This window comes from Corvus cornix, chromosome 4 (genome assembly GCF_000738735.6).
Source record: "Corvus cornix cornix isolate S_Up_H32 chromosome 4, ASM73873v5, whole genome shotgun sequence".
NCBI lineage: Eukaryota > Metazoa > Chordata > Aves > Passeriformes > Corvidae > Corvus > Corvus cornix.
The window spans coordinates 15,902,410-16,190,767 of record NC_046334.1 but is presented as its reverse complement, the minus strand read 5'-3'; the positions used below and the strand labels follow the sequence as shown (position 1 = coordinate 16,190,767).

The following is a 288,358-nucleotide window of genomic DNA, read 5'->3' as shown; positions in this document are numbered from 1 at the left end:
GTTTGGTTTATTTAATTTTTTTTTTTCCACTGTATTGCTATAGCTTTGTAGCCCATTACTTCCTATGATGCGTGTCCTGCTGTGAAAATAGAAGCACCACGTTTCTTTTAGTTGTAATTATTCTAATAAAGGCTGAGATAAGCCACTTGGTTTAAGTGTTGTAAGGACCTGTGGTTTTGGTTTGTTTGGTTTTGTTTTCATGTTTTCTCTTAAACAGTAACTTGAAATAAATCAATTTTTTATAATTGCATTTTCAGCCCCTGAAAATGTTAAATGAAAACCATATTTTTTTTCCATCTTTGCTTATAAAATGCAGATCAAGCTGTCATGTGATAAGCAGGACTAACTTGAAATGCTTATGCACAGCAATGAAGTATGAAAGTGGCCCTTCTGACATTTATTAGTCTGGAGTTGGGCACTCTTTACCCATCCTTATGCTTTGCCAGATACACACATTTAAAAATCACGACAAATATTTGGGTCTTCAGAGGCTTTTATGCTTGGTTATCTCCAGTCTGTTGGAAACTCCATCTACTCTTACATATCTAGCTGCATACCTTGGATCCATTATATTTTTCAGTTGTTCAGCTTCTTAGAGAAACAAAACCAAGTTGGATGATGAGGCAAACATCCCTGAAGAAAGGAATTCATAAGGTTTCAGGATGTCAAGCACAGCAGAAACTAGTTGCTATTAAATCAAAATCTTCAAACAGGAAAGAGCAGCATGCACACTTGCTGTTCTTGTCCATGTTTGTAAACAGGTGTCTTGTTTCGAGGTGTGTTGCTGCTACTACTCAGAAACTGTCAAGTGAGTATAGACCCAATTACAATGTTGTCCTTGCTGTGCAGGTATTGCACATCTTAGTACAACAGCATGATAAAAGTAAGAGCAAAGTGATGACATAAAGGGTGGGAGTAGGCTGAAGGGTATTTTGACCACCTATTTTTAAGGCAGATGACATGTAACTTGTTTAAAGTGGTACTGGCTGAGAATTTTCTCTCCCCTCAACAGAAATGTTGTTACTGTTAGTTTGGAGCCTGTTGTTTTTCTTGTTGCTTGTGCTCTGACTTCTGCACAGAGCTCTTCTGGAGCATGCCCTTTGCAGATGGAGGTGTGCTGTGTATGCCATCCATGTACATTCCCATTTAGGTTATTTGCTGCTTCACTCTGGCACTTAACGGAGAATCCAGTTCTAAAAAGCCATACCAGTGTGTTCACAGCTGCTTTGTGGACCTTTTCTTCCTGTGGGCCAGGACTGACTTCTGGAAAGCAGTAAATAGTTCTACTGAACCATTTCTGAAAGGACAGACCCGAAGTGGCCAAACTCGAGCCTCAAAACCAAGATGACTTTTGGTGATGCATATTTCAAGTAAGCCAAGACTGATTTATGTGATGGCCCCTGACATAACCAAGATCTAGTCTGGGAATGCTGTGGTAAGCCAGGGACAGGTGAGGGAAGCAGATCCACTTCCAGCAAGGATGAACAGAGAAGGAGCAGAAGTTGCACCCTTGAAACATGCAGCATTTGGGCTATGTCATGCAACAGGAATGCTATGGAAGGAGTGTGTAACTTTCACATCATCAGGGAAGATCTAATTTATTAGAGTAAGTACAATTACCCTCAGAAATTGCTGTGATACATTGCCCAGCCCACACTAGAGGCATTACAGAAATTGATAAAGGGAATGGTTCTGAACACCTGCTCCAATATGTTATAGATGTGCAAAGAGTTTGAAAGAGTGAAGAAAGCATGCTCAGTGGTATCAGCCCAGCCCACTGGAGATACAGGTACATGATATACAACCTGGACATGGAAGCATTAATGAACATTTTCTCACAAAAATCCAAGTATGAGCATAAATGGGAGGGGCTATACACTGTCTTACTATGTTCTTACTCTGCAGTTAACAGTTGTAGGTAGGGAAAACTGGATCCACCATTCTCACATTAGATGAGTAGTTAAATGATCAACCAGTTGATCAACAAGTGACTCTAGAGAATCCTTCATGATTTCATATTGATAATCATTACCACTCCATGGCAATCTTTCTGGCCTTAATTCTGTTATGTTTGTTACTTGTAAGGGCAGTGGTTAAATAGCTTGAAAGTTTTCCTTTTATTTCTTTTTCCTTAAAGTAAATCAGCAGGTATGCTCAATTAAAACAGAGGGATGATGAGGAACACACACAGTGCTGGTGGCTGGGTGTGCAGCTACAGGCTGTGCCCTGGGTGAGGGGAACGTCAGAGCCCCCAAGCAAGGGGCTGGCACTGTGCCAAGGAGTGACTGGCCACCCTGGGACTCAGCAGGAGCTGATGAACAGAGAGAAGACCCCAGACTAAATATCACCGCTGGAACAGGCACGCAGACTGCGAAGGTATAAAAGACCAGATAATCCTTTGTTCAAGTTTGCTTGTCAGAAGCACAACCCAAGCTGTTATGGTGTTGCTGCACCACCATTAAATTACTTTTAGGATCCAGATGAGTGGGACTCTGCTATGGGAACCTGGGGTCCAGCCAGTGAGGAAAACCTGTCTGACTGTGTGAGTGTGGGGTGTGTGGGGACTCAAACAGGGCACCCATCAGGTCACTGGAACCCCCCGCTGCCAAGGGGCTTCGGTCCCAGCAGCGACAGCCTGGGGCGGGGGGAGTGTGACTGACAGAGCGGCTCCTGAGCGGTCAGACAGGAAAGTTTGCTTATCAAACGTGTGTACAGAGCAGTGCCAGCCCCCTCGAACTCATTCCCCACTGCTGGCCCGGGGATCCTTCCTGCTTCAGCCGGGAGCCAAAGCCAGCAGCTCCCCGCTAGATGGAGAGCTAAGCGCACATAACCCACGTTGAGGCCTTAGGGATTGTGGAAGAGCAGCACATTCCCGGTTTTATTTTGTGATTAAACTCTGCTCATCCATACTGGGCACAGAAGAACAAATTAATTGGCCTCTGGGCTCTGTAGATTTGTGAGCCTTTAGCTGTATTCAGAGCAGGCTACGAAGCTTGTTACTTAGGTTGTACTTCTTGACTTCAACTAACAGTCCCCTGGTACAGAAAGTTTTCCCTTCACCAAAGCTAAAAATGACAAAAAGAGAACTTTGCTCAGAATAAGGGAGTAAAAATTACCACAGGATGCCTCACAGGATGATTCAAAACAATATATAATATGTTTTTAAGTATAATGCGGGACTGAATTTAGGATAAATGAGGTCTTGGTAGTTTAGCAATTTTTTTTTTAAAAATAAAGTCTTAGTACAAGGAGTTGCATTTATCTAGAAAAAGGATTTCTATGAAGAAACCTGAAAACAATGTAAGTAATCTGTTAGGGGAACAACACCCATGCAAATTCATCTCCTTTTTTTTTTTTTTTGTTTAGGGCTCAGGTACTTTGCTTTACATAGGAGAAATTACTTCTTTATGAAATTATGTTTTCATTCTTTGTGGTAGTCACTATTCTAACTTCATTATTCATTGCAAAAAAAAAAAAAAATCCAAAAGCGAAGTAAAAAAGTTTACCAGACTAAGAACATTAGACTGAAAAATAGGCTGTCAGCATACTTCATACTGAGTGCACAGCACTCATTTTGTTGCAACAGTGTGAACTTATAGTATTATGGCTTTTGAGGGAAGGGATGCCACCCAGAGGCACCTTGCCAGGCTTCAGAGGTGGGGCTGTGTGAACTGTGAACCTCAAATTCAACAAGGCCAGTGCAAGATCCTGCATGTGGGTCAGGGCATCTCAAGCACAAATACAAGCTGGGCAGAGAATGCATAGAGAGCAGCCCTGAGGAGAAGGACTTGGAGGTGTTCATGGATAAGAAGCTCAATATGACCTGGCAACGTGTGCCTGCAGCCCAGAAAGCCAATTATATCCTGGGCTGCATCCAAAGCAGCTTGGCCAGCAGGGCGAGGGAGGGGATTCTGCCCCTCTGCTCCGCTCTGGTGAGACCCCAGCTGCAGTGCATCAGCTCTGGGGTCCCCAACATGAGGATATGGACCTGTGAGAGTGAGTCCAGAGGGGGCCACTAAGATGATCAGAGGGATGGAGCGCCTCTGATATGGAGACAGGCTGAGAGAGTTGAGGTGTACAGCCTGGAGACCTTATAACACCTTCCAGTGTCTAAAGGGAGCCTACAGGAAGGCTGGAGAGGGACTTTGTAAGGGCATGGAGTGACAGGATGAGGGGTAATGGCTTTAAATCCTAAGAGAGCAGGCTTAAATTAGATATTAGGAAGAAATTCCTTACTGTGAGGTTGGTGAGGCACTGGCACAGGTTGCCCAGAGAAGTTGTGGATGCCCCATCCCTGGAAGTGTTCAAGGCCAGCTTAGATGGGGCTTTGAGCAACCTGGTCTAGGGGCCGGTGTCTCTGCCCATGGCAGGGGGTTTGGAACCAGATCAGTTACCATGCTGTAAGTCAAGCAATTGATATATTTTCATAGCATGTTTGGGGCAAGGATTGAGGAAAACATGTGTTATCAGTTACCTCACAGCTTTGGGTGAGTCCCAGCATGGTTATATTTTTGTTGGCTTTCAAATGCTGCAGTCATTGTTGGAACTTCTATGCTTCAGGGTACATAATGCTTCCATTATTGCCTGTGTGGTACTTTATTTCTGGGTACAAAACACTGCCCTGCTGCTGTGACTTTGCTTTTGAAACATGCACTCTGGTTGCACACCTGAGCACCATTAAACCATCATGTAACAATTGGCACTGATTGTTTCTGAGGGGTTTTAAGAGCCAGGAAGGACAGGAACTGCTTTCTCCAGCATGTTCTGCCTAGCTGGTCTCTACTAAATAGGGATAGGCCTAAGGTACTACACTGACTATAAAATTAGAGGAAAATGGTAAGGTATGTGTAGTACTTTGTAACTATTTCATGTGGTCAATGTCCATGACCAGCCATGATTTTCTGCTCTGAAGACTGGGGAATAGTCACTTCCTATAGTTTCTACTGCCTTGCCTTGTTCATCTGTGTTGGATATGGCATTTTGTTGTGACTTCTCATAACTTGTAGCATTATAGGCAGCCATATGACTAGGTTTTTGTCCTTTCAATTAGCATGTTTATTATCTGAAAACAGATAATTGTCATTATGTATTTCTACTTTGCAGTAATGGATAAAACCAGAGAGGAATAGTTGGAGAGTCTTTTAAACTCTCGCAGTCTTTGTAAGATATCTTGTTACTTGAATGTGCTCCGACAACGTTCCATTCTTGTCATCTCCTTTTTGAAGGGCTGGAAATCCAGACCTGCTCCTGTAAGCCTCCTTTACCAGCAGCTGGTCAGTAGCTTTGATTTGTGGGGTTTTGCTAATGGAGCTCAGTACCTGCTCCCCTAACCTGAGGGCATCTTCTCTGATCAGATGCTTTTTCCTTCCATGCAGAATAAAGATTACTAGCCAGGGGAGGATTAGCAGAGTGGGCAAGATTATGGATTTCCTGGAGGCTGTTGGGGAATTCAGGATGCATACCCAGCCAGTGGGGCTAATATACCTGGGAAGGCGTATTTGTACTGTAGGGGTAACTGAAGACCCAAGACAGGATCAGAAGGATTTTTTTATTGTTGCTTGCAAAAGTTGCTAGAACTTTCCCAGTAAAAAAAATCCCAAATCCTTATCATGTACTTCAGATTTACTATGATTTTTTAATGTATGGTTTTTAGCTGGAATTTGCCTTTGTATTGTAAGTAATGTTTTCCTTTTTGTGGCACATGTGAAGAGATAAAAAGATGGGAGCTGATTGCTGGACTAGGAGCTCACATTGGTTTAGGGCTCATCAGTAGCCTGGCTATTCTGTCAGTAGTCCCAGGGAAAATATGTCAAAACTGAAATGAGGTTCACTCAATAAACAATTATAGGATGGGAATGTATTAGTGCTGGTCAATATGGCTTAAAGGGAAGCAGGTGCTAGCAAACAAGCTAAGTAGGGTTGGAAAAAGTAATTGTGCAGGGGACAAGAGGTACCCAACTTTACAGGTGCTTGTGACTTGCAAGAATTAGCTGTTCAGAGCCGAAAGGATAAGCGTTAATGAGCTGATGTCATTCTAGCTGTCGATTAGGGAATCCTTATCAGCTGAGGGGCTTTGTTAGAAACAGCCACAGCTCAGTATTTCTGCTTACAGTCTGCAAGTAAATAGCTAATCGAATGATGTTTGTGGGTGCTGTGTTACAGTGAGGACAGACTGGTACGGTAAGGTAGTCTGGATGGAGGGGAGTCATTAATGCAAAATAGCCCTGAAATGGCTGCATGCAAATTAGACACAGGTATGTCAGTATTTCATTGCCTTTTGTCCTGCATATTGGTCCTGGACTAAGCCACTAAGAGAAATAAGCCGAAAATACTGGTACATGTTTTTAAAGCTGTGTTAAAACATATGGACAATGCAGTCAAGTGTGGTTAGACTGATTTTAAAAAAGGTAAATACTTTTTAGGAAGGACCTGAGGAATTTATGCTGTTGAGCTCTCTCAGAACTCCCTGGAGTGGCTAACTATCCATTTTCTTCCATGCAAAGGATATTTGTGGAACTAGGGTGAGAGATGAAGTAACAAATGGGTAAAAATTCAAAACACGTAACTGTAATGAGACAACAAAGCAGCAGTTCCTAAGAGCAGGAATTAAGCTCTGGAATTCACTATCAAAGGGCAAGGATAGGTTTCCAGTGTTCTGCTGTCTTGAAATCCAGAATGGCTGCCTGGCTGGAAAGTGGTTTAGTCAATTAATACTGGCTGAGTTTAGTCCAGAGGCAACAGTGCAATTTAAGGGTCTGATCTACAGGAGGTCAGACACCATGACCTAACGATCTGTTCAAGCCTTAAGCTTTTTCAATCTGTGAAGTGATTTGAAGGTGAAAAGAGACTTTTACCTTACCCATTTCTGCACAGCAGCCATGCCGTAGCCTTTAATTGTTTTCATTCTGTGATGCTTGTATTTGAGGCAGAGCCACATCAGAAATTTATGGGCAGACAACAAAGCAATCAAGTGCATCAAATAATAACTACATTAACTTCTGGGTCTGAGGGGAAGGTTATGTTATATTTTCCAATAAGTTGATCATATTTCATCTGACAGTTTGACTTTAATTAATGCAATACATATTTAAATTCCTTGATCAGAAAGTGAGCTGCTAGAGGATGTATTGCCACATGTTAAACACTCCTTTGTTTTTGTTGTTGTGGCTTGCCTCAGTCAAGTCTGGAAAACATTTTCCAGGGAGTTATCAAACATTGGTGAGAAGCTAATACCAATTGTGCCTTGCCTTCTAGTGACAGACATTGACATTAGTGCTGATGAGTGACCCAGCTGGATACTTGGGGAGAATTAGAGGGCAGGTGGGTGAATTTCAAATCAGTCTGCCCTGCCTTGCAGGTGCGTGGGCTGCTGTTAGCAGAGTGGTGGGGTTGTTCAGAAATGCCTTCTGCTGTCATCTAGAGCCTGTGGCATTTTGCTGATTCTGAACATGATTTACAAACTGATGCTGGTGTTAAAATCCCATCAGCATGCTGCCTCCTGGCATGAATGTGGACAGCCTTTGGGAGACAGATGGGTAAAAGACCTCTAAAGGACACAGACTGGATTATCAGTTGTAATACTTCATCCCACTGGACTCTTCCATAATTTTTAATTGAAAAAAACCCTGACAATTCAATTATATGTCCTGTTGTGTAGGCATTCAATTTCATAGCTAGTTGCTCCTCTTCTCTCTGCCCAAGGATGGATCTGGTTTTACCCTGATCTCACTTTTGTTGCCTTGTGACCATTAATCTCATTGCCAAGCTGCTGCATGCACCAGCCTGCACAGAGGAGTCCTACTAGAAGCTGCAGCTGGTAGGAAGAGGAGGTATGGCAGAAAACTCTCTTGTATCAGAGGTTTCTTACAAACCCACCTGTGCTGACAGCAGGCATTGGGGATGTTCAGGTGTGTTTATGCATGCTGTGGGAGCTGGGAAGAAAGCAGTGTGCTCATTACTGATGGCTTATTTTTGCTCAAGTGTGTGACTAGGAGACTGATACGAGCCAGCTGCTACCTGCTCCTGAGGATCTAAAACAATTCTGATAGTTAAGGGAGAAAATGGTTAAAGATGTTCTGTGTGCCACTCAAAGTTTCTTGCTTCCCACACTTGTAGAGCTGTCAGGCATTTTCTTCCATTGTTGACATTCTGCAATTGCTTCTGGCTGTTATCAGCATTGATTGTGGTATTAGCTTGCACTAAAATAGGAGAGAGTCTGTGCAAATGGTTGGCTTTTCTTTCTCACCAGCACCTGGCAATCAATTCTTAACCTGCCAGGCCTAGAACAAATCACTGCATTCTCACAAAATGAAATATATTCCATCTTGGTGGGAAGCCCTTTGTCCTTAGCTGGATTGATTTTCTCGAGAGCACCACGAAGCCAGCTTGGGATTTCTAAAAATATTAGGTGCAGTAGATGGGAAGGGAATCTGTTGCCTCATATTTTAAGGGCTTCAGAAATGAAACACTGATTCTGTCTCACAGCAAATATAACTAGGTTGCTAGTTTTGGGTGTTCACCAACTGTTTTGTGTGCTAGGTACAGTTATAAACCTGTCCTGTGTCGTTCATGTGGCTGGGACAGGATCTGGGATGGGTTAGAGTTAGAACCCTGGCAGCTCAGTGTGCCCTATCTTCCAGTGTAGCAGCCATGGGGCTGTAAAGATGTCCCAAAGTGCTACAGCTGTGCAAGAGCAGCAGCGATTGTTTCCCATGGGGAGTCCCTGGGAAGGAGACCCCAGTTTGAGTTAGCAGAACTACACTTGTGAAAGCTGGTGTTGCAGGAAAAGGGGGCGCACTTTGATAGCACTTCCACAGAAATATGCTGACATGGGCCTGATTCTGATAGAGTGCAAAATCTCTGAATGAAATTGGATCACAAGGTTAAAGCATGTGCAGCAGAGTTAAGAAACCCAAGTGAAAATATCCTGTTGTGATACCTAATAGTACAAATGGTCACTGTAAAAATGGCATCAGTTTTAGTACCTAAAATATTCTCTGGGCTATATCCTGCTAAAAAGTGACTCTTTAAACCTTCTAGTTGTTTTGGGGCATATCTTAAAGAATCAATGGTGTGGTATTGTTTCAGCTTGTGATAAGGGCTTTTCTTTATTGCCTTGCATGGGATATGTTTTATTCATGTTTTCCATGCAGTTGTTTTTTTGTTTCCTGGAAATGGCTGCTGTGCATGGTGACCTGGAGAGCCACTGCATCTCCACACCTGTGAGGCTGAAATAACTGGGTAGTTTCCCTTAATGAGCAGCTGAGTCCCACAGTGGAAGTTTCCACTGCAAGGACCCAGCAAGCTCCTCTGGCACCTTATTTTGTCCATCAGACAGTGGCTCCTGTGGGACTTGTGAGCGGAAGAGCAAGAGAGGAAGCTGTGCCACCCCTCGCTGCAGGGCACTTACTTTGGGTTTTGCCTTGTGACAGTCAGGTGGCAAAATGCAGATTTCCATTTCAGACTGATGTTTTCCCACAGTGTCTGTGCTGTAAAGGGTTTTGTGCTGTAGACACATCCATGCTACACAGTGAGGACAAGCTGGGTAAAACAGGCTGTGCTGAATTCTGGGCTTTTGTACCTAACCTATCACAGGCTTTTGGTTCAGCTCAATTAAGCTTTGCTTTCATATCTCTTAACTGTCCTATGTCATGATTACTTTCTGTGCATGGCTAATGAGGGGCTTTAATTTCTTTGATATGTACAAGCTGCATTCTCCATGTGTGCTGGTTTTGGCTGGGGTAGAGTTATTTTTCTCCACAGTAGCAGGTATGGGGCTCTGTTTTGGATTTGTGCTGAACACACTGTTGATAACACAAAGGATGTTTTAGTTACTGCTGAGTGGGGCTTGTACAGCACCAAGGCCTTTTCTGCTTCTTGTACTGCCCTGCCAGTGAGGATGCTGGGGGTACACAAGGATTGGGGAGGGGATGCAGCTGGGAAAACTGGCCCAGCTGACCCATATCCCAGACCATACGACATCATGCTTAGCACATAAACCTGGGGGAAGATGAAGGAAGCAGAGGGAATGTTTTCTCCTGGCCACCCCTTCTCTTGAACTTTACGTTCCTACCACACTGAACAACCAATTTGCTGCCATGAAACCTGAGTGCCAGCCATAAAACACTTTATAGAACATTCCCAGACGCTTGCTGCTTTGTCACATGGATCATTCTTGATGTGCTCTGAGGCTGGTCTCCTTTGCTGCTCCTAATCTGTGCTGAACCATTTTAAGCTCCTAAAGACACCCAGTGATTCAGAGTGGTGTCATAGTTTATTTTCAGTATTAACACAGAGAAAGCATCATTTCACTGAACACAAGAGCCTCCAGTCTAGTGCATTAGGGAATGTTAGTAAAAGCCTAGAGGCCATTAAGCTGAAACTACAAAATCCTTTCTTAAACATAGTAATGAAGAATTTTTCTTGAAAACCTGATTTCTTCTCTCTCAGAGGTCTTGTTGGTGGTTTGCACCAAAAAAACCCCAAACAACCTAACCCACCTGCATTAGTTTCCAAGTACCAGAGAGGAAAGCCAAACATGAGGTGTCCTAAATGAGCTTAGTGTGTGGCCTGCGAGGGTCAGGGACCCAGGATGCTTCTCACAGAGTATTCCCTGTTGTTCTGTGTGGATAACTAATCATCCAGTCTCCTGAAGTTGAGAAACACATAACATGTTAGCCAGAGACTTAGTTTTGTTAGATGAAAAATGCCCTGCAGGGATTTCCCTACCATTGGAGGGCAAACTGTTGAATTATGTCTGTGGTGGTACGTTCTGGGTTTAAAATGCCTTAGAGGAAGGCTTGAGAGAAGGCTCAGCCTGAGTGGGTTTGTTCCAATACCTGGAGGTGGAACATAGTCTTTGCTCTTCCACTGATTTCCCTTTAGGAAAGAGTAAGTAGCAGTGTATTTCTAAGGTCTGCTTAGACAGGAGAAATTACAAAACACAGCCAAGATTATGTAAAACTTTAGGATTCCTTGGGGGGTTGAGTTTTTCAGGCTCACTAGATTTGGAGAGGATTCTCAGGAGCAGTAGCCTGAAGCTGTGATGGGAGGGCCACACAAAGCCTTTGCATGTCCAGGCAAATGAGTCCCATAGTATTTCTCAAGGGGAAAATGCAGCCTGATCCAAACCCCCCTTAATGTCAGTGGTTCAGATAAGGGAGGACATGGACCATTGCCCTGTGCCTTTAATTTGCAAGCAAGCTAATAGGAGCCCACCCAAATTAGGGTTTCTGAGAACCAGAGAGGACAGCCAAATGTGAGTTGTCCCAAACCATCTTAGCATGGCCTGCAGGGCGGTCAGGGAGCAAGGATGCTTCTCATACAGCATTACCCATTGCACTGTGTGGGTAATTAATCATCCAGTCTCCTGGGTGAGAAACACCCAGAGCAGAGAGTGGTTCACACCTTATGCCCAGGAGAGTGTTGGTTATCCTGCTTGCCTGTGGAGGGAGCCAGCATGCCTGGGATGTTGCGCGCTTACACCACCTTTACGCAGCATTCATTGGCAGGAGAAATGACATTCGGAGCACTGTCCTTCATACCATGACAGCCAAATGATCCCAAGGGTTAACCCTTCCTCTGACAGTGATTCAGGCCATGCCAACGGGATAACCTCTTGTTTGGAGATTGAAATGAGCCACAGATTGCTCACATGAATGGAAAATGTTGATGGTTAACAGAGCCTGTGTAACTAACATGTGACAGTACAAAAGGGCAAAAAAGATAGTTTATACATGTCAAGACAGGGCTAATGGGACAAAAAAAGTTATTTTTTCTAGTCTGTGTTTCTGGGTAGGGTTTTCTGGGGTTGTCCTTGTCTCCTGTCTGCAATAAACACTTTATTGAGAAAGCAGAGCCACTGGTACTCTGTGATTCCCAAGACTCTGCTTTAATGCAAGTAAGTTTTGCTAAGGAGTACTGGTCTTTCCATATGATTAAATATCCTTCCTCCCTTTCCATTTTAGGTGATAGAATTTGTCAGGAGCACTGACAGTGTCAGAACTGGGGAGTCCTGCCTTGCAAGGAGATCTTTGAGGCAGCAATACAGAAAATCTACAAAACTTAGCCTGAAGCGAGTGCTTGTTTCCAGCTGAAACCTTCCCAGCAGCTGTTGTCAAAAGCTAGGTGGAAGATATAGAACAGGCTCTGATCCCTGGCTGTGAGCTGAGTTGTCTTCGGATTGTGGCATGGCATTAATACAAATATTGCCACACAGTAACAACAGGAGATTATCTTCTCTATCTACTGTAATACAGACTTTCCTGGAGTCATGGAGTAGCAAGTAATAAACAGTGCTGAGGGCTGTCGTAAAAAAAATGGTGATTGCATATCTTGGGATGAAGGTTTTGTTTCCTTTGCAGAAACTATCTCAAAGCTTGTAGCTGGAGAAACTGTTGTGTTACTTCTTCAAAATGTGCCACAGTTAGCATTGCTTATGCCTGAGGATAGTAGGATGCAGTTGTTCTGTCTATGATGGAGTGGGAGCCACAAGAAAAAGGACAAGAACGTGCAGAGACTATTCCCTCTTCTCTTGCATCTTCCATCACGTGTACAGGCTTAATTATGTAGCTATAGGGAAATGCATGGAATTGGCATTCCAGTTAAGGATGAACAGAACGATTCAGCTTCCAACATCTATGTTATATAAATGGGATGGCTGCAGCAGGGAAATGCACTCAGAGGAGAGTAGGAAATGAGCCAGATATTAGGGATTTATTTGAAATTCTGTGAGTTTGAGGGTAGAATTTGTGTTGGCAGGGTGCATCCTTGAGACACACATTGGCAGCTTTGTCTGGATATCTGACCCAGGACAAATGCCCTGTGGCATTGGGCTTATCAGTGGGATGTTATTACTGTATCCCGTGGCCATCGGGAGGAGAGAAGATCCAGCAGGCAGGAATTGTGCAGCAAGATTGATTTATTTAATTATTTTTACAAACTCTTTTATAGACTTTTTTCTTCATAGTCTAATTGGACAAAGGATCAGCCACTCCTTCGGGGTGATTGGCTAAAATCCTAAAGCATCCATTGTCAAAATATTTTTCTACTGTACCATAAACGTAGTTCTACAAGGTCGCAGGTGTTCACAGTTTACAGAACTTCTGCTATTATCTTCGTGAGAGAGAAAAGTGTCTCACGGGCTTAGAAAGAAGCAAGAAAAATTCTTGCTAGCACCAATATTGTATCCACAGGATGTCAACTGAAATTGGTGCTGTTAATACCTCACTGGTTCTGAGCACAGGGGTCCTGCAGACACAGGTTGGAATGGAGGAATCCAAACAAGGTAAAGGCTGTTTCTCGATAAGTTGGTCCTAATGAAGGGTCCTGCTGGTCTCTACTGTTCTTCTGTTTACCCAAATGCCATTTATTACCATGTTTTCCCAATGTGCCTGTGTGAAAGTGGAGTAGGGACTGTTTCTGCCCCTTAAAACTGCTACAAATCTGTTAGACTGTACAGATCATGGATCTAAATATGCATTTAGGTAAAATATATAACACAGCTGCTAGGCAGTTTATTTTCACCAGTGGAAAGACTATATTTCAAGAGAGTGGTGAAATGTCAAGTGAATTATGGGGTTTGTCGTCTTACTTGTAAAAATAAATTGTATATTCTATAATCTGAACCAGACTAGGTTTTAATTATGCACTGTTTTGCTTTGATTTACTAGGCAAGTTATCTAGAGGCCAAAACACTAGCAGATATATTGTAGTAAGTCTGGAATGACTTAAAGGGCAAACATTAGACTGAGTAATTCATTTTCAACAAGTTACCATAGGTTTCTTTGCTAGGCTTTCTTTCATCTTTTGCCTCCAAGCTTAACTCTTTCATGGATTAGTGTAATTTCATTTCTGCTTTATATTTTGATTGTTAATTATCAACCCTGTTGGTTCTGCACATAGTTTATGCCTATAGGGTTCTGGAGAAATAGATGTAATTTGAACTTGTCTATGCAGGACTTTTAGCTAATTGACTGCTTTTTCTTGTGGAGAGCTGAGTCTGGAAAGATAAGCCAGGTGGTTCAGTGAAATGTGTGTGGTGTGTGATGGGAGATGCTCACTGAAGTCTCACGTTACTGGTAGCAACACTGATGCCTAATCTTCCTAGACATGTGATACTCCAGAGATTTGACCCTCTGCTTTTTGTATCATGCTTGAATTTTGTGTTCAAATCAAATGCCAAAAGTTTCTGCAGACCAGGATGGGTTTTGAGTTGGACAAGCTTTTCTTATCAGTGGACTGAGTGCTTGTGGTCAGTGACGAACAATTGCCTTTGACACTCTCCTGCATGCTGGTCATGGATTCTGACAGCACATTGAGAGATGCTATCAGCAGAATTTCAATGTTACACTGTCAGCCTTTAAAATGGCAATAGAAATGGTTAGTTTGGATTTGTGAAGATAAGAGCTGAGAAAAGCTGCATGTAAAAATCACCTGTTAGCATCCCCAATCTGGACATCAAAGCTAGTAGATCTGATGAAATCTGTTAAATACAAGGGCTGAAAAACTGATATTAGACCAGAATCCGTGTAAAGAACCCAGGGACTTTACCTAGTGAGATGTAAAACAGAAACATGGGGATGGCTTGGGCTGCCATTGTCTTGGAAGGTTTTTTGACTGCAGATGTTTCAAATAAAAGCTGTTATGTGAAAACAAGGAGATGCTAACTTTGACTAGAAAGCATTCTAGAGAAAATGCTACATCAATAACTGGGTAGCAGTGGTTCAAAGGGGACAATGCAGACAGACTAACTGTCCAAAGTTAGTGAGCTCTGATACTGTGCTGGAAGAATGACTGCTGTTTTCACATCGAATGATGCTCTAGCCTGACCTTGCTTCCTTCTGGGATCTTAAGTATTTTTAGCCTGTTTGATGCCTCAGATAACTCAGCTGTAAAACAAACATTTGGGCATGCAACTTGTGCACTGGAAAGCAGTTTCTTGACATGTGATCAGGTGCTGCAAAGCAAGCTGGTATTTGTCAGTGAGCAGTGGAACTGGGTTTGTTCACTGGGATTTGTAATATTTGTAATCTAAGTTAGATTTTTGAGTTGATTTTTGACTTTTCTTAGATCAGTACAAAGCTTATAAAAAGGCATTGGGTCTATCTGAAGAATTATGTGAGTAGAAAGCCAATTACTCAGGAACAATAGTCTGTACCCTAAGTGCTCCCAAAGTGTTCAGTGCTCATTACCGGCTGTTTGCAGTAGTGGAACAGAACAGCATCTGCCTCACACCAAATCCATGACTGTGGTTTCTAATTTAAGTCAGGGAAGAAAATTTGGCCCTACTCCTCAAACAGCCTTCTTCTATTTCACAGTAAAATGTCCTCATTTTAAAGAAACTCCATAATCAGCAAAACTGGGTGGAACTCTTTATTCACCCACTTAGCCTAACATTAAGTGCTGAATGTATGTACTGACCCTGCTATAAACATTACCAGAGCCTACTCTCACCAGCCCAAAGCAAAGACCATGCTTTTTTCATTTATTCCTGTAGTTAGCATGCACTGGCTAGGTTGTAGAGAGCTAGATGAATTACTGAAATTCTTTGCAGAGCTAGAGCTGAACTTGATTATTTTTTAGCAGTAAGTTTTTAATTACCTTGTCACTTACCCCAAATTTGCCCACAGGCTTCAGTGAGTCTGTGCATTGCAGTAGAGCTACTGAATGTAGCACAACATGGTTGGCGTGCTTTATCTTGTAGGTCTGTCAGAGGGGTTTTTATTCTTTGTATTAATATCAGGTTATTGTACATGGAATCTCAGAAGCATGCATCTTTATATTTTTCTCTTGTTAGAAAGAAAATTGTTGGAGAGAACTCTACCAGTTGAGAAACACCTTTTACCATCACGAAGCAATGCTGTGTTCACTGCCCCTTAATGTCACGGGAGCTTCGTAGATTTTTTTTGTTTTGTTTTTTTTGCTGTTGTGGTTGATGTTTGCTCTTAGAACCACATGATTAACTGCTGTTTAGGCAAATTACAGACAGATACAGAAGGAATGGTTGCACTTCTCAGAAAAGGAGGAAATAGCAACAGGGTAGCTAGTTAAAATGATGATGTCAAGTAAAAGGGAGGGCCTGTGAAAGGTACTGAAAGCTGAAGTATAGAGAGAACTATTTATGGAAAATAGGAGGAGAGAAATACAGACTTGTGCTGCATTTGCCTTCTGCTTGGTGACTAAAAAATTAGCTGCAGTTGTCTGTGTAATACTACCCTGGCTGTGGCCTGACAATCACCATTTGTTCCCTGGCAATCTATTTCTCTCACGGAATTTCTTCTCCTGGAGTCAATCTGAGAGAATATTTATATTAGTCTGCATCACACATTTATTTCCTTGCTGTAGACAAGTATCTAAGGCAAACCTGTGGCCAGTGTCCGAGCACAACAGTTAAACAGGAAGAAGTAGGTGGTCACTCTGTGGAGAGAGCCTCTTGGAAAGAAGCAGTGGATTTTTAACTTGTAGACACTTCAGCAGTGCATAGGAAGCTGCAATTTGCATTTCCTTTATTACTTCACAGGACTGTACCCACTCCATTTTCCAGGGCATAATGGTACACAATAAAAAAACAGCATGAGATTTTCATACCAAACAGCATTACTTGACTGAGATCTTGCACTTGCTTAGCTATAAGGGTCAGTGAAGTTTCTCTGGGTCACAGCAGAATCAGACGCTCCACAGTACCCAGCCTGGGTTTGCTCTTTGCCTGAGACTAAATATGAGAGAGTAAACCAGGCAGTGAGCACAAAGGGTAATTCTGTGCTTCTGGAGAAACTCTGTGTATTGATGGAACTTGGCAGGTCAGGTGGCACGATTGCATCTGGTTCTTTTAGGTTTGAAATCAAGGAATCCATAAGTTGGAGGAAATGAAAGAATTTTGCCTGCTCATCAAGACCTAAGTTTCAAATTTGCATATTCAAATGTATCCATTGAAATTCTCCATTTTGTGGTCATGGTTTCAGAGACCAAAATATTTAACATCTGTTAACATGAATGCAACTTAAGCATTTGCACAGCTGGGTATCATGCCATGTATGAGACTTGGGTGTAACCTTGAAGAGAAGAAAGCAGATAATTTCCACTTAGCTGCATGAAAAAGAAGTCCTGCTTCAAGACTTGTGTAGTGCCTTTCTAAATAAGTGTTGCTAGGTTGTTGGATGTGTGGCTGCTCCTAGTACCCTTTTATAAGTGACTTATATGCTACCAAATAGACCTATTAACCTTCATTTGATGGAATAACCAAATAAAGCTTAGAAAGCTGTATTACAAAGACTGATATGTATGTAGGCTGGTTCATTCATGTTCTGGTTTACTTGACTGCTCTTGAAAAACAGAAATGTGGTGTTACTTGTGGCTTATCTGAATAAGATTATCAGGGTTTTCTAGCAATTACTTCCAGCTGTTTCAAAGATAAGTGTGAGAAATGGAAAGCTGTGGAGAAGGGTTGGATGTAGATATGCAAACTCTTCACACCCTGTGTAATAAATACTGAGTGTGAATGTAAACAGTGCTGCTTTGAGGGTATGTAACAAGGATTTTGGGGATGGCGCTGTGTGGCAAATATACTGAGTGCAGGCATGGAAAAGACTAGTTATATCTGTAAAAGTAGTAGTAGCAGTATCAAAAAGAAAAAAAGTTGTAACATTTCCTATTCGTGAGATTTCCTGACTATTTGGTAATGTATGACAAAACGACACAAAGAATCCAATTTCTCATTTGCAGCTACAATTCCTGAGGGTAGAAAAGTGATTTTTTTCTTTTTTTTTTTTTGCAAGTAATACTTTCATATCTAAAGGAATACGTTGAGCTGGGTGCTTCAGTGAGGCCCTGTTTCGATCCCTGATAGATAGGAAACAAACCACAGGAACTGCCAGAAATGAAATTAAGTGAAGTGAAAATGAGCACCACTTAAACAATCAGGCACTGCATCTTAAGAAACTGAAGAGGGGAGTCCAAGGACTGTGCACTCTCCTGTGTCATGGTTTTTGTTATACAGGAGTTAGAGGTGTGAAGTCCCAACTTGACTGCTGCTGGGGCCCCTGGAGGCAGGGAGCAGAGTTATTCTAGCTGAGCATCTGCTACACAGCTGAAGCAGTGAAGAGAAAGTGCTGTTCGTGCGTTTGCTGCGATTGATTATTATCAATTTAGCAGGCATCCAGTGCCTCAATAACTCAGTGACATGAAACAGGTAAACTAATGATACCTTATTTACAGGCACATCCTGCTGTGATGCCTTTGCCAGTGGCCAAATGCAGATCATCCCATGTCTTTTAGCCCCTTCAAAAACTGGGCAAGTAATTTTCTCAGTCTCCTGATTATCCCAGGAAACTTTCCAGAGCTGTACAAGTTGCAGTAGAAGCTGCTTCCAATCACACTAGAAAGAAGGCAAGTGCAAGGACATGAAGCCCAAGATCAGCTGATGTTCAACAGGCAGGTGTCAGACTCATCCTGCCCTCCATGTGCTTTATCTTGTATCTAACTGTATGTGAATATTCCTGTCAATATTCTAAATATTAAGGATATAATTTCTTTTAATTGGTAAACAGGACAACATTCATCAAGGCTTTTGCAAGAGAGGACAACAGTTTGGTCTTAAATCAGAAACTTAGCCCCCTTAGTTGGGGATTTTAGCTCCCGGAAATGGTTCTAGAAGAGAACCAAAATGGTTGTAGCACAAATTGCAAATCTCCTTTGAAAGGAAATAAATGTTCTATAAAAATGTTGTTCATAATAGATTATAAAAACCAAAACAACAAACCCAAGAAAGTTCAGAATAAGTACATATTATTGACATACTAATAGCTAAGTTTGTACCTCCTGTATGCTCCTGTGCTAAATTACAAATGCTTTCACAAGCAACTTAGCAGTAGAGGCTTAAAATACCTCCTCTGCAGTCAGTTGAGTTCATAAAATGTGGTAAGCAGAGAAAGTCCTTAGTTCTTAGTTAAATTAAATGAAAAACATTTGATGTCTAACAGGGTCATGGCTAGAGCCTGTGCTTCAAATGAATTTTTTTTTATAAACTTTTTTGTTCTGCTTGACTGAGATGCCTGAAGCACAATTATGGTTTCCCACATTAAAATAAAAGCTCTGAACAGCCTTTCTAGTGGTGATTTTCTGTGGGATGCTATAGTACAACAAAAAGATCAGTCTGTAATATCATCTGCAGTTCTGATGCAACCTCAGCTGTTAGCTATGGAGTATAAATGTAAGTTGCCAAGGCTTCAATGTCCATACTACTGATTCTAGGAAATGCTGATCAATATTTTCCCCTTCCCCTTTCCTTCCCCAACAAGGCACCCAAATAAATATTTCTGCCTCCCTTTCCTTTCCTCAAACACAAGGCAATTTCTGAGGTTTAAATGTCTGTAAGGGTGGGTATGAATACATGGATTTTCCATCACAATGATATATCTGCTTCCACTGGAGTGGTCAGGTGATCTACTAAGTTTTCGTCTCTGCAAGGGGGAGAGTGAGAAAGCAACTACATTATTGCCTCATTTTAAAAAGCAGTTGAGCAACAGCAAATAACCCAGTGTTTTCATACTGTTTCAGAGAATGGTTTGGGTTGGAAGGGGCCTTAGATATTTAGTGGTGGATGAAATGAATGCTAAAGCTGTTCATATAATGAGCAGTCCTCAAGGATGTGCACGATTTCTCCTGCAGAATCCATGGATCCTGTGCTAATACCTCAGCTGAACTGCAGTCAGAAGGGCTTGCAAAAGGAGAAAGTGTTATTCATGAGAAGGGCTCATGGCCTGCTCACTGCTGGGGACAGGTGAGTCAGATGATTTTGGCAATTCAAGGTATTTGCAAGAGAACAGATGAAAAAAAGAATATATTTTAGAAGGGAACAGTCACAGAGTTCATGTTCCTGCTAGGACAAGTTTGTATTGTTCTGTTAATATAAATCATTCCTTAAGAGGTCTTGGGAATGCAGGCAGGCAAAAGTGCTGACACCTTAGGATATTTGCCCAGGGGTTTTTCCTCAGAGGCTCTATCTTGAGACTGATCCTGATGAAGGAAAATCTTTCAAAGTAGAAAATGACCTTGCAGTTAAACCAGCTTTGACTTTTGTTATTCACTCAGTTCTGTGTTGCAATGTTTAGTATGTTAGAAAGTTCTTTTGGAAAGATCAACGGTAATACTTATATAAGCTTTCTTTTGTCCTGTTCGGCTGTTCCTTCTGCATGGAGGAACTTGTCATTTTCTCACTAAGTGTTGTCAGGAATACACTTCAAGGGCTTTATTGTTCATAAAGGAGTTTAATCAGTTTGGAACAAGATATCTATGAGGCATGATTATTTCCAGCAGGAAGAGTAGCAAAAGAAGTGTGTCTTATGTGTATGTTCCCAGCAATGCTCTGTGTGTGTCAGTTTTGCTGTTGGCATAACTGTGTATGGGACAGGGCTCCAGAGATGTAAGCTAATTTGACACACTGTCATAGCTTAGGAGAGATTGCTTTGCATGAAAATAGTGTCTTAAACCTAAGGTTTTTCTTTCAGCATGATCAGGAAAGGAAGTTTCTCAGGTGGTTGATATATGTATAAAGCATTTCTCTGAGATTGTGTGGCCTGGTGGCAGTGCCAGCTCTGCTACGGTCCAACCACATCACCCCAAAAAAGTTGTGGGCCAAGCCTGTCTCAGTTCTGCTACATGTAGAACAGGGAGAGTCACTGACTGCCTTCTCCTAATCATTTCTGCCCTGGTCCACCCCACGCTGGGTGAAGGAGGAGAAGGAGAGGGCCTCCAACCCCTCTGGGAATGCTTGAGGAGTGAGCAGCTATGAGCTGCCAGCTGCCAGCTTGGGTGAAACCACAACACTTCCACATCTGTGAGGGAGAACACTGCATAAATGGTAGCAAGAAAAAGAGTTTTTTCTTCAGTTCCACAACTGCTGTTGTCCCAGTCCTCACTTGGAAGTGCCATCTGTGGAAATATGCAGATCTGCACTCAGGTTAAGGTTCTGGCCTGTGCAAAGCAAAGATTACCACTAATCTAGTTTTGTCTTGGGGAGAAATTTTCTCTGGGGAACAGGAGAATACACCCTTTTCTGTGCAGCAGCCGACATTCACTTGTGGAGACAATGGACAGTAAAGGCTTTGCTGTGGTGCTAAAGCAAATTTGAAGTTTCAAATTATTTCCTTTCAGAGTTGGTATCTATAATTCATCTGAGAGCAACAGTTCTGAAATCAGAGATCTACTCAGGGAGTGCCTGGCTTTGACTCAAGAAATAATGAAAGAGAGGAAGAATAAAAAGAATGGTTTCTACAATATATGGAGCAATGGCACTTTGAGATGCTTCAGTAGACTTCTGTGCCTTGAGTGCAGCCTTTTATGTTACCTCTGGCTGCACTCACTTATCTGCAGCCTCTCCCTCTTTGTCCTGGTTTGCTATTCTCCTCTTTGAAAGAACTTACTTTTTTTTTTTTTTTTTCCTGAATGAATAGTCTGGAATCCACTTCAAGGGCTTATTCATCTTGATGGCGTTTACTTGCTTTGGAACAAGCCTCCAACGAGGCATGGTCTTAAGGTGCTTCCTACAATTTATGGTCTATAGATCATATTCTTTAATCTGCTTCCTCTGTAAACTTGATGTGGCCAGGTTTTCCCCCGTCTCAGCTTGCTCCTACACCTCCAGTGAAGTGTGAGGGTGCAGTGAACCCCATCTTTGTCGAAGCTGACTGGAGAGTAAGGCTTGTTTTAAGAGGAGTCGTGCCAAGTTCCCCAAGATGCGTGAGTTTTGGAAACTATGCAAAAATGCCTCTTGCCCCTTAGTACTCTGCCAGCAATAAGCTCAAATAATTTTAAGCTTTTTTTTTTCTGCTAAAGAGTATAGATGGACAAGTTCCTTCTCATCTGTTGCCTCTTACTGAACTTTCTAGAGATTTGTCTAACTTCACAATTAAGAGCAAGTTATCAAAGATTTAAAGAAATGTGGCATGCAGTGGCAGATCCTAACCTTGGAGTCGTGTAATTCCTTATTAGAAGGAAAACAGGTTTTGTAGTAAATATTCAGAGGCCAATACATCCCAAATGGAAACCTCAGAGCTGCAGTTCAAAATCGTGCTCTGGCTGGGCTGTGGCAGGACCTCTGTGCCATGGGGTGGGCAGACAGGGCTAAAGGCAATGGAGCAGTTGAAAATTTCACAGCACAGAGCTGGACAAGGACACTGTGGCCCCTTGGGAAGAGTTCTGTGGCTGTTTTGCTTACAATCAGCATGTATTTTATATGTTCAATGTTGGTACTGAACTTCTTTTGGAAGACATAATCAAATAAGGTGTGTATGATAAAGGTAGTTAAGCAAGAGATAATAACAATATTATTCTGTGTCGGTATTTCCATGGCATTGTTATTTCTGGTGTTGATGAACAATTTGCGAAGTCTGCTAAGCTGTGTCCTAATTTCAATTTTACAATAGAATAAGCAGTTACTTAAAACTTAAATGTTTTAATTAATCAGAATTTCCTTACACTGATACAGAAGATGCTCCTGTATAGCAGTGAAGCACGGATAACTGTAGGCATGCTGGCTAACCTTGCAACAATTCCATCAGATGAAGGTGCTACTTAAGCATTTATTCTTTGGAAGTAACAAAGTTTGTATCTTCGAGGTGAAAATAAGCAGTTCTTTGGTTGTGATTTGCAGTGAATGACTCATTTGTGACGAGTGAAGAAGGCATGTGCAAATGTGCACTCTGCTGTGTTGCATTGCTCAGATCTTTTCCAGCATGTGATGTGCCCAAGTGGCACACGCTGGATGGAAAAATCTGGTGCTGTAAGAGATGAGCTCATCCTTTTCTTGCTGGGGCTCACATCTTGTTGCTGAAATAGAATATTCAGTGTTTTTCTCATCTACAACTTTTCTTTCCTTCCATCGCTTTACAAATGGAAGACTAGCAGTTACCCAAAAAATGTCTTTTCAATATCTCTGCTTCCTAAATACTTGCGTTTTTATTGTTTACTTTTTCACTGGTACTGAGCCTGTTCAGTTGGAATTCAATAATTTCTATACCATTCTTAAAATTCAATTTCTCTGGTTAACCAGAACTGAGCTCTGAGGAGAAACTTTAATGTTAGTCTACAACTCCCTGAAAAGGAGGCTGTAGCAAGGAGGGAGTCAGTCATTTCTCCCAGGTAACAAGTGACAGGATGAGAGGAAATGGCCTCAAGCTGCACCACAGGGGGTTTAGACTGGATATTAGGAAAAATGTCTTTGCTGAAAGGGTAGTCAGGAATTGGAACAGGCCGCCCAGGGAAGCGGTGGAGCTTTAGACGTTTACATTAATGTCATAACTAGAAAGATGCAAGTCATTAACTGCACTTCTTACAGTAAACAGACAGTTGACTTCATAGTTAAATTAGAGACGATTTCATTGATGAAAAATGCAGCTATTGCCCAGTTCACATGGCAAGGCAAGTGTTTAATACCCCTTTGTTTTTCACACAGCGGAAGGTCAAGTTACAATGTCAGATGGCTGGTGAGAGACTGTGAGTCCCGTTGAGCTCTGAGAGGGTCCCTGTGTGCACTTCATGAACAGCAGAGAGAGATCAGGTGTAATCCTACAACTACACGTTTCTTGCAGTAGGCAAGTGGGTGAGGGGAGAGCTGTCTTGTTTTGCTGATAATCAGTTTTTACAAATGCATGAAGTATGAGAAAATAATGGATTTTGTGGTGTGTGGTGGGTATTTGGCTACACTTAAATCTCCTTAGTGCCTGTGCAATGGTCATATCAGCAGGAGGAAATCCCAAAAGCAGAACTCTGACATCTAGAAATAAATATATTTTTGAGTGCATGAGAAGCTGGAGTACCCCTAGCTGTAGTAAACCTTCTGCAAGTGCTGGAAATAAAGGGATCTGGTTAGGATCTTCTGCTCTAACATTTGGACTGGTAAGAAAACATTATAATCAAGTGAACATTTTTAGATTAAGAGTTTGAAGTACTTTTAGAATTGCAACAAATATTTTAAATTGACATCTTCACATATTAACTGCAATATTTGACTGGTTTGGACTGTGAGAACTGCTGAAATGCAACAGCGTCATAAAGTTCAAGTGTGGAATTTTGTGAGGACAGAAACCTTTCTCTTCATAGCTAGAAAACAGGTAAGAAAACCCTGCTCCAAACACTTTAAAGGCAAAAATGAATTTGGAGCATACCTACAGCTAAAACGTAGTTTTACTCAGTACAGCATTTTATGTATTTACTAAAATTTATTGAATGACAATTTTACTTTCCTTGATGTTTTGAAAATTATCTTAACATTGTAATATTACCAGACTTGTTTGCTTGAAGAAATTAATTTTAATTGGAAAAGACCCAGCTGTATGCTGTGGACCTTCTCCCTGGTGGAGATTTTGTGGATTGTTGTGTGTAGCTGCAGAGTGACACATCAGTTATTAACCTCTGAGAAATGGAGGTTATGATAATGGAAAGGCTGGCACCTTGTCTTTAGGGCCACAAGGAGTGCCACTGTAATAACAAGGTGTCGCTTCACTCTGTGAATATTGTGGAAAGAGACCTTCAGCTGCTCTTCTCCTTTTGAAAAACAGATTAAATTTTTCATGGGGGAAACTTTGGGATGGACAGCCCTTGAAGTGAAATCCTGGGTTTATTCATAGAAGAGCTATAATGTGGACAGTAGAGGTTTGGGTTTCTTAAGACTGATGAGTAAATGCTGTGATTTTTTTTTTTTAAGGCAAGTTTCAGAGTATCACAGAATTGCTTAGGCTGAGAAGGACTTTGTGGATCATTGACTCCACGTCCTCCAAGACTATCCCCAGGCATTTTTGTGTTTTCTAACACATCGATAACCCTTGTCTTTGCAGCCAGGTGGATCTCCATGCCCTGCCTTGTCTGAGATTGCCATCTGAAGGTCAAATCCTCAGACATGGGTGTGCTGTCCCCAGACAGTGCCTGAGTTTGGCTGACAAAGGCAACTCTGTTCAGAACCTGAGAGTCTGAACATGATGTGGAATTTCAGAGCCTATGTCATGCCATTGTTATAAAATAAATATCTTGGTTTCAAACAAAAGTTTTTCTATTTTCAATTAAAATGCAATGCAGCTTCTCACCAGAAATTGTGCTTATGATCTGGTGCTGCGAGATGTAAAGTGAAAAACAAAGAAATAAATTGATGTCAAAATAAAATAAGGTTATATAACATAAGGGAGGACTGCAAAACCAGACAGGAGCGTGGTACACTAAAATGCAGCATAAACAAGTTAAGTTTCAATTTTTGCTGGTAATGGAACTTTCTTTCTTTGGGAATAATGAGTCTCCTTAAGGTATAGTTACCATGAAAATTCCATGATTGCTTTTAATAGCACAAATTCATATGGATGTATAAAACAGTCTATTGCTAGTACTAAGAAAACCTTTCCATTTAGCCTAACTTTATTAAGTTTTTGTCATCATAGAGGAGCAATAAATGCCTTCTGAGCCTGAACAAAAGACTTTTGTCTTTTGCTCTGAACAAGGTTGGAGTGAGCATGTGCTGGCAATCCCTTTGAATTTTTCCTCTAAAAAGAAGGGAGGGTGGAGTAGCTGTATTTATAAAAGTTCACTAGAAACAGAGTGTGTGTGTTAGTGCCACAAAACTGTCTTGTGATAGCTCTAGCTGAGATGTCTCTCCATGTTGTACATTACTAGACTTTCATGGAATGTTTCTATGATAAATGCAGCTTTTCAGTGCATCTTGTTTTCCCACCATTTTTTTTCTGCTGGATCAAAAGTAGATCAAAGTCTGGGGAGAAATAACATGGAAACTTAAGGCAGTAGAATGAGGATCAGAAAAAAACAGGGCTGGGAACTGCCCTGGGGATGATGTCTGGACAGCAAGCTGTAGCAAATGTTTTGGGGTTGGAAATGAATGCGAAGAATGGGGACCACGTTATTTTTGTCTTCCAGCTACTCCAGGCAGCAGAAGAGCAGGCATTTAGGGTGTACAGTACAGCAACCCTGAGCAGCAAACTGGCTCCAGGCAGAAGCAGGACTGGAGATGGGAAAACTGCCTCTCCATGGGCTCCCCTTGCTGCTTGGATAGATCAGGCCTGGGAGATTACAGAACGGCTTTCGGAGGGAAAGCAACCTCTCCAGCAAAGAGGAGAAGGGAGCCCTTCAACTTCACACCCCAAGAGACACACAGCCCGGGAGAGCTTGTTGGAGGAACCTGAGGCAGCCAGCCCCACGGAACAGCAAAGGAAGCCAGATCCCTTGAGGCTGTGTGTATGTGACAGTCGATATTTCTCGTAGCAGAGACAGAGCAGAGTGCTTGCCCTCGGGGCAAAATGAGAGACTGCTTCAGATGCTCTGTAGCTCACCCTGTGCAATGAATGGGACTCAGAAAACTGAGCTGTCTGCTAGACCAGAATACCAGAGCCTGGATATTAAGCTGATGAAGTCAACTCTACCACTAAAGCTTCAGCAAATTAGCAGATTAAAATGATTTTATGCACCTAAAGGTAGAATATAATTCTCCTAATGAAAGTGGACAACAGGAGGAAAAAATAGGCTTGCAAGATTATCAGCAATGTGGTAATTGCTTCAGTTGTCTGCTTTGGGGTGCAGGACACTGACAAGTGAATTGCAGACCTTCTCTGAATTGTTCAGATTCTGATATAGTCTGAGAGAACTTGTCACTTTAATAGGGTGTGTTTGCAATTGTTATCAGCATAAATGGCACAGATTAGGTTAAAAAAAATTAAAATCCACTATTTTAATGAGTCTGGCTCAAGGAAGGTGGCTTTCTATCAGTTTTTAAGTAATATCTTAACATTTTTAACAGAGATGTTAAGGGTAAATTGTATTTCAGTCAAGTACATGCTATTATTTTCACCTTACTCTCTGGCATGCTGTTTTGGTGTTAGGCTAAGGGCCCAAACTATGACTTAATCTGGATTTCATATCCTGCATTTCAGGGGCACTGAATTCTGAGACTTGGCTGTTCAGCAAATAGCAGACACCAACTTCTCCTTTAATCATTCTTGGAATGGAACTCGTGTTTCTGCCCAGTTTAATTTGTTGGCTCTGACTGCTCCTTCATGCTGATGCTTTTGGTGGCTTTGTTACTCCAAAAGTCTTATGTGTGTCATCTAAGAGTGAGGGCCCAGGGCACTGTGTTATGAGGCTGCCTGAACTGAACAGAGGTCACTTAAGATCCTTGTGAGCTCAGTTCAGTGATTCCACTCAGCTGTTCACAAATGAAAGCTGGTCTTGCTTTAAAGTGGAGGGACAACATAGGGAAGAAGGCAATAAACCTGTTTTCTAAAAAATAGCTTGACTTTTAAACCTTTAATCTTCAAGCTGGACTGAGGCAAAGGCAAAATCTCCAGTAATGAATTTCACAAGTACCTGAGTTCAATTCATCCTTCTGTGTTAGTTACATAATTGGCTTTCACTGCCTTTCTCCTGAGTGCTTGCTGGCTGGCTGCTGCTCTGAGATTTATGAAAATATTCATTCTTCCCAAGTCAGGTACAGGATAAAAGTTCAGGCAAAAGGTAGAACTTTTAATGCAGGTGTAGGTCTCATAGGCTGTATTTGCTCTGTATTCAAGCAAATGTACTGTTAAAATCCTAGACTTGCTGAAATAAATACCCAATTTTGGTATTAGAGGTACCAAATTAAAGAAGTATGAGAAATATTAAAAGCTGTGATCAAGGGAATAATGTTTTCTCTGAATATGTGAAAATACACATAGTTGTCTCCAGTAGAGCTTTCTAATTATCTTAGAGGGAAGCAGAAACTACTCAGCCAGCTCAGCAGGGCAGAGAGAAGAAAGTTTGTTAGAAGTTGCTAAGAACATAAAGCTTAAGCTTATTTAGGTAGCTACCTGTCTTCCACAGTCATAATATCTGCAGGAAAACACTAACATAAGTAGGTGCTTTAATGGAGTTTATATCTAATTCTTTCATCCTATCATGTCCTTCCCTTTGCCAGACCAGAAATGAGTATTAGTCAATGTTTTCTTGAGCTTATTGTGTTTAGTTTTAAATGCTCAAGGTGCAGGATTCTGTGTGAATTTACCTGCAGGTAGCATCTGGCAAGTGTGCGAGAAGAGGGTGTGGATATTTTGGTCTCGACACTTAATTAGAAAAACAATGCTTCTTATGTTATCCCATGCTTCTCTGTATTAAGCCCTTTATCTTTTCTTTTAGTTTTTTTTGGTGGTAGGATAACATAATTGCACTTGCTGAATATGAGCATGGCTTAAACTGTTGGAATTATGCCCATTTTAGTATTTTTTTTTAAAGATGCTTTTACTCTCTTTTTGAGGGAAGGACTTGGATTTAGCAGTAGAGTAGGAAAGCTGCTAATTGAACACAGAGCAAGTTTATCCTGTCTCCTGATCAGAGTAGTGGTTAGTTTTATTAGTGTGTCTAAGTGAAGACTATTCAAGTTTATAGTATAAGAAAGTGTGGGGGAAAAAAAACAACATTTCAGTGTTGCCTGGATAGCCTGTGAGGCAGACTGCCCTCCCCTGCGAATTCACTAAGCTCAGGTTTGTTTCAAGGTGCAATCAGAATTTTGGAGCTTCAGGCTCTTTTCATACCTGCTGCTCAGTCTGTGCCTGTTTCTAGCAGTTGTACATCCCTTTATCTTTGTATCAACTGAGTTAATCGTGCAGCTCTTGAAAAGAGGCTGGAAGTGCTGCTTACTCACCTGTGCAAAGACTGTGGCAGCTGGGACTTCCAGAGGCTGAATCATCTATTTTATTCACATGGATTTTTAATCTACAAGCTTGAATTCAAATTTAAGAGTCACTGTTTTTTGTTTAGGTAATTCAATTTCGGGTTTATGGGATCTCTTCTGAGTAAAAGAAAATGCCATCATTTATAGGCACTAAAGGTGACAGAGCTAAATTGCTCTGCCTCACATCAATGAAAGGGCAAAAGGCAATAGCCACAGACAGAAGAACAAGAGAATTTGTTTTAAGATAAGAAGTCTTTCTCCTGTGAAAGTGGTCAAGAAGGATCAGAGATTTCTCAGAGAGACTGTGAAATCTCCATTCTTGGGCTATTCAAACCCCATATGAACCTGGGACAGTCTGTTGTAGATGGCCTGGGTTAAATAGGGGCACTGGACCAAATTATCTTCAGAGGTCTCCTCCAGCTCAGTCCTCTGGTGTTTTGAGCAAGCTGCAACCATTCCCTCTGTAAGCATCAATGTGAGGTTGAAAGCTCACCATTTTGCTACAGGTAAAGAAAAGTTTTTGTTCAGTTGTGCAAGAAAAAAAAGGACTTAGAAATGCTGTCCTTTTTTGCAGAAACTCCTAATAATTAATTTGCTGTTCTGGACTATACAATGTGTTGAGGAATTCTAGGTTTTATAGTATTACCTGCAAAAATAGGCTGATTGGGTAAGATTCTGTACCTGCATGAAAAAGCCTATTAAGCACTGTTGTGATTTGCCACCGCCTGATTCACGATGCATTTAATCGGTCTCCAGTTCTAAATTTGCATGTTTTCAGTGTTTTCTTATGCTTCTAACTGTCCTGATAAAATGTGTATAAAAGCAGGTGCAACACTTGATTTGACAGAAGTGTTTTATATGCATGTCTTTGAAATGGCAGCCACAGCTAAAGCCATACCAACAAAGCTTGCTGAGGTGTTGATGCCTTTTTACCTGAAAATTCCCCTCATGGACTTAATTCCCTAAATGCTGGCTTGCAGCTTGCTTAACTTGATCTGTCACTAGGCTTTAACTGTAGAGTTTAAAATTAGCATTGATGGGTCTTTTGCTTCATTTGCAACACGTGTAGGTATTAGAGATACTTTAAATTGTTTCTTTTTGAGTGCTAGCAGGAGATAGTATATTATAACAGTGATTTTTGTCCTGCAGAGGATGAGTTGAGGGAGCCTTAGTTCAATTTAGCTTACAGAAGCATCAATATAAACAAGTTTACTGTGGAGGTGTATTTAAAATACATTGGAATTCCATTAACCTCAAAATAGAAGCCATTCTGTCAGCTGCTTTGTGCCACTATTATTGGACAAGCACAACAGTGATGTTCCCATATCCTATATACAGCTTTCCTTCTGGTCTCCTTGGGTTTGAGAACAGTACAGGCTGAGAAATGAATGTTCTTGAGAGTCTGCAGTTGTGTGCCTACTGCATGAAAGTCTAACAGTGTCTATGATGTCAAGTGCAAGTCAGGGGTCTGTGAGTTTCTTTTTAAATAACTGAGAAGGACAAGGTGACACTTTTACATCTCTAATGATTCTCCAAGTGGGGTGGGGTAGAAGTTAAGGTTTGTGGTTTTTAACAGACTTGGTAAATTAATGCAATAAACAAGTGTAAATATTAATTTAATATGCTTTCTGTAAGGGACCAAACTATTTGTAAGAATGTTAGTGTTGAGGGTTGAATTTAATTCTTAGCTTGGCGAAAGAAAGCACTTACCTTTACAGAACACAGCATGGGGCTGTCCACTTCTACATCAATGCAATGAGCTCTGCTTTGGCAGAGGACTTTTAATTAATATAATGTGGTATAGTATCTGACCATGGTAGGGTTCAATTAAAGCTGCTCTGGCAGCACTGACACACAACTATCTGTTTCTCTTAGTTCATTTTGTGACTTCATAGAATCATTAAGGCTGGAAAAGATCTCCAGGATCAAGTCCAACCTTTGACCAAGCACCACCCCCTTGACCAAACCACAGCACTGAGTGCAATATTCACTTGTTTATCAAACACCTCCAGGGATGGTGATTCCACCACCTCCCTGGGCAGCCTGTTCCAGTGCCCAGTCGCCCTTTCAGTGAAAAAATTCTTCCTGATTTCCAGCCTGACCCTCCCCTGGTTCAGCTTGAGGCTATTCCCTCTCATCTTCTCACTAGTTGCCTTGGAGAAGAGACTGACCCCCACCTTCCTACCACCTCCTTTCAGGCAGTTATAGAGTGATGAGGTGTCCCCTGAGCCTCTTCTTCTCTGGGCTAAACAATGCCAGCTCTCTGAGCTTCTCCTCACAGGACTTGACCTCTAGACCCTTCCTCAGCTCTGTTGCCCTTCTGTGGACTTGCTCAATCATGGTCCCTTCAAAATCTCTCAGTCTTCAAAATGTTATTTTTAAGCTTGTTGCCTTTGGTATTAAATTGCTATGTTAAAGCTGAGTATTTGGGAACATTTTTTTAGTAGCCAGCTGCAAGATAAAAGTATGATGTCAAAAGCGCTCTTCAGCAACTTAGTTTTCAGAAGTCAGTAGCCAGCTTTTTTGGGAAATGGATGAGCTTTACTGCTCTTAGGAAAGCAGCAGGAAGCTGTCACAAACCTTGCTATAAACAGTGGGAGAGGTATGTGTAGGCAGCCAAGTTATTACGATTCTGAAGAAAAACTCTTGTGGAATGTTTTATAAACTTTGTTTTTTTTAAGAGAAACTCATGACATGTAGAATTTTATTCTAAAACGAACAGGAGTTAATACCTTCAAAAAGATTTAATTCATAATTGTGAGTAATTTGGCATTGACTCCAAATCATAAACAGAAAGTGTGCATGAAAGGAAGTTGACTTTGTGGCATGAGAGAGATGGAACAAAATGCAAGTTAGGCAGGGGTAAAATGAGTAAGAACTGCAACCAGCTGAGCATATTTACTGCTGTTTTGTTTGTTATAGCTACCTTGTTCAGTTACTAAAAGTCTTCAGGGTATCTGGCCTGATGTTTCCAGTGCCAGAGAAGTTAGGAAGAAACAGGCAGGCCTGATGAAGGCCTGGACTTGTGCAGAAGTTCCCCACAAAAGCAAACTGCAGAAAGCATCACACTGTGTTTCGAAGGGTGATCTGGATTAATGTTCTGAAGGTCGACATGAGGTGTCTGTAGTTCCATAAGATAAGACTGAAAGTGAAACTGGATCCCAGCTGTTGCAGCTGGTCTGTGTATTCCTAAAGCCTTGCAGGATACCTCCTCTTCACTTAAAGGCTGTCAAGAATCCTCACTCCTCTTTGTGCAGAGTGGAAACCTGACTCTCTGTTCGGGTCATGCTTTGCATTTAGGTGTCCACATAAATGGAGTGGAGTGGTTTTCTTCAAAACTGGGAACACTGAAGCTGCTTTAGTTCTGGGCTTTGACATGGATTCCTTTTGGACTATATTTAGTGTAAGGGTTTTGTACCAGCAAAGTACAAGCCTCTCAAGCCAGGAATAAGAAAACTCACAAGGATTGGCAGTTGAAGGAGCTGGAAGATTAGTTCAAATGAAATTTAGAATAACAAAATTCCCCAGTAAGCTGAACCATTATGCAGTTTTTTCACTAAATGCAACAGTGACAGTTGTACTTAATGGGCTGTTAAGGGATGTGTCTCTATAGCACAACTTCTATTTTACTGGTCTTTTGCTTCAGTGATATTTTAATTTTGTGATGGATACAGAAGTTTCTGGAGTTGGCTGAAATGAATTATCCTTTTCGCTTTCTCAACTACTTATTGCTTTTGAAACAGTCAGAACATAGCACAGTCTATGTGTTTTGAGCTGATATTTAAAAAAAAAAGCATTGAGAAAATTGATAAATGCCTCTTTGTTTTTCTTAACCCATATGATTGCAGAGTTGGTATTTACCATTATATTGCATCATTACGTAGAACATGGAATAACACCAAGGTGGAAAGAAAAATTTGCACGCTCTTTTAGATCTGATATTACATCCTTTTAGGTCAGTAACAATTGAGAAGCCTTTTCACTGTATGTTCTAGTGGCTTGTTTAGCAGCTTGTGCCAGGCACAGGTGAAGATGTCAGAGGAGAGGTGCCTTTCAGCCTTTTCTGGGCAAAATAGCCGCAGCTTGCCTGAAAGTGATACAACAAAGCAGACAGGACTCTACTCCTTCTGTCAAGGAATTCTTCCCAAGCTGCTGTTATGGAACATTTTTGTATTTCTAAGCCTTCCTTTAAAAGATAAGGTTAGTATCTTGCCCATCAGCCCTCTTGTGGGATGAAAGTGGGAGAGTTAAGAAAACAGTGAGCCAGGGTTCACTGGTGCAGAGCTTGTGAGCAGCTGCCTGCTTTGAGTGACAGCAAATAAACAGGCCTTGTGTTTACAAACCAAACACATGCAGGTGCTCCAGAATTCATGGTGCTGTGGGTGATGGATTTCAAGGGCATGGAGAGGACTCTCAGGATTACAAAGAGACTCTTATATAGATTTTTTTTTTTAGATATTAAAAAAGAAACAACTTGAGAAATGAGACCTGTGTGCTGCTTAATGTGATGTACTCTCCCAGGAACACATTTCTCATTTTGGGAAGCTGTACTAATGTAAGAGTTTGGCATCTGTAGTTCTATTCTGAGGCTGTAAAATTCACAAACACATCTTAATCCAGGCCCAGCATTTAATCAGTCTCTATTGTTTTAAGTTTATTGCATAAGATTCAGTCAATTGAAAGGCCAGGGAAAATCAACAGTTTTGCATATAGTTATTTGCTCATTAAATATACTACTCAGTGGCTGGGGTTTTGTTGTCTGCTTTTTGGGCTGATATTTTAGCCCTGATGTATATATAGGTCAGTTTTGTCTTACCAGGATGTTATGATTGTGAATTTAACCCAAGAAACAAAAAATCAGGCTCCAGTAGTTCTAGCATAGGACTAGCAGCAAGGCCTGCTTAATTCCAGGCTGCAGTGCAGTGCAGGTGTTACCATGGTAACTTCTTAAATATCAAAGTACTGTGTGGGTGTGATGCCTATTGATTTTTGCCATTTTTTTTAATATATTCTCTGCATTCTTTGCACATATATTTGTTACTCTGTAGTCTATTTTTTTTCTTTATTATTTTTTTTTCCAAGGCTCCCCACAATCCATCCAGGACCCCCTGACCCCTTCAACCCCCCCAAAACCTCCCCCAAGATGCTCCAACCACAAATTCCAATATTTATAAAAAGTTTGGGAAAGTGATACTGGGGGGGAATGCCAGGAATTTGGGGGGTTGCAGGGTGGGATTTGGGGATCCTACTGGGGTTGAGGGGGCGGGAACCCCGTTTTTGTCCCCCTTGACCTGGAGGACCTCCCCCAGAAACCAAATTCTGATGGAAAAGGAAGGGCAGGGTGATATGGGGGAATTTTTGGGGGTCCTGGGGCCTCGGGGGGGGTGGGGACCCCAATTCTGTCCCCACTGACCTTGAGGAACTTGGCCATGCTGTAGAAATATTTCTGGTTGGCCTTGGCCACTCTCTTTTCGGCTGCCTGTGGGTTCACAGTCTCCAACCCCTGCAAGGGGGTGAAGGCCACGCTCGAGGCCATGCCCAAGCCGTGATCCTGGATTGTAGATGACACTCTGCTTCTGCAGGGTCCTCTGCAGGGTCTTGCTGATCCGGGCCTTGGTGGCCTCGTTGACCTGGGTCTGGCACATGTAGTCACTGCCTGCCTTGCCCAGGTAGCCCAGGCTGAACCTGAGGTTTTCCTGGTAGGCGTCCTCCTCGATCTCCCTGAAGCTCACCCTGTTTGCAGATCTCTGTCAGCCCCAAGCGTTCCTTCGTCTCCTGGTACTGCTGCCCCCCCGCTTCTTCCTCTGCCCTTCCAGCAGTGTTGGCAGTGGCCTCACCTGCTTGACCAGGCTGGGGCTCCTGCCACTTGTCAAACTTATGGTCAATCTCCTCCCTCAGCTTGTAGCCCACCTTCCCGTCCTGGCTCTCATGGAAGCTGTCCACCCTGGCCACCAGCATGCACTTGGGCGCCACGAGCTGCGCTGCTTTTCTCCTCAAATCTGGCGGCAGGGACTGGACAATGTCGCTGTGGTAGATGAAGCCAGTGTGGGGCAGGACAGAGGTGGAGGAGAAGCTGGACAGCATCTGGCGCTGGGCCCCTAGCAGGAGGATGTTGCAGGGTGGCAGCTTGGACAGCAGGGTCAGGCCTCCTGCCATCCCCATGATCTTGGAGGCTGTGGAGGCCCCGAGGATGAGGGAGAGGTTGGGGGTGATGAAGGACATGCGGGACTCCATGTACTCATAGATACACAGGTTGGCCCTGCTCAGTGCCAGGGCCATGTCGCACGCATCCTTGGTCCTGCCCAGCTCCTCCGCCAACAGCTGCTGCCCCCGTGGTGGTGGAGGCCATCACGCTGACCACCATGGTGGTGGTGTTGGTCAGGATCTGCTGCGTGTTCTCGTTGTTCTTGCATTTATCCAGGGAATTCCCCAATACCTTGACTGTTCGGATGCAATCCAGGGCGTTGGGCACCAGTGACTCCAGCTCCAGGAACTGTTGGAATATTTGTCCCGGATGAACTTGTGGATGATATTGAGCTCATTCTCAAACTCCACTGGGAGGTTGTTGGCCTCCATGATCACCCAGTATTCAGGGGCAGCCTCCACCAGCCCCAAAACTTCAGCCACCTTGGGCTGTTTCCCGATGTATTCCTCAATTTTCTGCGTGATCTCTGTAAATGCCTTGGACTCCCAGAGCTTGGCAATGCTCCACACAGACTCCATGGCCTTGGGTGGCTCTGGCTCCTCCTGCATGTCCTCGACTGCGAGCTCCTTCCCCCCCCCTCAGAGCCTTTAGCCTTCTCCTCCTCCCCTGCTGCCTCCTCCAGGTCCGCCACCAGCTCGTCCACCAGCGACATGGTGAACTGGGAGCGCTGGGAGCACTCCCACCATTCCTGTTGCAGCCACGCTGATGTCACTTCTGTCAGGAAAATCCACAAACACCAGAGGTTTATGTCCAAAAAGGAGACAGAGGAGTCCTGCAACCTTATTTGAATAACAGGAGAGAGTCCACTAGGCATGCGCCCGCAGGGTTTTATCTTTCTGGGTTTCAGAGGGTGCAGCCTCCTTTTATCCTAGACTCCCGGCCGCATGTTGCCCTCTTCCTTCTCCCATTGGCTGAAGTACTAGTGTTGGAGATAATAGGTAATTTAAAATGTTTTTAATGTAACTTTAGTCAGTTTTCACAGAATCACAGAATGAACTAGGTTGGAAAAGACCTTTGATAACATCAAGTCCAACCAATGTTCGCCTTTACCCCGGCAGAAGGGGATTTAAGTTTCTTTCCAGGGCACTGTTCCACCAGATGAAGGCCTGATGAGCTTAACATCTCCACAGACTGGGAGTAGCACAGAAGACACCCAAAAGATAATGACTATCAACTCCAAACAAGGCATGGTGAGATACCTGGTCTGGGAAAGGAGAGATAAGAATGAGGACCTAATTAGCATCAGAGGCAAAGGCATCTGTAACCAGTGGGAAACCAAATACTAAGAACTACATTGGAACTTGGAGCCAATGAACATTGAACCAATGAATCTCTAGGAGTTTTGACTGCATAAAATTTGTGAAAAATCTGGCAAAATTCATGTGTCATGGAATGATTTTCTCTGCACACCTGGGTTTTGTACGGATGAAATTTCTGTTACACATCCTGTGCAGAATTAAGTAATGCCTTGATTCTCTAACACTAAAAATGTTGTTGGAAGGTTTTTGTTCTTCCTGCAGTTTTGGTGACACTAGGAAGGTGTACAGCCTTCCTGAATTGCCTACCACATATTCCCCCCTTGAACCTATTATTTTACCCCAAAGTTCAGAACTTCGGGCTTGTGAAGACTCTTGTCTGTTTCAGGAGTGAAAGTATCTGGGCTCTGAAAGGAACCTGCTGCCCAAAATTAGTAGAGATGTTAAGACCCATTTCAAAGACGTTAACATCCATACCTTCACCCATCAAATTGTTTGTGAAGACATTAGCTTTCCTCTCACTTCTGACTGCATCACCACTTGTGGTCCAAATTGGTTGTTTTTGTCAATTATGCTAATTTACTAAACTTGTAAAACTGTATTGACCCCTTTGGTGGGGTGGGCTTTTGTGGACATTTCTCCATAACTGCCCTGGAGGCCTCCAATGAAAACCAGCTTTTATATTCCCTCCTATACTAATATTATCTCGAAAGTGTGTGTTGTTTCATTTCTAGGTTGAAAAAGGCATCAGAGGCAGAAACCTTCCCAGCAGAGACCTGGGAGACACTTAGTCCATTTGAGATACAGGCTCTGAGCTGTATCACAGCTGGGCATCTTGCTGAAAGCCAGGGGAATTAGGAGCTAAATGAGGTTTTGAAAAGTTAATTCATTAATAACACATTTTCTGAGCAGTTAATGCAAGTGGATTGAATAGTATGTGTAAGGGTGACATGATTGGCCCTTAACTAAAATAGCAGTGGGGAAAGGAAGTATTTATAGCCATGAACTGAGGATTTCATTGTCCAATTGCCTCTGTATTCCAAATTATTCCTTGAAGACCTTCTGAAGGCAGCTGTTGAGGGAAGGATGAATGTTTCCAAACCTGTGCTATGCAAGAGATTCGTAGGCTGCCTCAGCTGACTTCCAGTTAGTTCTCACTGTGGTCTCAAGCAGACTTGGCACAGGATATGGATGGCTGATAGGAAAAGGCAGCACATCTGTCTTCTGCTGACTTTAACCCTTGAAGCTGTTTGTTTTTGGTGGAATATGAGACCCCTGGCACATCAAATCTGTGCTTGCTTTCCCAGAACACAGGAAAGCTGGCTGCCTGGCAACTGTTATGGTTTCATTAAGATCTGAGATTTTTATGGGGCAGAACATTTTGTGCTGGTTTCGCTGCCACTTGACACCCTGGTGATGGGACTGAAAAAGCCCTGATCTGTTTGTGTGTACATATGTCCTGTCCTAAACGGGGATTGCAAGGATTATTTCCTTCAATATGGTACCTGGCTACTAAGAAACACCTTCCAAAAGGAGCACTGTTGTAAACATTCCCACACATCCTCTCAAATGCTCTACCTGTGCAGCTCTCTGAAGGTTCTCTCTAAAGCAGGCAGAGCTGGTGTTGGAATAACACCCAGGCCTTTCCCTGGTCCTTCAAGAGGATTTACTGTAGTCTCCTTCCTAAAGTGAGGTCAGACCAAGTGAAATCCACAAAAGGATTATTAATCATGCCTGCCAGGACAGAGCAGAAGAAGAGAACAAAGGAGACAAAAGGTCACGAAGTCCCCTCATATGAACTTGTCAGGCCCATGAATGAAACAGCTTAGTCTCCTGACACATCTGACCAAATGTTATGTTTTCAGTTGTTCCAGCTTTCTGGAATGGCTGCATGATACAGTCACCATAGAGACAACCTCTTTCTAGATACCCAGAGGGCCCATAAAATATTACCCACAAATCAGAGGGTACCTCTGTGGACCTCATGGGAGATGATTTATAGGACTTTTGGCTTGTGAGCTCATCAGGTGAAGAGCTGGAGGACTGGAGGTGGCTGCCACCCACTGTTTGCTGGTCATTCTCTGACCCTTCATCTTAGTCCTAAAGACTTCCACATCAAATATCACGGAAACCCTCTAAAGCTCAGAGCTTTTTTTTGACTGTCCTAATGCAAAATTGTTTGACCACTGTATGTTGTGTCTTGAAAACTGCTGTATACCAGCTCAGGGACTTGTGTTCTGGCTTGAGTTCCAGATCTGGTTGCTTGCAAGTGATGCAAATTCTGAAACAAAGAATATGACATGATGCATAGTGTCCTTCAGGTACTGATACTTTTTTACTGTAGGTAAGAGCAGGTTATAGAAGGGAAGGAGATTTAAGGCTAGGGTATTTCAGGTTACACAACCAGCTCTAGGTTAAATGCCTTATGCATGTTTTGGCAAAATATTCAAGCATTGCTGCTCCTTTATTAATTAGTATCCGAGTTCTCTATACGAGTTGTGTATGTTATTTCAAATGTCAGTTCACAGATAGGGTTTGTTTGCATTCATTCTCATGCTTGCTCTGTGTCATAATTTTCATACAGTTATAGGAACAAACTTGTTTGAACATTCCTAGTTAAGTGTAAAAAAATATTTTCCCATGAGCATCATCTTTTTGGCAAACATTTATGTGAAAAGGAACTGCCGTGGAAACTGTTCTGTGTGCTTGGGAAGAATTTACTTTGAAATCCCTTCATATTGCAGAAAAAAAATTTCAGTATCAGTCATTGCACAGAAGGTCTGTGGAAATACAAACTTTACCCACCTGTCTGTGGTATTGATAAATAGCACTATATTTTCTAGAAGATTCTTGACAGTGAAGCTAAAGTTAAGGGTTATTTTTTTCAACAATATCTGAGGAAACTTCATGACCTATTTGAACAACCAGGATGTACTTCTCGGTTTTGTATGGGCCAATCACATCTTGTTTTGTGATGATTTAGTAACTGGGAAAATTTGATGCTGGTTTCTTGGGATGGAAAGAGTTCTGCCAGGTTCAGTTGTTATATGCTAATTTTACTAATGTAAGCGCTGTCTTAATGACACTGTAAGCGTGTGATACTGTGACTGTAGCTGAAATCTGGTGTGCTTTTGGTTTTGGTTGGTCAGGTAACATTATACTGAGGGAAAGCTGCATTTTGTCTGGGATCCTGAATGCAGTTTTCCCCACTTTGTTTTTGATCTGAGGTCTGTAGGAGGTCAGTGGAGACGATGGCTGGGAACAAATGAAAGTGTGCCAGTACAGAAAGCTGCAATGCTGTAATCGAGCATCTGTTGCTGTAATGTGTGAATGCTTGGCATTCTGGGAGCTGGGACACAGATTGTTACTAGCTCCTTCCCAAGGTTATTTCAGAAGCACCCAGAGCAGCTGGCAGGGTCTGGGACAGGTTTAACTCTCTAGCGGCTTCCAAGTGCACGCTGCATTAAAAGTTAAGTACACATCAAGAAGCAGTTTTTCTCAGCATAAGATTTTTTTTCTTCTGTAACTTACATTTGACCTCAATACTAAATCCCTTGGTCACCATCTGAATGAATTACTTAGTGTGAGACATGCAAAAACAAAATAGAAATCTGCAATAGGTTTTGATGGGGTTTGGGGCATTGTTTTTGAAAGGGGTTGTTGAGCAGAACTGAGCAAAATAACAGGATGTTTATTGAGAGCTAACATTACAGTATAGCCAGACATTAACTGCCCTGGAAATGACCTGTAGGACGTAAGGAGACAAGCTTTCATCAGTCATCACTGTGCTATCCAACCAGACAACTGAGGCTACAGCTTGCCATTCCTCCTACAAAAGGCTTACTCCACAACTGCACACTGTCTGCTAATAAACTGTAGACCGTAACATCTTTTTCTTTTGCATTTGATCTGAACTTTTTAGCCGTTTGATAAACTCTGTATCAGACTTGGTACAGTGAAATAATAGCAGGAGAAAGTATCACTCATATGGGAAATGAAGTTCTATTGCTACTTAATACTCTATTAGACCTATCTTGTTCCTCTGCAATTCAAATTTAGTTGTAGGATTAGTTGTTGAACAGCTACAATGTGAAGTCAGATGAGTAAGTCAAGTGAAATACAAACATGAATAGTGACAGCACTTTTCATAGCTTCTTAAGACCTTATACTTCTTAGCACCTTGGAAACTTGAAACTGATTGCTTTTATAAAACATGTTTTGAAAATTATTAAAGTATATACTCATTGGGTAATGGTGCTTCATTTCCCTGAATGTACATGGAGTTCATCATTGAATGCTTGTTATTCTTGAGCTATCACAAAAAAAATTTTTTAAAGATTTAAGCAATGAACCATTGCAGTTTTGAAGAATTTGGGGGCATGTATTTTTTTGTTTTGTTTTGGATTATATTCTAGGACTTAAGATTCAATATACTTTGGATATAATGTTCTTTAACCTCAAAGAAATCAAATTGTATGGTGAAAAATGCTATGTCCCATTTTAGTGGTATGTGTTTATTCAGGTAGAGGAAAAAGGATGAGTGTGGTGAGCCACTAAGGATTCTTGCTGTGCTTAACAAAGAAGTTGTTAATGGATGTCCCCAGGTTGTTGCACTTTCAGATGGCTTGAGATGATCATTATGTCATTAAAAATCTAAAGAGGTGAGCAAATCAAGGTGTCTAGGTGTATACAGAAGCTAAGAATCACTGCATAAAAGAGGTGAGGCAATCTTTCAGCACTCTCATGTTATTAGTTGCTTATTACACAGCATCTTCTGCTGCCCAATTTGCTTTGAGGCACAGTTGTCATCTAATTCAAAAAAGGCTGTTCATGCTGTTCATCCTTTAATATTGAATATGATCTCATTTTTAATGTAATTTTTTTTTTTTTTAAATCCTTATATAAGTTTCCTGTCTTCTGATAGTATCTGTCTGAAATGTAGTTTGAGGGAAGGGAATGAATCTTGGCTGGTAATTACTCTACAGCAATCAAAACTGATTTTCTCTGTAGGTGTTACATAAACACAATACTGGCCACAGCAGAGCTCAGTTTCCCCATGACCTGGTCCTGTAGGCGTTCCTGTATCTGATGGAAGGCCTTACATCCCACAGTTCTTCATTTCCCTGGTGTCTCCATTGAGATCTGTGCTGACTGATAAGCATGAGAGTACTGTGGTGCTGCAAATACTTTTGCAGTAGAATTATTTATTTTGCGCTTTTTCTGTCTCTGGAAGAGAAAGTTCCTTTCACTGCTGTATGTAGAAGCATCATATGTTCATTTCATGTCATGAGCTAATTCTCTCCTAGGTACCTGTGTTTGACTTGAGACATGAGAACTGGATCCTCACATGAGGAATAAGTTGGAGGTGCAAACTAAATTGTTCAGTCAGTGCAGGCAATGGATTCTAAACCAAACTGAAAGATGATGGTGGTTCTCTGGTGGTTGATGGAGGTTTGTTCGCTGCATTTAAAACTTTTTTTTTACTTTTTTTTGCTGCTTTAGGCTCTATTTGTCCCTGCTCTCCCTGTTCTGAAACCCTACAGATTGCCCGCAAGAGTTTTTCTGTGAATAAATTGTAGGTTTTGGAAAAAGAAAAAAAGATAAAACGCAGTTTCTGTTTTTTTCCATTCTGCCTCTCCCATAAGGGAACTGTAAGCAAAATACAAATTTTCAGATCACACAGGAATTGCCAGAATGGGTTGCCTAGCACCTCCTGTAATGAGCAACTCTACTTTGTCCTTCCATTTTTTCTCAGGGAGTCTTAGGTTTACCTTGCCAGACTGCAACCCATTAGGTACATGTGTGATATGTAAACATTTTGTATTGATATTCTTCCATAAACTCAGAACTACAAGAAATGCTGAGTTATTGACAAGTCTCAGAAGAAACTCCTGTGTTGACTTAAGGCCATGCTCAGTGATACAGAAATTTTTCCAGTGTAATTTGCATGAAATTGTGTACTGGATTTCTTTCTGTGTGAATATGACAGAAAAGAAGAGGTTTTGTTTGCTAAAGGTCAGATTATATAAAAAAGATGCACTGTTTTTGGGGACATTCTTCTTGCACATGTGCACTTTTACTGGGTCAGATGTGGGTGGCCTGCACTGATAAAATCAAATATCTGAGTAGGCTACTTGTGGACTGCTCAGTAAACAGCTCAAGTACTGTGTCTAGAAGTGCCTTAAAACACAGTCATGTAATATTTTTGGCTCAGTATATTGCAAAATCTTTGGTACTTTCTTTACAATAATCTGTTTGCCCCAACCACACTGTTAGATCTCTGTAGCATTACTGGAAAAAAGTCTCTCTGGTAACACTGAAAGTAATTTATTCTCTCTTGATCAACTTTTCCTTTCATCTTGTGTATTGAAACCCCTTAAAGGGCTAGTATGGGCCAGATTACTGGGATATTAATACAGTGCTGTCCTCCACAATAGCCTTCAAGGTATTTGCTTCACTTATATTTTTTTCCTCTCCCTGTTCCCTGCATGCACACAGGATGTTGCAAACAACAGGCAGCTCTATTTTCAGACACTGAAAAGTTCCACAGTTTGCACATCTATTTTTCATGATTGATGTGATGATAACTTGATAGTTTCAGGGTAGATCAAAACACAGGTAACTTGGTAAGCACCTCTTTTAGTGAGGGAGGAGAGTACAAAGATGGTGTTTCAGGAAACTGTGAGAACACCTGGAATTACTTTTATATGTATTGGGCATGTCTCTTCTATTTTTTTGTTTTGACTTTGTGGGTTGTTCTTTGTTTGGAGGGTTTTTGTGGTTTTATTTGTTGTTGTTGGTTGTCTAATTTCAGGCACATGGATTTTATAAAACAGGCTGAAGTTTGACTTTGAGCTCTGCATTTGACAAGTGGCTCCTCCACAGTGATATTAACACACTGGTGATGAAAGGAAGCATAAATTTTCCTTCCTGGTATATCGGCCCAGTACACTGGGCTACCAAGTTAAATATTTTAAAAATTAACTTGAGAGATCACCTACTTTTACTGCTACCTACAGTTGAGATGTTTGATTATCAAGTGTTACTACAAAGCTGAACTGAAATATTAATATACAGTCAGTGAAGAATACTCTTGCTGGGTCTTTCACTGCATGCTTCCTTGCCACGACTTTTTTGGGGGGATGTTCTGTCTGTGACAGGCAGATGTGAGACTAGGTGTAAAGTTTGATGCAGACATTTGAAGCCACTGGTGGGAGGGAGCCCTGAGCCTTTGCTGACTGTCTTTCCCTTTGGGCCTGGTCTCTCTGCTGCCTTGCAGGCACTGCAGTTATTTACCCTTGTTCTGGCTGAAGATGAAGGGATCAATTTCATCTGTTTGCACAGCTCTAAATGGTGACACAGTGGTAGAAGCAGAAGGTGGAGACTGAAAACTAAGTTTGGTACTCCAGCAGTGTGAACCGTGTGACAGAAGAAAACAGGCCCACTTCGTGTCCATTTAGTGGCACCAGCTGAAATTTGTTTTAAACTGATGCGGTTTAAACTGATCCTAAGTGGATTTAGGCATACTGATTTTAAGTGAAGATCAAAACTCCCTATGCCACACAAGGGTAAAGCTGGAACAATTTATTTAGGTTCTTGTTTGTTTTGTCAGCATCGTGTTGGCAGCTGTTCTGGTTTCTCTTTATTTTATGAAAGAGCTCATATTCAAGCTGTAACAAACTTGATTCAGTGTGGTTGCTGTCTTTCAACTTTCTTGCTGCTCGCACCCGTTCTTAGGCTGCCTCAGAAGCCTGGGTTAACTGGGGCTGTCTGCAAGGAAGGTGCTGTGAGCTTTAACAGGTAGGGTGAACCTCCAAGAGGCAGATGAAAAACAAAAAATTGAGTTTAAAAAGCTCATGGGAAGCAAAAGTTTGAGCTGAGCCCGTATAAAGCTCAGTCTGGGCCAGGATCACATCACAAGGGTCCTGGACACATTTTAGCTTGTAATTTATTGAAAACTCAGAGAGGAAAAGGAAGTTTTCTTAAATCTTTGTATCTATAAAAGAAAGTGTTTTGGAAGATGTACCCTGGAGGTAGCAGCTACCAAGAATTAAAGATTTAAAAACAAAACAAACAAAAAACCCCCCAAACCAATTTACCAGTACTTTCAGAATAAAAGCAATGAAACGAACCCAAAACCCATTCTCTCTGATGCGAAGTTGTCTGAGCCTTAGGTATGACATGGCTTAGTGTCATCCATGGAAATAAATAGGAAGTACACCTGTTTTCATCATTTGTGAAATGGATGTTATCATCTCTGATTTTTCAGATTTCTTGCTCATCAAACACTGAGGCAGGAACCAGGATGAATATCTAACTTACTGGCTAAAGCAGCAATAACCCTCCCCATAGCTGTAACAATAAAGTTCTTTTCTGATTTAAAAGAACAGCATGTTGAAGCATTAAATTTTCCAGATGAAGAAAATATATTAAAATAAATTAACTTAGAAGCTTCTCATTTATAGTACCAATGGATCCAAAGCTTTAGAAGAGTGTCTTGTTCAGAAGCTTAGAAGTAGAGTATCAGTTTTATTGTGGGAAACTGTTCCTTTGAAAAACTGAAAAGACACATTCCTTACTAGTTTTAGAATCTATTTATTTTTCCTGTTATGATTCAGACAAATCAAAGGTTAAAAAGTCAGCATTTCATATTTGACAATCTGTGACTCAGCTCAATTGAAAAAAATCATACATTCAATGAGAAATAGCACTCTAGACTCCCTTTATTATACAGAAATCTTAAGAACTGTTGGTTTTTTTCATGCACACACATGACAATTTATCAGCTGGTATTTACCATGCTTTCCTTCCAGGGTTTACTGCCCTTCCCGTGGGGTACCAAGCAAGAGGGCTCAGATTAACTTTTCCCACAAGAAAAAAGAGTTGTGGGGGCAGTAAGGTCAGCTGAACTGCTTGGAAGGAGGAGTGTTGTCAGTCTTTTCCTAAGTAAATGTGTCTTTAAACTTTGCCACCTTCACAAAGAGCTCCATAGGAAATGTACAGCACTGACTAACGGTATTTAGCAACTATTGCTCTCTGAAGAAGTTTCCTGATTTATTTCCCTCTGCAATCAGTTTCTCCATTGTACTTTTTAGTAGCATATCTGATTACTTTGAATGAAACAGTAATAATGTTTTCTTCCATTTACTACTCAGAGTTGATAGTATTTTGTGAGCATGTAACTTACTATTTCCCTGTCCCTTTATTTATGTGTATGTGCTACAGTAAAAAAAAACCAACAAAAATTATATATATTAAATGTATATATTTGACAATCCAGCATATTTCACATGCTGGATTCCCTGGCATGCAAACTTCTGTGTAATGGAAATAGGGTTAAATATTTGCTTTAGTAAAGGACATCTGTGTAGCTGCATGTGTTTTATGAGCAAACCTATTCAATTCCACTGACGTAGAGATTATACTGCTGCAGCAGAATTCTCCAGTGTTAAACATTGCTGGCATTTAGCCTGTAGAGGTTTTAGTGGGATTTCAGATGTAATTTTTTTAGAATGTCAAAATAATGTGCAATTTTAAAATCTAAAAATGATAGGACTCAAAATACCAGTTTTCATTTCTAAAAGGCTTTACACCACTGAGCTGTTTTGGTCATTTCTTATATTCCATTTGTACAGGTAAAATGACTACATTAAAAGTCTAATTAAAAAACCCTGATACGTTTCTGTTGTGTAAAGTGACTCCAGTAATTGGAAAACAAAATAAATCTTCTACCTAGTTTGTGATGAGTCCAAGTTTACATCTTAACTATTAAAAACTCACTTGATGACAGTGATGTACACTTGCAAAGTCTGCCCCCCATTAGAAATAATGTAGTAGTGCTCTTCACATCCTTTCTAAGGTGTTTCAGAAACTGAGAAGACTCTGGGATCACAGTATAATTCAGGTTGCAGGGTAGTATCTAGTCTAACTATAGTTCAAATGTTTCCCTGGATTAAGTAGAGCATGAATATTGTCCCATATTGGCATACCCAAAGAATATTCCTGAGTTGTGTGCCTTGGTACCTGAGGGTGGCATGGTTAGGAGGTGCAGGAGAAGTTTTTCTGGAGTAGAAATGAAACTTTTGGGCCTGTTGCCAGCTTTATTTGTGGCCTTTTGTCTTCTGCACTCTGCTCTTTCTGTTCTTATACCTGGAGAGTGCTTTGTTTGTCTGTGCTCAGCTGATGTCTGATGTGGTGCAGATGCTTCACACCTGAAAGTCAATTTTGTAGAAGAGTTTAACTGAGAAAGGGGTTAAGGAGAGGCCACTCGAGTTTATGCCCGAGTTAGGTCAGCTGTCCCACATTTGGGAGCACAAGCACCAGCCAGGGGGAGGTCTTGTGCAGTTAGAGTCAAGTCTTTTTCTGCTACCTTCCCACTCTGATAAACTGAAGTAGCTCTGACTGAACTTAACTCTTGGATCTTGCTCATACGCCTCTGTAGTTTGGCTCAGTCAAGACTGCCCTTTCTAAAACAGTTAATGATTTAAGCTCCAGATACTGCAGTAAAAAGCAAAACAACTGAACAAGAGAGTGATGGATCCTGAGATGAGATCATTGGGCAAGATAATGAACAACTCCTTTCAGAGATGAAATAGTACTGTAATTCCAGCAATGTTCTGGCTATCAGAGTTGAGTTACTATTGCCTTGGAGGTTCTGTAATCAGCCTGCTGGAGTGCAGCCTCAGTGCAGCCTCCTGTTTGCTAAAACACTCCAGTCAAGTGACTGTCTTGGTGCAGTTACGCTCCTTTATCAGATGTTTGCATTCACTGTAGGCAGAGATGTAAGAGGGCAGCCCTTCTGTGAGGGGATAATCACAACTGGACAGGCAAGTCAGTACCATAGAGAAGACCAGCAAATGTGGAAGGGTGAAAAATAGACTCTCATGAGTCTGAGTGGTGGTGCAGGACATCAGCTTCATTGCCTGTCTCTGGACCCGCTCCAGAGCCTCAGTTTTCCTTCCTGAACTGAGAGGCCCAGAACTGGAGACAGCACTGGAGGTGTGGCCTCACCTATGCCCAGTACAGGGGGACAATCACTGCCCTGGTCCTGCTGGCCACACTGTTTCTGAAACAGGCCAGGGTGCTGTTGCCCATCTTGGCCACGTGGGCACACGCTGGATCATGGTCAGCTGCTGTCAACCAGCACCCCCAGCTCATTTTCCACTGGACCACTTTCCAGCCACTCATCCCACAGACTGTGGTGCTGCCTGGGGTCTTGTGGAACCTCATGCTGTTGGCTTCAGCCCACTGATACAGCCTGTCCAGACCCCTCTGCAACGCCTTCCTATCCTCCAGTAGATCAACGCTCCAACCCAGCTTGGTATCATCTGCAAATTTGCTAATGGTAGACTCAATCCCCTCACCCAGATCATCATTAAATATATTAAACAGGACAAGAAACACTGGATACCTCTCTGGTCTTGTGCAATCTGTCGAAGCTGCAGGTTCATCAGTGAAATGCTGTGAGCCTGTGCTTGAGCTGCTCATTTTTCCTCCCCTAAAGAACCAGTGCTTTCCATACCTTGTTCTGTGCTCGTACTTCGGCGCTGTGGGATGCTGTAACTGTAGCCCTCGCTAACTCTAAAGTAGCAACCATTTTCTGTGTATGTGGTGAACTAAGATTGAAAAAGTCAGACTACTAATCTAGAAAAGGCTAAGGAAAAAAAGGTTACTCTCAAATTATTCTAACTTGTGAAGCTGCTGCTTCTTTTTCTGTATGCTTCGAATGAAGGACAAACAGCAGTTGGTGGGGCCAGACCAGGCCCGTAACAGAGTCATGGAATATCTCAGGTTGAAAGGGTCCCATAAGGATCATCAAGTCCAATACCCTGCTCCTCGCAGGACTATTTAAAACTAAACCATATGACTAAGAGCATCATCCAGACATTCCTTAAACTCTGTCAGGCTTGGTGCCATGACCACTTCTCTGGGGACTCTGTTCCACTGACCACTCACTCTCTCACTGGGCCACTCTCTCAGAATCTTTTCCTGATGTCCAGTCTGAATTCCCAGGATGCAGGCTTGGTGAATGTTTGAGCAAAACAACCATTAAGATGTACATTTGACCTAATTAAAAACACTCCTGTGGGTAGCAAACACACCTGCTGGGTCTCAGAAATTTGTCTTGCTAAATTTGTTCATGTCTGTTTTGTCTTCACCAAATATTGCCAGTTGCTGTATTTTCTTTTAAAACATGCTTATTGGTAAATATTTCCTCTCTGATGAAATAGTTTAGTGATGACTGGATGTTGCTTAGTTATTCTGCTCAGTATGCCTTACCAAACATGTTTCAGCTCTACGTTGTTTCCACTGTATTCTACTGTTAATATCGTCCTTGTGCAAGATGGTACTTTTTTCACCAGCAATTTGCTGACCCTTTTTCCAGTATCTCCTAATTTTTCTCATGAGCCATACTTCAGAGACTGCAGGAAATTCCTAATTATGATTAGACATAGCATGGAGTAGTTCTTTAGAAGCTTCCAGAGTCAGCTCAGATGATTTTCAGCCATGCTCTGAAACATCTGAAACATTTTCTACATTTTCAGGCTTCAATTTTTCAGCCAGTTGCTTATGCTTGCTTTATTATGTAGATTTAATCTGAAGATTAGCATGAATGCAAGAGCACTGAGGGATTTCTGTAACAGGGGTGGGACAAGTAATTTTGAAAACAGTATGAAGTGAGCAGTTCAGGTATCCATGATGCAGGCCTACCTAAAGCCATTTGCTTGTGTGAATACTAATCTTAGTGTGGCACTTTGTAAAGGATAAATCAGAAGAAAACAATTCAACATACTTCAGTGAATTCTAATATCTGCATTTTACTATATCCACAGGCCAGAACTGTGGATGATCTGGCCTCCAGATTGCTGGTGCACAAAGGTACTACTGTTACTGAGGACAACAAATGTCAGTGTTGTGAGCTAGTGACTTTCAGAAGTAATGTTTGAACTTCAGGTTCTTTAAAAAAGATTTGGTTTACCCTTCTCTTTCTTTAAAGCTGAGGTACACCTTTACCTCTTTGGAGACACTGATATGAAGCAGATTCAGGCTGTGGCTCTGATGTTGGTGTTTTGTTAATTTTCTTACAGTGAAAATTGCAGTAGAGATAATACTCAATATGGGTAAAAAGAGAATTTCCAAAATTTTACACAGAAGATCATTGAATGCTGCTTTTGCAGAGCACAGCTTAAGATGTGTTTTGTAGTCCTGCTCTCTTTGTGTGAGTTTCCTGGTCTGTCTGACCCTTCTGAAGTCACTCAGCTCAAAATGGCCCCCGGATGGATTCTGTTGGCTAAGTCAAGCAGATGAATGGCATTACTGCATTCATACATGTGCCAGCAGCTCAGCTGAACTACCAGGCATCAGTATCAGCTCTTAAAAGTAGAGCTCAGGAGGTGCTCTGTGTGATGGTGCTCATGGAGGGAGGCTTTTGTGCTGTAGAAGTGGATCATAAAAATTGTGACAGCCAGTAGGGAAACTTGGTTATTGCAGAGGCCCTGTGCAAGGCTGAGTAATGCTGAATAACACTGGTGAAATATTGCTGCTGATACAAACAAGAGGCCTGGAGGCTGATCTTGCAGATACTTGTCTATATATTCTTTTTAATACAAAGAAGTAATTTATCAACGGGAATAGCTTCAAATGTAGCTAGGAGAGCTCTGCAACAAATGGCCCAGAATCTGTGTACTGATGTGAATGTGTACATGGAGTTTAGCCTAATTAGCAAATACACAGTGTAGCATGTTAGTGCAATTATTGCCTGTAAAGGGAACCGTGGTCATTGAATGGTTTTTTTCACCATCTGGAAGGTGGGGACATAACTTGAGCTATTGTTTTGCTAATACCTGTGAAAGCTAAGACAGAGCATATAATAAATGAAAAAGATTTTGTGGGAGTCTTGCCAATGTTCTCTGTTCCTTGGAAAATGGTAAAGAAGGAGTATGTTTACTTTTTTTGGTAAGGGACTTTGGGCTGGGGGAAAAATTAGCTGTAATTTTCCATTAAACATTGCTTGAAGTTGGAAGAAGAAAGATAATGAAGAGTCCTAACATCAGGGAATGCCCAGATCGTATCATGCAGGCAGCAAATTTCTTAGGTTATTTTAGGTTATAAAGGGTTATTAAATCTACATAAAATTAAGTTCTAGGCAAACCCCTGAAAAACAGCTGCTGGAGCAGGCTACTGCTGTGTTCCCACTGATAAGGTAATTTCCATTGTAGGAGTCTATACTAATTAAAGGTGAAAGGTACTGTGCTTTTAAAGGGAGCTTAAATGTGGTAGATTAGAGATACCTTACAGAAGAACTCCAAATAAGATGGTAATGATGGATCTAGAAACATGAAGATGAAGAATAGGTGGAAACACTTTTGATGGATGTCTGAAATACTAGATCATTGTTGTAAGAAAAAGAAAAGTAGGGAGGAGTGTTGGTTTAAGAAACATTTTCTGCATTCAACAAATAACAATTTGTATGTCACTCTGAGTATTGGATTTTCATCCTAGCTAAGACAAACTTTTAAATTGCTGTCAATGCTACCACACATATGAATTTTTGGCTCCTCAGTGAAAAGCTGTGTCAAATGTTCTTCCCGACTACAACAGCCATACTTTGGTGCTTGGCAGAGCAGACCTTGCATACTGTTCCAGTTGCACAGCAGCCCTGGACTCCAAGATCTTGTTTTCATTTTCTTCAAGCAGCACTGGATGTTCGGAGTGAACAAGATGATGAACTTGTTGTCATTGGGTAAATGGACAACCAAGTTATGTCCAGAACACAATTACATTGCTATAAAACATGCTTTTACTTTATCTTAAGAATGGTTTTATATGTGTGCTGCTCTTGCCATGACACAGACAGAAGAGAACCTTATCTGAAAGTCTGCATGATGCAGTGAATTGCTTAATCCATTTTAGAGAAGGCCAGAACTGCAGAGCAGGGTTCTAGCATGTGGCACAGAATGTATGTATTGTCTTCACGGTTTCTGTTGTAAGCATTTTGCTTGTTTGTACATTGTCCCAGGGTGGCATGTGGCTAAGAGAGCAATATACCTGTCTAGGAAATAACTGTTTCCTCTTTCCCAAAGCCCAAAAGCAGAAAAATGAAGTTTTCACTGAAAAATCATGTCTGCATTTGTATTTGATTTTTCAGTTGACTTTTCTATGTGTCTGTAGCAAAAGAATACACTGCCCGTGTTGACAGGATGTCTATAGCATTCAGGAGGAAAGCTGAGCTGTTAGGTTGTATAAATGAGTAATGTCTTGCAACAGTTGGCCTTGACAGCCTTACACTTTCTTAAGCGGATTTACAATCATCTAATATTTGCACACCTCCTTTCAACACTTAAAGCATCAGCCTCTCTTTAGTCATCATAAATCTAGGGCTATTCTTTCAGGAGGAAGTTCCCCCCAAGTGATTTCAATGACCTGAAATGCTAAGTGAGATGGCTGCACCTTTAATGAGAAGGATATTTCTTGGTTCACCACCGGCTCTGTCATAGGAGAACATTTGCATTCTTATTTGGCCAACGAGAGTCTCATTATAGCAATTTCCAGATAGAAAAGAGCTGAATGCTGAAGCTCAGCTTTAATTAAGTGTGCTACATCTAGCTCAGCTTCTCTAACAGGCTTAGATAAAGAAATACCAAATAATTAAAGGGATAAGGTAAAGTAATGGCTAGGAGTTATAACAAAGAACCAAGTCTGGTTTTTTTTTAATCATGAAATGTTTTTCTTTTTTTGTGTGTGGACTTGAACGTTTCAGCCCTTGTGGCTCAGTCCCTCAGCTGAAGAAATAAATGGTTATAACACTCCTGAAAAGGTGAAAATAGTTGACAGCAACCAAACAAGAACTATTATTTTTCTGGATGTTGCTACAGAGGAAAACATGAAATTGTGAGGGGTATGGATGAATTTTTGAAAGATTAGCAATTAGATGGTTGCTGCAAACACAATTACAGTTACTGTGGGTTTGATCACAAGGAAATCTGAAAATTTGTTGAGGTTCTGTGTAAATGCAAATTTTGGTAATTTGTTACCACAACTCTTTCATACTGTAGTTTTCACATTCACACCTTCATAGTGCAGTTGAAAATTATAAAAAAAAGTCAAAAAGCTCCAAATGAATATCAGTTGGAGCTAAAAACATCATTGAAATGCTACAATTCCTGAGAATTTAGAAACCATGAGCAACACCATGATTTGATTCAGACATTTGCAGACTCTGGACAGTGAGCCATTTCCAATCTTTCCTCTTTGTTATCCAAATTTTAATTTCATGCTTTGTAAAGTTGCTGTGAGATGCTAATTATTACCTCGTGGTCAGCTTTGGACCAGCTCCCATAGTGCTGTGGTTCCAATGGTTTGCAGGAGCATAAAACATACTCTAGAGCTTTTTTTCCATCAAATTAAGTTCTTGCAAGGAACACATCTTCATGCTAGTGCTCCCACTGTATTACTGTATTCTTAGCAAAAAATCCCCAAAGGAAAGCTACACTTCAAAGAAGCTGGGCTGGGGCAGATGAAACACAGATGCTATTGTATGGCAAAATTCCATTAAAAAAAAAGGAGAACACCACCATCAAGAGAAGTTCAGCAGCATGGATTCAGCCTTTCTCTTATTTTTCCGTTCTCCTGGTAGTAAAATAATTGCAGTAGCTATTTAAATATGTACTATGTCTTTCTCTCATGTCCTGAGGAAATTGGAGAAGGGTAAGAAACAGAGAGGGATAGTCCAGGAGAAAATGAACAATGGAATAGCACAGAGGGAAGTCACTGTCTTCTTAATTTCACTCTGCTGCAAACTGTTGAGGGCTTTATAGTTTGACAACAATGACAGAGCTGTCATCAGTCCCCACTGTGAAACCTTAGACTTGTGCTTTAACTAGTTCACCACTGGCAACATAAACAGGAGGTTGTGATCAAGTCGTGTTACGTCTTGTGACAAAGCTGAGGTACACAGAATACTTTGTAATTGTACAAAGAATCATGAAAATACAAAGAAAAGGATCCCAGATGAAAATGAGGACATATGTTTTTATTTGCTTAGAAGCTAATTGTAGTTTTTTACTTTTTCTGGCTTTTGCATGTGGGCTGAATTTAAATGTCCTTCCACACCAGAAATTTGCTCAATTTATGGATGTGAAAAACATAGATATGTGTGGAGCTTGGGGCAACCTATTTCTAGTGATAGAAAGGGCAACTCCAGTGTGAGGTTTTTCAGTACCTCAGGCTGTAATTGTCACCGGTGTGTGTTCTCAGTTAATGAGGCATTCAGTACTTCATCACAGAAATGGGAGACTTGTGCACAGTTTGTACCACTGAAATAATTGTCAAACGTGCTCGTGCTTGGCAGCTGAATGTTAACTAGTGGTGACCTGCCCTGATGAAGCAAGCAGCTGGCTTTGCTTGACATGCTGCAAAAGAATAGATTTCATTTTTGCTACAGGTTCAGAAATATCAATTAAGTGTTGGAAATGTGCTTGAGGCTATGAAATGGCCACTTTGATCCAGGATTCCTTGTTGTTAGGACTTGTTCAAGTGCTGAAGTTTGGTATGGCCCCCTTTGTGGGGATAGCCTGAATAGAAATAACTGTATTTTAGGTAACAACTACTGTTTTCATTAATACACCTGATCATTGGTTCTTTTGGTTAGGTCCATTTCAGTGCTCTCGTCGTTCTTGCTTGATCACTGGATTTATTTCACAAGGCAGAAATGGTAAAATACTTACAGAAGTGATGTTACAAACTGGAAGCATGAGTTGTGTGGAAAAAGGCAGGAACCAACTGCCCTGAATATCTCAGGTTGGCCTGGGAATGTTTGGTTTGGTGAAAGGAGGGTGAGAAGAGTTGGGCAATTTTGAATCTTAGAAAAAAATGGTGTGTGATTAAGATTTTTGAGAGACTGTAGGTATGTAAGTTGTATTAATGGCTTATGTGGTTTCCTGGGATTGGTGCTTCAATGCAGCAAACTTGTAACTTTAGGAAAGAATAACGGGATCTAGAGAGAATCAGACTGAAGAGAGGTATGACGGAAAAAAACACTGAAAGGGTCCAGGTGACATTGTAAACCACCAGACCATGTCTGAGTGCTTTATCATGGCACTAAAACTCCCCCTTTCTAGTTTGGTTTATATGCTTCATGGAAATTGAAAATGTGGCCTTGAAATATATTCAGAAATCTCTCAGGATTTATTGTCTGATATTACAGTAATGTTTTTCCCCTGGGCTTGACAAACACCTCCAAAAAAACCCAACCCCTCAACCCCCTCAAGCCACTTGAGTCTGTCCATCCCATTCTTGTCAGTGAAATAAAAATCCATATATTTGATGGGAAAGCTGCTAAGTAAAAGTGCCCAAAGCAAATCAATCCTTCCTAAAAATTCCAGAAACAAAATGGAATTGGATATTGAATTGTGGCTATCCTGCCCATATTAGGAAATCAATTACAGCTTTTCAGGAGCCACTCTGTTTAAAAGGGAATTAAATTGTTTATTTTTCTATCCAGATCATCTCTTTCCTGTCCATTGCATTCTGTCACAATTATCACTGGTTGCATCTCATTCACCCTATGCTCATAACAAAATGTATCAAACATCATCTCATACACAAAATGTTTGGATTTTCCATTAAAAGTGAACAGCCAGTACAAAATAGAGTAAATGCTTGCCTTCAGCCTGCAAAGGATATAAATATTTATTATTTGACAATAATATTCACGAAAGCAACTCACAGCCTGTGCCATCAAGGGGCACCCACAAAATCCTTGTAAAATGGGACAGTGGACTAAAATTCTGTAAGAGTGTAGTGGAAGGTAAAGACCTGGTGAGTTTGCCTCACGATCTGGTAAAGTTTTCCTGCGGACTGCTCCTGGTAATGTGAATGCTAATGGCTGTCTTTTCAGCTTTGAGTGACAAAGGTAAAGCAAGGACAAAAAGCTCTTCCCTCATTCTGCTGACAGGATTTTCATACTCTGTCATGTCACTGTGGTTTGGTTTGCTTTTTCTTCCCCAGAAAATGTCCAACTGATTAATGTAATTACATTTTACTAAAATCAACTGTGATTCACTCATATTAGATTTTTGCTTTGCTACGTCATCATATCAAGCCAAAGCTTATCATCCACTCTCTCAGTTATTCTCTTTAATAGTCCTGTATTTCTTATCCTGGTGATGACACATGTTCAGTGTAATTAATAGAAATGTTTCCTGGTACGGAGAAAGGTCTGCAGGTGGTGTGCAAGAGCACTTAATCTTTGAGTTCATTGGAGACAGGGTGATGGATAAAGTGACTTAGAATATTTGTAAAAATAGTATTAAAGCAGCAACAGTGCAGCGCAGTTTGGCAGGAGATACCAGGCCTATCTAGCAGTAAATACCTGACTGAGCAGTGGTAAAATGATTCTACTTTCTCCTCTAAACCCTGATCTGTGTTGTGGATATCCATTTCCTCTTTGGGAGCCCCTTCCTATGTCCTTGTTGCCAGTATCATTTTAATAATCAGGGTGTTGCTGCAGGTAGATGCCCCCAGATAGATCGGTGAGGCACTGGCGTATTTTAATAGGTTTTTTTATTGCCCTGCTGCAGTATATAGCTGGTCTGGTGTTCACAGGCTTTGAAGAAGTTTAGTTACTCAGACCACTTCTCATTTGCTCTTTTGAGACTGTTTACCCCACATAGTGGGACCAATACTGGGCTACTTTCTACTTCCCTTTTTCAGGCCATCTACATAGCACCAAATATGGAAAAAAAATGAGTTCTCTCTGATTTTTATGGTCTGGGTAAAAGTTGGCAAGGCATTATTTATTTGTGCTCCATACAGTTACTTGAAGATGCGTTTCCTGATCTGTCAAGATGGGATTCACAGTCCAAATTCCTCCTTACTTTGCTTCCATTGCAATGAGTGGGTGACTTCATCCTGTTTCCCTGCAGCAGAAAATACAGAAAATAAAATCCTGTGCCAGAATCTTTGAGAACTAAGCCCAGGTATCCTGCAGTCACATTAGGCATATGAGGTTTTTGTTGCTTCCTAATGGAAGCACAACATGATGGGCATTGTAGCAACAGAGAGTCATTGTCCTGGAGAGCTTAAGTTGAAACAGATGTGTTAGAAGTGGGGGAGGAAGAAGAAAGACACAGAATAGCAGCATGGGTTTCCCAGATTTGCTTGGCTGGCAGAAACTTGGACTAGAACTCAAATCTCAAGGCCCCTAGCTCATTGCTTTTTTTGGGCTGGATCCTGCTCTCTGTTTATACCACTCATGACATCTGTCTCATTTTTGAGACTTGCCAGGTAAGTTGAAGAAAAGAAGTTAACGGGACATTACCACTGCAGTATCCATAAGTTCCCAAAACCACAATTACAATTCTTTTTGAAGGGGGAGAAGTAACAGTGGTTTTTTGTTTGGGATTTTTTTTTTTTTAGCATCCAGTTTTACTGAAATATTCCAGTTACAGGATTGACTGTGCATGACTCGTATGTAAGCATCAAGTAGGAACGGTTTTACAGTCTGGGATGCATTTTCCTACTCTGAATTTTTCAGCTCTGTTATCATGTTAGCAGTGCAGCAACTTGCTGGGAGTGGTGGGGAAACCAGTCACAAGAGTATTGCATTTTCTGTTGCTTCTGGTCCCCAAGGTCTGGCAAGCAGGAAGGCTCGGGTTGCTACAAAGCCCTGGTCTGTGTTTGGCAGCTTGATTCTGGCTGAGAGCTGGCAAGGGTTTTGGCAGCCTCTGAAAGGGATTTGAATCCCACTGTGGGCTGAATGGTAGATGCAGTGTGATCCTGTTCCACAGAAAGTTTCTTTCCTTGTGTAACCAATTACATTTTCTTCCTGCTCCACAGTCTGTATTGTTTGATCACAATTAGATGGATGATGAGGGCTTGAGTGGGCAAGGGGAGCTTGGGTGAAATAGAGCTCTGTAAGTATTATCATCACAGATCCTCTGTCACTTACAGGGAGAAGGTTGTAATTTTTTTTTTTTTTTTTTTGTCTGATGGTGAAAGTTTTACTTCAGAGTCAGAGATTCACAAAATACACTAAATGCCAGTGAGGTTGTGACATCCTAGCCTGGGGCAGGGAGAAAAGTGACTTACCAGGAAAAAGAATTAAAAAGAGGAGAAGCTTTTAACTTGTTAGTGCTTGGACTTCCTGTGAAAGGCTTGGTGGAGATGAGGCAAATGATGCTATTCCTCTATCAGCCATTGTTTGCATGGCAAATGCTCCTTGCAAGTCTCCTCCTAAGTGGAGAATCTCTGTTTGTTTGCTGCTGCCTAAAAGTCTTTCAGAACTGCTTCTCCCTAAATGGAGATAAACAGATCTCTAGTAGCAAAGATAGAGGGTTGGAAGAGACGTATGAGGTTGCAGAGCCAGTCAGGCACATAAGGAAAGGAAACCTGAAGGTACTTCCTAAAGTGTAATTTCTGTTTAGGGTTATTTATCTAGCTATTAGTCTCACTTGCTAGCTGTTGGAATTTAGTGTGCATTCTTATCCACTAGCTTCTGGTCCCCCATACCTGATACAGACAGCGATGCACAGTGTGAGGCAGGTGTGAATCACTGGGAGCCTCTGCCAGATCACTCCCTTGTTTTTCAGCATTTGCTGTAGAGTCTAAATGCTGCAATTGTATATTGGCTTAGAAATACTCCTGTCTTCAAAGAGTGAAAGGTGTCAGCTTCCCTCACAATGAGAAAAACTGCATGACCAAGGCCTTCTGGGAGCAGCTGTGAGCTTCCTAATTTTGGAGATACCAGGTGTGAGCTCAGTTTTGCCATTTTTGGATCTGGATGACTGGCCCAGGAGCCTTTTTCCACAGCACTGAAGAAGCTGGGGAGTAGGAAGTATTGATTGTTGTAGATTGCTTGTGAGGGGCAAACAATAACCTCTGTGTGTGCAGTATATACTGCCAAAATGAGATTAAATGAAAAAGAAAAAAAACCAACAATCCAATATAACCTGTATGCCAGCTCCTTTATATAAGTATTTAATCCAAGATTCACCAGCTCCGGTTAAATTGCATGATGAAATAGTGGGGTCAAAAAATGAGGGGTCTGTATGGCATCCATCCTGGATTATACTGCATATATAAATATATAAATACTGCATGAAGCAGTAATCCCTGCCTTTTTTGTGACTTTAAAGCATTATTCTGAGTACTTAAGGAAGGGAAGCATTTTTTCTTCTAGAAGTAATAGCCTTAGTTACCTCATTGTTACAAGAAGTGACCCGTTTTGTTTCTGTGGCTGCTTGCCTAGAGGAGGAGGTCATTTGCCGTGACACTTGGATAAGATCTCTGGAATTAAAAACTTTGGGTACACAGGTCATCAGGCATATATTAGGTTCTGGAAAATACTCATAAAACTAACTGAGGCATGTGGAGATGAGTGCAGCAGCCTTTATTGCCACGATTAGGTACCCAATTATGTTGCTTCATTTGACTCTCTGATTTCATGTAGCCCCTGCTCATGGCACCACCTCCACTCACTGCATCTCTTTTGTGCCATGTTGAGGAAATTGCAACAGGGGCTTAAGATAGACCTCTGTGGCAAGCAGAATAAAGATGCTTTAAAACACTCATATGTAAAAATCCTGTTCTTGTTGGCAGGGTTATTCTTGGGTAAAAGGTCTTGATGAAGAGGGAAGTATTCCTAGGGAGCACTAAAGGGAAAAAGAACGGATGACAATGGTATTGCAAGAGAAACCCAAGACCTAGTTAAGATCTTTTTCTGCTGAAAGGTTTTTATTAAGCACCTGGAAGGCATAAAATACATCTCAGAAGTACTCTGAGTCAATTGACTAGCCTTGAAAACAGCTTGTATGTGGGAGAAGAATGGACAGTTACTAGAATAGCTTTTATGTATGGGATAGCTGAAAGAGGTTCCTATTTATGCTTGATCCAAAGGGCGTACGCTGAGTGGCAAATCAGGCTTTTTGACTCCAAAGGTAAAAGCCTTACTTTTGCTATTGCAATCAAATGGCTCAAGAACTCTCTCTAGTATTATGAAGTAAATGCCACTGTTTGAGATGGAAGTCTATCTGTCAGTCATGCCTCAGGATGCATCCAAAAGAATAGGAGAGAAATGACTTTGGACTGCTGTGTTTTCTATTAATGCTTAATCTGTTGCTAGAACTATCTGCTACTTGAATCACCTGTTGGAATTCAAAGGCTTTAATTGGGAGACCCTCAGGCTTTCCTTACCTGCAGCTCCTGTGAAATGAATGATGAGGAATAGCAAACACTGCTGCAGCTTTGAGTGCTCAGCTTCCCAGTGCTCCAGGGGTAACCAAGCTTACCATGAAAATATGATGAAACTAATTGGGATCAGCAATCCACAAATATGAATGGGATTGCATCTTATCTTTCCTGATGAGACACATCTCATCTTTTGGCTTTACTCTGTTGGTTTAAATTTGCCCCATACAAGGGACACAGTAAGACCAGATTTACAGTACGGCCAAATAATGTATCATGCATTAAAGATGAAGTGCAGCAAGAACTGCTAGTGAGGCTTGGAAAGCAAAAAGCCCACTAGCAAAAGGCATCTGAGCTGCAACCATCTGAACTTTTATTTCAGTTTCTTCTAGTCAGGACCACAGTGGAAGGGAAGCAGTAGATAACCAAGTCCATGTGATCCATATTATGGTGAGGCACTGAACAATTCTTAACCATTTTTTCCCCTGGATGCCTAACTAGTCTAACTGCAGAGATATGACTTAAGACACAGTTGAAAGAAGTCCAGACATTTACCGATATCACCAATAAAATAAAACTTTAAAAAGGAAAATGAAAGAAAGCAACAGCAGCTGTAATAAAAGCATTTTCAGTGCTAGGGTAATAAGAATGCATTCATAACATGAACAGAAAGATGGCGAGCCTCCTGGAAGGATTTTGAGGAAATAAATATTGTGCACTGCAGATGCCAATCAGAAATATTAATACATCATGATTAGTCAATGGCACACGGACAGGGTAAGCTATTCAGAGGGGTAGGAAATGATAACTTATCTGGACCTATTTATTGCAGTAGTAAGATGCTGGATGTTATCAGCCCCTGGTGCAGCCTACTTGCATCTATCCTTGAAGGAAGTGGTGATGGATATTCCAGGATCACACCTAAATTATTGCAGAACACAGATATTGCAAGCAATGTCCTGCAAGAAAATAATCTGTGGATTTACCAAAGGACAGAGGTTCCCCTGACATACAATGTGTTGGTGATAGGAGGTCCAAATTTTGTGCAAGTACCATATATTCAAGACACCTAGTCTGTGACAATTGCTATCATGATGATGCAGTAATGTTAGAAAGGATACTTGCACCTGGAAGAATGTCTGATAAAAGGTGAGATTTCCACAATCTGGGAAATTGTGTGCTCCATTTGTAAAGCACTCTGCAAGTCCTGACAGTAGCAGTCTTGACACAGTAAATTTATTGGATGAATTCAAGATATTTTAGTGCTCCTTTTTGATGCACTCTTCGAAATAATCCTTCGGTAATACAGAACAGAGTAATTTGTTTCCATCATCCTTGCTTACTTTTGCTCAGTAATGAAAGCTGACCCAAGAAATCTATTTGTGATTTTTTTACTGCCTTATCAAAGTCTTCAAGAGCAAAATTTCTAATTTGCCCCTGGTGACTAAGCCTGTTATCTTGTGCAGGAGAGTGTTTTGTGAGTGAATTGTGTAATTGCCCTTAGTTTTTGCTCTCTCGTTTTCTTCTTGTGGTCATGTTCATATTACTTTTGTTGTCCTTTGCACCTTAAATGATGTAGTTCATGCAGTGGGGCTTGTCACTTCAGATCTTAAGCTCAAGAGGTTGGGACTGACCTCTGGGAATCTGCATTGGGGTTAAACATGGGTTTTGTTAGACCACTCCTCCTCACATGCCACAAGAGTAAAATAAAATGCAATGGTTGTGCTGGTTTCCTCAACTGAAAAAATACAGACATTTCTTAGTGCAAGTTGTTTGAGACACTAAATTCCTACCCCTCTGTGCTTGTTCTTTACTGATCTAATGCAGCAGTGACTGACTCGGGGGGTGATGTCTGGCTGTGGACGTCAGCAGAAGTCATTGCTGTGATAGATATGGACTTGTGCATTTTTAAACAGACACAAATTGTACCTTGTGCAATAACTGCACCTGTACATTTACTATAAAGGCTTTTTGTTACAAGAAAGCATAGGAAGGAGAACGTGGTCGCCTGAGGAGGATGTGCTCTGTTGTGTTTTCATATTTCTCCTTAGAGATCAGCCTTGACGGTGAATGAGTGTCCTCTGCACAGGGTGTGCAGAGAGCTTGTTAGAAATAATGGGAATTGCAAAGCACAGACACAGAGGCACTCCATTTCATTGTTTAAGGTTTTCTGAATTCTTTACCTGCTGGCTTAACTGTTACATTCATCACATTTGATGCAATTATTCCTGTGTATTATTCCAGGTTCACCGTGGGCTGCTGCCTTTCCCTTGTAAATTTATTGCTGCTTTACGGGGTGGCTGTTTCTGGTTTTCCATCCAGACTACTGAGAGGCCATGTAAACCAGAGCTCCTGTTTACTGTTGATGAGGAACATTCACTTCTTAGTGACTTTGAGGAGATTGTTTGGCCAGTGGTGAACTCCTCTGAGCTCTTGGGGTTGTTTTTTTTCCCTATTGCTTACTTTCTACTGCTTTTTTCCCACTGGTTTTCTATTGCAGCTGCTGCTATGTTGCTTATGAAAGTGAAGTGGCTCAGAGTCTACATCTTTGAGTAAAATGTGAGACTGTGCATTTAAACACCAGTTAGCAGGAGCATAACTCTAAGTTCTGCTTGCATTCTTGTGTATATACATTTTAAGTGTATCACCAAAAATTAACACTGACATCCAGTATTTTTGGGTTTGCTAATTTCATCTTGGTTGCTCCAGCTGCTAAATAGACAACCGAGGAGTTTTATGTAATGTATTGCAGAATATAAGTGTAGATGTTAATTTTTAAGGGGAAGAAATCTTGTTTTACAATGTCAGTGTTCCCACGAGGTACAGGCTCAAACCCCTTTATTTCCATGTGAATTTCAGCTTCTAGGAAGATCCCATTATTTGGGTTTTTTAAACTTACTTAAAAAAACCCCAACATTATTTTTGCATGGCACCAAGTAGTCTGCAAAATGCCCATTGTCAAATTTGGAAGAAAACACATGTTATATTTATATATTTGAGGGTTCTACTCTCTGTGTAGAAAGGAACAGAAGTAAAACTTTCTGTTCTAAATTGTCCTATGCAAACAAGGATCCAGAATTCGCTGGTTTGAGCTGTGACCTATAATAGTAAATCAAGATTCACTGCTGGAATGACTACATTAGAAAGGGGATTTTTATTTTTATTTCTTTCTAAATGGGATGGCAGCAGGTAAGGATACACATGCTTGTGTTCTGTGCTTCTGACCAAAGACACATGGTCAGTTACCTTCTGCCTGTCCTCTGAGTCCAAAAGAAATTTGCTTTATAGCTCGGAAAGAATAGTATGTTTATGCTAGTAAGAGCTAATTCCAAAGTAATCTTGGAGCAATACTGGAAGATGTTTAGGAAATCAAAGCCAAGTGGTGAAATCTAATCTGAGATCCTTGGCAACAGCCTTGTGAAAGAGTCAAGTCTTGAAGTTAGTGAGTGCTTTAACAAAAACATTAGTTTTAAAGCCTTATGTTGATGTTCCTGATGTTGGTTGTCTTGCTTCTACATTTCTGCATTGATCTGTCACACTTTATCTTCACTTTACCTATTGAAGTTCTATTCTGTGCCTTCTAATGTTTTCTCAGCTCTAACATATTAATTTGAATATCTAATTTGAAGTGTATATTACATGGGTGGCTGTCTTTTCCTCAGTCAGGACACAATGGAAGCAGCTTCCCTCTGTGTGTCCAGAATAACCTTGTTTTGTTTTTCATAATAATTTTAGTACAACTCTAGACTCAACAATCTGAACTTGAAGGAAGTAGACCAGATAAAATTGTTTGGACTCTTATAAGAGGAGGAGAAATTCTCTGCTGAATACTGACATCCAACCTAAACACGAGGTTATTCTGAGCACTTGCACAGAAAGGAAGAGGGAAGTGATGAAAAACCTTGTTTTAAAAAATTATCACAATTTTGTGTGATTTGATGTATGGCACACACATCTTAAGAGTCCTACATTAGTCCCAGTTATCTAGACTGGAAAACAGAACATGTAGCTAGGAATTATGGTACTGAGCGCAACTATTGTATGTGAGGTTCAGTTGCCAAGCACAGGGATGGAGCAAGTTATAAGGCAGGGAAAGCAGAAAAATCAACAGTAAGCAATATTTTGCTGCAGTTGGTGGAAGTGGATATGTACATGGAAGAATGCCTATGGGTTGAGATAAAATAATTCCCAGCTGGACAGCTAGATTTTTGATAGACTTGAAGACCCAGAAATTATTCAAACACTCTTGATGATTTTGTGTAGAAGTTTCCTGTATGTGGAAGGAGGAATTTAACACTTTTCAAACCATTTTCAGACGTGTCAGTTTTTTGCCCTGTCTCTGAGCACTTGCATGTCTGTGCTTTATGGCTGTTAGTGTAAGCAGCTTTACTCATTTGTGAAACATCTTGCAGAATCTGTCCCAAGGGAAACAGTAAAGCCACTTTTCTGGGTGTTGTCTCTTAATTCTGAGTATGGCTTGTCCTTTTCTTGCTGAGGACTAAAGATACAGGAGTGTATTTATTCAATGAGCTGTATTTGTGTTTTCTAATTTGTGGCCTTAAATTGTGATGACACTTGCTATTTGAAGTTCCAGTTCTTTCCTTATTGTCAGCTGTACATTGGATAAACAAAGGAAATAGTGGTAAGCTGGTACTCAAAAATATCCAAAAGTTAAAACACTAGTGTTTAAAAAAATACTGCCTCTTCCAAAATAATCCAGGAGTTGGGGGGATATGACAGGTTTCATCTATGAGTGAGCTCACGATAAGGTGAATTGATTTCCATGAAACTGAGAATAGGAAATGACTGTCCAGCTTGTTCTATTGAAGAACATAATCAGTGATGAGAAGATATTTCCTGAAATGTAAAGTGAATTTAGTAGTCTTCTCTGTTGGTATTAGACAAGAGAATCTGCAGGGGCAGCAGATGCTTTCTGGGTTTAGTTACATTGAAAAAAAAGTGGTGTTTTTTCTTGCTTGCTTAGACTTTTGCCCACTTTGCTCACCAGACTGCACAGATGTTTGCAGAGAAGTTTTGTTCCAAAGACTGTGTATATGTATGTTTATTTGTATACTTGCCCTAGGAACATATTTTCCCAGAGCAGGGGGATTACCTTTGGAACTGCTTGCACTTGGCCAAGGATATTCCACGTCTGAGCAGGGCCAAAGTGTCTGTGGCAAACACAGATTTTCTCCTTCCTGTTTGATTGTTTGGTAAAGTGTTTCTAGTTTTTGTTATTAAATGTTCTGGAAAAAACAATGTGTTGTTCTTCCAGAGGCAAAGATTCAAGATCTTAGTTCCCTATCATGCAAAGGTCAAGTCTTTGAAGTGTCTCAGTCTTAGGTTTGGTATCTAAGGAGTTAGATAGGAGAAGTTCTGACATGAGCTGGTACCTACTGGTACCAAAACAGGCTTTTCTCTGCCTTAATTGTGGATTGCATGGAGTTGGATAGGCTGCTTCCAGTTATGGGCCTGCTCCTACTGGTTTTTTCCTAACGTAGCTAATGAATGACTGGATATTGATGATGCACGTGTAAAAAAGACAACGCAGGCTGAAGGATTTCAATGCTCATAAAACTGCACATATGAACTGGTTTATGGTCTAAACCTCAACTTTAGAAGGGTATCAGCTAGCAAACCATAAACTGAGAGAAAGAACAGGAGCAAGTGACCACCCATAAGCAAAGTAAGGAAGGAAATCTGAAAGGGTCTCCTCATTGTTATTGTTTGTAATTTTGTATTGATAGCCAGATTTCACACGTGCAGTTGTTCAAGGATGTGAGTGGTTTTGCAGCTTAGCTTTTGAGAGCACCTGCATTGTGGGCACAAGGCTGTGAGCTGCCTGTTGTGCACGAGAAGGTCTGGCACAGGACCAGGGGGTCTGTGTTTACCCAGTGCTGCAGCCAGCAGTTCCAGTTTGCCCTGCAGCTTGCTTCCTGTGTGTCCCCGTGCTTAGGAAGTACATTGTGCCACTCTCCTTTCTCTACGGTAGCTGGAAATTTCCCTGGGGTTACTTCTCTCTAAAGAGAACAGCACAGTAACAGAACAGTAATTTCCTATAATTTAAACAAGAGGTCTTGTGTCTTAATATGACTGTTGTTCAGATAAAGGCATAGAATCGCAGAGACAAAACTTACAGAAGTGCCTGGGTTAAATTTTTATATAATGTTGATAACTGTGATGCATAAAGTGAGGCTCCCATATGTACAGGCCCCTCATCAGAGCAGGCATGGTCCTTGATGGTGGAAGCCTTTCCAGCCCACTAAAAAATGTTTTTTCTAGTGTGTCATTCTGGATGTTCTCCCTCTGTGCCTGAATTTGGCAGCCAAGCAAACTGAAGGCCAGCATAGATATCCTGCTGTGCATGTGTTTAATTCTGTCCTCCTCACCGTCTAAAGTTTGTGCAGGTTTATTTTCTCTTCTTGAGCAGGCATGTATGATACATTCTGTTTACTCTTAAATTACATTGGCATAGAGTCAGCAAGACTCAGTGGTTTCTTCAAACTGGTATGGCTCCCGGGAGAAGCTGAATTTTGGTGGGGTGCAGCATGCTGTTCCAGATGCTGAGGACCTCTGTTGGCCAAATCTCTCCATTTGGCAGGGAGATCATAGGAATGAGTTTGCTCTGCCTTCTCCTTGCTTTATCTCCGTGGATTTCTTTTCCAGAGGCAGGAGCAGGGACCAGCCTTCATGCTTAATGGCTTGCTTAGTTCTCTTTTCTGGCTGGTTATCTCATAAAAAGCTGGGAAGCTGAGGAAAGTGCCTTGGGTATTCCCATTCATAAATGTACTGATACCTGGGCTGACTGCTGCAGGCCCCAACCCTTCCTGCAGCATTAGTGAGAGGCAGAGTTCAGGGGTTTGATTCAGTACGGATAACCATACTGAATTATTTTGTCTCTGTTAAAAGTAGCTTTTCCAGTGCAGTGGTATCCCATTTATCACTGCTGCAAGCTATGACATGTCACCTGCTACACTACATATTCTTCAGACCTTATCTATTGAAAAACCTCTTAAATCTGAGGAATAAATCAGAAAACTGATTGCTTTCAGAAGGTTGTACCTATTCTTGTGGTACTGGGGATTTTTTAGTGCTTTCGCACTGGGTGGAGCTGGAACTAGCAAACACAGAATTGTGAGAAATGGGTCACGGGAGGGAAGTCGGTGGGAGTGTGTCTAGATCTGTCCAAGCTGCACTCATCAAATGCTGAGATTCTCATGCAAAACGTTTTTCTAGCTTCTACAGATCTTCCAGCTCCAGTCATTAGAGGAACACCACGTGCCTGGTATGTGTAGCTGAAAATGTGCAGGATTTTGTTGTCAGTGTGTACAGTAGGCTGAACCCGCTTGGGCTTCAAAATGCGATGTTGTGTCATCTTTAACTATCATTATTAGTAATTTTTTTCTTATGATCTCATTGCGGTATCGTATTAGAAACTGCTTTTTGTCTCGTGATGGGGATCTGAAAGAAGAGACACAGCATCTAGGATTTTCCGAGAGAGGCTGTTTCCACCGAAAACCAATACCGTGGTCTGCTGGAAGGGAGGACGGAGAGCTACACGTCATTCACTGCCCTTTCTGAGTACGGGGAAAAGCAGAGTGCAGTCTCATGCTTCCTGAGTCACCCGGGAGCAGGCACCACTCCTGCCCTCCAGGGAGCGGACAGCAGCTCCCGAAATACAATCACGGCTGCCGTTTCCATCCTAATTCCCTGATTTCTGCTGTGCACTTGAATCACAACTGGGCCTTTGGACCCTCGTTGTGCGGGCCCACGGATGGGTAAAATCCCGAGTCCTTCTTAAAGAGAGCTAAGCCGTGCTAAGTTGCAGAGGTGCTGTTGGAAGTGGATGAGTCGGGGCTGCTTCGGAGCGTATTCGGTGGACTAAAGCTGCATCACAGGCACAAAGGAGAAAGGAGAGGGGGCGGCAAAACTCTGCGTAGCATCTCGGGCTGTCTGTGTGTCCCCTTGGAGCGTGGCAGGGTTAGGGACAGGAGGGAGCCCGGGACGGCTCCCGGCGGGTGTCCCGGCGCTGGCATTCCCAGAGCGTCTGGGAAGGCAGGCGCGTTCCTCCAGCAGCGGAGCCGGCGGCGCGCCCGGGGGCTGCCAGCTGCCCCTGAAACCCGAAACCCGGGGGCTGGCCCTGCGAGACCGCCCCAGCCCCTCGGCTGGCGCACACAACACATCGCACATTATCCATCACCCTCACACGCCGGCGCCCCGCCCGCCGCCGCGGGCTGCCCCCGGCGCGGCTCCCGGGGCACGGCGACAGCCCCCGTGGGATGGTGGCAGCCCCGCCTGCGCACAGGTCGCCTGAGCGGCTGAGGGAGGGGGCAGGAGAAGAAACTTCTGAGCGCAGCCGGGCTGCAGTCAGCTGCCGGTGCCGCCGAGCGTGCCCCGAGCCCCCGCCGCGTGTATGGGGGAGCAGGGCGGCCCTGCGTGAGGGCGGCCGGAGGCCGGTGCGGGGCAGCGCCCGGTGAGCAGCGCCCGGTGAGCAGCGCCCGGTGAGCAGCGCCCGGTGAGCAGCGCCCGGTGAGCAGCGCCCGGTGAGCAGCCCCCGGTGAGCAGCCCCCGGTGAGCAGCCCCCGGTGAGCAGCCCCCGGTGAGCAGCGCCCGGTGAGTAGCGCCGCTGCCCGGGGGCCGTGCAGGGCGAGTGGCTGCTGCCGGCCGGGGAGCGGTGGCAGCAGCTGTGTGTGTGAGACAGCTGTTCTTGTGTGCTCTGTGTTGTGTGTGTGTAGGCATCTTTCAGTGTTCTTCTGCGCTGTTATTTCTTAGCAGTGCTAAATACTTCCTAACAGGATCTGTTTTGGTTGGTTTCAGGGCTACAGGCTGAGTGTGTGTCATCTGACTACTTGTTGACTTGAATATAAGTCAAAGCCCTTTGTGCTTTCTGCGGTCTTGGGTTTGTGATGGTTGTCTTAAAATCTCCCTCCTTCTATGTAAGTATCTGTAGCAGGCTTTGCGAAGTAAGGTCCTCACTGGGACAGATTTTGCAATGAGGACTTTGACTGTAATCACAAAAGGTTAGGGAGTGTTCCATGGATTTTTAGAGCCACTGAGTGGATTTCTTTTTGACATAAGGGAGTAATTGTCTTCTCTTTTTCCTTCACTGGGAAGGAAATTGGAGGTAGTATTTGTCTCTTTCTTTGCAGTAATATGCATGCATGTTGTCAGTTTGAGAGTTTTCTTCTTCCAGCGGGGTGGAGAGTATTAAATAATTTATGTTTGATGATGTTAGAAAAATTTTTGCACTGGAAGTAAACAGCAGGGGGTTTTTTTAGGTAGGTACCTGTGTCCTGAATAGGTAGAAATTAAAAAAAAACGCATTTCCTGTGTAGCACAGTGACTTCATAACACAGAACTTACCTAATATTAATCTGAATTCCGTTTGTCTGCATCAAGTAGCATGGTTGCTGGGAGAGGATGGTGATAACTCTTAGATCAGCAGGTATTAAGATGCTGTTAAATTCTTGTGTTGCCCAGTAGTTCAGATGCTGTTAAATTCTTGTGTTGCCCAGTAGTTCTGTACCTAGGAGGTAACAGACAGTAACTTTTGTCCATTCAGGGGGAAAGGATTCCCCATGAGGTAAGAATTAAGGCAGTGGGACTGAGCAGCTCAAGGAACAAAGCATTTTGTCCCAGCTAAAAATCGTTTAAGTGGCATCTCATAGGCACAAAAGGCATGTGTCCAGGCAGAGGTAGAGAGAAGGAAGGACTGAGAGTCAAGTCCTTGTTTGCAGTCCCATGAAATTTTCATGTTGTGGCAGGTTTTGTTATTGCAGAAGGCATCTTCTAGTACGTGACAGTGACTTAACGTTAAAAATAAATGTGCTTAAGCTTGTTTCTTTGTGCATGGTCTCTAAAGTTATTAGACTGCCTCTTCTCTGATTGTTGTTCTCTCAGCTGCTTTTTTTTCCTCTTGTTCTTTACTTGACTCAGTCTTTAATGAAACTAGCTAGGTTTAGTTTGGAATAAATAGGGTGCCCATCCCGAAAACAGCAAATCAAACAAAAAAAAAAATCCCCAGAAAACAACGCGGTAATTAAGTAAAAAATATAAAGCCATGCAGAAAATGCAACTGAAAGCATGATTCTGTGTGGAAGGCTTGCCTTCTTTGCACTGTAAGGTGATTTGCTGCTGGGCTCAAGTGAGAGGGAGGCTGTGGGTTGTTCCTTTGGCATGTGCCTCTCCTGTGTTTGCAGACTGGTGCATGAAGATCACTTCTATTAGTGGCTCTATCACTAGGTTCTTTTTTCTGAAGATGGAGTTTAGAAAGACAGAAATTAAGATCCCTTTAAGAAATGGCCCAGGTAATAGTTTGAAGTCCTGATAAGGTCATGTCTTCAGAAGCAGCCAGAATGAAAACCCGCTGTGAGCTCCTTGTGCAGCTGTAGCACACAAGTATCTCTTGCTGCTTGATTCAGTACCTTGGTGGTTTTTTTTAAACACACCAGGTGGAAGAAAAAAAAAAGTTGAAACTCATGGTTGGTAGTTTGAAGTGATTTGCATCTGCTAGCTTTAACTGTCTTCTGTGTAGACTCCTTTGTGTTTATTGTGATCTGATGGCCTTTGGAAGTATGTTTCATTCCTGGAGCCGTTAACTGCCTTTCTCTATATTGGGCAGAGGGAACGCTTGATACAATTTTTAGTTTTAAATAATCTCCTGGAACAGAGTGTGACACTTCGTCGTATTGGGGTAGCATTTGTGTTGTACACTGTTTTGAGGGTGAATGTATGTTTGATTTCAGCCAGGGAAAAAAAGAAAAGGTTGCCTTCTCTTGGTGTTCTAAAGTGAGAAAAACATGGCAGGAGAGTATCTGGTAGAGTTCCAAGTCTGGAACTTGGCTTTCTGTGATGTTGAAGACTCCAGGTAAGGTGAGTGGCTGATAGTGTTGGATGATAAGGAAACACACAGCTTTTAATGAAATTTGCTACTCCCCTGCCAGTCTTGGGAGAGATAGAAACTTAAAAAGCTGAGGCCAAATTTCCAGCTTAGATTCTCTTCCATCATGTAAGACTGCAGAAAGTGCTAGTGGTAGGATTTAGTGTGTTAGTTTCTATTACTATGCTAAAGCAAGGATTTCAAGTTAGAATTGTTTTTTATAGTTGTTGCCTGCATTTATTTAGAAAAATGTTGATTAGGTTGCACTTTTTTTAATTGAAAGCACTCAAAAATCTATGAAAATACCAGGCATCTCAAAGATGGATGTACTTCAGCTTCTTGTACATTTGTCACTCTTTCCTTCTGCCTCACCATTTTGCCAGTTACATTTGGGTGGTCAAAGTGGGCATGGTAAGGACTGGAGTGAAGCTGTAAATTGATTTTGTTTTTAATTGATTATGGATCCAAAATAAACCATAATGGTCCTTGATTAGCTTCCATTATAAGCTAGATCATTTAGTCGTGAAGAATACCCTGTTTTGCCAACAAAGTCATTTGATAGGCTCTCCAGTATATTCATTTGGTATAATTATCATCAGTCAGCTTTACTGTGTGTTTTTGACTACCAGCTTTGTTAGCTCTAGTTCTTATTAGCTCTTTGTATGTTTAATAGCCTTCTCTATCCAAATTTCTGTTTTCTCTAGAGTTACTATTTTATTCTTTACCTTCTCTTTTTAAAAGTGGAAAACACAGTTTGTCAATTTCTTCATTTTCTTCTCCCTTTCTCTATTTCAACATTTTTTAAAATGGTTTCCAGAAAAGATGTTCTCAGGTACTGTCAGTTCTTCCCAACTTGAGCACCTGCTGAACAAGGAGACACAGACTGGTGCACAGACAGACAGACAGCTGGCTGTCAGTGGCCTTTCCTCTTCGTAATTAACAATTTCTTTGGTATTTGTCATCTGCACAACTTTTCAGTCATGATCTTTTTTTTTTTTTCTTCTTCATTTTTCTTCCAAGTCGTTGGTTACACTGCAAAATAAGATAGTCGCTTGGAGACTGGAAGCCACCTGCAGTGTGGTGCTTTTTTTTTTGTTCACGGTCATGGTCTTTGACTTTTCTGTTAAATGTTTGAATTAATTTTGTCTGCTTGGCTCAGCTCTAGTTTCATTGGGCTTTTCCAATGAAAATGTCATGCACCATCAAGCCAGAGGTCTTGAAGGAACACACGAGCTCTTGCTTTTAACTTTAGCAAACTTCTGTTGTTTACTGTTACACTTGCTAGTTGAGAGGGGCTTTCATGCTCCACTGCTCGATGAGACAAACCTCAGCAACACATGCTGGATTCCTTGGCAATGTGTATAGTTTCTTGCCATGAAATACTTTTCTTTTTCTTATATTGAGTTTTGTGTAATGGCAATTATGATTAGTAGCTTTTTAGCAAAGACATTTTTCACATGTGTTACTTCCAAGAAGTAGTTGGTGTGTTCCCATGGTTCTTTCTGCACATTTACCTTTGCTTTTAGAACAGCAATTTGTTAAAAAAGTAAAGAAAATAGCACTTAAATTTTAACTGAACTGGTATTCTTGGCCTATCAGATGGAACAATCATGAAGTGTTAGTAAAACTCAGCAATTTGCCTCCTCGTAAAACAGGGAAATAGCTCAAAATAAGAAAATAGCCAACACGTTTTGGCCCAGACCACACTAACCAAAGAAAAAGCGTGTTTGGTTCTCCCAGTTAGTGATATCCAGAGGGATCTCACTGCCTTCTGGGTACAGGATGAGTGCTCCTGCAGTAGGCAGAGAAAGTAGCCTTGCAGTTAATCCTTGCTCGGTTGACTCGACCTCCGCTCTGGCGACAGCATCCTGGATTTTCCATAAGCTGCCTCTCTAGCTGTATCTTTGACCTCCCCAGCTACCACATGCTGTGCTGTGAGAAGAAAAATGTGAAGGATAGAGGTGACATCAGGGGAGAAGGGTTCTAGTAGTTGGCAGCTGAAGCTGGAAAAGGTCTTACAAAGGGTGAAAAGAATTGCCAAGGACAGCACAGCTTCTGTGCAAGAAACAGTGCAGCAGGAAGGAACTTTTCAGCCTGGAGATGAGATGGCTGAGAAAGCTTCACTAACAAGTGGCAGGAAAAGGATAAGCAGACTACTTCTTCTTCCCTTATTTTTCAGTACAAGAATCCCAGGGTGTGTCCAGGAGTGATGGTGGCAGGCTCAAAACAAATGGAAAGAGGTAATAGTGTGCACAAGATGTAAGTAAGGTGTAATTCAGATGCGTAAGTACTCGCAGTGTAGGGATTAGTAAAAGAAAAACCCAGTTTTAAGGGGTAGCTAGCCAAAAGTATTGCTGCTTGCTTGTCTCAGTTATCCTGCTTGTCTCTGGGATTCTACTTCAGTCACAGCTGGAGATGGGATGCTGGGCTGGATGGACTCTTTCTGTCCCTTTGTAACCATCCATTTGTTCAGTTCTGACCCTCTTTCATTTTAGTATTACTTATAAAAGTGGAAAAAAGATCTGATACTCTGTTTGTGGCTTGATGGAAAGGAGCTGAATGACCACCGCAGATCATGAAGGCCTGCCTTCTTCGGCTAGGAATGTGCGGATACAAGGAAGGATAAGAGCTGCTGTTGCAAAGCAAGTTGTGATCTTTAAAAACAAAAAGCAAAAAGATTCATCACCACTTTGTTTCCAGGCAGTGCTGCGGGAATGTGGCCGCATGGTCTTACAGGATGAGTCTTTAGAAAATGAGTAACAATGGATCACGTGAATTCAGGTGGAGCAGAGACCCCCTGAAGCCTGCTGGAGCTTGGTCAAATAGGGCTTTCTCTATGTACCCAGCTCGGCAGCTGACAGTGTGGAGGTGGAAGAAGAAGCTCAAGTGCTGCTGTGCTGCAGCAATCCCAGCGTGCTAAATGACTGTTTAGCAAATGGGAGAGTGCTACAGTCAAGGGTGACTTAAAGTATGCTTAAGGCCCTTCTCGAGTTTCTTGAGAAAGAAAAATGATGCAGAGGCTGCAGGCAGTTAACTTTGTTTCTCATTCTTCAAATCCTGCTCTGTGGATCAGCTGGATGAGGCAACTTCCCCCCCATGGCCATATTGGTTGATAATTCTTTCAGTATTTTGGAGGGGAAAAAAGTTTCAGTAAATCCTAAATGAACTGTGCCTTGTGCAGTATCTTCAAGATCTTTTTGCTGTGACTTTAGTGACTTTAGTTTAGTGACTTCAATTTAGTTGATTATTACTGTAATGGAGCTTTAATCGTATTCACCTTACCTACTTGGGCATGGACTGAGAAATAAGAACTGTGCAATTATCAATATATAGCACAGAACATGATAAAACTCATTTTTAATCCTTCCTGTTGGAGCATAACAGATTGCTGCAGTTCAAAGACAAGCATGTGAACACAGACGTGTCTAGGAGATGAAGACAGGCTTCTGGAAATCTTATTTATTTAATGACATCATTGCCTTATTTCAAAGTGTTGTGTTGGAAAGTGTTCTGAGTAATTTGGGGTCTCAGCGTTGTCGTTAAAGGTGAGATAACGATGAAGGGAAGAGCTGTGCTGTACATTTGCTTACAATTATAAACTAGCTACCATGGAATTCAGATTGTCCAGAAGTTGGAGCAAGCAGCCTACTTGCTGAATAAGCTTTTTTATGGTGGAGCCTCTAGACAATTCCTTCAAGTGTTTGGGTTTCTGGTATTTTTCTCTGTGTGTCTGTATGTCTACGGTAGGCTCCTGTTGAGCTCTTGCCTCTTATCTGTGATTGAGATCAAAATTGTGTGTCAGATGCATGGATAGTCACTGTGGTTATCCACTACTAAGTATTCTTGCAAAACACAAAACCAGAAATCCTGGATGCTAGAAAGAAATCTTTTCTCTGGCAGTTGCAATATTTGTGCAGCTGTTCCCACAGATGTTTCTTCTTTCTTGGCTTTTTTTTTTTTATTTTAAATTTCTCCTAAGAAGTAAGCAAACCGAGGCAGAAATGTTAAAGGGCCTGCCTGGAGAAGGAGAGAGAAAATGCAATGCCTTTTAGCGTGGACACAGTGATTTACGTTCTTTCAAAATGACTGTGATTCTTACTTTGTTTGCCAAGTCCAAAGCCTGCTTATGCTCTGCAGAGCTGAATGGAAGCGTACTAAAATGGGAGCTTTGCAATTAGGCTTTGAGAGTAAGAATCTGATTGTGGTAATTTGGGATCTTAATAGCATTGCTGGAACCCAAGTGGACCCAACTTTACTGTCTAATTTGCTCATTTTAGAAGTGAATAGGAAATGTACTGGTCAGAAAGCTTGTTCTGACAAGCTCTGCCCATTGGCTAAAAGGGAAATTTTGGAATTTCATTGTAGGAAACACCCCCACCCCGTCAATCAGTAACTGATATCAAGATTGAGGACTAACTGTTCATATGCCAGACACATTTATTCACTGTTTTAAAAAAAGCAACTACAATTCTGTTATATGGCAGTCGGAAATCTTGAAGGTGCTATTTTAAATACAGCTCAAGTAGAAATTCTTTGAAAGTCAGTAAATTAATTGGAGTGTAAAACATTAACATTTGATGCATGATGGTGAAACCCCTTCTCCTAGGAGAATACAGGGTTCAAACTGGAGTCAGTTAACCTCATCCTCCAGAAATGTTTAATAAATAATATTTAGGAAAATGCACATTTGTATAAATAGAGATCTATGTCTTGATGCCAGCAGCTTCCACAGGTTGGGTTTTTCTCTCAGGGGTCACAACTAAGTAAGCAGGAAGAAGCTCTAAGAAGGCACATGTTGTAAGTAGTGGTTTTGAGTAATGAAAACTTAAGAAAAACAATAAATATCTGTCTGTAAGTGTGAGAGACCTGGTGCTTTTGAGTTGTTTAGTTTTCCACGTAACTTGGTATGTGTGTGATGCCTGCTGCCTAGACTTAACCAGCCATGCTCGAGTCCTCTTTCTTCAGAGAAAGTTGGACCTGGCTTTGTGTGTTCTGTGAAAATGAGAAAGCAGCCTTAGACTCTACACATAAATATGTCATGTGTGTCAACATCAGGGAGAGAGCAGAACTATTTTGGGGTGATAAGGAATAAATCGTTGTAGCCTGTCCATAAGTGTGCTGGGATGAAAGGAAAAATTCTAGCAGGGTAAGGAGTTCCTGGGAAGCCTTGGGACTACTGGGTTGGGGGTAAGGGGAAATAATAAAATATCTGTTTTGATAGTGGTTTTTTTGCTATCTGAAAGTAATTGTGTTGCCTGCTCCCATGGGATTTTAGAAGTTGGGCTTAATGAGTAGGGAGGTCCTTTCCTGTCCTGCCTGTTTGTCATATGTGGACAGTTGTGAAAAAAAAAGTCTACTTCTGAATCATAGGAGTATTTTACATGTATCGTAGGATGTGCCAGGACAAAAATAAAATCCACATCAACATACTTCTAGTAGGACCCTTATGATTTTCACTGTGATGATTCTGTCCTGCAATGAGTCAACTATTAATTAGTTTAATAGAATCATAGAGCTATTTAGGTTGAAAAAGACCTCCAAGACCATTGAGTCAAATTTCAGACCAAACACCACCGTGCTGACTAAACAACAGCAATAACTGCCACATCCAGTCACTACTTGAGCACTTTCAGGGGTGGTGACTTCACTTCTTTCTTTCTTAACAGCTTCACTGCTTTTGAAGAATTTCATAGGTTTTAGCACTGATGTTACAAACAATTATGGTCCCTTGCCATGGTGATTCAGCTCCTGTTTTGGTCAGCTGTTACTGGTAGGATTTACCACACTGGGAAAGGGTTGTTGGCTCTGCCCTGGGCAGTGGTCAGTGGATCTTTGTATGGGGGTAGTTGGTCCCTTCAAATGCTGCCTTCTGACAGGCATCAGGGGAGAGGGACACTTCTGGGAAGGAGCAGGGACAGCTGTGATGGTGATGCTGTAAGCTGGGGGGCTTGGTGGTTCCTCATGCACATGCTTAAGTCTTTTGCGTTTGGCTGTTCTCCTGTTTAGTGTGTGCTGAATTCCTGCCTCTTGCTGTCAGCCTGGGCTCACAAAGCTCACAGTGCACTTAGCTGACACCAGGAAAGGGCTAAAGCAGCCAGTTGAGCGTGCAGCACGTGGCACATTCAGTGTCAAGACTATTTATCACGTAATGAGATTAAGCCTCTGTGCAGCACTGCTGTATGATGCAGTTTCATGTAGCTCTGACGCCTTCCCTTGGCAAAGTGCAGAAGGCGAGTTGGGCAGAGGTGTGATCCTCTGCCAGCATTAGAAATAAAATCCTAAATGCTGAGACTCACTCCAGATGTTTGTATCATGTTTGATGGTGTCACTCCTGGGACACTGCTTCGGAGATGTTCATCTCCCAGCACCAACAGGAAGGCTCTAAAACGTGAGTTTTACCATTTCTTACTTTCATAGGGACTACTAGAAAAAATGGCAGATTAGCCAAAACAGCATACTAGGTATTGGTAGTCCACGTACGACTACACAGTAAGTATTTTGTACATTATTTAGGTGTCCAGTAAGTAAGGAAAAATTACTGTGCAATACCTGGTGGAAATACCCAGGAAAGGAAATAATTTCTAACCTGTGCTGTTAACCAAACACCGAATGGACCCAGGACAATGAAACAATAAAAAGGTCACACTAATACAGTGGTAGGGGAAAAAGCTGAAATAAGGGGGTTTGAGCAGTGCTACTGAGAGATTTCAGAGGTACATGCCTTTGGGATTTCTTTTCTGAGGATGTGAAGAACAGGCAGTTAGCACTGAAAGTGTTGCTGTGGAGTTGCAGGGAATAGATCTGATCTCACTTGCAGTCTGATAGCACTGCTGGCCTTCTAAACTGTAGGCAGAGCAATTGGGATATGTTGGTAGATGTGGAAATGTGGCATGAGGAGGTAATGGTTTCTCAAGTGACTTATCAGAGCTGCTTGTGCCTCCTGTGGCAAGGGCAGGTCTGTGCTGCTGGGCCGTGCACCAAGCCAACAGCCTTTTTGGAGGGGGAAGGAAGGGTTCATAGTTCAGAAGAGATGTTTTATAGGAGGTTATGCTGCTCAAAATGCACACCTGGGTTAAGCCTCTGGTGTCCCATGAGCTTAGACTTCTGAGGAAAAGTTAGCTCTGGTAGCTGAGCTCACCATTGTGGCACTATGATGTACCTCGTTAAGGAGCTGAATACCCTCCTATGCCTTGAAGCTGAGTATGTTAGGCTGGAGGGATTGTATAGAAATAAACCAAAACTGAGTGTCTTGGATCTGTGATACCACTCAGTTATGAACATAAGTTAGTTCATACTTATCTTCTAATACCATAAAGTGCCCAAAGGCTTTTCATACAACATGGCTCTTGGCAGGGGAAAAAAGAGTATGGTAGTTGAGATAACAGGATATTAAATGAGTGGTTTGGTTTGGAGCTGCAGGAGCATTGCTATTCTTTTTTCACTTTCTCCTTGGAGAAAAAGTTTAGAATTTTTCTTATGACTCATGGAGGTGCCCCACATTGGACTGCTGTGTGTGTGACAAGTTTCCTCTGTGTCCTGTATCTTGAAAAGAGAGTTCTAATGTGAATATAGTGTAATGTTTCCTACTGATTCATATCAGGTATTTTGATTCATAGGGTCCTTTCATCCCTAGCTGAGGATCAGAGGTCTGGGGTGAGATGTGGTTTTTTGCAAAGCAATCTTGTACTCAGAAAAAATCACATGATGCTTCTTGTTAAATCTATATCTTACTCTCATGGAAAACTTCTCTGCATGTTACTGAGCTTTATTGGGTATTAGGGAATTTCCTAGAAACATGAAAATCGAATAACAGATTTGCATGGGGAGATTGGTGACAGTTGCAGACAGTATATGTTGAATATTGTCCATGGCATGACAGTACAGCAGTCTTGGATGCTAACTTGGAAAATATTTCATGTGGAGCTGGTGGTAGGAAGGTCCTCTGTAGATAAGTATGAAGTTAGTATCTGTGCTTAAAAAATAGGATGCAAACTTGAGCTCGGAAACAAGCTGTATGTGCTGTTGGAGGTCTACAAAAAGTAGATTTTTGTGTGTGTGTTTTCAGAAACACTAAAAACACAGGGGTTTTTCGTATCTGCTATATAGATTGCAAGCAATAAAGGGTTGGAGTCTTAGCACGAAACCAGAAAGATGATTTATTGGAAATGTCAAGGAATCAATCACAGAGCCTAATAGGCAGTTAAACAAGCTTTTCAGTTTGGGTGTGTTTAAAAGCAAGGAGGCTTGAATGGTTCTTGTTGATAAACTTGGATGCCTAGAGAGATTGCTTGGAAACTTATATGAGCAAATACTTTGTTCTGAGACTCATTGAAAGTGGAACAAAAAGAAGCTGTTTTTTGGCTAGTCTGTCATTTGCAGATTTTTTGAGGCTAATAAGGTACAAAAAAGTAAAGTAGTGTGGAAATTGGGACACGACCCTTTAACCAGCCATTAAAATTTAACAGAGGTCTTTGGAGAATGATTTTAAACTCTGACTTGTCATATTTTTTGTGGTGGTAGTGCTGAAACACCTCTACAGAACAAATGGGTGTTTTAGCTGAAAGCTTGTGTGAAAATATGTTAGTATTGACCAAGTTGTCATGAAAAGGTTACTGAATTCCAAGATAGAAGATACTCATTTCCCATCCTGGGACAAAAGAGCACATGGTGAAATTGTTGATGGCTTGGAGTGGTCTGAGTATTATTTTTTGCTGGCACTGTTGAATATACTATATGACATAGCATATATATGTAAGTAAAATTGTCCATTTAATTGGTTTAAATTACCTTTGGAATTAAAAAAAACAAATGCTTTACTAGTAAGTAGCATGTCTCATTAATGCCTTCCTGCTCCTTTGTAACATTAGAATGGCTGTTTATTTTTGTCATGAATTTTGTGAATCTGTAAACAAAGGTTGGAAAAACTTCTCATGGTAGGTTTTTTAGAGATTGGGGAATAGTACTGAAGTAATGTCCTCTGAGGTTGGGAAATGGGGAAGGTGGCCTTGGTTTTAAACATTTACACAGGACAGGATTGAATAACCTTGGTAGAGTTGTCTTGTTCAGATCAGAAGTCCATGGACAAGGAGACAGGGATTTTTGTTGCATGTTTTGTGTATTTGTAGACACATCAGTGCTACTTTGGCTTACAGATTATGAAAACACTCTCCTAGATCCGTTGTTGCCAGTTCCTGCTAGTTGCAGCTAGGCTTAAATTTGGCTTTGTGAGTAAATTACAACTTTTTTGTTTGACTTGGCAGCATTTCATCAGCTAACAAATGACTTTCAGATGTGTGTGATTGATTCTTGTTGCCATATCATTACATTTTTTAGCATTATATACTTCCTTATGGGCAGTCTAAAAGTGCTTAATTTTCTAGTTGTAATGTTTTTCTACCAATTAATCTTCTGTCACCCATTGGTCTGCCATAGGCAATGCTAGTTTGCTCTGGGAAAATCATGTAAAATTACCTTGATTTGCAGAAAGATAAGTGAAGGTGGCTGCCTGCAAAATGGTGTGTAAGAGTGGGGTTCTACAAAATTCTCTGCTGAAAATGAATTGTGGAGACTTGAAGGCATATTACAGGGAAAATAAGACACTTTGAGCTGCCTCCTTGAGAAGTGTAATTGTTGAATTGTTCTAAAAATTGTTATTCTTGTTGTCCATACAGATGAAAAAATTAAATGGAATTATGTATTATGTCATTTGCAGAGGTGAAGGTGGGTGGGAATCTCCTTGGTGGTAGAAAATCAGTAATTCCACATCTTTCTCAGCTTTTGCACCACTTCACTTTACCTTACTCAAGCTGGCACTTACTACATTTGCTTCTTGTTAATTGTCATGCTTAATGGCATTTTGTAGCTTCAATGTGCGACTCTACACTGCTGTTAAACTTTTTAAGGCATTTGTGAAAAGGAAATATCAAATGTGGCCAGTTTGCAAGTGTTCCCTTGCAAGAAAATAAATTCTCTTCAGTCAGCAGACACTAGTATAGTGTTACTGATCTCAAACACCAAGCAGAACCAAGCTAAATACTGTATTTTGTCTTGCTGTAGAACTTGGCAAAACACTGAATGGTTCAGGGTGATATTTTACAGAAATGCTGCATTGATTTGAGCATGTGGGATGGGGGAATGAAAAGTTAAATAAAGCAATTACAAATGATTTTTAAGTGTTTTAGCACCTTGAGAATTGGCTTAAATGTGGTGGTGAACTTGAAACTGCGGCTTTTTCATAAGCAATGATGAAAATGGATCCCCCATTGTTTCAATTAACCATCCACAGTTTCCTGTTATCAGTTAGGATATGGTGCAAAGTTTTAAAAGCCACATAAATTGGCTTAAGCATAAAAAAAAAATTAGAAAGTATGTTACGAAGATCACTTCTCAATAATTAATTTATAGGTAAGATCATTAGGATAATTTAGGGCTTTTGCATAGTTGTGCTGATTTTGTGGTGGGTTTTGTGCTGCTAAAATGGACGAACTATGTATCAGGAAAGTTTTAGTTGCTGTCAAAGTACAAAAAACTCTTGTAAGCTGGTGTGATGGCTGAATACAATATACTACAACGAGAGCAGGTTTTTATAACTTTTGACTGGCCCATTTGTACGCGTGAAGGGCTGGCAAATGAAAAAAGTCTTCTAGCGATGACAGAGGACAAGCTTCCAACTACCTGAGAGCTGGTTGTAATTGCAGACTCTGTGTATGATGGACCAGAAGAAATAATATTTCACTACTATGTGTGTTCAGTCAGGTGATGTACTGGGCACAAGTTTAACACAGGAGAGGGCTCTGAGAATTTCATTAGCAGGTGTGGTGAAATTGCGGGTGTTTTCCACTGATCACTTCCTTTCCTTTCTCTGTAGCAGGATGTTTTGTGGTTTGCCACATCTGCTTTCAGACAGGTTCTTCAAAATTGCCAGAGACCTTAGAAAACCCAGTGGCTGTGGTGCAGAAAACTGGGAACAGTTAGGTGTGGATACTTACATGCCTCCAGCACTCTTTTTGGACTTACTGTTGTTCAGTGTGTTGACCTGCTGTAGAGGTTGGTGGCAGCAGCTCCGCAATTCATGCTATTTTACCAATATATTTTGACACATCTTTCTTTCAAAAAAAGTTATTACCATTGGACTTAGTATTGATTTTGTTATCTAAAGTGTTGCTGACACTGTCTTGGCATTCTGTTTGTGTGAGGGATCTGGTTCATGACCTGAAGATATATCTGCTCTGGATTTTTGATAGCTGAGGTAATTCTTCCCTAAAGAAAGCTTCCATTTATATTGTGTTCAATATCTACTGAAACCAAATAAAAAGGGCAGAAAAAGTATTGCTGAGAAAAAAGGCAACACACACCAATAAAAGGAGAATCGGGTGAACAGAGAATAATCTGAGTATGGAGTCAGTAGTGAGTTAAAAACGTGTAACACAGTTTTATGGTTATTCCACTTGTTTGTGACAATCTGCAGACTGAAAGAGGAAAACTTTGTGCAAATACAGTCATGCAGTTCATGGAATACAAATTACTTTAATTGTTCACAGGTAAAAATGCTTATCATTACTGCTGTTTTGTCTATCCTACATCCACAGGTTTGTTCATACACTTAAATCTTTTGGTTTGACTTGTACAGGGTAGGTGATGTCACAATACAAAACAACAAAAAAATAAAAATGGGATGATTTCTTTCCATACAGTGGAATTAATTGGTGAGAAGGTTTGTAGAATTATTACTGTCAGCTTTGGGTTTATGGAACTGTCATCTGGATGATGAAAATGTTTGAGTACTATTCAGAGCACCTTTTTATAGTACAAATTTGGTAGAAGGTGTAGAGCATGGACAAGCTGAGTTTGTGCCAAATGGCGTACATGAATTTCTGGCGGTGAAGAAATGATTTGATGCAGGAGAAGTCCTCACTGAACTCTTGGAGGCTTTTGCTGGGCAGCAGAAGGGTGGTGCTTGTGTTTGTTCCCTGAACAAGGGGCTATTTGCCCACTCAAGCTTGTTCTGATAAGGTAACTTTGATGGCTTATGTTGCTGCCAGTAATACTCCTGCTGTGTTTTTCGAGCCACTGATTTGCATGCCTTATTGAGCTGACTTGTGTCATCCCCCCTTTAAAGTTGTTTTTCCTCCTTGCTGTTTGCACCCTTCAAACATTTGTGGAATGTTTTGTGTTCTTGACTGTCAGGGTGTCAGTCCAACCAAATGCTCATCTCCATTCCTCTGCCCTGAATGTCTGCCAAGCTGTCTTTGTTGTTTCCAGTGGAGAAAAAGGGAACTTGGTAAACAAGATGTTGATGTATTGATACAGTGTATTATTTTCCATATTGAATTGGAAAGCAAGTTTGCAAATAGCTTGTTATATATTACCACTGTTAGGGAACTTAGTGGAGAAAAAAGATCTATATTTACTCTGTATTCCTTCCGGGCTATTTTTATCAGAGAAGGCAAATAGTATTTTTCAAATGTGAATCCTACAAGAACTAGTCCAGAGTTGCAGTGTCTTCTCTGTTTATTCTGTCCTTCAAATGTGATTTTTGCAATTCTCATGAGGATCAGATTGTCTTACAAATCTTAGAGGCAATCTGTCTATCCAAGAGCAATCACCTCACTGCCTCAGGATAGGAAGGGAAAATTCATATTAGTTTTGACAATTGTTTTGCAAGTTGTTCCATCCCTTCCAAATTACCGCTATCCAAGCCTTCTATTTTTTTCAGAGATGCTAGTACAGCTTTTTAAGGTTTTGCTGTGCAGATTTAAGCTTGAATGGGCTGCTTGAATGGTAGGTTCGTCTGGAAATCTGGACCATGAGGTGAATTATGCCAGGATGCTCCCCATGTCCCAGACATGAGATACATTTTGGGAAACCCCAGATTCCTTGGCAGTCTCTCAGGAAATGTCACAGTGCTGTGAGAGCTACTTATGCCCTTCCTTCCTTACAGGAAAAATAAAGTAAAATTCTCCAGTGAACCATAATAAAGATGATAAAACCAGCTTTGTTCTGGAAAGCTATGTTGAAATCTTAGAACTGTTTTTGAATTTTTTTTTTCATTCCATTGTGTGCTGTGCCGCTTATAATGGGATTTTTTCCAGCAGAAATTTGTCGTTCCCCCCCCCTTTTTTTTTTTTCCTGGTGGTTGGTTTTTTTTGGTGTATATTTCTAAACTGCAGTTCAAATAACTTGGGATTAGAGTTTAGGACATCTAATGCGTATTTGTGAGAGAGAAGAGCTGTAAGTCATGTTAAAAATATTTAGCTTTCATGATATCCAGATGTGTCTAGACCTTCCTTTGTCTATCAGCTGTGGTGACAACATCTGTTTTCTTCTTTTCCTTTCACTTTGTGTTCTTGACAATTGAGTAATTCAAAGGATAAATTGTGGCTTAGTCCTTCCTATAAGCTGTGACACAGGGACGTGGTCAGGTACCTCTCGGCATCTGCTCTGCGTTCAAGTTGAGTCCTGCCTGCACAGAGGAGCTGTTGTTAAGTGTGTCACCTTTCCATGCTGTTGGATTCCTGTTTGTGCCATAGTACATTGCTTGGTTTTGAGAGCACGTTGTAAACAAATGTAATAAATAATATAGTGTGTGCTCACTTTGAGGATACTGGAATGTATCTGAAATTACGAGTTCAAATGAAAAGTAGGACTCAGATTCAAGTTTGAGATGAGAAAACGCTGAGAAAGGTGAGTGGGGTTCTTGACAGTGTGCTAAGGCTCAGTATTGTCTAGTAATGCAGTCATAATTGCACTTCTAACAGTCTTAAAATGATGCTGCTCATCTTCTCAGGAGCTCTTATGTGTGCTTGAGCTTGTACCTGGATTTGGCAGTAATTCACATACAGAAATTTACTTCTAGGTGATTGCCCATATATTCTTGCTCAAGTGATGCCTCTCAAGGCATCAGTTGAACAACAGAGACTAGACAGGAGTAAGGGAATAAAAGTAGGTATTTATTTGAAAGGCCTTCAAAGGTCTGGGGAGCCAGAGGCTATTCTCAAGATGGACAACAGGTCACGAGTTCACCTAAGGCATCACGACCTCTGTTGTGCCATTTTCCGCAAAAAATTGCGTACCCCTGACTGTGGTAGATATTGTCACCCTTATTATGGGACCAGCAAATGAAAATGCCCTCTTGGGGACAGCAGGCAGGTTTTTTTGGTTACCAGAAATGTGCATTCTTAGCTCATTACCCTTCTTGGGAGAAATGAACCTCTTAGCATGGACGGGAGGATTTTCTTACACAGTTCTTTCTGGTGTACAGGTCTGTTAGGAAGGGGGGACAGAAGGTGGGCTGGTTTTAGCTTCCCTGCCTGCCACCGTTTGAGAGGGGCAGGTGGAGTTTTGCGTGACAGCCCGGGCCCTACCTCCCTTACATTTCTCCACTGTTGAACCAGGTGTGGAGTGTGAAAGGCTGAGCACAGCTGCACAGCTGTGCTGGTGTTATGCTTGGATCCCCTGTGCGGGTGTTTGTGCAGGAAAAGCCGTGTGACTGGGCTGGATAAAAGAGTAGTAACCTAATCATTGCCTAGTAAATTCCTGGGAATGTATTTTGCTTGTACAAAAATATTTACAAAGGCAATGTTCATTTGCCAGTTTCGAGCAGAAGAAAATAAATTGAGGTGAAATTACAAAAGGAGGGGTTTAAAGAGGGGGCAGGGCAATAGGAGATGGTTTGAAATCAATCACACATGCTCCTCTTCCACCTGCAGTTTCTTGGATCCAGAAAATGAACCTCGGCCTCTTTTCCATTCATACTAATTTTTCAAAATTATTTTTGAGTAACTAAAAACAACCCCCCAAAACAAACCTACAAAAAAGCTCTATAAAACTATTAAAAATAGTAAAAAAAAGGAAGCTGTTCAAGCTTTATAGGTTGTTCAGCAAGCTTTAAAGAATAATGTGAATTACTGCAAGGGAAATTTTTCAATTATTTGCTTAGTGAGTAAAAGATGTAATTTCTTTTTTTTTTAAATTAAAACTTAAAATTAAAACTGCTTACTGGATCTTTTCCCACTCTGCCAGAAGAAAACATTGATTAATGTCAAGCCTAGGGATAACTTTGGTGCAGTCTCTACAGAGGTCTGATGACAGTGATGAAAATGAAGTAGATCTCCTGGTGATTTAGCTCTCTATGTCTTGCACTTAGCTTTAAAACTGACCGTATTTTTCAGTGAGTTTTGGTGAAGGTTTGATATGAATTTAGTCATATCTGTTTTGTTGCTGGAGTTGAAAAGGAGGAAGAGTTAGCAGTGCACAGATAAATTTTCAAGGATTTTGGAAATAAACTTACACAACTTCTTCATTAGCTGTATGAAATCTGACTCAATGTGAACAGGATTACCTGTATGGCTTGGTCATTAATACTGGCCATATTATGTGTTTTGGTCATGTGAATTGTCCCAGTGAAGTGTATATATATATGTCTGCTAAGAAATATTTGACTCTCTTTGAACACCAAAGTGAATGTGTTCTTGAAAATGCAGTGGTAATGGTTGAACTTCCAGGCTATTCACAAGATTTTTTGTGCCACTGAAGGCAGAAATAGCTGCTCCTTTGGAGAAGTTTCAAACATATTCTGTGTAAGGACTAAAGCATCAACTCATAGCGTGGGTAGACAAAAATCTGAATTATCAGCATCTACTACAGCAAGGTATCTCATGAAAAATTTACTTCTGCTTCCAAGTGTCAGAACTACTTCCTGCAGAGCTTACAGATCAACCTAGTTCCTATCAAGCTGTGTACCGAAGAATGGAGCTCCAGAAGAAGAATTTGTTCACCATTAAATAACTTCTAATGTGTAGAAATATTTTCAGAATAGGGGAAAAAAACCCTGGAAAGCTGGGACTTAACTCTGCTTTTAATGTTTTGGATTCGGTCACGGTTATGTTAATATTTGAAGACAGAGAAAACGAAACATACATCCTGCCTGGAACATCAATTAAAACAAGAAACCCACCTACAATTGGTGAAGGGAGTGGCTTCTTCTCACACTAATAACCAGAAGTTATATTAGCAGTGGATGTACAGAAATGTTTTTTGCTATGCTGTAACTATTCAAATAATAAAATGAGCAAGGTTTATGTACTGGTGGCTGAGATTAAGGACTGCAAGTGCTTGTGCTTTCAATTTCTCTCTTGGTTAAACATCTTGTAGGCTTGTCTGTCTTGGGGGTGTTGGGAAAGTGATGGATTTAGTCCTTTGGTCTTGGGTTTCCTGGGGCTTCCAGTACTGAGAGGTGTACATTCTTTCCCCTTTTGTCTAATTTCCTCCCTTTGAAGTGGAGATCAGGCTTCCATTGAAAGCAGAGGTTGTCCAGATACATCGCATATGAACATCTGACTTTGAGAGTACATGAAAGGCTTTTATTACTTTCTTTTAACATTTCTGTCTCGTAATATCATCTTAAATCACACTATGAAATGAAATCATAATAGTTGCCGCTTAGATTCCTTGTGTGTTGTAGAAAGCTTAATGCCTTATGGTACAGGATCTCTCAAGGCCTAGCTGATATTTCAGGTGCATTGGCTTCCGTATCTTTGGAAAAAACCCTTCATCATCTGCATCCAATTTAGCAGAGAGCTGGAATGCCAGAAACATGTTTTTGTTCCTGATGAGTATAAATGCAAGCACTCTGTGAGCGAAAGCATCACATTGGAGTTGTTCAGCTCTGTTTGTGCAAAGCAAGTTCTAGCTGCTTTTATGTATTTCTAGGCTTTGTTCTGTAATCTCTTTGGTGTGGGCTGAGCCTGGAGGGCTGGAGTGAGCCCACGACGAAGCCATTGGGTCAGCTGTGGTTCCACTTAGCTCTTGGTGTAGGGCAGAGGAGCCCTGCTGCTCTGCTCCTGCTTGCAGGTATTTGTGTGGGGATCTCAGTCCTGAATGAGCTGGCTGGTCCTGGAGCTTTCTCCCAGATCCTGGCAAAGGACACTTGGTGATGTTTGATATCTCAGTACCTTGTACTCTGATGCTTCAGCAGGCATTGGTGCACACAGTAGGTAGGTGATGCTGCTCTATTACAGTGCCTAGTCAAAACCAGCAACTGGATTAGCAGTTTTCCTGTTTGTTTTGCTGAAACACTTGGCAAATTTCATCATCCTAAGAGGCAAAGTGTGTTTGTGCTTGTAGGCATTGGTGTGTTTTATATCTGTTTTGTCCAGATTCCTTTACCAGCCTATTGCTGTGAAGCTGAATGCCTTCCACAAACAATGTCTGACATCTGTTACCTGTGCTGGATTGTTTTTCTCTGTGTCAACTTGGAAATTGTATGTATAAAGCTATTTTTTATTTATTTGAAACTTCCAGAGCATTTGACTGTTTTGTTAGGAAATGCAAGGTCAAATAAATATTTTTGATTAGTCTTGCTGTTTACACTTAACAGCTCTGAAACGGCACCAGCAGTATTATGTCTTCTAAAATACAAAGGCCTTTGGAATAATTGAAAACAAAAGAGTGAAGAATTAGAAAAGCTTTGCCAGAGCTAATCTAAGAAGTCAGGTGACAAGACAATAGTCAGGGCATCTATTCTTCCAGCTCCCAAAGTACAAAGTTCTTTGTGTTTTTTAGAAAACCCAACTGTTTCTACAGTGTTTTCTATTTGCACTGGCTAATCTGGTTTTTTTTAAAGGTTAATTATCTTTTTCTATTCATAAAGGTTGAAATACTATCTTGAGAACCCCTGTGTCTGTTGGAAGAGAAGCTGAAAAATCTTACTCCATCTGCATCTGTTCTAATTGAACTTGGTTCCTAAATTGGGGTGAATGATGGATCAAGCTGATAAAACAGACAACTCTATGTAAAAATTGCTTTCTAGGGGATTGATGCTTCGAGATTTTACCTTCAAACTTAGAAGAGCAGAGTTAACTTTCAAATCATCATCTTACCAAGAGCAGAAGAAAAAGTAAGGGTGTAGTTAGGGTTGCAGACACAGAGAAAAAGGAAGTCAAGTATGAAGTTACCAGGAGGCTGGATTAATTTAATTGCCTTATACTGGCTTTTCTGCAGTGTCTGTTCTAGAGGTTGGTTGTAAGTATGATTCCTTGGGAAAACTGTCCATAACTGATAGTTGTAAAATAATAAAAGTCACAGTTGTACTTTTACCCAGCTCTACTGAATTGGCTTTGCAAATGAATAAATTGTGGTGCTGATTCTTTTAGCAGTCAACGCATGTAATTCATACTTTTCAGAATGCACCTTATTCTGTAAAAAGAAATCCTCAGACAATCTGTGCTTTGGCAAATAAGGAACTGCTTGAGTTTGTGAGACACTGATTTGAACTTCATTTGGTTTCCTGCACTGATAAAACATGTTGCTTTTGAAATGCAGGATGGTGTTTGGTGCAGGTTATAGATAACCTGAAGGTTACAAGCAAGGCAAAAAAGGTGTCCTTTTCTTCTTTCTGAAAATAAAGAAAAAAATCAAGAAAACAACAGTGCAGAGCCATGATGGTCACATGGAGAGAGATGGGGTATTTTTGGGATGTGGATGGCAAGGCTTCTCTGCTGTTTTGACTACACTAATGTGAAATAGTAAGGCTGTCTGACTGGAGGTGATAACCTCCTTTCCCTTGGGCATGCTGATGTTCTCCTCTGCAGATAGTGACTCACATAAAACACAAACCATCCTTACTGTAAAGGGAGTTGATAAGAAAAGGTAGATTTTTCTGGTTTGTTCTTGACGCTGTGTTTTGCTGTTAATGACCTGTGTCATTCACAGCAGGAGAAATTTATATTCTCAGGATACCTCGCCTCTCTTAAGTTAGATAAATTGAATAAATTGAACTCTGTAAACATGGCCATGCTCAGCACAGTTTTGAAGTGTCTGCAGATACAGGACCTGCCATCTTTGGATTATTTTTCTTCTGCTTTTGCACCTGTTTCTCTGAAGTGTTAGTCCTAGTTAATGTCACTGTCTCTTTTTGTAGCCTACCTAAAATCTGGAGAGTGCCTAACATTGTTTGCCTACTAGTTGGTGCTTTTTTTTAAAAAAAGAAACCAAACAAGAAATGTTTTCCTTAAGTTTTATGTAAGTAACATATACATGTCTTCTTTGAATCCTTTCAGGTGAATAACTCAACTTGGTTTTCCCTTATCTCATTTTGGGTGGAGCAATGTCAGAAAAAGATGCTTACATGTTTTTAGCTGGCTTTCAGGTCACTAAAGGTAACCAGTTACTTGTTCAAGTGTTCTTGACTTTGGTTCTGCTTCTCCTTCAGCTCACATAGCATAGTAGTGACCAGAAAGAGACACATGAACATAAAATTCTTGTAGAGAAGGTGTGTTCACCTTTTAACTGTGGGTTGTGATGGTAGAGTCTGAAAACTGTGGATGCAACACAGCAGAGTTGGCTTTGCCTTTAATGGTTCCTTCAGTACAAGCTGGAAAGTAGGTGTTAGCATCCATGCACAGATTGACCTTCTAAAGGATAAGGACCACATGAATTTATTCCATTCCCCCATATGAATTCATTTTAGAGACAAAGCATAGTGTTGGTGTTGGTGCTGATTTAGGAATTCAGGGACAGTGTTCTCTTCGCTTAGAGCTTTACTGGAAAGGGCAATGCCACAATGGTATCATTTTTCATTTACTAATACATGATAATTTTTCATTTACTGAAACAATTTAGGTGGCGTGACATACTCACAGCTGCTTCCTGAAGTACATAGGAAAGATTGTGGACTCTCTTTTTCTGAGGCAGACTTGGTTTTAAAAAAGTGAAATGTTAGTTCCCTAAGTATGAATTAATGCTTTTCCTGAGCAGAAGATGGAAATGTCAACTACAAAGTAATGGTGCTTATGTAGAGTTGGCTTTTTCAGTGGAAAGATACACATCTGCTTTTAAAAATTTTGACTATATTGTCTCCAGTATTCTAGCATGGAAATTTATGTCAGTATGGTTAATGTGTTTAAGTGACAGAGGCAATTACCATTTACATAAAACATTTCTGAACAGCATTAAAACTAAACTGATTCCTGTTTAAAAGTAGGTCTATTTAAAGTTTAGGTCCTGCTGGGGTTGGCATGCAGAGAGGACACAAATCTTGGCTCTGGTACTAAGTTTAGTAGGAATGGAAGCAGATGCACCTCTGAGGTTGCCAACTTTGAGCCTTTGGTTCTGACTTGCCCGTGTTTGGGTTGGGACAGTGCCAAGATACTTTCTGAAGCTGGGTGGGTGCTCACTACCTGTGTACAGTATGTGCTTACCTGCTTAATATCCGTGTGCTCCTCTGCGTGCATACAGGACAGCTGGGAAATGGGCATGGTAGTTCTGGATTTCAGTGCCGGCATGGGCTGTAACTCTGTCAGTTCCTCTGATACGCTGGGACAGGATGCTCCCACAGGCACATCTGTGATGCCATGGTCCTTCTGGGGAACACATGGAAGTGGGAGAGATCTGCTTCAGAGGAATCTCTCAGCAGATCACCAAGTGCTGCTGTTACTTGAACTTCTTTGAACTGAAAGGGATAAACATTATATTGTGTGTAACAAAGCAGAGGGAGTAATTTTGCCTGAAATGTTCATAGCAAATATGTTCAAAATAAGTGCATGGATTTCTGTTTGTCACATGTGAACTAATGTAAGACTGAAAAGGTCATTGTGGGCTGAGTTAAGCTGGGTTGAACCTTCCTTTGTTTCCCCTGAGGCTTCTGTGGAGGCACCCAGAGATAAGGTTCCTCCTGCTCTGAACATCTGAGTATCGGGAGAGATGTTGCCAGCCAGTACTTGCTGTGTTAATCTTTTTTTGCCAGAGTTGGGATTTTGCTGGGACTACATTTGCTCTGAGCAAGAGAGGAGTTTGAAGTGTGGTGCAGGCAGCAAATATATTCATCTTTCTTCCTCCCACTCTCCAGCAACTACCAGCTCTTTCTGCAGAACCTGTGAGCTCCTTTGATTTGCAAGTACTGCAGCAGATTTGGGAGGAAGCTTTTGCTGCTGTAGACAAACTAGAATGTATTTTTGCTGCTTGGCAGCATACTTAGTGAATGTCACTTGTAGCATCTTAATTCTCTTGGTCAATTTTACAAGGAATTTGCAAGGCCTGAACAGCTGTGAATAGGACAACATGGAAAGTCCTGTTGTATTGGATTTCCTAAAAAAGTGTTCAGCCTTGTTTCAGTCTCAGTGATTCACTGTCAGAGGGCTGCTGACATCTGTACTCAGATGTCTTTTGCCACCAGTCTTTGAGAACAAAGAGTAGTGCTGGAGATTATTTTTATACTTTCAGAGATCATCTGTTGAGATCGTGCTTGGGCACAACTCATAATCAATTCTTTTGTAAGTGAAGCCAGTATATGCTGAAGTATTCACCACTCACATGTGGGAATTAAGTTACTTTTAAGCTGTCCTTATGACCACTTTCTCCATGTAAAGTATGAAGCTGTAAACAGGGTTTATGTATTTTCAGTGTCAGATATTCAGAGGCAGTGTTACCCTTTGGTTGGAAGAGACATCTGGGACTTGGAATATCTTTCAGCTGTTCCAGATGCCGCTTTTGACTTGCTCCCTGGCCTTTTCACTGCTCAGTATTTCAGCTCCTAAGACTTGTCAACTGTTCTGCATTTCTTTGTCCATCTTGCATCACTTGACCCTTTCAGCTATCAGAGGCTCTTTACTGCCTTGTCTGTAGTTTTTTAAGCTTCTCCAGATAGTTACAGCTGATTTTCTGCTGTATGCAGTTTACCTCTAGCATTGCCAGTTGTGCAGAATAAGACACTTGAAATGGGAGTCTGGGCAGAAACCTGGAAGATAAAGGACCACTTCATTCTAATCATAGAACAGTTTTGAGTTGGAAGGGACCTTTTAAAGGTCACCTAGTTCAACCCCTGTGCAATGAACAGGGACACCTTCACTTTTCCAATCACTTTGGTAGCAGCAACCTTGTCTTGCAACTGTGTGCTGCCATGTGACGAAAAAGCTGAGGGGATATATAATAGTAATGGGTAACATGCAAAAGCATAACAGAGACTGTTACCCTTGGAAGTTGTTTCTGAAGTTCTTCAAAACCCTTCCCTGTGCCATGACATTTTGCAGCCACTCCTAAATCAGACATGGTGTATCTGTACTTGAGAAAAGATACCCAGACAGATTGCGTGCAAATGCTTGTGGGTTACACAAGTCTTCTGCAGGTGGAGTCCATCTCCACCCAAAACAGGTAGTGGGATTAGGAAGCGATGGAGAGAACTAGGTGTCAGAAGAGAATCCATCATAAAAAAAGTGTTCTTGGCAGTGCAGTTTTGTTATGGGTCCTGCTGCCACAGCAGTGGTGGGAGGACAAGAATGGATTTGCTCAAAAGCTGATGTGTGGATTTAAACAGAATAGGACCGAATGGCAAGGGCAGCAAAAGTTAAAGCTCTGAAAATTACTCCAAATGCTGATCTGACAGTGTGATGCTGCAGTAACAGAACTGCTGCAGTTGCTTTGCTTTTACAAAACTAGTGTACATGTTTTACTACCACTAGTCACAATCACAGGAAAGAAATATACACATGCAGAAGTGGATGTTTTCAAAAGTGCCTGACCGAACTTGTTAACTAATTCCTGTTGTAATTCACAAGAAATGGAATGTCTTCTAAATCCTCTAGTCCCGTTCTAGCTGGGCTGTTTATAGCTGTGCTTGAATTCCTATAAGAAAACAGAAGACTTGTAGAGGTTTGGCTGGTCTAAGAATATCTGTTAGATGGTTCTGACATGAAAATGCAAATCAGGTACTAAAGAGCTGTATTTGACTAAGGCCTCAATTTTCTGGCAAAATTATTGGGTCTTGGTTTTCGAACTGATCCCAAAATATATTGCAAAAGTAATGGAAGTCTTTCCAATGGCTTCACCAGGCAGTGAATCTCATCTGCTACAGTCTTACTGGTGAGAATACCTCACAAATTTTTTGTTTTACCTAAGGAGTAATTATTTAGGCCTTGGAATTAAAATTCTTTCAAGCAAAATATATCCAGGCTGTCCCTGTTAGGACAAAAGCGAGGGTGAGGAATGCAGAACAGCCAGATTATGATCTGTGCCTAGGAACATTACTGCCAGTAGTACAGGAGATTTCTCAGATGTCTTGGAAAACCTTTTGGATAAATGTATAATGTCTGTTCTAAAAGTTTGTGGAGGAAAGCTACTGGCAAGTGCACTGCTGCAGGTTTTGGAAAAGAGCAAGACTGGAATGCTGTAAAATCTCTTCTTGCAGTGACAGAAACCGAGACTTGCTACATGCAGTGTAAAAATGGTTGCTACGCACAAACAGAAAGTTAGCTTTCTTATTAAGTATGCTTTTACCTCTTTGACGTGTTTTTCCTTCTATGTGCAATATCCTTTTGACACAAGAGATGAGTAGCAACTGATTTGAAGTACCCTGATGGTGGGAAATAGGCCAGTCTTCTGCTTCCTGGAGCAATTGCTTACAAACTCACTCCTCGGTTGCAGCAGAGATTCAGGTGTCTTGAGACATCTTACTAGAAAATGAATGCTGACAATGTTTTCACATACTAAATGGTTTTAAGAAGTTGCTACTCAGCAAGACTAAATCAAAATTAAATAAAAGGAAACTTGCTGGTCAGAGGCAGGAACTCTGTACCTGAGAGACACTGATAATCTTAAACTCAGGCACTTAAGCTCTGTATAGCTCATCATAAATAAGTAGAAGGGAACCCAGAATTAGATGTCACTTGGAAAGTGATATAAGTGTGGAAGTATTAATCTGATTTTATAGAGAACCATTGTGTCACAAAGACTGTTAGGAATTCTGCGTGTGCGTGTGTGCGCACACATATTTGGCAGATGCATTCATCAATAACCAAGCCAATTGTTGCTGCAGAATTGCTGCCTTTTACTAGCTATCTGTCCATGTGCCTGACATGGAAAAGACAACATGTCTGTGCAGTGTTGTGTGTGCCTGCCCTTTTGTGAGGGGAAGAGAATTCGGTGGTGTGGCAGGCTGAAGGGGTACGGTTCCGGGGCAGCAGGCACTCTGGCGGCCTCCCACATTTATCCATTTTGTGCTGGGTGACATTAGGCTGTAAAGAACAGCATTTGAGCAGTGGCAAAGATGAATAATTACTGCAAGTGACCTCTGCTGATGTTTTGGATGCTTGAAATGTGCTATCTTGGCCATGAGAAATTTCAGTGAGAAGAAAAACACTGACTGCAGACCACTGGGGTTTCTTGCCAAACAGATCATCTTCATGCAGTCCTATGACTATTCTTGTAACTGGCTTTGTGTGCTTTAATGAGTTTCTCTGACTATTTCCTGGCAAAATGCTGGGATCTGGGGGAGCTGCCCAATTCCATAATTCAAGTATTGAGTGAGTGGTAGCTGAGGAGAAACACTTCCCTGCTTTCTGTGCCTGCCACCGGCACAGACCTTCCACATTGGCAAGGAGAGCCTAAGTGCAGTTAGCTGCCTTCTAGACAGAGCAGTGAGAGAGGCAAGTGGCTTTACGGGAGCAGAAACAGGTTGGATTGAGGCCAGCAGTGGTAAATGTTGATGGTCTCCATGGACCAGGAGATGTTGATGCAGAGCCAATGTGTCAGGGAACATTTCTCATTTTGTTTGCTTTGCACTCCTGATGTCCAGACAGGCCCAGGAGAATGAGCCCACAGGCAGCCCCAAATGAATATATTGTATAGAATTTATTAAGTTCTGGTCATTACCTAAACTGGAGGCTAGCCAAGTCAGTAGAGTTGACTCTGGCAGCAAGTACAAGTTGTGTTTCCTGTTGAGAAGATGAGTTTGAGGAATATTCTCATTCAGTGCTTGAAAATGCATGGCTTTCTGCCTTGTCTTATGAGGCCGAGAGGACTTGGAGTATGTTGATATAATTCCACACTTTGTCATGTGTTGTTTACATACTGTTTGCACCTCACTGTTCTCTGCATCAGTGCCAGCACCCTGATATTTCTGCAATTTATTTTTATGATCTTAGTGTTGAAACAGCTGTAAAAACAAGCAGTGTGAAAGTGAGCCAGCTGCTGGAATTTCTGATTCCAAGTCTGGTTTGTAGTAGGCAGACATTGGAAGGGAAGGATATATGAAAACAACAAATACACTTTATCTCAGGACCAAATGCAAACAAGTTAGGTGGCTGAATTTTTAACTGCTGAAGAGAATTAAATCACTAATGAATGAAATAATACAGCTTTTTTTGTACAGAGCATGTCCAAGGATATACTACTGCTTTAAAGGAGATCTTACCCTGTAGAGCAGTAGAACTATCATCTCTCCTACACCTCATTTGTTTTAATGTTGCAGAAATAGTTTGATAGACATCAGACAAAGAGATGGGGATGTACTAACACTTTTCCTTGGCGAGATAAAATCCATATACTTCATATACTGGTGTCAGCACCATTGGCATGTGACTTTGTGAAACAAAATAAAAAATAGTCTTTCATCCAAGCAGCTAATTGTTTTTGACTTTGGTATTTAGATTCTTGTTTATGGTCCAAGTGTAATAGGGACCCAATGTCTTCAGCACTGCAGTGATACATACAGATACTGTACTTAAACTCTTCCTTGAGGCTCGCCCAGGCAGCAGAGATGAACTGATGAGCTCAGCAGTTGTGCAGCAAGGAGCACAGGGTAGCCTACGGGTAATGATTTTGTTCCTTTTTTCAGTTCCAGTAATTTACCTGCTGTTTACAATGCTTTCTGTAAAATACTTGCTAATTCACTTTCTAAGGGTGTGAGTTGGAAGGCAGCTTCTTGGTATCTACTTAGGTCCACCCAAAAACCAGCAGCATCCAAGAGATTCCCGCTCGTAATCAGAAAATGCCAATTACGAGTTGGGTGCGTTTCCTTTTGTGTGGTCTGAGGACTTGTCATCTGGTTCATTGTTGTTCTCGCAACTGTAACCACAGACAGACACGCACAAAAAATCTTTATCTGCTCAGAAAGCCAGACACATTTGTATGTTTTGTGGGGACACTTTGCTCAAGTAAATCTCACAGTACAAGTGTTCTGGGTGACTCTAGGTGAACCCTAAAGATGCAGGAGAAAGATTGCCTTTCTCTGAGAAGAATACCAAGTGATTGAAATTTTGATCCTGCAGTTCGTACTCTGCTGAAACCTCAGTGCTTGTGTTGAGACCTGTTAACCTCAGTGGCACAGGGCAGCGAGGAGTTGTAATCATGGCAATCAGATGCCAGGATCCAGCCCAAATCAGGGACATGACAACGAGACTGTGTGTGGGTATTAAAAGAAAAAACTGTAAACACACAACAGAGATGGAAGCTGGAGAAGTTGTTCCAAAGGAGGATGTGTGAGCAGTAGGAAGAAGGGAGCCAAAGGAAAAAAGGGCTGAAAAACACTTCTGGCTGCAATCTATTGATTTCTTCTTGTATTGTGATTTATTTTATGGTGATGTAACACTATCCAGACAAAGTACTTGGATTAATTGTCAGAGGGATGCTTTCATCTGTCAAATGAGTGTTATCTGCATTTCTAGTCTGCCTTAGAAACTGAGTACATCCCTTTGCAATCCCAATGCCCATTCACTATGTTCAGTAAAGGTATTGTTGCTGTGTAGGGGACCAGAGCAGGAGTGCAAGGCTTGGACTCACCAACCTACTTTGCCAAATCAGGACACGAAGTTTCAGTCTAGATATCCTTAGTCAGAGATGTCTGCTGCCTGCAGTGTCAAGAATATTCCATTCTTTTCCCAACCTGGTGTTTGGAAACAAAACACTACCTATGAAGCCAGCTTTTCTGGGCCCTAACAGCTGTGCAAGCTTCTGATGAGGCAAGAAAGATTGCCAGTGGTAGTCTGGAAAGAAGAGAAACATACTTTTCTTCAAGCACTTACTGACAGTGAAATTTCACCATTGATTTTGCACACTGCTGTGTTTGTGGTCAAAGTCACATTTTATTCTGTTTAGGTATAAACTCTTTGGCACATGTAGGTTTTGGTTTGATTTGGATTTTGACTGGAAATACCAAAACTTGCAACTCAAAAGCCTGTGTTTGTGCTCTAGACTTAATAAGGGATCAAGAAAAGCTTTTTGACCATGAAGGTTAAGCACATTACTACATGATTATATGTACAAAATCCATCAGTAAGAGTCATGACTGTCCAGAAATGGTTAGAAGGTATAGTTTTAATAAGGCCAAAATGCCACATGAAATTTACAGTTCAGCTCTAGTTTTGACACAGTTCTTGTTGCCTTAAGATGGGCCAAAATTCTTCATGATTTGCCAGATGTATATAACAAATGTCTGGGCACAGACTCACTTCAGTCAGGGCTTGCTTGTGTGAGGTGATGTGCAGCTATTCTTGCATTTACTGTCACCGTTCCTTTAAGTAGACTTCAGTAAAATGAACAACAACAATAACAAAAAAAGCCTGCTTGTCTGGTGGGGTAAAATTAAGCTTTGGTGAAGCAGAGGCTTTTTTAACATTTCCCTGAAAGTCCCAAGCCTGCCAAGGAATTGTAAATGGGGACCTCCAGTAGTCAGCTGCTTTCCTTAGTATGAGGAAGTACTGTAAGTTCACTCCTTGTTAGTGCCTGTAATCCAGCAGAACTCACCTCTAGAAACAGCTGATGTCTTCTTCAGTGCTGGTCAAAATGTCTTGCGCAGCAGTTGAACAGAGCTTTTGCCTCTTGCCTGCTTTTTAGCAGTTCATTATTATTTTAGTATTTTATAGGTGAGTAGTAATTCTCTCAGCTGATGGGGTGCTGGTATGAGAACAAGCAGGCCGATGGCAAATGCTTTTCTAACACACTTTTGTAGTCAAGGCATGTTTCTTTTACAGCTGTGTTGAAAGGAGCAAGTTACTGCCTGGATAATAATCTAATTATTTTACCTTTTCCTCTTGTTTGCCCAACAGGAGAGCTGCCCATTCCCAGTATGGAAGAACACAATGGCTCTTCAGAGACTCCTGCCCTGAGCCAAGGGCGGCACATTGCTATCAAGTGTGGGTGGCTGCGGAAGCAGGGGGGCTTCGTCAAGACCTGGCACACGCGCTGGTTTGTCCTCAAGGGGGACCAGCTCTACTATTTCAAAGATGAAGATGAAACCAAGCCCTTGGTAAGTGTAAGGAGGAGACAGGATGGGAGGTCAGGGAGTAAAGTAAGTTAATGCAAGCAGAATTGTCTGGTGTGTGAAGCACTGAACTTCTCCACCTCTGTCACTGACTCAGTGTTGCATTTGGGATTTTGATTACACTGAGTCAGGCCCTGGCAGTTAGTGTGGTTTCCCCATCAGGCTCATTTCTAAAACTTCCTTTCTCAGGTCAGGTTTTCTCATTTCTGCATTTTAAAGGGAAAGAAGTATGCAGGAAGTAGCAAAAGTCATCAGTCAGATGCCCTTGACTGAGGCAGATGCATAAGCTGTATTTGAAAAGATACTGCTTGTGGGTTTTTTTGGTTTGTTGTTGTTTTTTTCTGCTTACTATGCAGAGTATCCCTGCTTTGTGTCTTCCCAAATAACACCCTAGCCTGAATACATTGCCATCTGTAATATGGAACAGACTGGTGTCTGTCTGCCTGGTTCTGTTGTGGCGATTTAGTGCTCCTTAATCCTCATTTCTCCTCCTATCTATTTAGCTTTTTCACTAGCATGCTTCAGGGCTGCCTATCCCCAGAGTGCCATAGGAGTAGAGTTAAGTAGTGCTGCCTCTTGGGTCAGGGCAGGCCTGAGCCTCTTAGGGTCTCCTGCTAGCATCTACAGGAGTATGATAGTCTCATGTATTAATGATTTTCCAGATGTTTGTGATGTTAGAAAAAGGCTTTGACATCTGGGAGTTACTTCTGTGCAGGTACTAAAATGTGATCATCACAGCTGTATTTTTTATGGCTATGAAATTTCTGGTGGTCTACCTTTTGTATGGAATTTCACAGGGAGTTCTCAGAGATGTAAAACCCATCTAATCCAGTTTCCTGTATGGAACAGGTCATGACACTTGGCCGAGCTTTACAGCTTGCATTATGGTGCACATGTTAAGAAAAGTATTCAGTCTTGAGGTAATGGTTTCCAAATTGTGAATTAATTTCTAAGTACCTATTTCACTGCCTTGGTAGCTGTTTCCCATAAAATTATCTCAGATAGTTATTATTTGATAGGTTAATCAAATAACACACTGCTTATTTACACAAATTATATGATAGGATGACTGCTTTGAGTATGAAATAGTTATTAATTTTTGGGAAATTCAGCATATCTTCCACTGTATATATTTTGTTAATCAAGAGTGTAAAAAGCAGCCATCAAACTAAAATGTTTGTGGGCCAGATCCTGGGTTTCCAGAATATAACTCTGCTTTCTAGCACTTGATCTCTGCCAGAATGTTTGCATGCAAAGACTTCATGGCTTTTTTGAGAGGTGGCACAATGCTATGTTTCATGGAACTTTCTACAGCTCAGAGCCCAATTTATCTTCTTGTCCATCTGCTACTGACCTGTGGGATGGCTTCAGAATATCCTACTGACTTTGCTACTTCCCTTTTGTGAAATGGAGGTGGTGATTCTGATCTGATACTTGTGATAGGTTAGGGTAGCAGTTTGTGAAATAACTAAGAGCTTATTTGAATTTTCCACTTCAGTCTCGAGCAAGTTCATAAGGACACTTAGAAATACAAAATGGGGTTGGAAAAGTGCTGAGAGAAGTATAACTTAAAATATGCCAGTGGGTTTGGAAAATTAATGGGCCTGTCCAAATTAAGATCAGTCAATATCTTACCTTGGTGTAGCTTTTGAAATGTTTCTGAAACAAACTGCGTAAGTGTCAGTGCCTGAAATATGTCCCAGGTTCAATGCCATAACAGAACTATTTTTTTCCCATTACATTGAAGGGTTTGCTGCATTAACTTTGACAAGAAAATCACTATGACCTTCTGGAAACCCTGTTGTTCTTGCTGTGGAGAGCTAAAGCAAAGAACTCCTCTGATACTGCGAATTTTCAGTGCACAGGGATATTAGGAAATGGCAAGCATATATTGTTATATTGGATCTATATTTAGGATAAATACCTCTTTGTTTACTACTGGCTTGTACAGTCTGTACAATTCACAGATGTGCAGTAATTCTTTTAGACAATAATACAATGGAAGAAACTTAATGAGGTTTTTTTTCCAAATCAGATTTTAGGTTTTATTTTGCTTTCTGGTTGGTTGTGTTTGGAGGGAGGCAGAGCAGTGATTGCTCATACTGAGGAACATTCTAATTGCACACCTTGTGTATATATATATTTATAGACGGTGGAAGAACTACAGTAGGAGAGGACAAGACAAGCAGTGACCTTATGTTCATAGCTCATATTCATGTTAATATGAGTTAGAGAAAAGCAGAATCCAGTTTCTGGTGCAAATTCAGTGGGTGTCCTGAGCACCAGTCTGCTTAACATTTGGTCTTGGCTTCTGTTCAGTCAAGAACAGATATTATGCCATGGTGTTTGTATTTTTGAAAGTTAGGGAGATGTGAATGGAGCTGAATTTCAGAAAAATATGATCTGGCAGACTTTATTCTCCAAGTGACTGTGTATAATGGGAGTAAAGAGAAGGAGGAACATTTTGTGTTTCAACCATCAGTAAATGCTTTGGAATTCCTGAAGCAGGCTCATTTCCTGCTCATAATAGAGATAGCTACCACATAGGCTTTAGTCTGTGTACATCTCCTTGGCATCAAGGCTATTAAATTTAAAAGTCTTCAGCTGTCAGTGTGACTGTGGGGAATTGCCTCTGCCAGCCTGTGCCTATAGGCACACAGAGCTAGTGAAGAACAACAGAAGAAAAAGCAGTGCACAGCTGTTAGTCTTACAGTCAAGGTCAGTGAATTGTCATTGATTGATTGTTATCGTCAAACACATGAATCTTTCCCTTGTAATGTTTTATCAATAAATTAGCATCTACCTTTTGCTCTGATATCCCTGAAATATCTCTCAGGATCTGGCAAAGATGGCGTTTCTGTTTACTGATGTGTGTATGGATAGCAATAATCTAGTTAATTCCACAGGGAAAAAAAAATCTAACAAGTAAGTGAGCAAGCCATGTGAAGGAATAAAATCTGATTTCTGATAAATCTGTGCTATCTCTGCTGCTTGGGAGTGATACTGGATTTTGCTTTGTTAATTCTTTTTACTGTTTTGTGCTGTAGGATGCTGGTATTATGCTAGACCTGAAGGTCAACTCTCCAAGCTTGAAATGGGGGCAGCTGAAAGAAATCAGAATTTAGCATTCCCTGTTCTACAGTACAGCTGTTGTTTAAATGCAGCCCATGAAAATTCATTTCTTCCTTTCTTCTCTCCTAGCTTAGCTTCTCCAGCTATGTCAGGGTTGACACGCTCTTGACTGAAGATGGGAGGGGGAAGTCAATGCCTGCTCATGAGACGTCATGTTTTTTCTGTGGTTTTGTGAGCAGCAGAAGGGAGATTTGAAGCATTGTCTCCTTTCTGCAGTTTTGCTGTCTCACTCTCCTCGTGTTATTGAGGAGGTGGGAGGAAAGCTTGGTAACCTGTACTGATGGAGCATCATTTGTATTAGGTTGCAAATGAACAAGAATGGACAAGCTCGTCCAGTCTGAGCAGCATTTTAGTTACCTCTTTAATGTTGTTGAGACTCAGCTTGGTTTATGGACTTGAGTTTGAGGTGTGTGTAGCAGAGAGATCTTGAAAAGCTATGAATTAGCCTTCAGGAAACACTTGGTGTATGCCTGAAAGCTGACAATGATCTGCTGTTTCCGTTTATATCCCATCCTGAACATTTTGCCATGCAATTTTTATCCTCAAGTTCTTTATAAGCTCTTAACTGTTCAGCTCAAGTATTGCTGGAAAGTATTCCACTGAATACACTGTGGCTCCCAGTATCTTAGACAGGCCCTGGGATGGGACAGGAGACTGAAGGGCAAAAATGTCAGTCTTAGATGAGGCATTTGAATTTGTCGTTGACTGAAAGCGAGTTAAGTGGCAGCTGCAATCTTAAGTACAGGTCCCTGTTTTGTCTGTAAGGGAAAGATGTTCTCTGATGTACAAACAGAATATATTTTAAAGTGTTACTTTCTGGAATAATTACAGAATGAATCATAGAGTGACCTGGGTTGGAAGGGACCTTAAAGATCATCCACTTTCAGCCTCTTGTCACTGATGTCTATTGGGACTCTGGGCCCTTGACCACTACTCTCTGGATGTGACAGTCCAGCCAATTCCTTATCTACCTAACAGTCTACCCATCAAATCCATCTCTCTCCAGTTTAGAGGGAAGGATGTGGGGAACCATGTTAAAGGCTTTGCAGAAGCCCAAATCAATGACGTCTATAACCCTCCCTTGTTTACTGATGATGTCACTCCATCACAGAAGGCCATGGGTTTGCCCTTGGTGAAGCCATGCTGGCTGTCCTGAATCACCTCCCTGTCCTCCATGTGCCTTAGCACAGCTTCCAGGAGGATCTGTGCCATGATATTCCCAGGCACAGAGGTGGGGCTGACAGCTCAGTAGCTCCCAGGGTCCTCCTTCCTGCCCTGTTTAAAGATGGGTACAAAGTTTCCCTTTTTTCCAGTCACCTGGGACTTCACCTGACTGCCACGGCTTTTCAAGTGTCATGGAGAGTGGCTTGGCACCAACAGCAGCCAATTCCCTCAGGGCTCTGGGAAGGCTCTCATCAGGTCCCACAGACACGTGCATTCAGGTTCCTCAGTGGTCACAAACCCGATCTTTATTTACAGTGGGAGGGACTTTGCTCCCCCAGTCCCCATCCTGCTGTCCCTCCACTGGAGAGGTGTGGGAAGAGAGGTTGCCCCTGAAGACTGAGGCCAACAGGTTGAGTACCTCTGTCTTCTCCTGATCTGTTGTTAACAGTTTACCAGTGTTGTTTATTGGGGTGGGTACACCTTTTTTGACCTTTCTTTTTTGGTTAACATACCTGTAGAAGCCCCTCTTGATTATTCTTTGTGTCTCTTGCTAGGTTCAGTGCTTCCCATATAATGCAATTTGTGTAAAAATTTCATTGACCAATAAATCCATTTAGTAGCATTAATAGGAAATCTTGACTAATTACAGTTGCATTTTTAAATTAAAATTAGCTTCTAATGAATGTAAATAGAAATTACTATGATAATTACATGATTTGTATCTTAGCCTGTCAGGGAAAAATCCTTCAATATTAGTATTGAATATGATTAAAGATTGAGCATCATGGTTTTTTATAAGTTAAAAGGGAGTGGATAACATTTCTGTGTGGAGGGTAAAAACCTAATTGTATGTGCACTTGAGAACTGCATCACAAGAACTGTGATCTCTCCTTGCTGCCTAGAGCATTTTCAGTCGGGGAGATCAGAGTATCCACTCTGGTCCTTGTCTCTGGAAAGAAACAAGAACCAGCTGTTGTGTAAATACTGAGGAGCTGCACAGCAAGTGAAACAGCTTCTCAGTAGATTTTGCTTTGATTTTTAAGAGCAGCCCTCTCAGTCTTGCTGAGGGAAGGCTGTGAAGCACCAAGTCCTTTCATGCTTGGCTTTGTGGGCCTTGGCTTGAAAATCCACAAAGTCAGTTCAGGGACTTGATGTGAAAACAGCAAAGAATGTCCAAGCCACTGATAATGATTTTTTATTTTTCAATTTATAGGCAAAATACTTGGAAAGTAGATACAGTTTTTGGATGGACATGTGCTGCAGAGTGAACCCTTGCCTGTGCAAACCTTCTGTAAACTGTAAAGGGAGAATTTAATCAAGTGAAATTATGCAGGTGTCACAACAAATGTGGGGCGTTGATAGAGAAAGATGTTTCTCAGGAATTTCACTAGAAACTTAATATACTGGATGAAGTTAAATAGGATTTTCTTGACATCAGTAGTGATGATCAGTTTGCCAGATATCAAACTATTTACCAGAAAGACACTGTGCTGTTGGATAGTGGTGAATATGGAACTTAAAAAAACAAACAAAAAGTCTCCATGAAAAAATCCATCAGAAGGCACACCTTAAATGGCTCACGTGAATGCAGTGGAATGGAAGGATGTCCAACACACCTCAGATGAATGTTTTTAAAAGGTCAGTCTGAGTGTTACCTCTATTTTCTTTGTCTTCATGGCTTTTGACTTTGTGTAAGCTGTCTGAAGTAAGGTACTGCTCACTGCAGTTTTGCATGCCGTGCAAAGTGGAAACAGATTGTTTGTTAGCCACGTGTTCCTGGTATAATGATACTTCCTGTTTTTTGAAGTGCTTAGTTACGGAAGAGAAGCCTCTGTGTAACATAGCTTTCCATTTGTGGCAAGGGCTTTTTTTTCCTTGCTGCTCATTCTTGAGCTCTGTCCACTGACGGTAACATCTCACAAGTTTTAAAGAGAAAACTTAACTGCTTAAGCAATTCACACGAGGCAAGAGCAGTTGTGTCTTGTCTGATTGTGAGTAGCAGAGTTTTATGCTTTTTTTCTGTCTGAGACAGAAACAGGTATGACATGGTAGGGCAGCAGCCAAAACAATGTGAAGCCTGATCTTTCTGATGCAGTCAGCTGCTACAGCAGTGGCTTTTCCGTGCGGAAAGTGGAGGGAAAGGCCCAAAACTGCTTTGGCCCCTTTTAATGGATGTTCTGGGAATGGCTTCTCAGTTAGTTGAATATAAACAGGCTTCTGCAACTAAAGCAGTGAAATTTCTGGAGTACAGGGAGGGTGATCAAAGGATGGGTCTTCACTTCTACATACAGTAGAAAGTTCTGCTATTTCTAATACCTTTATTAGTTTTTAAGTAATTTAACGCTGCAGGTTTCAGCAACTTACTCGTAGAGACACTTTTTTTTACTTCAATGACTTACAGAAGTGCTTTTAAAGGTGTAATACACTTTGGTCAGTAGATACCCATGGGAATTCTGTCCGTGAGAGATTAGTCTGATAAGGCTGAGTTTATTTGAAACCAGGGTACTTCTAGTGCCATTATTCTGTTGCTGGGGAAGGGTTTCTCAAATTTACAGGACTGAATTTCTGTTCTCAGCCTGAAACAAATAGCAACAAGATCCATCACTGAGGTACTCAACTTGGAGGTGATCAAATTCCAACTTTAATCCCCTTTGCATTTTTGATCTGAAAGAAATAGAAAACTTTAATTTTCAGTAGATGTTCTTTGTTTTGTTCCTTTAAAAACTTTCAAGTCTTTGGGCTTGGCCCGGTAGGAGTCTTAAAGATTTTTCATGGGAATAAAAAAAGGTTTTACCTTCAGCATTAACTACCACATTAATTGCAGGAGTGTTACTAAACACTGTGCAAGGTTATGGAGTCTGTGCCAAAATGAGGCAGTTCTTGCTCCATGCTTTGCCCCAGCTTATGCAGTTAAAAATTCAGTTCCCCTGTGAAGATGGATTTTAGGTTTGAGTGCAATGCAAGGCGTATTCTGTGCCTCTTTTAGTCAGCTTTGCATGTAGCAATTGTGTCATTGCTGTGACTGCACTGGCAACATCTGCAAGCTGCTGTATCCTGCTATTACACCAATTTGTTTAAATTTGTGCATGCTTCATTCCCAAGGGCTTGCAGCCTTTCATGCTCCCCGAACTTGACTGAGTTTTCAAAACAGCTCTCAGGTGCAGTCTACCTTTCTTGCATTGCTGCTGTTCTTTTTCTTCAGCTCCAGCTCTCTCCCACTTCCCCTGGGTCTTCCTTTGCCTCTGAATACACTGGCTGGTGAAGTGGATGTGCTCCCCTCCTCTCCGAGTGCCTGTAACATTCATAAAGGGCCAGCTTGTATGAATGTTGTTTCCTAATATCATTCAGTGTCTCCATCTCATTTGACAGCTTGGAAAATAACAGATTAAATGGTTGCCTTCCTATTGCCCATGGCACCAGCATGCTGGCTGCCTGAGTAGATCTTCAGTTCAAACTAAAACTAAAGGTTTGTTTTTTCCATAATCAGCCTTTTTAATGCATTTTGACACCCACCTGCCCCAAAACAAAAACAGCACTGGGCCTAGATGCCACGCCAAGCTGTGCCAAGCTGAGAACGTGTCTACCTCATTTCAGGCCTCAGAAAACAGGTTCAGTGGCTGAATTTCAAAATCCACTGAAATGAGACAGTTTTGTGGGTGGGAAATGTGAACCTTTCATGGTGTTTCAACTTGTGCATTGCTCAGGAACTTTTTGTTGTTATAACCAAACTCAGAATGCAGGATGGTAAAGAAAAGATGATCCCATGTGAGTCTGCCTGTTTGTGTGGCAGTCAGTACAGCCCCAGGTCCTCTTTCAAAGCTGTTTGGGAACAATAAATACATGTTCCCAGACCTCTGTATCTTTAATCAATCCAAACTGGGAAATTAGTTCCAGTAAATATTTCTGTAATAGAACAAAGCAAGAATGCCTCGTGGCACTGATGGAAAGTGCCAGCACCATTGACCCATGTGTGTGCATTCAGAGCTGAAGCTCCCGAGTATGCTACCATGTGTTGTATAAACTGTGGGTGTAATTAGACTCAGCCAACACCTGCTGTTAGATTGGAAAAGAGAGGCGCTCTAATAAGATGTAAACTGGCCAACAGCTTAATTTCAAGTCTTGGCTGCCAATGCATCTGCCTAGTCCAAATGTTCAGAGAGCTGCCCCCACCTCTTCCTTCCTAGGACGAGGGAACTGGCTTGTTTGTAAAAGCTTGCTAATGGTGAAGTTCAGCCCTTAGTGTGCTTCATTGCATTTTGTGGATGGGCAGGACTTCCAAGTGAAAGAAGCTGCTGCAGGTATAGAGCTGCTTTTCTGTCGTGGTGGGGCTGCCCAGGCTGTAGCTCCGTTGAGCTCTGTATTTCCCTTTATGCTCACACCATCTCTCCCTCCCTCCTTTCCTCTCTGTTTCTGACTTGTGCCAGGGTTTGGGACAGGGAAGCAAGGGGAGATAGTGTCTTTTTCTTTTGTCTTCTCTGTTGGCTGCCAAATGAAAAATGCATTTCTGGTGGATGCTAATTAATCTACGTTTAACAGATCAATGAAGTTGTGTGGAGAGGAATAAGGATGGTGTTAGGATAGTTTAAAAATATACCTGATGTTATGTTGGATGGTTGTTGCTGATTGTGTTCTTACTACCACCTTCTTGTCTCAAAGACACTGATCTAAATTCTAAATTTCTAATCCTGTCAGTGGTTTTATGAACTCCAGTGCAGTGTAATGGCATGTGTCATATTCAGTGAGACAGCAGTGGTCTGCTTTAGGTGTTTCTCTTTTATATTTCCTTGCTTAATAAAAGCAGTAAAGCAACTAATGTGAATACTGCTCCACAGCACATGTGAAGCTATAGGATGAAGTTCTGTGAAATCAGCCTCCAGATTCATCTCTAAGTAAACTTAATGCTTTCTCTTTCAAGCATTTGTGGAACCTTAACTATTGTAAAAGTTGGTCTTTTTTCACGCTCCATTAATTTGGGCAGCAGCGGCTATGTGGTAAGTCTGTCTTGTTTAAGGACAAACACGTGGGGTATGAACAGATGAGGTTGTTTTGTTTTGGAGCCTGACAGTTGAATTTCAGTAACATTTGATCAACTCATAACCTGAAGCTGCTGCTGCTAGCTTTTAGTTTAGCATATTAGCCATTAAGGGAATATGTGAGATGTGGAAAAGTTCAGTTGGTTCTGTTATCTTGTGTAGGCCACAGTTAATGTCCCTAAATAAAGAAATCCAGGCATCTTTGCTTATTTCCTTGCATATTGCCAAGGGATTTACTTAATGTTGTTGCTGTAGTAACTGAGAACTGATTCTAGCAATAATTTTTAGCAGTATTCATACAAGTCCACTGATTCCAACTTGATTCAGCTGGACTGCATAAATGCTCTTATGTGTGAGCTTACGCTCATCACATGAAAAATGGCATGAATCCTATACAAATTTGAACACAGCAACATGGTGAAGATGTGCTATCTGATATGGACACTGTGGGCAAGAAGAACCTTCCTCTCTGTGTTGGTTATTGGAGCTTTTGGGCTGCCACGTGTTCCCTGATGAGCTGAGCCAGACATTTCAAATCCCTTTGCATGGAACAAGTTTATGAGAATGGCCTTCACAGGTGGTATTTGTGTTGGCAGCCTCAGAAGGGAGTCCAGGGGTTGAATAGTAACAGAAGCAGCTAAATTAACTTCTAGTGCTGGAGGGACATCCTTTCCAGCAGGCTTGCAGCACAGGAGTTGAGCTAACAAGAACTTTCTCTTTTCCTGCTTGGACTGCAGAGTAAAATCCATTAAAAGTCTATGGAGCTACCCACAAAGTGCTCCTGCTTTGAGTGAGTAATTGCAGTGTTTCCACTCTTACTCTTGAATAATAACCACAAGCAATTGAGGAGTGCTAAGGACTTTCATAGACACAGGCATGTGTTTTGGAAGCTGGTTGACATGAACTGAGCATTACTGTAATGATCTGGTCATGCAGGTGATAGAAAACAGACACAAGGCTGTGTTTTAAGTATATGAGCTGATGCTTTAATGAGGCACTATATGTGTATTTGCCAGAGTACAGTGGGGATCTCAGAAGAAACTTCTTGAAAGAAATAGAGAATTATTTACCTGTTTTGGAGCCCAGTGAGAATGAGAGACCCAATTTTTTCCCACTTCCTTCCTTTCCTTTTCCTCCCTTAAAGAGCAATAAATAATGCTCCACATCTGAAGAAGAGGTTTAGTATTTGTGTGGAAAAAGGATATTGTTAAAAACTTCAGCCTGCCATTCTTCCTAAAGTTACTATTTGCCATAAACTGCCTAGTGTTAAGATGTCAGATTCCCTAGCCCTCCCTGGACTTGGAAAGGATACCTATCCTACTGTGTACCAGCCATTACTGAAACTGCTGAGCTTTTGCAAGCTAAAAATGTATTTAGAAAATAATGTATATATTGTGTTTCTCCTGATATTTTTTTCTGCAAATGAAGTTGTTCCTCAGTACACTTCATTATAAAACCTTTAATTTCTAATGCAGAATCACTGTCTTGGAGTGAGCTTCACTGCTTTTCTTAATATCTTTTCTTGACTGCAGTATCACCTCTTCATCTGTATACTCTTAAATCCTGCGTAATGATCTGGTTTCATGTGGGTGAGACAGATGATGTGCTACAAAAACCAGCTTTTACATGTTACAGAAATAATCCCTTTCAACAGGGAAAACATTGCCTAGAGGGACTTTTTGAGAAAACACCTCATGAGAAATGCTAGCATGACTGGTGTCTGTTACAGGTCCTGTTAGCACGTCTCTGAAAAGGATAAAGAACAAAAGCAGACTGAGATCAATTTGTTTTCACAATTCCTTCCATAGATGTTTAAGAGCAGAGAGCTTGGCCATTGGAAGAGCTTGGGTGAGGCACACAGAGGTGTTGGGGAAGGAAAGGAGATTAACAGTGTGCAGTTTGCTGTGCTGTAACCTCCTTCGTGCCTCTCAAGAATGCCAGTTCAGTCTCGGGTGCACCAAACTGGCTTAATTTCCTTTAATGAAGTTGTATTAAATTCCGTGCAGTATCCAAACTCTCCTGTCACCAAGCATCTTTCCTGGAGTGAAAAGCTCTACATGGGGGTGAGGCTTTGCAAGACCTGTGTGATGGTGGGCTCCTGAAGGCATGTTGTTGGCATGAGAGTCTGTGAGTTAGTCTGAAGAAGCCTAGTGTTAGATTTCATTCACAGTCTAGGCTGTAAAACACACGGTGCATTTAACTACCTTCGGATCAACAGAAGATCTTTTTCCTTTTGCTAGTGCATGGGTTTGATTGTTTGTTATTCCAGGTGTGTTTCTTCATTTTCTTTCAGTATTTATATAATGTCATTTATATAACCAACAGTATCTGGGAAGAAGTACAAGTCATAGCTGAAAAATAAAAACCACACAGATCCTATGTGTCAGGTTTTTTGATGTACTGAAGTTTTTGACTTACAATTTTCTGGCTAGTTTCGGTTTTTAATAGGTTAACGTAAGCTGAGGGTGGAGGGTACAGAGGAAAGTAAATCCTTGGTATTTATAATGTGACAATAAGAAGAAATACATAAGGTAATTTTCTACCCTCTGGTTCATACCAAGGTGAAGGTAAAGCATTTCATGAGTAATCAAACTGTTCTGAGCCAGTTGGAGACAAGGATTCATTTACTTTATGCTGAAGATATGCTAGAGAGGAAATGGGGAGGTTTTTTCCTTTAAAATAGTCTTCAATTTCTGTTAAAATTCTTGTTCCAATAAAAAGCCTAAGTCTAGCAAACATCAGTGTTCTCCCACTGGTGGCTGTGGAGCAGTTTTCCCTGGGAAGATAAGGCCCAGTCCTTCTCACTTCTCCTCTGCAAGCTGGAGGTTTATATTTCCCAAGGCACTTGTGAGTTTGGACTGTGAAAACATGGATTTTATTCAAGTGTGAAATCATGATTTTAGGACCAGTGCATTATGACCCTTGGTTTTTCTCACAAGGCCTGTTTGTGATTGCATGAAACAGACTACAACCAATTCTAAAAACAAACAAGTGTGCCTGCTGGCATTTGTGTTAACCTCTTTAGTGTAACAGTTAGTTTAGTAAACACAGTCATTATTTTGGTGTCCTTTTGCTACACTGGAAAGAAGTATCTAATTAACTGAGTGAAAAAATTCATCTACTGCTCTGAATGTTACAAAAGGCTGAGTTAATTCTCAGTCTGAGAGTATTTAACATTGTGAGTAGAGCTAATTAAGCTGTTAAGCTGACATGAGGAAAACACAAAACCAAGATCCCCATTCTTGGCTCGCATTCACAACACAGCTGTATTCTTGGACTTTTTCAATATGACTTATACATAAGTACATAGTTTTTCTAATAAAATGTTTAATTAAACAGAATGAAGGTCTGCTAGGTTTAAGTTGTTGGTGCTTTTCTTGGTCTCCCAAAAGATGACAGCACTGAATCTTATGGTTATGTCCTGCTGAAAATACCCAGAATAGCTGTATATGTGAGTGCTTGTTGTTTGACTTGAAGCAGTATTGTTCTGGCTAGAGCAGTGTTGTGTATGGAGTTTGTACTACAGATGTGTTTCAGGGTCTTCTCCCTTGCTGGGGGTCCTGCTCAGTTTGCTGCCTCCGGGTATAACTGAGTTAGTTATAAAACCAGCAGCACCAGTCTGGCTGTTCAAAGACACCATGTTCCAGAAGTTAAAAGGGTTTCATTAGTTGAGTGATGTGTGTTTACTGTAGTTACAGAAAAATAACAATTTCTCCCAAATATTCCAATATTTCTGAAATACCTTCCTTCATGGATATGCTTAAGTCTGAGACATTTAGAGTAGCTCTCAGAAGAAGTGCATGGTTGCAGCTGTGTGATGTTCTCTGTAATGGCAGCTATATGACTTGCATTCGGGGCAGTGATCAGCACTTGTGTGTCTCCAGTATGCTACAGGACTCTGAAATGCAAGATGCTTTCCAGACCCTCTTCTCGTACTTGGAAAGGCTTGAGTTCACCACAGGTGAACTCATGTTATTCCTTCTTAAGCTTTCAGGTTACCAAAAGAATGTACTACTGTTGAAGAGTGTACTTGACGGATATGTAGTCTGCTAGACAGTGTCCATTCTGTAGTTTTAACTTACATTGCTTTTGTTTCGCTTTAAACATCCACAGTGTGCTGCTGCTCTTCTCCCTCTCTGTCCCACTGCACTGTGCTTTGGGAGAGGAGCAGGGCTGAGGAAATAGGAGCCAGGCAAGGGTGAAGGGCCCTTAAGTGTTCTTCACACTTGGCTTCCTCTGGCAGCATCCATGTATCAGGACTGAGACCATCTGCAGGGTGTGGATGATGGATTTCCATCACCCCTGTCCTGCCATCTCTTTGCTTCTGGGAATGGAGTCCTGGTGCAAAGATAGAGGAGATGCTTCCCAGTACTGTGATTGCAGCAATAAAAGTGCTTTGTGGATGTAGTAGTTGAGATGTGAGCTAGTCAAGTTGGTGTTTGTAGCTTACAGAGTCTGATCTGAGCTGGCAGAGTCGTGGGGGTGCAAGCAGAGGTAATTTCAGAGAGAGGTTATTACATGCTTGTAGAGCTGTGCAGTCTCTTTCAGATCAGGGACTTGAATGTGGTGCTGTGGGAGCTTGGACATGAGTGTAGCATTTGACCTTGGGAGGGAGGGTGAAGTGGTCAGAGGGGGCTGTATGAGAAAATTCAGCTGTGATGTGTAGGCTCAAGGAATGTAACCAGAGATCAAGGGACCAGCGTGTTAAATGAGAGGCTGGAGAACTGGACCAGGGTTTCACAGCAGGTGTGGGGAGGAAGAGCTGAACTTCCAGACCTAAAATGTTGGCAGGACTTGCATTAATTTGTTAACCACTATTCTTCACATTCTCTGTTTTCTTCAGAGGATAATTATTTGCTTGCATTATTCTGCTTGGCTCACCTTGTGAGCACAGTGTGCATCTGCAAATAGCATTTAGGTTCAGCATTTGGCTTGTAGTGTTTTCCCACAAAAGACTTCAGCTCTGTTGTTTTTAAAACCTTCGTCAGCTCACAGCAGAGCTCATGAACGTGTGCTCTGTGGAAGATACAGAGCCAAAAAGGCTTTTTTGTAGAGTGGTCTCTGAATCTCTAGAAAGTCTGTAGACACTTCTAAATGAAGACTTGGCAGTAGAAAAATAATGTTAAAGCAGACAGTAAAACAAGTTTTTAGAACAATACCTGTGCTTCTCTCAGACTGGTGGTATTGCCAGCAATGGGACATATGGCTGCTGAAGAATGAAGCTGGCTAAAGGCATCCCTGCTGCCAGTTATCCAGTGGGCTGCATCCAGCAGGTCCCCAAAGCATTGCAAACATGCAGGAAGAGCATAAAGGCTTTTTATGTAGGGTGACTGTGAATAATGGATACTATCCAGAAAAGAACTGCTGCGCATTGTGGCGTTCGCTAATGCCTGTGCAGTCAGCAGGAAGGTTCAATGATAGATTTCTCTATTAGCTGCTTACACAGTTAATAATCCAGCCACTGTGTGCACAGCAGGAGCGAGGTGGTAGAAGGTCCCTTCAGAGAGGAAAACTCAGATGATCTGCTTTGGGAGGTACGATGGTCAGGGTTGGGAGAGGAGAAGAGATGTCTGCAAAAGTAAGTACTGGGAGACAGCCTTTTCTCTTGACCCGAAAGGTGATGTTGCAGGAAGGTAGGGGTCACTTCACTGAATCACTTCAGGAAGAGATTACCTAAGGGGTACAGTTATCTGTGTGAAATTTTAAAAAGTCCACATAAATTGCTGCATCTCTCTCAAACAGTAGCAGTGTTGCAGGCAATGCTATTATTGCCTGCCTTCTTCAGGGCAGTATGTGGAGGAGGAGAGGGGGGGGAAGGAAGGTTTTGGAAAGGGTTGCTGAGCTCAGAATGTGAGTCTGGCTGGATTTTGGACAGTGGTGAAGTTGAACTGGGGCGGAGGAAAGAAGCTGTCTTTCTCTGAGAGAATAGCTCACATGTTAAAGACTGTCTGAAAATGCTGAAGATAGTGACTTGATGGAAGGGTGTTGGAGATGTGTCTTTTGACTTCCAATCTGAAGTGAAAGTGATCCTGCATGATGCTTTGAAGGTCCAAGTTCGTGTTACTTTCAAAATGAGTCCAGTGTTTGGGGGAGCCCTTTCTGAGAAAACCCAAATTTTTGGGACAAGCCATTTAACGTCTAGAGCCTGGTAAAAAGACTAGAAATAATTTTAGAACAGAGGCTCTAGGAGCCAGGTAGGTAAGAAGCAACCTTTGGGCTTTGGCCTTGTTTGTGTGCTTAAAAACAAAGGGAAGGACTAAGAGACACAAGTAGAAATGGGGAGTGAATGTCAAAACAGATCACTACAGCTTCTCCTGCATACCAGCAAAGGGACTGAAGGAATAACCACTGGAAAAAGGTGTGCTTCAGGTGAGTGCGAGGAGAGTGGTTCTTCTCTTTTTATGCCTGTATTTGTCTTCAGTAGCAGAAATTAGAATGCCTTTGTCGTGTAGCTCTGGTGTTAAGTCCCATTTTGCATCTTGCATGCTGATCCAGAGCATGCTCAGGATACAATTGTGTTTTACCATAGAATTACTCCAGGTAACACTGTCCTTTAATATTCTTCCTACCCTTGTGTTGTTTAAGTGGAGTAGAAGGACAAAGTGCCAAGAGCTTGGGGTTTGGAGGGTATTGGGAGTATTCATAAAGAACAAAGGTGTCATGGGGGAGAGAAGGGGAGGAACCCTAAGAGTGTAGAGCTGGACAAATGTTCATCCTTAAATGACTCTCTGCCCTACCTAACCTGGCAGGTATCTGAATGAACAGGAGAGTTTCTGAACTGTAGTTTCAGAAAGTTTTACCTATTATGTGATTTGCAAAAGATATGAAGGCTTCTTCTCTGGGGAGAAATTTAGTATACCAAAAGGAAAAGCCTAGGCTCGTGGTTTTCAGGTATTTTCAATTATCCACAGTTAGGTTTAGTGTATGGATAATTTAATAAACACTTTCTAGCTTAAAAACACTGCAAAATGACTAAAAGCAGGTAGAGATAATATTTTTAATACAATTTGAAAAGAAAATTCAGTTGTATTTCATATTTTGAAAATGCACAGACATCATTTGTGGCAGGCTTGTAGAATATTACAGGACTAATTAAATGGAATTGATGGTCACTAATTTAGTTTCATTTGTAGATTACACGCACAGTAGGATGCACACGTTTGTGCACTGTGTGTGGGGCACTGATTTTTGTTTAAGACAAAGCCATGGACTATGTCAGGGACAGTCTAAAACTTACCTTAAATGAGGTAAGACCTTTTCAAAACTGTCAGATGCATAAATAGAAAAAAATAGGTCACTTAAGTCACCAGTGTTATAAAAGTTGAGACATTGATTTTTAGCCTAGGCTGGGATTGTCATTTCAGGAAAAATTGCAAATGCTAGGCTGTCTTCAGCAAAATAGACAAATAAATATCCCTGGGTTTTGTGGGGTTTTTTTGTAGCAGTATTTTTAGTGGGTTCTAGGAATTACATTTTTGTTGTTGTTGTCTGCTCAAGGCCTGCCTTTTAGTGGAAAATAGAGAAAACATTCCTTCAGAAGAAGGAATGAGAAGTTTCGTGCATTCAGCACTTGGATCCATAAGCAACCTAACCAGCCCTGTGAAAACAAGCAGAGCAGTGGGATCTTTTATTCACATGGAAGAACTTGGGGATACTACAGTTAGCTTCCTAGAAGAAAAGTGTTCTTTTAAACCCACAGAATGTATTTTGTAAGGGACAAAGAGGGTCAAGCTCCCTGTGGCTCAGAGAATGGAGGCAGCGTGTCGCATAAAGACTCCGTGAAAGTGGTAACTATTCATTGCAGCCTGGCTCTTACTAACACTGAGGTGGAAATGGCCTTTCTAAACTTGGTTAAGGACACACAGATCTGAATGTTGAGAGCTTGGATGTGCTTTGTTGACATCTTTATGTTGACTTCAGTGTGTTCTTACTGGGTTGGTGAAAGTGTGCCAGAGCTGGGGAAAGCAAATGGGGTGAGCTGGTGCTTTGGGATAATACCCTCTTCCACAGCATGATGGGATGGCTGCTGGTGGTGACAAGCCCTGTCCCAGCCACCTGTGAGTAGAGCTGTAACCATTTTAAGGATAAGATGCTTTCTGTATTCTCTCTGAGTTAGCAGTAAATTGGATATAAGCACAGCTGGCAGGAATCGGCAAATCTGTGTGTGAAATGTTGTAGCTCTTCACTAGAGCACTTTCCTGTATGGTAATAGTTCCTTTGGTCTCCATTACTTAATTCACTTACCTGCTGGAGGGAACCATAGGCTTTGAAAAGAAAACTTCCTGTAAATTGTCATTTCTGATTTCATGCAAGAGATATTAGCTGCCCTGTCTTGAAATAAGTAAGAGCCATGTACCTTCAGCTGTGAAGGCAGTAAAAATGAAGGACTTTTTATAACTTTCTATGAGATTAGAAATGATTTTTTACTACAGAGTGTAATGGTAAATGACATTGGACCTTATACACTGTCTCTTGGAGGGAGCTGGTGACACAGTGAAATAGTATGTGTATCGAGTGTTTGCATATGGGCAATTATGGTAAGTGTTTTTCTAGGAGATGGCATCTTTAGGAATTGCATAATAATACTGGGATGAATGCACGCACTCACCATCAGGTGAGGCCCATCTGCTCTGGTTTTGCCTCCTAAGTTTATTGGTGGCTGAGTGACTGACTCTGCCAGTATTATATGAGGTGAATGGGCTGGGAAAAATCACATGAATGTAATGGAGCAGTGCCAGATCCCTTTCTTTGCCAAACGTATCCAGTCATTTGTGGAAATATGTGCTCTTCTGGTCTAAGCCTGTGTCATAAATTAAAACGAGCCTCTTCTCATATGCATGCTTTTATAGATATTAGCACTGTGATATTAGGGGCTGGTGGGTGTTCAGTTCCTGTAGATTTTCCCATCTCAGCATGTACAGAGAATAATTACTATAGTGCAAAAATGCTTTTTATGTATTGCTGAAGGAAAAGGGGCATGGCTTTGGGATGTTAGCATGTATGGTGCAGGAGCCTGCCCACTTCGTGTTTTACTGGGACTTGTATTAGCACTTTTCATCACAGGATTTTTCACTATATTTGTGTAGGCAAATACTGCTACTGGGCTGTTTTATCAGGTTGTGGAACTGAGGGCTGGTTTCTGCTTAAAGAGAGGAACAAAAGAGATTACCATTCAAATTTATTAGCCGTTTATTCCAGCCTTAAAATTCTTCATAACCTTTATGGAATGTTGTATATCCCTTAAAATTAAAAGGATGGAACAGAAATTTCACTGTTGTTTTATACTGGAAGTTTCTCTGAAATACACTGAAATGTTTAATGACCTCCAAACATTTCTGTAAGGAATATATCATCCCCTGTTGAATTCAATGGAATCATTTCATCAAACCATAAACCACAGGATTTTTACTAGCACCTGCATGAGTTTTTCAGAAGTGTCTCCTTTGTCCCATACTATCAACACACAGAAAATGAGTGAGCAGGTGGCAACTCCAAACAGTTTTGGATTGAGAGAACAACAGTCTGGATACATTAGAGATGACTGTCACTATTCATCATCCCCAGTATGAAATGAAGCTCAGTGGAGTAGAAGGGATGTCCTTGATTGTGGTGATGAGGCTCATGGCAGGATTCCTAAGATAACAGAGAAGTGATGGGAAGAAAGTGTTAAAAACAAGGGGAGCATTCTTCCATGTGACCCCTGCTGTGTGTAGAGGCAGTGCAGGCACTTGTCCGGGTCAGATCACTTCTGATTGGGTAACCTGAGATAGCACTGTAGGTTTCAGGCAGTACTCATAGTTTTCAGACTGTGGGGTAATTGTTGGTTTTGCCACATAGATTTTAGTAGGTAACTGCTGTGTTTTACAAGGCTCTTTTTACTTTGTTTCCCTTCCTACTGTGCACCAGAGGCGGATGTTTTCTCACAGACTGATACTCATTTCTTACTATGTTTACACTGGTTTGTGAAAGACTACCTCAGTAGCCTTTGCATTTAGATTGGGATTCAGATTCCTTTTTGCTTACTTAAAATTACTTACCTGAATGTGAAAATGAAATTTGGGCTAAACTTGTGAAGGCATGGTTGATGAGTGTTCAGATGAAAACAAGAGTGTATGAAAAATGAGGCTCCATTCTGAGACAAGTTGAAAGCCTAGAACTACAGTTCACTGCTTTATCATGTCAGTCCTGATGCTGCAGCAGATAATTGAAATACCTCAGGAAGTCATTAATGCTGAAAAAAAATTTCTTGGTTTGAAGAAAGCATGTGACTGTATGGAAATCATTCTGTATAAAACTGAACTAGAAAATGCTCAGTGTCTGCTTCAGCTGCCTGCCATGCTGGCTAGCAGAGAAGAGCTTGAGCTTCAGCAATGGCTTGGACTTGAAAGGGAGTCTTTCAGACATTTTCTTTTTACCATTTCTTGATAAGGTGGACATTTTTGAAAATGATGACTGTGCAGTTGTAACTTAAGAGTCTGAGGCATTTGCAAAGAATTCTATTATAGTTTATTTTGCTGGGAAAATTGATGGGAGTGGGAATGAGATGAAGTGAAATTGGTAGAAAAAGGTTTCCAGGCCATGTGAAGCAGTTGAGGTGAGATGGAATGGTGGTGCATTTCTGCCCCTGGCCATCACTCTGCTCTCCAGTCTGTGCAGGCATCCTTCACTGGCTGCCATCTGTGTGCTGTAAACAGCCATGAGGAATAAAAAGGGTCTGAAGGGATTTTGGGTGTCATGACTGAGCTAGCAGGAAATCAAATTGGGTTCAGAGAGCCATTTTGTCATGGTAGCAGAGAGAGGAGGGATGTAGAAGCACACCGTGTATTGTGTGCTGGGCTAGCATTATATGGGGAACAGCCAGACGGAGCTAGAGCGGCACAGATCAAATAACAGTGACCTGGGAAATGGAAGTTTCATTTTGATGCCAGTAGCATGAGGTGCAGCACTGAATCATGGTGTCCTAGTTTTCTCTTTTTTTTTCCCCCCCCAATGTTTGTTTCATGTTTTCAGTAAAGCAGTAAGAAGTTTTAGCAGCAGCACAGACCATGTCGTCTCTACCTTATTTAGTCAATAAATAAATTTGTTAGGTAGAAAAGAGTAATGGAATATAGAAAGTACACAGATATGAGAAAACAAGAGGGTTTTCTTCCCCACACAAGATAAAGGCTGTCTTCCACCTTGCTTTCAAACACCAGAATTAACTTTCTGTCTTCTAGGGCTTAGCAACCCCCTTGTGTGTTTTAAGTTTTTAAAGGTGTGATGGGAGGCTTGTGGCAGTGATTCTTGGGTGGCCACAGAGGAAGATACAGTGGGTGTGTCTTCACAAGGACTCATTCCCCAGAGTGAAGGTGACATACGAGTAACAGTGGTGCTGTTCCTTGTAATCTCACATAATCCCTTGATCTTGTCAGATAGGAGGACTTGTGCATTAGACTAATCATGATCAGGTCAGTATCGAATGGCCTGAGAAAACCAGAATTCAAGTGTGTTCCATCCCACACTCAGTCTAAATGCTGTAAAAATTTCTAAACAATTAGGGATGATAAGCAGTTGTGTGATAATCAGTCTTTCCTACAGCTTGGCCTTTGTGTGGCTGATGGGCTTTTGATGATCTTCCTGTTTTCCTGTTTAAAGGGAGTTTCAGCACTGTAGGAGGTCTGTGTCCATTAAAAGGGCTGAGTCATGATGACTTTTTTCTTCCTTCCTTTTATTTACTTGGATGTGGTACAAGTGCGCATGGATCCTGAAGTAGCAAAATGAATAGCTCACAGGAGAGCCTCATTAGTCTTGAAATTAAAATAATTGAGTTCTTTTAGCTTATTAGTGCTTAAGAATAGTCTTCTCTAAGTCCATTACCTCTGGGATAAAAGCCGTATTTGCAGCTGAATAAGCAGCATGTACAACATGACGTGTTGCTAGGGAAAGAGGCTTTCTTAGTTCTTCCACAGGCTCGTGTAGTAGAGAAAAACTGAATGACCTCAAACTGCATTCCTGAAATCCTCTTTACTCTTCAGTTGGCAGTCTGAGAATATTTCCATAAGTGACTCGGGCTTTCTGGAGCTGCTCTCATTCCCTTTCCAGTACGGACAGTCAGTGATGTGGGAAAAGAAGCTCCTTCTGCCTGCTGAGTCCAATTCTATGATGGCAACACTCACTTGTTTTTAATGGGTTGAACCCTGGTTTTGGTGGAGTCATTGATAAAGAACCTCCATCAAGAACCATTCCAAGTGTTAAAATAGACCAAGCAATGTAAAAATGTGTTGCGAGGAATCTTGCCAGACTATCTTTAAGCAACACATTTAACTATCAGCAACAAGGCACATAAAAATAATTTTTCTCGTTTAGTAGCTGAAATTTGTGACAATTGTACAGAACACAGTGCAGTAGAGAAGAAACTGAGATGGTGCTGTACTGGTTAGTACAAGAAACTTGAATACAGCAGGTCAATGGCAGTGCCTTTATACAGCTTGCATTTATTGGATGGGTCCTTTTTCTGCAGTGGGAATGAGGGTAGTTCAGTAAGAAATTAAGATTAGTAAGTTCAGGAGTTTGTAGTGGATGGGGGAAACAGTTTTTAAAAGTTTAAGTGTCAAAAAGGACTTGGTGGTTATTGTTCTGACATCTGCTGTCTTACTTTCAAATGTCTGTTTGTAGCAAAGACATTGCACAGGACAGTGGGGACCAGGACAGACTGCAATTCCCTTGATACTTGTGTGGTATTAATAATGAAGGGGGACAGAAGCCCCAAAATCCTGACAGTGTCTATGATATGAAACTGTGTCCTTTCCCACCCTTTGGATAGATGCTGTAGCTGTCTCAGTTTAATAAGAGAGGATGAGAATCCTGCATGGCTGATGGTGACTGCCATTGGTTTGACTGGCACTCATATTTACAAGACATCTTGGTCAGAAATGTCTAAAGCCTTGAATATGTGGTACAAAAAGGTGCATATCAGTTAAAAGGCCCTGAAACTCAGTGACAAGGACTGTAGACTGAATATTGGACCAGGAGTGTTTTCAGGCTTTGGTACTTGCACTGGTTTTCTTAGATCATGAAGCCATTTGCTTTTGAAAGTAATTGTCTCTATTCTCAGTTCTTCTTAGCGCTCAAGACTTTTTAAATCTTTGTATAAATGGGAACGCAAGCCTTTACCTTATACTCAAGAGGGAGGTCATTAAATTGTGGTACTAATTTGTGTTTCAGAATGAAAATCTACTCAATCCCCTAGAGTGGAATATCATCACGTCAGTTGATCTTTCCTGCTTTAAAGGGGAAAGAGACCTGGAGCAATCATTGATACAAACTCTTCTTATGAGAGAGAAAAGGAGATGGTTTAGAGATGGGGGTTTCTAATTCAGAGTCGTGGAAAAGACTTTTGTTCCTTAGCACAAACCCTGCTAAAAATAGACGGATACTGTGGTTTCAAATGAACTTGCTGCTGTTTGTGTTTGAGTGATTGTGTGTTTATCATCTTGCAATTCAGTGAAGCTCTCAGGCTGGAGAGCTTTTCTTGTTCTGTTTTGCTAAGTGTATTCTAGGGGGTCCCGCTTCTTGATTGGTGCTCTGACAGTGGATCATAGCAGTAGAAATTTTGATAATTTGCTTCATCCTGCATAGCTCTAAGTCTCACTTCAGACACCTCTGCTGATGTAGGCAGGAAATTAATCTGAAAGTCTCCTCTCTTTTAAGTTTGGGCTGTTGCTCAGTGGCTCTCTCAGTTGGACTGGGTTTTCATAATGTATATAAATGTTTGTTGGGCTAAATACCAAGTCTTTGTGAAAGGTTCCTAGCTGGGTAGATGGGGCCTGGGATGTGAGACCCTGGCTTTTATGCATCTGGGTGCATACACAAATAACAGTTTCTGAACAAAAATGGAAATCGCAGCAGTGTAACTCTTTTCCCTTCAGACAAACGTTTCCGAGGACAGCTGTTTAATGAAAGGCCTTGGAATGGCTGAAATCTTGCCATTCCATGACAGGAGCCCTTCATTTCAATCCCTCATGAACCTCCAAAATCTGCCTGTGAGTCTAGATACCTTTTTTTGGGTTGCTATGAGACAGCAGCAGTTTGCCTGCTGCTTGCTTTCCCCGGGGTATCCGTCCAGCCACTTTAAATGACTCAGCTGGTTTGTGTTCAGTTCTTCCTTGACTGTTGTAGATCTAAAATGTAAAAAACACCAAAATTGGAGGAGGAAACTAATGGAGAGAGCTCCAAAGCTATAAATATGAGTTGCTGTCTGTCAAAATCGATGCTAACATTTTTACAACATAATTTGATTGATGTAACACTTCAAACAGCAGCCTTGATCAGGATGCTTTTGTGAACAAGATAATTTATCTCAGCAAATGCGTTCACATAAATGTTTTAAAATGAAAGGTGTGATAAATCTGTCTAGAGCCTGCACACCATAGAGCTGCCAAACCTGCCACCTGTTAAAGATTTTAATGAACTGTTCTGTATTTAACGGAAAAAGTTTAATTAATGTTGTCGCTTTCCTTTGCTGAGACTTCCCTTATCTCAGGCACTCGAGATATCATGTAGCAAATACTTCTGAGTGAAGCAGGTCTGGTGTTGCTCTGGTGTTTTAATTAGAAGTTCAGCAAACTAGTGAAGAAGTCAGTAAGTCCTAAATGTGGCTCTTGTGTGGCACAACCATAAGGATGGGCCTTTTGTCCAAAGCCACAGGGAGACTGTGTTTTGTTGGGAGCCAAAGGATGCACAACCTCATGTTATGTCGTTAGATTAGTGGGAAATTAGTTCCTCTGGATTTTCTAAATGGAAGATACGTTTTTCAGAGTAAAGCAAAAATGTATCAGGATGTTATGCTTCCGTGTGTGAGAGAGAGAGAAAGCCTTTGAGTGCATTAAAACCTCTAAGACGTGGGTTGGTGGAGGTTTTTCTGCAGCAGTGGGAAAAGTATTCAACAGTCCTTCTCCATGTCTCTTGTAGACCATCTTTAGGTACTGGAAGGCTCCTGTAAGGTCTCCCCAGAACCTTCTCCTCTGAGAAACCCCAGCAGAATGCTTTTTCCTGTGCTCTTCAATGAATTCCCACTCTTTTTTTTTCATCCAGAAGCGTACTAGATGCTTGCTGTGTAGGTTCTTGATTGACTTCAATCTACTGTGGATGTGGAAAACATTTCTGGCTTAGTAAACAATACTCAGGTTTTAGTTATGCTATGCAATGACCAGACTGATGCTCACTGATGTAGAAGGGCAGAAAGGAGCTAGAAAAAGGAAAAGCAGTGGGTAAGGAGGTAGAATATCTGCAAGGGAGAAAGCTTGTAGAGAGATTTGTGAGGTACATGGACAAAGTTAGGAGCACGATCAGTAGTAGCCACTGGTAGCAGCACCAGCGTTGCAAAATTACACCCTATAAAAATAGTAATGAAACGTCATTGATTACCTTCATTGTGTGTTCTGGCTTCAGAAGGCATTCTCAAGCCAGTGGCTCAAGTGGATATTGGAATTCAGGAGCTTTTCTATTTTTCTTTTGGCTGAGATACATTTTGTCCCACCAGACAAAATAGTGCGATAGTTTTCACAAACTGCTATAAACTTGAGACACACCCTTCTTTTTCTTGCTACATCCTAATCCAGTACCTGGGTTTCCCATGAAGATCCCAGGTCCACCTGTGGTCACTATGCTCTGTAGCTGTGAGCATGCCAGAAAATGGGGCCACTTCTGGTTCATCTCCAAAGTAAAGTTTTTACTTGCAGCTTGGTGGGCTGACTAATTTGACGTGTTTGCCCTGTGTTTTCACTTTGGAGAAAACAAATGTGCAGCAGAAATAAATGTATGTCTAGAAATGCTTAAAGCTTCTGGAGCTGTCTCTCAAAAAAAGCAGATTCCAACGTGTTGACAGCAGATGACTGGTATAAACTACATTTTCTTAATAGTTGGAAGAAAGGCCCCTTTTCAACAATAACTCCATGCCGGAAGCAGTCCAGTGGCCAGAATATTCCTGTGTTTGCCAGAGAACCTGCAGCTTTGTTTCTGTTCACCTGCTGTGTAAACACTGCTTGGTTTCTTCTCTTCCATAAACGGTTTTTCGTCCTCTGCTTTTGTAAATGCTTCTGCAGTTTCTCCTGCAGACCGTGAAGGCCTTCATGGTCATTGATATTTTGATAACTTATTAAAATAGCAACATGGAATCTAAGGTATTTATATTAATACAGTTGGAACAGAGCAGCTGCTGGAGTGCAGTTAATAATGCTGGCCTCCAGTCACCCTGAATCCATTTTTACTCCAGACTGTCTGGCACTCAGCAAGATACACCCCCTTAAACAGGTCTGCAGAAAGCTTTGTCACACTGTCTTGTGGAAAAGCAGAAAAATGATGGCTTGATATTTAAATATGTAAAATTTAAAAAATTTGTAAGTAGTCCAAGTACACTCAGTTATTCTTGCTGTACAGAATGTTGTAAAATACCTTTGGTGGTGGTATTCAGAGAACAGTGTAAAAATCTAGATTATGAGAGTCTTATTTATTCTTAGTGAAGTAAGTGCTATTTTGAAACAGCATAATCTTGAAAAATATTGGCTATTTTTAAAAGATATCTCTAATTTAAAAGGTCAGCCTCCCTGCAGACCCTGCAGATCCTGGTGCAGGAGCATGTCTTTCTGGAAACCTTTACATACAGAGGGAGAAGCTCTATAGCTCAGCTTTGGCTTTGGTGTGATCTCACATAGTGTCCTTATAGCCAAACTGCTGAGATAAAAGATGGAAAAGTGGATTTTTTTTTCCATGGCAATCTTTTGAATATAGCACCTTCCAGCCTGTTATCCTATGACTGTGTGATTTTAATCCTGCACGTGGTAAATTCCTCCTGCAGTAGCAAACTGTCGAAAGAGATATCCAAGGGGAAACAACAGGTTAATTAAACTAGCACTGAGAGGAATTGTTTGTGGTGGTCCTTGAGTGGTTGTTGCCTTACCCTACTAAGTTTGCTTTGATGGTCCATATCAGTTCATGGAGTTGGACTGTTGTCAACAACTTGACACAGCTTGAAATAGTTCTGAATGCAGGTTGTGCCAGTTGAAGATTATGAAGAAACCACATGTATGCAAAAAACCCTCACCCAAACGTGTGCAAGCAAAATTGCAGAAATGTGCATGTATTCTGCAGAACTGAACTGATTCACTGGTACTCGACCTAAACTAATTCCTGCTAAACCCTGCCTTAATTTTGTAGTTATTTAAATCGGGGGTTATCTGGCATCTTTTCTTACATAGGTAGTAATTTAAGCACTGTCCTCAAAAAACTAATGTTACTAATACAGTAATAAGACTAATAATAAACAGCTAGATCTCATGCAAAAGCTATAAAAATGTATGATTCAGCTCAGTTATAAAGATGAGAAAGTATCCAAGAACTCCAGTTCCAAATTGGAAACAGTATCACAGAATGAATGAAGCAAATGAAGGTGCTGAACTAAAAGTAAAATGTGGCAATATCTACTGCACACAAATAGTACTGCAGCAGAAGTAATTTGTAATCAGGGAATCCGAGTTTTCCAGTTGTGTTAATTGTTTAGATGGAACCTATTTTGTGTAGATAGCACAAAAGACATGACCCTAGTCTCCCCTGAGATAGGATCACTGCTGCTTAATGTAATCCCTTAAAAAAGGACCAAGAGTGTCTTAACAGATGCCAGAAAGCTAAATGAGCTATTTATTCTGTGTGATTGTGGTATTTGTGGTGTAGTAGCACTTTTTAAGCCATGCTCATAAAACATTTACTATATAGATTAAATATAAACAATGTATAGTTGTTAAACCAACAAGCAGTATAGTCATTAAAAGACCTTGCAAAACAAATAGATAACCCTTGCCATTAACCTCTGAATTTTTTCCATGTGAAACTGAATTTTTTTCTTCCCATAAAAAACTGCGGGATGATAACTTACATAAGTTAGGCAGACTTCCCTGGAATGTTCTTGCTTGTCAAAAGCTGACAAGAATATTTGCACAGGAAAAAAACCAACTTTGGTGGAATTGTAATCCCATTTCCATGTCTCTCTGCCACCTTTTTCATGCTGTAAAAGTTGCACTTTATGTGTAATTTTTAGGAAATCTGCATCAACTTCAACCTTTACTAACATTGACATGGAAGTGAATTGTCCTGGGTGGGATAGTTGGCCATATACAGGTTTCCTGGAAAAAACACAGAGTTGGCCTTGTTCCATGGATCCAGCCTGTTCGGATCCCTTTGCAGTCTTCCTACTCTCCAGCAGATAAACTCCACTTGCAGCCAGCTGGATTTAACTCCATATACACCCTTTTCTGTGCCCAGCCATCCAGGCAGTTTTTTAACCCAGCGAAGAGTGCCTCCATCTAAGCCAGCAGCAGCCAGTTTCTCCAGGAGAATGCTGTGGAAAGCTCTGTTAGAGGTTTTATTAATGTCTTCGATAAACATCTGCAGCCCTTTCCTCACGCACGAAGGGCTTCTCCTTGTCATAGAGGGAAATCAAGTTAGCCAACCTGCCCTTCATAAATCCATGCTGGCTGATTCTGATCCTAAAGAAGAGATTGAGTGCATCAGCCTTTTCTTCATCCTTTGTCACTACGTGTTGCCCCCACATCCAGTAAAGGGTGGAGATTCTCCTTAGCTCTGCTTTTGTTGCTAATGTATTTATACAGTCATTTTTACTGTCTTTTACAGCAGTAGCCAGATTAAGTTTTAGTTGGGCTTTGAGCCTTCTAATTTACTCTCTGCATTACCTCACCACATCCTTGTAGTCCTTCTGAGTTGCCTGTCCCCACTTCCAAAGGCCATAAACTCTCCTTCTTTTTCCCTCTCGGCCAAAGCTCTCTGTTCACCCAGGCTGGTGGTTTTCTCCACCAGCTTGCCTTTTGGCACGTGGGGACAGCCTGCTTCTGCATCTTTAAGATTTCCTCCTTGAAAAATGTCCAGCCTTGCTGGACTCCTTTGCCCTTCACGACTGTCTCATAGGGGACTCATGTCAACCAGACTTCTACACAGGCCAGAGTCTCTCTCACAGTGTTGCTGTATCTGTCCAGACTGTCACTGGAGAGCTCTGTATATAAATGAGAGGTCATAGTTGAAATTTTCCCCTTGTCAAGTATTATCCTTTTGGGGAATAATTGCATTGTTTTGACCTGGATGTTCTCAGGATTGGAAGCTGGTAAATTTCCTTTGCAGAAGCTATTTGTAAAGCAAGACTTGGTCCTTTGTGTTCTGGTGCTTTATTGGCTTTTTATTTTGGGAAAATAGTTTCATCTAATTAAAAGCTGAATTTCTTACTGACTGGAGCTATTGGAAGTATTTTTCCTGTAGTAAAAATCTGTAGCAATTCAGTAATGCCCAGTTCCATTTTTATGTGTTGATCAAATTTTAATGACCATTGCAAAGTCTAATTTTATCAAACTTCCATGCGTGCATGTAATAATGATCTCAGCTTATATTCATGAGTTCTTAAACTCAGTGCGCTCTCTGAATTTATTTATGCATCTTATTTTTTTTTTTCTTTGCCTTTGGAAAATACCAAGGATCATTTCTGTGAGGAATATGACAACTGCAGAGTGCATTCCCCAGGAAGGCACCTCCTGCCCCTGAACCCTGTGACCTCTCCTGTTCTCTTACCTGAGCTCAGTCCTGTCATACCTGTCTCTTCTCTCTTGCCCTTACCAGAGAAGTGAAAAACATGGGCATGCAATATGGATCTATCCTCTGGGTTTAGGCAAATGTAATTTTTTGTGCTGTTAATAGCTTAACTTGGTATGAACTTGCTTTCTCTTATGGGACAAATAAAGGAGTTTTTTGTCCAGTGCCTGCTCAAGCCAAGATTGCTTCATTCTTGAGGAAAGAAGTTTCTCTCAGGCAGAGAAGCACTCAGCCATTATGTGAAATGTCTGGCAGGAGAGAAGGAGAAAAATCTTTAAAGAAACTGTAATCACATAATCATAAAACTGTCATCTCTGTCTCTCATGGCAGAATAAATGTTTTGGTGCTCAATATCAGGCAAACAGTATAGATGGTATTCACCAACACAGAAAAGAATTTACTTCTTTTTTGGAATATTAAGCTGTCAGGTAGCTTTGAACATTGCTTTAGGTAAAGGAAAAAAAGATCTCTTTTAGGCTTCTGTTTGCAGAGTTTCTGAGAACTAAACAATAGCTCTCATTCTTCAACAGAAACAAACTCTAGAAATGTGTTAACTTAGTGGGACAAGAAAAGTCAAATGCAGCAGTATTCATGCCAGAAAATGTATGCTGTGTAATGGCTTAATTTCATCCAAACAACCCTGAGGGTTTTTTGTCATTTCTCTTTCCTTCTCTGTCTTCATTCCTGGCATGCTACCCCCTAAAATATGAATAGTCACCCCTAGCCATTGTTTTCTCCTTGTATATATTGCAAAATTGTAAATGGCTGCAATAACTATGAGGCAAGGAGTGTATCACCTCCTGCAGTAAATGTACTTCTTCCAGTGCTTTGGTTCCTTAAGTGGTATAAAAATCCATTCTTATGGTAAAAATTAAAAATATCTGCACTGACCCGGGCTTTGGAGCCAGCTGGAGAGCTTGCTCAGGCCCAGTTTGAAATGCAGATATCTCTGCGTAGGCAGTCAGATGAAAGGGCTGGCTTTCAGAGCTGCTGTGCCCTTTTGCAGCAAGTGATTTCACTGGGATCTTGGAAATCAATTGTAATGGTGCAAGTAGAGTTGAACTTCCAGGAAGTTACTGCAGTCAAACTGCTTGGTAGTGAGCACAGTGCAGGTTTCATTCACTACTGACCTCAGTACGAGTGGATCTCTGTCTGTGCTGTCAGTCTTCCTCCTGACCTCATGTCTGAGGCTCCTGACAGTGCAAAGGGCTCACTTGGACTTGACACCTATTTTTGTGGTAGCTTGCAAGCAGAAACAGCCCCGTGAGGAACAAGAATTTATAGATAACTGATAACAGCTTCTATGTTCTTTCTTCTTCTGTGCTATGCAGCACTTATTTATGAATTCACAAGACAGGTGCACATCTGTATATACTTTATATAGAGGTATACTTGTGCATATGTATCAGATGTGTTTTTTAATTTACATTAACAGCCATCTCTGTGAAATACAGTAGATGCCTTTCTAGCTGTGACCTTGTAAATACTAGTGGTGTTGAGAGTATTAGTCACTAAAAGTAGTATTTTTCAGTTTAAGATGCCATCTGAGCTGAAGTGCTCTGTTATTTCCAAAGTATGACAGCCCAGACTTTCCAGAAGCAGCAACAGTGACAAAAGAAACCACAGAACACTGCTGTGTTGGATGTGGCTGTGAATCATACAGAAAGACACAAGTACTCAAAGATCCCTTCTGCCTCTTCATCCCCTCCATCAGCTGCCTCTTTCCTGGCTGATGGCCTTCCTGCCTCTCTGAGAGCTGATGTGATGTGTTTTCCATGAAACCAGAAAAACAGATATCGTAAATGCAGCAGCTATCTCGAAAGTCAAAGTAGAATTCAGTGATCTTTGATAAATAATCAAAGCTGTAAGGGCAAGAAGTACGTGTGGTATAACTGCTGGTGCTGTGTACTTCTCAACTTTTTTAAGGGGTAGCAGGACAAACTACCAGCAAGCAAATAGCCCCGGGGAAGTGTATTAGGATAAAACCTGAAAACATTATTTTGCCAAGAAAGCAGTTAATTTCCTTATGTCTCTATGTGTTTTTTGAGTAAAATCCTTCAGAGGTATTGAAAATCATGTGTTTGTCTTCACATTTGCCAGTCAGTATCTTCTGAGTACTGGAATTCCCTGTATCAAAAGCCTTCTTGGGCAAAACCTGGTATCTCTCAGATAAGGTGGTAAGTCTGCTTCAGGAAACCAAGTATAAACAAGGCTGGGGAAAGTGTGGCTAGGGAAAAGCAATGGAGCAGAGGCGGCAGGAGGGACAGGGTTGCTTCCCTGTTGCAGTGTGTTACACAGAGCATGCAAACAGAAATACCAGCTGTCAGCTGGTCCTCATGAAGCACTTGTGCAGTGGCCATCCTGTCTCCTCTTCCGTGCTTCCTCCTGAAGTTCAGCTGCTGAATGGTGCTGAAAATGTTCCGAGGGACCAGCATGGGATAAAACATCTATTTGAGCAAGACTCTGTCGTGCTGTGAGACTAATCCAAAGTAGATGGATGTCATTCTTGCTGCACTACAGTATTTTATCAAGCACTTAGTTAACAGAGCAGTATCTTTTCTCAAGTTAAATGCATTGTATATGCAGATTTTTGATTTTAACAAACATGTTGCTCTGCTATTTAGGAGCTCTTTGGTTTGAAGCAGCAGTGTGCTGTAGAAAAATCCATGTGTGTGAGAATCTCTTTGAAAGTGGGCTTGATATTCAGTGAGGGAAAAGACCAATGCTTCTTGAGCAACCCAGATTTCTCCTGCATGCTGTGAATCATCCTGAATGCTCAACTAGAGAAGCAGCACTGCTTTGGTAAGGACAGAAGTGTTGGAAATGGAAAAACAACTCGGGCATACCACAGCAGGAGATCTGCAAAACACTGCTGACCTGATGGAGGCACAGCCTGCTAACAGAATGGCAGTGGGAGCCAGGAGGGACTTGGGTCAGGGCCACATTTTTGTCCCACTTCCCTTTTTCCGGTATTTTTATAGACTGTGTATCTTGGTTCCTGCTGGCACCATGCTGTCCCCCGCCCCCCACCTTTGTTTTTGAAAGCAAAATAATAATAATAATCTGATCCAATCTGGAATCTTGGGTTCGGATTTTTTGAAATGTTTTGAATGAGCTGTAGACTTTGATGTGAAGCAATGTGAAGCTGCCTTATTATGGAACATTTGCATTCACTCATGCACTGACACCCAAGTCAAAACATGTACTTCCTCTGGAAATCACCTTCCTCTTTTATATGCAAATTACTATCTTGTTAGGTGTCTAAGGCTATATAGTTGGTTTTCTCTTACTTCCCCGTGGAATTAGATACTCAAGGCAGAAAGCAGAGCTTGAACTTGTTGAAGCTTTGCAACTGACTGATAGCCCATACTCTTGGGGCTACCCTGGCTGTAAGGATGGGCCTAATGTTGCACCTTAAGGGCTCAGAAAGGTGATTGAGGAAGGGGACCAGCAGTGATGTGGGGACTGAGGACCCCATTTATATCAGATACCCCACAGCCAGGGCTTTGTTAGAGTGCGTATGTGTTCCCTGGGCGTCAGCTGCTGAGAAACTGAGCAAAGGGACACTCCAGACAGCCTCAGTACAGTCATGTAGACAGCTACAAAACTTAGCAAGGGGAAGTGTTGCTGTGTGGTGAAGGCAGACAGATGGGTGTGAAAGCAGACAGAATGGGAAGTGAGAGAGCTGCAATTGTTCTCTTAACGCTTTCTCCACTAGAGTTGGGCACCCAGGTGCATGTTGCACAAACAAAGCTATTTTTTTAAATGTAAAAAACCCCTCACATATGTATATTGAAGTATTTCATATGCACTGATGTTTGCAGTAATAGTTCTGGAAATAGACAGTAAAATAAAATCACCACTTGAGGACATTTTCTTTTTAAACCACTGCAATATTCTGTATGGTGTTACTGTCTGGTTTCTCCTCATATTAACTTGGCTATTGTGTGTGGCTTTAGGCTTTGCATTTTAGTCGATGAAATAGGTTTCATCTATGAAATTAAGGTGCTAGGGTTATAAATGTAGCAGTTTTGTTTCTGTGTTCTCAAAAATCTGTTACTAAGAGAGCTCGCTGTAAATGGTAAATATCAGAAAAACATCAGAAGGCATCACACTGTATTGAGTCTGCAGCATGCCTGCTGCTAATGAGTTGACAGCAAAGTTGAATGCAGTTTTCATTTACTCATGAATTGATTTTAGTTTACAGTGGTGTAGGCTAGGTCTCGTTAATTTTGTGGTTTTGTTTAATTGAGTAGCAAGACCAGTGATTAGCTTGAATATGTTGTATGCCTTCAGTGATGCAAGCTCCCAAGACAGTGACATTTAGTCCAGCATGGAGAGTGACCTGTTCACCCAGTGTCCTGGGTAGAGCTACTTCTGGGTAAAACCAGCTCAATCTGAAAGTGGGCAAGAAAATTATACCAGTCTTAATGGTCTGTTACATGGGACAAAAATACATGTAGTTAAAATGGCTTTTAGAGATTCTTATTCCTGGTCTCCCATAATTCTCAGAAAAAATGTAGTCCTTGTTGTTTTTCTCAAAAATCTGTTATTCCTAGTTTTTCTTCAGGAGTTAATATGAGCAGTTGAACTACATTGTGACTTATCTTTACCTGTTCATATAACCATTTTTGTTTATGACATTTGTCTTCCCTAATAAGGTGTTTCACAGAAGGCTTTGGAGAGTGACATCTATTAACAGGTGCTGTGTGTGGCAGGAGTGAAGGAAGACAGCTCCGAGTGGAGCTATCGGACCAAGGCACTCAATGCTTCTGATACATTTGTATTTGCAGTGAGTGGGGACATCTGCCCACAACTGCTGATACCTGCTGCTTGTGCCACCTCAGCAGAAAGCTGTGCTGTTTCATCTGCTTTCATGGTGCCTTGACAAGCATCATAGTGTTTAACTGGGGTGATTTTGTATGTTCTGGTGAAATCCCTGTGCACCCTCTCTTTGTCTTCCTGTGAACAGTGTTTTTGCTGGCACACAGCACTGACAAGTTGGTATAGAGCCCAGATTCCACATCAGCTGGTACAAGTACTGATTTTGTGGAACATTTGTTACCTGTTCCTTCAGGTGACTTTTCCCTGTTGGTTTGTAAGGTCTCCTTTGTGAGAAGACTGTAGTGTTTCAGCTTGTCTTGACTTTCCAATAACTGTAAATGGTTCTGCTCGAAGATTGCAGGTCATAGCAATGAATTCTGGGATATCAAAATTGTTGTTTTTTACGTACAGGAATATCTTTAGTGCTGCTTAGATGAGGGGTCTGACATCTTTGGGCATTTGGTTGAAACTACTATGGAAAACAGTGCTCCATATTGGACTCAATGATCCTTAAGGGGATAAGGACCTTACTTGAGGTATTCTGTGTTTAAGATATGTAAGTTATTTAAGTTGTTTACTTTGGAGATGGAGGCCCCATTATGCCATAATAGGAGAATATTACTAAGTAGGTGTTATCTCCCGTTAACAGTGGTGGAGAGCTTGTACCTAATGCAATTCCTAGGATGCTGCTCTGAAAATTTATCCCTGGACAGCCATCCCAGCATAATTTCCCTAAGGACTGCCTGATGACTGAGGTTGAAATGGTACTAGGAGGAGCTGTAATTTCTAAAAATGAAAAAGAGCTCTCAGAGGAAAGGGGTGCTCTATCCATCCCATGTATCCAAAGGGGAGGGAATAAACTGTGTCTTCAACACACCCCTAGAAATGTTTTGAGGGTTGCAGGGGTTGTTTTTGGTGACCAGTGTTACTAAAAACATGCACACAAAATTCCCCACCTGCCCTCTTAAGGTAGTGAAATCATAAAAAAGGCATCCAATGCCCATCACAGATTTTCTGACATCTCTCTGCCTGTAGCAAACGCATCTTTGGACAGGACTCCCTCTGTGCCCGCTGTACCTTAGCACCAGCAGCCTGGCACGCTGCAGCCACGGGGTGGGAGTGGGATGTTTTCTCTGTATTTCTTCCCTGGGATGCTATGGGAAAAGGGCCCAGAGCAGAAGCTGGGTATGCGCTCCACAAAGTGAGGTTACTCTTCTGTCCACACCCCTTTTGGCTTTAGCTAAGAAGCCTGGCTGCTGAGTTCCCCTGCCTCACGTATGCAACTTCCTAGCTCTTCACTAACCCTTTCTTTTAAGATTTTTCCTTGCAGAACAGTGGGATTAGTATATGTGATAAATACAAAAGTCTGCATAGCATCAAATACCCAAGAGATTAAAAAAGCCTAGAGCTGTTACCGAATGCTTCAGTTAATTAAGGGGATCTATCATTTTGGCTTTTAGGATAATCCCTCCTCAATCTCACTTTGCAAATCAGGTGCTCAGATGTTTACAGTGAAAAAATTCATGTTTAACCCAGTCCAAAAAGAAGAAGCACTAGTCTGTCAGAAGCATGGTAGTGGTTTTAATCCCATGTTTGTTGTTACTTTTTTTCTTTAGGGTACCATCTTTCTGCCTGGCAACAGAGTAATTGAGCATCCCTGCAATGAAGAAAGTCCAGGAAAGTTCCTTTTTGAAGTTGTTCCAGGTAGGATATTCTACTCCATATGAAAAGCCTTTGCAGTTTGTCCTCAGTGATGAATGGCCACATCTGTTATGCCAGAACAGAAGCTGAAGGTGATTAATGATTCAATTTAAGGGGGAAATAAAGGTTTAATTTGTTAATATGTTGGTTCATAATTTTTTCATTCACCCCCAGGCAGCATAGGAAAAGGATGTGTATTTTATTTGTTAGTGTAAAGCAGAATTCTTCAGGGCAAGGAAGTGCCAGGTCCTGCTTTTGGATCACAACAGCCCCATGTGGCACTATGGGTTGGGCGCAGAGTGGCTGGAAAACTTCCCGGCAGAAAAGGACCTGGGGGTGCTCACCAGCAGCTGAACATGAGCCAGCTGTGCCCAGCTGGCCAAGAAGGCCAGTGGCACTGGCCTACATCATGGTGTGGCAATAGTGTGGCCAGCAGGACCAGGGCAGTGACTGTGCCCCTGTACTGGGCACTGGTGAGGCTGCACCTCGAGCGCTGTGTCCCGTTCTGGGCCCCTCAGTGCAAGAAAGACACTGAGGTGCTGGAGGGAGTCCAGAGAAGGGCAATGGAGCTGGGGAAGGGGCTGGAGCACAGGTCTGAGGAACGGCTGAGGGAGCTGGGGGTGGTTTAGCCTGGAGAAGAGAAAGCTGGGTGAGGACCTTACTGCAGGTAGCAAGTGACAGGATGAGATGAAATGGCCTCAAGTTGCACTAGTGGAGATTTAGATTAGATATTGGGAAAGATTGCTTCACTGAAAGGGTTGTCAAGCATTGGGCAGGCTTGTGGAAGGGAAGTATGGGAGTCAGCCATACCTGGAGTTATTTCAAAGATGTGTAGATGCAGTGCTTAGGGACATGGTTTGGTGGTGGATGTTGCAGTGTTGGGTTATGGACTGGGCTTCATTTTAAGTATCTTTTCCAAACTAAACAATTCTGTTTCCACATCCAGCCAGCCCAGTGTATTTATTCAATATGTTCTCTTAATCCCCATACTACTTTTGTGTGAATGCACCTCATATTACGGCTATTTGGAAGGGCAAATAGATGGTAATGTCTATTGTTCTTGGTCTTAAACCATCTTAGTATCAGGGCACAAATGTAGTTGTGTTCACTGATGTGCCAGTTTCTAATATATTGTAAAAGTGTCAGAAATATGAAGTAGGCTGCAAAGCTTGATTATGAAAGATGTGCAGTAAGGGATTATTATGCAGAGAAAGCCAGTGTGGTATCTCTGAGGTTTAACACTCACCCCAATCTTGAATCAATCAGATTGGAAAAGTTTCTCACAGTGTCTTCTCAAAGTCTCTTTTTTATATGTTCAAAATACAGAAAGAAACTAACTTACTAGCATTGCAAGCCTGGAGTTGACTAAAATCTTGTTTCCGTTGGAAATTAGGAGAATTCTCCATATGTCCTGATTCATATGACACCTTAATCAGTCTGATAATGCTGACCCTGGGGATGTGTATCCTTCATGCCCAAGTTAAGAGTGCGGTTGCTCTTGTGATTTCCCAAAATGTTTTTTTAGGCCACCTTTCTATGGAGTCAAGCTAAAAAGTAATTTGTAGTTACTTTTGGGCAGAATTCAGTGTTTATCTGGAGCATCCCTGAGAATCAGGTAGGCTTTTGTGTTTTGTCTTGTTTTGCTTGTTTTCAGTTCTGGGAATGGGGTTTTGAATGTGTTTTAGGATAGCACCAATGTATTTATTTCCCCCCTCCCCACCCCTTGCTAACAAGCATGTGGCTATAGAGATTTCCTACTGGACATCTTATGCCAGGGATTCATGATGAAAAGAAAAGAGTTTTTTGGGAAGTCAGGACACTTCATGCCACAGCACTGGTCTTTGAGGGATGAAATTAAAATGAAGACTCAGACTGACTGTGGAGGTGGCATCACAGTGCAGATGTGTAGTAGTGAAGTAGAAGTGCCCACTGTGTTTTATGCAAAGATGAACTGAGCATTGCCACTGTCATCATGTCACTTTTGCTTCTCAAGGCAAGAATTTGTCAGCCTTCTGTAATGGAGCTGTTTGTCATCCGTCTCCTCTTAGTGACTCAGTATAAAAGTCAATTTTATAGGCTGACAGCAACAAAACCGAGCTCTTTGAGTGTAACACAGAAAAATGTATTGTAGTTAAGGTTCTGTTTAGCCTTTGTTAGCTTTCATATGGGAAATCAGCTATGTAGCACCAGGATCTACTTGGAGATTTTTAAAAATTTTGTCATCTTAACTGAGCATTGTGTTAAATATATGGTGCTGAAGCTCATGCTGCTCTTGAATTCTGTTTTCCCTGTATTAAAAGTTGAAGCAATTTTGGTTACAATCCCAAAAGCAAAAGTGACAAGTCCTCTTTTTGTCTATCATGTCTGTGGGCGGCCTGAAAACTTGTGTGCGTGTGTTTGTTTATTGGTAATACATGCAAATTATTTTGGGAATGTACGTGGGAGTAGGTTTATACTGTGAAACTAATACTCTGTATGCAGCCATCTCTGAAGATGAATGAAAAAAATGTGTGTGGAGACAAGTATCTTGCAGTTTTGGTGCTGTAATTAAAATACAGATGCCTTCAATTTGCATTTTGAAAACATTCTGTTCATTCCCTAAGTCACTACATGATTTAATACTTAAAACTTTTCCTTTTTAAAAAAAATTTGGTGTGCTGACAGTTAATTTACAGGAGGGAGACTTTCTCCTGTACAGCACAAGGCCCATGCCACGCTTCTGTGTGGGAGTTTTCTGTGCTGGAGTCAGTGACCATGAAAGGATTAGTGATGCTTGTGCTTATTAACAGCTTCTCTTGCACTCAGAGGAATGTTTCATAGTCAACAAAAATCAGAAGAGGCTTTAAATTAATACTTTTAGTGGGAAATGTGCACTTATAGCCAAATTGTGTGATTAGTTTTGCTAATTGTTATGAGCTTTATATAGTAGATAAAACCTCATTCTGTGCATTGGTTGCATTCTAAAGAAAACCTGAGGTTTTCCTCTTGGTGTGTAGGTGTAATGGGGGAAGGCATCTCTGTTCCCACAGAACTGAAGCAGGTGACCCTGCTGTGTTTCAGTGGATTACGTGTCACCTGTAGGTGCAGGACGGAGGTACCGCTGTGGTTTGCATGTGTGGTGGTTTGCAGACAGGATTCCTGCACCTCACTGGCACCAGGAGGAGCCAAGCACAGAGAGGTGGGAAGCTCAGGCTCGTCCACTCTTTCTCACACCAGGCTCCTCAAGCGTCTTTTTTAGTCTCCTGGACTCTCCAAGGGTTGCTGTGTGAAGGCATTTTGGGCAAGTGCAGCATGAAAAGCCTTGCAGTAGAGGCCTGTGGATGCTTACCAGGGATGTCTGGATGCTTGTAGGAGCTCCAAGGATTGAATCCTCATTTCTTGATGCTCTCAGGAAGCACCACCAGCTCAGAATAATCTGGGACTATGTAGGCAATTGGTCTAGAAGAGATGATGGTTATTGAATGGACAAAGGAATATGCTTCGTCGTTGACTGGACTTTGGTCCTGGAAACTAAGCTGCTTATACTGCTACCCCACCAGCTGCTGTTACTTGAGAACCTTGTGTGCTGGCAGATGTCCTCCTCTGAGTCTGATAAATCATTTAGCTTGGCCTCAGGTAAGAAGCCAGATCATCACTCCAGTGGTGCCTCATCATTCGGATGTTACCGAATCATGTTTTTCTTTGTCCCGGTCCTGTATTAATGCAGATTTCATGAAAAATTAGCACAGAGGACAAGGTTACTTTCAGCACCATATTCACTAGCAGGTGACCTGGTTGTATGCTCTGATCTAAATCATGAATTTCCTTAGAGACATAAATATCCTAAAGATTTCTCTGATGAGTTTTGCAGTTGCATGAGTTTTAATATTTGTTTAGTACTGTTTAAACTAGAACATAAATTTCCAAATACTGGTCTTCAGTATTCCTTGTGGAATCTTTTGCTTGTAAACTTCGTGCATCTGTGTTGTATTTTTTACCATTGACAAAGTATCATAGTCCAGCATGTGCATCTGTGTGGATGAATTTGCACTTGGTCATACTGAGGTACCAAAGTTCGTTCATCCCACTAAAAGCATTCTCTTTGCAGTCCCAAGTTAGTGTCTGCAGCTTAAGTCAAAGTTTCATGGTTAGGGATTATTAAGACTGTTAGGAAAGAACTGTAATATTTCAGCAAAGTCACTTGGAGTCTCTGCTGATGCTTTTTTCTGCATTTGTGTGCCTGCTGATTTCTTGTGCCTGTGGATTCTGGGCTATCTCCCTTCCTATCAGGGAACATGAGATCTTATCTTGAGTCATGGATGGTGGAGACTGCAGAAGGCAAGAATTACCTTTAGCACCATCCACTTTTGTTAAAGGTCAGTTTGTCAGGCTCTTAATTAAAACCTCTGTAAGGAAGTGAAAGACTAAATTCCAGAATTTTGTAATAGTTACAATTTTTTTTTCATTAAAGTGGCATCCAAAGGCGTTTTTCTTTGTTTCTTCATGTATTTAATTGCATGCTATATGGCAAATTACATTTCTTGCAGGTTAGCTGTTCTGGTCGGGAGTGTGAGATGGGTTTGAGGTTTGGGGTTTTATAAGCTTCCTTTACATGAAAGGTTGGATAATAAACTACTTCTCCTTTTTTGCTTCTTCTACTGCAGGAGGTTTTCACTGCTTTTAGTCAGCTGAGATTTGCATTGGTAGGTCTGTGCCTCCATGGCTGAGAGTCAGGTGGGGTCTGTTTTGCTTGTGTGTGTCACGCTGATCTCCCTGTCAGTAAAACAGGCCCTTCAGCCTCCACAAAGGAGTTGTGGGGTTTGACAAGATAAATGGATGCCAGTCTGTTGTGAAGTAATCGAAACCTCTTGAGTTCCCTGTTGCTATACAGTGTTTAGCAGATTAAGCCCTTCGAGACTTTCGCCATGAGTTCTTAAACACCTGAAATGGGAAGGCCACACTAGGTGCTAATTCTTGGCACCTACTGATTCATAGTGGTTTTAATTAAGGGTCCACGAAGGCCTGGAAAATGTGGATTTAATAAGTGCACTTGCATTTTTTCCCTAAGACACAAGTAAGACAAAACAGGAATTACAGATACATCTTTTTTGGCTAAAAAAGCAATTTTCTTTGTAGTCCTCCTGTGTACCTTAGCAGGTTGGATGCCAAGTGCTTACTGTAGCTTCTACAATATCCTTCTCCTCTGATATCATTGCTTTTTAGTCCTGTAAGTCATATTGACAGCCAGACTTCTGTGGGATGGGACGGGTTGGACTCTACAGTGAGGCACCAAGCAGGGCAGATGATTAGCTGACATGTTTGACTGTGGCTGATACGGTGCAGCATCATGTCTCGGGGATAGAAATGTTTTAGAAGGTTTTGAGCCTGCTGTTTTGAAATAGAACTGTGTGTTTTCTGTAAGGATGTAACCTTGTAAGAAATAAGGGGCAAGAGTTCCTCGCCTTGTCTTCTCAGGAGTAATTGCCATATCCTAAGTGAGGATACACCCACACATACAGCAAGTAGCTTTCCTTGAAGGCTTAGCAGAGTGTTGGCAACACAATGCAATAAGCAAATTCTCTTCTGTCGACTTCAGGAGAAAATTGTTTGTGTATTGAGAGGTTTCCTGCCCTGATGCAAAAAAAAAGCCTTCCCAAAGCACATGTGTGCACACGCCTGAGCACTGAGGGTGCTCTCTCTGCCTTTGCTGTCAGGCAGATTCTCCGTATTCCCTTTGCCATCAGCATAGCTAGCACAATTTATTCCCTTTTCTCCACAGTGTAAAACCCAAAAACGAGGTGTTAAACTATTCAGCTGCTCTGACTCGTTCCCGGTGCTGAATTCTTGACTCCCGGTATGATGCGGGTGGATTTAATTGGTGCTGCCAGGAAGATGAATGCCTCCCCCTGTACGTGCTGACAGCCAGCAGTGCCTCTTCATTAGCCGTCAGGAGCACAGGACCTCAAGGGCATTGCTGATACCGCCGACTGAGCTAATTGTACCTCTGATAGCTTGTGGAGGGGGCAGACAGGCTGTTTAATCAAATGGGCACCAGCCTTGCTGCACAGATATCTCCCTGTAGTCATGTGTTGCACTAGAGCAGCTTGGAGCGCTGCTCGTTCCCTGTCGAAGATCTCCTGAAAGCCTTGCTGTCCTTATTAACAGTGATGCATTTCTCAAAAATGTATCTGGTAGAGAGCCACCTCTCTGCACTTGAACACATTGGCATGCCCTGCCTCATTCTTATCCTTCGAAAGGTGATTCAAAACTGATTTTTTTTTTTTTAACTGAGTCTTGGAGGTGCATGGAGTCAGTGTGCCAGGGAAATGAAGCTGCCTGAAGCCTTGCTGCATGTTTCTCCCAAGGTTAATGGTGAGGGCTCACTGGGAATGAATGCTTTTCCATCTTGAGCAGCAGCTCTCATGATGCAGAATTAGTTGATGTGCCTGTAACAGCTTTGTCTCCTGGGAAAAACAGAACCCAAACCATCCTCAATCCTACATGCCTGTGAAATGAGATGGTGGGTTACACCACTGAGCTGTTGTGCTGCCACCATAAAATCTGCTAATTTCAAGCTCATTTCTGTACAAGGCAGTGCATGTAATATCCCTTTTTACCTGTGTTTTTGTGCCTTTCTTGATATGGCTACTGAACAACAACTGGGAGAGGGCACCAAGTTTAAGATACCTGCTTTTTGTTCCAGTGCCTCTTTCTGTGACATTGGACCAAGTCCTGCCTTTCTGTGCCTATGTGTCCACACATATTTAATTGAGATGCTACTGCATATTAATGGTGTCAGTCTGAAGTAATGAGAGCCTATATATGAGGGGTTTGGGAGAGAGAAGCAAGACTAAGATTGTGACAGAGTGACATGAGTAGTTTTGCCTCCTCTCCTTCATATGGAAGATCCCCTCATAATACTGCATCTGCTTAAAGATTGAGATTGGTGTGACTCAGATTTGGGCTACTAAAGAACTACCAGAAAATGTCCTGTTTATCATGTAAGGGGAGATGAGGCACCTTTTCCGATTCAGAAGATGAGGTTGCTTTTCTGGTAGAACTCAAGCACTGGTATGTAGCAAAGAAGAGCCTGAAAAAACTGTTTTACACATAATTTCTTTCAGTATAGAAACATTAATTCATTGATTTTTTTTCAGCCTCAATTTATCTGACAGTAGAAGTTTAGGCCATCTGCTTTCGAAGTGAAGGAATTAAATCTAGATGCAAGAACTATATAAAAGCCAAATAAAAGAAGAGCCCTTTCTGAGGTATGCAGCAGGTGCAGAATGAACACATTTCTCTTTGCTCATATGGCTTGGGTGTGTAACTTCGTATTTAGTGGAATATCACAAAATTTCATGAATAGACCCTATTATCTTGAATCCCATCTATCTTGGTGAATGAATGCAGCCTATAGGTTAAAATTGTGTGTGTTTATATTAGAAGTAGTAGTAATATTGCCTGCTTTCTAAATGCTGTTTCCTAGTTACAGTCTATTTTGAAAATAGATGAGAGAGGTGAATTACTTCTGAAAACTACTGAACAATTATGTATTTCACTTTCTTTCATCTAAAGTAATTCTGCTTAATCATCTGTTCTCAGTGACATTAGTTTCATGTGGCAGAAGACTGCACTGACTCTATAAAAATTCACCCATACTCCATAAAAATATACCATTACTCAAGCATGGTATATGAAGCTGAAGTTAAAAAGTTATTTTTCACTTTTGTCTTTTAATTTAGTAGTGGATTGCTTTTATTGATCCTGCTTACCAACTGTGGTGCGTGTGATCTGAGGTGTGTTAAATTAGCAATATCGATCATTTGTGACCCACTGCTGTCATTTTGGAGGTCATCTGCTACACAGAAGAATTTGGAACATAATGGCAGTGGCAGCTTTAAAAACTTAGGTGGCAAAAAAGCAAACAGTGATAAACTGGTCAAGTTTGTGATAAACTTCTTCCACCATTATTGTTGGTGTACACCAGATTGGCTCTTAGTGAGGGTGTAGCTCATCATGATAATTACATTGGGGATATGGCTTTTTCCCACCCTATTTTAAATGCTACCAGTTGTAATCACAGCAACAATGAGATTTTTTTTCTCTGCCTCAGCACTCCAGCTGGCACTGGATTTTGATGATCATTAATAATGTTGGAAAACAGCTTATGCAGTGCCAGAAATGCAGAGAGAGTTCCCACAAAGCCAGGTGGTCTGTGGGTAATGAGAAAGGTAACTGGAATGAGAGCTTGTTGCTTGGACCATTTCTGATGGTGATTTGGGGACCAAATTTTATGTGTGGGGAAGCACAGTATTGGCTTTTTCCATTGTTCTGTTAAGAGGTGTGAAAAAATCCCTGAACTTTGACTGTGCAGACTCTGTGGGGCTGAAGATACACTGCACCCCAAAGGTACTGCTGGAATGAGTTGTGAAGCTACAGCAGGTCCTCAGTAAGGCCTGTATCCATTAGCTTTGTGTCCATGTCTGTTTTGTTTGCCTGTACAAAATCCTTTGTGCTGACACTTTTGGCATTCTCTGGGGTGCAAGTACAAACTTTGCCTCGAAAGCAGCAAAATGCCTTTTCTCTTCCTAAATACAAGAGCTGCCTTAAGGGCATCTGTTACAGATAATTAGGGTTCCTCTACTTGGTTGGTCGGGTTTTTTTAGCTTCATGTAAGTCCCTCTAGTGGCGACATCAAAAAGTCCGGTGAAGTAACCGCTGTTCTTGTGTCTGGGATGCCCTGTTCAGGGCTACAAGTTTTAGCTTCATTATTGCTTTTTGAAATATCCTTGACGTATCATGAAGCACAGTTTGAAACTTAGATTCCCCAGCAAATTCTGTGAAGTGGGAAGAAGGTACTGGGAAAAAGGAAAAAGTCAGAGGCAGTGATAATCCAGGCTTCTTTTGAGAAAAGATGTTCCTAAATGCCCATACTGCTATTATTTGGATGTAGTGTGGTGATGATTACTTCGCTCACAGAATTGAGGATCCATCAGTTTTAGTCAACATGCAAGGTTTTATAAGAAAATAATGCTTTTATTATAATTGTCTGTGTGCACTTTCTGTATTTCAGTTGTTGAAAGATGCTCTGTATTCGATTAAGTAATGAAAACAGCATTGTAGGAAGAAATGAGACAGAGATGTTATGGAGGGAAGCTCCAAAGCTTAGACATTCAAGATGTCATTATTTGGTGAGGTATTTTCTTGTACAGCTCTTCTGTAATAGTAGTAGTAGTAATTATAATAATAATAATAGTAATAAAAACCAACATAAAATTCCCATGCTCATTACCATTTTCAGCAAGAACATCTGTAGCTGCAAAATGTAACTCAGTTAAGATGCATATATACCTCTGCTGTGCTATAGCTGGTGGGATTCCACTGTAAATGGCAGGAAAGATGGAGATGAGGTGACTTGCCTGAAGCTGTCTGGAAAGCTGGTGGCTGGGTCTGAAGGCAGATCTCGCCTCCTTGGTGCACCAAAGAGCTGTGCTCCTGATGTGAGAGGAAAAGGACACAAGCTTGTGAATTCCTCTAATCTCTGAAAGTAGTGGGATAATCCAAGTTCCCCTTGGATTAAATGATGGTTTAACAAAGCATCCTCAAAATATGTTACTTCCTAGTGCCTAGGTAATCTGAAATGAAACTGGATTACTTTCCTAAAGTTTGCAGATCTTATGGCAGACAACTCACGTTTTGTCAAGTGCTTGGGTGTTGCTGCCTGACTTAACCCTCCACCCTGTGGCAGTAAGAGGCTCACAAGTCCTTTGCTTTTCATCCTGCCCTTCTGCAGTCTCTTTCATCTTCCCCCTTTTCCATTACTGGTGCCTGGGGAATGCTGATCCTGATTTAAAATAAAGCGTCATCTTTCTTCTTTTCCAGCCTTGTATTAAAAGGGTGGGAAAAAATTTTCACACCTGTGGTGACTACAAGGACCTTGCTCTTGTCTTTGTTTCTTCAGCATAGTGTCAAATTTAAGGCTGAAAAGGCAGAATATCAGCCAGTTTCAGAGTTATATCATGTACTAGTACATGGTGCTGATTTGTTATGCAGCATGTTAAAAGCAAGGTTAGGCTGATTCCTTCCCTTTGACGGGAAAGGAACACCTTTCTGTGGGGTGTGACATTGTCTCATCTCTCGTCATGGAGTCATAGCTTGTACTGCTACCTCTGGAGGTGGAAATCTCTGCTAATTAAACTATGTCTCTTACAAATCTGATGGGCATAACTTGTGAAATCGTGATATTCTGTGCTGTATTTCAAATCCCTGCTATAACCATAAATTCAGTGAGCACTTAAGTTTTATTTTCTGGAAGCGATAGCAAGGAGGAACAGGTGATTGATGTGTGTTCTTGTAGAGATAGCATCAAACTGCAAGCCCATGGCTGACTATCAGGTTTTAATGGAGCAGGCCTACAATTTAGGTGATGATTAATGAGAGCATGAAGTCAAGGAGCATTGTTTCATGGTCTTACGTTGATTCCTGCTGCAGACCGAACATTCTCTGCTGTGGGAGGAGTAGGACTGCTTGCTCTGGGTTGATGTGAGCTATACCCAGCAGCCAGCATTCCCACTGTGTGGCGTGCCTTCCAGGCGGCGCGTGTCGGGAGCAGCCTGCCCTTTGTCCGTGCACTGCCGGATCTGCTCCGCAAAGGGCTCCTTTCAGGGTGACAGCGGAAAATGTGACAGCCATGTCAGCCACTCCACTGCGTGCCAGCATGGAGAACACCCAGGGAGGGATGATTTTTGTGCCTTGCCAAGTGCAGCGCTGCAGCTATGGGATCTGGGGGGAAGGTGCCATATGCTACCATTTGGCACGGTGGCTGCGGGGGCACAGAGCACATCATTGTCCTCGACCTTGGCGGAGGGAGCTGGCAGCGTGCCTGCTGGGATGCTGCCTTTGGCAAGAGATAGGAACGGGAGGGACGTGGTGGTAAAAGGGCAAACGTGTCTGTGCCTTGCATGCCAGAGTGGTGAAAGAGACAGGGCACCGTGTGTCTCCTCCATTCTGCCATGGAAGGACAGGCTGCACCAGCAGCGAGTGGGGCCAGCACGGGGCTCCCATACATGGTTATGGGGACATGTGCCTGTCAGGAACTGTAACACCTTTCAAGCCCTTAATGTTAGAGTGGTAATAATAGGAGGCTTACACCAGCTGATGAGAGAATGAGCTAGCTCTGTGGAGACCTTGCTGAACTTGGATAAACGTTCCCAAACTAGATTAGGTACACCAGGGGCTGGTTTCCTTTGGAAGGACGTGACACCTGCAACTTCATGCCTTTTTCTTTGTGTTGTGACTTACTAGGTATGCACCTCATTTGCTACGGACAGAGGAGAAAGCACGGGCTTAAGGAGAAACTTTAAATAAACTGCCTAAACCACCCTATATATCTTTACTCAGAGAACAAAATACTAATGGCTCAGTGATGAGAAGAAAATGGCACCGAGGTGGGAGAGTGTACTTTTAGCAGCAGGCAAGCCAAACAGTAAAATCAAGGTACAAGATACCATAATGGCTGGAGCTAAGGAGAAGAAATAATGGAATTAAGCAGTGGGCTACTACAAAGGTGTATAAAGGGGGAGTGTTTATATAAGAGGAACATGAAATAATGTGTGCCATACCCTTGTTTCTTCCTTATCAACTGAGAGTCAAGTTGTGGTAAAGGCTCAAGAAGAGCCCCAGTATAAAATCTGTTCCTGCAAGGCACATGTACGTGTGCATGTTGTCTTTCCATTTGCAGTACAGCAGAGGAGCAGCTCTGGAACGGCGAGAGAGAATTCCGGCAGGGAAGGCAGCCTGCAGTTCATTATGGGCCTGGCATGGATAAAAGCACGTTTAGCTTCCATCTGTTCCAGTTTGGATGATGCTGATAGAAGGGTCATAGTTTTGTCAGTGATGGATGTCTGAAGTCACTGTCATTTTTAGCTCATCCAAAATTTTGTCCCTTCTGTTTACTGGACATCTATTTTTTTTTTTGACATGTATTGCCAGATACACTGCAGGTGGTGATGAGCTACAGGTGTTAGATGAAGTGAATCTCTCCTTGCTGTCTCTCCCTCTTTCACTGCTGCACGTGGTACAGAAGTGATGGGGAATGGGAATAGTTAGGGATATGTTTTGGCAGCATTCAGATAGCTATAATTTTGCTTTCCTGGAATCATATGCATAATTACCTTACAGTTTTTGCAACATTATTAAAGTGTGAATGTAGCTTGAAAGTAATAAAGAACGTAGATGTTCAATACAGTGCAATTCAAGAAATGCATTACCTGTCAAATACTTTTTTTGGATACTGAAATGTAAACATTTCTCATCTTTCTTTTACATCTGTGCTGCCTTGTGATTGGAAAAAAAGGCATCGAGGTATGTCTTAAATAATTCTCCTTTAATTAAAAATAAGGATCTGTTGTGAATATGGAAAAGGGTGCACCATACATTGAATACCCAAGTATATCAGTCAGTAGTTCTTCCTGGAAAGTGGCAAGAGCCCAGTATTCTACTTCGGAAAGTTGTCATTACAATGGGATTTGGGCCCATGGTCAAGCTGTGTTTCCTTCAGAGAGGTTTGTCCTTTCTGTGTGTCTCTAGAGGCAGTCTCTATGGACTGAAGAGTAGGGTTTTGCCACAAATAATTGCAAATCCATTTATTGTGGCTCTGTATTATTAATCCTTGTGAACTTCTGTGATACCCAACCTGCCTGTATTGAAAATGCTGTAATTGCTGCCTTAACTCGAAGTGCATATTTGTGATTCTCATTTAAAAGCCTTGTCAAAGGTGAAAGAGATTCCAGTGTGCTAAAACGTTTTTAAAGACTCCCCAAAGGCTTTTTATGTGGCAGGCTTTTTAAAGCCACACAGATTTGCAGAGAAGTGGACTCTCTTAGAGAAGGTGCTTCAATAGGTGTACATGTATATGTTGATTTATTTTGTTTGGAGTAAAGCTTTGTCCACATGTGCAGATGATGGGAGAAGAAAAACGTGAAAGTCATATCCCACTTGAAAGAGCCTTTGATCTCATGGGACTCCTACACATTTCAGTGATAAAACCACAGTTCAGATAGGTTTGGCAGAGTGTTAGCACCAGAGCTGGGATAACTGAGGTTTACATTCTCAGAGTACCATTAAGTACTGTTGGATCTGCAGCTGTTTTTTAAGGCATCAGCTCTCTTTTTTAATCCCGTGACATGTGTGACACCCCCTCAAACCATGTTGGGCCACAGTTGAGTCCTCATGTCTGAAATACAGGCAGTAATGCACAGTGCTTTACCTAAGGTGTTCTGTGGATTTTTCTGTACAAGTGAATTAGAGGAAAGTATAATGCTACTGAGTTATGTGAACTTGACCTTAAAATTATAGTTGGTCACCATACCTATTCCTTGACTTTCTTTTTCGATCATTCTTTGTTTTAATATCAGTATTGTTATTATATTCTAAAGCGGATGATTAATACAAATCAGAGTTAGCTCTGCTGATCAGTAGAACTCATGATCTCTCTTAACAGCAAGGTGAAAATTTCTTTTTGTGAAGTGATGGGGAGATCAGTATAATATGAAGTGTGTGGCAGTTCTTTCAGTGATCACTTCACTAATTTATGTACTTAAGTGATTAATCTTGGCCAGCTCTTACACAAAATGAGGTTTAAATCCAAGCTGGATTTTTTCTGCATCTGAGGTAGTGATGCATGACCTCTCTGCTCCACAGCAGTGTTTTGTTCTGTGGTGTGACAGGGAACCCTTCTCCTACTAAACAGACCTACTAAATAGTTTCTGTATGTTTAAAATTAATCGAAATACTAAAAGATCAGCTTCTCTAAATTCATTTAGTATTTCTGCTGAGGTGGGTGATGAAGTAGTACATGAAGACCTCTCAAAGTAAGGGCCTTGTAAACACACTGAACTGTGCCCTGATACAGTGCCAGCCGATTAGCTGAGAGCACCCTTGTTTGCTGCTGCTTCCAGTGTCCTTCAGATTTTGTATCCTGTGGCAGCAAGCAGTGGTATTGTTGCCAGGCCTTTGGTTGTTCCTGTAATTTTTCCAGTTCTCTCTTTGTCTTGCTAAGGGAAAGAATTGCAATCCCCTTTTCATCCCCGATGAGTCTTTGCTTCCCTTCTCCTACATCTTCCTGCCTTAGAGCTAGCTGAATTTTTGCCCTCACTGTGTTCTCTGAGAGTTGTCAATGCCAGTCCTGTCCTGGTTACTCCACACCCCAGCTACCCTTTGCAAGCCACCCTGGTCTGAATGACCAAAGCCTTCACGTAACCTCACAAAAAATGTTGCTCCTGAAAGTCTCGTAATGGGGCTTATGGGGAGGACTGAAAGGAGTGTTGTCCCAGCTTTTATCAAGAAGGGCCAGTTATGGTTCAGTCAGCATGAACAAAGTCTGATACCATTAAGAGCCCACTGGTTTTCAGGGAGACTTTAAAATCAAGGAAATTTTATGATCCATGCAGCCATGAAGTTAATAAAGTTAATGTTTCATTTTTATTGCTTGTGCTGCACCGGGATGGGTAATGCAGGCTAAGTACATGGCAGTGCTGCCCTCTGCAGCCTCCTGTTCTGTGGCCATAGCCGTCGTGGGGAGCTGTTTTCGGGCAGCTCTACCCAGGTAAGGATGGAAAGCTTCCCACCCTCAGCAAGGGCTTCTTAATGTTCGCTCCTGTCGTCACCTTGCTGATGTGCCTTCTCAGGGCAGGCTGTTGTACACCCCAGTCAGCCTTTCCTGCTGCTGCTAAGCAAGCTGGACTAGTCAGGTTTCTGTAGGATGCTCTGAGCCTTAGCCCATGTTAGTGAGGCTCCTCCCAATTATCAGTGCAGACATCTCGTGGGTGTGGTGAGGAGGTGCCCTCGAACATAGTCACAGCTGTGTCTTGCTCCCTGCTTTTCTTTGAAAGTTGATGCTTTTAGTGCCTGTTACCAGTTCTGGCTACCCATGGCAAGAAGACTTGCTGCTTTATAGATGGCGTATTTTTGTAGAGTACAGTTCTTGACTTGAAAATAGAAAAACACTTTGGCAGAATTGATACGATGTCCTTAGCACAGCTTGTTCATTTGTCTGCACTGTGCACTAGGATGATATTTTGAAGAAGAGGTGGGATTTCTATGTATTTCTTATTTTCACAGCAGTAATCTCAGGCTGAAGATGAGTAGTTGAATCTGTTGAGATAGCTTTGAAAGAGCCAAACAATATTTTCCTCTCGATTTTTGTTTCTGTATTGGATGATCAAGTCTATTTCATTCATTGAGTGTCTCGTGTGAGCAAAGGACTGTCACCAGATACACTTGGTCACCTCGTCTGTATTTGCTGGTATCTGTAGTTACAGTGATCACTTAATGTGCCTCATTCAGCTACAGATGCTCTTCTTTAAAAGTGAAAGTTTTGTGTTTAGTCTTAGTTACAGTGTCTACATGAAGTGAAGTCATCCTTCATTTTCTTCATTGTGAGTGAGAAGAGAGTTTGGCCTTGGTATAATTAATTTAAACTTATCCCAGCAACGTAGTCAACTTCTTAATAAATTATGTGAAGTCCCACAGTTGTCTGTATGATGACTTGGAAGAATTGAGCCAAGCCTTGACTTTCAGGCTGGGGAATTCAGTTTTAATCCATCCATCATGTCCTCACTGCATGTTTCTCAGCAGAAAAGCATGCAGTGTTTCTTGATTTTATTATTATTATTTTTTTCTTGTGTGACTATTTTATGTCCAGAAATGAAACATGAGCAAGGATAATCTTTTTGGGAAGCCAGTAGGGAAACTCCAGAGATGTATTGAATTTAGTAAATTGAAATGGTAACTCACAAAGCTTGCAGAACCAAAGTAGGATGCTGACTACAATTTTGGTATTGACTTTATTGTTCTGTACTCTCAGTTCTGAGTACAGCTGCCAGAGAGAGAAAAACATGTATTTTGGTAGCTGAAATAAAACCATGATGTTGTGCACTGGTAAGACAGGAAGGGTTGATTCCATATATTATGAGCTGTGTCAGACTAGTGTGCCTCAGCTGTGCCAGCAGTTTACCAAGGGGAATCATCCCTTTCAAAAGTCCCCATTGAGTATGAAGCAGCCCAGAAAATGGGAGAGTTTTTCTTTAAATGTTGTATCAGATCCTGTAAGCAAAACTAGCAAGGAACCAAAGGCAGTGAATGCTTAATAGAATTTTTCACTAGCATGATGTCAAAGCTGGCAAGTTACAAAAAGGCAGCAGGTGATTGTATACTTGAGGAGGGACTGTTTTCCCTCTCTTGACAGGCATATATATCTGTCTTTAATTAATATATGTATTACAGGAAGAGAAAATAAATATGTAAACAGTTTCTTCAGTTTGCATTGAAATTACAAATTATCTTGAAATTTGAAAACTCACTGATTTATGCAAGCAAAAAGCTTTCATATATAAATATAAGTTTGTTTCAGTGGCCTGCTCACTTTCTGCTCACTTGATTTGTATAAAATGCTTTCCAGTTGCATTTCTGCTAGGCACTTGTACTCCTAAGTGCTCGCTATGCTGTTTTATAGCTAAAAATAATAGCTTAGTGATACTGTGCTAATGACACTGTAGCTCTCTTGTTGTCCAGGGCTACTTGAAAATTGGAGAGTATTTGAGGAAGTACAGGAACTGCTGTAACCATTTGGTGAGATGAACAACTAGAGTTTAAAATAAGGTTAGTCTGGCTGCTAGGCTGAATTTCAAGAAGTGTTGGCCGACAAGAGCTATAAAGACCAATTCATCCCTATGTACAAGAAAAAAATAAATCAAGGTAATCAGAAAAAGCCCACCTTTTGGAAGGTGCTGGTAGTTCAGCCACATAGCAGATAGAAGTAGTTAATGAAATATAAGAATTAAAAAAACATGCTAAGAACAAAATTATAAAATGAGATGGTATTAAAGTGGATTCTTTAAGATCATGCACATAGATGCCAAAAGCTGCTAAATTAATTAAAATTATTTTTCTGTATTTGTCCACGTGTTTACATGCTGAAGATACTTTGCATTGTGAGCAGTAGTCAAATGAAGAATTGTGCTTGGTCTTTGCATTATGTTTTCATAAATTTTGATCATCCCTTGCATCCTGTTTGGATAAAATCTATATCTCCTCTCTAGGGAAGAGTTCTCTCCTTGTTCTTGATGGCGCTCAGCGATTTGAAAAAGAGCATTAGAGTTGCGGTGTTAGAAAAGCTCACCTGAGGTACAATACACTTCAGATTTTCTTTCCATCTGCAGCATGGCCTGAGAAGCAGTGTTTTCTTTGTGGGCTTGTCCTGCTTGTGTTGCTGCTCAACAGATTGGCTTTTGAAATTGCTCTCAGGCTCAATGGGCAGCTTTCTCCCCTCTTCTCTGCTTTTGAGATGTCTGCAGGAGAGTGCAGAAGCTTCCAATTTGTAACTGCTTCATAATTGCCATAGGACTTTGGGCTAATGACCAGCCAGAGGAATGGAGCCTACGCTGGCTCATGCTGAAACAGAGTGCCAAAAACCACCTTACCTTTACTTTTTACATCTCTGTGTAGGATTTTCTACATCTAGGTCTCTCTAGGAGAATCCTGGAGGATATGCTTCCTCACCTCCCAGCCACGTCAAAGCAGCCAACTCTGCTACGTATCTCCAAAAGCAAGGTCCCTAACAAATGCCAAGTTTTTCAGGCTTGTGGTCCTCTGCTCACCACTAACACCATATCATAATTCTGGAGCTGGCAGTGGCCTGCTCACTTGGGTGAGTCCTGGCGTGGTGCAGGCTAGCAAGCCAAGATGCAGTGGTGTCACAGCAATCAATCACATCAGGCTAAAGGGTAAATCTGAACTGGTGTTTTTGATTGGATTAGGAATACCATTCTCAGTCCTGAAACATGATTTATACTGCTGCATTTTTTTCTGTTAGTGCTGAGAAGAAGTTAGTATCTTGCACAGAATTGTGCATGCACGAGAGTGATGCTGCACACTGGGGTCACAGGATTCCTTGTGACTGATTGTACCCATGTGGATGTAGATTCATTACCTAGGAGGCACCTAGGATGTGCAGCTATTTTAGAAAAGCCTTTCTTGAATATCTGTGTATTAAATTTTGAATAATAAATAAAAATTGTTCTACCTTGTATTAATATATTTCAAAATTGTATTTCAAAACTAGCCTGTGTTGAAGAGGATGATTCACTCTTCTTTCCAGAGGGAAGTTCACCCTCACAGTTACTGAAGGTTGCTGAATGTTAAGTGTTTGTTGTGACACTTGACCTTTATGTCTGTGTAGCTCTGTGAATACTTGGAAATCTGGTTCCAAATGGCCTCTGGGTACCTCGGAAGTTGTTTTCATTTTTGTTCTTTTCCCATTCTGCTATTAAACATTTAAATATTCAGTGGTTAGGGTAAATGTTTCAGATGCTGTACTATGCTAACAAGTATTTAACCTATGCGATGTAGGGAAAAGAAACATAATTCCTGAATTGAGGAATTAAATAACCTTTTGGAAATGTTTTACAGGAGACTTCTTGTAGATTTTGGTTTTGTTACAATGTTTTAACGTTCTGGCTAATGATGCTGCCTCAGGAGAACTGGAGAATGCTGTAGTCAGGCCTGTCTCTGACGGACCCTATGGCACACACACAGGTAACAGGAAATCCAAAGCGGAAAGGCTGACTTGGAGTAGGAGAGTTTCCCTCCAGATACCCAGCCTTGGGAGCGAGGGGAGCATGCAGCTCCGTGGATGCAGGCGTGGACTTGTCAGAGGAGCTGGGGCTGCTGCTCCCCTGAGCACTCTGAGGGACAGTGCTGGATCGGTCTTTGGCAGGGTGGATGGGACTGAAATCTACTTCAAACATCCTATGAAAGATTAATTAAAAATAAGCAGAGTGGATGGTACAGCTGGAGGGAAAATGACAGTTCTCTGGGGCGCTGAGATCAAGTTTCAGCCTCCTGTGCCCCAGCTCAGCTGAAGTTCTTCTCATTCTCTGATGTATTTGCAGTATAAATAAAGCTATGTGGTTAAAAAAAAGAGTGGACTATAGTGCCCAGGACTGTTTAAGTATTAAGAGCAGATTTACAGAGCAAACTGAAATAGTTCTTCTTGCCTCTTCTTCTGTGGTGTCTCTTAAATCTTCTTGAGAAATTTTTACATTGAAACACACCACATTAAAAAAAAAACCAAAACCCAGTGCAATTGGAGTCTGTCCCAGTTTTCAAGGTTGGAATATTCAGCAAACTGGTTAAGTTATGCCCATGGGATTTAGGCTTGAGTCTTCTAGCAAACTAGGGTAACTGTAAATACAGGCTCTATTTTTTTTTTTTTTTTTCTTCCCCTCTGTGGAGCTTTAGTTTGAATCTTCACCCAGAGGGCGGCTGGGCACTGGAACAGGCTCCCCAGAGAAGTGGTCACAGCACCAACCCTAACAGAGCTCAAGAGCAATTGGGACAAGGCACTCAGGCATATGGTGTGAGTCCTTTGCAGGGCCAGGAGTTGGACTTGATGATTCTTGTGGGTCCCTTCCAACTCAGACTATTCTGTGATTTTTATGACCTGAAATTGGTTGCCTCCTGCTTCAGGTTGCAGAGGGATGGGAACAGAGCTTGAATGAACATGAAGGCCATGCTGTGACTATTTCTGGTCTTTGAACCACTTCCCTTTACATGTAGTTTTGTAGTAAGTGGACAGATTTATCAGGGCTTGTTTTGGAAAGTCAGTGTTGATGATCTGAGAAGCTGCAGCTGTGTTTGTCTGTGCTGCTACGCCTCATCTATCAAATACATCAAAATGTTTGGCAAAATTGACTTCTCAGTGGAGATGAATCTACATTTTTATCAGTACTGCAAAGCTCCTGCATATTATTATTATTGTAATAAATTTTCCCCAGAAAGGAACAAAAATTTGTGACAAATCAGAATCCTGTCACAAAGTTGTTTTGTGGCTTAGCACCTTGCAAGAGTGTATTTGGCCTGCTTGTTCTTATGTTTAGCTGGCAGTATCGCAATGTTTTCATAGAGACAATGTTATAAATAAAACATGCAGTTCCATTAATGTAAAAGAACATAACTTAGGCAAATGTTTTTGTGTCTGTCCTACTTGTGACTGGCTCACTGGTTCCAGTAATAATTTGCCCAAATATTCTAAATATCTTAAAGTCTCTTTTTTTTGGATCGATTGGAAATGACCTCTGTCTGGGAAACCACCACTTAGAATTTTGCAGCATTACATCTGACTCCTGATCCCAGTGGCAGAGTTCCCAGCAACTTAATATAAACAAGAAGCAGCCCAATTATGACAGGATATTATGGAAAATACTATAATACATCAAAATGGGAAAGAGGATTTTAGGTTGAAAACAACTAAGTATCAAACCTTAATTTAGCTGTAACAGCTATGTTTAAACATCCTCTCTCCCCCATTTCCCCATATGAATGTTCTGGGGGTAAAATCATTGCAAGGAGTTGAATAACTGCATGTGGTCAGGAAGTCTGTGCCAGATTTCCAGATTGCATCCAAAAGCCTTATATGTAATAAGATATACTATAGCTCTGAGAGTATGTTCTTCAGTGGAAAAACAAACAATAACATTGAAGGCTAGTCTGTTGTTCTTTGTGTAGCTTACTGCATTATAGAACTCCATGAAAGAAGAAACCCACACAGCCATGCCCTCTCTAAGATGGTCCTTAACTATAATTTATTATAATTAAAAAAAAAAAAAAAGAAAAGAAAACTCTGGTTGAGTTACCTGTGAAATGTGTTGACCTTTAAATAAGAACAGTGTCTAGGATTTCACTTTTGCTGGCTAGAAGCTTTCTCTTGAATTGACTTAGAAAAAGATGTGCAAAAATCAGGTCCTGTTTCAGTGATAAGTAACACAGTTTTAATGATGAAAGCATCCATGGGGTATGTTTATAATCAGCAGAAGGGATGTGTGTGTATAAATAGAAGGATGTATACTTGGTATTGTTTATTTATAGACGCCAAGATATGTTTAAAAACACTTTGTCCTTTTTGAGGTCAGAATTTATGCCTACAATTGATAAAATCCATCTACAGAGTGATTGTTTTCAGAAACTTCAAACAAACAGTGTAACATTACAACTCTTCCACTCCTTCCCCTGTCTTCTACGCAGGCATCCTCCTGGGAAGCTCTTTGGCCTTTAATGAATACACGCCTAACAATTCAGTGTTGGACCTAGTGTAAGATTTTTATTCTATACAAAGGATATTTTTTTCCCTAAAAGATGAACTTTTGCATAGTTGTTATTATATAGAAAAACATGTTTTAAAATGAGCAAGTGTGTGGGGTATCATCTTTAAAAGCTTTTGTCAGTTACAGAAACGCCCCTTCAAAGACAGTGTATAGCCGTGCTTTACCTTTTTTGCTTGTACCTAGAATTCTACAAGATTTTGTCATTGGGAGAATTTTGTTTTGGGTTTGGGTGATTGGGTGGTGAGGAGGGTGATAGCATGTTTTGCCTTGATATTGCCAACTTTTTTGGGGGGGCTAATAAGGAAATACAGATATTTTTGTACTATCCTGTATCTAACCAGCCAGCACATTTGACAGTGTTCTGCATATTATGAAATCATATCAGTATGTCCCTTGAGGCTCAGCCAAAGATGAACTTTGTGTTCTTTGAATGGCAGGAAGCAGAAGAAAGAGGAAAAGGGCATTAATGTACTAATGCTTCCCACTCTGAGCTGACTCCACTTTTTTTTTTTTCCCCCTCCCAGATGATTTAGTGGTGTAGCTACTTAATGACCTCAAGTAGCACTAAAATAAACAGCTGCTTTCAGTGCTTTCTAGCTAATACAGCCTATCAGCTCAACGAGTCATGGCAGAGCGATTAGATTCACTCCATTACTGATGGAGTAACCGGGAGACTGCAGGCAAAGGTGTTTCCAAGAATGGCAGGCAGTTTAACATCAGCCCGATGTCTCAAAAGTCCTGGATGCTTTTCAGTGGATTTGTTTTGGGAATCAGAGGGAAAAAAATCTGGGAGTATTCCTAGCTTCGGAGAAGCATAGGCAGTAAATGATGTGATGCCACTCTGAGTTTGAATGGTACTCTTTAGATCTTGGCTGTCTTTGGAAGCTGATTTCTAGAGGGGCCAAGTGGAGAAGACATTGTTTCAGCCAGGAAAGTGTCTGGGTGAATGAGGTCTAGCAGTTAAAGACTTCAAGATCTCCCTCCTTCTTAATCTGCGCTGCCCGGGAAACAAGACTGCACAAGGCTTGGGAAAAGAACTGGTAAAGAAATCTCCAGCAGATGTATATGCTTTTGGTCTCAGAACTCGTGAATGTTGGAGCCAACACTTAGCTGGTGAAATATGGATCCTGGAAGCATGCCTTTGGGACCTTTAAATGATTGCTATCAAGTACTAAATGAATAAAACATGCAGTTCAATACAATGGTTGCTCTCTGCAGTCCTACAAACAAGGAGGCTGAGCTCTTGCTGGCATCCAGCAGGAGCTGGGGACACTGCCACTCATGAGTGCTGGCTTTTGACTGCCACCTATCAGTGTCCTCTGCTCTCAGGGCCATCTCTTTGTCTTGCATCTTCTTCCTCTTGCTCTTAAGTTTTGCTGGCAACATCACTGTAGCCAGACCATTACCACTGGTGAGTGGGGTGCTCAGCTCTTCTCATGTAGTGGGTGGGATTGCTGTCAATCTCATTTAAATTTTTTTGTACTTTTGCTGAAACTTGCTGTCAAGCAGCTACCCACTTGTGAAGCCCTTCTGGATCTTCTTGTTTTCTTAGTCTTTCCTGGCTTTCCTGCTTTGGAAACTGTCCAGCTCTCCTTAGCTCACTGTTGCCTTGTGATGCTGAGTGGCCCTTCTGCAGCTGTGTTGGGACCACATGTCCCATTTCAGATTGCACAGGCTGATAGGAAGCAAAAGCCAAGCACATTTCTCCTTCAGTAATGGATGTTGCTGGAGTGAAATAGCGTTGGCCAGATAAATGTAAGAAAAATTGCTACTCCTTTTTTTCTCCTCCTACTTCATGTGGTCATCCTATTCCAAATGCTGCTTGGACCTTGTCATTCCTTGCTTGTTAGGGGTTGTGGATGTAGTGTGACACCTTCATATTGGGGGATAGAACATGCTTGGGAGCCATGAGAGTGTCATTCATTTATTTTAAATCTCTAAAATGAAAGAAGAAAGTGGTGGATTGAAAAGGAATTCTAAACCCTTGGTAGTAAAAATTGTGCTGGTTTTAGTTCCCATTGTTAGGAAGCCCCTAGAGTTTATAAACAGAGGGACAGTGCTGTTTCTGCTGACGTGTAAAAGAGGGGGTCTGGAGTCTGCATCTGACCTGGGTGGTTATTCGCTTGCTGCACTGTAGGAAATGGCTTGACCTTCTAAATAATTATTAGCCCAGTTATTTAGACCTGCAAAAACATATGACAGCAGTTAAAAAACCCTCCACCTGCAGTATATTCTTTGTAGTGTAATAATTATTAGGCTATTATCTGATTTTTGGGTCCTTTCAACTAGGTCTGCCTGTTATTTCTCCCAAGGAGACAATTTTTTCTGTCAGTAGGAATGTAGCCTAAAGATCTAGCATGGGAGAATGTATTTTTCTTCAGTGCCAGGTAAATGTTAGCTTGATCTCTTCCAAGACAAATGTTTCTTGACAAATGAAGTTGTAATGCTCTAGTACAGGAGGTTTTCCTAAGGGAGTTTAAGTGAAAACGTATTTTGATTTCTAGGAGAGAAGGTTCCTATCTGCGAACTGTGGTGCCAGATGGACACTTGTGTTCCCCAAAGCTGATATTTTTGAAGGCCATTTGAAGGTTTTATATTAACTCAGAAAGTAAATAAAAGAGAAATTCAACTAGCATCACTAGCTGGAAAGTTAATTCCTTATAAGTTTTATTGTCTCCTGACTGTGAGCCAAGTTGCATTTGTGGGACATTTGATATACCTGCAGATAATAGTTTCGTGCTACAGTCAGAAACTTGAATGTTTGCATGACTGGTATTGCACACACACGAGGAAAACAAGGCTTAGCTCATCAATTTTTTATTGATAAGGTAAAAGCATAGGAGTAAAAAGCTTTTATACAGTATAGATAATCCCAGTTTATGCTGTGTTATTAAGACAATAAATGTGGATGGGATTTTATCGCTTGATTTATTAATACATTTTTTTCTTTTGAGAACTAAAATTTCTGAGGGATTTTATCATACCATATTTATTAATTCTATTCAGTGAAAGATTCAAACTCATTTTAGAGGGCAAATAAGGCACATGTCCTGAAGCTGCCTTTCTGTAAGTGTCTGGAATTGATTGTTGGAAGCCATTAAGATTTGAATATGAACATGCATCCAGTTTTCAAGATTATTTCATGGAGTATTGTGCATGCCATGAAGTGTGTTATCAAAACCACTGAAATACTTGTTGGAGCTATATGATATTTGTCACACATGCAGAAACAGGTGCTCCCAGTACGTGAAATTGTGAGTTCTCAGTGCAGCTTTGGCAGGGAGGCTGCTGTGTGCCCACACTTGGAGAAGGGAGCTGTGCCTTCTTTGTTAGAACTTAAAAACTTGCTTCTGTTGAACTAAAAGGTCACTGGGTGCCACCAGACTGAGGCAGGGATAAATAAGTAAATAAAAGCACTTTCTCTGTCTGTGGGTCAAACCTTTTTTGCTGCCTTATAGCAGTGCTATGTGCAGTGGCCAGCTAAGCCTGTTGTAAGCCTGGAATTAAATGGTATGTTCCCCAAGTATTTTCCCTGCTAGTAGCACGCATGGAACAAGCCCTTCCTTTCTGGCACAATACTTTCCTTCAGCCTGGCTGCATGTGAGGCATGAACTGTTCCCCAAGATATTGGGATGTGAGCACTGTGTGGAAGTCCTTAACATTTGTGTACCATGCATAGGGAAGCCCTAGCACCAGTTAGGGCATTAGGTACCCTGAACAATAAAGGATTTGCCATAAGGTGTGGAAGAGAGGGAAACACGATGTAAGCTGGGATTTTCCAGTCTGCTGAGCCTTGTGCTTCCAGACTTCTCATTAAGGGATTTATAATAAAAGAGCTAGAAGTATCTATTGAGGGTTTATTAAAGATTTATTAAATAAGAGAGAAATAGCCTTCAGAGACACTTATTCACTGCGTTTTCCCCTTCCTGTGCTGACTTTAAGGCACTGTTGTAAATAGCTGAGTGCACAACCAAACAGCGGCTTGAAGAGACTCCATACTGGGCTCAGAACTGTAAGCATTGGCAATTTTAAGGCTGGGATTATGAAATGTAGCAGGTTTCTGCAGAGAGCAGGAAGCTTTGGGCTCTGGGTGCAACTATTTGGGCTCTGGATGCTATTTCTAACTACTAAGAAATCTTAGGTACTGATAGACTGCATACAGCACAGGAGGCTTAAATCATCCTTCTGGCAGCACGTCCCAGAGCAAGGTATGTTCTTAGGAATGCTTCAGGGTTGTGATCCTTATGCTTAGGTTTTTATGGATCTGTGTTAGGGATATGTGGATGTGGTCTCTGTGTGCTTAAGTCTTTCCTACATTGGAAGCACGCCTGCTGTTAGACCAGAAATCCCTGAGCAGACACACAACACTCCAGGCACCAGCTGGAGACTGAAAGACAATTAGAACAGAGTTAATAAATCTGGTAGTAAAATCTATTTGAGGAGGGTCGGCATGGAGTGGGCACTTCTTTCCAGAAGAAGCAAGGAAATTGCAAAAGCCAGAAAAAGCCACTCTTGTAATCGGAACCCCAGGACCTAAAACTTGGGAGGTAATTAATGTAGCTTGCTGGAGAACTCAAAGTCAACACAGAGCAAGCCAAGATGGGAGATTGAATTATCTATAAAACTGCCTGGGTGAAATTATTTGCTTTCCCCTTCCAAAAAATGTAATAAACATGTTTAAAATCCAATTTTTCTTCTGTTCTTGAAGCATCAGTCAGTGACTGAAACAGTATCAGTTAAAATTCTCAGTAATGGGAAGACAATACTGTCGTGGGTCTGCTATTTCAATTAGTTCAACTTACTCTGTTCAAGAAAACAGTGAAGCCAGGAAGCTTGGGAAATAAATGGTAAGCCAGACTCTCCTTAGTTCCTGTTTAGAGAAATGGTTGCTCTTTCAGGCTATTAAAATGTCTCCAGAGCATCAGCTGTGCGTTTAGTGTCTGAAGAGCTTGGCAGTTAATAACTCGAACTTTAGAGAGGCAGAGAAAAAACTGTCCATCTGTGTTGATAGTGTTATGTCTTCTGATTTGTGTTCACAGCTCATATTTCCTGAGGTGTATGAGGACAGAAGTAGTTCTCATACATTTCTAAAGACATCAAAATATGCACACACTGGAGTGCAAAAGATTAAAATACCACGATTTGCTACTTACTAAAACTAATCAGCCCAGTCCACTGCATTTCTGAATCCCTCATTTATGGAGTCCTTCTAATAAGGTTTTTAGTGAAAATGCTGAGATTGTGAGTAAAAATTACGTATTTTACTAATGCACCTGTTTTAAAGTCAGGTAGCGCCTCTTACCCTTGCTCTGCTGCTGCTCTCAGTGGAGAAGGAAAGGATTTGAAAATGTTCTTCCATTTATCTCTCCTCTCTTACTTTGCCTAGTGTAACCCAAGAGGTTCTGCTGGTCTGCATTTCCTGGATGAGCAATTAAGAAAAATAGTGCCTTGTCTGTTGTTTATGAAAAATTTGGATGAGAAAATACTGATCTACACATCTTGGTGCCTGTGCTTGAGATACTGTTGAAGGGGAAGGTAGCTTATGTTGTCAAGGTATAGACCACTTTTAACTGTCGTTTGCCATTAATTTCTTTTTTTCTCCCCCCAGATTTTTTTACCACACTCTAATTTTCTATTCAGGATGGCCAAATATTAGCAACCTGGAGCTGCCTAACACTGGCAGATGCCAGTGGTCTGAGACTTGATCTTGTTCCCTCTATTGAAACTGTTTGTGAAGGCTGTGGAAAAGGCTTGGAAGCAGTGCTGACATTCATTGGCATTAATTTCGAAAACCTGAAGTTATTCAGGGCATAAAATGTTCTTGTTATGCCACCTGGTGCTAGGCAGACATAAAGAGATGCAATTCAGTGAACTGGTTCTGTGAAAAGGTCACAAGATCAGTGTGCACTTTTGCTGCATCCTGGAGTAGCAGGAAAACCTGGAGCACTGCTAAATAGTAATAAATTCTAAAAATCTGGGGTATTTTTAGGAATCAGGAATAGCATGGCATTATACAGAGAAAAGTAGCAGAAATGTGGGTAATTTTGTGTGTCACTACATGTTTTAAGGTCAGACAACCTCTCTGAATTCTTTTGCATTAATTCCTCAGTGGGCAGTGCACTCACTGAGTGCTTTCCCATTGCTTTTTGAAATCGAATTAATACCACTTAAGGCACTGCTGTTGTCTATCCAGGCTGTTCACATGAACTGTACACCGAAGTTTAGATGGAAATTCCTGCCTTTCCTCCGGTGCTACAGGATTTCAACCAGTCATCGTAGCTTTAAAAATATTTATTCAATATTACACAACACAAAGAATCTCCTAGAGACTTGTGCTTCCTAGTGGGAATGCACAACCAGCCTGGCTGGTGCTGGCTGGGTGAGCACAGTTTGCAGCCTGCATGGGCATCACTCGTTCTGCTGGAGTTTCTGTGGGGCTCTGCATTTCTCGCTTGACTTGGCAGCTGTTGTCTGCATGAACAAATCCACCTCCCCTTTCCCAGACCACATCCTACTGGCATCCTGACCACTGGAAGCTAACAAAACGAAGCATTATACAGAACACCTCTTCTTCAGTGTGCTGTGAGAGTTAGGGATTTTACACTAACTCCAGATTTATACCCAGAATTCTTCTTGTAGTAGAGAAGCTTATGCCTGGGTTTCTATTGAGGAATGCTGGCCTGGAGGATACCTGGTGGGCAAGCAGCCCAACAGGTATCAGCTGGACATTCTGGGGCCAGGGAGGCCAACTCTGTTATCAGCAGGTGAGAGAAGGGCACCTGGTCCAGTTTGGGCTCCCCAGCAAAAGAGGACCCTGATGAACTAAATTGTTAGGGAGATGGCTGGAGCAGTGACAGAAGAAGAGAAGCTGAGGGGAGCTGCCTCTTCTCAGCCTTGAGGAGATGAAGGAGACTTTATATTGCTGTCTGTGGATAAAGGGAGGGTACAGAGAAGGGAAGAGATACAGAAACAAGCTTTCCCGCGCCGTTCCTAGGTGAGCATTTGTATATTGTTGGCTGCTTTTACAGCAGATTTTTGATACCATGGGTAGTAGAATAAAAGTTTTGCCTCACAGGGATAAGGCAAAGGAGATGCACGCGCTATTTTTTGCACCAGTGTATTTGCTTGATGTTTATTTTGCTCCCATCAAAGCAGCCTGAATCCCACAGCATCACAAGCAGCTCAGTGCCTTCCTCCTTTCTACTCTGACTTACCCTTTCTTCGAAAGAGAGCTAATTCCCATTTGCATTCAGGGGGACGGCCTGCTCACTCAGCTTCAGTGCTTCCAGGGATCCTTCCAGGTTTGTGCCATGCCCCAGCTGGGGCTAGCTAGCAACAGGCATCCATATGGGAGGAATTTATATTGTCTGAGGGGCCTGAACACTGAAGTACTGCAAATGGTGTTTTCACACACTGCAGCTAATTCCCACAGTTTCCATTGCTTTAGGCTGTTGCTTCTGATGAAAAACAAACAGCACAGTCTGGGAGCTGAGGAATGCAGTCTGCAGCGCAGTCAGCACGCGGCCTCCGCTGGAGTGGACAAACGGAACTGGAAAGGGATCTGTGTAATGCCTGGACAAAACAGGGGTGTCCAAGCACAGTGCTTGGCGCTCCTCAGTGTCAGGACCACAGTTCTTATAGACTCTTGGAGCTTTGTGGACTCAGCAGGGTAATTCACTTCAGTGGCTGGATGCTTTACCCTGTCAGCAAATGGAAGGGATTCCTTGAAGATACAGCAGCTTCCAACAGTACAGTCAGTAGAGCAGTTTTCCAGTCAGGAGCGAGTAAGTGGAAATCCTCACTAGTGCAGAGTGTCTCCTGAATTTCTTAATGATGATAGGATAGAGGCAGGTTTTGGGGTACACTGAGCAGGCACAGTACATGTACAATGTGGCTTTATTATGTTAGGATGACTGTGGATGTCATAATGCTGCACCTTCTCCTTTGTCCTATTGCCTGCCTTTTGCTCAGGCCCTTATGTTCCTTTCTCAACCCTTGGTCTTTCCTGCCGTTGGCTTGAGTCTCCTGTGCAATTTGCATGCTGCATTCTCTCATGAAGTGAAATGTGTGATAAAAAACCGGTCTGGTTTGGACACTGCTTAATAATTCTTCCAGTGTGCATGGCACATGGTTCCAAATGCTGATACTGCTGATCAGCACACGTTTATCATACCAGTAAATAATTCTCTACTTCTTGCACAGGACAAACTCAGTCTTTTTTGAAGCTGCCCTGGCACAGCAAAATACCTTGCTTTGTGTAGTATCTAGGAATTTTTCCTTGGCTAATTCTGGAAGATCTAGGGAATTGCCCTCTATATTCGGCATTCTGTCTGACCACCGTGTTGTGGTTTAATGTGAAAACTAACTGAATAATTTTTTCCATGAGCTGCTGGTGGGCATCAACCAAGTCATTTTCACCATATCCAGCCACCTGTTGGGAGGAATTAACAGTGGGTTTGGGGGTTTTTTTGAGGAAACCCTTTCATATTTTACTTGGATGCAAAAATAACTTTGTGCACAAAGAGCTTTTCATTCTTCCCTGTGAAAAAGTAGAGATAATCAAATGAAACTTTAAAAGAGCAAATTGTATTGTCACTGGAACTTCAGACAGAGCACACCTGCCTTTGGTTATTTGAGTGCTGGGAAACGCAGGTAAATCTGTGATATGTAGAATATCACACAAGGACCAGACTTTGTTGGAAGTGAGTCAACAAGGTTCAGCTGCATGTTCATGACCAGGATTGGCTGATACCTGGTCATCAAATGTTCTTTTGAGACCCACGGATGCCCAAAGACCTGCAGCATCCTCCTGACAAACTTCAATGTGCTCACAGTCTTGCAGAAGGTTCCTTGTAGGCAGATGCCACCCACTTGTGTAGTTCATACAGCCTAAGCTGAAATGCATGAGTCAGCCCTGGGCCCGAAAAGGAAACCGGTTTCTGGGTAATAGTGCTGTGAATGTCTCTGAGCTGTCTGGGAATGCCACAGCCAGCACTCTCCTTTCACTCCCTCCGGGAAATGCCATAGCTGTGTGCATGCATATCTGCCATAGAGGTCAGGGGAAAGGAGTGTGTGCAATTTTGACTGGTTTTCCTCCTCTTTACTGCATTGGGAAGAGGGGATATTTTTGTCATATTGACCGGATCAAATGTTACAGCTTAGTATTACCAGCAGGGCCTAGGCTCTGACCTTGTGAATGCAACGTGACTTCCCAGCAGGACAGTGTGGGCTTTTAAGACAAGGAATCCCTGGGGACAGAGTATTCAGTGCTTAATATGTTTAAGAGTATTTCCCCTGTGACCTGTAGCACTTTTTATTTTGGCCATGGTACTTGGAAATTTCATTTGAGGCCACAGAAGTTCCCAAGTGTTGTCTGCTTGGGATGGTTGAATTGTTTCAGGGTGCAGATGCTACTGAACAATCTCTGTGTAGGGCTAGCCTCCTGTTCTTTTGCAGGTAAAACCAACAAAACCAAAAATACATTTTTCTGAGAGGGAAAGAATTTGTGCTTTATAATGCTGCCTTTGTATAAGCATCTATAAAACCTCATTTTAATTAAGACATGAGTGTAAAAGGGAGTTTTGAAGAGGGGTAATGCCTTGCATATGTCCAGAAGGTTGAGTTGGTAATACTTACAGTTATGGAGTTGCTATGCTAAGTTCCCTCTCAGGAAAAGATGATCCTGGTTTCCAAGTCAGTGCTTTTTTTTCTCCCTCAGAGCAGCTGGCTGCCCACCCTTGACACACCTGGCTGCAAACTTAGTCCATGTACTGGGAAATTGGGGTAGGGGAATATGTTATCTGGAAATCTCTGCTGAGAAATTAGCTGGTTGCACCAGTGTAGTTGTAAAGTGCATGAATCTCTATTTGTGATGGCATTACAGAGCATGAAATTGAAAAGTTAGTCACCAAAAACCTGAGTACCTCTTCTTGTATGTGCATGCAATAAATGTTGTAGTTTTCCCAAGTTACTGAAGATGCTGAGCAGAGCAGGGACAGTGGCTCTCCCCTCTGGCCTGTCAGTTCCTAGAACTGCTTCAGCTCTGCAGTTGTCGTAGATGCAGCTGTGGCAGGCCATATTAAACTGGCCCCAAAAAAGGGGAAGCTATCCACTTGGAGGCACATTTTTCCCATAAGCCTTCAACCTTTAATCCTACTAACTGTAAACAAACCCTGACCTGGAAAAATCTTTTCATTTTCTTTTCTTCCCCTTCAAGTGTGGGAAGAGAAGTCCCACTCCTTAACCTTTGCACAACCACGTATTAATCTAATTTCCTACTCATCATGACCTAGTCATTTGGAAATTGCAACTCCACTTAATTTGATTTTTCTTTCTATATTTTTATATTATGTTTTTGTTGTTTCCCTGACTCTTATTTTTTGGTTCAGCACTGGTTCGTTAAACTTCAGTCACAAATACCAGCTGGAGGGCTCACAGCTTGTTGTCATTTCAGCTAATCAGACATTTGTAGATCACAAGGGGTTATTACATATGCATGTGAAAACTAGGGCTCTCTCCTATTTTTCCTTCCTTTCCTGGGAGACTTTGGCTGATAACTGCTTTTCTCTATGTTGGCCCACCAGGATACACTTTTCTGAGAGCTTAGCATGATAATACTTTTTTTCTAGCTGATTCAAGAAGCTGTGCCATCCTCTACTCCCTGCTGCTACTGTTGTCCTTGTGCAGTATTTTGGAAGTTAGCCCAGGCATTTTAGGATGTTAGAATGCACCTTATGTTTTGCTGTACTTTCAGTCAGCAGGTGAAGTCCAACTGCTGTATCTCATCACTTAATTGAATAATTAAAAAAAAGATAGAATTCAGTCTGCCTCAGAAGAAAAAGAATATTTTGTATTCCTGTAGGAAATACAGTAAGTTGCAGTTAAGCTGCAATGGCAGTAGTTTTGAGTGATGAGTAGCTGCCTCTAGCTTTGCTTTAAACCATTAATGCAAACGCTCAGATCTCAAGAGATGTAACCTTCCCTTAGCAGAAATGTCATGGGAAAATCAGAAACTCATGCTCCTTTGAATTAAAAAGAAATAATAAGCAAATTGAGTTATGGATTATGATGGGCAGTTGACACAAGTATTTTTTTAGGGACATACACCTCTCCAAAGAGGGAAGGAGGTGAGTTTTTTTTTCTCATGTATCTTCCATTTGCTGGAGGCTTCAGAAAAGATTTTCATTTTAAGCGTAATATTAGCAATACTTTGATTAGCACTATACCTTTAACTCCCTGATACTGCATAGCATAACATCTTTTCCCATGCCTGTGTTTAATTGCTGCAAATCCAGCAGTTCCCATGGCTTGTTACGAATTCTTTCCACTAAAATTGCTGAATCTTGGAATTCATGCTATCAAAAATTGCATCTGTGAAAGTAATGAATCTTACATCAAATCCTGAGTGATTTGATGTCACTTCCTTAACTATTTTCCATGTACTCCCTCCCACTACAAGTTTTCTCTTTTCATTTTTTTAAACTTTTTTTTTTTTTTTTTTTTTTTTTTTGGGAACTTTGCTTTCCCATCTGGGAGCAATATTCTTTTTTTTTTTTTTTTTTCTGAAGGCTTTATTGCTTAGATTGGAAGGGCAGTGTCATCTCAAACACAGTTGCTGTTTTGTTACTTCGATTGCAGTAGAACAACACCTTGAAAACTTTGCATGAGTGAAGATATCTCTGTAGGCCTTTCAAAAGTCCCACAGTTAAGGGTTTCTTGTGACCAGCAGGTACAACCCAAATGTGCTGACAGCATGCTGTAAGGGAGCAGGCTGCCTCAGCTAAGCTTCGGTGGCTAAATTTGAAGAAAAGCAAGTTTAAGTGACAGTAGAAATTGTGAACAGCTAAGTTATATTGCAGTGGGTTTATTTAATCATACCAGACCTTATTTTGAATAGAAATAGTAGCTTTGATGGGGGCTATTTAATAACGTAGTAGATGGCAACTGAGATTGTCTCTGCACGTTCCTATTGCAGCACACACATACACACACACACATAGATATGCTGAAAATTCAGTAGCCTGGTGACTCTCAAAGGAGTTGACTGCATAATCAGATCACTGTACAGCTGAGCAGTCTCTAGACCCCAAAGTTCAGCAGATGTCTTGCTCCTCCGAAGCATATGTGCCAGAGAAAGGAAAAATGTAGGAAAAGTGGCCTGACTTCTTTCAGTGGTGTGGGGATGTGCCTGTTCATTCTGAGAGGTAAAACAAGATGTCCCTGGGAGGTTACTCTGTCCTGTATTGACTTTTCTTCTTTTTTTTTTTTTTTTCTTTTCTCCCTTAAAGTAAATGAGGTCAACTTGAGCTTTCTAAAACCCTTATTGGAAATATTTTTCCTGCAGTTAAAGAAAGTGTTTGAATGAGTTTCCATTAAAGAAAAAAAGCCCCTTAGTAATATAAATTAGTTAACACATACTGAAGTAGTAAAAAAACCCAAACAAGCAAATAAATATCAAGACTTTGAATGTATTACATTTCTTTCCCTTGTCCAGCATAAAGCAGGTGATAGTTTGGATTCTTGGTAACTGCAGGCCTGGCCCAGGAGTGTTTCGAGGGAAGATACCAGTGGCTTTTACAGCAATAGGGCTATGTTAGAGCCCTTCCACAAGGCATTTGCATATTCCATAAAAGATCAAAACAACACAATAATAATTCCAGTTCGTTTTACTTAGAGCTACATTTGAGGAGAGCTGTATATGCTGGAACATGTGCTTCCCTACACTCACATTCTCCTTGATTATCCCCAGTTATTATACATTATCCAAAGAAATTGCTGCTCAGCCATTTTCCTGCAAGGGTAATTTCTCTGTTAACAGACTTTGATTGAGATGGTCATCCCTACATCAAAGCTGGGACAACCGGGTACAGATGTACTTGGAATTATCTTTATTATTAAATAAGCAAACAAATAATAGCTTTAGAATATTTTTGAAACAACAGACTGTACAGGGAGCAAAGCTGGGTTCTTATTACCCAGTACCCATGGTACTCATCATGCCACCATACAAATGAATAGTTTCAGATGATCCATCTGCCCTTAGTGCAAATAGATGCCACATTAAAATGGAGGAAGATTACATTTGTAATTGCTCACCATTTATCTTTTTCTTGAAACATTTATGGTTCATGAAACATTTATACCCATTTAGGCTAAGAAGCAAGTAGAAAATAAGTGCTTGCGCAGGGTCTTGGTTTCTGAGGCAGAAGTACACAGATGCATGCAGTAAACTTGAAAATGAAGGAATAATTTACCCACTGTCTTAGAGGAATGTGGACATTTTAGCATTACCTCCTGTTCTTCCACAGTGAGGTACTTGATCTTCTCTAAGAGTTGAGCACAGTGGGATTTTGTCATAAAGTAGCCAAGAATAAGTGCTTAATAAAGAAGGAGTAAGTGCTGGTGAAATTATGCACAAACAGCCAGTCCCTAATTCACCAGGGAACTTACTCCATGTTCATTCCCTTTATGTTGGCCTTTAGGGCATTACCTTTGAGCAGAAAAAAAAAAATACTGTGCATATGGGGCACTGTGCATATGAGGATCCATGATAGCAGAGTAACATGTGGATCCCCAGCACTGAATTGCTCCCTTATGGTGGCAGAGCAGGGCTGGACTAGCCTTTCAGTCCTGCTCTTTTAAATTTTAATCCAGCTGCCTGTGCACTGCTCATCTCCAGGCTCCCTCAAGATGAAACACTTCCTGGGTTGAAAAGAAATTCCTTTTAGCTCCTAAACACATCTATGGGTGTGCTTCCTTGTATGAACTAATAGGTCATACCCTCTTTCCTTATGTTGTGGGGATTGCAAACTCCACCTGCTGAAGGGACGGGAGGCTAGGGCCAAGCCAAGGCAGCTCTGATGACAAGCAGTGTCTTGAAACCCTAGTCTGGGAGAACCTTCAAAAGAAAGCTGCTTATTTGGTTGTTCTGTGGAAGTCAGGCTTAAATAATGTTGAATGATTTGGCATTTGCTGGTTTCCAGCTAAGCATGGTCCAGGGAGGATGTAAAAGGAAAAAGAGAAGTTGTACAGTAATTTTATAAATGAGTTTTGCAGGATCAGTTATGCTGAAGGATGCTGAAGTTCCTTTTGAGGTTTTGATCCTCTTCTTTTTGCACCCTCCCTAGTGCTATAAAGCATAACTTTATATTTACAGCTTGTGAATCACCTTAGCATGGATCCAGGTTGTTTTTCAATCTCTCATTATCTTTTAATATGCACTTGATCAAGTGAGCCACTTACTGACTAATTGCTCTAATTTGCATATTGATAAACCGAAGTGATGGTAACTGAGCTTGAAAAGCTCTCTGAGCAATTCTCATGGAAGGCAGGGAATATGTCTATTAATATTGCTTTCATAAACTACAGTTGTTCTCATTATCTTGGAGCATCTCTGATTCAGAGGGCTTTTGCATTGAAGCACAAAAATGAGAAAACTTGCTTCCTCAGCCTGGAGTGGTTTTTGTTCAGAAGGCAGGTCTCTGGTAAGGGGATTGTACTTCTGCATGGTGCCTCCTTTGGCAGTGCTGGCTCTTTCTTTTGAAAGCCCTTTGCCCTTCTCCATTGTGTGGCTGACCCTGCAGCATTCCTGTGTGCCTCTGGCTCTTTGAGCAGTATTTTGCCATCAAACTGTTCCCTGTGATACATTGCATATTTTAGCCTTTGGAAGTGTAACTTCACTAACTGGAACAGAAACTATTACCCCATCAAAATGGGCTATTTTCTTACATAATTCAGATGACCTGCTCCATAAACAGAGTGTAAGGTCACGTTTGCTTTAAACAGCTGTGTCATCCCTTTGACATTGCAGGCAATTACTTTGCCTTCACTGGTAACCGGATTGCTTTTTGTAATGCAAGCATTTCAAAGTGTTTCATTAATGTGGTTCAGTGCCTGGGGCAAAGGCTTGCTGGCTCCTCTGCCCTCCCTTGTCCAGATGTGCTCTGCACAGTACAGGTTGATCACACAAGGGTTGTGCCTCTGGTTGGATGCCAGGATGCACAGTGAGACTCTTCTGTGCACCTGCAGGTTTAACTTTGCCCTGGACATTCTTGATGCCACCAAAATGTGGATTATGGTGCAGGACTGCCCTTGAGTGGCCAAGTCATTTTCCAAGTACCTTTTTCCTGTCTTAACTCACGACTGCAGTTTTTCAAGGGAATCCTGAACACGTAAGACAAAAGAAAATATGGAGAAAGGCCTATTTAAAATTAAGGCATGCTTTCCATCATTAAAGGTTTTTCCCCTGAAATCTTAAAAAAGGCTGCCTATAATCATATGGTGTTTTCTCAAAGCAAATGATTTTCACCAAGAAACTTGGCTTATGCCTTCCTGTAGAGCAGCCAAAGGAGAGGTAATATTTACCCGATTTGACATGAGAGATCTGTAGGAATGTAAATAGAGTAGTCCTTCAAAAGACACTAAAGCCAGAGCAATCATCCTGCAGCTTTGACAAATTTGCTAACATCTGTTCTGGTGCCATTTCTGCAGTACAGACCTGCCACTAACCATGGAGATGAAAGGGCTTTAATTAAATGAGCAGACTGACGTGTTAAACTTTGATAGCATCGTGCCATCTGGGTGGGTTATATTTGCAATTCTCTCCACAGCTTCTTAGATTAAGGTTATATTTCGGTGCTGCCCCGGTTATTTTTGGGAAGATACACTGACCCTAGAGCTCTGGGGTTCCTAAGGCAAGGTGTCAGGCTCTAAGTATGTGTAACAAGATGTATATTGCAGCATCTCCCTTCTGAGCTGCATAATTTTTCTTTTACAATTTTGGTTTTGCAGTTAGGTCTGGTTTTACTAACACGTCGCTACCTAGTCCTGGCTACAGCTGCTACTGTAGATTTCAGGTAATACAAGGAGCATGAAAATTATTTATTTATCATAACTAAACTTCAGTCAATAGATAGGACAGGCTACAGATTAAAAAATCTTTTAAGATGTGCCTTAAAACCCCCACACTGTTCATATATTCATTCCCTGCTGGCAGTGTGTCGCTGGGTTTGTACAAAGTAGTCAGTTCAAGAGAAGATTGCTCTTAATTAAGGTGGAAATTGATAAGTAAAATTTTGCAGTGCTTTAGATGCCTAATGTGCTGAGTGTATTCAGCTTACACTGTAGTATTTGTCATCCCTTCAACTTGTAATAGATTGGAGCAGGGTGTTTAATATGATGAGATGCGGTTATAAATAAAAGGCTTTTATAGCTTCAGGGAAAATCTTTATACAGCTTAATTGTGTAGACAGGTTCAATTCCCAGGAAGGCCAAGAGGGAAATCAGTTGATCATTTTAATCCAGAATCAATTTTCTTTAAGCTTTTGAAATGTGCTCATCCAAGTTTTTCATGCAGCAGTCGGTTTCTGCTGAAGTAGCAGGTGGAGTGTGGCTGGTGTGTTACTTCAGTTGGGCTTTCCTTTATACAAAACTGAATATCTGGTGAACAGATGAACCTCTTTGAGTTCAAGTAAATGCTTACCTGTCTGCCAGTACTTTCATCTCTTAGTGAGATAATCTTTCTGCTGCAACGTACGAGCCAATGCTGAAGTACTGTTGCTAAATGCTGCCTGCTTTCTGTCTTTTCAGCTGCAGGGTGGTGTCTCCACTGTTTCAGGAACCTAAAGGAAAGGATTTGTTAGGACTTGAAGAGGTTTAAATGTCTGAAAATGTCTGAACAACTGCATGGGAGGCTATGGATAAAATCTAGTAGTCTAGGCAGAGTGCAGAAAACCAGCTTCAGACTCTCTGTCTTCCCTGATAATGACAGGTAAAATGAGTAACTTGTACTTTAGTTTTTATGTATCTGGTTTCTTTGGAAAACAAGAAGCAAGGTTGTCTTTGACCAGTTGGGCTACCTTTTATCCAAGAGACAATAAGCTTCCTGACAAATGCCCGTGACTTGTTCTTCATCTACCTTCTTGTGTAATCACTATTTGAAGGAAGGATGTCAGCTACTGTTGCAGTGGGGATCCTGCAACATGCATATACCAAACCAGGAGTCCCGTGGAAAGGAAATATATATGGACAGACAGATTCTTGATAGCTGTTTCAGAGAGATGTTTATTTCTCCAGCTGCATGGCCGGAGCTCTGCCGAGGAACTGTTCCAGTCACGGGACCAAGGGTCCTTCTGCCCGCGCAGGGAACACAAACCAACCAATGGGAACGAGGCTGAGCAGGGGCAGGGAAACCCCGTGTCTGTGCCCTCAGGGCCCCTCTGCCAGGGCTACACGGCGGGGGAGGGACCCCAACAAGCTACGACAGGTGAGCTTGTAAATCCTGGTGATGTCAGATTGTAGCTCATTTAGTATGGGGAAGGACACTGGGGCTTTGTAAGTGCTGTTAGTCTGGCTGTAATACCATGCCTGTGGACACATTTTGTCTGGATAGGCTTTAAAGAGAAATCAATATGAGCATCAAATGAAGGAGTCGTGCTGCCAGATGTAGGTCTAAAGCCAAGGAACAGGGAGAAGAATACACAAAATACGGGATATTTATGTGTCTGATAGTGAATGCACATCTGCAGTTTGGAACATGCTGCATTTGTGGTATTAATGAGAAATTCCCATATGCTTTTGAAGTCCTCTTACTCCACTTGAAGTTATTTAAAGGAGTTTTGCAGGAAATCACATATCCTGTGCGTGACACCGTGTCTGAAGGTTGCCGCTGTACAACTGCACTGGTTGGAAACATTTTGATTATTTGTCCTTCAGTAAATAGTACTGGCTGCTTCCAAATGTTACTGAACAGGTGTGATTCCTGGTGTGGTAGTATGTAGTGTATAGATGCATATAGAATTCCCTAGCTAAGGCTCTGTGGGTGCTTGTACTTGTGGATTGTCTGTATGCATGTGTCTCACTTGGGGAGAATGGTCCTGGTTTACAAGCTGGGGTTGATTTGACTTAGTTCCTCGAAGTTCCCAACATGCTTGTAATCGACACAGATGCATTTAGGATGTAGCATGCTTCAGGGTGTTGAATTTCTTAGTGCTCCCTAAGGGTGATGTATTTGTAAAGGGAAGACTAATTGTGTTTTCTCTCCTTTGAAAACTGTGGGATTGAAGGAAGTATAAGAAAAGGGCATCTAAACAGTGTAAGACCGTGGAACCCTATTGGATTGGTTTAAGGGTGGTGATTACAGTCTAAAAAGTCATGTTCTTGTTTCCCAGAGGAGGGGGCAAAACTGCATCTTGTGTTCCTGTCCACAGGCATCACAGGCATGGTTGTAGTGAACCTGCTGCACAGGTCAGGGGAGCATGGCAGGGGGAAGGCTCTAATGAGCCCTGTCAAAGTAAAAGGCTCATAAATATCATTGGAGCAGTGAATCTATCCCCAAGCCTCTGTTTGGGTCGAAAACAGATCCGTCATGAAATGCTGGCAGTGAGCCTAGATATTTTCTGACAGGGCTCTGCTCTCAGCACATTTTGATGCTGCCCTTTGGAAGATACTAATGGCTTGTTTCTTCCCTAGCTTGGACTGACCAAGAAATTAAGGGTTTTTTAGTAGGTGCCAAAAGTTGTGCTTGAGTGTGACAGCTCAGCTCCAACAGCCAGCAAAAATGGGCTGATCAGATAGGAGGCTCTTTGGAGTGGTAGATTCCAGGATTCCTCAGGGGTGCCCACTCCATACTGCAGCTGAGCAAGCCAAATTGGACATGAGCTCCTGGCTCTAGCCTGCTATCACTTCAGAATCGGGGGTGTCTACTGAAGACACCTTTACTCTTGGCAAAGCAAATATGTAATTTATTTTTAGCCTTGTTAGTGATGGAGTGAGTAGTCGCAACAAATAGGGAATAAATACACTACATTTCTGTTCCTGGAGCTGCCTCTCTCAGGTCTGTTTTAGATATTTCACTGTTGCCCCATTACATACTCAGCTCTTTAGTCCCCAGCACAGGAACAAGTCCAGAGGAGGGACACCACTCTGAGCTACCTGGTCTAGTGAAAGGTGTCTCTGCCCATGGCAGGGGAATTAGACCGAGGTGATCTTTAAGGTCCCTTCCAAACCATTCTGTGATTCTATGATACATTAATTTTGCTATTTGTGAAAAGGGATAAAGATACTTGGTTACTGCAGCCTAGAGGAATAGTCTGTTCATGTAACTGCTTTCTCATATAAATTGTATTAGCATTAGCCATAGGAAAAACTATTCTCTTGCCTTGGTCCCAGAAGACAACAGTTATACCTAATAGACATTTATTATTTCAGGACTTACCTAAGTGGGATTTGGAAAATGAGTGTTCTCTACTCTTCTTTTGTCTCAGCTTATGAACTGCACAAAAGCCTCTGTGGACAGAAGCAAGATTTCTGCCTTCTTCCTGTGCTTTCCCTTGGCCCTTTCTCAAAGTTAGAGCAATGCAAAGCACAGAAGCTTATCCTTACCTTTCAGCTTGCTGTTGAATCTGTGTGTTTGGAATAATATACTGATCCTAGCTGACAAATTGTAGCTGACGTGCCTCTCTGTGTGTTTGTGAAATGGTGGTGCACAGCTAATTCTTGCCCTGTCCTTGCTATCCTCTCCCAGAATCTTTGGAATAAACATAAGCTTGTAATATGCTGTGCCCTAATGGGAAAGGAACTGTGATCTCCTGAAGAGCCCAGGTTACACAGGATGAGACAGGTCTCTCATGGCATTGATGCTGTAATTTAGGAAAACTGCTGGAGTCCGTATGTGTGATTTGTGTATTATTACTATTTTATAAATCAGCCATAAGTCAGTTTTTTGTAGGATCTTTGAAGGTCCCACAGATGATCTCTAAAGACAAAGCCTCTTTTATTGAGCTGGATATCAGAGGTGCTACTGATTACAGTAATTTTTATCATGATGCTTCTCCAGCAGCAATGGGAGTGAAGCCAGAGTCTCATTTCATTGGAGCTGATTTACAGGTGTCAGGCTATGACAAGTTTCAATCATCTCAGACTAGAGATGTGTTTGAACTGATGACCCAGGAGGGAACAATTTTGAAGAGCTGGATTCATAACTGTGGTATTGCAGATGAACTGTACCACCCTGGTGCATGTGTCACTGAGCTGGTGGAAAAATTGCTGGGAAACAAGTCCAGAGGACATGCTGTCTGTTTCTCAAAGGCGAAGAGTTTGAGATGTTTTGTTTGCCATATAAGAGCAAATAATGTGCTTTTCTGGCTCACCTAGAGAGTTGTTTTCCATGGTCAAATCTCAAAACCATGTTCATCTTCAGAACCTCTGCTTATATTCTGACTTCCTCTCTGGATTTGAAACCAAGGCATTGCTGTCACCAGCATTTCACTGTGATCAAGAGGGAGACACAGGTCCCATGTGCTCTCCTTGACTCAAAGTTGACATGATTGTGTAATAAGTTTTGAATCCACATCTGAGCTTTCTGAATTCCATGTTTAATTAATAAATTTTTATTTACTCCTTCTTTTCTTAAACCAAGGAAATAACAGCTGGTGTTTGCTTATGTCAAGTAGACAGATGCATCACACAAACGCCATACTTTCCCAGCATCAAAACTGAAAGGGAGTTAATATCTGAAGGGCAATTTGTGGATGCATCTGTGTTTATGAACCTGTTCATTTTGAATGTAACAACCAGATATAAGGGGAAGATAGAAAAGATGTTGTCTTTATGGATTACAATTTCACAATATTTTTTTTCCTAATGTTTTCTTCCAGACCTGCTGTAATGTTTCTCATATCTCCCATTCCCCTTAGGAGTAAGTTCTTTGAAAAATTGCATATTTTGGCAATTTCCTCCTGTGACCTAGCTCTTGGAGAGGGTTTCTCTAAGCTGCAAGACAGAACAGCAGCCAAAAATGTAATTGGGCAAGTTAAATAGTGTGCAGCTGAGAGCCCTTTGCATGGTACAGCTGACAGAAGCTTCCATGAGAAGATCTCAGCATGATATTCAGAGTTATCTGGGCATCCCTAAGGGCTGCACGAATATAACCAATTCAAAGCCCACACGCACAAACATATGGAGAAAGACTCATTTCTTACATATCAGCTGAACTGGATTTGGACTGCAGTGAAGTTGGAAGGAAAGCACTCTGGAAGATTTATTCTTGTGCTGGAATATGCAAAACCAGATGGTGCATCTGTATCACAGAGGAAATAATTTCTGTGATTGTAACGTCCTCTTTGCTGTTATGGTTGTGCGTGTGACTGACTTTTCACCTGTCCATGAAATGTGTACAGCAATTTCATCCAGCAGAGTAACTGAAAGAACAGTTCAGCTTCTCCTAGGAATGTCTAGTAATGCCTATCACTGTAATGCTGCCTTTAGTAATGCTGAGGGACAAGCTGACAGCTTTGCTTTCAGCAGAGATTATTTTTTTGACAGTAAGAGACTTGCTGATAAAGTGGAGGGCAGATCCAAATCTAGCCATCCTCACATTTTCTAGGATCTTTTAACAAAGAACCCGAAGTGTTCTTGTCACACTGAATTCCCCAAGCAGTTGGGGATTTATGGGTACTTTAAAGATTCCCCTTGTACTGTTCTGCGAGTATCTACACTGCATAGCTGTCTTCCTCCGTACCTCCTTCTTTAGTACATTTGTGGTCATATTGTTAAACATATGTTATAAAACACAAGGAGTATGCTCTACAGCTAAATTTACGTTAGCATATGATCCTTAATTCCCATTTCTGGGTGTTATTCCCATTTTACATGGGTGTAGTCCAGCTGGCACCTCTGAAAACGTTCCTGTCATAAAGTACTAAAAGTGAAGAGGAGGCTGAAATCCCATTTAAGCACACACTGTGAAGAAAAGGATTTTGTTCTGATGTCACATGAAGTATTAAAAATTATCCCAGTCTGCAAAGTTACAGTCTCTCCAGCAATAAGGAAGAATCTTTTCAGTGGGATGTGAAGCAAGTATTTTAAGTGGTGGATCCCAAACCTTAGAGGTAGAGCAGAAATCACTAAGCAGTTGGTTTCATCGGTTAAGACATTTAAGTTATTGCTGGTGATGGCACTAGAGAAGAAAGCAAAATATCTGGCAAAACAGTTCCCTTTACCTCAGCCAGCTGGCACAAAAGGAAAACTTGTTGAACAGTATGGATGCAGGGAGCTGCAGTCAGGACCATGATTTTTGCAGGCAGCAAAGTTGCTGTGTTTCCCATCTTGCTGTCCCTCCCATTGTTCCCTGCCCACCTACACACACAGCTGCTCCCTGCCCAGGCAGCCCTGGTGTCCACCAGTGTCCAAAAATTTGAGGAACGCAGCCCCACAGTGCTGTGGCCAGTGCTGCGCCAGCCACTGGAACACGTGCTGTTTACAAAATACTGCTCTAAATATTCCCTGGTGCCATGGAGAACAGAAGTGTAAGGCAACAAAGGCAACAGAAGGAGATTTCTTGCCTTTTTTATGAATTGCAGGAAAGGTAGGAGGTTATTTCTAGCACAGTTTTTACTGGGAGCAGTGGCTTACCTAAGCAGTGATCACTTGCATTCAGTCTGCTCCTTTGAGCCTTGGGCAGAGCAAGTGGACCCAGGCACTCAGCAGGCTTGTGGCACAGCTTGGGTTTCCTTGGCTTTCTTCAGTGCACTCCCAAGCCCAGCTGATTCACTTAGGTACAGTAACAGAGAGGATTAAGGCTAAACCTGATTTGTAATAAGGAATCCTATAGCACAAAGCTTCGGAATTTTGTCTCAAGCAGTTAAAAAACCATCAGTTTTCCAGGGTATCCTTGGGCCCAGGCTGTGGCTGTTGTTCTTCCTCATGTGCTTTTGACCAAAATACGCAGTAGTCTTACAGGCTGGCTTCCAACCAAATTCATCTTGTAGTCTCTCCCACCACTGTATGGGACCAGCATACTCTGATTTGGGTGGATGTTCAGAAGGAATTTTCTCAAGAGGACAGAGAGGTCTAACATCAGCAATTCAAATGAAAAATGGTGCATACTTGCTGTGATGTGGTTCAGCTGTCTGCAGGGCCTTGGCAGTAGCAATCTTGTTGTGAGTTCAGTGGTGAACTCTAAATTTTGGCAGCTGTGGTCCAGTATTTCCACTCGTCTTTCCATGCATGGTGTCAGCCAGCATCTGACTCTTTGGAGAGTGGCTGACTGTTGAATACTTACATCACTGGCTCGCTGTTAAACAGGAGAGGTGAATTACTCACCAACAACACTGAAAGGTTCCCAACACTTTCTTCACCTCCATCTCACCAGCACTGCCGGGTCCCAGGCTTTGGGAACAACAATCCAGGTTGGTGGAAACAGAAACCCACCTCTGTCAGGGGAGGAAGAGCTGGTCTGTGAACTGCTTCAGGAGCTTGACCCCTCAGATCAATGGGTCTTGACAATACCCATTTGAGGGTGTTGAGAGAGCTGGATGGTTTCACTGTGAGTCTGCTCTCCATAATCTTTGAGAAGTCATGGAGATCAGGGGACATCAGAGAAGGCTACAAGAAGGCTAAAGTCACCCGCATCTACAAGAAGAGCTCAAAGGAGGATCCAGGAGATTCTGGCCTATTGGTAATACTTCAGCTCCTGGGAAAGTTACCAAAGGAATCCACCTGGGAGCTATCACAAGATAAATGAAACAGGTGATTGGGAAAAGCCATCACGGATTCACCAAGGGCAAATCGTGCTTGACAGAGCTGATCACCTTCTGTGGCAAAGGAAGTGCTTGGTTCAAGTGGGGCAGGCGGTGCACAGTGTTTACCTGGATTCTCCAGGGATTTCCATATGGTTTCCCACAAGCCTCCTCCTCGGGAAAAGGACACATTATGGACAGACACATGGTCTGTGCAGTGGTGAGGAACTGGCTGGCAGGGAGCACCCAGGGGGTGCTGGCAAACAGCTCCTCTTCAGGCTGGTGACCTGTCACAAGCAGGGTCCCCCAGGGATCGATATTGGGCCCAACACTGTTTAATATCCTCACAGGTGATCTGGGTGATGGGACCAAGGGCACCCTGATGAGGTTTGCCAATGATTCCAAACTGAGTGGGGAAGGGGACACTTCAGAAGGGAGACCCACCCTGCAGGAAGACCTGGATAGGCTGGAAGAGTGGACTACTTGAACCTTATGAAGCTCAACAAGGACAAGTGTACAGTCCTGCACCTTGGACACCTCAGAAAAAAATAATCTGGGGGTGAAGCACGGGCTGTATGCGATCTGCCTGGCTGGAAGCAGCTCTGTGGAAAGGGCCCTAGGTATCCTGGTGGACAACAAGCTCAATATGAGCAAACAGTGCTGCTGTGGTAGAGATCCAACAGGATGGTGGGATACACCAACAAGGGCACCACCAGCAGAGATAAAGAATCATAATCCTGTTCTACTTACTGCTTGTCCAGGCCATTGCTCGTTGCAGGCCACACCTGGAATACTGTGTGCAGTTTTGGTCCCCGCAATACAAAAATATATAGACAAGCTGGAGGGAGTCCAGAGAAGGGCCACAAAGATGATCAAAGGACTGGGAAGGCTGCCGTATGAGGAAAGGCTGAGAGAGCTGGGTTTGTTCAGCACTGAGAAAATGAGGCTTAGGGGAGGCCGTGTATCACCATGTTCCAGTATTTAAAGGGTAGCTACGAAGATGGAGACTCCCTTTTTACAAGGAATTGCATGGAAAAGGTGAGGCAGTAATTGTCACTCTTGGGGAGATTCCAATTTCTGTGATCATTCCATGAACTCACTGGAGGAGAAGCAGCTGCAGAAAGCAGGCTGCTCAGACCTGGGGGATGGATGATGTCTGTAGCTCTCTCATTGCCCTTCTAACTGGGTAGAATTGTGAATTATTCAGAAAAACAATATTGAGTGTGATACTTGCTCAACATGACTGCAAGAGGCTGTGACCTAGGGCTGTGTTCATATTACCAACAGTGTTCCCATGGATTTTTGGTAGGGAAGGAGATGCTTTGTAGCATTGGAATATGATGTGTTAGGAGGGCCCTATTTCTCTCCTGTGGTGACTTCACTGGGTGCAGCTGGTCCTCAAATGTGTTTTGAAGTAGTTTCTCATTAGGATCAACTCATGGGAAGTAACAGATGGTGAAGTGAGACTAAATTGGTGAGAACGTTGTGCTCCGTTAATGCTCTTTCTCTCTATAAATAATAGCTGGGGAGTGGAGCAGGAATGAAGACGCTGTTATGCTTGTGGCTACCTCTGCTGCTACGTGGATGTTACATGATGCCTTCCAGCATGTTTGGTCAGCAATAGAAAGGAGCAGAAGGAATTTGCCAGCCCTTTCACAAGGGCAAAAATATTGGAATTCGACTGCAGAACAAATAAAATCTTGAAGGAATGCTCGAAGACTTACAAGGGGAAACAAGTGTGGGAGACAATTTTGCATTAACAGTCTTTTCAACTTCTTCCTATGAAAGTCAGTGAAACAAAACCCAGCATCTCTCCTCTGATATTCTCAGTAAGTCTCCAATTTTTTAGTGTTTACTTCTACCCTAAAATCTTCCTTTGAAATACATGTATCTTAATGAGACTTAACTTTCTGTGGTTCAGACAATCCTGGCTTGTTGTCAGGCACACTTCACAGCTGGGAGCAACTAGCAGGAGAATCACTGTGGCTTTACCAGCCTTTTGGAATGCCACAAGTGGCTGCTTCCAGCTATCACCTGTACCTTCCCATTTCTTTGTGTGCCACAGTGTGAATGTGTGTGAGTCTGGCATCCACTGACTGGAAGTTTTACGTTCAAATCTGCATCTGCCATTCCAGCGCAGATATTGGCAGCAGCTCTAGCATCTTTGTCTTGAATGACATCTCCTGCAACTTTGGTCTTTAGTGATTTCATGTTTTCAGGACACAGCAATGAAAAGCTTTGCAAAAAATAATTCCTCCGGACAATTTTTTTCTGGACTTGTCATCCTGTGCCATGAACTTCCCTTACAGGCCATTTTGTACACTTTTTTGCAGACCTTTTTCACTGCCCTGCAAGACATACGCTTCTGTTAGCAATCCTCTTGAGGTGTTAGCCAGGATAAAATCCTGCTCTGTTTCCCGTGCTAGTCCTAACTCCACAGTGGAAGCAGGTGCTCATACTATTAAAAACAAGCAACACAAAGCGGAAAAACCCGATAGTTTTTCTAAACTTTGATTTGCAGGGGGACATATGGATCTCTGAACAGCTCAGAGACTAAGGAGATAGAGTTCCTCCAGGGATCTTTTATCATAAAAGCAGCTTAAGTGACTCACTCTTTCCCGAGGATATTCTTAAAACAACCCCACTCAGTTCGTCTTTTAGTGGTCAGAAAGATTTATTTTCAAAAAAAAAGAGAGGAAAAAAACATCTTTTGAAAAATGTCGATGGCCTTATTTCCAGGGATCTGGGCTGTATTAAAGGTCCGTACGGCTCACTAATGCATGGGCTGACTGGCACTATCTTCACTCAGGCAAGTGCTCCAGTGAAAAATTCAGTGCTATTTTTAGTTCCCTTACAACAAACTGCTTGATTGTAAGGCCTGGGGAACCGTGACACCGTGATCGTGAGGGGTCTGCTGGAAAAGGCAGAAGGACGAGGCACGGCAGCGTGCTGGCTACGCTGGGGACTCCGGCTGATGCACAGGGGAACACGCCAGGAGCAGGTACTTTAAATCATCTCCTAAGCCTTGGTCTGCCCACGAAATGAAGCTGCTGGCCAGAGTCAGGGCATGAAAGCGTTAGCTGGCTGGCTCTATCTGCTCCTGCCCTTAAAGATTTCATTCCATAAATTCCTGTCCTGACCGTCAGCTCTTAAGTCGTCTCTTCTCGTTTCCTAGCCTTTTCTGGGATTTTGCAGGATCTTTAGGCAAGTTAGCAAATGGTAGTAGCGGGAGAGAGATAAGTTTCCCGAGCGGAAGGCGTCGTGCTCTGGTGGAAGCCCGGCCGTGGCAGTGCCTGGGTGAGTAGCCGGGAACAAGTAGGAGCTGCAGTAGGCAGAGGACGCGGCCGGCCGGGGGTCGCTCCGAGCGGCCGGAGGGGCTGGAGCGGAGCGTGTCCGAGTGCGTGCGGCCCCCGGCGCCGCTGACGCCCGGCCCGCCGGACCCCGCCTCGGCCGCGGCGCTCCCCGCAGGTCGGTCCCCGGCGCGGGCGGTCGGTCCCCGGCGCGGGCGGTCGGTCCCCGGCGCGGGCAGCCGGTCCCGGGGGGCTCAGGGACCGCTCCTGGGCGCGGTGGTTGCCATTCCTGGGCGGTGGAGTCACGGGCGGGACGGGCGCCAGCGGGCGGGCAGGCGCGCCCGGCCGCGGCTCCCGGGGCTGCTCGGGCTCGGCCGCCGGCGAGCGCCGGTGCCAGGTGAGCGCGGGGAGGCTCCGCGGCGCCCCTGTCCCGGAGGGACGGCAGCTTTGCCGTGTCACCGCCGGCGGGATGAGCCGCCGGCTGCATCCCGCCCGCCTCCTGGCCGCTTTCAAGAGCTGGTGCTGTGTCACAGCCTCTGCCAGCGTGCCGTAAGAAGGAGGATCCCGGCCTGCTGGGATGCGGGAGCGCCCCGCTTTCGCGCGGTGCTGGAGCTGCAGCTGGGCTCGGCAGGGAAAGTTGTGCGTGTGTAAAGTGCCGTGGGGAGCGGGGCAGTGCTTTGCTGTCTCGCATTTGCACCCTTTTGTTTCAACTCGGCTGTGCAAGCGCGAATTCCTTGCTTCAGAGTAAGACCCAGGCTTCGGAGTGAGCCTTGATGCAGTTGAGCTGCATTGCTGTGTTTTAAAATAACTACATGTGTTTCACCCTTAATGATACCATTATCTTAAAATAGCACGATGTGCTGCCTCCCTTGAGTTACTTGGTAGAAAAAACAAGGAAGGGGAACCGCTGAATTCCCATGAACTCTGTGTTTTAGAGATCCTGCTAGGTTTTCAGCATGCTGAGCTGCTGTCGCAGCCTTCTCTGTGTAGTAGAAATGTGCATTACTAAAGTGATCTGTGCTGCTGTGGTCACGTTCTCTGCCCTAGCTGTGCTTAAGGTACATTTGAAAAGACAGGTGAAGTGGCATTTCTATGATGGGGTTGTCAGTGTACTCCTGCTAGATCTGTGCATTTGTACGTTAACAGTGCAGATGGTGCAAGCAGAGTAGCTATAGCATGTGTTGGCTTATGTTTGCATGAACTGAGATCAAATAATTAGCTAATAATCAATCATGCTCATGTGAGATGAAATAGTTAATGTTTTGGTTCTTGTCTAAAAGAAATAATTCCAAGATTAAGATTTAAATACCCTGTTTTGTTTTCATTGGTTCTGGCCAGCCCAGGTTTTTATCCTCCAGAAATAGTCATCAGCACTAGTTACTAAAACCAAGGCAAGTAGAATGAAAAGTCAGTTACTCCATGGCCTGAATTCAGTAAACTGAGTCTGTATGGTCTAGAACTTGTCATAGTTTCAGAGTAATTAAGATGAATTAATTGGGTTTTCTTCTGGCAGAAAGTAGAGGTGCATGAGATTTTACTAAAACTTCAGTGACAAATGTTTTAGTGTTAGGTCACTTCTCTGGGATGTGCTGTACATGTCAGCATAGATGAAAGCTCCGTGTTTGCTTATGGTGATCAAGTGCACAACTTACCAACTGCTGGGAAGGTTGACTGGGTATGTTTTCATCAGTGTTGTGTCTTCCTGACTACTCCTCCTGGTATCCTGAGTGTTTTGTGGGCAGGTACCACACAAACCATTTCTAGAAATACTCACTGTCATGTTGTAGTGTTTGTGTTTGCACCGAGGATACTTGTTCACAGTACAGTCCTGATACCTTCTAGGTAAACAGTGCAGTTCCTGTCTGGCATGTGCTGGAATCAGCCTGGTACAGGGGACACTCTGTGTGAGTACCTTCATCATCTAATTTCGGTACTCTGGTACCTCTGTGTTGGAAAGACACGTGGCCCTCAAAGCAAAAGACAAATGCCATCACCTCAGAGGTACTGCAGTTTTTCTCAACTGCCTGCAGATGCTGTCCACTACCCTGCTTGAGGACAGCTCAAAGTAGCAGCAGGAGAGTTGGTTTTTGGTTATGCAAATATGAGAGATAAGGGGAAGGGAGTTGCAATGCTTCTGAGAACTCTTAAGAAGTGAGCACGTGTTTACACAATATTTGGATATAAAACCCCTCTTCTCTCTTCCCCCACACCGTTAAGCCTTTTAATTAGGTCAGTGGGTGAGATGCTGTGCTGCTGGTCATGCATCATGCCCTGAGATCAGTCAGAGAAGGTGGCCCTGAAGGGTGTATTGTAGCACCCTGATTCTTGAGCTGCTCATGGATGTTGTAGAGCTCCCTTCCTCTGCTCTGCAGGATGACCTGCTGCGGCCTCTGGCCTTCTCTTTCCTAAATGGGGTCACACTTGTACTTTAGTGTCTGTGCAGGTTCTGAGACAGGGCAGAAATCTCATTTGAAGGAGGTGGAGTATCTTTCTGTCTTTATTGTCCCAGCTGGGAAGTGATGGATTGCACATAAGCTCTGCACCTGATAATCTCTTGCGGGCTATGAATCGAAGCAATGCAGCTGAAATGGAAACTGTAAAGTCCAGACTGACATTGTCATTTAAATGTCCATTCAGAGAAATACAGGTTTCTGAGCTATGACTAAACATGAACAGTTGTCAAATTCATTCTCATGTCCTCTAAATGCAGAGCAATAAATCACAGTTACCTCATTTGTTTAAAAACAACTTTCTGGGGCTTTTTGATGTTTTTTCCCCCCTGATCTTTGTTAGCTAATTCAAGTAGAAGTGGCTTATTAATTTAACATCATTTTCTAATGAATCCAGCTCATCCTTAAGTCTGATACAAAACCAAACTCATTTTAATAATTAAATGAAGTTACTGACTTTTCTGTCTGTGAATGTCAGATGTAGCAGATTACTTAACCTGGACATTATCCATAGACTGCAGCTCTTCTTCCAAGCCATAGTTATGAAGTGTGCTAACACCATGCATGTAAAAAGTTGTAAGTTTTCAGCGTTCATTTCTGCTGGGAGCGGAGCAATTATAACCTTCTCTTGGCAACAGATTTTGTGAATAATGCAGTTTTTTATATTTAATGATGAAAGTGTCAGACTGTCAAAATGACCAGGAACATGTTGGGGTCATTCAGGTTGTCACAAGAGCTGCTCTGTGATGCCTCTGAAACCATCCCCTTTTCCAGGTATGCAGATAAATCCTGGACCTGTGCACTTTTCAACCCATCTGGCAGCAGGGTAAAGAGGGAGCTTTGTATACAAAACTAAAGAAATCCAGTTTCTCTGCATGGGAAAAGTGTCAGAGAATACCTGAGCCGACATTTTACACTTAGTCATAAATAAAAATGGGGCAGCTAGAAGCAGCAAAGAATGTGAAAAATAAGTGTCATATGTTTAGAGATGGGATGGGCTAGAACAGAGTAGAAATAGAACAGAATTTTTCATTTGGAAGGACCTACAAATGGTCATCCAGTCCAACTGCCTGACCACTTCACTTGACCAAAAGTTAAAGTATGTTATTAAGGGCATTGTCCAAATGCATCAGTCTTGAAGCGTCAACCGCGTATCTGGGAAGGCTCTTCTAGTGTTTAGTGTAACCACCTTCTCAGTAAAGAAATGCTTCCTCATGTCCAGTCTGAATGTCCCCTAATGCAGCTTTGAACCATTCTCATGCAGGAAAATACAGGCAATACTCATCTGTCTGTGTGCTAGGAGTGCTTCCTGAAAATGTGTGGAAGAGCTAACAGCATCCAGCAGTTGTTTCAGCTTCCTTGTTTGCAGTCTGCTTCAGGCTTCATTTGGTTTCCTTTATTCTCCCCCTGGGATATCTCCATTGCAAATGAGTTGGATTTGTAATGAGGAAGTACTAGGTTTCCAATATTAAGTGAACAAAGCCCCCAAATGTTTCCTCTAACAGTAAAAATTCACCATTCTTGTCTGTGGATTTTAAACTTCAGCCAGTTAGGGAGCCAATTGATGGTGTTGTGTTACCAGAGGAAAGAGATAGTGTATTTTGGCACCATTTGTTCATGTCCTCCCATTGAGATCTTTGTTTCAGTATAAAGGAAAAGGAGAGTTAGTGGCTTTGGACGTCTCTATTGCTGTGTGCTACTAACATGAAAACTAATAAAATGATAGGTTGAAGGTGTAAAATACAAGCCCAGAGTGACTTAAAATACGGAAGAGATGGCTGTGCAATTGGAGCTTGCAATAAATGGTCAAAAATAAAGTGGAAAAATCTATCCTTATTAAATGTGGTATGTGCCATATATTTATTCAGGCACTCAGAATCAGGAGACCTGTGGCTGCTTGAAATGAGAAATGTCTTCTCAGGAAATATTTTTTTCATTTAAACTTAATTTGAGTAGGTTTGAAAGTAGAATTCATTCTTGTGGAATTAGATTATGCCCTGGTTGTTTTATTTCCTTCTTCTATATCATCTTGTCTTTCTCAGTTCCACAAATAGCTTTTTCATCTTGGTTGCCACTGGCAAAAGCCTGTAAGTAGGATTTTTTGGACACATACGAGTGAATCAGAAATGCTGTGGTTGGAAGTTTTGCAGTCATTAGAAGGAGGCCTGGAGCAATAGAAGGTCAATTGGCCAGATTTAAGCCAACTCAGAAGTTGTGGTTTTTCTTTGTTTTGGTTTTTTTTCTGAAACAGCATGGTAATGGTGAGGAATCTCAGTGCTGAATCACAGTATCATCTGCCCTTCTTCAGCCTATGGAAGCTGTACCTCACGTGCTCTTCCTTCAGAAGTCAGGGTGCACACCTTACCCAGATCACACTATGATCACCCAGTGACCATTACTGGCAGGAATGAATCTTGGGCCACAACCAGTGCATTTAAGTACTGACATCCTGAGGGGAACAAATGAGCATGGGCTCGTCTTTTGTCATTTTTCTGCCTCCAAAAGATGGGAGGATAGACTGGGAAATACAGATCTTGTTTTGCCTTTCCCTTGGCATACGCTGATATATGGTAGAGCCTGTGCCTTTGTGGCTGGGAGAGGTGAGGGGTAGGACACTGCCTAAGAGCACAAGAAGCTAATGGAAGCAGTGGAGCAATAGAAAGAAGATGCTGAGATCCTTCACCAAAGAATTTCTTACCTTAAGCAGTTATTGTCTGGTCCTAAAAGGCCGTGAGGCAACTGGTGGGATCTCTCTGCTTTATAAATGGCTTTGAAAACCCTGAACAGTGTGATGTTCATCAGGCAAAACAGGAAGGTCAGCTGTGCAAGTGCATCAGTACCTCCTGTACTCCTTCCCAACCTTCCAAAGCCTGACCTAACACCCTGAGGTTCACACGTGGTATAGAGAGGACTCTTAAGGGAAAAGAAAAAAACGGTGTGGGGATTTGACGCAGAGAAGATGATGAATTGCATAAGCTTCTGGTAACCTTAAGGGCACCTAAGTGAACTGTCAAAAACTTTCTTTGGGCCAGCTTTCCAGCAGGAGTACAGCTGCACAGTGCCCAGGGTCTCCTGGGAGGGTCATCCTCACCTGACAGGCCTCCCTCTCTAAAGGTGCTTAAGTTGTGGACCCGACTGCATTTGAATCCTTCTGCTTAGCAAAAGGATCCCGAGGCAGCAGTGGGTACTTGTGAAATGGTGCAATCACTGCTGTGTAATTATTCCATCAGTGCCTCTGAAGTATTTGCCCTGATCCGTGACTTGACTTGTGATGCTGGCTGGTCCGGCTGGCAGCTGGCAAGTTTTAAGTCGGGGCATGGGATCTTGCTTCAGTGTGAAATCCCCTGGGGGCAAAATCTACAGCTAACCCAGCAGATGGATGTGGTAGAAGCCTGTCCCCTGTCCTTGCATGCACCTCCTGCCCCTGTCTGCCTGTTGTTTGCTCCCCTGCAACTCAGGAGATCCTATCCTTCAACCCTGTAAGAACCCAGGCACTGGTAGCTTTCAGCTTCTGTACTGCAAGGAGCCAATTTCTGCTTTTAACACCAAATCTGAAAGGAGGCTTTTACTTAAAGATAGCATTAAGTAGTAGTGAAAGACATTTCTGCTTATGCTTGTGTGGGCCCTCATTCTGCCTTTTTAAAGCAGATAATACCCTAACTTTTATAGTTAGTGGTTTCTGACAGGTATCACTGATTGCAAATCACCTTATTTATCTATTTAGATTCCTTCCAGCTCACTGAGTAGCATGTGAAATTACTGCCTTTCTCATGAGTGTCCTGTAAAATTTCATTTAAGATGTGGTGGGAGACCATGTTGTAGTTATTTAAATTACAACTTTTTTTCTTTAAATGGGATGCTTATTTGACACACCTCATTTCAGATATGACCTTTGTGTCTCTGCCGGTACATTTTCTGAGTTTATGACGCACTTCGCATTCCTATAAAGCCTTTCACTGGGTGTTCTTAAGACTCTTTACAACCTTTAATTAACTGAAATACTGTGTCTCCCCTGTGAGGTCAGTCAATATTCTTAATTGCTTTTTGCAGAAAGAGGAAAATACGGTAGAAAAATTTTAAAGGAATTCACCAATGCTGGGTGAAAAGCTAGTGAAGAGGCAGGAGCAGAGGCTGCGATTCCTGAGCCCTCTTTGGTGTGCACCATTTCTCTTTCTTACATAAGCATGCATAGGAACGATGTAACCCAGCAGAGTGAGGCAAGATGTAGGTCAGGTTTCTTTTGTCAGTACATCTTCTGCTTTTTGACCTGTAAGTTGCTGAAAGCAACAAAAGCCTATGGATGAGGGAGTCTTTTCAAAACTGGTTTAAAAAGCAACAAGCAACCCTTGAAAGCCTCAATCCCCTCTAAAGAGCTATTTTTAGGAAGCTAAATCAAAGAACAGTCCCCTGGGGGGGTCTGTACACGAAGTTTCTGTCTGGCTGCCTTTGGATGCCTTAAAGTTTTAATGCACTTGTCAGGCTGTCGCCTTTTGTGCCGGGTGAAAACATGGACCGGACTGAGCGGGCTGTCGGGGACAGACCCTTCTTCAAGGCTGCTGGTGCCAGGCCCAGTAACTGGAGGTTTGGGAAGAGGCAATGTGCAGTGTTAAGATGACTTTCAGTCCCATTTTGATCAAAGGATGTTGTTCACTCTGTCCTGAGTTAAAGGGGAAAGAGATTTCCACTGTGTTGTTGTTGGCTACTTTATCAGAAAAATGGCAGCACATAGAACCTTGAGCAGAAATTACCATATGTACTGATAACAATATAAATGTGATGCCTAGTTTTAAGGACCACCAAGGAAGGAGGCTTAACAGGGCATTTTTGTCCTTTCACAGCTGTGTGAAAAAGTTGTGTCTGTCCCTTCAACCATGCTCCACACCACGTGGAAGTTCTTTTTTACCCTTGAGTACCTGGTGGTTTTTTTTTTTCCTGAAAGGAGAATGGCTCTAATGACAATGTTGTAAGGACTTTGAGGCTTTATTCTGCATTTGAACATCCTCAATGCTGGGGCAAGAGGGGACAGCACAAGCTGCTCTGTTGTTGAGAGAGAAGGGAATAAGCCTTATCTCCTGTTGTTATTGCTGTTGATGTCAGAGTGGCAGTGCAGAAGTGCCATGGGAAGACAGTCCTTGCTGCTGGTGCTCTGAAACACTTCACTGGGAGCTGAAGCGCCACTGGCTTTGTACAAAATGGGCTCTTGACTGTGAAAGTTGCAAAGAAGCCAGGAGCAGCTGGGACAAGGAAGCAAAACCTTCATTTCCTGAAGCCCTTGGCAGTGGTTGTACCGCTTTCTTTTACCCAGCACACATTAAACTGTAACTGCAGTCACGCAACAACAAATTGGATGAGCTGATTTAGGTGAAAGGAGAATCGATGAGGAGTTAACTCTAGATTATTATTGCTTTGATGTTTGCAGCTCACATATTTTTTCCTAGAAAATAAATCACCTTATTTCTACAGGGACACTAGAAAGAAGGCTTCGACACAATTCGTTTTTATTTCAGCTCAACAGATCAGGAATAAAGCATGTCCCTATAATGAGAGCAGAGCTGCTTGCCCCCAAGAAAGCCTCCTTAAAGCAGGGAAGGCTGGAGACACTAGAGATTCCTGTGGCCTTGAACTGTGCTGCCACAGGATAGTTGTTAAAACAGCAGTTACCGTTTAAAATTGTTTGGAATTCTTGCCTACACACTATAATTGGGGGAGCTGATACAGAATTACCAACTGATACAGCAAAGAACTGTGATAGGTCAGGGGGTGACTTAGAACAATATAAACTAAAACAAGAGCAGGTGCTGGTAGCACTCATTTAAACCCAGACAAAATTAGTGACAAAATGAGGAGGGGCAGGCCCTCCGTCGGGTATGTAAATACTGGGAAGCACTTTATTAGCAAACGGACCATCCCAGTCAGCCAGCTGAACTGCAGGAGGCTGGAGTGGGGAGAGTATCACCTGTGGCATGGGAAGAGACTGCAAGGTGAAGCTTTCAGCCTCTTGATTCACAGGACACAAGTTTGGTAGGTGTTGTTCCATATAAGAAATCGATGTGATTTTGCATTAAGGATACTGCCTTATCTCCTGTTGTTATTGCTGTTAAATTTGGCATGTGAGAGTGATTTAGTTGGTTAAAGGAAACTTACAGAGCTGAAGTGAGTTGTTGATTGCTGTAAGACTGTGCATCCATGGTTATTTGATGATGCAGCACACCCAAAGAGGCCCTGCTGCAACCGGGCATTGCAAGCTGGAGCCTCCCACCTGGCTATTCCTCCACTGGGTGTCAAGCCTATAGGAAATAGTTCAGCGCTAGCAAGCTAAATGCTGGGTGCTTGTCAGGTACTGAATATTTTGAAAGTACCGGAAAGTTTGAAATTTCCTGAATTTTGACAGCGAGAAGTTGGTAATACAGGCAGGGGACCTCAGTCTGAGAACTCATCCAGCTTGGAAAAGCTTGCTTTCTTTGGGGTGAGGAAAGCCCCACAAATCCTCCTGCTGCTTATCCCTTTTTCCTGTTGTCTGCCTGGGTTGTGTCTGCGGTGTTGCAGATGGAACCAGCGTTTCTCTTGCACCTTATTATGAACTAGTGAAAGTGTGTTCTCTTAAACAGCCGGGAACCAGGGTCAGGACAGAGTGGACCTGGCCTTTATTTCTGATGGCCTGTCTTCAGAGTTCATGGTAGTATTCCCAGTGGTGGAGTACCTACATAAGGATAAGACTCATTCCTTTTTTCCTTTTTCTGTAACTAATGTAACTAAAACAATCATTTACACCAAAGTCTGGATCAGGAAGGGCTTCTTGGCCTTAAGCAGGCAAGATGCAGGACTGCATAGCTGATTAATTAGTGGATGTGGAAGAGGAAATGCTGAGATGTCACTGTTTAAAATTTTCTTTGGTGCTGTGTTAGCTTCCAGTTCGGGGAGAACTGACAGGCTTGCGGATAAAAATGTAGCTTTAGTCTAGAAAATGTAATTTACTGAATAACACCCTGTTGGTGGTGGGTACCTGAGCATTTTCAGCACTGAGATCCAAGCATTGCAAGACCAGATGACAGGCATGTTCTTTTTCTGTAATCTGTAGGATCGACCCCAGTGTTATGATAACAAAATCACTGCCGTGCTGTCCATCCCTTTTGTTCCATGCCCCTTTGGGTTTTCTAGCTATTTCATATACTTCCGCACTTACCAGCTCATTGAAGTATTGGATCAGTATTTTGGCTACTTCTGAGTGTAGAATTATACTGTATACATTCAGAACACTCAAAATAGTCTCCTAGTGCAGCTGAAACCACACTGTCATCTGAATTGCATGACTGAAGTGAAAGAATCCCTTAGATTCATTGCTTGGCACTTAATATCTGGAGAAGATGGTGGTTGTGTACTCATATACCATAAAAGAGATAAGTATATCTAAACCTGTATAACCCTGTGGAATTCAGTAGTTTGCCGTAGTGGCTCTTGCAGGCCACTTTTACATCTGACAAATCAAAGCTGCCTTTTCTAAAGTGGGATTTAAAAAAGCCTCAGACAGCAGCCCCAAAGGAAAGGCTGCTCTCCTGTGGCTGGCAGCCAGCTGCCTGGGAGGCAGCCCCATCCTGTTCCCCCTGCCCACTTCCACACAGGGCATGGGGCTGTGTGGAGCAGCTTCACGCTGCTGCAGACATGAGAAGCATTAAAAAGAAATGGCTCTTCCGCGCAGAAACCGCTGTGGCAGCGTAATCTTTGTCCGAGGCTGTTTAGGCAGCAGTCTGAGCTGCCCTAATGGGAATAAAGCATACATTGGACCAGTGCTGGAGAGCTGCACGGATATGGTCTGGTGGTAGCTGAAGGTGGGGCTGAGCCGGGCCAAACCAGCGTATCCACACTATCCTGGAAAACTGGAAAAGAGGTTGGGAGTGGAAAGGAGCAGCAGCAGTAAGGAGCAGAGGTACTCCGTGTGCTCTTTGGTTTTGTACTGGGCAAGTAAAAGCAACAGCAGCAGTTAAAGGGACATTGTGTTCGTGGTGAGGTGGAAAAGTCCCTTTTTCAAAAGTTATACTGGAAGTTACAAGTTCTCCCAGCATAAATATCACTTGATGAAGTTTGTTGTATTTCTGGTTGAAGGGGTTTGCCAGCACTGTGATCTGTCTTACAAAGATGTTTACATCCCTGCAGCATATACTGGAATCTGTTTCCAAAAGCTTGGATCTGCTGAAACCTACCTGTAATTGGAAATTTCAACTTTGGTCAGTTCCTCAGAATGAGCATGTGGGACCTGTGGCTATAATGCACCTCCAGCTGAAGCGCAGAGCAGTGCTTCCTGATGAGAAATTTCCAATGTGTCCGTACTGGAAAAGCCTGTGTATATGTTGTTGTGTGCTATGAATTAATTCCCAGTGCTCCTGACAGAAGAGAAGCCTTGTTTTGGAGTTTCAATTTTTTAGATAGCAGAAATAGAAATTATTTTTCTTTCTTGGAAAGAATTGTTTCACTAAGTCCTACAACATGGCTGGATTATTTATGGGTGTGTTTTGGGGGTTTTTCCCATCAAAAATGAATCACAAGGTTAAGGAAAAAGCGACTCGACTTCCCAAAATAAGATCAGAATTAGAACAAATCAAGAATGTGTTAAATTTGTTCTGTAGGCTCTAGCTGTTACAGATCACAGTGGCATAGAATCGTGGTAGTTTGGAAAGTTGTCAGCAGAGGAAAATTAATGTAACTCTCATACTTCGTACAAAATACCAGCTTCTTTTGTCAGAGACTTCACAAAAATCATTGCTTTTTTGAACATAAGCCTGCTATGAGACAGATTGTAATGCAGCAGAAGTAGGTATGCTCAGATTTAGAAATGGATGAAGTGAAAAAGAATTAGCGTGTAAACTGTTGTTCTTGTAAATAGACAGGAAATAACATACTGAAATATGGTAGTGTTCCAGGATATTTTGATACACACCTCTGAGGAGAAAGCTGGTAATATAACTCAAGAAAGAAATTGGGATTTATTTTGATTGTCTCTCAGTGACAATTTTCAGATGACCCGAAGGTTTATTTGTGGCACCTTTTCTTTCTCGTGCTGTAGTTCAGCTATCAACCTTTTTATCTGAGTAGAGTAGTTGGTGAGATGGGAGCTGTTAAGAGAGGAAGCATGGAAGAATAACTTGGAGGGAATGGCTGCATCTGTATCAGCTCTGTACCTGGCTATACCAAAGGTCAGGACAGTTGCCCAAAAGCAGAGCTCCAGAGGCTTGGGAAGAGGTGAGTGTGGCAGAGTAATTTGCAGGGATGGTATTTTGTATCATTTCAGCAGAATTTACAAGTCTCTTGCCAGGTGGAATTAGAGCTGTAGTACTCATTCAGTGTTTGGTGGTAACTTGTTAGATCTGGATGGAAAATACTCCTTGCTCCGATAATTATATTCTCTATTTTTTTCCATCCCAATTTTCCGTCTTCCTTCTGCTGGCTTGGGTATTACACTGCATGTAAGCTTTTTTTCCATCCTCATTGCTACTGCCGAGTTGGAAGGAACTGACTCCTCCAGTTTGTTCAGCCAACTGTGCTCATAAAGGACTTTGCTTCTAGCCCAGATGCTGAGGAAGGCAGTTCTGTTCATGGGTCAGCTCCCCCAGCACAGCAGTCTGCGGGGGGACTTGTCCTTGGTAACTCCTTTGGCATCTCATTCTTGAGTTGTCTCATTTTCGGGGGCTTGGCTGTACAGTGCGTGCAGAGAGAGGGCAGTGGCATCTCACACCTCCTGCCCTGTCCTTAGCACTCCTGCCTCATCTGCATTGAGGTTACCCAGTGGGAACTCTAAAATGGGATTTGGATCAGCTGAGGCCAGTCCCTCTGGAGAAAGCAGGATCTCAAGGTGTGTAAAAGTTGTGCAAGCAATGATAACATGAATGCCTGTCTTGCTGTTCTGCTCTTTGTTGTATAGCGTGGTGTAGTTCAGTTGCAAAGATTGAGCTCACCAGTCCTGCTGGGAGCTAGAGGAATTTCCCTAGGATAATCATACCTTAGGCTATCTAAAGAATGGAATCTAAAAAATACTCTTAACTGTTCTGAGGCTCAACTTCAATGTTTGTGGTATTGGAGGCAACAAATGTCCTGCTTTGCTCTAGCATTCACAAAAATGTGTTTTTCTTTCTATTTGTCAGGCCTTTCAAGCCTTAGTGTTCTATAAACCACATGTCTACTGAATCCAGTTGTTGATGGCTCAGTTTTTTCATAGCTTGATAGCACAATACAGGGAACAGATGGGTTGCCTGGGACAAACGAGATCCCTTACAGCATCTGTACATTGTACTTTCCTAGCACCTGCAGCTTTATATTCCTTAGTGTGTGCTTGTTTCGCTGTGAACAGAGGCTCATATTCAGGAGCTTGCTGTTCAGCATGGCTTTCCAGGAGAAATGTGAACGTGACCTTTTTGTCCTTGGCCATAAAAATCTTTCCATTGTATGCAGCCGCATGTACAGCAGGTTGGTGTTTGCCCCCTTGAAACACGTTAGGGATTAACCTTTTGCAAAAGCAAATTGCAGACAGCGGAATCTGCCTGCCAGTGCAGGCTCTCGCCTCTCTCTTTCCTGGGGCAGACGTTTGCCCCTGGCTTGGGACTCCATTTGTTTTTTGGCAAATAAAAACATCTGTATTGCCCCAGTGAGAGGAGAACTTTAATGAGGTTCTTGGAGACCTTCTGCACTCTCCCTTGAGATGTAAATTTACCCGGGGATGGAGATTATTTTGGAAGAGCAGGAGCAAGAAGGTGATGCCTTTGTCACAAAGATGGAGAAAGCAGCCTGTTGGCTATGTTAAAATGCCTGTGCCTTTAATTAATATTGACTGAGTCTGCTCAGAACAGAATGCTTATATTATGTGTTGTGGCTGAGGGGATGTTGAAATACAGGCAGGAATTATCAGGCAGGTTTCTGTCAGAGCTGTCACCACTGTTGTGTTTCTCTTTGGCTTTTAAATCCTTTCCCTGTTTGTTAAAAGAGCAATTCACAGAACGCCTTTCCTGGTGGAAGCTTGTTTTAGAGTCTTGGGATCTAGCTTTCCATTCCCAGCCGAAGAACTTTGGAAAAATGCAAGAGATGGCTGACTGCAAGAATAACAAAGTATAAATTAGTTGAAAATAAACATTTTGCAATATGGTAAATACCGTCTGTGGGCTACGATACAGTCTCCCTGTAGTGGAGAGTGACAGAAACATTCCTGAGGAAAACAGGACTGCGTTCCTGTGGGGGAATGGGTGGGAGAGAGGGAGAGGAGAAATGAGACCAGTAGAAGCTGTTAACTGCCCAAAGGTGCCTTGGGCAGGCAAGTGCAGATAATGGGGCAGGGCAGAGGGAAAGGGGCCATGCTGTAGATAGCCTGCATGAGCTCTGGGGGTCAGATCTGAATGCCGGAATTGAGGGCCCTGGTGCTGCAGTTTTGGCTCCTGTGGCTGCAGGTGACCTCCAAAGAAATGCCTCCCAAACAAACATCATGGTAGTGCTGACCCTTGGAGCTCAGCTAGCAAAAGGCACCAGTTTGGGATATTAAACAGTATTTGCGATTATTTCCACCTCAGTGATCATGGCTTTGTTTTTAGCTTGGCTATTGAGTATACATTGAATTCAAAGCTGGGACAGCAGAAACATTTGTTTGCATTATGAGCAGAAAGATCATTTGCAAACATTGAGGAGTCAGATCAGCTTTCATGCTGGCAGGTAGTTGCTTGACCCAGGTCAAGAGACTGGGCAGCGTTTCATGGGCTTCAGCCCAGACTGGCCCAGGGAGTCAGGTTCCATTCCCTTTCCCGCTGCTGGGATCCTTCTGCTAAACCAAACAACATAAACACATCTGTCTGGTTCTGTACAGTGACAGACCAAAGAAATTGCTGCTGCTCTTTGTGCCTTAGATTTAATTCCCCGTATCATGTATTTAATTGCCCATCTTAATGGTTTGTTTCTAGAATTACAGAATGTCATCTTGCTTATAAAATAAGCAAAATGCCAGAGTTGGCAGCTAGGTCCCGGGTAATGTGTTGGCATCGTATCAAAACGACTTGGTAGTGATCAGTGTGCCCATGGACAAGGTATCAGTGTGGTAATGAAAGATTAAGTGTTTACACTCGTTTTACTCTAGTCAGTAAAACAGGTGAAGGTGGAGGAGAGCAAAGAGGAAGTGAGGAATGGAACAGGTGGTGAGGAGCTGCACTCAGGCTGTGGGTGCTGCCTGCAGCCATGGGGAGGTTTGGGCATTGGCCTGACCACACAAGACCAGATAAAATATTTTGTGTTACCCACCACTTTGGTGCTCTAGTAAAAGAGGGCTGGAAGACTTGCTTGATATTCTTGGTTAACTTAAAGCCATACATGAAGTGCTTTTGAATTCGCCAAATGGGTCAGGTAAAAAAAAAATGAGTGGATTTTGTAAGATGTTTTCAACAAGTAATGGGTTAGGTGTTTTTCCTTTTGAAAGAACCTCATATTGCTTCCAACATTATAAAGATTGCTATTAAAATATGGCATTAAATGAACAAAATACTTTAAATATTGCATTATGGTGTATTTTTACTGCTCTGAAATGAGCATTTGCAGTTTTGTTTTACCAAGGAAGCCAAAAAGCTTGTCATTTTCTGTCAGTGAAAGGACTGTTTGGCTTTCTTTGGCCAGCACTCCACAAACTCACTTATTCACATAGCTATAAATACCTTAATATTTTCCTATCTGCACATTTTGATTTACAACAGCAGCAGCTAAAGAAAATAACTGCTTTCCCAGTCTACAGTAAACTGCTGAAAAATGTGTAACGTGTGTAACGTGTGTCTTTTCCTTTCTCAAGTGAGTTATACACATGACAGAAAAAACCTGATGATATGAAAATGTGTGTTGTCTTTGGGCCACAGCCTGTGATGGATATAAAAAAAAAAAAAGATTTATGTGGGGATCGAAGGTATTTGTTGAGATTTTAATGAACAACAGCAGCAAAGGCCGAGGTCCCTCAGGGGGCCCAGTGACACAGAGCAGACTGAATCCCCTCCCTGGGTGTGGGGTGAGTTAAGGAAATACTGACTTCGCATTCTCAACCTCTTCCCCAATTAAGAGCAGGTTCAGTTAGAAGCAGATCTGATTTCTGTAGCTGCCTGAACCGTGTTTTCCTTCTCCCTTTGTCTGCTTACCATGCAAATGTGTTTGGGGAGGGGGACACAGAGCCTGAGGGCCTCTCCTCAAGTCTCCCCTTACACTGCTTTTCTAGGCAGGGTGTTAGAGGAGTCTCAGTGACTGTGTTTGCCTTCTATCTCACAGCCTCGTTCAGGGAACCTGTTGCTTTTTATTAGCTGGACTGCCAGTGCATTTCAAAAATAATAAAAACATGATACTCTCATGCATCACAGGTCGAATCTTCCTATGTAGGGTTAATTCACAGATCCTGGGACAAGCTGTTGATACCAGGCTGGAGAGAGGCTGAGGGAAAAGGCATGTTTGTGCTGCTAAATGTAATCAATAGAGCAGAGGGCTTTGCTTGGGATGGAGCCATTTGTTTTCTTTCGTATTTTTCTTGGGTAAGCAGAGGTTTGTTTCCTGACTCTTCTTCTGAAGCAGCAGTTGATAGTTTAATGAAAATGAAGCATCGCTGTTTCAAGGACAACAGAAATCTGATGTGTTCTTTTAATCTTTGCAGCCCCAGAGGGGATGAACAGCTACCTGGGTGGGTGTAAGGCTGGCTGGACAGTGTTGTTGCCATGCAAAGGCTTCTGCCGTTCTGGCAGAGCTGTGGCTGCTTCTGGTGCATCCCCTCCTGTTGCTTCAAGAGAGCCAGGCCCAATGGCATCTGCTGAGGCTATTAGCTGGTTAAGCCCTGGCTCTGATTTCATCTTTGTGGGGTCATTAGCAACTTGGCATCTGCTGGCAGCTAGAGTCTTCACCTTCTCATAATGGGCTTTTGTTGTCATTCCAGTTACAAAGGCCTCTTGTAAAGGGGAGCTCCACATGTACATTACAAAAATTAGCTGTGTGCCAGAGCTATGCAGAGGTAGTTGTTGTCACCCTGAGAGCCGAGAGTTAAGTCTCATATTCTTCTCCCTGTGTGATCACAACACTTGGATTACAGCGGATGTTATGTGAAAAGTAGCACGGACTCAAGGAACAAAGTCCTGATTCACATCTCAGCTCTACCAAAGCATTTCCAGGGGAAGGGGCTCAGGTGCTACCTTCTGGTGCAAGGCAGTCACTAATGAAAACGCTTCACTCAGGTAGTTTTTGCATTTCTGTCTCTGTGATTTCATCTGCCTTGATGCTCTGTTGTTGTCTGGGTTGCTATGGCTGTGCCAGCATGAGGCTGGCTCCCCTGTGAAGAATCATGAAAAGAAGTGGCTGCCTTTCTGCTCTCTTATCAAAATATGCCAGGGGTGCTCAGCAACCTGGAAGGCCTGTGTTTGTTAATAATCCATGTCTGCAGCAACCAGTTGTTCAGCACCTCTCCATGCCTTTTCACTGTGCTAGTTGTGGTGGTTGCTAATGCCTTTTGCAGGTGCTGAGAACAGAGTAGAGCTGCTGTTGTTCAGCAGCTCTTTAGAAGTAATCCCTGTGTGAGGCAGCCTTGGCTATTTAATTTGTTTTCGGGGTCTCTGTTTAGGAAGGATGTCTCCAGTGGAACAGCAGTGCTGATGGCAGGCAGCAGGCTGCCTCGTTCACTTGTTGTCACTGCAGTATTTCCTTGGGGTATCACCAAGAACACAAGGTGCCATTAGAGCTGCTGGATTTATGGAGAGATGAGAACATCTACTTCCTGCAAAAGCTGTTGCCGTAGCAGCTAGGTGCCTTAAGAATGGCTTCCTAATACAATCTAGGTATTGTGCACCATAAGGGTTAAATGCAGGACAAAACAATCAGTTTAAGAGCCAACATAGTTGGGCCTTGTGCTAAATAAACCATGAGCGTAAGTGGAATCAAGCCTTTGGGGCCAATGGTCCTTAGCCAAGCATCTCCACACCCATCACATCAGCAGTACGTAGGCATGTCATGTTCAGAATTGCCTTCTGTAAGCTGAACTTAGATGGAAGCAGAAATGGGGGTGAGGAAGCCAAGACACAGACTGGCTTGCACGTTTTTCTGCTGCACATATAGGAGAAGATGGACTCTGAAAAAATGAAGTCGGAGCTGCAAATGCAAGCCACGGCATGGTTAAATTCCTGACTGACTTTTTCTGGTTTTTAGCTCTATGTCATGTATGATTGATCTCTAATTTCTGCCTACTGGGAGAAGGAATTTCAGTGTCAACTCTGTTTCCATTCTCCTTTTCCCACTTTAGCATGGAAAATGGTAAAATGTCATTTGTTTGTATAAATATTTTACATTCTCATTTTTCATTCGTGTTGTCTTAAACAAATCAAAATTGCTTGGGATTGTAATAGCCTCATTTTACTGAGGCACTTTTATGAATCTGTAATGAGAGGCTAAATGAACGGAGAAGAGGGGAAATAAGAGTTTTGTCAGACTCTTGCACGTAATACAAGTTCAGAACCGTAAATCCCAGTGGTGCTTCATTGTATTTGGAGTCCAAAGGCTGGGTGTTGTGCAGGGTTACATTCTGACTAAAATCCTCGTCAAATTAGAGACGTTGTCTGTAGCTGACTAACGGGATGAAGTGCTCCTTCCTTTGTGTGCCAGCTTTGGGCTGAGCACCACGAGCACTGTCTCTGTCAGCCCTCGTTGTCATGAACAAGACCAAACATCACTCTGCACATGCACATATTTCTAGGCCAGTTGCTTTCTTCCCCTGGTTTCTGTATTGTAGTCAGTAGGTTTTGGAGACCCATCTGCAATCTTTATGGCTGCACATATTTATCCAAATGCTTTAAAGTACCTGGCAGAAATTGCAGCTGCCAGTTAATGTTTGTCTTCAATATCTTGAAAACAGAAACACCCTTCTCCTTCCTCCCTCTTACCATTAATTTTAGCTTTGCAGGTAAAATCCATGGCATACAGGCTCTGTGAATAGTGCCAGAAGAAGAGTTGGTGCACATGGCCTGTGCACTGTCCTGCGCTGGTCAACAGCAGATAAGCTGCTTTGCCACTGTGGCCGTTGGGTGACCTGGAGCCAGAGGAGTCACTTCATGCCTCTGTAGTCTGTCCATTCCAGCTTAGTTTGCACAGACCACTTGCAAGTTTGGGCTGGGAGCTGTGAGATGAGGTACATCATTACATTTCCAGCCCCAGGCTCTCAATCTCCGCTCTCTTGATCTCACAATTTACCAACTGTGTATTTTTTTCTAATATGTCAGAGTAAAGTAAATTCCATCTCATTTTTCTTTAGCAATTATACCACTGTATGCTCAAGGTTATATGTTACCAAGTTGAATTACAGACACAGTGTGTTGAGTTGTAAGTATCATTCTCAATAGACGCTGCAGTTACTGTGCAATAATAACATACCTGTCACATCAATATGTAGGGAACCATAACAGCATGGTTTAAAGCCTTTTTCATTGTGCTCTTTCTACCAGAACTTAGTGTGACAATTACATGAATCAAAACTGATGCAAGTGTCTAATGATGTAAAGCCTGGCAGATGACTGTACTCCAGCTTGAAATGCCATCCTGGTGTGTTTTAACATGTGCTTTACATGAACTGAAGGACTGGAACTATATCTGAAAGAATGAGTTCTGAATGAGCAGAAGAGGCAAGCTTCTTTTTAACTAATGATAATCAAAAATCTGCTTTCTTCCCTTCAGAGCTTTGGATGTTAGTGCTGTCTTCTCCATAGCTGGATCCCTGCTGCCCTCTAGGAATTTTTGATGAAATACTGTCAGCAGTACCACCATACCTGTACTACAAGCTAGGGATTCCTTTATTAGTGTTCAGTAATAATGTTATTGAAAATACTTCTGATTTCTATGGGGACTGCTGAATTATCATATCTTATTTTTGTAAGACCTTCAGGAGTTCTGTAGAGCCTCTCCATTACTGCAGTACTCCTTAAGGCAAAGTAAGCAGAAAGCGACTTTTAAATTAATATTTAAATCAGATTTTTAATTTAGAATAGAGGTTATAGCATTGAGCAACACTCAGTTTCAGATTTTCAGTAGAGACATGGTGTGCAGCAAATCTAATAGAAATGTAATTTCTATCATTAGAGAGGTGTTTCGCCCTAAGTACCCCATAGCAGGATATTTAGCATGGCATAATTGGACCTTATGGCTCCATGAATTATAATGAGATCTAGATCCAAAGCAAAACCCAAACTGGGAAGGAAGTTTTATTGCAAACTGGCATTCTGTAGCTCTGACAGTTAGGGTCAGTATTGATGCCTCATCATCATTCTTCCTCTCATAGGAGAGAATAAGTGGTATGACAACATTGTGTGGGATCTGGCCCCTGTTATGAAAATAGTGGATTAAGTAATTGTCTGTGGGTAATGAATGTAGCTTGGTTAGCTGGGATTAGTCCAGAGAGAAGTGTAATGAAAATGCCTAACCCTGGGCAACTGAGTATCCTGGAAGGTCCTTTTTAAAGGATTACAAATTTCAGTTTAAATTAAGAAATGTTGGAATACGTTTCAGGGATAGACACTCAACTGGTTATTTAAGAAAATATTGTAATTAATATTTAAGAAGTGGAAGAAACCCCACCATGGATGATGTGAGCTTTAGAGGCACAGGGCATCAAATACAAGACTGAGTATCCTGAATTCCCTGCACAGAAACGGCACATGGACAGGAGAGCACAGCCTGGCTGTTGGCAAGGCCCGTCCTGCCCGTACAACCAGGCTTGTCAGGGAGCAGGAGACAGTGGGGGGATCACAAGGTAGAGTTTGTGTGGTGCAAAGCTGAGGGATGGATCAGCTGCCTGGTTTCCAGCCCTGGTTTTCCAGGATCCATGCACTGAAATAAGCTCGATGGTACACAGGTGCTTCTGAGGCAGGAGGGTTTTCTGGAGCAGGTCCCGACACGGTGTGCACATGGAGTGGAACTGCAAGAGCTGGCTGTGGTGTTGCCTCTGACTGCGGGATTCATTCTCACAGTTAGGTAGTTAAATTCGCTTGTACAGGTGATTAAAAACCAAAAATCTGTTCGTCTTTTATGAAGACCAAATGAGGATGACTGCAGTGGTTTCCATAAAATTTAAAATGAAAGATTTTTCGAGTCATGTTTTTTGTTCTAGTATATTCAGTTGTGCATTCTTCCATGACATGATCACCACTGATATCAGTAGTAGTTTGAGAAATAAACAGGAGTGAGATTTACATTTTTGTCCTAAGTTAAAAATCAGCTTGCAAAAGCCTGCTGCGAATAAGTTTGGATGAGTTTAACCCTACTGTTCTCAGTGGAAATACTCCAAACTTGCACTTCCTGTTGGGGTTAGCTGGTTACTTCTTGTGTAGTACCATAATATATCTGTCATCCTATGCAATACAGAAAAAGTCTTGATGCAGAAACACCTTTCTATTTATATGTTCTAATCAATTAAACAGTGATGTCTGAGGTGAAATAAGCAGCTTAAAGGCAAGGCTGGTGGAAGCTAATACAAATCCCTGTAGTGAAATTAGGGATTTAATTTGCTATAGACTGATTTACAGGAGGGAAAATAGTGTCACCTACCCAGAGCTGGTAACACATGTAATGAATTTATGCTCCTTGCTGTTAATGGATGTCCTGAAAACTGTGTGTCTTGCATCTGACTCCTGCAGTCTAGCACTTAGAGAGGGAATTTATTTGTTCAGGAGCAGATTAATTCCCAGCATCTCTTTGAGCAGCTGGGAGAAATTCTTGGCAAATCTCAAATCGAAGAGGAGCACCCTGGGCAGCCTCTGTGAGCAGGACATGGTGTGGGGACTGGGTCACAGGGTCACTGCAGCCACTGACCCTCTGGTTATTGCTGTCGTTCCCGTGTAATACTTTGGGATTTCCATCCCCAATTCCCCACATTGCAGTGTAGCATCACTGCAGTCTCTGGTTCCTGGGGGTGTGGATAGATTTGGATGTATGTTTGTCTCTTCATTTTTTTAAACTTGAAATGTCCCCAGCACATGTTACTTCACGCAGCTCAGTGGTTGTCAACCCAGACAGGTTCTCTGTGCACAGTTTTCTGTTCACAGACTTTGTAAGCATCACTTGGGACCTGCCCTTCCTCTGCCTTTGAGGCTGTGGATGGTGCTACCAGGTCTCACACACCTGGTTGGTGATTTTGGAAACCGCAAGTGCCTCCTGTGCTCTCCCAGTGCTGTGTTTTAGTCCTGGCTGTGCTTTCAAGGCGAGTGCAAGGACCTAGGTCTGATTAAGGGCACAGAAACAAGTCTCAGTCCACTGCTGCTGGGCAGGTACAGCCTGCTGGAGCCCTCAAGTCTGTCCTTCAGGAAGCACTGGGGTCTAAATGCCATTTATTCCCGGTGCATAGGGAGCCAGATGCTTATCTTCCCGTGGCACATACCTGAGGCTTTTGTTCTCAGGAAGAAGTTAATGCTGCTCCTGATAAGTGTGGCTCCCTCCTGTTGTGTGGCTGGTGCACCCCACCAGCCAGGGGAGAGTCAGGAGGTGTGTCGATTCCGTAGCTCAGCTTTCCTGTTGAAACTGGATCCTGAAGCTAGGAATGGAATGGAGGTTCCCACTAAGCAACTGAGCTTGAAATGCCTCCACTGCTGCCCACTCAGGGAGACATGGAGAACTGCTGAGTCGGTTCTTTGTTCGATCCGCCATTATTTTTATGAGTCTGTAATTGCATTAGTTTCTGTGATGGAAGAGTTATGTTTTGGGTTTACTTGGGATTTCTGTTGTTTCTGTTCTGTTTCCTGTTTTCTTTCTATTTTTATGAATCAAGTAATTGTTCACTTCGAATTTCAAGCACAGACTGCTTGTGTGTGGTGCGTTTACAGTATTTTCAGCAGAGGATTTAGGCTGAGAATAGCTCCGTGACCACATGCAATATGCAATTCATTCAGAAGGCAGCTTTTTTATATCAATAACCATCATATGTGTCTTGAAAACTGGTGTGTCAGTAAATTTCTGTTCTTGTGGTAGGCCAGTGAAAAGTCTGTGCTTACTTGATAGGGGTAAATTGTGCTTGTCTTGCTCTCTGTAACCTCACAGACCACTCATGGAGCTTAGTTTGACCAGCAGTTGAAGTAGCTCCTTATTTTTTAAGTCATCACAAACAATGAAATATTCACAGACCTTTTCATTAAATATCTCTGATTATCTTGGACCATTTGCAGATCACATGGTAGAAAAAGTATTGAAATTGTGTGCAGTAAAGACTGTACTGCATACCTGTATAGCAGCCTTTTTTTTTCCAGTGCATCAAACCTTTTGGTAGTGCCATGGGGAAAACTGTACTGCCTACAGCTGTGTGTACGTGCAGGGTATGGAAAGGACAATGTATGTCTTGGGTAAATGTACCCAAATGTCATCACCAGGTGTACAGGATGGCAGTATACTTACTCATCACATAATCATCTGAAATTTTATTCAGGTTATTTTCTGTGTTTTGATGAGTCTTTCAAAAGTTTTTCAGTGAAGCTTCCAGGTCCTGGCCTCCACAAATGAAAACTAAATTACTGGTTCCCAAAACCTGTCTGTGACACCTGCCTATTTCTCCAGTATCTCTTCCAAAACCAGCCTTCTGAACATTTTTTGCTTTACGGAGTCCGTGGTCAGGATCAGGAGCTCCTTATGTTTAAATTAACATTTCAGGGACTAAAGATGGAGGAAGTGGGTTTGGGTATAGAAAACATGTTTGCTTGTTTTTTAAATAAAGTCTCTCCACCCTTGCCCAGGTGAGAAAATGCAAGGTTTTCTTTCAGAACTTGAGCATTCTTCTTCCCTGCTGTGCATGCAGCCTGGGAACAATTTCAGTGTGGTTTGTCCTCAGAGAGGATTTGCTTTTTTAAGTGGTTGGCTCCTGCAAACCCCACAGTCTCCCTCACCTTGCTCCTTGTTACAATATGGGTTTTGGCTTATACCGGATACTATATGCATTGGGATAACTTCTATGGATAGCATTTCATTCCTTTAAAAAAACCCAAATGCACACACACCAACAAAATACCCAGGAAAGATGTTTTTAGATGACATCTACATTTAAATTCCCAGATGTATACCTTAACCCCAAAATGAAGTTCATTTCACTCAGCTGAACTGCTTCACCTCACCTCTTACTGCAGAGAGTGTTTGACCACTGTAGTTTGTGATGCAAATGACACCAACCTGCAAGTTTCTTTCTAGCCTTGTATATTGGGGTAGGATTAACAGTTTATCCCAAGTGTAGTCTGCAAGCATAACTCTTCTCTAATGGAATTGCATATTGCTAGCCCAATGCTGGAATCAGTTCCCACCCACTTTTCCTTCCACCGTGATTCCTGCCCTCCATGCACTCACCAGAAACCTCCTTTCACCCCTGAGAAATAGCTTCAGCCATTCCATCCTTCCTTATAATTGTCCAAAGAATAACTATGTTTTCAGGGCTAACAGTACCTATAAAAATAATAATGACACTGAATTCTAAGACTGGAATGCCAAGTGACCCTAGTGATAGGATAGCAAGCAGGCAGCTGATTTGAGGACGCAGCCACCACCTTTCATGAATTAACTCTTGCAAATTTACTCTTGTGAATTTACTATCGGATTGTTTTTCTGTGTGCAGGCAAGATTTTCCTGTGTGCACTGAAGGTACTTCGGTCTCGCCATATTAAGTGTCCTTCTGACTAATCAGATACCCATGCTGGGAATGAGATAAGATGTGATTTTGTTTTGACTGCCTCCAAGGTCAGAGCTGTTGTTTGCACGGCTTCAAGCAGATTTGGTAGGCTGCTGATATCCGTGTCTGTCTTCTTTTGATGATAAGCCTCCTTTGTCCCTTGGAGGGAGGGGAGGAACGGAGAGGCCAGCTGCAAAGAAGCATGTGTTTTGCAAGGCAGTACAGGTGAATTCTATGGACATCAGAGCAAAAAGCTGTGGAGCTGCCTGGAAGGTTGCTTATGACCTAAGCTGCAGGCAGCACATAGTAGGAGTGCATTCTGAGCAGTGTTTCTCCGTTCCCACATGTAAAACAGCCAGGGTCTCTCTGAGAACTACACATCTGCATTGGACAAGAGCAAGGGCCAAGGTGAGCTGGTTTGCAAGGTATGCAGAGCTTCCTGTGGTGTTCTGGTGTTGTGGTAAGCTGTGCTGTGATGGTGATGGGAAGTGGTGGGAGCAGCCTATCTTCTGGACAGAGCCAAGTTCAGCTGGAGACCCTGGCAAGTGACCAGAGAGTCTATTCCATGGTTGGGCTAGCACAGGTGACGTGTCTGTGGCCTCTACAGTAGTGTGGGTAGCAGTAAAAGGGCTCTCTTGGCACATAGCAGTACACATTAACTGAGCTGGCTGAGCACAGCCTGCTCTAGGATGGCTCTGAAGTGCTCTGCAGAAATGTCATGCCATGACTTCTTTTGCAGTGCCTTTGGAGAGGCCACATGCATGAAAGTCAGCTGAGAATTACCATCTCCTGAAGGTGCGAGGCTGGCTCTTCCTGCAGCAGTCTCTGAGGGAAGCCTAACAGCCTCTGGTACAGCAGGTTTGGTGCCTGGCTGTGGGTTTTTCCCAGTTGTATGCTTAAATACTAATGGGAACTCAAGTGGTTCTGTTGCCATCTCTGAGAACAGACATGCTGTCTGGAAGGTTCAGTTTTGTTTGGTAGTGTCCCAGAGAAATTCAGTTTGCTTTGTAAACAAACTCTTGTTCAGAGGTTTTACTGAGGCAAGTTTTTTTTTACTGCAGCTGCTTCCATAGTCTTGAAGCCTTATTTTAAAGCTTAGCAAAAGCAAATAAATGGACGTATTGGTCAGACATGCCAGTGTCGCAGCTGTCCCACACCAGCAGACAGCAAGATGGACTATTTCATGCAGGCTTGTATGTATACTGAATTTGCTGATGAAGTGGAGCTTCATGAGGCTACTGTGACCATAGCACAGTGGGACGTGCAGTGGCAGCATGCTGGTGTGTAAGTGATAGCATTGTATCACCTTTACAGTGAGGGTGGCACAGTCACCTGATGAGCAGATCTCTTCCTTAGCTGGTGTGCTTTATGGAGCTGTAAGGGAGGTTTTCTGTGCTGCTGTTCAGAGGGGATTGCTGGAAGGAGATCCTCCTCTCCAGTTTCAGTGTGGTACCTCTCTCCCCTGATGCAGCATGAATGGGCTGTGTGGATCTCTTGGTCCTTCTGTGAGACGTGGGTTTTTGTCATGTCATGGGAGGATGAGTGAATGAAGCTATTCCGCATGTGCTGCAGTTGGTTGTTAGATTTCAGCATGCTGCTTTCAGCCTGGGAAAAGTAATACAGTAGCAAAGTTAAAGGAAGGGAATATTGCAAATGGTTGGGTTTGTAGGGTACCTGAGGTAAATGGAACAAAGCCAGTTCATTGTTGGTTGGCTGTTCACATGTACATACCTGGAGGGTTGATCCAGAGTCATCCTGGAGTGGGTGGAGAATCCCAGGTGCTTGAGATATCTGTAGCCTAAACAGAAAGTGTCTGAATCCTGCTGTCACCCACCCCTCCCTTGGCTTTTCCAGATGTATGTCCATGTCCAATAAAGCCTCCTTGGAGCTGAAACTTGCATCCCCATTATCCCATTTCCAGATGTCACTCCTATCTTAGCACAAACACAGTATTTTGTGGCCTCTCTCCACAGGTAATAATAGCCTTGCATTTTATGAGTTGCTTCTTCAGATCTGTGAGATCAGGAGAATTAATCACGTTAAAAAAAAAAAAAAAGTGGCTATACCTTGTATGGAAACAAGACCTCTCTTCTAAACATGGAAATATCATTCTCCATTTTAGCTAAGAGTTTAATTTTTTCATGAGGACTTAGGCTTCAAGAGCATCATCCGGTAGGAGTCTTTCCCTTATTTATGGGAATCTTTGCTTTAGAAGCCACCAGTTTTGATGTCTGGATGGGTGTGTCAGGATTTCACCCCACAAGCAAGGTTCCGTTCCTACCCACCCATTCATGTGTAGATAAACACCTTCATTTCATCACTGCATACTGGAGCAGAGCTGTTGGATGTGATACCAGAGTCCTGCTGAGAAGCAGTTACTGAAAGAATTAACCTTTCAGTGACCCAGCCTCTGTGGCAACAAATCTGTCTCCCAGACCTAGGAGTGTGGTGTGTATTTTAGTACAGTCATGGAAGTTGCCCTAGAAGGTCAAGAGCAGAGATCTGTGAGCTTAGTTACATAGCTAAGCAAAATCTATTTTAGGGAGAAAAGCTATTAAACTGCAGAAATCTTATTAGCAGTCCTAAATGGTAGACTTTGCTATTAGTTTTTGGAATTGCAATCTTGGTATGTTCGAGTTCTTCAGATTTATTTGAGGCATTCTTCTGAGAATTGTGCCTGCATGGTAGGAATGCATAGTGACATTTAGTTTAATAAATTGATTCATTACCTCTAGATTTGTTTACCACTCTAATTGTATCATTATATTTCCACTATCGTTTTGAATTAACTTATACTGTCCCCTCAGATCGTGCTGCCATTTTAATTTTCTTTTCCATGGGATGTTGTCTCATTTATAATTATTTTATCAGCATTTAAACAGTGTTTCATGCCGGAATAATAAGCAGAGTGAGGCAGAAGCATTTGTCCCCATTTAGAGTATCTGAAGGTCAGGAAAATGACACAACTTCTCCAAGATTCCTGAGTAAATCAGTAGGAAGGAGCTCTGTGACTGTGCAAAACAGGTTTGCTCTTCTATCCTGTGCCTGATTATTGGAAAATTCACATGGCGGTTCAGGGCTACACAGCATAATTACTACAGCAGCTGAATAGTGGGGAAAAAGACAACCTGGTCACTGGGGCACAGGGCTGAATCTGTGAGCCTTTGGGACTGTGTTAATCCATTTGTTGATCTGTCAGTGTCCTGTCAGCTGGAACAGAAGTTATTTCTGTAAGTAGTCCAGGCCCCTAAGAAGGAAGGCTCATGGATTACTGCTGCCAGATGCCTTTCATGGCATTGACAGTTAATCCTTCATTAGAGGAGAAATCATCATGTTCTTTTATGTAAATTAAGTTTATTTACTCTGTGCATATCAGTTGGAGAACAGATGAATCTGAATGTCGAAAGGGCCGCTTCCCCACTCAGTCTCTATCCAAGGGCTAAAACCTAATTCACTGGGAGTGATTCTGTGTGAGAAGTGAGTCTAGCCAGAGACTGTAAAGAGAGAAATCATGGCAGAAAATGCACTCCCTTGCTACAGCAGACTCGGGCAAGAGCTCCATCCTACAGCAGGTGAGTGCAGCATTTCTCAGAGTAGCCTGAATGCAGGAATGACTTCCCCTGAAGCGTCGTCCCTGAAGTGCCACGTGGGTGTGTCCAGGTGAGGTTTTGCTTGGCTCACTCAGCTGTGGTGAGCAGCCTGGCCACAGCCAGCACAACTTGCATTACAGCCTGGTTCTTGTAGTATGACCCTGCTTCCCAGGTGGGGATTTTTAACCTGGTTTGAGTTACTTCTTCCCTTAGTCACATCACTTCTTTCTCCATCTGTGGGTACTGTCGCAGCTCCGGGTGGAGAAATGTGGCTTTTTGTCTTTTTCAGCAGGGTGTCCTTTGGTCATTCAGTTCTCTTTTTATGCCATTCATTTCAAAAAAGTCTTTTCTGCTCAAAAAAATCCCCAGCTACTGGGCTGCCAAGCATAAGTTTCTCCCCTTCAGCACTGTGTAGTCACAGAGTAATCTGCAATGCTGGGCATCGGCTGATATTGTATTTAATATGTAAGGAACATGATGAGATTAACTGGATGTGACCATCTGTTGAGCTGCAGAAATTAAGTTGTAGCAAGTTTTAGTCTCTTTCCCTGTTTAATTAGCCATAATTAACTTGAGTTTTTCTTTTTTGTAAGATTTTATTACGGAATAAAACGTTCTCCTGTGAATTTAATTTCGAAACATAGCATGTGAGATGGAAAGTGTATTCCTGTTCAGCTTGTGATCAATAAGTGTTTTTACAGTAGAATAATCACAAGAGGAAACACAGAGAACACAGTTCCAGGGAATTTGCTTAAATACTTGAACATTCAAAGTGACTTTGTATCCAGTTTACTTCCTTGACCGTTTGGAAGGTGACAGGGGCAAGTATGTTTGCAAAGGATCACAGAGATGTTTTGAAGAGGAATTCTTTAAAAGGAAGTGAAATTTGCAATGTAGACGCCAACACAAGGTTGGGATTCATCTCAGCATCCTCTGTCAGGTATTTTCCTTTTCCTTTGCTCTTCTTCATTTTTCATTCTGAAAACCTAAGCAGATGCTGGTGCCTAGGAAAGCACTTCTGCATCCCCCAGCACTGGCCAAGCAGCCCTTCAGAGAAGGGTTTGATGAGACTGGGGCATTCGATGCCTGTGGAGAAAGAAGAGGACCCCCAATCCACAGCCATTCCCACAGACAGTTCTAAAGCTGCTGTATGCCAGTTGTATTTGGCTTTGGGCAAGGTAGAATTTGAATTGGAATTTAGCTCTGTGTGAGTGCATAAAAAGCAGCAAACTAAATGTTTCATTTTCGGAGTCGAAACTCCAAGGGGAAAGTGGTTTTGAACTGGGGGCTAATTGCGATGTGTCTGATAGATGGATCACAGAATTTGAGGAGGTTCTGTGGCACATGGGAGAAGAGACTCCACTTTCAGTGTGATGGGGAATTGCTCTTTGCCTGGCAGCTGCTGGCTGTACCATAAAATACTTGAAGAAATAACTTCAAGTGCTGTGCCAGGCTTACCTGGGATTTCTGCTCAGCTCTTGGGAGAGCAGCTGTGCCCCTAGTGGGGCTGTGCCACCTAAAAAAACTCTGCTCTTGAGGGCAGCTTCCCTCTCTCTTTCCATGAGTGTCTGGGTACACTCCAGAGGGACTCAGCAGTTCAGCCTGCATAAGCATCAAGAGTCTGTGTCCCTGTAAGAAGACTTAATGTGGGAAACCTTACAAGAGCTGGCTCTCTCCCAGACTGATATTCACCAGTTCTAGCTGTGCCACCGATACTGAGCGTCTTTCTAAGATACCAGAGTCACCTTTCCAAAAAATCACTCAGGGTTTGGCAGCTTCCATGTACAACATGACATGGGATCCTGCAGTTCCTTCTGTATTTTGAATAGGTGATGAGTCTTGGTGGTGTACTTAGTAATCTCACTGGCAAATATTTCTCTCTGACTGACGTCTATCTTATCATTCTTTTTTTTTGTTGTTCCTGTTCTTATAAAAGTATCTTCTGCCATATATGCTGTATGGTTTAGGGAGAGTTGCTTGCTATGTCCGTGTTCAGCACACGTAACAAAAAAGTTTTCCATACCCTCCATATGGAAATAACATCCTCGGCGAATGGTAGCCTGTCAGTGAATGAATTACCTTTCTTTTGAATGTATAAACTTAGTCTAAGCATAAGACAATTTTAAAGACTCTGCCAAAAGAACATAAATTGGTATTCAGCAATTTTGTAGATGCTAACATAGCTAGAGAATCTTGTTAAACTTCAGTGAAATCTTTGTCTAACTCCCAGCTTGCTCTTCTGTTGTTCTGTGAGGACATCAGAAAGTTGCAGCAGCTTCTATAGAGTGGCCTCAGTTTACAGTGCACGTGGTGATTATGAACAGTAAATTTGTCAAAGGACCTGATGGCTGTTAAATTCCTGTCTCCTGTTTTGTCTACAGTAGGTATTTGTATGTCATCATTAGGTCCTTATCCTAAGCTTTTGTAACTTTCTCTGGGTTAAGGCTTTGTGTTTTGTGAGAGGGCAGTGATTACCTGGAGGATAGATGCTGTCTCTTCAGTATTAGCTGATGTCTGCTGAGTGTGAGACTCTGTTGGTTAACGCATTGTTGTTGTTGCCCAGGTTGTCAGTGATGGAGTTTTGTTGCCTTTCCCATGTCAGACTTTGAATCCCTTCACTGATGTACAGAAGTTTGCCAGTAATTGTGTGCCAAAATCAGAAATTCCTGCTGGTAACCTCTCAGGTTTGTCATGCACTGTCATGACTTTACTATAAGAAGTCTTTGTTTCTTTTCTACTAGAAAAATCAAGTGTCTTGAGCAACTTTTTCTGCTTAATTGCAGATTATTTACTTCATAGAATTACTGATACTTCTTAACCAGTAAATGGTTTGTAGATACTCAATCTATAATATCCTTTAAAAAGGAGTACTTCAAAATACACTGGGTTTCTCCTTGCAGCACTTTCTGCCAGAAATGAGACCCAAGTGATTTTTGTGTGAAAAAAACTTCCTGTGGTGTATGGGCTCCAGCTGTCAAGGCAAAGATACAGACTTACTCAGATTAGAAGTAAATTCACTCTGGGATCATTCTGTGCTCATGAATGAGAGGGGAAATACAGACCATATTACCAACGTGTCTGTGTCATAAATATAACAAGGCTGAAATGAGGTTTCTGTTCATCCTGCTCTGTTGCAAGGTATGGAGATGTACAAGAACGCTAAGCTCTGTGCTTTGCAGATAACTGGTGTTTGATGGCTCTTTCCACATGAAAGCTGTGCTGGAATTTGACATTTGAGAGACTGAAATGTCTAAAGGACTGGAGAGTTGAGGTGATGATTCATTAAGCAGTACACTTTTGTTGGAGTCAATATTGAATTGATATCCCAAAATAGTGCTAAGAGGCACAGTGTTCCTGGAGATGGTTCATTTTAGATGCACTGTGGAACAAGTGTCCTGAACTGATGACTAAAATCTCCTGCTACTTTAGATAAGCAAGGTTGTCTTATGCCGAGACTTAACACTGGATTAGGTAATTGTTTTAGGCATATGTCAATTAGCCCACATGCTTTATTGAATAACTTATTCTTGATTTATTTACTGAACTGCTAAAACATGAATTTGCATTATTAAATAAGTGCTGCTTCAATAAAATTACGTGTATGCATAATACATACTTGCTCATTTAGGATATTTGCATCCTTTTGGTTTTGTATTTGTGCTACTATTATTTTTATCTGTGATAGAATTTGAAGTCAGATATGAGCTAGAAGGACTGGCTGCTCTCTGGAGAAATGAAATATTTCTATGTTTGGGCCTTACTTAGTGCAGAATGGAAAGCACCATGTCCAGAAGTAGGGAGGAGACCATCAGTTCCTGATGGAGAAGGGAAACTGCTTTTCTTGGAAGCTGTTGGAAAGACACTGTCTTTTCTGTCTGTTTACAGAATAATCGTCTGTAAAATTAGAAGGCATACAGTGTTTCCTGTGTTGGGGGCAGATCGCTCTACTTGCGATCTCTACTTGCCCTAGGCCACTGTATGAGACAGAATTTTAAAGACTGTCTCAAGTTATGGCTTAGCCACAGCTCACTGTCCTGGGATACTTAATGGTTACCTCCTGATGAAAGTTATTTTTGGCGGCCTCTCTGAAGAAATAGCACATGAATTTAGCTGTTTTGTATTGAGTTACTTCCCCACCTTGTGTTGTGTACACAAGAGCATGTTTAGACTGATAAAAGAGCATCTCGATTTTTATCTGCTGAAGGCTCAGGACATTCCATATTCATGAGGAGCAGAGGACTTAATGACTGGATGCTGAAACCTGGAGAGCTTAATGAGTAGATGCTGAGAGCTGAAGTGAGCATGTGCTTTGAATGTTGTTCTTGTTAGTCTCTGAGGTCAACCTTGCTCTGGCATCCTGGCATGCTGGCTTTGCAGCCTGAAGTTCACATGCCAGTATATATATAGGTAAGTCCTGCCAGTCCCTGGGTGAACTTACACTTGAGGACTTCCATTCAGGTATTGATCCATCCTTCCTTAAAATCATCAGAAGTTTTAATTTCCTGCTAGATCAAATGCCATACAAATATGTGCTGTGGACCTGACCTTTCAGAAAAATCCATTTCAGGTTGAGTGTTTGCACTTCAGTGCAATTCATGATGAGAGGCTGAAGAGCAAAGAAAGAATTTAGTAGCACAGGGCAGTCTTTTCTCCAGCAGCAATACCTCCAGGATCTCGTTTTTTCCCAAAACAAAGTCCTCTCAGTCAAATTCTTTCAAAGCATTTTTCTACGTGTTTGACTATGACTACACCACCAAATGCATGTGGCTTTTCCCCCTCTCTCCTTAGAAGCAGAGATGAATATATGTTTGCAGAGACTTCCTCTAAGATCAGCATGGAGATCAGCCAAATTTCCAATAACACGATGGTTATTTTGGTGTCCAGCTGGAGATACTTCAAAGAAGGTCCTTATTCTCAAATGACAGTAATTTATCTTCAAGATGTGTCATGTAGGGCAGAGAATATAAGTTGCTGTAATTATTTGAATTTATGCTTTTCTCTTAGTTTAAATTAGTTACAGCAGGTAACAGTGAAGTCGTCCACAAATTCTTGCACTACCACTAATGTTTGACAATACGTGACCCTCAAACTCCTCCCTTCACAGGTCATTGAAAAACTCATGTTCTTCTTTCTCTGCTGTTTATTCTAGGAGGTCCCAAACAAGTTCTGCTATCTTGGTTGCTTGTTCTAGCTGACGGGGAACCAAGCTATTCAGAAAGCAAATCTCTCTTGTCTCTGTCCCCAGGAAACAAGCACTGACAATTTGATATCTTTGGTGTGTACAAGTTTTAACTACAAAAGCCACAGTAGGTTTTTAATAGTTTATGGTATTAGGCAAAACTCTGCTTTATTTTTACTTTCTTTAACTCAAATTTCAGAGGAAATTTCGTTATGGTTGAAGTTTTGGAAATAGAGCACTGTAACAGCACTTTACATTTATATAGACAAGTGTGGCATGCAATGTTTTTTTTCTCCAACTAAATCAATATTTTATATGTCTCAAGTCCTAGTAGCAGTGAAGGATATAGAGGAGTAGATTTCTTACGGCCAGTCTCTGGGCTTTTATTTATTTATACTTTTCCCATCTTTCTATCAAAAAAGAAAAAAAAAAGCCCACATGAAATTCTGTTGCAAGAGGCAATGTGTGTGTAGGGGCTGGTAAAGTGTAGAGCTGTGAGGGGGTCCACACAGCTTGATGGACTTCTATTAAAACCTGTGAACAGAATGTTCTGAGTGGTGTGCCCTGAGCAAGAAGAGAGAGATGAGATTTTTTTCAAGTGAGAATGGCACTGGGAAAGGGCAAGACACAAAAGTGAACTGTGCTGGCACCAATATCTAAGTCACAGGGAAGGGTAGGACAAATAGACCCTATAAAAGAGGTACCACTTGGGATCTGTGGCTGAGGATGAGGTGGAGAACCTTAAAATCTGTTTGAAGCATAGCAGAAGTTAGAACTAGGAATAAAGGAAGGGCAGCAAAACTAGGGGGGAAGAATGAGACATGCCTGAAAAGATTACAGTGCTCTGAAAAAATCAGAGCTCTTACATTGGGCGAGGGATAATTTGAATTCACATCTCTTTTCCTCATTAATGATCTCTTTCTTACGCAATTATAACTGCTGATGAGCAAGCATCACAGTTCTTTGCTCAGGTATTTAAGCAATAATTACAGCTATGCAATACACAAAATGCTTAAATATGGCACTGCTTTTATGCTTTTATTGTGCAAAACACTAAACTTACTCTTACAGACTGATGGTGCCATGGCTGTAACCCTGCAGCACAGGAGAGACCTACCTGTACAGAGTGTTCATTGTGTTACACATGAGGAATCCATTTCCTGAGCCTGATTTCAGGTATCCAACAGCAGCTGGTTCTGTGCTTCCTGAAAACAGCTTATTCTGTTGAAAAAGCCCTGCTGTCTTCCAGGCATTCTACAAGTGGGGAAATTGTGCTAGAGCACAATGCCCACCAGGGAATGTACTTGTGTTAGCAATCTTTTGCCATTTAGCACTTAAATTAGACTGCAGCTTTTAAGTTGAAAAGCTAATATGCCCCCTTCAAAAAAATATACCCATAGTTTAGAAAACTGCTGTTGCAGATTATTAATGCAAAAGACTGGCTGGATATGAGCAAAAGAAAATAATATTTGTACTGAAGTATTGAAAAAGCGGTATCTTCATTACTCTATTGTTCACAGTTACTTGATTCTCTTTCTAGGAAAACGTGTTAGTTCTTTGTGAAGAGAGAAATTAAATAGTGCACCTGATGTGGTTTGGTAGTAAAAAATGGTGATTTTGATAGCTCTGTGTTTCAAAGCTGAGATTTCGCAGGGGTGGTGGCATCAGTTAGTTAAAGCCCATAGGTGATACAAGTGTTCTCTAGCCACATCTTTGTCCTTTAGATGACTAAGCAACCTTGAGCCAAACAAGAACAGCAGATACAACAGGACAGTCCTGGGAAATTGTAACTGGAATTGTAGTTTGTATATCCCCCTCAACCCAATCTATTACCTTTCATCAAGGCTTTAGAGGTGATGCAACTGCGTAGTATCTTCTGATGGCGTGAGTTTTTGAATGATCATTAAGAACTTGGTTGTCCAGACTACTTTCTTTTTTGTAGTAAAGAGGGCAGTGATTTGAAGTTAGGCTCTGTATTCCTTTCTTCATTCTCAGATGACCTAAGAGAAGGCTGTAAATTCTTGGCCAAGTTTTACACAGTCTGGAAGAACAGGACCAATTACCAGGCATGTGCAGAATAAAGAAGCTTTTAAGAATTATAAAAGATCAAACAAAAACACAGAAAAAAACCCCCAAACACAGAACAAGTTTCAAGTAGCTTTGACTCTTTTCGATCTTCAAATCAGTCATGTGAGGTGCAGCAGTTGCTCAGCCTTCAACACAGATCGTCCCTTGCCATGAAAAAAAGTTCTCAATTAATGCTGGACCAATAAGACATGAAAATCTTATTAAAATACAATTGCATTCTGAAGCTTAGCTCCTTCATTTGGCTTTGCTCAGCCTGTGCTCCGACCAAGCTTTTTGCAGTTAGGTTTCTCCACTGTCCCAGCTGGAATGAACGTAAAACATTTTAGTGTTTAAACTCATCTACCAGTTTGATGGCAGTTTGCAGGATAAATTGTCCCACGTCAGCTCAATGCAGGAACCATGATCTTCCAGACACCCATCCGTGATTTTTGTCAGACTCAAGGTGCACAGGGTTCGTGAACAGAAGCAGTGGCCAGCAGAAGAGTTCTTACATTTCATTAAAGTTGGGCATGATGATAAATTTAACAGTTATGATAGAGTTTCTGGTCTCATTTGAGGATAGATGGATCCCACAGTTTCCAGTGTTGGTATATGGAAGACAGACATGTGGATTTGAACTGTAGCTTGTCAGTGTGTCAAGTCAGCCCTGTGTTTTAAAGCAGCAGTGGTTAATACTGTTTTACTATCAAGGTTGGGTAATCATAATTTCTGTTTTGTTCTTAAACAAGAAGTTTCATTAGGAAAAAAAGAAGAAGAATAAGGTTGTTCGTCTTGTTCTCTGATACTCTGTTATCCTTCACAACTTGCAGAGATGATTTCTGCTTTGGATTAAAATGTCTGAACACAAATGCTTTAAAATGAAAGCTGACGAAGGAAATCCAGGTGGGTTTTTCTACAGACATAGATTAAATATGTCAATTAGTGTGCAGTTCATTTGCAGCAAAGAGGAAAATTTGAGAATGCAAAGTGTAGTGGGAGAGCCATGAATTTTATCGTCATTAGTGGTGTTTTGCTTGTGAAGAAATACTAACTGGAGTCCTGATCAGGAATGGTAAGTTACACAGTTTTATCATGCACCTGAACAAAGAAGAGCATGCTGTGAGGTGATGAGTAGCCAGGAGTTTCTGTCTGAATACCAAACGGAGGTGCATTTAGTGTATTCATCTGAAACATCAGAAGGCTAAAATTTTACTATTTAGCATTTTCCTGAGGAAACAAATATAAAGCATCCAAGCAGGAGGATGTTTCTAAGGAAAACCCAGTGGGTTCTGTTGTAAGGCCAGTCTGCCTTTCCTATTCTTTCAGTTCCCAAGCTGAGAGTAAGGGTTTCAGAAACTGTAGCTAAGAGAAATGCACAAGGGAGTAGGAAACTGTTTAACTTTGAAATTGGTCCCCTTTTTTTGTTTTTTTGGGTGGTTTTTTTTTTTTTTTTTTTTTTTTTTTTGTTTTGTTTTTCTTTTTGTTTGTTTGGGTTTTTTTTTGTTTGTTTGTTTTGTTTAGAATATGAATGTTCATGTGAGGTTGGCCATGACATTTTCAGCTCAGAAAAATCGGATTAATCCTAGTTTTTTGATGTTCCTCCTGGGAGAAAATTCTCTCTTAAACAGTTGGTATGAATTTAATCCTTTCGCATTCCATTCTCAAGAATGCTGGAACCACTGTTCACAAGAAATCCAAGATGCTTTTAAAAGGACAAAGGCAATTCTTTGTGTGGAGTTCAGCCTGGGTACATCCAGGTAAGGGAAGGGTGTTGGCTTAGACAGGAAGAGTCCACAAAGTAGTAAGAACTGAGGACTGAATGCCAGGCCGTCTGTGCCTTCTCCTTTAAACGATGGCTGATAAGAAGCTGCAGAGCTGTTGAGCCTGGTACTTCAGGAAACAATCCCCACTTAAAATGCAGTCCCGTTTTGGTGCTTCTGCAAGTGTGAGCTGTGGTGCTGCATCACCAGTGCGGCCTGGTCCCTCCCTTTTTCCCTGCAGAGCGGATCCCTGCAGGAACTGGCCTCTCTGTATTTTAATCATAGTTTTGGATTTTTTTTTTTTTTTTTTCTGGATGCTGGCAAGAGTTCTTAAAATCCCTCACTGGTACTGGGGACACCAGCAGCATCAGCCTCTGGGTCATGAGTCCCTGAGCAGGCAGGATGGAGCACTGGGTACCTGTATGGGTGTTACAGATCAATTCCTTCAGTAAATAAGAGTTCATTTCTGCTGCTGCCAAGAAAATAAAGCAGAATAGGGTCCGGTTAGGGCTACAGGAGTAACATTATGTGGTGGTACATTGTAGTTCTGAGCCTCCAAACAGTGTAGATCCAACTACTTTTGGTGGTTTCCAGAGGCTGGAATATACATCAGTTGTGCAAACAGCAGCTTTCATCTCAGACATGCCAGAGTCAGCTTCTTTGGTCAGGTAGACTGGGTTCTGCTCCTTCCTGCTCCTGTGACACCTGCAAAGTAACAAAGGGAAAAAGACAGGGAAAAAAGGGGAGTTCATATTCCAGCCCCCTGGAGTTGGCTGTTCACAACCAGGCCACATCACACAGGCTTGGGCATTTCTTGGGCTGCAAGTCCAGGCACAGAAATTTGGGAAGGCATAATCTGAAGCTATAAAACAAGAGTGGTAAAATAGATTATGGTTTGCACATGGGAAAGAGTATGGATTCACATCTGCAATGTGACCTCATGCTGAGCACCATTTTCAAGTTGATGTTCTTAGTGCTGGCACACGTGGTATGAATAGATGTGTGATATTTGGAGATTGTGATCTGCTCATGCTTCATTGTAATCATAACAAAAGTATTAAAAGGAAAAAAGAGTGGAAGTGGATATTCTAAACAATGTCTTTCACAAGTGTCTTGTAGACCTACTGAAGATTCAGAAATGTCCTTCTAATTCTATTTTTGTTTTCCTGGTATTTTGTATCTGAGACGACGTCTTTCCCAAGTTATGGTCATTTCTTCTTGTCTCATCTTATTAATTTTGTGTTTAAAATATAGCCTTGCTAAAAATTAATATTTGCAGTAAAATACCAATCCAAGTGCTCTTGTGTCCCAGAAGAATCTTTTAATGAAGCTTTAGTTAATGAATAATATCTACATTTACACACAAGTAGGAGAACCCTGCAAGATCCCTGCAATGTTGTGTTGTGAAAGAAAGGGATTTGAATTAGAAAGTAGATCCAGAACTGCTGTAAAATGATGAAACTCCTTCTGTTAGGAAAGCTTCACTTTCTCATAACAAGGTAATGTAACCAAACATTATGCTTTCCTTCTCTGCAAAATCAGGCTGATTGTGTATTGGCTCACTGGGTGTTTACCTGAGCTGAAGTACTGCTCTGGAATTCACACTATAAATAAACTAGCTAGATTTCTGGGATTAATCCAGTCTATCTGGAGAACACCCTCTGATTTGTCATAACATGGTAACTCAGTAAATACTGCATAATCTGCTAAGTAAATATTACATAATCTGTTGAATTTAAATATGCAGGCTATTAAAAGAATATGGATCAATCTGGCAGCACCTAGGAGGAGGACCATCATGTGTCATCTTTTTTGTTGTCTCTTTAGTGAAAAAATCACGTCACCACTTTTTTTATTGCTGGATCTGATATGTATTATGTTTATGCATGTTTTTTGGGTTTTCTTGTGTGGCACCTTGCAGGATCCTAGTCCACTGAAATGAAAAGGAGATACAGTGCAATATGATTAGATAATTTTTTTCAGGTTTATTAAGCCACAGGACTCAACTGTGGTGCATTATTTTTCTCTATACTGTATTTATTACTTTTATATTTGATAGCTATGAAAATATATTAAGGTTTTATGCTTCTCTCCTTATTTTTTGGTCTTTTTCAGGGGGAGAGCTCTAAATGATGTGTAAAATAGGCCTGTTTAAGTAAACCGAAGATGGTATCTTGTCTCCTTTTTGTCCTTGAATGAGAGATCTGTCCTTGTTCTGGTTAAAATGGCTATGTAAATGGTAAAAATGGGGAGCAAATTTCCAGGGCCTGACTGTGTGTTTTCTGTGGGGCAGGGTTGATGTGGAGTGCTATGGTTTGGGATGCTGATGCTTCCCTGTTCCCATATCTTTATTCTCCATGGTAAAAAGGATGGAACATAGCATAGAAGTAAGACCGATGCTTTGTACTGATCTCGGGCTAGTCACTGACAAGGTTTAAAAAAAAAAAGAAAAGGCAGTTTACTTAATCTTTATATTTGTCTAGTATTGATGCTTAAAATAGGTTCATCCTTACTATATCTTAGGAAGAAAAAAAAGACCAAAAAAAAAAGTGTTCTTTAGACTTTCAGACCGTCGTATAGTCTAAAATGTATCGTAGTTCAGGTTGTTGCATTACTTCTTTCGATGCCTTTTTGGGGAACACAGGGTGTATGAATGGCTGTGTTTTGACTGTAGAAAACCAGAGTCTCTAAGTGCAAATTTAAGTTTTGAGTAATGGTGCAAACCTTAAGTTTTCAGTAGAATCTGCCAGTGTCTGGCTTTTGCATTCACCAAGTCCCCTTTATAGTTGTGCGTCCTAGTTCTGTAAAGTGTGGTCTACAGGAGTAGATTAATTCAGAATACTTGTGCCAGGATTTTATAGCCCCTAAGAAATTTCTCTTTAAAAACCTGTTTGTTTCAATGCCCAGCACTAAGCATGGCTCTCTTCCAGGAGCAGTATTCCTGCTGTAATGAACAGAGATATTTACTTTAGATATGACTAGGATAAAAAATGGGAATGTAAGAAGCTGGAAAGATGTGAATACAGGACTGACAGGATTTCTAGGTGCGTTGCATTTGTGCATGAAGTACTTGTGCCTGCCCTTGGCTCAGTGAAAGGGCTTCAAAATGCCACTCTTCTTCTGGAAAGATTTGGCATTCTGCAGTGCTGGAAAGGTGGTTTGAATCTCCCACATGCCCTTGCACTAACATGGTACTTTTTAGAGTGGAAGTGAAACAGTACTAAACGTCTGGAAACCTGGAGCTGTGGCAAGCCAAGTTCTGGTTTTGACCTCATTAGTGTGGGCCCGTCCTTCAAAGAAAGGATAAAAAGGCAGTGTGTTCCCTTTTAATCTAATCCTCACCAGACCCATCGAAGGCAGTGGGTTGTACGGTGTTGTCTGCCTTCTCCTCAGAGAGTCCCAGCAGCACTTGGGTGTATCAAGTGTTGTGTGGCACAGTGTGTTCCTGAAAATAAGAATGGAGTCATCGCCACTTGTTCAAAGCACCCTTATCTGTCTCTGCATTTATTCTCTCCGTTGTGGTACAGTAACTGCTGCAAAATTTCCAGTGTGTGTATCAAGTTACAGCTTGGTGCAGGCCCCTGTGGTTCTTGGAACAGCATGGCGCTGTTTTTGTTTACTGATGACATTTATCCTCTCATTTCCTTTTGGAAGCATGACAGCTTCTCACTGTCTCATGAGGAATGTACTTACAGGACCTTCTTTTCAAGCCATGTCTGACAGCAAGTGCTGCACTGCACAAGTATCCATGTCTGCTTGCTATGGAGCCACTGCTGGTGCTTCCAGCAGTCAGACTGGAGGAGCTTGGCTGGGCATGGAAGCAAAAGGGTTTCTAAGTGCAATTATCTTGTCTTGCAGGAGGAGACCGGGAGCGGATGACAGCTAATCATGAGACCTACCTTCTCATGGCGAGCACGCAGAATGACATGGAGGATTGGGTGAAATCCATCCGCAGGGTTATATGGGCACCATTTGGAGGAGGTGAGTCACTGAGGGAACATGCAGTGCTCACAGATACACAAAGACTCATAGGGGTTCTTCTCTTATCTCTCAGTCACAGCCAGAGTTTTGAGGAGAATGGTCTGGATCTTTCCAGAAAAGTGGAGTAAACATGTTCCCATGCAGAGGGCTCATTTAAAAGACTGAACTGTCTGGAACCACTTCCCTTGATGAGGGTAACACGTGATAGTGTGAGGGGAAGTTTTCACAGAAGATTGGTCTTGTATGAAATCAGCTTTCCAGCAGGGAGAGGCAAGGTAATTCCTTTGGTCACCAGCTGAAAAACCATCCATGATGTTTTTTAAATGACTGTTCAAAAAGCTGTCAGCAATTCTCCTGCCAGTGACAGCTAAGACCAGTAATAGTATTGTAGAAAGCTGTGCCTCAGAATATTAGCACTAACAGTGTGGGAATTTGATTGGCATCTCAGTAGTACCGGACCAAAATTTATTGTTGGGAGTCTTAGTTATCTTTTTAAAAATCTCTCTTATGGTGAATGGGCTGCAAATTATTATAATAAGTTTCATCATTACTATTCTGGTGATAATGTCTCTATTATAATACGAGTATGATTGATACATTTGCACAAAATGGCTGTATGTTAATCAGTCTGTTCCTTCGAGCTCTCAAATCCCGAAGTCTGAGGACAGAAGTATTTTCCTACGGTGGAAGACCACCTATATTGCAACAAATGATGGTCTTTTCTGCAGGTTGCTGGAAAAAAGTCAGGAGGGCAGGATTGTCTGTGCTGTTTCACGACCAAGAAGTGCAGTTATCACTGAAAAGTGTGATTGCTGACTTCAGATTTCTTTCTCTTAATTGCTGGGTAGACCACAGGAGGGAGGAGGGAGAGACTCACGGAAGTTTTCTTTAAAACTTTTCTTCTAAGCCACCCATCTTCCTTTGTGCTTTATTCAGGTCACACTGTGTTTAGGAGAGGACTTTGGCGTCACTGGTGGGCTGCACTGAGGGATTTGGTCAGCTAGGGCCTGCCTGACATCTCTGAAACATGACTGCCTTCTCCTTGGCTTCTCCTGGGGAAATGTGCCTTTAAAAGATGGTGCAAAGCAGTCATCTCACTAGAATCTGGCTCTTTATGTTAAATAAGATTGTTCAGTCCTGAATCTGGGAATGTAGGTATTAGAATGCTTAAAAAAACCACCAAAACCCATACCAAAAATCCCCAAAACTCACAAAGTAAAAGATCTGTCTTAAAAGGCATGAACTGCTACAGGTATATGGAGTTGGTTTGGGAAAGGGAAGGTACAAGGAGCAGTCTTCTGTAATCAGGCTAGGTAAGAAACCTGGGTTTTTATGTAGCACAAAGATTACCCCTCTCCAGCTTTCTCTTTGCAAAGCAGGCCTCATGTTGAGCTCCTCAGCGTTCTCCTACTCCAGTCCAGGAGCAGCATAACCTGCTGTGGCAGTGATAAATTTGGAGGCTTAGGAGAAGTGGATTTTTCAAAGAGTATCTTTGTGAATTTTTGCACTTGGCTTCCTGCACCACAGTATCTTTCTGTGGCAGATAATAAGGAAAGGCAGCCTTGCTGTTCTCCTGCAAGTGGAGGTGTCTCTACATGTCGCAGGCGGGGAGCTGCGATTAGGTGAAACTAAATTCTAGCCCAAGTCCATGAACAGGGCTACAAATAGAAACCAAATCTCTCAAGTCCTGACCCTGTGCTTTCTTCACCAGCTCCTCATTTGCTTTTATAGGGCAAGAGCTATTTCTGATTTGCAGCTGGGAATCCTTCCAGCCACCAAGAAAATTCTCAGGACACCATCATTGTTGTAGGAATGTTTAATGGCAATTACTGAGGGAAGCACCTCGCTGAGGATTTTTCTTGCTGATTTGCATAAAACTAGAGGGGTGCAATCCTTGCATTACCTTTTCAATTCATTTGTAGTTGAAACACTTTGAAGTATGTTCTTGTTTTTCTTTTTGGGTTTCTTGAGCAAGTGTACTGATTCAGGGTTGTTTGTAATGGGAAGCAAAGAGTTAAATCCCTGGAGACTGCAAAAATAGATGGAACATAATTTAGGGTGTAGTGTTCGTGGAGAAGGTTTGACTGTGATAACAAGGCAAAGGCAGTATCATGGGATGTGTCACCATTAAGAACCGAGTTTCCAACATGTCCCCCATTTTATTAACTACTTGATAGTCAGAGCTATCTTAACAATTTTAAATAAATCCTGTTAACTGTTTTGTAATTATGAATGTCCAGACACACTGGTATTTTTATTATTCTTTGGTACGTGGATGTTGCTACAGCTGCTGCAACAGTCTGACCCTTCTTAAGACAGGCATTTCTGGCTTAAGATGTCTTAAGAGCCTGCCTTTATGAGCTGTAGCTGCTGAAGTTAAAAATGGGTTTATATATCATAATAGCTGTAAAAAAGATACAGGAAAGTTGCAATCACATGATGATGACTAGCCAGTAACAAGTAATTACTTGCAGCACAAAATTGTTTCAGACAGCTAATTAATCAAAACGCTAGTTTTATATCAGCTTCCTAAATTTCAGTACTTAATGGTAAACCACAATAGCCTGGTATCACACAACTCAAGTGCCACTTTGTGTAACATGTGAATTTTCTGGTTCTTCTAAGCATTGTAAGTAAGCTCTGTGTGTGTGTGCAGCGGATGTGTACAAGCCTTGGTGAGCCAGTAATATTTAAAGTTTGTCTGGCAGTGGGAGAGGACTCCTGGTACCAGAGTGAGGAGCTCTGTAAATTATTAACCTTATCATTAAATTGTTATTTGTTAACCTGTGCTAGAAGGAGAAGCTGGGAGGGGGGCAGGTGGGAATCTGCTAAGCTCATCAGAAACAGGTTGTTTTTTGCACCAGAGGAATAGGGTGACTGTGGAAAAAAAAATCTGAAAGGGAAAAGAAATGTAAATGAGGCAGGGCATGTAATGCCTGTTTGCACATGAAATTCCCTTCCTGATTAGATTAAAAAGGCAATTTTTTACAGAGCCTGCAACTAAGGGGAGAGGGAGGAGGCAAGAAGAAGGAGCATGTGCATTTTAGCAGGGGTAGCAGTGTAAGGTCTGGCACCTCCTGCAGGAGCCAGGCACAGCCTGCTCGCTTTCCCAGCCACTGCACATGACAGGCGCCTGAAGTCAACTCAAAGTCACCCGAGGAGACACAAACCTGCGCTGCGGCTGCTGCGCCGCGTCTTCCCGCACCTGCTGCACGCAGGCGGGGAGCAGCACAGCCCCGCTGCCAGCAGCACAGCCCCGCTGCCAGCAGCACAGCCCCGCTGCCAGCCCCGCCGCGGGGCCGGTGGCGAGCGAGCCGCCAGAGCATCCCCCGCTGCAGGCACGGATTCCTCAGCAGCTCCCGGGATCCTGGCAGCAAGGATGCGCCGCTGCCGCATCTGACGCGCCTCTCCCGGGAGAGCTCCTGGTAGTTGGAAGGCAATAAAACAAGCGAGAAGCCCATGAGAGCGTCACACGAGGAGCTGGCTGTGTAAAAGCAGTTTTGAGAGAAATCTGGTATGGACAAAGAGCCTTTCAGGCGAAGGGACTGTTATTTTTGCTTCTCGGTTGCAGAAATAAAGGGTGCCAGCGAGGAGTGTTTTATCCTGGAGGATTCTTCTGTGGCCTTTTTGGTATTGTTCTTCTCTTTCCCCTTGCACACCACACAGTGCTGAGCTTTTGCTGTGGAATTAGAGTCTCTGCCACTCAGCCTCCTGTTCCAGCTGGGAGGAAGAGGTCTTTCTCCCCCTCCATCTGTGCAGGCACTTCTGTTTGAATGGAAGATACATCTTTTTGCTGAAACTCTTTTGTTGTGACATTGCATAATAGGCAGTTGTCTCACCGCAGGAAATAAAAGAAACGAAAGGAAATAGATGGAAGAATATTGTTCCCCAAAGCAAAACTGAAGCAGGGAAGAGACCATCAGAATCATTTCAAGCCCTACCCAAGATCTAGAAGACCACAAATCTCCTAGCTCCAGAGGAAAAAACACTACTATAAAAACTCCTCAGCAGTCAGTAACGATGAGCAATTGTGGTGTTTCGTCTGGATGCTGCTGGTAAAGGAGAGCTTTGGAGGGACGTGGAGGCTCTGGCCTGTATGATGCCTGAAGACAGAAATGCTGGAGTCCGCAGCCCAGGTGCCTTAGCAGCAGCGCCCTTCATTCCTAAAACTACTTACAGGAGAATTAAGCGGTGTTTTAGTTTCCGCAAAGGTAGGTCTGTTCTGTCGCTGTGTTCTGCTTTGCTGGTGAAGCCATGGCTTCTGAGAAGTCGAGGGGGCTCTGTGTGCAGGGGCAGATGAGAGCACCGAAACAAAAGGCATTAAACAATGCAGATGCCAACATTCCACGAATGATTTATTTACTCCTTTGTTCATTTGTTTGTAGCTGGCCAGCAGCTACTGTCTCCTCTACATAATAGCCCATGAATGCAGGAATGAGGTGGAATGAGACAAGATTATTGCAGTGCCTCTGAGCAGAATTGAGTGAGAACAGTGAGGGAATCAGACCTGTGATGCTCTGAGTTCCCTGTTAGGCAGAACATCAGGAAAAAGAGTTTATATTTGCATTTTGTCTGTGTGGGAGGAGGGAGGGAGGGAGGGAGAAGAGAGGGAGCAAAGCAAGGTGATAAATGTTCATCTGTGCAGAAGCTGGAGTCCTTGGCTTCAGAGGTTTCTGATGGATTGAAGTGTAGCTCTACAATGCACTGTCCTGGTGCAAGTGCTGCATTGCCACTTCATCATGCTGCCCTGCAGCCTGCATTTGCCTTTTCACCTGCTGCATAGAGAGGTTTATAGCCAGTTGTGTTCTGCATTGCACATACTCCTGTTGAAGCAGCGCATGGCAGTACTCGGGGAAAGAGGGCAAAGAGGAGGCTGAATGTCATAGTATGGCAGCTGAAAGCACTGGAAGGGAAGCACATGTCTGAGACAGGAGATATGACAAGTGATGCTAAGGTGCTATGGCACCTGGGATGGGTGGGGAGAAGCTGTTTCCATGACAAGGACAAAAACTTTGTGTGGGGGAAGAAGAGGATATTAGTGCTGTTTTAAAAACTCTGCTGGACTGAGAAATCCAAGTGAAAGGGCTAAATTGCCTTGTTTTTTCTGAAGCGTGAGAAATTATTTTACACAGGGCTTACACAAATTCTATCACCTTCTTCTCCTGCTCCTTCCTCAGCTCTTCCTCTGTGCTGCCATTTGCCCTTTTGCCAGACCACGCAGCTCTTTGCTCCCAAGCCTCAGCAGTGATGTAGTGACATCATTGCTTTCGAGGGTTGGTGAGCAGGCAGTCAGGGGCGATGTCTTGGAACGAAGGATCACAGCCAGTGAGGGGCTCACTGCAGAACTACTGCAGAGGTCAGCTATCACCTGCAGCTGAGAGAGCACTGGGAGCTGTTTGCCCCCTGTACCCCCCTCCCCAAGGCCCTTGGTTGCTGGAGTTCAGTCCTGCTGGAGGCTGGCCAGGAGGATGTGCATGTGTATTGCATTTCAAGGTGTCAGTGTGAATTAGAGCTGCCTGTGCCCCATTTATACCCTTAACTATTTGAGAAATGTTTGGAAGTTGAATAAAGGATTAACTGATAATTTTGCAGACAGCTGCCTTTGTGCCTGGGTACAGCCTTAGCTGCTCCAAGAAGAGCTTCAGCTGTTGATTCTTCCCCCATATGTTCCGATACAGAAACTCTCCGTGTCTAAAACTCCCAAGTGAAGCAGCAGCGCTTGGGGCAGAGGACAGAGTGATGGAGGTGTTGCTGCTAATTTGCTTTCCTCTATGCAAAATTCGTTTCACTTGCTTTCTTATATACATTTTCCGTCAAGGCCCCTAGATCAGAGCTGCAGAATGCTGGAGCATATATTTTAACTAGGTCCATGTCCCACTGAAGTCAGGGGAAAGATGAACATTAACTGGACTCAGTCAAGCCTTTGCTATGGTTGCACTGGCACATTAGGCTAACTACACTTGTCTTGTTGATTGGTTTACTGAATGATTATTACAACTTCATTTGCAGATTGTATACCTAACTATAAAGAAAGGCAAAACTAGCCTTCTGCAAACCTAATCCATACTTGCATAAAGCAGATCTGTTAGTTCTAAGCTGTGCAACATGATGCAAAAAATAAAATTAGCAGTGAAAACCATCGGCTAGTCATGGGAAGAAGTACAAGAGAATGATGACATCATCTTCACCATTGATACCAGGTATAGAACCCTTCCTGGAAATTCAGGTCAAAGTTTTATTGTGATTGGCACCAAAAAATTAGATGCCAGGCTTGTTTGGGGGTCATGTCATGGGAGAAGTCAGTGCTCAGAGGGCAGAATCTGAGCAGAGACAGAGCCAATCATCTTTAAACTCCAGCTTGGAGAAGATCCTCTCTGTTTAAGTACCACCACAGGAACCTCCATAGAGACCATGCAGGGGCAGTGGAGAAAACAGCATCTGAGGGAGGCATGCATGTGAGAACATTAAATAATGCAGTGAATTTGGGTGGGCAGAGTTGTGGAGAAGGAGGTGGCATTGGCTGTGACCAGAAGTGTAGTGCAGGCTGCGATGTGATCAACTGTGACAAGTTCCTGGTGATGTTTTCAAAATTCCCTTCTTTCCTTTCCTGTATCTAGTTGTGCTCTTATTTCAGGGTTGTTTTTCCTAAGCAGGTTATTTGGGTGTGCAAATGTTCAAAACTCCAGGGTGGGAGTTTATCTTGCCTTCTCTACTGCCAGCATCACACTAACTGTGGGGTTGGGAGAAGGCTTGAAGAGAAGAAAATTATTCAGGCAGGAACAAAATTCTGTTACCACTGGTTTTGGTGGGGTTTTTCCTCTCCTATACATCACAAAATTCTGTAGAGAAAATATTCCCTGTCTTTGATCCACTCAAAACAGCACTTTCTGCTGGGGAACATCTGAGCAGAAAGCTGATGGGAAATAATAATTAAAAACTCCATATTAGGTGTTATGTGGCCATGCCAGCCACTTCTTTGTGTTATTCCAGGACCTTTGTTCCCAGCCCTGCTGTTGAAAGTCATTCATCTGATGTGTTATTTTCTGTCAGTGAATTACTGATGAAGAATTGAGAGCTGTTTAAAATTCACATCCAGATTCTAAGCTGAGATCAGTTCCTTTGACCTTAACTGACCCTTTCTGATCAGTAGAGCCCATGAAACCAGAACTTGTTTTGGAAGCACCAGGATGCTTTGCTGCACGTTAGAAGAACACATGTACGGGTGTGGGCCGTCTATGAGAACATCAGCCCTCAGTGGTTTTTGCTGTCTGAAACCTCCTGGCTCACTGAGTGTGTGTGCTGTGGTAGATCTAGAGTGGCAGGTGGGCTTTTTTGAGATATTGCTTATTTCAAGCCATTCCTTGTGGAGCAAGGTGGCAGAATGGCCGCACAGATTTTTCTCCTTTTTTCCTCCTGAATCAGAAGTCCATACACTTTAGATGTGACCCCTGCCTGTGTTTAGTTAGCTGTGGAAAATCATTGACTAATAGCATTCTTAAATTTTAAAGCCATCCTCTTAACTGTGAGTATGTATTATAAAAAATAATCACAGTGCTTCCACAACTCTTGAGAAGACATATGCAGAATTTGCATATAGCACTGTAGTGTTTTTCATAAGGTTTCTGGGTATCTGTTGAGCATGGAAATACAGTTTCTCAAAGTGTTTACAAAACTTCTGCCACGGGAATGTTCTAGTTAATGAATAACTGCTCAGCATGCCCTTTACTAGCATGTGATTTTCCTCTTTGATGTTATGCGTGATCTTGGCTTAATTGGATATAGCTTTACAGACCTCCAAGAGCTCTCTGAAAAAGCAGTTCTGCTGATTAAATCTAATGACTGGTCAGAACTGGATCCTGTAAATTTCCCTGCCTTCCACCAGCTGTGGGGAAGCCAAGCCAATGCAATTCTGAATATTGTGGTTTCTTGTTGATTTATTTGTTTCTCCTCTGGCACCCTATCCTAAGGATAAACCAAACCACAGGTCAGCACTTGTGTGTCTGTGCGTTTCTGGATTTTGGAGACACTGAGATGTAGGAGGAGCCACTTGAATTTGGATTACAACATGAGTTATGAGGGCTCTCTTTTATTTCCTTCTCCAGCAGAGATGTTCTTGTTTAGTTACTCTAGTGGAAATTTACTTAAGAAACAGCATTTGAGATTTTCTCCGTGATTTTCATTGTGTTCTAGTCTCCATAACTTGGACTGTATTTTCCTTTCTTTTTTGTAAAGGAGATGCAAGTAGTTACCAATTATAGCTGATAGTGTTCATCATTTTTTCTGCCAAATATTTTGGAAGTACAGTTCTTCACAGGAATGCCTTTTGCTTCCGAATAGTCACCCTCTTAATGCTTGTAGACTCTTCATCTGCAGTATCTCTGTAGCAGTTAGTTGTGGCATGAGAGGGGATAAAAGCATTGGAGAGGGGCAGTGGAAGAAGGTGCACCTCAGCCAGCAGACAGCAGAAGGATGATGAGCCAGGTAAAAGCTATGACAACATGATGTGGAAGCAAAATCGTCACATTTCTGCCACTTCTGCCCCTGACAACAGAGTACCTTTGTCATAAGGCATCAGCAAGTCTGTAACTTCAAGTCAATATTTGTGCAGGCTTATCATGACTGATTCATTTCATGGCCAAGTTCTGCCTGGTGCAGTGTTCTACATTTGTTAGGTGAAGGAAATGCTTCCTTTGCAGAAGTTCAGCCTACACCTTAACACCAACCCAAGCCTGCCTGAGATTAATTCCAATGCCAAACAAATTGAAAAACAGTGTTTAATTCTAGTTACAGACATCTTAGTGCTTTATGGTTCCCGCTTGTTTTCATTTTGTGTTGTCATGCATCAGCAATTTATAATAATATAGGAAGGTTCTTTGCTCCCACTGCACAAGCTGCCCATATTCTGATTTTATTCATTATCTATTAGATGTGCTTTGAAAACCAATTTTAAAATGAACTAAAAAAAAGGCAGCATCCAAAAAATGTATTGATAGAAAGTGATGTGTTTTCACTGCAGTGTCATTACTAATAGGAGTTTCAAAGCACTCTGGTAGGTCTAAGAACTTATTCTCTCCTGCAAATGTAAGCTGCAATATGCACATTACTGATGAAAGGAAGTTCGCATGGTGAGAAGAAGGTACAGCCAGCAGGAGAAAGCTTATTCCTGCTAATTGTAGTGTCAGTGGGCATGAGTTGTAATTATACATACATTGTAACTGTATAATTGGAATATCCTATTGTATTTTGTTTGAAAAGAGGCAAAAAGTCTTGTGTTTGAAACCAGGAAATCTCATGGCTTCTTGCAAGAAAGCTCAGGCTATATGTTCATAGGGCAGACTGGACTAGGATGGCCAACTCCTGCACCTAAGAAGGAATAACCCCAGGGAAACAGCTCTGGGGAAGGGACCTGCGTGCCCTGGGGGACAGGCTGGACAGGAGCCAGGAGTAGACCTGGCAGCAAGGAAAATTGGACAGCAGTCTGGGCATTATCAGCAGTAGCAGAGCTAGCAGAAGGAGGAAAGTGATTAACATCCTCTGCTTAACATTTTTTAGACCATATTCCAAATATTGCATCCTTTAACAAAAACAAAACAAGAAACCACTGAAACCAGGTGGAGGTGGAGATTCATTAAAGGGAGTTGAGCAAAGGCTCACTAAAGTGTTCAGGAGCTAGAACACATGCCCTTTGAGGAGAGGCAGAGAAAATGGGGCTTGTTCAACTGGGAGAAGGGACAAACTGGGGGTCACTGAACAGCAGCCTTCTCGTATATTAACAACTTTGAAATCCCCAGACTCCCATAATCACACACATTCCTTAACTGGCGTTCACTGGTCCTTCTTCCCTAATTCCCCTGCTTTGAGGAGAGTGTAGCAAGTGGAAGGACTTGAGGATTTTGTGTTGACCAACTGCAGCTCTTAACTTGGACAAATATAGGAAACACAGATTCAATTAATACTCCTCCCACCCCCATAGTCAGTTTGTAGGAGGTTAGAAAAGTATGCAAGAATTAAGAAAACATACTTAGCATACTTGACTCCTCTGCCAGCCTGGAGGCCCTGAACTTTGTGGATGCTACATCAGCCAGTATTCTTCTAAGCTTGACTCACTCTGAAATTTCAAAAATTCCTTCTTTAACTGTTGATTGTTGGGCTTTGGGTTTTGTACAGCATGAAAGAAAGAGAGCTAATAAAGAGTGACTGTGTGATGTTCCTTCCCCTTACCTATTGCTGGCTTTGGCATCCCCAGGCATGGGTACCATGGAAATCACAAAATACACTGCTCTGCATCTCAGAGACTCTCTGGATGTCTTAGCAGGACATCAGTTACTCTCTCCAGTTATTTCCTCTGCTACAGTAAAAATAATTGCTTTTAAGGACAAACTCCAGACCTTCAGTATGGTTAACTTGAGACTTGCCCTACATCCTTGAGCATTTGCAAGGCAACTGTTCTGCCTGCAACTGAGGTGTAAGTTACCTTTCCTTTCTGTTAAAGGAAAAATGTGCACATTAAAGGTTACCCAGATGGATGCTGAATTGTAATCTATGGGTGAATTAAATTTTTAGTTCAAAATCAGAAGCCGTCTAGCTCAATTTTGGGCTTTTTTTTTTTAGAAAAAGCAAACCAAAACAATTCTGGTTTTCATGTTGAATATTTTTAAACCAGCAGGAACAGTGTGCTCAGTGAAGGGCACAATTTACTGCCTTTTTTTTTTCTTTTACTTTATAGTGTACATCATTGCAAAAGTGAAGTAGTCATTTGGTCTTTAATTTCTGATCGTGACTGCCTTAGAACTATTCATTGTCCTGCTATATATAGAAATTGAATTGCCTTGCTTCAGCCTCGGTGCTGTTCAGCAAGTGGTGGTCTCCAGAGAGAGCTTCCAGCACAGATGACATGCCTTGAATGTTATTGTGCTGCTCTGCACTTCGAAAGGAGAGGCAAAGTAAGCTCTAAAGAGTAGCTGTTGTTCCAGTGGTAGCAATGATACCCTCAGAGCAGGGTCAAAATTAATTCCGTCAAAAAACCTCCATTTTCTTCGGAGCTTAAGGACAAATTTTGGTTTCCTGCAGTTCATCTGACATATTTTACCTTTCATGTCAGGAACTTCTGCTCATACACAAAATTTATTATTGCTGAAGCAGATGGTGATAATGCAGTTGGTAATACATTGTGGATTTATCATTGTCTATTTGAAGAACAATAATTTCATTCAGTAGAGACAAAATGCTGAGTTATATTTATAAATATTTTTCCCTCCATGTGTACAGGTAATGTTCATATGTCTTTGGAACTGATACAGGAAGTACTTAATAATTAGACATCAACCAGAAAAGATGGAAATATGCATCACTTTTGAATCAGAAGTTTTGTGACAGAAAATCCTATTTGTGTTATTCCTGTGTTTTCTGTGCCTGTGGTCTTGCAAATAGTTTACAGTATTTTATTTTAAATAATGTTTTTGAGCATTGTTGTAAAATGTCAGCCAGCACTGTATTTCCAGATGAGTGTCAAGGGTGAAATTGAGCATTTTATTCTTAAGAAAGCAGTAGGTTAATTGTCCCGGCATTTAAATGACCTGCAGATTGCGTGGGTTGTAACAAAAGGCGTGGGCTCCTCAGATGTGTTTATGATGCTAAGCTGAGTCAGAGCTCTTTTTTTGGTGCAGGTATTTTTGGGCAGAAGCTGGAAGACACTGTCCGGTACGAGAAGCGCTATGGGAACCGCCTGGCTCCCATGCTGGTGGAGCAGTGCGTGGACTTCATCCGACAGCGGGGGCTGAAGGAAGAGGGCCTTTTCCGACTGCCCGGGCAGGCCAATCTCGTCAAGGAGCTACAGGATGCGTTTGACTGTGGAGAGAAGCCTTCTTTTGACAGGTAAAAGCCTCCAGCTGTTCCCCACTCCCTGGAGCCGAGGCAGGACACGGTGTGCTGGGCTGGCTGACCCACGGTGCTGTAAAACACATGGCAGCAACAGATAGAATGACATGTTTTTTGTAGGTTTCTCTGTGTGTTTCCTATTACCGCTCTGAAATGTCTTCTTTTTTGTTCTGACTTTGATGTTTGATTTCAAAGCGTTTCTGGAGAATTTCCTTTTGTGCAAAGTTGGTTAGGAGAAGTATTGCTAATGTTCTGGTTTAATCAAAAATATCTGGATAGCCTTGATCTTAATATCATTTGAAATGCAGTGGTGATGCTGGCATTTAGTCAGTTCCACAAAGGAAGAATTTCTGTTATCACCAATCTCAGTGTGTTCTGTTATCTATAAAATTGACTGGAAGTGAAGTGTACTTTCATGTATTCCTTTATAATTTTGGGCCTTTGGTCTTACAGTAAAAGTCACTCTGGCCATAAAAACAAACCTATGTGGTCTTGAGGGTCCAGGTTTGATTTGTATTCCAATGTTTATGCAGTTCTACAAAGTTAATGAGAGTTTGTGGGCCAAGGAAAACCTAGTCCTGTTCACACAGCTGTGTATGACTTTACTCTCCTGTACGACTAATTTTTGTACTCTCTTCCTGTAAGCATTGACAGCAGCAGTCACATATTCAGAGTGTGCAATCAGACAGACCTGGTGGATTATGAGTGCTACATAGACTTTTAAACTCTGGTCAGAATTAGTATGATGGTAATGAAATTCCGATTCAAGAGACTGTTAAACAGTGGTTGTCCTCAGCATGTGCCCTAAGCGACATCCATAGCACACCCCCACAGTGACATCAGGGTGCTTCACTGCAGTTGTGGGCCCAATGGGAATTAGGAGGAAGAGGCAGATTGCATTTGTTACACGAGATCTTTGTCTGATAGCAATCCAAGTAACAGGAAGGAAAGTGTAGCTTGATCTTCTAGTGCAAAAACATGCCATAATTCAAACCTGATTGCTGGAAATCATTTAGGTGCCTCCATTCCCTGTTCCTGTGAAGTGAGCCGATTCATTAAGCTTGAAGTTTTGTGCATCAGATGCACAGAAGGCAGACACTTGTAATGCTCTTTCATCTCCAACAGTTTTCCTTGGTCCTGACCCTCACTTTACAAGAAAAGTTAAGAATTTATAATGCTCTGGAAAAGTGATTTGTCTTCCTATGAGGTTTATTAGTTTCTTGTTTGAAGGTGAGTTAGGATAACTGATGAGTAAATGGCATTATGAAGCCAGAGGACTATGGGAAGTGACAGTGTTAGCTGATAAATGTTTATGGCATGCTCGCTTACTGTTCAGGTACCATGTAGCTTATTTAAAAATGGTAACGAAGCATCTGTTGGGTGCATCTTCCTTACTTGGACATTATGATAAATACTGCTGATCGCGTCTGTCTCTACCAAAGAGTAGGCAAATGGCAGAAACAAAAGGTTTTTCTATGCCTGTAAGCCAAATAATTGTGGAGGAAATGCTTAAGAAAACAAGCCACCCCGAACTGTGGGAAGATGATGTACTGAACACCCCACTGAGAGGTACAGCTTGAAGGAAGTGCACAAGTTCTAACTGCTCCAAACAAATGAGACCAGGGCTCAGCCACACTAATTTTTTTTCAAGGTTATCTAGCAACATCTTTAGCACAGACTAATGAGCCCCATGAACAGGTGTGCTGGCTGAGCTTTAGCAGATGAAAAGGAGAAGAGATTTTACATGCTACTGCTGTGAAGAATGCACGTAATTTCTACTCTAGCAATTAGGAACATCAGCAGGAGCTGCCTATAAATCGCTGGTCCTGCAGTTCTGCTTCTGAAGCTGAGAATTTATAGAACACTGACCTTGTATGTACCCGTGTCTTGCACAGGGTACTTTTCCTGTTTACTTTTTCACATTTGAGTTTGAGGAGGTGTGATTTAGGTGTAGCACTGGTCCAGAAGTCAAGCAGACATAAACTCTGCTCTGATCTCTGCTTTGTTTCCATTGGACATCTGCCTTTTTCCTCCAACCTGTTGTTCCATTTGTAAACTCTTGAGGTGAAGTTCATTTCATAGTGTTTACAGAGTACCTGTGTGATGACCTTGGTTTTGGGGTAACTTTTCATTGTGCTGAACAGCAGCATGGGCTCCAGGTTTAATGCAGCCAGTTCGGCAAGTTGAGCTCTTGAAAAACAGCCACAATATGAAAAGTGCTGTAGAGAAAGAAAAAAACACATACATTAGGCATCCATGCGTACTTTTTCTTGTGAACCTCCAGATCCACTGTGTTTAATCTGTAGTTACATGTTATTATTAGCCAAGCGTCCCATGGTGCAAAATTTACCCAGGTTCTCTCTATTAATTTATATTTTGCTGGTTCTCATACATCAACAGTAAGAGACTTTTGCAGTTAGAGCAGAGCTGACATTTTTGTTCCTGGGGCATGGAGCACAATGGAATACAGGTCACACTTCCGTAGCAGTGCTGGTTCACTGGCTCTGGCTGGGAGAAAGACTGGCTGCTGTCATCAGTGTTGGAACTAACACAAAGAGCTGATGTTTGAGGAGTTTGCCATTTTTCATACTCACACTTTTTCCATGTGCAGGTGCACATAAGTCAGACAAAGACTTCAGAACATGTGAAGATGCTTTGAAATACATGTGCAGGCTTGTGTATATTTTTGTGTGATAAATTACTGTTAAATAATTCTTCTCTTTATGCCTTCATAGCCAATTTAGTAAAATACGTAACATAGAATTAAAAGCAAAACCAAAGGTAAGATCATACACCCATGGTTAGTACTCCTTTAAAGTGTCATCTCTGTTTTAAGATGGTTGTACACCTTAAATCACCTTACAGGTGTTGGGAGATGGAGTTCAGAGGCACAGATCTGCTCTTTGGCCCAGAGTTCAGTTGCTGTCCACGGTTCTGTGGAGACCCTGGCCTTCTTTCCTCCCCTCTTGCCTTCCTGTCTGCACGCCTTTGGCAGAGAAGAACACAGAGGAAGCACAAGTAGAACAAATACAGCAAATTAGAAACAAGAACTGGAATAGCTTTGCTCAAAAGAAAATGCAGCCATGTTTTGAAACACAAAACATACCTGAGAAATGGTTGTACTCATGTGAGTTAGCAGCTGGATGTTCCAATACTGAAGTCAGTTATAAAAATGCAGTGGAAAAAACCTTCACTTATTAATTTTGATCTTGATCTTATGATTGGAATAAGATGTTGCTGAAGAATCATGTATGAGAAGGGAACAAGTATTTAAAATTTTTCAAACTCACAGACTGAGAAAACCCTGTGTCTGATCTGAAACATCCAGCCCCCCAGACCCCCTCTTATAAAAACTGGAACATCATCATTTCTTGCAGTATTGGAAAGGTGAGGTGCAGCTGCTACAGCTGAAAACTGCTGAGGCCTTTCATGTGAAGAAAAACACAGCACCTCAAAATTGTGTGTCAGTTCAGAAACAAAAATCAATAAATACCTCACTCCCTCTGAATGTATCTGCACATATTGTGAAATTTGCTTTAAGGAACTAGCAGTGCAATTAGGCAATCACTCATACTTGCTACTATTTGAAATATCCTTGGTATTTCCAGTACAGCTCCACCTCTGTGTAAAATTGCCCCCTCCAGGGAATCTATTTTCTTTGCCCTTGGGGTATTTGCTTCTCTCGTCCTGTGTGGCTTATGTTTTACTTATAAAGTCCCTCATCTCCTTTACAAATCATACATTTGTAATGATACAAAGTGAATTATGACCATTTGTTCTGTAAAATTAGCACAGAGAATATGGCACTGCATAAGGAAAATAGCATAAGGACTTGTTCTCCAGTTTTTACCTAGGAGGGATACAAAGTTGGATTTCTCTTTTTATATTGCCTCTTTCCATCTGCTGTTCATCACAATTACTACCAGATGACACGTGAGATAAGATTGCTCAAGGAGGAAAAATATTTGAAGTGTCACTGAAACAAATATTAATTAAAAAATTAATGTGATGATACATGTGGCTTGGATTTTCATAACTATTACTGATGTGTATAGTTCAGTAGTTCAGAAGAGCTCAAAAGTTTCATAGCCAGCATTAGTGTGCATGGACAGGAAAGAAGGAAAGTACAGAAATGCATATTTAACAAAGCATTTTACTATGACTATGAATTCCTCTAAGGAAGAATACAGTGTATTACAGGGCAAAATTTTACTGCTCTGGTCACCATTGCAGTCAGCTGAGAAAAAGGTACCTAAGTTGATAGTATGTGATAGCTGGGAAATGGTAGCTGTGACTCACTGGAGCCATGTAATCCAGAATGTAAACTGGTATGTTCCTGTGCATTTAATCACTGGGATTGTTGAAGCAAAATAAGACAGTGACGAGGATGAGGTGACAAGGAGCACATGCACAGTTCTTTTTTTCCTCCTGAGGCAAAGAACGCTTTAAAATTTTGGTGAATGCAGGAAATGGGACATGTCTCAGTGGGGCCGCAGTCTGCATTGGCACTGTGCAGATGGCAAGTAGAAAGCACTGGTTGTAAAAATTGTTCTTTGTTTTCCAGATCCAAGCCTGTACATAAGAACTTGTTTGGAAGCAGATAGTTTCCTGCAAAGAAGGGGCTTTATATGTCTTCCTACTGGCAAAGTGCACTAATCCCTAAAACTGCACAGCACATTTGTATGTGAAATGAAGTCTTTACTCGAAAGCTTGTTCCTGCCAAACACAAATGGCCTTAGGCTTGTGAAAATTCCTGTTTGTTTCTGCCTCTTCCAGACTTTCTTCCCTGATCCTCTCAATCTGCTCATCAGCTATACCTCTGGACCCACTTCCATGTCCTTTCCAATTCCAGGCCTTTTTCTAACCGGCTAACGGAAATAACTTCTGCATATGTCACAACTTAAAAGACCTAGTCTAGTAATTAAATACACATTAGGAGACATATCTATTGTGATGCAGGGGTCATTAAATCAGTTTAATTGGTATCCTGTTGTGTTTTTAGTTGGGTTTGTTGTCCTCAGAGTGTTTTTAGTTATTGGCAATGTGAATGAACATTTGTAGTTACTTTACATGAATTTCTGTTTCAGAAGTGGTTGGTTTGTCAGTTCTAATTAAAAAAAAAAAAAGCTACATATTTTATTTACCAATGACAAATGATTTCTTAGCCATGGTCACCTTTAAGAAAGGATGACTTTTTTTACTATGTGTAAGGTCTGAGAGAGTGTTTTTTTCCAAGCATTCACACCTGGGTTGCAAAATCTGTGCCTTTTTCTTCCTGTAAACAAGGACAGGTAGTTTATTTGTTGTGGGTTTCCATGTTTTTGCATGTGCTTGCAATCCCTGAAAAAAATCTTGGAAAAACTTAACAGTTTTTCTGAGCAATCTATCCAGCATATTCATGGGAGCTGGTAGAGGAAGCCCATCTGTTTCTTAGACCTCTGCCCACCTTACCTGAAAGCACTTGTGTCTCTCTTTAGGGATCTGTATTTTTCTAAGCAGTTTTTAACATCCTTCCTCATAGAGTTTATCTTTTTCTTTGTGCTAAATTGCACAAAATCCCAGCTGTCTTCATTGCTGTTTTTAAAGCCTTTATAAACCTGGGTAAATTGGCTGCTGTTACAATTACTGCAGTGGATATCTAACTTGGAAATAGAGTCTGCCAATCTTCAGTATTCCTTGTGGACTGTGGAAGGCAGCCTGCTTTGTAAAAATGGTGAGCACAGGGACAAAGGAGCAGGATAGGTTTGATTTATTTCTCTGTCTAAACCAAAAAATAAGAATTGAGCTCAGTTGATAACTTAAACTAGAGCCAGACTTCGCAGCAGCAAGGAGAGGAGAAGACTGCTCAGGGCTTAAAATGGTAAACACTTTCATGTATGTTCCACAAGTTGTAGGCAAAATTTAATCTGGTACTTAGATGAGGCACAGGACTGCTTGCACTAGATCTGCATTATGTAGGAAAATTATATAGAGTAGTGCTTTGAAGATACCCACATAGGGGAAGAAAAATCACATAGACATTAAGTTAACCTGACCTTTGAATTTCTGAACCAAAGCCTGACTCCCAAAATCAATCAGACTGGTACACAAACTGTAATGTTCTCCTTTGTTTTATTACCAGGACTCCTAAATTGAATTATAGCCTCACAGCTTGTTGTTCCCTACTGTTTGTTCTTCATGCAGACTGTTTATGTACCATCATGATCTAGAGCTATTTTTGGCACAGCATTAATCTTTCTGTAATGTGACCTTGCCTTGTTAATACTTCCTCTCACAGAGTTTATGAGGGGCTTGTTGGCTTTGCGCTCTGAAGCGCTGACTCCAGCTCTCTGAACACGCTGTCTGCTTGTCTGAGTGCGAGGGTTATGCCTGGATTTCTGGTGACCTGCTGGGCTTCAGTGAGATGGTTTATGGTAGAGAGAGTGAAAAATTTCAGGCAGTGTAATCGGTCTGACAGCCACTTCCATGGTGTCTGTGGTATCACAAAGGAAAGTGCTGTCAAACAGCAACGCCATGAGAAATATTAATGACAAAGTTCAGATGAATAGGGCCTTGAATATGGGCAGTCTGATGACTAAGGAGAGGCTGGGACATATTTGCATTTGTCATGCCTGTGCATGAGCAGTGTTGGAGTGGGGGGATGCTCCTTTGGAAATGCCACCATGAATGCAGTATTAATATTTTGGCGAGATAAGTCATCTTTGTCAGACCTCCCATCACAACATACCAAAATAGCTGTTCCTCAGCTTGCTGATGCTTTTTATGTTGCATTCAATTCCCCACTCTGTGCTTTGTCATTCCCATTTCAAGCTCGTAATTGTGCACTTGGAGAAAGTCTGCCTCAGTTAATGAGAGTTGTTCCAATTTAGATAACAGAGGATTTTCTGCCGTAATTGACATACTATGTTTTAATAAAAATTAATGAATACTTCTAATCTTGTTAATTATGAATGTGTAATCATGAAACACTTTGATATTACACAGTCAGATAGCAAAAGAAATATGAAGATCAGTGTAATCATTAAATTTCTGTAGCTATAATGATTCTGGAATGTAGGCAAGGACGGTGCTGAAGGGGGAAATTCTGCCCTGTCTTAAACTGATCAGCTGTAATTGGAAGAAGTCCACAAGGAAAAGGTCTTCCACAGACCTGCAAAGATTCACATTTTAAAAACTACACCAATTATCCTCAAGGAAGAAATATAAGTGCTGTTGTTTGACTTAGACTGCGGATGGAACACCGTAGACTAAAAAGGGGAATAAATGCTCCCAGTCCTCCAGTTCAGCACTTCTTTGAAACCCATGGCTGTCCTCTGTGGCTGAAAAGTGCTTAGTGGTATTCATGGACTGAAATACCCAGAACACAAATGCATTAGGACTGGAGTCTGGCATTTTAAAGTTTTCCTCTGTAATTTAAAGCAAAAAGTGGATAAAAAAATACTACATTGCAAGGTCTAAACAAGTCTCACATTCTGAGAGACGGTCTTTTAGTTACATTATTTATAAAAATACCGTCATTTTTGTACCCCCAGTTGCACTCAAAAAAGGTCACTGGCTTTTGTCTAAATGTTGATTTAAAAATCCGATTCTTAAAGATCTTGGCAAGCAGTTTTTGTCTGTGTATACAGACTGTGTGCATTTTGTTTGTCCTTCCAAAATTTGTATGGTAATTTCTGTACAGATAGACTAAATCCTAAGAAGTGGTCCCGTACAGTTAAGGGAAAAAGTAACTGATGTTCCATAATCTTACTTTACTACCCCACCATCTCGTGGCAGTCTGTGGTATTGCCTTAGAAAATAATAATTTAAAAATGAGTTTAAAATATTGCATGGGTGTCTCTGTCTCTTAATTGCGACCTGGGTTTTTAATCCCATCCTATAAAACACCTTTCTGTATGCTTGTAAGTACAGCATGTGCTTCAGGAAGTTAATTTGAGAGCAACACTCCCCAGTTTCCTTCCTCCTCAGCATGCTGCCTCCCCATTTCTCTCTCAGTTCTTCCATGGTAGACCCACAGTGTTTGGCACTCATCTTACCTCTCGCAGTGATAATCTAGCGGTATTTCACACTGAAAAAAGGAAGTTTATAAATTGCATTCATTTTCAGGGCTTCTGTCCCCTTCTTCAGCCTTTTTATCCTTCAGCTGCTGTGCCCTCCAGGAACAAGTATTCCACACAAAGGACTGGTGTGGAGTTGTTCTTACATACTACAGGAAGCATGATCCTGGCAGTACAAAGAAGGGAAGATGTTACTGTGTAATCCCCTTACTGAGAGACCTGTGTGCCAACTTCTAATTGTTCTTCAGTAATTTCCCTCACTTAACCTCCTTGATTCTTGTATTTTGGAAAGACCTCTCCAGTTTTATGCAAATAGACTCTGCAAAATGTTGTTAAGTTCTTCAGCTAGGTGTGAGGAGTTTCCTTGCTTAAATAACAAAACCAGTAATAATAAAATCTTCAGAAAGGCAATCAGTGCTGAATTGGGACTAGGTAGAACAGAAAGGTTAGAGGCCAAATCTGAGCTAGCATTTGAAATCTCATAAAAGAGTACAATCATACCTAGTTCCTTGCTAGTAGTTCCCCACATTTGTTATATATGCATCCAAAAAGTGCAGTAGGGTAAAACCACTGTTTTGAATTGAAGCCACTCTACATCAAAGGGTTGCAATCAAGAGATTAGAATTTGAACTCTCTTTAGAAATGTGGGTTTGCATTAGTACTTCGTAGAGTTTCTCTAGAAAACACTTTTTTGAATTTGGGCTGGGAATTATTCATGTTTGAATTAGAAATATTTTCTGCAAATTCATTTTGAGGAGTTTGGTGGTGGTGAACATTTAAATATATATAGTGCTTTATTGTCTCTCTTCTTTTGTTTTGACATACCATACCACATTGCTCTGGGTTGTTCTCACCATTCTTGTTAAGATTTAACTTAGTAAAAGCCATTACTGTTTTAACAGATTATTCCAAAATAATGATTAACATACCTCTAGCAAAGCTTAAGTGCCTCAAATACCAATGGTTCCCTTTGAGACACTGTGAGTTTAAAAAAATACTCCACGTGTGAAGTCTTCAAAGAAAAAGAAAATATGTAACAATGCATAACATAAAAATACATAACATTGTAGGCATGTGTGTGCATTTTCTGTTTCTTACTAATGAAACTGGCAAAATTTAGTGTCCCCTTCTTTGATTTTTCAGAAATCAGAGTGGAAGATAGCAGCTTGCAGTACAAGTCTTTATCTGAACCAGGGAAAGCATGTAGAACATTCCAGTAAGGATTTGAATAAATGCCTGAGTAGCTAAACCCAGAGATGGAGCCAGACATAATGCCAAGAGAGCTTTCTTCATGCATTAGCATGTGCCTTATATGTAATTTCTACTTACTTATTTTCAGATAAGTACTCCTAAGTTGTAACTTTACCCACCACAGAAACATTGAAGCCAAGTGGGATTGCCTACTCTGAACTTGTGATTTCAATCCTTTTCCTCGTGTTCTTACTTTTAGTGTGCCTGATAAACAGCTGAGGCTCCTACTAGCTGTATCCAAAAAACCCTTACATTTCTGCAAGTGCACTTACGGGAAGTATGTCGTATCAGGTCTTTGACTGTTGGCCCTGTGATGTTACCTGTTGTGCAGGCATTCAGACACTTTCTGTTTGGTGCCTCAGCTTACTTGGTACAGGATAGAGCTAAAACTCATCTCCCAGGGATTTGAGGTTCCGAGTGTAAAGTATATCCAGGTTTTCAGTGTAAGAGTACAGCTAAAAGGCACAGTAGTCATTTTGTGGGAGCCCACAGGAAAAAGATGCATGTCAGGGAAAGAGCTGTAATTCCAATAGGTAGACTTCAACTAAACACCTGTGGTATATATGATTTCCTTTAAAACCGGCTTCCTGAATACTGATAGCACAGGAGGTGGTGATCCACTGGAATTGAGACATGCTGGGCATGTTTTGGGAACTGGGGCCATCTCTAGTAGGAGAATAATCCCCACTGTGTAAATGTAATGCCTGGTTTCTGGCTCAGGTGAAAACAAAAAGTGTGATTTAAGATGAATTTTGCATGTCTGAAGGGACATGCTTGTCAGCAAGAGCCAGGATCTATCTCCTCCATGCCTGTCTCTGCACTGTAATTATTTATGGTAATAAATCATTGGAGTTGACAGACATTTGCCTGTGGGTATCCTGAGTTATTCATAGGACAAAAAAATCCAACAAAAAACAGATTACAGGTGGGGTTTGTAAATGTATTTATTGCTGATGAGTAAAATGTGGGGTGACAATGGAAAAGTGGCAGGTTTTAGCCTGTCAATGTCACAGTATCATCCTGATTCACATTAGTGACTTCTTGTATTCCACCCCAACAGCAACACAGATGTGCACACGGTGGCTTCACTGCTCAAGCTGTACCTAAGGGAACTCCCAGAACCAGTCATACCATATGCAAAATATGAAGATTTTCTTTCCTGTGCCAAAATGCTCAGCAAGGAGGAAGAAACGGTGAGTTGGTAACTCAAGTAAGATGAAATAAAAGGCTGTTCCAGTTTTCAGGAGGAGAGAAGCTGGTGGTTGTCCTAATTTAAACGAACATCTATTAAATGAGGCAGGTTTTGTAGGAAAATTGTTGCCACGTGGGTCCTTTGGAATTCTGAATAAAGGTGTGTAGCATAACCTTAGCTGTATTTATTGCATGTCACTGAATCGAGTTCAAGTAAACATCACTGTAGCCAATGGCTTCCATTTTGCATGGAATAGACTTACATTTCCATGGGTTAGATTCTGAACTATAAAAGGAAGGGTCTTGGTGGTTGCTGCTCAACCCTTGCTGTTAAGTCAGGAGTCATTTATTAGTCAGAATCTAGTATGGACCTGAACTGGGTAAAATAACCAAGTAGTTTCTTACAGGAAATGTGAGCTAGTTCAAACCAGAATTGTTTCTGGAAGCCTTGTTGTCAGCAGGAGGAATGGAGCTGCTGGTCAAAAAAAAAAAAAAAAAAAGAGTAAAAGAAAAAGACATGATGAAACCAAGATATTTATTTTCTTGTTTATTTTTTTCCAGAGCTAACTCTTGTTACCCAAATCCAGAATGGGTTCTACAAGCTGTTCTGATCATAACCTATATTTAATGCTGCAGTTTCAGTGGTGTGTTTGTTGTCTTGCAATTGGAATTGCTGACTTTTTTTTTTAATCTGATAAAGTGTTAAAAAACTATGCTTACTCACTCTTTATTTTTCCTTAAACTTCTTAAAGGGCCTGAAAGAACTGGTGAAGCAAGTGAAGAGCCTGCCAGCTGTCAATTACAATCTGCTGAAATATATCTGTAGGTAAGTGCTCTTGCAAGAATATCACAATGGTATTTATAGGTGTGAGCTGACAGATAGACCTGTCTGTGGATGTGCCCTGAAGGAACAACATTACTCACACTTGGAGGACTGGTGAACTCAAGTGAAGGTGCTAAAGCTGTAGATCTACTGCATGACTAATTAGTAATTTGCTCTATCAAGATTGTGACTTTCTTTCATAAGCAGGCAAGGAGTGCAAGAAAGTAGAAGTGAATACATTCTGTCCTCTTGATAGGACACAGTGTTTCCCATTTCTAACTGCGGTTACTGGCTTTGTTTACATTTGGAATGCAGTACTTAAACTATGTTAAGGAACAATTACATGCTTTGACTTTTTTTTTCTTTAATTTCCTCCTTACATGTTCCTTAAGGACCTCTTTCTTCCCCACAGATTCCTTGATGAAGTCCAGTCGTATTCAGGTGTAAACAAAATGAGTGTGCAAAACCTGGCTACAGTTTTCGGCCCCAACATCCTGCGCCCCAAAGTGGAGGATCCTCTGACGATCATGGAAGGTGAGCTTACTGTACATAACTTGTAAGGGAAAAGAAGAAAGGTCTTCAGGTTTATTACCAGCACATACCAGTCCATGCAGTATATGCAGTAATATATCTGTTATATAGAGACAGAAGTTTTCAACCTGCATGAGCTTTTGGGTTAAATCTTGAAGGTTAGTATAAAAGCTACTGAAATGTGCAGCATTGCAAACAGACTTTGCATGAGATTGTTCTGCCCTGGCAACTTCACTAAACATGGACCTTCTCTCTCAAAATTTCCTGCTAACATGGCATGTTCTTGCTCAGCATGTGCAGTTGGAGTGCAGTTAATATTTTACCTGTGGTTCTTGAGGACGAGGAAAAGTTCAGGTTCACACTGCAGTGACCCGTGTAGAACCCTCACGAGGCAGTTGTATATTACATGCCTTCCTGAACAACAGGAATCAATTTACCAGCTGCATGCTCTCACTTACAGCCATGTTCAGCTGTAGCATTTTGCTGTGTTTAAGATAAAAATATGGACGTGACCAAGTCCTCCTATAACTTTCTTCTAGACTTAATCTTTGTGACTTTAACTCTCCATGAAGTACACGATGCCTTTTCTGCCATCAAACATGTTTTGTTTAATGTGTAGGATTTACTCAACTTTCTCAAAAATTTAGGGCTGTAGGCAGACTGTGCACTGAAAATGCTACCAAAACTCAAAAAAAGCAGTTTTCATAGTTTATTTGAGAGTGTGTGGAATTACTCTTTTCCTGTGAGTATGATGCTTTTTCTCTTCCCCAGATACAACAATGCCCTGTACACTTTGTTCGTTTACTTGTTTTTCTAAAGTTTTTCATTTCCTCCTTCTTCCCTTCAATTCTTACCACAACAGCTATGTTGTTGTGAACAGAAACAAGGCATTTCCAAATCATGTATGAAATCCGTGAATACTGTCTGAGCAGCTCTCCATCCTGCTTATCAACAGCCCTAGAATTAAAATGATGGTGCCTGTTGCAGGAAATGGGATGGATGCTACATTCGCTGTATGAAAGCACATACACTTTTTTAACTAGTGAGAAACGGGTTTGATTAAACAGATCTATGACCTTTTAAGCACACCTTTAAGATTTGACATAAGACAGTGCTGATTTGCAATTGGGCTACACATACTTAAATGTGTATGTAACAAAGCCCCTATACACATTGATTGGTGCTCATGGCCACCCTTCATCATTTCTCTTTGCTTTTTGGAAGATGCAGAGTGCTTTTCTTGCACAACTGTTCAAAATCAGCCATGCAGTTACAGGGAACCATATTTTTATGATGGGGATGAGGAGTTGGTTTTGTTTGATTCAGCAGAGATGGGGAAATTTTTTCCTGTCAAATGCAGTCATAAAAGTTGCCTGAAGACAATGCAATGTTTGTAGTCAGGTTCTGCACATAACAGGTAATGTTCTCAGAAGGAATGCAGCTAAGTATGCCATGGGAGTAGCTAAGTGAATTTTCCTACTGCCTAGTTCTAATGTATCATTTTGCCTTAGCAAACAAACGAGTGAGAACACCTAAAAAAGATGTTGAGTACCCACATTGAATTGATTCTTGGTACTTGTATTTTAAAAGGGTGAGATACAAAATCCAGAGTATTACAAAGGAGTTGATGTTAAATGATTTTCACAGTGGGAATTTATTGATTAGAAGAGCGCAGCATGCCTCCAAAACCTTTGTAGCAGTTTAAAAATGAGGTGGTTATTGTAACTACCTTGACCTTGTTCCTGAAATATTTTTAATAATCCTTAATAAGGGTCTGCTTAGCAAAAGAGTTGCACATCTTTATCTTGCCAAGTCCAATTCTAAATGCTGGTGTGTAAAGTGCAGTGCAGTCAAGTGGTGTGCTTTAAGAGGAAAGGCGGCCGCCTGTTAGAGGAAGCAGCAGGCTGTGGTCCTGCATTATTTCCATAGTGTGCTGTAATGTGGCATAGTTCTCTGGCTGCATATAGTCTCACCATGGAGTGGTTAAAGGCATTCACATTAAATTAATTCTCTCTCATTACTGCACTGTTTTGCTTCAGAAGACTAAAATGTCTGTTCCAGCAGTGTAAATCCCTTGCCTGCCCATTTGCTGTTTAACTGCCAAGCACAAGTGCTGTCCCAGAATGAGACCTTGGTCTTAAAACGTTCGCCACATTGAGTGGAAAGACATCATTTAGAATGATGTTACCATGTTCTGCTCATTATCTCCTCCTGTGGTCTTCAGGAAATGCAGTTACTGTCACGGTAACAGCTTCTTTGCAAATGTTCCTGTTGTTTTTAGGGGTCTGTGAGGCCTTGCTAGCTTGGTGTGATGGAAGGAAAGAGGTAATGCTGACGTGGCCCTGTAGCCAAGAGGCACTTCAGCCTTGTTAAACATTCTGGGTGTTACACAGATGGATGCATTGTGTCAATGTTTGTGTAACCGAATGTTTGCTAAGTATTTGTGGAATCTGATAGATAAAATATGTTTATGCCTTAAATAAAACAGGCCATTCACAGCCGCGTCTCCTTTCAGGTACAGTAGTAGTCCAGCAGCTCATGTCAGTGCTGATTAGCAAACATGAAGAGCTGTTTCCCAAGGATATAGACCCTCAGATAGGACCCGAGGTGTGCAACAACAACAACGAAATTCCAAAGAAAACTACTGCAGGGCAGCTACAGAACAAAGAGAACAACAATACCAAGGAGACAGCAGTGAGGCGCTGCTCTTGGGACACGCCTGAGTCTCCCCAAAGGGGAAGCATGGACTGTGAGTCTCCGACTGCTCTGCCAGGTAGCAAGACAAATAGCCCCAGGAACAGCATCCAGAAACCAGATGTCACCAGGAGCCCGCCACTCATGGTGAAAAAAAATCCTGCTTTTAATAAAGGTAGCGGCATAGTCACCAACGGGTCCTTCAGCAGCTCTGTGGAGGGCCCGGAGAAGAGCCAGACCTTACCAAACTGCTCCCTGCAAACCAGGAGAACATCATCCCTGAAAGGGCCGGTGACCAAGATGGGGACACACAGCGTGCAGAACGGAGGGGTGCGGATGGGCGTGTCCAGCACAGACGGGCACAGCAACACCCTCGGCAGCCGGAGCCCGGGCTGGGCGCCCAATGGCTACGTCACTCTGAGGGACAACAAGCAGAAGGAGCCATCGGTGGGTGAGTCAGGCCAGCACAACAGGCTTTCCACCTATGACAACGTCCACCAGCAGTTCTCTATGGTGAACTCTGATGACAAACAGAGTGTGGACAGTGCCACCTGGTCCACATCCTCATGTGAAATATCCCTCCCAGAGCACTCCAACTCCTGTCGCTCATCCACCACCACCTGCCCTGAGCAGGACTTTTATGCGGGTAACTTTGAAGACTCTGTGCTGGATGGGCCACCACACGAAGACCTCTCTAACCCGGGTGACTATGAGAACAAAAGTGACAGGAGGAGTGTGGGGGGCCATAGCAGCCGAGCCACCAGCAGCAGCGATAACAGTGAAACGTTTGTGCCCAACAGTACCAACAACCACAGTGCTTTGCACAGCCTGGTGTCCAGCTTGAAGCAAGAGATGGCCAAGCAAAAACTAGAATATGAGACAAGAATAAAAAGGTAAGGTAGTTTGGCTCTTTGCCATCTGACTGCCTTTTGCAGAGTAAATCCAACTTTTCCCTCTCGTGGCTTGCACTAGCTGCAGTCACTACTGTGTCACTCACTAGGTGCTTGCCAATGGGTTTGTCATCTTTCAGTGTTGACATTGCTTCAGTGATACTGTGACCCAGAAGAGTTTGTTTCAGAGCAATTGTTTGCCATGGTTGTGACAGGTTATCCTGTTGGTGTCAAAAGTAAAGCCAGAACCTTGTGAGTGTCTGTATAAAATCTAATTAACAAAATCAGTAGGCTCTCACAGTGTTTCCGTTAGTTCACGCCTGTTCTCCAGAGAAAGGCAACTGAGTGTCACATTTCAGTGAAAACAATTTTGTGGCATATTCAACCTGTACTTTTTGGGACTGGGGAGACTGCTGGACTCCTTTCCAGTCCTCATTCCTCTTGAGAAAGTGCAGCATCTGGGAGTTTACTCGTGGTGCTGTCTTTGCTCTGCTGCTGAGCCTTTCCTTCACAGCTCATACCTGTTAAAAGAGAGCAAGGGAGGGATGTGTCTTTGTCTACAGATAGTGCCAACTCTGCTCGTACAGAGCGAGATTGCTAGGGTGGGTGGTTGTAATGATCAGTGAATAACCTCAGAGTCTGTGCTTAGCATTAATTAGTGCACTCAGCAGTGCAGAGTTGTACTCTCTTTGTAATAAAGGTTCTTCAGTCAAGCTGTTCAGGACTTTCTGTTCTCACCTCTGTTCAAGTCTTTCTGTTCTCGCCTCTGTTACACGGCAGCTCTGTGCGCTGGTACCTCTGGCACTGCAAGTCACAGATCACAACGTGTGAGAGCTGCTGGCAACAGCAGCTGCCAGTCAAAGTGCAGCACATGGAGTGTTGCAGTCTTTCACCTGCATCACTATTTTCAGCACAGTGTGCAGTGTAGTAGAGCACTTCAGAGAGAGTTTAATATATGTGATGGCTGTGTGTTTAGTACCACTCACACCACAGAGTCTATAATGGTTTGATTTGGAATGGACCTTAAAGATCATCCAGTTCCAAGCCCCCTGCCATGGACAGGGACACCTCCCACTACACCAGGTTGCTCAGAGCCCTATCCAGCCTGGCTTTAAACACTGCCAGAGATGGGGCATCCACAACTTCTCTGGGCCACCTGTACCAGTGCCTCATCACCCTCAAAGTAAAGAAATTCTTCCAAACATCTGATCTAAACCTACTTTCAGTCTGAAGCCACTCCCCCTCGTCCTATCACTACAGCTCCTGACAAAGAGTCTCTCTCTGGCTTCCCTGTAGGCCCCCTTCAGATACTGGAAGGCTGCAAGGAGATCTCCACACAATGTTCTCTTCTCCAGGCTGAGCAGCCCAGTCTTTCTCAGCCTGTCTTTGTAGGGGCTGTGCTCTAGTCCTCTTAAAACTTCGTGGTCCTCCTCTGGACTTGGTTCAACAGTTCCATGTCCTTCTTATGCTGGGGGCACCAGAGCTGGACACAGTATTCCAGGTGGGGTCTCACTAGAGCAGAGCAGAGGGGCAGAATCCTGTCCCTCACCCTGCTGGCCATGCTGCTTTGGATGCAGCCCAGGACACAGTTGACTTTCTGGGCTGTGAGCACACATTGCCAGCTCATGTTGGGTTGTTCATCAACCATCACTCTCAAGTCCTCCTCAGCAGGGCTGCTCTCAATCTCTTTCCTACCCAGCCTGTAGGTGTGCCTGGGATTGCCATGACACAGGTGTAGGACCTTGTACTTGCTTTATTGAACTTCATGATACACATATTTACAGATACATGTGGGTCCATACTGGCAAATAGATGCAGCAGGCAGATCAGCTGAAGAAAGGAGACTAGCAGTGAAACAAAGGCATTCAGGGCACTGTTCTTTGTGGGTGACACTACTGCAACTAGCAGCAGCCGAGTGTCAACACTTCCAGAAGTAAAAGGAATAGTTAGCCTACTCCTGGAGAATTAGATGGAGCTGTTTGCTTCTGTGCCTTTTGCTGTTCAGAGGCATTTTCTAAATCAGCTACCAAAGAGGCATTTTTAATAAGCTACCAAAGTGCTTGCCCTGTGAGAACATTTCTTTGATGAAGCCATTGTTTGTAGATATGCCCATCAGAATTTCAGTCTAAGCTTTATAAATGAAAAGACGTATGAATTTGTTGGTGGTGTGCATTTCTGCTTGAGTAAGTGAGGAGTTCTGCTCAGGAGCTGTCTGCTTTTATTTCCTTCATGCAGCTTGGAGCAGAGAAATCTCACCCTGGAGACTGAAATGATGGCCCTGCATGAAGAGCTGGATCAAGAGCGGAAGAAGTTCACAATGGTGGAAATCAAAATGCGTAACGCAGAGCGGGCGAAGGAGGATGCCGAGAAGAGGAATGATATGCTGCAGAAGGAAATGGAGCAGTTTTTCTCTACTTTCGGAGAATTGACAGTGGAGTCTCGCAGACCAGAAAGAGGCAACACCATCTGGATCCAGTGAGATTTGGAAGCATAGACTGTGGGACTTGAGGAAGGGCTTGGGGGTATTATACTGTATCAGGTGGCTGGTCACCTGTCTGAGGCTAGTACTCAACAAAATGTTACAAACCCTTGAAGAAAGAAATCATACATACATTAAGCACTCATATCTACAGTGTGTACTTACCAAGTTATACTCTTTGAATGCTTCATGAGACTACTGTCAAGTGTTACAACTGGATATGTGTATATAAATTTAAAAACCACCTTAGAGCAAGAGATGTATCTGAAGAAATATTTTAATGCAAGTCTTGTATTTAAACTGGTAAATTGAAATGTTGTTGCAATCAAGCTTTATATAAAGGCTTTTCTCCCTTGCACTTAATGTAATAAGCTATTTTTGGCATTGTGTTACCATCAGCTTATTTTGTATATCAAATGGGCTTTTTTTGTTTTTGTTTTGTTACCCCTTTTACTGGGGAGTGAAGATAAACAGATCTGTTAAGGTAGATGTGTGGATGGCTAGCCTTGATTTGCGTCGCTTCCAAACAGACAGCAGGATGAGAAACTCAAGTATGCTGTGGGCAAAATAAAGCAGTACTGGTTTCACAGAACTGATGGCCAAGGGAGAAAGTTGTGGGGCAGCCCTATTGTAAAATAACACCAATATGAAGGATATTAAGTCAGCCAGATTGGGGACAGTGGCAATGGGGTAAACAGCTGCTTGTTTGGGAACAAACCTGGGTGGCCAAGTAAGAAGTTGGGAGAGGAGAAAGGGGGACTTAAGGAGAAGTTAATCACATGACCAGAGCTTTTTGGTGTACCCTGAAGAAGCCCTGTGCCTGATCACTGCAGTTCAGAGCAAGGATATAAACCAGTTGTTCAGACCGTATTTGCGTCTGACTTACCTCTGTACTCTGGGTGAAAGTGAGTCCTTCTTGTAGTGCTGGTGAAGGTGTACACAGGGAAGTTTAACTGGAGATTCTGGTAGCCCTATCAGTGTGATGGGTATGGAAAAAATAACAAAAAAATGTCCGCAGTAGAAGTTACTGGGGCAACTAGCAACAAACAGTAAATAAGGAAAAAAATACACCAACATATTCACCACTGGTATTTACTGTGTATATTAGCAAGGTATCACGCTGTCTGAATGCTTCAAGAGATTACTGTCAAGTGTTACAACTGCGACAGTGCCAGGCTCTCGGCATCACCAAGGGAGCGCCTCAAGGGAACAGCCTGGAGCGTCACAGCATACACAGTGCCAGTGGAAAAGAAACACCAGAGCCATCCTGAAAATTAATAATTTTTTTGGCATCTTTAAATACAGTAAGTATAACCAGTGTTTTCTACGCCGTGTTAAGGCTGTTTGGTTTTAACTTTGGGTTTAGGACTGTGAGCAGTATGATTGGAGGGGGTTGTTGAGACATCTTGGCTTCCCTCTAGTGTCTCTTAAATATATTGCAATTATTTTTTCATTCCAGTTGAGAGAGAATGATGAAGGCAGCTTCAAAGAATCTTCTTGGTTTTAGTATGGATATGAAACAAGTATTAATTGGATGTGAGAATTATACTGGGAAGCAAACATGAGGTTTTAAATTTCAGAGAAATACAGAGCACTACATGTGGTACTCATGGACATCAGTTGTGCCTGGTGGTGTTTAAGAGTTCCCAGTCAGGGCAGCTGTTGTACTGATTGCTGCAAACAGGTCTGGTGCGCCTCCAATCTGTGTGTAAATCAGAAAAAGTCAGACAGGGAGAGATCAAGGTATGTGGTGCATGTTTTACATCAGTTAACAGTGATCACAGCACATACCCACAATGGTGAGAGAAGGAAACAGATTACGATGTTAATTCTGATTTTTTAAATTGAATGAGAGACCCTGGTAACTGATGCAATAGGCTTCACAATATAAGCAGTATCAGACATCTGCTGATGTGACAGCAGAGTCTCTGAGATAAGTATTTTCTTAACTGGAATTCCCTTTTTTTACAGTAGATGTACACAGTAGTGAGTGCTTCTGTCAAACCTTGCATTAGGCAGGATTTGTCTGTTTGAAACTTGACTTTGCCTAGATTTAAAGCTTGCCTTCATTTTTCAAAAGGCATTACAGTCAGGTCCTCAAAGAATGTTCAAATTCCAGTTATATGGCTAAGCACTGACACCCAGAGTCCTTGCTTTGCAGTCTAGAACAAGACCTTACCTGACTGACTCTGCAGAAATGATTTAGACAGAGGGGGTACTTGAGCAGGCACAGCAAACTTAGAAAATATCACTGACGTTCTTGCAACATGTGTAAGACAGCGGGCCCCATGGAAAAGAAATAGGGACTGATTTTTGGTAGATGTTTCAGAGGTGTTTATTTCTCCACCCGCATGGCCGGGGCTCTGCCGAGGAACTGTGGCAGTCACGGGACCCGAGGGTCCTTGCCCCTGCAGGGGAACACAAAACAACCGATGGGGAACGAGGCTGAGCAGTGGCAGGGAAACCCCCTAGGTCCTGCCTCTACCCCGGGGCCCCTGTCCCCCTGGACCCCACGCCAGGGGGGAGGAAGCCCAACACTTCACCCTTTTATTAAAAGAGATTTAAAACTTAACATTGAAAACAACTGGATAGACATAAGATAACAACAACAGTTTCAAAAGAAAACAAGCCACCCTCCTGAGTCTCTAAACGTCCAAATGGATTTTTTTTTTTCCTCTGGAACATCTTAAGGTTGGCAGAAGGGAGACGGGACACATGCTTTGTGGGGAAACTGAGGCAGGAGAGGGTTTCTTCCATTTGTACCTGTTGGAACTCTAAACAAAAATAGTTAATTTCTTCCCTCTCCTTTTTCATCCCCCCCCTCGGCATCGGAGAGGAGTTGTAGGGAAAGGGAATTGTATAGGGAAGCCATGGGGTGAAAAATGGATTAGGAATAAACTGGGGATGGGGTCAACTTAGGAAAGGGTTCATATTGGGTATAGGGTAAAAGGGGAAAGTAGGCTGTGGGTAGGGAAATTGCTGGGATGGATATTGTTTATAATTCTGTGCATAACGGCTGCCTTTGACTGGAATACCCCCAGGCCCTGTCACGTGGGCTGCCTGTGGGCCTTTTCTTCCTTGGACAATATCAAATTGTACAACTTCTCCATCTCCTACACTTCGGAGGTAATTTTCAGGGTTATTCCTTTTAATGGCGGTTCTGTAAATGAATACCTCTTCCTCTGTATTGTCCCGTGTTATAAATCCATAGTTGTTTTTTTTACATTGTACCATTTCACAGTTCCTGTGGCTTTCGTTGCTATAACTCCTCCTATCACGTGCTTGCATGTTCGTCGTGGCTGCCGGTCCCACATGGCTGCTGCCTCGCCGACTCCGACGTCTCGGCCGGGCCCCTGCGTTGCGGCTGCTCCGCGCTCTCCAAGTGGCTCTGTTCCAGCGTGTCCGGGCTCTGCGCGGCCCCGCGTTGCCATCGCCGCTGGCCCCGTGCCCTGTGAGCGGTTCCGCTCCGCAAACTCCACGCTGCTTTGAGAGCGGCCCTGTTTCAGCTCGGCGCTGCGCTGCGCGGTTTTTCGTGTCGCTGTGGAAACCGCCGCTTCTCCCTCCACAGGGCTCTCCGAGCTGTGTGCTCAGAGCGGCCTGCCATGCTGACCCCCGGTTCCTGGCTGCTTGTGGCCCGCGGCGCCTGCGGCATCGCTCCCTCGCTCACGGTCGAGCAGCTGGGGACCCCGAGACAGGGATGGGGTCTGCGATAAGGTGCGTGCTCCCGAGGGGGCCAGGTGCATCCAGTGCAGGCACCTCCGCCGGCACGGGTAGAGGAGACCCTGTGGCTGCAGTCACGCGCCCCTGGGATGGCCACCACGCGGTCTCAGCCATGCGATGACGGTCATCTTCCGCCACAGAGGTAATGGGACCATGCACATGCTCCTGAAGAGCTTCACTGATTACTGGAGATGCATGGAGGAGTTCTGTCACTAGTGCATGTTTTGATTGAGCTATTAGCTCAAGATCTTGGACCAAAAATTCCAGTTACCAATTCCAGGAGGTTCAATATCAAAAAGTAAGTCTTGGGAAATATAAAAGAAAGTTTTGAAAAGCCAGTCAAAAAAGTGTTCTAGATATCCCGGAGCAAGTTTCCTGTTTTGCTGTGCCAGGATTTCTTTAACTTCTAGATACATTTCTTTCTGCGGCTTAGACAGCCACACTTCCTATGATTCCTCCATAGTCCAGAGAGAACAGCCAAACAAGAGCAAGAAGAGAAATCCAAAGAGTTTACTCACAAATCATAGTCGCTGTTTCCAGGGATCGATGTCCTTCCCCAGCATCTTGCACCATTTGTTGCAGTGGGGATTCTTGCAACATGTATAAGACAGTGAGGCCCGTGGAAAAGAAATACGGACCGATTCTTGGTAGATGTTTTCAGAGATGTTTATTTCTCCAGCTGCATGGCCGGGGACTGCCGCAGAACTGCAGCAATCACGGGACCAGCAGGGTCCTTGCCCGCGCAGGGGAACACAAAACAACCAAGGGGGAACGAGGCTGACCAGGGGCAGGGAAAGCCCGTGCCTCCCCCCTGGGGCCCCTCTCCCAGGACCCCACGCCAGGGGGGAGGAGCCCCAACAACAACAGATGTCTATTCCCATCATGATCCATCCAACGTACCCCACTCCTCTGGTGAGATTGCTGCAGCATTTAGGCTGTGGTGATAAAGTTTATTTGTGTTCTTTAAATGGTCATCTTCATGCTCCTGTTATGTCCTAGTTCTTCAAAAGCACAACGTCCATGTTGTTTCTTATGCTCAGAATCTAACACTTGATAGATACCATTCCTACGTGGCCCACAACTCGTGTGCTGCTCTGTTCCTTTTAGCATGTCCAGCCTGTGTGTGAAGTGACCTCCTGGGGAGGGCATGCTGATGGAGCCAAGTGGGCAAAGAATAAAATCATGCTCCCTCTCATTCAGTGCAGTGGAAAGGGGCAAGATTTATTCACAAGATTAAGCTTAATGAAGACTGAGCCCAAAGGCTCTGAAAAAAACTGTAAGGATTTCACACAGTGCATTTGTAGATCAGTGTATCTCATAAAGGTAGTTTTTAGGATTCTTAACTGCTAAGGTGTTGAATCTAATGGAGACAACTGGTTTTATCACCAGTTTGTGTAATGAAACAAGTGAGGTCATTATAGGCCAAGCTAACAGTGTTACCTACTGCAAAAGAACACTGAGTTTCAAGTATCAATTAAAATAAGGTTAATAAATTTGCTTTCAGCTCTTCCTCACAGGTCTGTGAGCTCCCCAAGTTAATAATCTATTGTATGAGTTCACTGGACAGCTCCAAGCTGAGAATGGCAGAGCAGCTCAGCTGTTCTAGCACATTGTCCTTCTGCGTCACCGGCAGCTCACCAGAGACAAAGCTTTTACAATTAATCAGCACAGATGGTGGGAAAAAAATCTCTTGAGCTGATGGCCACCTGGTCCAATCTCAGGGTTCACATTACATCCTAAAGCATGATTTCAGGACAGCAAACACGAGCAGGCTAGACTTGAGGGACAGAGAATAAGAGAGGGATGCACACTTGCCACTGTTAATCCCATCTCTGACCACATCATCAGAGCACTGGGACGGGTGCTCTTACTTTTACGTGTCTTTGCACCGCAGACTGGAAAAGTGGCAGACACACCCCATAACTCTTGAGTGTTGGATTCTGGTGTTCTGCTTTGAGAAGCTTTTGTCTCCCCTTCTGTTTATGAGAGTCCTGCTACACATTTTTGGAGTGTGCTCTGGTGGTGCAGAATAAATGAAGTTACTACACATCTGTTCCACATGTTGTTATTTGAGCATCTCAAACTCAGCAACTCAGCATCAGTTTCCCAAATGCAAAGATTAATAAATAAAATGCCATGTTAAATAATACGCAACACTGGTGTGTTAGGTTTTCCTAAGAACAAAGAGGAAAGGAGCTTGCTGATATTACTGCTCTTAAGATCTGTAAGCAGTACTTGATCTAGTAGTTAAAGTGCTGGTCCAGAAATTTTTGAGAAAGATACAATTTCCTAAAAAAAAATTTAACAAGTATTTCTTGTGTAGCATCCCTACAGGGATGGAACAGAGGCAGGGTAAGGAGAGAATGAATAAGCAGGTACAGTGATCTGCACATTTTGACAGCCCAGTCAAAACAGTGAGTTGCCTCCAGCTGCTCTACATTTGAACACTTCCTGGATGAAACTCCTAATTAATTTCTTTTCTTACTCTGGATTCCCGCTGGAGTCTGTCCATTGAAGAGGAGAGTGTCTGCAGAGTCTGTGCCCCTGGCAAATCTGCAAGGAAGTAGAGGAGATGGAAAGGGGAGATGGGCAAATAGACGTACTTGTGATGTGGGCATGCAAAAATAGAGGAAACAGATGGGAGAGATGAGGAAAACAAGGAAGTTAATATACCTGAAATTGCCATGTGTAGGTGGTAGTAATTTGCCCTCAGTTAAGAGCCTTCTTTCTGAAAGCTTGTCTCTACAAATGGGTTACTGTAGTTAATGTTGTGTTATTCTTTCAGAGCTTTTTTGGCTGTAAATTGCTTTGTGGGCTGACACCCGGAGCTGGGTCAGCTGTTTCACAGCCACCTGCCTTGCTTTTGTCGGTCCCGTGTGCCAGCAGCGAGAGTTCCTGTGGGGAAACACCCAGCAAGGCCCTTGCTGCTGGAGCTGACGGGAAGGAGGGAGCCCAGAAGGGCAGCCAGTTCCCGTGGGTTGCTGGCCCTCGCTCTGGAAACAGCTAATGGCCCCGGACTGTCATCCAGCATCTCTGGAGCAGTGCTGCTCGGGAAGTGAAATTCCATGCGGCAGATGCCGTGCTGATGCAAATTGCCGTAGCTCTGCAGAGGTTTAGGAAGCAGTGGGAGATGCTGAGAGCTTTCCCTGCCAGGCTTTTAGAAGCTGTCATAATGTGTGTAATTACAATTAGCCTTGGTGATCTAGTTTTATTGGGAAAAGGTTTGTCAGCAGTAAAACAGGTTTCTTTAGTATGCCAGTAATAATGGAGAGTGCAAAAATTTTTTTGAGGCCAGAAACATGATCGTGATGCAAATGTATTCCTCGCTTTTTCCCAGAGGGATCCAGGATAAAGAGCTTTATATGCAAGACAATTCCACTTCTGAATCTTCTAAATGCAAGAACGGAAAATCCCTTCTACCTCTGTGCATTACTCTCTTCATGTGAAAGAGGTTTAAAGTGATTAGTGTTCAGCAGGACTTTGAGTTTAAAATACTATTATGAGCATGGCTGTAATTTTTTTAAGTGTCTGGTATTTAGGAGGTGACTTGGCTTGGGACCAAAATAGGTAGTTTTGAGCGCCAGTATTTTCTCTGTTGTTCACGTGACAAAGCTGAAATCTTGAGTTCTCAACCTTAACATTTGCTGAAATACAGTCTACAGTTCAGTCAAAATAGTAGTGACTGTTGCATGTAGCACTACTTGCAAATCAGTTTCCTAAACTGTAACAAAAAACGTTCTCCAGACCTTCAGCATTGCTGAGTTATTCCAGTAAGTGGTATTTTTAATTGCGCATTCTTTGTATCAGGATGAATGACGGAACCTGGAGTTTGGCAGAGCAGGATGACAAATGTAGTGCTGTTCCCACTTTTAACCTAGACTGAGCACTCTGGTGAGGTTTTGCTTAATTTCCTCTTGCAGATGTGTGCCTTGTGTAACAGTGAGACCTTACTCAGGGAAAAAGTTCTGTGTGGAAAAAGTTACAAATTCACACCTCCCTCATTCCACAGTAGTTCCCATGAGCAGACATGCCTTAATACTAACAGTGCATGTGGCTAATGGATATATTTGTATAGTTTAATGGTATTAATAGTGAGTGTATCACAATTGACTTAATTTATATTCTTCTGTCTGACTGGAGGGACCTACATCAAAGGAGGCTGAAATGGAAAGTAAGCAGGGTATGAACCATGGCAGAAATGAAGCATCTCTGGAGGCAATTCCAGAGGCCATTAAGAGAACAGTTCATGAACTATTAATGTATTTCTGCGCTGCCGGCTAGGCCTGTTTTTCCCAGGGCCCAAAAGCACACTAAGCTATTAAAAACCTTGTCTAACAAGGAAAGAGGTGGAGACCTGCTAGTATCTATGCAGGAGGATATGCTGAAGCAAAGATGGGCAGCTTTGGATGCACTGGAGCCAGCAGGAGCTGGGTAAATTTGCAGTAGTTTGCAGGACCAGGCACACATCCCAGCTGAGGTTCTCAGTCCCCAGTCCAGCCAATATGCCCATGTGCCAAAGCAGGCTGCACTGGCTTGGGCACACAGCAGCGTACAAGTACTGCCCTGCTAATTCTGAGGCCCCAGTGCTTTTCCTTCTCTGTCTCTCTCCCAGCTCTGTGGCCACAGGAGAAAAGGTGAGGCAAGTGGTCTTGAGCCTCGTTTGAAGGAGGTGGTGGGTGGAGAAGGGAGTGATCTGCCTGCTCACCTCATACCCAACAGGTAAAGGAAGCTGGGAAGACACGAGTTTATGTAGCTGCATCAGTATCTTGCCATGGGCACTGAGAGATGAGCCCCTGGCAGCTGCTACCACACGTCAGAAATTATAGTTGTCATTACAACGAGGGAACTGAGGGGAAATCCGTCTCCATTTTTAAATATATATATTTTAGGAGTAGTTGCTCAGAACTTTGTTCTTCTGCGTGGATTCTGGGTTCTTCTGTATTGATTATACCCACATTAGAGGTACGTGGAGTGTGGTGCTGTGGATTAATGATGTGACAGGTTTTTGTTCCCTGACAGTTTCTGGACAATTTTTAAGAAAATGTAAACAAATTACTTGTATTCTACTTTGCTGCTGTTCAAGTTCTACTGTCAAGGCAAACAGGAAGAAAGAAGGAAAAAAACAAACAAACAAAACCCCCAGCTAGAGCTGTAAGTATCTGTTTCTTTGTTTAAACCTTATAATCTCAGTGTACCTGTATAAACCCTATTCTTTGCAAACTTAAAATTCCAATGTACTGAAGCACGCCTCAGGCAAGTCCTCCTCTCTGCTGCTTTAGTTACGCTTTGCAGTACTTAACAATAAACCTCGTTGTTGCTGTGGGGAGCCAAATCCACTGCAACTCAGCAAAGGCAATTAAAAACGCAGGTTGGCAGGAGACTAATGTCCACATTAATGAACACAATCAATAGGCCTGTTGCAAACATTGATTTCCTACCTAGGAATAAAAAAATTATGAAATAGTCAGTTGTGAATGTTAGGTATATATTTTGGATTGATTTTGATATTAAATACCTACAGAAGAGGGATAGATAGCTAATAGGTGTGTACTGAACACATTAAAACAGATCAGCAGAATGACTTTGATTTGGCCTGAGAAGCTGGAGTTGAATCAGTAACCCACCTGAGGACAGCAATAATGCACCACCTTCATGTGTGTGATGGCTGACACTGAGGGTGGTGGTGTTTAACTCAAAGTCTGTGATGCTGCAGAAATACAAATCTGCTGTTGTCCTCTATAGTCTCCCCTAAATCATTCAGGGCCTAATTAAAGGCCTTAGATACTTAATAAAGACTTGATTTTGGGATCAAATGTGGCCTGCAATCAACAGAAGGTGGCAAACAGAAACTATCTTCCTTCTTGGGCAAGGCCCAGAAAACTGGCCCTGATCTTGACAACTTACTGGTTGTTCAGTGATTAATCTCTGGGCATCTACTCTGTCAGGTATATTTCCTTCTTCCTGATTCTTGGCACTGCTTGTCTGGGGGAAGGTTGGTTTGCCTTGGTGTTCCATGTGTTGGGGCAGCAGGCAAGGTACCAGCATAGGGGCTTGACATAAGTTGTACAGCATGTGTAGTCACTTCATGGAGTGTGGGTGCTCTGGGGCAGGGCAGGGGTTTCAAGAAAACCTTCACTACTGTACAGCCGTCCTAGGACGGAGGTATCTGTTATGGGGTTTTGTATTTAGCTGGTTTTTATCAAGACATCACTAAGACAATATCAAGAATTTTACTCTTCTGCTGATTAAAATATTAGCTATTGGGAAAACTGACAATATTTAGGATAAATCTCCTAAATCTCCTGGTCCACAGGTGGAAATACTGCAGTTGGGATTTTTTTTTTGTATTTTGGTGTGCCTTTTTTTTTTTTTAAACTTTGCTGAATGCACTTTTGCTGAACTCTTAACACTGAAGCACCACTTAACAATGAATATTGCCTAAGTTCTGATTAATGCATGGGATGTGTGAGATGGGGACACAGAAGGCAAGAGGGATCTCCTCCTGCTAGAAGCGGTGTAGCCACAAAACCCTATTCTTAGCACTGCAAAAGTTTTCAGGTGGCTTATCCTGCACTGGGTGTGTACGGACACGCTGCCACAGCTATGACAGTGCTGTGCAGACAGAATGTCTTCGCTTTTGCAGACTATTCAGTACTGAATTGGCTGGTGTGGTGAAGGAGGAGGTGCCAATGCATCACAGGATACAGGGCTTGTAGATCAAGTGGTAGAACTAAGAGCTCACTAATTCAGAGGGAGACTGCCCAGGAATTTAGAGTTAAATGCAAAACTTTCCACCCTATCTTTTTTTTCTTCTTTGTGGATGTGGAGGGCAATTGAAAGGCAATAAAGTGAAAGAAAGATGCAAATTTGTATTAAGGCTGGAGTGTCTGAGATGATACAGTATTGGGAAATTTCTGTGTGCTGAGCAGTGTGGTCTGGTAAAACAAACCCTTTAAATGCTTCTTGGAAGATAGCTCCAGTCCTAGGTGCCTACAGGACTGACCCATGAAAAGAAAACCCAGGTGGTTGCTGAGAAATTGCCCAGAAATGCAGAGAGGAAAGGAATCAGTTGAACCATGAACTGTGTCTCAGTGTCCAGAGACTGTGCAGAGACACCAAGGAAGTGAATGTCAGGGAAGCTTTCTTCCTACCTTGGGAATGTATTTTGTGCTTGATCACACAGCAGAACTTTCTTCTTTGTGATGATAAGTGCCTGGCAAGGACAAATTCCATCTTCAAGGTGGGCTCCAGTCCTCCTGCTAGTTTTCTGGGCTCCAGAAGAGGAGCCAAAAGTCTTCTTCTTGAAAGTCTTCTGTGAAACTTAACAGCACTCTTGGCAGCGACCCTTTTTACCCTTATAAAATGCTCTCTTGGGCAATTGTAAATATCTTTCCTCACAGGGTCCTAATAGCCATTGCTAAAATCTTCTGGTCTTCTTTTCACCTAGTAACTCAGTTAATTTCTAAGGTTTTCTGCAGACCGCTAACAACTCAGACCAAGTATCTGCCCCACATTGCAGAAAATTCCTAGCCCTAGAGAATAGCAGTGACAGAGTAAACCTTGCAAATACAGATAGCTGGGATCCAAATCCTGGAAATGCATGTTTGGATAAAACCTGAAACTCTGAGCTTTTCATATGTATATAAATTTTAGGAAGGATTGACCTACTCTGTTGAAGTTACGTGAGTTTATTATCAGGGCAAGAATCACTTAAAAAACCCAACTAAACAAGCAAAACCAAATAAATCACGACACCAGGACCCACATCTATCTTAAAATGCTTTCTCATATGCAATTCAAGTGTTTGATCCTAACACCGAATGCCATTACTTGGCACATAAATCTTGTAAATGTGTGAATTACTAGTTTTTAAACTGATGTATGGAAGGAAAGGCTGGTCTCATCGTCTGCAATCTCCGTGAGAATCGTGCTTTCAGAATAACCGTGAAGGATGGCAACGGTTTCCAGCTTTAAGGACTTTTTTAGGAGAGCAGTAGATAAATACACAGTGATATATAAACAGGTAGTTCTCCATCTGTATCTGAAAAGATAAGTGAGATTTCCTGAGACATGTATTACAAGGCATTTTATTTTTTCCGGTTTGATTCCAGTAACCACAGCATTCCTTGCGTGTAACCATCTATTCTTAACTCAGAAGCTAAGGTTATCTGTAGCAGCCACAATAACATAAATTATATTATCAGTGAGGCAGTTCATCTGAAAACTGATACAACACAAACAAGAAAACCCTTGGAGTGTTTTGTTGGTCCTTTAGATCAGTGCTGTGTAAATACAGAATATTAAGTTTATCTGGAGCTACTGCAGTCTATAAATATTCAAGTGTCTGCTGCCAGTTTTGTGGATGTAAGACTCATGTTACACTAATGTAAATTATAAATTCAATCACAAATGAGGAGGACTTTCAAGAGACAATTAAGTGCACTGAAGTATTTCATATCTAACAAGCAAAAAATCTTAATGAGTAAAGAGGGGAAATAACTGTGACTTCTCAGTGGAATTTCACATATAGCTAGCTCTGCAAATATTCTTTCTCTGCACCAGAATCTCAGTAAGTCTGAGAGTTCTCAAAAATAAAAAAGCAAAAATACTCCGTTTTACACGTTTTGTGAAATGTGAAAAATGTGATTATTTAGTTCTGCTACCATGTACATGCCACTGTGTGTTCAGAGAAGGGGTGTTGCTTACATGATTCCTTCAATCGCTCTGGAAAGCAAGGCAGTTCTCCTCTGTGTCCTCCTACTTGGAAAAGTGAGGTGGAGCTTGGTCTAAGAGAGTTTGCCATGTAAGGACTGATTCATGCCTCAGCATTCTCTGCTGAGAAATCCAATACCTTTTCAATCTCTCTTACCCAGTTTTTAATTGTCTGACCAACTTTCCTATGTCTCCTTGTGCTTTCCAGTGATTAGGAGAGATGGGATTCAGCCCTATTCCTGCCTTGTCATCTGTGCCAAGAGGCTTTCAGCATCAGTGCAAGACCTTTTGTAAAGGGATTTCACTCTGCTAGCTGTCAAGAGTGTTGCAGTAGATGCTTGTAACGCAGTGTATGATTTGTCAAGAAAGCACATTATAATGCAGGTTTTTAATCTGGGCACCAGTGTCAGTGAAGGATAACAACATTTTCCATAGTGTGTAGCTTCCTGAGGCTACAACACAGGTTCCATTTAGCACAGCACAGATCATGTGCCAATAAAGTTCACAGCTGTTAACTACAAATTTAGTGAAGGTTTATATGAGTGTGAGCACATCTGATAAGGCCTGCATCTAATCCTGACTTGATGGGTGCTGATCACAGGCACTTCACGATTGCCATGCTGGCATAGGAGTTTAGGAAGGACGTTGCTGGTCAGAAATAATTCCAGTATGTCCTGAGCAGCATTAGGGATCTGCTGGGCAGCCAGAGAAGGATTACTGGTTTTACGTGTTGAAGATTCTCTAGTTTAATCTGTTGGGATTTTTAAATGGGGGACAGGAACTGGGAAAATTCTGTTTTTCAAATACATGTAATTCCTTTGTTATTAAGAAAATGAACAATAACTTCTGATTATCCTCAAATCCATAAAGTGTTTCACTCACAGGACATGTATCAGAGTGTAGTGGGCAACAATCATCACATTTATCAAATTCATTCGAAATCACCAAGTGCCTGCTAGCTTTTGTCATTCAAAAAGCATGTCACATTCCAAAATTCCAGGTTTCCACCATCTCTGAAAAGTCAAGTAATGAGTTAAGTTTGAAATTACTAGAGGCAACACTCCAAGTGAGCTTTTTTATTGACCACCTCTTTTTATGTCCCTGTTAATTTTGTAGCTTTCCTTTTTCCTGTTATTTCAACACTTGGCAGTCTGATATGCTTTACCTATGCAAAAACTTACTGGATTGTAACAATATTACTGTAGGACATCCCTTTTTGCAGGTTCTTCTACTTCATTTTGCAGGAAGTTTTCCATTATATCATGTTACAGCTCCTATCATCCAAAGCGTTTTGAGAGCTCTGCACTGGTACCAACAGTTTTCATAAGGTGTTAATACCGGAAAAAAGAGTCCACTACAAAATGCCATGCAGAACACCTTCCCTGAGTTGCTGAAAAAGCCTTTCTAGGGAAGGTGTTTACTGCTCAGCTCAGAGGTTCACCCACTGGACTATGAGAAGGAAATACTGCTTTTTGTTTGCTTGTTTGTCCAGAAGAAAGGAAATTGTGTTCGCTGTTACAAAATCTAGCAATGGCTGCTATGTGCACTAAAATTTGAAGCTTCTCAAATGGAAATTAGAATTGCAAACCCAAACTGAGCCCCCCAGCTAAATCTTTTTGATGTGTTCATGAATTAATTACCCATAGCTGAAGGAGATTAGAGCAGAGTTCAAAGCTGAGAAATATGCAAAGGAAAACACTGTATTAGACAGAAAATTAACTGTAAAAAGTCTAGTTGAGTTTCTTAGGGTCTCGCTCTTAGGAAAGTTTCACCAGCCATTCTAGTGAAGATTTAGTTTCACTAGAATTCCAGCTCTAGAAAGTGTTGGGGTCTCAGATGTGTGTGTATTGTGCCTTTCAAACTATGTGCTGCCACAGCTAATTTAGTACAACCTTCTGAAATTTATTTATAGTCAATCATGCTTTTGCAGGATTGGGGTGGACTGAAGCTTTAGGGGGGCCGAAGAAGCCCTGGAGCTTGTCTTTCCCTACTGTTGTGGTGCATCTAAACTAGGTCTGAGAGACAATAAGAAAATGTTACTTAAATTTAATTTTCTTTGTAACCCATAAAACCAGGTACAGACCCAAATCTTCTAAAATCAGTTTACAGATTAATTAAGATACTAATCTTTTCATCTGTAGTTTCTTGTAACTGTAGGTGAAGGAGAACTATACAAAGGAAAGATGGATTATGGTTAAAACCCTACAACTCAGTCTTTTCTTATATCATTCTTCCAAGCAAAAGAAGATTAAGCAAAGAAAACTAACAGTGAAGCTGCAGACAATGTAATGGTTTGCAAATATGTGTAATGGTTTTACTGAATAATCACATTGGGCTGAAACCAGCCAGCCAAACAACCAAAACTCCTTAAAATCAGATTTTTCCACTGTGGGATGGGCAGTGAGTTCATTAAGCTGTATGATTCATTAAAGACAGTTTTACAATGTGTAGGACACAAATCCCACGTGCTCCAGCCTCTCTTCTGAAGGAAGGGCTTTGGCCTATGCTGTTACTGAATTCCCCTGAAATGCTTTAACTTCAGCTGTGGCATTTCCCAGTCTCCTCTTCCCCAAGTCAAGAAAGGGTTGGAGAAGTAGTACTACAGGTGAGTGTAATTGCTCTGATAAAGACTTTTCTCCCTTCCTTGTCTCCTGCAACACTTTGTTTCTTTAAGTCCTAAAATTCATTCAGTAGCGAAAGCAGGAGCATGTTGGCTTGAAATGTGGGGCAAAGACCGTCTTACCTCCTTGCAAGTGTGTTTCCTGCAAGATTAAAAATGCTTTGACTTACAAAGCTTCCAGAGATGACTCCTGTAAGGTATGATTAAACAGGAAGGTGTTCTAGGGTGTTCCCTGCTATAACAAAAAATTGTAGTAAGTGTTTGACTAGAATTCTGAGACTACTGGAGTTCGAATTTAAGGTGTTTGGGTTTTTTTTAAGGGAGAGTTAATTTCTCGCTTAGTGAAGGCTTCATCAACTAGAAAAGACTAATGAACATTAAATGGCTTGAAACTACTTGCTAAAGAGGATTGTGTCAGCCAGGATTGAGAGGAGGAAATGCTGTATTCTGAGCAGAAAATCCTGCCCTCCTGCTTATGGAAAGGTAAATATAGACTGAAGGCAGGTGTGGAATGGAATATGTCCCTGGACCTTGGTGGGAAGGAGCAGATTTATGTTCCAACAGCACCACATACTTGAGCAGGTGCAGGTTGGTGCTGCTGCTGCAGGGCTCCTGCTCTGTGCCCTTTTAAAGGTGGTTGGTGCTTCAAGGGACACTGGAGGAGAGAATTATGGTTAGTTCTTAAAAGCTTTGTCTGTGCAGTTTGAAAAATAGCCTGGGAGTGGGGCATAAGGATAGAGAAATAGTAGCCAGGACCACATCTCCAGTGAGGCCAGGGTACTTACCTGGCAGCAGAGAGTAAATTGAGAAGCCAGCTCAGGTGGAAGAAATCGAGGCCATGGATGAGCTACTTTATCCTTGCAGATAACAGAGTGTGTATGTCAAAAAGCTGAACCAACTGCCTGGGACCTGAATAAAGTTTTAAAGGGTATTTTATAAATATATACACACACATGGCTTATATAACTTCTTAAGATACAAGTCTTGCTCAAGTAACTGAGATGTATTTCAAGGAACCAAGATTTAAACTCTGCATGTATTTCTAAGAGCTGTGTGTTACTTCTTTATCACTTCTGTACTAACAGAGCAAAGATTTGTCGATTACCCATTTATTCCTAGCCTTTTTAACTCTAACTCTCTGAAGAGTGGAAGTGTAGCTTTTTTTTCCTGTGATTATTTGCTTTGGAATTTTATTTTACAGCAGTTGCAAGCTCATCTTAGTTTAGGATTTATAGGGGAAAAAAATACAAAGGACTAATTTCTAACTCATAATGCACTGCTTACTGACAATGTCCCAATGATTCTGCAAGCAAATTAATTTTCCCTACCTGTTCTATAAAGAATTTTTGTGTGTGTGTTCATTCAGCAGCTGCAATTTATGGCTGAATATGGCAGCAGTACCACAGAATATTTTCAGGTTAAGAAAGTTAGATTTATTGGCTCTTTTGATGGAAACAAAATCTTTAGCTGAATCCCATCCTGTAAGTTGTGCTATGATGCAATTAACTCATAAGAGGTCAGAGCTTTCTCTTGAAACTACCTAAACATTAAAAAAAAAAAAAAGTGCTTAGTCTGTCTGGGATGTGTTTTTCAGTCCAGAGTGTAGAAACCATTAACTCAGGGCTACTACAGCCTCCCTAAAGTGCCACAGGATGGCAGCCTTTCAGAGTAGTGTGTTGTTATCCGGTGAAAAATCCTGCAATTCATTTTCTGCCGGAAAATTGAAGAGCATTCTGGTGTACTTCTTTGTTACAGAAACCACTATCCAGCTACATCATGTTGTGTTTTGTCTGAATGGTCACAGAGCTTAAAAGGTTGTTCTCTGTGGTGCAGTCTGCATTTTAAGCCTGAAGCTGAGATTAAAAAACCAGGGCAATCAAATATGGGTGTGGAGTTCTTGTTCTGGGTTTTTCTTCTTTAACCTACACTGTGCTTAATGGAGTCTGGAGGGTTAATCTCTCTTTCCTCGTGCATGTGATGGATTGGTTTGGTTCCTCACTCAGATCCTTCAAATACTTTCAATGACATTTTGTTTAAGGAGAGATTGCAACCTTAAATTGCAGTTTGAATAAGGCCAGCCATTATTGTGGGTGGTATATACAAAGCAATTATTACTGTTGGTTGTTGCAAAAGAGATTCCTGCACATGTGCAGGTCTCTAAGATTACCACAGACAGTGAAGGAGTTGTGTTCGGATGGAGCTGACTGCATCCATGAACTCTGCAGGACTGTGTGACCTCAAAGTTTATGCAACTTTAATACCCACATAAAGAATTAATCAGTTCCACACAGGCTTGCAACTGTGTTCATAGGATAAAAATTACAAACATTTTTCAATCTTGATCTAAGATTCCTTAGTACGTAATTGTGATGTAAAACAACATCTTTGAGGTTACATTAGAGTTGGTGTCTGCATTAATTGTGAAAATTCAGTTCTTACAGAATGAAAACAATAAATACTTCCACATAAATCAACATAAGTACCAGGAACTGAATTTCTTCTGAAGCAGCTGTCTGGGTCACATCAAAAAATGCATGACCAGCAGGTTGAGGGAGGTAATTCTGGCCCTCTACCCCACTCTTGTGAGACCCCCTCTGGAGTGCTGTATTCAGCAGGTCTAGATTAGATATTAGGAAGATGTGTTACTGAGAGGGTGGTGAGGCATTGGTGCAAGTTGCCCAGAGAAGCTGTGGATTCCCCATCCCTGGAAATGTTTAAGAACAGGTTGGACGGAGCTCTGGGCAACCTGGTCCAGTGGAAGGTGGTTCTGCCTATGGAACTGGATGATCTTTAAGGTCCCTTCCAGCCCAAACCATTCTGTGATTATATATTGGACCCAAGCCTCATTTCAGGGCATCAAGGCACATTGATCTTGTCTTTCCCAAAGTTGTCTTATACACATTTTTTCTACTAAATACCTCCCAGAATTTTTTTACCTTTTAGAGGGCACGACAGAACGTTGCCAGCTGCTCAAATTTGTTCCAGCAGGACTTCATCCTGTTGAGTCGAGCTTCCTTCAGAGGCCCATCTCGAGCACCTCAACGTGAGTGTTCAGGACAACGCAATGAATCCATGTGTATTCAGGAGGAACTTGTTGCCCACGGCCAACCCCTCTGCGGTGGAACCTGCTTGCCATGGATTCTAAAATGAGGCAATTATTTATGTTAATGGAGATCAAAGGAGAAATGGGGCCAAATGCACAACTGTAACATAGAAAGTTTTGATTATTTTGATTGAGTTGGTCCAACCACAACTTATGAGCCAAAGTCTCAGTTTGCTTTGGTGCACCAAAGGGTGCAAATCATGCTTATAGCAAACACGCTCTGCAAGCACAGACTTGCAGTCTTAAAACCAGTGTCTAGGTTCACAGCAAACAACCAATGCTTTATTAAAATAAGGACATCAAAACTTAAACAATCTCAGAATTTTTCCCATTATTAACATTTTCTGTGGAGAAACTCTCTCAAAATGAGATGACTGCTTTTATTCTTTGCCAATTCAGTTATGCTAATTTTAGATGTAATTTCTTACTGTTATGACTACTATCTGTATTAGGATGTGTTTCTTTCTGTACTTTCATTTGGGATTTGTTTTCAAGAGGTCTGCAGTTTGAGGAAAAAATGTGGTGAAACATTCATGGGCTGCACTGGAAGTGGGGCAGCATGCAGTGGCAAAACATTTGGTGTTTTGTTTTGTAGTTCTTGCTTGAGTTTTGAGGAGGGATTGTAACCAAAGCTGGGCAGATGGTGCTCCCAGACTAAGAAAACTCTAAGAAGTCTCAGTATTTAACCCAAATAGGGTGAAGCCTGTGCTTCAGCACAGTTCTGTGACCCTACAGCTTCTACCAGCTACAGCTTCTTTTTTTCCAGAAAAGCAGGACCTTTTAAAAGTGTGAGGCAGCTGCTCTGCCTTCTCCATGCTGCTGATTTTCCAGATCCCCAGCTCACCTACCACTCATGTGGGAAGGTGGTTCACAATTTGTGTTGCACCTCAATTACCAACAAACCACAAGCCTTTCTCAGCTTCTAAGGCTTTCTGAATGCACCTGTAGGTCAGCTTGAGAGAGAAAGGTCAGACAGAGATATTTTCTACCTTTTAGCTTCCTGCCTTCCTAAGAAAAAAAGTTTTTCTGAGATGAGAAATATTCTGAGGGGTGGATGTTTCTGGCCCAAACATCCCTCAGGTACTGCCCCATAAATCCAGGTTCTGCATTCTGTAGAAGCACTGATTATATGATAGGAATAGCATCCTTTTTAACATAAGCGAATTGGTTCTTTCCAAGTAGCTCAGACACATTTTGAATGACTAGTTTGGCCCTTCGCTTGTATGATCAAGAGAAGGAAAAAATGAGTCATCTCATTCTGAGAGTTTCTTCACAGAAGGAAAAATTCTGCTGTCTTAATGGTAGTGTATATATTATGCTCTGTGGACAGGCAAAAGAAAAAGAGGAGTGATAGAAGGATTCAGTTTTCAGTCAGGATTGTTTCATAATGTCAGGGAGCTTGAAGAGAGCATATGAGAAAAGCCAGAAAGGTGCTGGCAGAATCACTGTTTTTCTTTTCCCGTTTCTAAAGAATTTCATGTAATGATGGGCGACAGTCTATCCTAGAAGGTAATACCAAGTTACAGTCTATCCTATAAGTTAGTATCAAGTTGGTTTCCCCACCCCCCACACTGGCTGATTATATAATGCCTTAGTACAGTAGTCCCCAGTCTCCTAAAAAATGCAGAGTAAGTGGATATTTGATTACTTCGAAGGATATCCTGGTATGTGTATTGTGATAAACCTAAATAAAGTAGAGATTAGTGCTCCAAGGGGTCAGAAACAGTATTGATATTCATCTAATTTAGGTTTAAATAAAAAGGTAATCACATATTTCTCATTTACTTTAAGAAAATAGCTTATTTAAGTAAATTGATAAATAGCTCTGTATTTCTTTATTAGTGCATTTTTTGTCTTTGTTTTTGGAGCATTCTCTTCAAATCTTAAACAAATTCCTGAGAGTGCAGTAGTTCCCTGTTTCCCTTCTGAGAGCTTGGAATTGCAAGGAGATGCCACTGTCTAATTTAGCATTGAGTTGTACATGTTAGCCTGCTGTAATTAGTAAGTGACATAATGATACCTTGTAGGCAGAAACTGGAGAACCTAACTTATTTCTTGTCACTGTGTGGAGGGAAAAAAAAGGAACCCCAGACACAGCCCTTTAGTTCTGGAGAGATTATCCACAGCATTACAGGTGTATTGTGCCTGGAATATTATTAACCTATTGAAATTATTTTGAAGGGCAAACACAGACCAGTGCATTTAAGTGTAGTTTAGATTAATCTCTGCACCAAGAGAATCGCCTTCAAAAACTCTAAAGAGTCATGCGGATATTTTGTTTTTTCTGAGTTGGGTTTTAGCCAGAAGTGTAAACAAATGACTACCAACTCTGTTCTTGGGCAGGACTTCATGTGGTCAGTAGCTGAATTGCCATTCAGTTTCAAGCAATGGAACTAGCAGAGACTGTGTGAATTATTTTTTTCCCTGTTCAGGTTAAGGAAAAAACCTCACCACGCTTCCGTTCACAGCAGAGAATTTGTCTACATCTGTCACTGTCTACTAATATACTGCCAATTTTTTTAATATTAACTTCACTTGAGGTATTTCCAGCGTCGAATATACAACTTTAGGCAATTCAAGAAAAGCAATTGGTATGAACTATCATTCTCTCTGAGCTTAATTTGCCTTATTTAACTGTCTGTCCATAGCTCAGTGTACTTCTGCTCTTTGACAGAGTGTGAAGTGCTATGCTGCTAGAAATAAATAATGCAGTCTTCTGCAGGTTAATACACAGTGTCAGCTAATGCTTATGAGACTCCAAAAATATTTTAAAATCACCAGTTGTATAGTAAGTATGTTTTCTTATGAAGCCAGGGTGAGAAAAGAACTTGGAGAGCATTATGATTTCTGCATCTTGAAGAAGGCAGCGAATCAAGGTGCGTTTTCAGTCCTTACTTTCTTCACTGTCTCAGCTCTTGTAGGTCCTTCTTGTAGCTCTTGTAGGTCCTGCTTACTGTAGCAAGCTACAGCTTCTGTGTACATCCTGTATGATCGTGTATTGCCTCGTTATGCTGATTTTAGAATCAAAAAAGTCTTACTGTCTTCATGCTCCGTGAGTAAAAACCAGAGTGTTTAAGGCTACTTATTAGTTTGTTATCATTGTTTTTTAGATTTCAGTTCCACGTGAAAGCCAAAACACCAAGCAAGCTAAAAATTGCTGCCTCAAGTGTTTCTGTGCAGACACAGCATGGTAAAGCAAGAACAACACACCTAGTTTAGAATAATGAATTTAGAATGGTACTGACATTGTCACAGCTGCGCTGCCATTGATGCAAAGATACTTTCCTGTTACTACCTATGGTGAGCAAACATTGTGAACTTCCCAGGTGTCTTGTACTCAGCCATGCTCTCCATTTTTATTATTTTCTGGCTGAAGTTACCTTGGTTATTAGTGTCCCAGGGGTTTAATTTACTCTTTTTACCATTTATTTTCTTCTTTGCTTCTGTTTCATGAGTTCTTTTACTCAGAGTTTGAATTAAAATGCAGGAGACCGAGAGTTCTTCTTCAGGCTTAGTTGTTTATTATATCTTATCTATAATACAGTTGCACAGAGTGTGCCTCCAACAGTGTGGAAAATGGCCGTGAGTTCTGACTTCCAAGGCTTTTTAAGGTCTAAATTATCCAACCAAGTAACTTGTTTTTATTTATAATCCAATAACTAGCTGTTCATGATCCGCAGTCCAGGATTTTTAATCCAGTACCAGAACCCCTAGATTTGTGAAGAAAAAGGAGAAAGGAAGAAGATCCACACCCAAAATCCTCCATATTGTTCCCTATATCCCCTAAACCTAGTTTTACTACATCTCTACATATTCCACCCAGTGATACAACTTTTAATTACACAGCAACAACCTCAGTGTTATCACACAATTTAGGGAACCTTTCCCAGGGTTTCAGATCGAATACAGTGTGCTTCTGAGGATCACTGCTTGCCAGCACTGAAAGGCTGAAAACCTCAGAAGCCAGGGTTCCAACACTTGGGAATCCCTGGTGCACAAACACAAGGCTTTCCCGGTGTTCCCCCCAGAGAGGGAGGGATGCAGCTCCCGCAGGGAGCTCCAGTTCTGACCTTCCCCTCAAGCCACCGCTGCCAAATGCTGGCGTCGCTATTTTAGGATTAAAAAAGGGCTGAAAAGGGCCTAATTCCCAACGTGTCTGCCAGGAACACAGGTGTGAGGAGTGTGGGGGGGAAGTTTTGAGTTTTAACCTTCGTGCCTTTTTTTTTTTTTTTTGGTGCTTGAAAAGCGCCCTTCATAGAAGAGGCACTCATATTATTTGGGCTTTCAGCACGTTGCAGATGCTGCCTCAGTTATAATAAATACACATTTTTTTAATTTCTTTTTTTTTTTTTTTTTTTTACCTTTAGGTTCTGCACAGCAAGCACTTTGTGATGCTATTAAAATGCGTGTGTATCTCAACACACAGGCGAGACCAGGGCATCCCACAGCTGAGTTAGATGTGAATCTGAGGAGAACATTATCCCCCTTGCCTGCTGTGAGGTCAGATATTCCTGAGAGTTTTCTCTAATTTTCCTTCCTCACAAGGGCTGTGGTTGACAAAACATTTGCATTCAAGAGAAGCTCTCAGCAAGTCCTGGACATACAAGAGATTTGCATATTTTTTTTTGCTATAACTGTTAGGGAAAAACCCTCAACAAACCCCTGATTTTCTTGAGGCGCTGACCACATAGTGAATAATGACTGTGGTTTTACTAAGTGTTATAACAGAATTGGCTGATAAATTTGTTAATAATTTTATCTGGTGGTACTCTCTGAGATACTCCTTGTTTTTGTAATCTTGGTCTATATGTCTTCCACAACCAAGTCGCATTCCTGATTATGTAGAAGATAAATTATTTAAATCTTGGTTTTGATGTTTTTTAGGTACGATTCTATCTTCCTTTAGAAAACTCTTGTGTTTTCTGGTTTGTGGAATTTTTTGTTTGTTTGTTGCTTCCATAGTCCTGATGCATTCCAATTCCACTACTGTCTATTTCATATCGAGAAGGCAGTTTAAACTTTTTTGAGTCCTATTTCAACTGTATGAGTTTTGGACTTTGGCAGGATTATCTTGTGAAAGCTTTTTATTTTGAATTACTAAGATTTATGGTTGCCTAATCTTCCCTCAAAAAAAAAAAGGGTTTTCTTATATCTTGTGTATTCTTTCAAACAAGTTTAAAAAGAATTTGTTTTACTAAAGTAACACAATGTGTTTTCAGGAGCTTGACACCAAAACCCACCAAAAGCATGAATCTGATAGCCCACAGCATTTCTTTTTCTTATTGTACCCTATATATACATGCATATTAAAATTCTTCTCCCTTAAAGATTTCAAAATTATCAGAGGGATTTCTAATGGTAACATGACTATCACTTTAAAAATAATTCTTTCTGTTCTTATTTGCTGGAGGTAATATAAATGATTGTTTAAGTGGAAACCAAACGAAACCCCCAGATTCAGAGTTACGATTTTGCAGTATACTTATTTCAGGAGGTTTAGTTAAGCTGTGTCATTTAGGGGGGAATTCAGGTGCTAGAGATGGATGGGATTTCCTATTCAAACCTTTAAGGGACTGCCTGGTTTTACTGACAGGCAGATGTTCATGAAACAGTGTTTTCTGTGAAGCGTTTGTGTGCTTTTTTAATGTAATTGCTGTCTCATTTTAGAGGCAGTGCAGCAGTTATTTTAGTCAGGCCCCAACAACAGTGTTCTGTTTGCAGAATTACAATGGCATATGTCAACATGCAATAGCATTAGTCTTATTCTGAGATGTGTTCATTTTTAATCCCTGCCATTATCCCTGGATTTTCAGGTTTCTAGCCTGCTTATCAGTTTTCTTAGAATGGTCTTGGGAGTCTCCAGGTTTTGAAAGAAGTCTATCACATAATCTGCCTTTTTATCCTGCTCAGTTAGCGATTTAAATGCAGGAAGAGGAACTGCTTACACTGAGCCACCACAAATACAACAAATTTAAAAAAAACCACAGATAATCATGTGCAGGTAAAATTCACCATGACTCTTGCATCCTGCTATTTGGGTAGGTTTGTAACTACAACTCTTTTTGATTGTTATTATTCCCAGGATAAAGTTGGATCAAAGAGATTTTTCTTTCAACAATATGTACTTGCTTTTATCTGCATTAGCAAATAAGTGTGAATAGTCACCACCATACCACTAGTTCCATGTATGCACACTTCTCAGACAAAAGTGCCTTCTAAGGTGTCTGAAACACCAAACACTTTGTCCTTGAAACTGACCTCTTGAAGTAGGGTGGTTATGAATGTGGAACTGGATTCAGCAAGGGCAAATCAATCAGAGCTTCCCCTGTCCAATCCTCTGGGTAAGTAGTAGGGCTGAATGCAGTGAGTCCTGTGGCATCCATATGTGTTGAGATTTCTGAGTCCTATGCCTCCACCCACCACAGACTGTAGTGTGAGGGATTCTGCTGCTCCTGTGAGATTTTGTATATAGGCGGCTGTGAATCCCTCTGGCAAAATCAATTTGGGCAGAGTTAAAGATAAATGAGAGCCTCTTGGTGATAATGCATTTATTAAAAGCTTATTTTAACAGTTTGTTGAAATAAATACATACTGTTGAACATGAAGACTAACCAAAGCCCCAAACATTTGCTGTTCCCCGTGAAACAATGAATTTTAGTTCAAAGTTCTACGTAGATCTGGTTCTGTTGGCTGTACTCCCTGTTCCCTGTACAAGGCTTTTGCACTCAAAAAATGGAAATGGCAATGTGCCATACACCACATATTAAAATTGCACTGTTATAAAAGCAAGGAAAAAGCACTTTGCAGCACTTTCACTTATCATTTAGTGCCAGCTGGCAATGTGGGATTGGAAAGGCTATTGGTTAGTCTTTTATATTTGGTCTTGCTTGCTGTGTGATAAATAATAGGTCTATCTTCCCTGATGCCTTTTATCTAGGATCTTGGACTGTTTCAACTCTGCCTGTGTATGGGAAGGGTTTAATTAAATAGGCCCTTTGCAGGTGTTGTATTTTACAGTTTCTTTACATGACTGTGCTGATATGCACAGAGCTGTTGGTGCCAGTGAATCTGTGGAATGCTGCTTGCAGTGTGCATCCATTCCATTGCTCATAATCAAAACTAAATGAAAAGATGAAGCCCCATGTGCTCTAGAAGTGCAGCCCCCAGCCTATGCAAAGGGAAGATTTTTTTTTTAAAATAGCTAAAATCTTTAAAACAGATGCCTTGATGTTTTCATCATGCTCAAGAGCTGCCTGTATTGAGGAATACCCACAGTGCCAGTAGCTCAGTGAGCAGGTGCAGTGGGAGCTGCAGCTGTGCCCTGGGTGGGGGCAGTGGCTGGAGCCCCAGGTAAGGGGCTGTGACCTGCCCAAGGGCTTGAAGTGCTGCTGCTGAATTCAGTGGAAGGCGTTTCCTTCCTTTGTGTGTTCCAGAGCAGCCCCTCAGTGCATGGTACAGAGATCGGTGAAGGTGTGCATGGACTCAGAGGTCCCACATATAGCAAGAAGCAAGAGGTGGGTGGGAGTACAAAGGTGATGATAGCAGTGGTTCAAGGTTCTCTAATTTACATACACTTATTTGTGTAGTGTATGTATGTATGGAAAGGTAGTGGAGAAGTGGGAGAGTCTGTGGTGAAACTGCACCATATTCCGTGTTGTGCTGGGAAAAAAGAAGGTCAGTGATGTAGGCCAGCTTAGACCCAAGGGAGAGCTCCTTTTAGTACCAGTGGTGGTGCTGTGTGTAATGTACTAAGCAGGAACATCAGGGAATATCTTGGAGATCTCTCAGTGCTACCAGGTGACTGTTGGCATCCAGCCCAAAGCTGATGTGCAGTCACAGCCATTCTGGAATACTTGGAGGAAAACAGGAACTTGAAGTCTCTCTTCCCACAAGTGGAAGTCAAATTATACCATACTCAGCTGTAAAGAAATGTCTTTTGATTTGTGTAGGAATCAGAAAAGTTCTAAAACATGTATATAGTAAGATCAATGGAATATAAATATGGCTTTAAAATTATGGTTGATTGTTTGAAATCCTACTTGATGCCCCTGCCCGTGATGATTTTTAAGGTCCCTTCTAAGCCAGAACATTTTAAAATTCTATTATATAAGTAGTTTGGAACCTGAAATAAAAATTAATGTATCTTCAATCTACTTCACTGTAATCTTTACTCACTTGAGCACTTTTCCCGTGTTGAGACTTGTGCAATGTGGGGAGAAAGACTTGCTCAGAATGGGCTAAAATAGATTTTGTAGTGCATGGTTACACTGCTTCTGTGCTTACCTGTCTGCAAAATGCATGCCTGCAAAGAATTTGAAAGTAGAGAAGTTATATTCTAAACATGGGTTTCTATAGTTTTGTGGAAACTGATAGTAAAACTTGCATGACATGATCAAATAAAAGTAGGGGATTTTTTTTTTTTTTTTTTGCTAGCTTTTGTGTATTATTGGCATCTATGTAGAAAGGGCTGTTATGTATGGATCTATATGTGAAAAAGTAGATTATATTGGAAAAATTAACCATGTTTCTCCATGCATTTTCTAGGAAAGAAAAAAAAAGATAATTCATGCTTATTTTTGTTTAGATCTGACTTTTCAAGAAGAGATGCAATTGCATAAAGAAGGTGTGGTGGCTGCACATAACTGTGGTCTTTTCAGTGTAGATGACAATGGACCAACTGCTCTTGTGGTAAGTTATTATGGGGAAAAAAGCAAACAGGAACAGTAAGCATTGCTGAATAAAAACAGCCTCTCTGGCTAGAGACATGTTAAGTGTCACAGAAAGTGGCTTCTGGAATCTGTATTTCCAGCATTTTCTTTTGGGCACCAAGGTTCCAGTCTTGCTGAGGTTTTGCATTTCTGTGATGTGGAAAGAATGGGAGAGTTACACAAGGTTTTTGTTGACAAGAAATCTCTCCAGTCCCTGGGATAACCACTGTAAAATGACATTCACTGAGCTGATCATGTCAGAACAGGTCTATGCTGATGAACTTTCGAACTGCTTTCAAGGATTGTAACCCAGGACATTAACAGTTTAAATAATCTAGGTTCACAAGCGTTAGGATAGGTATAAAAATACCCAAACAAATGTAGTATTTCATTAATGCTAAATCAAGCCAATCATTGGAGTCAGTTTGCCTTTATTTATTTGCTGGTTCTGTTATCCAAGGGTCTGACTGACCCTCTCTCATCCAGAAACACCTGAATCATCCCCTTAGCTTGTCCAAGGCAAACTGCTTTAGTATTGGGGCCAGTGGGCTGGATGGAAGCAGTCTTGTAGCTGTTGTTGGTTTATTCTGTACTGACAATAAACATTTTACTTAAAGGTCTTTCTTTAATAATATTGAAAAAAAACCCCAAACCTCGATTTGAAGGAGTAATTAAATTTGAAGTGTTTGCTTCTTTCTGAAGTAATGAAGTTTTAAACGAAGGCTGCAAGCAAAAAGCAGAAGGGAAGAATTCAAAACACTAAAAAAGGGGATAATAGGATATTTTTAAATTTTTTTTTAATTTCACTCAGGCATAGCACATAACAGTTATTACCAAATAATTTACTTCCTGCCCTGAAAAACAGTTACCTGGTATCATTCATGAAAACATAATAAAACTAGGAAAATGATATCCAGTCTGCAGCAATTGGAAACCATCAGATGACTGGGACATGACCTGCAGATAGGAGTAGGGTGGTACCACTGTGGATGAGCCAATTTTCAGCACTTGGTAGTAGCAGTAAGCTTTGGAACTAGACTACTCTTGTCCTGTGGAAAGCTGTGTAGGAACACTAGCGATGATCTTGGGGAAGAGCTTCTTTTAGCCTGTTTTGATTACAACTTGCTCTTCTTGAAGAGCTCTTTAGCCTTAATCTGCCTCGAAGACTAAAAATCATGAAGTAAATGAGAGCCACCCTGACGGCACCAGATCCACAATATCATGTATGTAATATTTGACAAATATTTTTGATAAATGATTCATCTTCAACTGTTAGGAGTTGAGCATAAAAAAAAAATAGCTTGTTGGAAATTTTGTGGCTGGTCTGTGGCTTACCCCTCATCTCCACTTCGGAACAGTGGCAAGAAGGACAAGTCTTCATGATATGTGGGTTTTTAAATACACAAAGCTGTAAAGTCTTATCACTTCCTTATCTTGGTACCTGGAATTCTATGCCCTTCTGTATGTATCTGATGAGATAATCACCTCCATCTCTGTTAAATGTAGGGATTGAGAAATAGGGTAGAGCTGAAAACATTCATATCAGTTAAACTGGGCTCTTTGTCACTGCAGCTGTGAATATTTTATTTAGGAAAAGCAGCCAGAGAGAGAGAGAGATATGAAAGGGAGTGCCTGCCATCTTAGTGGCTTTGCAGATAGAACACAGGTCTGAGTTATTTTTGATGCTCCAGAAACTGCTTCTGTCTGCTTAAACAGTTGTAGGAATAAACCCAAGGATCCTCTTTTACAGAACTGCACAAGTGAGTTATTTTCCCTGTGCTTTCTGTTTCTGACTTTGGGTTTTGCATTCACTTCTGTGCAGTAAATCCAAGCCTGTCACTGCCTGGGAAAGTGGTTATGCCACGGAGCTGTTAGCTAAAAGTGCTGCAACTTTTTCCAGCTGTACTTCCAAAACAAACAGGAGTCCTTCTCTGGCCATTCAAAGAACAGCTGTAGGCACTCAGGATTGTGAGAGGAGACCTGGACTGTCCGTGTTCTGGACAGAGAAAGGAATTTGGATCAAGTGCAGTGGAAAATGTTTCCTCTAAGATAACTAGCTGGCTGTCATCCTTCACTCCTGCAGCTGTAGATAAGCTTGGCTTGAACGCCTGTTCCTCCCCAGACATTGTACGGGAAGCGTTGGGATCACAACTCTGAGATTTGGGTTCCATCCAGGGAACCACAGGCCCGAGAGAGAGAGGTGTCAATGGGCCACTCCTAGGTGTCCAAGTTTCTCACTGAGGCCAATGATTTTAGAAGAGGATCTGTAGTAAATGTTGGGTTTGGTGAAGTGATCTGGAGCAGTTTTGATGTGGCTCTTCATGGCAGATATTGAGTACAGTCCCCAGCGTGAGGGTTTCATTATACAGCATTTTGTCCATCTGTTCTGTGATTCTGATTGTTTTGTTTTGGGTTGAGTTTTTTTGTTTGGTAGTTTGTTGTTTCTTTTTTTTGTGATGGGAAAGAAGCTAAAATTACTTTGGAATTTGTTCTTCTTCCTTGCTGCTTGTCTACAGGGGGAAAGTGAAGTGAAATGTCATGACTTTAATAGGAATTTCATGGATTGGCAATGCTTTCTTTTCCAGTTAACACTTGAAGAATTGGGGTTTTTTTCTAAGTCTTCTTTCTCAATCCTTTCAATGCCAATTGAAAAAAAAAAGGGGAGGGGTGGGTGGGGGTGGGGTGGGATTATTATAAGCTTTTGCTGGGTAACCACTAAAAATTAAGATTTACTTATTTTTGGCATCAATTTCCATGTTACCGTTACTGCTGGCAGTAATGGTAACTCTTGGTAGCTTGTTTTTATTTTTCATGCTTTTTTAGCACAAAACATTTTAACTCCTCATCTCATTTCCAAGAATTTTCTGTGTTAATGAGAGCACATCTTCAGAAAGCAATACAACAGTGCAGATTATGAGATTCTCTGAGAATAGTTGGTTTGAAGATACAGGCAAAAGATATTTCTATCCTAAGGGGAAAAAGAAAGGCTGACCAAATGCAAAAGTGGAGCAGCTTTGAACTTTTTATAACAAATGTTAAGATTATACCTACAGAAGCACTCAAAAGACAGCACAGCTTTTTCTGTGGTGAGGTTAATAAATATGCTTGCAATTGGAAATTAAGTCTTTATTTAAGAAAAGTCAGTTGAAAAAGAGATATGCAAGCACTCTGTAATTTGTGTTTGTGTAAACCTGATTTATTGAATCTGTGCAGTGATCACTGAGGGCAAGGGTGAATTTCTTTTTGCTGCTGTCATCTTTGTTTTTGTTTCCTTCAAGAGGCTTTCTTACTAAGTTCTGATTAATTCTATTATTTCATAGGAATTTCAAGTACTTTGCTTGATTTCAGGAATTAATTTTTTTAAAATTTAGAATGTTCCTTTCCTGTGAATCTTGCCACTTGAGAAAAAGGCGAGTGTGACAGTCTTCATGTGAAGGTGCTACCAGTTCAGAAGTGGTGTTATTAACAGTTGCTGTATTACAGTATTAAAATTAATGTTTTTTAACACCTGTAATGTCTATCATACCAAAGCCCCTTTTCAGAAGGTGTGTCAGCTGTCACCTCCTGGATGGTTTAATGCCTTGGTGATAACTCTAAATGACGCTGCATGCAAATGAAAGAGCTTCATTGATTGACAAGGATTCATCAGGGCACCTGGTGCTTTGAGGAAAAGTGCCATGCTTGAAAGGAATCCATGTCAAGATTACACCTGGAATCTGGGACCAAAAGAAGAGGAAACAAAAGATGTTTCATGGGCGTTTTCCAAGCCATAGTTTCATGTTGTAATCCTGCCTCATCTGTCTGTGATAACAGTGGAAGGTAAGTTGGAGCGTGTCATAAGTTGCAGCTTGACTTGGAGCTGACAACAGGCAGCTGGCTGGTGTGGAGTTGATATTCAAGGACATGAGGACCCCAAATCAGGTGCATTAACACAGATACCAGTGGGATGTGAAATGCCACAGGGAATTTTGTTTGTTGTCTGGTTGCTAATCCAGGAGGGATGTAGTTCTCCTTAATGTCCAGCCACATACTGTCCAAGCCTGTGTAGATTGTCTTGGACTTCAAATCAGATCTCTCAAATATCATCAAGTGCCCATGGTGAGATGACAGAATAGTGCTCTGTAGGATGCAAGAAGTCCAGCTCATCCAAGAGCGTTGTTTGGATTCAAAGTGTACGATTTCCATAATGTATTTGTTTTGCTTGAGTCCAGAGCAAATAAGACAAGTCACTGAGGGGAAAATGCAGGAGAGAGACCTGCCAGGTAGGTGTCACTCAGTGTATTCTGTTTTTTGTCCTGGATTTCAGCTCCAGTAAAGTAAACACAGGGTATCGCAAAGGTTTGCAGTGGCCCTCAATAAAAATCACTGCAGATAAATCCATCCCCACAGTAAGTTATTTCTTAGGACTCAAATACAGATACCCAGTGTTATTTCCTTCTCTAAAATGGCCATTTGCTAAACTATGATTGAGAGCCTCTCTTTCTTTCTTGAAGGCAGATCATAGAATTTTCTGCAGATGCTGACTTTGGTTTTGTTTTTTATTTCCAGCAGTCAGCTATCTATTTCAGTTGTTACCAGTCTTTAACTTTTGAACTTTCTTAGTTTTCTTTGACTAAGTAAACAGGAATAGTATTTTTTTTTCCCTGAAATATTTCCCTTCTTCCCTGTCATAAACATACTAGGATGTTACAGTCCTTCTTCAGTGATGCAGTTCGATAAGTTACAAGAATAATCCTTGAAAACTGGCCTCTGCAAACTATTTTCAGTCAACAGAAGTGGTTGTCTAAGCCTTTAAACCTTGAGGCAGGTTATGGTCTTGACTTTTCTGTCAGCAGAAATAATGTAGTATTAGATTGAGGCCTGCCAGGTGCTTTTGGCATAACTTTCAGAACTTGATTTTTTTGTTTTTTTAAAATTTTACCGATTTGCCTAGATTGAGATTCCAATTGCGGGCTGTCCTAATTTACAGGATTACATGGCTGTCTAGATCAGATACTTTGTTCCAGTATAGGAAAACAGATATTGTTTGCACCATCTCTCTGGTTTTTCAGTGAGGTAAACAGCTTAGGATCCTCATGGTTCTCTGGCCTTGGCAGGACTTTCATGAGTGTGTAAATTTTGGGGGGTTTGGGAATTCGTTTTTGTTTTTTCTTGCACTTCTGAGACATTCTTTGCAATATGGCAGGATGAAGAATGCTGAGGCAGTGAAGAGGGGGAAGGGCTAGAAGCACAAACAATGCCTAAGTGGAATTAGAATGCCTGGAAAACATGAATAGCTCTGTTACATCTGAGCTGTTACTTCAATTCTAAAATTGAAATATGCTGCCTTGGAATTACACTCTTTTCACATCACTATTCTGCACCTTTGGGCAATTACAGAGCTGTTGAGCATAGCCAGTTTGTACATTGTCCTCACTTAGCTGCTCCTTTGTTCCAGAATCAACACTGAAATATGGTGTTTAAAAGTGTTGCTTTGACAGACCTGCACAATGCTCTATGATAGCAGCATCTGAGCATGCCATGGAAGCAAAAACCCCAAGGGTCTTATTCTGTGTATCTTCAAATATGTCTGCTGCTTTGTCTTGGCAAACAGTGTCTGAGTGTGACATTAAATTGCGTTTGTACCCATCCTGCCTGGCAGTGCTCACTAATAGGGACCTTGGATTGCATTAGGAGCTGTGGGAGGAAGCGGAAATGTGGTTTTCAGGTGGTTTCTCAGGCTCCATGCCAGCCTGTGTGCCACAGAGGGATGCAGTGTGAGCTGCTCCTGCAGAGCTGCTCCCTTGGGCAGAGTTGCCTCAGGTGGGAAGGGTTCATGCAGGTGCTGGTGCAGCATCACGTGTGATACCCACTGTCCTGCCTTTGTCCAGGTTTGAGAGCATCACGAGCATTCCTGAGGCAGCAAGTGTGGAAAGCAGGTGTGGTGAAGGGAATTTTTACACACTTTCGGAACGTGCATCTTACGTGTATGGCACTGGGTAGTTGCCCTGCCTTATCTCGCTGTGTTTTGCTGTGAATGAATTTTCTACAAATGAAATGAAAGTTTAGCTGTTCTACTTCTTTTTAACTCACAAGCAGTGCTGGAGTCCTCAGGGCTAGTTTCTGTCTCTATGAGCTGCAGCCTTTACAACTCCCTAGTTTAAGTGAAACCTTTTTGACCTATTTCTTAGGTCAGGGCTGAGATAAAATAAAAAATCTAAAAATGCTTTTTTCATTATGTGATCATTCTGCTGCCAAAGGGGAACAAGAACACCTTTGAAATCACCTATTTGGAAGAAATACTCGGGGGAACCAAATGCACAGAGGCAGTCAACCCAATTGCTTTAAAAAGATGATCATGCAGCACTGCTGATTCTGACATTCTGTAATCCTAATCTTAGAACTTTTTGGTTTGACTCTTGCTTATGTGGAAGAAATGTGGAATCAGGACTTGGTAAGTGAATGCATCACTGGTGAGCTTGAGGAAAAAAATTGATGAGTTGTCCAAGCTCTTACATGAGAATTAAACTTAAGAAATGAAACAATTCCCAAGCAAGTAATGTACCAAGAAAGATTTGATAAGAAAAGGCAATATATTAAAAGCTTTCGAAGCAACCCAGGAACCAGAATTTTCAGTAGCAGAGGAGGTTGAGCCGTCTCTCAGCAGGGTGCTGAAATCCATGTAGTTCACTAAATCTACTAATGCATCCGTTTCCCATTTCAGTAAGTCCGTGCAACTTTGAATACAACAGTGTTTAAACAAGAGAATCATTTGGCCCAGCTCTTCTAAATCCTACCTTGGGGAACATATTATTGTCATGGTAACATAGCCAAAGCTTTTACTGTTAGCTCAAGATAGGAATCTCTATTGTTTCAAAATGTATATTTGGAGCACAACTTACTAAAATCATCAATATTTACACAGCAGATAATATCTTCAGGCAGGCTGGCCACCATCTGTCACAGTCTGATTTAATTTTATGGTCGTAGCAAAGTGAGCTGACAGCGTGGAATTTTTCACAGAAGTCAGCTGGAAGTGTGTCATGGTTCTCAGGTAAACCTGAGAAATGTTGCAAATGGTGGCTATGCATTCATGTTATGTAAATGGGGGAAGTACTCATTTGGGGGAGGGATTGATTTCTGTTTGTTTGCATCCTGAAACAAGTTTAAATTCTGTTTAGTGCTCTATTGTACTGGAATAATTTATAATTGAATCCTTCATACGTGCCTTATGTATCTCTGGAGGGAAAATTGAGCATGAAATCATTTGCTCTGGAAGAATTACTGAATACAGGAAGTGGCAATTTTTAAAATTAAATAAGACTTGAGCAGTTCATGGCATTACCTTCAGATGGCAATTTAAATTAAGGTTGTTTTCTTTTTCGTAGTAAGCATTTGGTTTCTGGCACCTTTAGCATTTTATGTAATGCTTTATATCATTAGGACAATAAAACACCCATGATAAATTTATTCAAAATTATATTAGTGCATTTAAGGGTATATTTATTTGCTAGAGTTTTACAGGACATGCAGCCCTTGACAGCGAGACAAAGCAGTTTCAAAAATGGCAGTAGTATTATTGTCTGCTGAAGTTGTTCTCTTGATGTGTGTGTCATCAATAAGTAGCAACATTTTTTTTACTAATGATGCAGTAATTGAAGGTACAGATTAAATTGTTTCTTGTACAGTAGAACAGTTCTGTTTCTCCAACACATGGATGCTTGAAGCTATTCATTAAGTTTGTTCCCTCTATTGAAGTAAGTAGTTAGCAGTCCAGTTTGGTACATCTGATTTAATGCCTAGTGAGATATATGTGCATCTTGCTGTTTCATATGTATGGACTTTGTCTCAGGACATCCTTTTTCTAATGATGATGAGTGTAAAGGCTTGAACCCTTCAATTTGTGTATTCATGTGCATGCATTTGTGTGCACATTTCTACTGTGTTAGTGCCTGTCTAGTTGCTGCTTAATGCATATCTGCTAAGATTTGTTTCATCCTATCTTGCATCTTGATTTAGAAATGTGCCGATAATGAAAAGCACTCTTGACTTGAAGAAGAATTTTTTTCTGAATCTGCTCTTGTCCTCTACTACATATAAAGCAGGATTTCAATATCTAAAATAATGCCTTTTGGTCTGATAGCTGCTGGATTTTGTTCCTGTTTGTGCAATGTACAAGCAAGTGATCAGTGCAACTCCTTACTGTTAACCAGTCTGTCTTTTAAGAATTCTTCTGGTGCATAGGTTGTGCTGATTCACTGTCTCTTTCACTTATAAACCTCCCTTGTGAAAAAATGAATCAAGTGGACTTGTCCATCAGCCATGCCCTACCCTGTGATATCACTGCCTGTTCTCAATTACTCGGCTTTGTCTCCAATTACACTTTGTAATTGCAGCATCTCTGTATTGATGAGTCCTCATGAAGGTAAAAAGAAGGTTTAGATTGTGCTTTTCAACCTCAGAGTTATATAGAAAGCTGACCCGATGCTGGGCATAGTTAATTCTCCATCTCAGTTTAGTTCTGTTACATTTGTCAACCTGTACAACAAAGTTAAAGAAATCCTGAGGTTAAAATGTACACTTTTTCATGGTATGGCAGTGAAAAGGTAGCGAAAGGAAAGGGGGTGAAAGAAGAGTTATAGGAGTATGCGTAGCTTCCTTAACTTTTTACAAAGCCTCTCTCAACCATTAGCATAATAACAATGTGGAAAATGTAATGGCTTTAAAGGCCTCTTGATGGAGATGAACACAAAATCCAAGATTATTGTTTCTTTTGTCTGGGATAAAGTCTAGGTCAACCTTCATCAGTATTTTTCCTTGAGAATGAGACTGAATAACAGCAATGAAGGCATTGAAAATTTTTGGATTTTGTTAAAAACCAGCTTAGAAGTTCAGTACAGTGGAGGGTTGTATGGCAGAGAAATGAGAGCTGCAAAAAAAAGAGTTTGTTATATTGCATCCTCAAGCTTGAAAAATAACTTTGGAACAAAGACACACTCTTGGATTTCGTGTACAGTGGGTTCATACCTGGGGAGAACAGCAGGGGCTGGTTCCATGGAGAGCCTGGCACACACCTTCACTGTTCTACTGGAGAGTGCAACATTACATCAGAGTGGAATCGTCCAAAACTGTGGCTGAAAGTGAGGTTGAGAAATCCCTTAGTTCTGGCTTTAGCACTGACTTGGATGGAAGAATTTGTTCAGAGATTGCTTTGTTGCTTTATGCCTTAAAACATGAAGATGCTTGCTCACTAGGATTTTATTTTAGTGGCCTTAATTTGATGTGATTCAGAAGAATATGACCCCTGTAAGGCAGGCTGAGCTGAAGGGGGTGTGTAGCAGCTCTTAAACCATCACAGTTTGCAACCC

The 288,358-nt window shown here is 41.8% G+C and overlaps 3 protein-coding genes across 9 annotated transcripts in view; 2 read left to right on the top strand and 1 right to left on the bottom strand.

The window, feature by feature from the left end:
- COPS4 (COP9 signalosome subunit 4) overlaps positions 1-167 on the top strand; it is a 9,064-nt gene extending 8,897 nt beyond the window's left edge. Inside the window, exon 10 of the mRNA XM_039550327.1 lies at positions 1-167. This exon is cut by the window's left edge and continues 415 nt beyond it. The gene's annotated coding sequence lies outside the window, so the exon portion shown is untranslated.
- A 33,771-nt stretch (positions 168-33,938) lies between these two features.
- PRPF31 (pre-mRNA processing factor 31) lies at positions 33,939-35,550 on the bottom strand. Its single transcript, XM_020583787.2, is given in 6 exon segments — positions 33,939-34,251; positions 34,253-34,539; positions 34,541-35,026; positions 35,028-35,191; positions 35,194-35,472; positions 35,475-35,550. Coding segments are annotated over 6 exon segments (1,605 nt in total).
- Positions 35,551-67,564: 32,014 nt separating this feature from the next.
- Positions 67,565-252,635, top strand: ARHGAP24 (Rho GTPase activating protein 24). 7 transcript variants are annotated; one of them, XM_039551303.1, is made up of 10 exons: positions 67,565-67,870; positions 98,036-98,235; positions 133,646-133,733; positions 222,233-222,355; positions 234,022-234,229; positions 244,601-244,733; positions 245,484-245,557; positions 245,967-246,088; positions 248,601-249,672; positions 251,905-252,635. In XM_039551303.1, exons 2-10 carry the CDS (start codon positions 98,056-98,058, stop codon positions 252,146-252,148), a joined length of 2,244 nt encoding a protein of 747 aa, XP_039407237.1. In that variant the 5' UTR covers positions 67,565-67,870; positions 98,036-98,055; the 3' UTR covers positions 252,149-252,635. The 7 variants fall into 7 exon arrangements, with proteins under 7 accessions (XP_039407237.1, XP_039407238.1, XP_019148999.3 ...); XM_039551304.1 differs by lacking the exon at positions 67,565-67,870 and adding an exon at positions 67,936-67,954; XM_019293454.3 differs by lacking the exons at positions 67,565-67,870; positions 98,036-98,235 and adding an exon at positions 113,138-113,157.
- Positions 252,636-288,358: the final 35,723 nt, after the last annotated feature.

Excerpts from the sequence above, each read along its gene's own strand:
- ARHGAP24 (XM_039551303.1), top strand. The coding sequence starts at position 98,056 with ATGGAAGAACACAATGGCTCTTCAGAGACTCCTGCCCTGAGCCAAGGG. Across the intron at positions 244,734-245,483 it reads TCAGCAAGGAGGAAGAAACG|GGCCTGAAAGAACTGGTGAA; the intron begins GTGAGTTGGTAA and ends AACTTCTTAAAG. Across the intron at positions 249,673-251,904 it reads TATGAGACAAGAATAAAAAG|CTTGGAGCAGAGAAATCTCA; the intron begins GTAAGGTAGTTT and ends TCCTTCATGCAG.